Consider the following 288,358-nt stretch of genomic DNA (forward strand, 5'->3'; position numbering starts at 1 on the left):
CCTCGGGTATAAGTGCGTTGACTGTTCTTGATTACTGAAGTAGAGCTGATTTACTGTATGTAGAGTGTTTTTGGTGATGTTTTACTGTAGTTTTGGAAGTAAATGCATTTAAAATAGCCGCATCTCACGTAATTTAAGTGGGGTCTAATGGAAGATGCGTTCATTATTTTCAATAACTTATTATGACTTGTACTCTAAAGGTTACTATATTAGGTTTTGTGAATCCTAAAATATGTTGTTGAGTGAGTGGATATGTAAAACATTAACATTATATTAAATGACTTTCCTGTTTTTTTTTTATCCATAAAAAACTGACTTACAAATATTTTTAACTGCTAAAATGTACGAATTATCGATACACATGACGGTAAACATACAACATCACATGAAAAGACAAAATACAAATTAAAACGCTAATATATATATATATATATATCATAGATATATATATATTATCGATATATATATATATAGATATATCTCTGGACATTCGTTGGTTTTCTCAACTACATCGACAATGCTCTGTATTCTACCCGGAACCTTTCTTCGGAGTTGGTATACCCAGGGAGGAATTACACCGAAAGGACCAATGTCTGTGCTAAGTCAGTTGGTGCTATTTTCCTGCAACACCCATGTGTTTAAATACAGAGCACACATGGTTAACGCTAGTGGTCTCAACTCTTAGGGGCAGGGTTTATAGATGAGGACAGAGGACCGGGTTATAGTACAGTCTCCCGTGTCCAAGCACTCTCTAATCGGGGAATACGAGAAAGGCGTCCGGTCACCTTACATTTGTACAATCACCTTTTTTTATGACATTGTTTTTATTTATGACCGAAGGATATTTACAATAAGGACAGGCATACAGCTGCACGTCTTCAGAAAAAGAGAGGTTTGTGTAATCTGTACGCCTGGACTCTGGGCACCCTGGACGAGACGAAACTTTCACTTCATCCAAACTTCGCGGTTAACACAACTTACATTTTTATACTTAGGAGCGACGTTTTATATTTTGATTTATATTATTATTATTATATTATATTTATTATATTATTATTTAATAATAATAATAATAATAATAATTATATTATTATTATTATTATTATTATTATTATTAAGACTTTAAAGTTATATATCCATCATGCGTTTGCAGTCCCCAAACACATACACTTTGTAACTATTTATTTTTTCCTGCAACACTGTTTGTTCTTTTACAGAGTGTTTCGTCTCGTCTGCAGTTCAGAAGCTATCATTTGCTGACAGAGGCGACACTGTCACGACATGAGCAAATTAAGAGCACCCGCTTCCAAACTCTTCAACCTGCTGTTTGCAACCACATTTGCAAAGAAGACCAGTTGCTATGGCAAGTTTTTGTTTTCCTGACTTTTCAGCATGTTGACTATACTGTACCGTTACTGTATTCTGTCAGTTATGCAATGGTGTATGTTTACTACATTGTGCATAGGGGTAGGTTGATAGGATAGATCAGCTCATACTAGGTCAGGTAGCCCAACGTTTCTTGAAGTGGGTGCAAGGTTTCTGGTGGGTAGCCAAACAATATAAAAAATATGACGATCAGTGCACACTGTAAAGATTGTTTCAATACACAACTTCTTATGTTTACATTCAAAATAAATATAATTCACATACAAATCATTAGCAGTAATTATGTAAACAATGTATTGTTTTTTCACCAGTCTTAAGCTATAAATGTGAACCAAACAAATAAAGCATAAGGTGACATTTTATGTGCAGTTACTTGGGGTTTTTAAAACCATTGTGGATGCAAAACAAAAACATCTCTAATCCTACTTTAAGATCAAAGAAACAACAACCCCCCCCCCCCCCCCCCCCCCCCAAAAAAAAAAAAAAAGTGCTGTTACCATTTTATATTCACTTTGGTTTTTCTTACATTGGTGATGAGTGATCTGTGCCCTCACATGTCATTTGTTGTGAAGCATTGGCTCATGAAAGCCTTAAGCTGCCGGCATCTTGAGACGTGGCATCCAGATTGCGTTGGGAAATGACACAAGGTTTTCCAGAAGAAAGCTGATCAACTAACTAAACAACAAGACGTTCTTAAAAAAATCAGTCACTGTTTCAGAGAAGGAGGTGAATGTATCCTACATGGTTACAGTGCATCTTGCAAAAAACCAAAAAAACTGCACAGCTAACTCTTGTTGATATGTTTGCAATGCTTGATGTTTAATTGGACGTTAAAACTGGTATTCAGTGTGTTACAGCACAATTTTAAATTGATATTCTAACAGGGAGGTAAAGGAAGCAACCCATGCAAGTCGCAAAAGTACGGTTTATCTTACAAGAATGAGCAGTTCAATAAAATAAATGCAATAAACAATAATGAACACAGGATAAATAAAATGGTTTAATAAACAGGCAGGCAACACACACAAAGCTAACAGTCTTTGCCTGTCTGATTTGATAATTCAAAAAAACAACAGGTTCTCTCCCACAGCTCTAAAACGCACTCTTCACCCAGCCCCTCCCTCTGCCAGGCTTACATTTGGCTCTGCCATGCACGCTCCTCCAATCACAGGCATGCATTCCCGTTCCACCAGCCATTATCACATAGTCCAATCAAACCCCATGGGGACTTTCCTGCAAATACATGTCTGCAATCGGCTGCAGCCCTGTTGTCCATGCAAAGGGGACCCTTCACTCAAACACCTGAGCTGCCTGTCGTGTGAGAGAATGTTCGTGGAAATGGCACCCCTCCCCACCCCAGGTTTGTCTGTCTTGTCATTAAAATGTGTTAGTTTTATATCATTTTTTACTAATAATTAATCTGATAAAAGCAAACATTTTAGCAAGCTGTAAAACTATCAAATAAAGGAAACGTGGCTTTTTGATTGGTTAAGAAATATTTCAGTTAAAATACCGAATAATTAATAATTTTGGTTCGTTGGTTCGTTAATCCTGTGTGCATTTGGGTCATTAGTCAAAAAGTTTCGGAAATATTGAGATACCCCACAGCTGGTTTGCACTGAAGCACTTCACAGCACTGGTGAGTCATGGGCCGCATCAAGCACCTTATTTTGGCTCTTATGGGGTTCCGAGGAAATTGAGATTACCTCGTTACAGCTGTTAAAACCCAGCAGTGACATTTCCAGCCAGGGTGCAGGTTGATCAGACCTACTCACAGCACTGACATATCCATCACAGGTGCAGGTTGATCAGATCTACTCATAGCAGTGACATGTCCAGCACGGGTGCAGGTTGATCAGATCTACTCCATAGTTTGTTTACAGTATCAAAGGAAGTTTTAGCACAATCTGGTACCTTATAATTACAACAAACTTGTATGCTTTTCTTCTCTCCACTTGACATTCTGATGTGAATACAGTGCTGTCAGAATAAGTCTTTGCTCATTGCTTGATGGTTGGGTTGATTTGATCCCCTATACCCCTCTGGGATCAGCTGTAGCTGGTCTGGGGTCATGTTATCCAGGGAAAGTGTGTATCCTCCTGGACTAGGGTTACCAGATTTCCACAGTAAAAAAACTGGGACTTTTTTTTTTTTCTTTAATTCACTGATGCTGTAGAAACTGTGTAATTGTTAAAATAACAGTATATATAATAACAAAATCATAATTTAAAAATGAAACATACAGTGTATTTGTTGCAGATCATAAGAACTTATTGTTTCTTTCTGTTCTGTAATCAAAACATGTTAAATGTTTTGATATACATATAATCAGAACAAATAATCCATACTGTTGTTGTTGTTATTATTATTTGTTTATTTAGCAGACACCTTTATCCAAGGCAGCTAGGGTGTGTGAACTGTGCTTCAGCTGCAGAGTCACTTACAACAATGTCTCATCCAAAAGACAGAGCACAAGGAGGTTAAGTGACTTGCTCAGGGTCAGAGTGTCAGTGAGTGAGCCAGGATTTGAACCACAGACCTCCTGGTTACAGGCCTGTTTTTTTAACAACTGGACCACACAGCCTCCAGTTTATTTTATTTTTGAATGGCGCGAACACAAACTAAGAAAATAAACTTGCTGGGCACACTAAAATGTGAATACAAAAAAATAAGGATGAAAAGTTGGACAATACCAGTTTTCCCGGGATGCCTGATAACCCTACCCTGCATGCATCATTTAGGGGAAATCCCAGGATAACCATGGATAAGTGGTTGGTGTAATCCAGTGCTGAAACATGCTCTAAAACAGCTGTGGCATATCCAAGCAGAGTATTATAAGTGAATCAGTTAGCCCCTAACCTATACCAACAGGGAATTCTGATGGGTGTTTTATTATTGTCATGATTTACTGAAACTGAAGCTGTGATGCCAGAGAGGTAGCAAGAAATGTATGTAATACCAGAACACTTTGCCCATTGGAACCTGTTCTGCAGTGCTGAGGAAAAGTTTGTGAACCCCTTAGGATTTTTACATATTTCAAACCTAAAATGTTATCAGATCTCAGTCTAAGTCCTAATAATAGATAAAGATAACCTGATTAAACAAATGACACAAAAACATTTTTACTTTTTCAACATTTATTTATCCACAAATGATTCAGCATTCAATATCCATGAGTGAAAAAGTATGTGAACCTTTAGATTCAGTACCTGGTGGCACCCCCTTGAGCAGCAATGACTTCAATTAAGCATTTTCTGTAACTGTTGATCAGTCAGATCAGTCAAAATTGAGGAATTTTGGCCCATTCCTCCTTGCAGAGCAGAACAGAACTGCTTCAACTCGGTGACATTTGAGGGCTTCCTTGCATGGACAGCCTCTTCAGGTCCTGCCACAACATTTTGGTAGGGTTTAGGTCCGGACTTTGACTAGGCCATTCTAAAACGCAGAATTTCTTCTTCTGCAGCCATTCTTTTATAGATCTGCTTGTATATTTAGGATACTGATGAGCATCAATAACTGTTTTTCTGAGGTCCTCAGAGATTTCTTTTGATCGTGGCATGACGTGTTTCCACACACCTGAATGGTGAAGACCAAACTCACATAGTTTCTGATCTTTATATAGGGTGGGGTCTCCCAATCTTACCCCTGAAGATCCACCTAATTATATAAAAACCTGTTACTAATTATCCCCTTAAGTGAGCTGATAAAACCAGGGGTTCACTTACTTTTTCACATACCCTTAATTACTCGTTGTTTGTCTTTAATTCATACATCATTTTGTTTCAAAAGACATGGAATTGGTTAATATAAACCCTATTAGATATTTAAAAACAGTCTGGTTTTGATTCAAGAAGGCTATCATGGTAAAACTATGGCATTTCCATAATTATCATTGGGGTTCACAAACATTTTAAAATTTTAAAAGCAAGTCGAGGGAGTTCAACTCTTAAACCTGTTTTTAAAACTGAGGAACTACACCTTGAAATGCAATATTGCAAATTGTTCTGAAAACAAATAGCGTCTGACCTACAAAGCATCTGTCTTGGAAAAGTGGTGGTGTCTTTCAGTTTAGCAATCTGGAGCTGTTGTGGTTGGAAGATGATGAAGAGGAAACAATCATTCTTTCAACACCAGTAACCTGCAAGCACTGTAACAACACAATTGTTTTTCATGTTTTGGAAAAAAGCTAAAATTTGGGCTGGTATCAGATATAATAAAGCTGTTTGCTGGAAAATAGTGTTACATGTGGCTGACATACAGTAAGTAAATTATAATAAAAAACAGCATTGGAACTGATTAATACATATAGGACCACTCAGGCTCTGTGCTTACTAAATATCTAGGTATCTGAACAGATTCTTCTCACCTGCAACTGATTTTAATGAGCAATTGTTGCAGTTATTTTCTAGCAATGGAGAACAACTTATACTGGACGGAGCAGTCAATTTTACCCCACTCAGTCTCCTTGCTTACTTAATATGAGTTTGTTCAAGGGTGGCTGGTACAACATTAACAGGGTTCCAGTCTTGGCAGTCACCATTCCAGGAGCCTGTGCCAAGATATTAAGTGCCAGGGTCTGTATGGGGTAAAATTGGCAACATGCCTCTGTTGATCTGCCACAGGACCTGTCTTTAATGTATATCTAGGACTGTTTGGTACTGTGTGTTATTTTAAACATGGCTAAAGGGATCTGGGTATGTGATGATAACCATTGGAAACTGTGATGTCTTATGAAGTGAAATACCTGAAGAGTTTGTACTCAGTATTTGTAGTTTATCAGTGGCAAAGACCCAGTGATTGAAAGCCTTCCCTGAAAGGAGGCTCCCAGGTGGCGCATCTGTTAAAGGCGCTCTGCGTAGAGTGCAGGATGTGCCCCGTAGCCTGGAGGTCGCCGGTTTGAGTCCAGGATATTCCACTGGCGAACGTGGACAGGAGTTCCCAGGGAGCAAGCGCACAATTGGCACAAGGTCATAGGTTAGCCAGGGTGTCCTCGGCTCACTGCGCACTAGCGACCCCTGTAGACTGGATGGACACCTGCGGGCCTACCTGTAAGATGCCCAGAGCTGTGTGGTCTTCAGATACTGTAGCTCTGAGGTGGCTACATGGCAGGCCTGTTGAGTGAAAAGAAGCTGACGGCACACGTTTTAGAGGATGCATTTGTCCGTCTTCATCTCTCCTGAGTCAGTGCGGGGGTGGCAGCTGTGAGCCGGGTTGAAATATTTTTCAGAAAGTGATTGTTAACTACAAGTTCATTGACACCTCAACGTGAGAACTGGGTGTCATGTTTCAGAGCCTGAGTGTGTTCTCCACTGACTCTCTCTCCCTTGTCTAGGAGTGCAGAGACTGGGCTCCACAGCGGCTCCCCAGCCCCAGGTCTGCATTGTGGGCGGTGGTCCAGCAGGATTCTACACAGCACAGCACCTGCTCAAGGTAAGAGATGCATGTAGATGCACAGCAGTGAGGTCCACCACTTTACAATGTTGTCACCCTGTTCTTTCATGCGCAGTCATTTAGCTTTCTGTATGCACTTCTACTAGTAATGTATTACTGCATTCACTTTCACTCACAATACCTACATACAGTATATTATTTTATGAATTAGTCAAAATGAAACCGAAAGTACAGACACCTATTTAGTGCATCTTTATTATAATTTTGTCATCTTATACACTGCAGGGATTAGACACAGCTGGAGGTGCAACCAGCATCCAGTTTACTAATTGAACATCTGTCAGGTAATAATCTTCAATAACTGATGCATTGAGAATGCTTCATTATTTATAAGCAACAAACAAAAATGTGTTGACTTCACGAACATTGTCAGAAAACATTCACATGCTGGAACTATCATATATACAGGATACTCCAAACAGGGCACCATGGGGATTGATTGATCAGTGAGTGTAATTGAGGCTTGCAAAATAAAAGTCATGGCAATCAATAAATGAAACATTGATTCGTTGTTGTTTGTTCAGAGCATTTCTGAACCGAGAGAAGTCGTCCTGTTTTGATTCCGCAGAGCTGTAACATGTTTCAGGGAAGTCTTGCCTTATCTTCTCCTGGCAGGATATAGGTTCATTAAATTGATCCCTCTGTCCCTTATTGTTATGCTGTCAATCAGCTTGTTTTTTTACTTTGTGTTTTAACCTTGACTCAGGTCAAGTTCATTTATCCTGCCATGGTAAGTTTAATGTAAGATTTCCTCTGCATTTCCTCTCGCTTCCTGTACTACAGGCAAAAAGGACCTTTAAAGTTCAGGTTGGGTCCTAGTACCTGTAACACAGGAAATGCACTCTGTGGCTGGAACAGTGTGCCTTACCTGAGTGGAAATGAAGATGCAGTGCAACACAGAAAGAACCGCGTCAGAAACGAGGGGCTTGTTTGAATGTTGTTCTGCTCTAAGAGATCAGACAAGGTTGATAGAACACAAGCAGTCAAACAGATAATAGTTGGATGAGGCTGTTTATAACGCATCTGTCTTGGGGTGTGATACAACGAGTGTGGCACGTAGATGAAGAGGTGTGGGAGGTGTCATGATTAGACGATAACATCTTTCTTGGAATTCAGTGTACACAGGGACTACCCTAGACAGACTGTACCTTCTATCAAAGCTGTGCTCTATTGACACAGATGTGTGTGTAATACGAGTAATCTTGCTACTAGTTTACATATTGATGATAACAGTTGAAAACTGTGACGTCTTATGAAGTGAAATACCTGAAGCGTTTGTACTCAGTATTTGTAGTTTATCAGTGGCAAAGACCTAGTGATTGAAAGCCTTCCCTGGAACTTCAATTCAAGAGTAGTACTGTACAATAACTAGGTTTTAATGGGGACATTACTCATGTATTGTATTCAGAGTGCTGGTCAGTAATGTAAGATCAGCTAATTCGCTAGCCTATCAACACTTGAGCACTGGGTTTGAATCCAGCTGCTCACAACTGAATTTAGTTCAGTAGTTTGTTAATACATTCATATTTGATTGAAAGCCCAAAGCCCCAAAATTGCATTTAACCAAAAATGTACAGTATATGAAAATGTTGCATGGGAGTTTACTTTTGACATCATGAGCAGAGTTTCTTACTGTATCACACTGTCCTTCATATAATTATTTTCAATGTCTATTCTTTTCTGTTGTGTGACTTGTGTGTGCATTGCTTGACAAATCATTGGAACCATTTTCACAGGAGGTGTAAGATATACTTTAGTGTGAATATATTGTCCCTGACACGACTTACTCAATGTTGAATGAAATTCCAGACATGAAATTGATGTACATTTTGCTAACTTAATTATCCAGACAGCTTTCAAATAACAATGTCATTACCTGACAGCAAACATCCTGCATGGTTTTAAACTCGTTTTTTATTTAGGGGATAAAGCTAGGGGATAAAGCTTCTCATACTAACACTATCTTTATACTAGAGGCAGCTGATGATAAGCTTCACTGCAATACAACTTCCCTGAAGGAATTAGAGGCTGGTAATCACTGAGGAATGGACATATACAGTGACTCTCAAAAGTATTCACCCCCTTGGACTTTTCCACATTTGTTACAACGTGGAATCAAAATGGATTTAATTAGGAGTTTTTGCCCCTAATGTCAAAGTGAAAAAAATCTACAAATTGTTCTAAATTAATTACAAATATAAAACAGAAAATAATTGATTGCATAAGTATTCACCCCCTTTAATTTTTGACACACCTAAATAAGCTCTGGTGCAACCAGTTGTCTTTAGAAGTCACATAATTAGTCCACCTGTGTGCAATTAAGGTGTTTCACATGATTTCAGGTTAAATACACCTGTCTCTGGGAGGTCCCACAGCTGGTTAGTACATTTCCTAACAAAAACTACATCATGAAGACGAAGGAACATTCAAAGCAAATCCGGAATAAGGTTCTTCAAAAGCACCCATCAGGGGTAGGATATAAGAACATTTCTAAGGCATTGAATATCCCCTGGAGCACAGTAAAGTTTGTGAATGTGGCACAACTGTGAATCTGTCTAGAACAGGCTGTCCTCAAAATCTGAATATCCGAGCGAGAAGGGCACTAATCATGGAGGCCACCAAGAGGCCTATGGCAACTCTAAAGCAGTTACAGTCTTCCACGGCTGAGCTGGGAGACACTGTGTATACGGCAACAATAGCCTGGGGGCTTCACACAACTGGCCTTTATAGGAGAGTGGCAAAAAGAAAGCCATTGTTGAAAAAAACTCACATCAGATCTCAGCTAGAGTTTGCCAGAAGGCATGTGGGAGACTTGAGACCAAGTGGAAGAAGATTAGCGCTTAGCGTTGAGGCCAAAAAGCTCTATGTTTGGCGCAAGTCTAAGACCGCACATCATCCTGAGAACACCATCCCTACCGTGAAGCATGGTGGTGGCAGCATCATGCTATGGGAATGCTTCTCTGCGTCAGGGCCTGGAAAGCTCATGAAAATAGAGTGCAAAATGGATGCAGCAAAGTACAGAGAAATCCTAGAGGAAAACCTGCTGAAGTCTGTAAGAGACCTGGGACTTGGGAGAAGATTCATCTTCCAGCAGGACAATGACCCCAAACATACAGCCAAAGCCACACTGGAGTGGCTTAAAAACAAAAAGGTCAATGTCCTGGAGTGGCCCAGTCAAAGTCCTGACCTCAATCCAATTGAGAATATGTGGAAAGAGTTGAAAATTGCTGTTCACCAAAGGTCAACTTGACAGAGCTTGAGCAATTTTGCAAATAAGAATGTGCAAAAATTGCAGTGTCCAGATGTGCAAAGCTGGTAGAGACTTATTCAAATAGACTCATGCCTGTAATTGCTGCCAAAGGTGCCTCTTCCAAATATTGACTCAAGGGGGTGAATATTTATGCAATCAATTATTTTCTGTTTTGTATTTGTAATTAATTTAGAACAATTTCTAGATTTCATTTTTCACTTTGACATTATGGACTTTTTTGTGTTTATCAGTGGCAAAAACTGATTAATTAAATCCATTTTGATTCCATGTTGTAACACAATAAAATGTGGAAAAGTCCAAGGGGGGGAGGGGGGATACTTTTGAGAGCCACTGTATCCCTCCAATGAAAACAACATGCAGACTTTTACACTGACAACACGAAACTAAACTACCGTTTACACTGACAACACGAAACTAAACTACCGTTTACACTGACAACACGAAACTAAACTACCGTTTACACTGACCACACGAAACTAAACTACCGTTTACACTGACCACACGAAACTAAACTACCGTTTACACTGACAACACGAAACTAAACTACCGTTTACACTGACAACACGAAACTAAACTACCGTTTACACTGACAACACGAAACTAAACTACCGTTTACACTGACCACACGAAACTAAACTACCGTTTACACTGACCACACGAAACTAAACTACCGTTTACACTGACAACACGAAACTAAACTACCGTTTACACTGACCACACGAAACTAAACTACCGTTTACACTGACAAATCAACCCCTACTACAGACCTATGGTTGAGCTGAAAAAAGAAAACATTTGTACAATGTTCTGCCTAAAATGGCTTGATCTGCACTTCTCACTGTTTTGCAATATAAGCTGGTGCTGCTTCAGATTATTAAATGAGGTTTAGAGCTTTAGCAGGCTCATGTTTCGCTCCTCTGACTACATGAAACTAAACTACCATTTACACTGACAACAAAAAAACTAAACTGCTGTTTGCAATTGCCCAATTCACAAAGCAGCGCAATCAGAGAACCAACTCCATTTGTGAAAAAGTAAAGCTAACATTCAGAAATTGTTTGTGTGAACTCTGTAGAGCTAGAACACTGCCCCCCCCCCCCCCATTTAGTAAGCAGTACAGAATGAACTAAACAACCCAAATGAATAGCAAACAGAATGAAGTTAGTGTCTGACACCTCAGTTTTATGAATGGATAATGTTCACTACAGAATTAAGCTAGTGTCTGATTCCTCAGAGTTTGGTTAAATGATAATGTTCATTGCAGCATGGAGACACATTTCTACATGATGTTCTTACTGGAGTTTCAATAGGGTTTTTTTTATGGCTAGGTCAAAGAAAGAGTTAATCATTAATAGACAGGAGAGAGCTGTCTGACACTGTGATACACAGTCATACTCAGCACAGTGCTTTGTGCAAACTGCTGTGCCCAGACACTTTTTTTTTCAGGCTGGAGAGATGTAGGTTTTTTGATCAGTGGGTCACAGGCCATCATTTAAGAGTAAGCAGCTTCAAATGTTATTTTAATATATATTTTTTACATTCTTCCTTACTATGCTATTGTGTTTGCAGTCATTCTGAGTGCTTTGGTTGCCCCAATACTGAATTATTATATTTGTTCTCTATATCTCCCCTCACCTTGCTTTGAGCTGAATACCCTCCACTGAAAAGTCTTCCTCTGATAATATGATCTTTCAATCTGCCAGCCCTGTCTATTGTCTCTTTCTGTGCATGTTGAGTAGGCTGGCTGGAAGAGTTTAGAGGTCATCATGGCACAATGAAAAGGTGTTCTGTGTAGGTACTTTGGATCTCCAGCCCAGCTTTGGAGCAGGAGTACCAGACCCATGCACAATGAAGGCAGGTCCAGGGACAGCCATTATACAACAGTAAGGGGAATGTACAAAATAAAAGGACCTTCAAACTACTTGCTCTTTAGCTATATAAACTAGCCTTAAGAAACAAGTGTATTAGAGCATTTTACAGCACTGCAATGACCATGCGCCAGGGCTGTAAAATGCTCCATTAAAATCTAGCTGTGGCTTATCTCATGGGGTATGGGCTGATCAAATCGACCCCCATATCTACTACAGACCTGTGGTTGAGCTGAAAAAGAAAACGTTTGTACAATGTTCTGCCTAAAATGGCTTGATCTGCACTTCTTACTGTTTTGCAATATAAGCCGGTGCTGCTTCAGATTGTTAAATGGGGTTTAGAGCTTTAGCAGACTCGTGTTTCGCTCTTGTATTTCCAAAGCCGTATCACATGTCCTCTCAAAGCCTCTGCTGGGTTTGCTCTGCAGCCAAATTCATCAGATTAAACTGCAGGTGTTTGCTTGATTGTGGCCTGTCCTTGAAATGTGCTAATGCTGTAACATTCTGTAACTCAATCACATTAATATGGTATTAAGAAGTGAAATAGCATTGAGCTACACAATCTGTTTGGATTTCGAGGTGCAGCATCCCCTATAAGGCTGTTCTGAGTTGAGAAAGAGACTGCAGGGACTATTGATAATCTTTGGTAGAACGTCTTTCAGATTGCAGACAAGTGCTGTCTTAGTTCATGTAGTAAAACAAAAAACAGTTTAACAGCTTTTTAGTTTTACTGAGGTGAGGTTTTTTTTTTGATTATCATTTTATTCAGTTTTACAGTTCATATGTTTGTGGTTTTTCTGTCCCTTTTTTCTTTTCTTATTTTGGGACATGAAGATTTTGCTACAGATTGAATAGGTAACGTTCCAATTGCTGTTTAATCTTGGATACAGCTTTAAAAGAGGGGGAGGGGGGGCAGTGAATATATTGCACATGCTAACAAGAGGTAAGAACGCACATTTTAAAAGTGACCTTTTTAAAATGTTGTTCAGAAAAAAAAACAGCTTTTTTGATTTCCTGTTACCATTTGTGTCTTCTGTATAGCATTGATCATTCTAGCTTCATCTCGCCACAACAGGAACACCGTCTTGCTCACAGTGTGAAAAACACCTAAAAAACCCTCTGAACACTAAAGCTGCACTGCACATGTCATTTTTTCAGTTTCTCTGAACCTCAGTCTTGTCTTTTTGTCCTTCTTCTTATGTTTTCTTTTAATAGCAGCTTTCTCATCACAACCCACACGGCAGCTCATACTAACCCTCTTTTCCATCACGGTTCTCGGTTTCTGCATTGCTTTGCAAATAAAATTCACCTGAGAAGTTACCCACCTTCTACAATTACATGTTTTCTGTTTCCTCTTTCCAAAACATATTTTTATAGTTCCTAATCACAGTATGTTTCCTCCAAGACTTTGAACATCAGATTAAAAAATACCAACACTGCAAATGCTGGCAATTGCACGTACTGCTAGTTCCACAGAGCCTGATTCGCACGAATATAACTCATGATAATTTAGATAATGTAATCTGCGGTAAAATAAACTGCGCTGTTAACACTTTGACACATTATTGTGTGTGCACTGCTGTTAACTGTACTCAAAAGCCGAAATAAACAATCCAGACATTGCATTGAGGAGCTTGAAAAGAGTCTTGTGTTGTTTCTTAGTTGTTTAAGAATTGGAATTGGTGTTTTATCCTTTCAGATACAGATGTGCTAATGCTGATTTGGAATATATGGCTGTGAGAATTGTCCTTTTCTCGGGTATTATCTTTATTGCCTGGCCTCCGTTTGACACGCTCCTCTCTGTCGGCAGGCTATTAACTCCCTGCATCATGTCTCAGTATCTACAGTCTAAAGTATCAGGCAATGTGCAGTATCCAGCAACATTTTACAACTGTTGTTTATGAACAGCTGGTTTGCCTGCTCCGTGATCATGTTGTTTTATTTTGTGTGTGATCCAAAGTAAATGTATTTTCATAAATTGATAGGGCATAAAGAAAATCCCTGACCTTGTGCCAGTCGCTGTCCAATTCGAGCCAAAACACTGCCAAATAAAAACCCTGGTCTTTCTGTAATGGCAGCAGTATTGGTCTCCATGTGGTAGAATCAAGTCACTGGGGTAAAATGAGGAAAACATGCAACCTTTGTCACTAATAAATGGATGCTCCTGTGGGACAGATTGCTCTTAAAAATCTTTTTGCTTGTCTATGAAGATGTGGCGGTAGTCTGTTTAAGCATGTTGTAAGCAATAATTCTGAGTGGGGTAAAACAAACAACACATATCTCTTTTTGCCCTGTCATTTTCTATTCTTAGTGCATTCTTTCACTGGGTGTGCTCTCTCCCTGCTGCAGAGTCACAAGGGAGTCCAGGTGGATATCTTTGAGAAGCTCCCAGTCCCCTTTGGCCTTGTGCGGTTTGGAGTGGCGCCTGACCACCCCGAAGTCAAGGTCAGTCTGCTCTGTTGTTATTTTAATTATTTAGAAATGTTATTGCTGATAGAGACGAGGGACAGTTGGCACTGGCAACCAGGCAGACTCCACAAGCGCTTCCCCTGTGATAGAGATGTGTATATCCTGTGACAGATGTGTGCATTTCCTGTGATAGAGTGTAAAGTATCATGGTCAAGTGGCTATTGCAGGTGACAGAAAACGGTCAGACGTCGAGATTAAAATGCCAAAAGCAAGCTTTTATTTAAGCCTCAGATGAAAATTGGCAGTACAAAACACTAATTATTAACAAAAACAAATCCACAAGACTGTATTTAACACAGATATTTACAGAGTACACAGCTACTCAGTCACTCCAGCCTCATTGGAGTCTCAAATCTAGTGCCCAAATGAACTCTACATAGGTACTTATACCTGGCCTTATAACTAGCCCCTCCCCAGGAGTAATCCACTACACCTTCATTAAAGTATAGTCTTATAAATATGTTATAGTATCTACATTTAACTGATTCACACTTATTAAAATGTTAGGGTAATTTCCCTTTGTTTAAACATTATATAACCACTCTCACCAGTTAAGTATACTATGTAGTTAAAACACAGCTAAAGAATATATTTTCCTCCATATTAACTATCATTAAGGGCGCTCATGGCTATAATAAAGCCTGATGTCAATGCAAACATTCCCCAAAATCGCTGCTCCCAGATTATTCGTGCATTTATTCAAAACATGAAATGTTAATATTTTTAAAGAGCAAGTGCTTTCACATCTCTAACTCAAAGGGTGAGCTTTAAAATAAACTTAAGCATCTTCTTAGTAACACACAGTGTGTCCTTGTAAATCATATAAGCACCTATTCATTACAAACACAAAAACAGTTCCAGTGGTGGTATCAGAACTAATCCTTACTCCGTCACATAGAGGTATGTATATGCTGTGATAGAGGTGTGCAGCTTTCCCTCTGAGGCTAAAATGCGCACATTTTTTGCAGTAACTGGCAACAACCTTTGCACTCAGTTTACTAACTTTCACAAGTTATTATAAATATCAACCTCCATTGAGACTCCAGCCTCTTGAGGTAAACCTATTATTTTAACACCATTCTTACAAAGCATTAACATAAGCATATTTGTGTCTGTCTTGCAGCTGATTCTGTAAAAATGCACATCACTTTAGTGCAGACCTCACTCGGGCACCAGCGAATCTACTGGTACAGGGTGGGCGAAGCAGGCGTCTGGCGATTCTACCTCTATAGAGAGTGCTGCTCGGTGCTGCTTATGAACTTTACAGTTTTTAACTTGTTGTATAATTGAATACTAAAATAAGTGAAGCACAATCTTCCTGCATTATTTAGAAGTATAAATATTTAGGTAAACATAAATAAAATGACAATACTCACACTTTGATGTTTTTTTGTTTTATTTCCCTTTTAAAAAACGACCATTTCAGAAATCATCTCAAGCTTTTTGAAACTGGTAAAAATGTAATCAGTACATTAGTCGACAATACATATTTAAGTGTATAGTAATTGAAGAAGACATACCATGTCCATTATTATTTATTATTTTTAACAAGTTTATTCATCATGTGACTTTACTCCATGTCTCTGCTGAAACTCAACATGGCAGCAAAATTTCAAGTAAGACAGCGCTAAAAGAAATCTGATTTCTGATTTCGCTACCTGCCTTTAATGAAGCTTTAATTAGCAATTTTAAACCATGGCCGTTTCTTAATTGAATTATATTTTATGACGACGAAGAAATGAGCTCAAAACTATTTTTCTAGCTATACGGTCCTTAAAGGAAATTGATCACTTTACTGTGTAAAGGATGTAGTCACTACACTACACTCCGTTGGTTTGATAAAGTCTGTCTGGAGAAACGTTTCTTTTTAAATCTTGCAAATAACACTGCAGAATTAGGAAAGAAACACTTGAGAGGATTAATTAAGCGTTTACATTAAAAGGGGCACTATTTAATATAGAGGTGATAGAGGTGTGTATATCCTGTGATAGAGGTGTGCATGTCATGTGATGGAGGTGTGCATGTCCTGTGACAGAGGTTTGTATATCCTGTGATAGAGGGTGTACAACAGCTTCTCAGGCTAGACCAGCTCTTTGAATTGTCAGCCTTCAGCCTCTTGCGTTACATTCATAGTCAGAATAAAATGCAGAGGGCCAAAAGCTAAACTAACACAAACAGCTGTTGGTGTCAGGGCAGTGGAAGGAGGCTTCGTTCAATGAAATCACAACACTTGTTGACGTTGAGAAGAGTCATTGAGAACATAGGACCTTGAATGAAGGCCACTGGTGATAGAAGCACCAACAGTGGAGAGGTGCTGTAAGGGTACACATCACACACAGACCACATGAAAACATTGGAGGAAGTATATGGGATATACAAATACTTAAATAAACATAAGTTCAGTGGCAAACATTTGGACGAGAATCTTTCTCAGTGGCTTCAATAACATCTAGTCATAACATTTGTCATTGAATTTATTTAGTTCTTAGTATTTGTTTTGTTTTAATGATTAGGTTTACATGCTGCAGATTGCTGTAATTTTGTAGGAAGGGGATGTGTGCCACTGACACGGGTGTGGATTCTTATTGCATACAGAATGTGATCAACACCTTCACTCAAACAGCCCGCCAGGATCGCTGTGGTTTCTATGGCAATGTTACCGTGGGCTCAGACGTCACAGTGGAGGAACTGAAACAGGCATACCATGCGGTCATTTTGGTATGTACTGAACTGTCTATCACACACTGCTCCTCTCTTCATAACTGCAAAGCAACTACTTAACAAACTTACAGTTTCAGGGGGGAAGAAAATGCTCGTGCACATTCCTAGTGGACATTTTTATACCAGCTTCATTACAGACAATCCACCTTGCTCAGGCTGGCACAGGCTTGATCAGAGACAGACCCACAGGATAAATATGCTGCTGTACCTTTATTAACCCTTTGCTGTCCTATGTCAGACCAGGTCTAACAGCATCAAAAAGACGTCAGGCACAGGTCTCTAGTCGTTTTTTCTCCGGATAAAGCTGAGAAAACCATTCAATGGCTGAGGTGAGACCAATAGGAGCGGAGAGAAGCCAAAAAAAAAAAAAAAAGGGCGTATCTGAGCAGTACACATAGCCCCTGCACCACAGAGATAACACGGACACAAACAAAGAAGATAGCAGCTTCCTTCCACATCCAACAAAGAATATCACAGACATTTGCAAAGCTTTTTGAGATGTTATAGTAATAAAATAATCACTTGGGTCGCATTATTGAGGAGTTTGGTGATAAAAACAAGTGATCAGGAAATGATTTATCAGTATGCACGACTATGAAGAGGTATGTAAAAAATACAGCGAACTGGGGGTGGGGCTTGACTGGAAATGCAGTACTGAGTGTCCTTTTGCTATGCAGTGCCTTTTAAACCTGTTTTACTCTGAAAAAAATAAACAGCGTATGTAAAATAAACAGTGCGTGTGAAAATAAATTGGACCTGACGCCCCTGAAAAGCGCTGAATAAATGGACCGCTAAGGGTTAAACTTGTCAAAGAGCGCAAAAACTGTCCTAGTGATGATCAGGAACACTTATCATGGAATGATAAACAAATCAAAAAGAAACATAGTGTGCTAATTCTTTCCCAAGTTATTTTGCCACCGTCATGCATGGAATAACTATGAATGTATGCCATGGTGCATCCTCTGCATTGTTTTATGTGGAATGAAATTGCTTGTTAATGTGTTTTAAAGGGGTTGCAGTAGCAGAGCTATCTTGTTGATCTGACATTCTTACTTTGTTAAATGCTGGGATCAAAGAAAAAGGAAATCTCATTGAACAGCATGTACAGAAACCTCTGAATGATGGGGAACAGCACCCTCTGTGGGGAGGAAGCACTAAATTCCCAGTGCCCTTTTGCCTTCTCTTTCCCTCTCTCACTCACTCACTCACTCACTCTCCTCACTCTGTGTCTTCAGAGCTTTTCTACTCAGTGTTGTTTGAAACTTTACAACTGACTTGTGTATACAGAAATCTGAAAGCTGGGAATGTATCACTCTGATTGGCTAGCAATGGTAACCTCTTAAGTAGTACAGCCAATTTCCTCCATAAACAGTGACATTAGAAACCTTGGCACAGCTGAGGCAGTGACAGGCCCAGTAGTCCAGGGTTATCACGCATAGTATTATTTGCTCAGATAAGAATACTGTGTTCTGCTGTGGGATTAGGAGGTGTGCCTTTTTTTTTTTACAATTTCTTTAGTTGTGCTAGTCTTGTGGAAATTCCCTTGGAATGACAGACAGGTCTAGAATACTCCCTGACACTCATCTGACCATTTTACAGTGTTTGGGGTGCTCTTCTTAGTTAGGTCAATCAAGGGGCTAACAATAGTGGAAAACTCGGGGATAAAATTGCGATAATAGTCTGCCAGCCCCAAAAGTGACCTCACTTGAGCCTTGGTTCGCAGAACCGGAGTGTCCACCAAGGCCTGGACCTTGGAAGCCACTGGTTTTAACCGACCATTACCCATGCTAAATCCAAGATATTGTGTCTCTTGTTTGCCAAACGTGCATTTACCTAGGTTGACTGTTAGCCCCACCTCCCTCAGAGACTGCAGGACAGCCGCCAATCTATCAAGGTGCTCCTAATAGGTAGATCTAAAAATAACTATGTCATCAATATATGCTGCCGCATACTGATGATGGGGACATAACACCTTGTCCATCAGTCTCTGGAAGGTAGCCGGGGCCCCATGCAACCTAAAGGGCATGGTCTTGAAATGAAACAAGCCATCCGGGGTAGCTCCTTGGAGCTGGGTGTTAATGGGATCTGCCAGTATCCCTTCGTCAGGTCCAGAATGGACAAGAACCTTGCCTTACCCAGTCTGTCAAGGAGCTCATCCACTCAGGGCATGGGGTACGCATCGAACTTGGAGATCACCTTTCTAAAGTCCACACAGAAACGATTGGAGCCATCCTTCTTAGGTACCATTACCACAGGACTACACCACTCGCTCTGGGAAGACTGCACTACTCCCAGCTCGAGCATACTGGCCACTTCCCGGCGCATTACACCCCACCGACTTTCCGGGATCCGGTAAGGCCTCTGACGCACTCGAACACCTGGCGGAGTAATAATGACATGTTCAATAATGTCAGTTCTACAGGCAACTCAGAAAAAACATCACTGAATTCCTCAATTAATTGGCCTAGCTCCTGTTTCTGACAGGGAAGTAAGACTGTTTCCCCATCGAAATCTTAGTTGTTTGACCAAGTGGCCCCACCTCAGGACCAAAATCCTCCTTGGGGATATCATTAGCAATAAACAGGGCCTCTCTGTCTCTCCAAGGTTTTAACAAATTTACATGATAAATTTGAAGTGGTTTTCAATGGTCAGGCTGCCTGATTTCATAATTGAGTCTACCTATAGCTCGAACCACCTCATAAGGCCCTTGCCACTTGTGGGAAGAAGCAGCAGTACCTTATCTTCAGGTCGAAAAGTCAGAATTCGTGCTTTTTGATTGTACTGCTGCTGAGCATTGCGCAGGTTCTCTTGAGCCAAACGACTGACTAATTCTAAGCGATCTCATAGCAGTAGTACATATGTGACTACATTTTTAGACGTAGCGGTTTGGTCCTCCCACCCTTCTCACATGAGACCGAGAATGCCTCGGTGTTGTCTCCCATACAGCAGCTCAAACGGGAAGAACCCAGTTGAGCTCTGTGGCACCTCTCTAACTGCGAACATCAGGAAGGGAAGGAGTTTTGCCCAATGTTTTTGTTCCTGGTTCACAAATCGCCTCAGCATCTGCTTCAGGGTCTGATTAAACCTTTCCACCAGGCCATCTTTCTGCGGATGGTACTCAGAGGTCCTGATGGGATGGATATTCAAAATTTTGTAAACTTCTTTGACGGTATCAGACATGAAGTTAGTTCCCTGATCTGTCAGAAGCTCTTTGGGCACCCCTACTCTAGCAATAATCTTAACTAGTTCTTTGGCGACAGCACTAGTGGAAAATGTGCGTATCTCCAGTGTCGGCGGGATGCACTGGGCCCACTATGTCCATTGCTATGTGATCGAAGGGAGTACAAACCAGGGGCAGTGGGACCAGCGGGGCTGGGCGAACCCATCCCAGTGCTACTCTCTGGCAATTGGGACACTCCGCTACGTATTTCCTCACATCCATGTGGAGTCCCATCCAATAAAACCGGGCCAGTATTCGTTCCAAGGTCTTTTCCCGCCCCAGGTGGCCAGAAAAGGGAATATCATGTGCCAACCTAATGACCTCCTGGCGGAAAGACCCCGGAACCAATAATTGGGTTACAGGCTGTCCTGTGCCCGGGGCTTGGGATACCCTATACAGCAAATGCCCCATCACGATGAAGTGAGGAAATGTGAACGGCCCGCAGCCTTCAACTTCCTTCCCCTCGACAGACTGAACCTGCCCCTGGATGTGCACCAGAGTGGGGTCGTTACTTTGCTCCCACTCTAGGTCCACACCCCGGTCCCAGAATTGCGGTATGGGGCCTCAGTAAATTCTGCTCTAGGGATCTCAGTAACCCGCTCCCGCTAGTCACACTGGACACCCACACCCTCCTGTGTTCGTTTGACAGGCAAAGCAGATTCTCCCACCAATCCCCAGCCTTGTCTCATTAATGCCCCCTCAAGTTTCTCAGCCCTCCTCTCTCTTTTAGTTTTACGGGGCCGGAACCTGGAAGTAAATATGTCGGCCTGCAAGGGAAAGATCCGGCCAATTGGATCCCCCATTGCGACCACCCCTTCTACAATGGGTGGCCGAGCCGCATTGACCTTAACTTCTGAATAGTAAGGCCAATCTCGACCCAAAATCACTGGGTATGGCACCTTTTTAGCGACGGCCACGACTACATGGCACGTCCGACTTTCCACAGTCATTCTAACTTTAGTGGTAGGATACGCCTTAGTTTCTCCATGAATACACGAGATGGTCACAGACCCCTGTGGCCGCCAAGGCGTACCCTCCAAGACAGCAGACCGAATTATAGTGTGACTACACCCTGAGTCCACTAATGCGTGGGTACTCATATTACCAACATCTACATTAATAATGCAAGGCCCCTCCCGACCCCTTCCCCTGTACTCACCACCCTCTGCAGCCGGACATCGCAAGGCCACGTCACACTCCATCGCGATGGGACAGAATCTCGCGATGTGCCCCACCTCGTAGCACCGGAAGCAGGTAGGGGAAGGCAGCGCTGTGGGAGACGGCTGTTTGTCCCTTCTTCCACTAGGGGGGAGTCCAAGGATTCTCTCTAGCCCAGCTGGGAGCTAACCTCGGTCTCCACTTTGGAGGTGAGATGCTCAAAGGGACGGGGAAAACTGAAGGCCTCGCTGCAGTCTTCGGGTGCGCTGGCGAAGGCCGATGCTTCACTGGGATCGCTGGAGCTGGACTGGGGTCCACCTGAAGCAGTGCATCCTCGAAGGCCTCCACCAGCTCGACGGCCTTGTCCATAGTCTCGGGACTGTGGCGAGCGACCCGGGCTCGAGTCTCTGGTTCCAGCACCTCCAGGAACTGGTCGACCCCCACAGACTCCATGATTTGTTGGGTTTTCCGTTCAGTGGGACGCAGCCAGCGGGTCAAATGGTCCCAGAGTTGATGGGCCATGATGCAGGGCCGGGTTCCCTCCAGCTGGCAATGCATTTCCGGGGTGATATTAAGGCGCCGGAGGATAGCTGTCTTCACCTGGGGGGTAATCCTCTGCCGCCACGTTGCTCAGGGCCCGGTATGCTGCCTGCGCTTCACCAGTTAGACAGGGGGCTAGTTGGGCTGCCCAACATCTGGCTGGCCACCCTGACACTGTAGCCACCTGCTCAGATGTGGTCAGGAAGGCCTCTGGGTCATCTTCTGGGGTCATCTTTTGTAGCTGGATTTTGGGCATCGGCAGCACTGGTCCAGCTGTTGCGACCGGGACCCGAGCTTGGGCCACTACCAGGTTCTGAATGGCCAGACACATGGCCGCCATCTTGTCAGCCATCGCAGTCATGTGGGCTGTACTCTCAGCATCCCTCTGAGCATCCTGTTCTTCCCGACGCCGCTCTACACCATCACAATGTATCTCCTGATCCTGCAGAACGGCTTGCAGGGTGTGCTGGTCCATTCTCCTCCCACTTCTAACACCACCTTGTGGGAGGGTGGTGGGTGAAGCTTTGGGGAAGGACCAGAAATGACAGCACACAGGAGCCAGAAATGGAGTTTAGTCCTTAGAGCCCTGTACCATCAATGGTATCAGGGCAGGGTTTTATTTTACCAAACAAAAAATAGAACAGTCCAGTATTGCAAGAAATAAACAAGAAAACCACCTGGAATACCAGCAATGGTAAACTCAGGTTTGAAATAAAAAGAGTAAACAAAAAAATGTTGCGGTTACAAAATAAATAACAACACTGGGTTTCTTTGTGCTACTGCAGTGGGTTTCCTCTCACCGCCTCTTAGCTCCCTTCCACAGATTAATGGCCAGTCCTCGGTTCCTCACCCCGGTAATCCAACACAGTTTCCAAGGTTTTCAAGCTTCTGTGAATAACAGCAGTGAATAAAAGCAACACAACAAGCACAGCATGTGTTTTCAGTTCAGCCCAGGGAGACCGAATGGCAAAACCATACTGCTTAAATACTGCCAAGTCCCACCCCTGCAATCAGCACTCTGCCCCACGTCAGCCAATCAACGAGAACAGCACAGCTGATTGCAATGATGGGACCAGACGGCTGCATGGCTCTACCTCGGGCCAAGATGGCCGCCTGACCTGGAACTTCCTGTATGGTCAGAGCTCAGCTTGCTGTTCCAATCACGGTCAACCCTACACAGCGCTGCCGGTGGTCGGGAGGGCAAATTACGACAGGGACCCCTTTCAATCCTGTCACATTAATATATAATTTTTTTCTCAATAGAAACTTTTTTCCCCTTAACAGTGTGGAGTATGGTGTGTAGAATGCATGAAACTCTGAGGCACTGACACAACAAAATGTGAAAAAGGTTCAAGAGGGTGTAGACTTTCTATAGGCACTGTATATGTATTGTTTGGGTTCCTGCAGTGTGTTGTGTTTGGGTCTCTGCAGAGTGTTGTGTTTGGGGCTCTCTAGTGTGTTGTGTTTGGGTGTCTGCAGTGTGTTGTGTTGTGTTGTGGTCTTTGCAGTTAGTTGCATTGTGTTTGGGTCTCTGCAGCGTGTTGTGTTGTGTTTGGGTCTGCAGTGTGTTGTGTTTGGGTCTCTGAACAGTGTTGTATTGTGTTATTTGGGTCTCTGCAGAGTGTTGTGTTTGGGTGTCTGCAGTGTGTTGTGTTGTGTTGTGGTCTTTGCAGTTAGTTACATTGTGTTTGGGTCTCTGCAGCGTGTTGTGTTGTGTTTGGGTCTGCAGTGTGTTGTGTTTGGGTCTCTGAACAGTGTTGTATTGTGTTATTTGGGTCTCTGCAGTGTTGTGTTGTGGTCTCTGCAGTGTGTTGTGTTGTGTTTGGGTCTCTGAAGAGTGTTGTGTTTGGGTCTCTGTATTGTATTGTGTTGTGTTTGGGTCTCTGCAGTGTGTTGTTTTTTGTTGTGTTTGTGTCTCTGCAGTGTGTTGTATTGTGTTGTTTGGGTCTCTGCCTGCAGAGCTATGGTGCTGAAGGGAGCAGGAGCCTGGGGATCCCTGGGGAGGAGCTGTCTGGAGTGCACTCCGCTAAAGACTTTGTGGGCTGGTACAATGGGGTGCCAGGGAACAAGGACGTGAGTAACCACGGAGCTGCCTGCACTACCACGGATTCATATTGCAACAATACAGATCATCTTATAAATGTGTACATGGTGTTTGCAGCAGTGGACCTGTGTGTGTTCCTGTGTTTGCAGCTGAAGCCGGACCTAAGCACTGAGACGGCGGTGATTCTGGGGCAGGGGAACGTGGCTCTGGATGTGGCCAGGATCCTGCTGTCCCCTCTGGAGCTGCTCAAGGTGGGTCAATCATCCTTCAAGGGGGTATGACATCTGTAACCCCTCCCTAGGTGCGTCAGGTTTTGACCCGAGTTCAGAGACTGCTGTTTAACTTCAGTTTCCAGCCCCACACCTATAGAGCAAAGGCTAAAGCAGCCTTTTTTATATTATTAAGCGCCAGCACCATCTAGTGCACACTTACTGTGGATGAAGGTGCATGTTTTACTGCTGGTAATATAGAGGAAGTGTTCACTTGCACAGGCAACTAAATAGAAAATGATATATTGGGTTACTTTGTGGGTCTCCTGTTTTGAGTGGAGTTCTCTTTCCTATAGACCTCTATACAGCTCTGCAGTGTTGTGTGTATGATATTGTCTGGGGAAAGCTCTTTACACTTTAGACCCATGACCTGACCGAGATGCAACCTGAAACCAAAAACAGATCCCCTCTCCCGCTGCGAATGAAAGAGGATTTTCTTTCTGAGTCAGCAGCCGCTCCTAGCGTGCAGGACAGGTGCTTCTCACAGTTGCAGTTGCTCTCATTTTTGGCTTGACTCCCGATTTCGTCATAATCAGTAAATACAATCAAAACATCAAACGGGCTAAGGTATAATTTGGCCGGCTATTCAGACTGATTTACAAGAACTGAGTTGAAAAGGTTATAGGAAATACCCAATAAAGCAGCCTGGGAGAGAAAATAACGATGTGGACTTCTAGACCTTGAGCTTTAAACAGCTGCCATCTGAGTTGTGTCTCTGTCAATACAGTATTTGGAGACTCTCAGTACTGTCAGAATTGCACATACTCTTTATATATATATATATATATATATATATATATATATATATATATATATATATATATATATATATATATATAATTCAAACAATTACAGCTGTGAGTCTTTTGGGGTAAGTCTACCAGGTTTGCACATCTGCATCGTGCAATATTCGCCCATTCTTCTAGGTAAAATTGTTCAAGCTCTGTCAAGTTGGATGGGGATTGCTGGAGGACAGCAGTCTTCCAGTCTTTCCACAGATTCTGAATCGGATTGAAGTCCGGGCTTAGACTGGGCCACTCTAGGACATTCACTTTCTTGTTTTTACGCCACTCCAGTGTCGCTTTGGCTGTGTGCTTGGGGTCATTGCCCTGCTGAAAGGTGAATCTCCATCCCAGTTTTAGGTCCTTTGCAGACTGAAGCAGATTTTCCTTGTATTTAGCTTGCCTTGCCTGTATTTAGCTCCATCCATTTTGCCCTCTATCCTGACAAGCTTCCCAGTCCCTGCTGATGATGCTGCCACCACCATGCTTCACAGTAGGGAAGGTGTCATCTGGGTGATGTGCTGGGTTTTCACTAGACATAAAGTTTTGTATTTAGGCCAAGTAGTTCAATTTTTGTTTCATCGGACCACAGAATCTTTTGCCACATCTTTTCAATCTTCCACATACCTTTTTGCAAATTCCAAGCAGGATTTTACATGGGATTTTTTTTCAGAAATGTCTTCCTTGTCACTCTTCCATACAGGCCAGATTTGTGGAGTACCTCAACTATTGTTGACACATGGACAGTTTCTCCCATCGCAACCATGGAACGCTGTAGGTCTTTCAGAGTTGTCATTGGCCTCTTGTTGGCTTCTCTGACCAATGCCTGCTTTAAGCAGATTCTAGTTGGTGCAGTATACCTTCCACTTCTTAATGATCAACTTGACTATACTCCAAGTGATATTCAGTGTCTTTTTGAAATCTTTTTATACCACTCCCCTGATCTGTGCCTTTCCAAAACTTTATCCCAGAGTTGTTTTGAAAGCTTCTTGGTCTTCCTGGTAGTATCTTTGCTTTGAATGCACTACCCAACTGTGGGACCTTACAGAGACAGGTGTATTTAATCGGAAATCATGTGAACTACTTTTATTGCACACAGATGCACAGTCCATTTAACTTATTGTGTGAATTCTGAAGTCAGTTGGTTGCACCTGAGCTTATGTAGGAGCGTTATAGCAAAGGGGGTGAACACTTATCTAATGAAAACTTTTCAGGTTTTTATTTTTAATTGATATCCCCCCCCCCATTTTTTTCAAACATTGAAAGTGTTGAGTAGGTTGTGTAAATCAAAGGAAAAAAAAAAATCCTATTTAAATGCATCAAGATTTCAGGTTGTAACACAACAAACTGTGAAAACGTCCAAGGAGGGTGAATACTTCCTTATAGGCACTGTGTGTGTATGTGTGTGTCTGTACATATATACAGTACTGTGCAAAAGTTTTAGGCAGGTGTGAAAAAATGCTGTAAAGTAAGAATGCTTTCAAAAATAGACATGTTAATAGATTATATTTATCAATTAACAAAATGCAAAGTGAGTGAACAGATGAAAAATCCACATCAAATCAATATTTGGTGTGACCACCCTTTGCCTTCAAAACAGCATCATTTCTTCTAGGTACACTTCCACACAGTTTTTGAAGGAACTCGGCAGGTGGGTTGGCCCAAACATCTTGGAGAACTAACCACAGTTCTTCTGTGGATTTAGGCAGCCTTAGTTGCTTCTTTCTCTTCATGTAATCCCAGACAGACTCGATGATGTTGAGATCAGGGCTCTGTGGGGGCCATACCATCACTTCCAGGACTCCTTGTTCTTCTTTACGCTGAAGATAGTTCTTAATGACTTTCGCTGTATGTTTGGGGTCGTTGTCATTCTGCAGAATAAATTTGGGGCCAATCAGATCCCTCCCTGATGGTATTGCATGATTTATAAGTATCTGCCTGTACTTCTCAGCATTGAGGAGACCATTAATTCTGACCAAATCCCCAAGTCCATTTGCAGAAATGCAGCCCCAAACTTGCAAGGAAACTGCTGACACTCATTTGTGTACCGCTCTCCAGCCCTTCGGTGAACTAACTGCCTTCTGCTACAGCCAAATATTTCAAATTTTGACTCATCAGTCCAGAGCACCTGCTGCCATTTTTCTGCACCCCAGTTCCTGTGTTTTCATACATAGTTGAGTCGCTTGGCCTTGTTTCCATGTCGGAGGTATGGCTTTTTGGCTGCAAGTCTTCCATGAAGGCCACTTCTGACCAGACCTTTCCGGACAGTAGATGGGTGTACCAGGGTCCCACTGTTTTCTGCCAATTCTGAGCTGATGGCATTGCTGGACGTCTTCTGATTGCGAAGAGAAGTAAGCATGATGTGTCTTTCATCTGCTGCAGTAAGTTTCCTTGGCCGACCACTGCGTCTACTGTCTTCAACGTTGCCAGTTTCTTTATGCTTCCTCAAAAGAGCTTGGACAGCACATCTGGAAACCCCTGTCTGCTTTGAAATTTCTGCCTGGGAGAGACCTTGCTGATGCAGTATAACTACCTTGTGTCTTGTTGCTGTGCTCAGTCTTGCCATGGTGTATGACTTTTGACAGTAAACTGTCTTCAGCAACCTCACCTTGTTAGCTGAGTTTGGCTGTTCCTCACCCAGTTTTATTCCTCCTACACAGCTGTTTCTGTTAATGATTGTGTTTCAACCTACATATTGAATTGATGATCATTAGCACCTGTTTGGTATAATTGTTTAATCATACACCTGACTATATGCCTACAAAATCCCTGACTTTGTGCAAGTGTACCTAGAAGAATTGATGCTGTTTTGAAGGCAACCGGTGGTCACACCAAATATGGATTTGATGTAGATTTCTCTTCTGTTCACGCACTTGGCATTTAGTTAATTGATAAATATAATCTATTAACATGTCTATTTTTGAAAGCATTCTTACTTTACAGCATTTTTTCACACCTGCCTAAAACTTTTGCACAGTACTGTGTGTATATATATATATATATATATATATATATATATATATATATATATATATATATATATATATATATATATATATATTGCTCTAAGCACACTGTTAAACTCAGGGGAGACTTTTAAGGAGGACAGAGATGTTTTAAACTCCTGTAAGTTGATTTGTACGTGCACTGGGCATGCTATATGTCCTGACAACTTTTTAATAATCAAGAAAATCACACAGACTCATTTTATTTGAAGTTTTAACAGATCAGCGCAGTATTAGTTGTCCTTCGATTTATTAAATGCTTAATAATGGATCTAGTGGTTGCAAGCCACTTTGGATCCCTGCTAATAGGCAGCATGGGCGATTCCAGTGCCTTTACAGGTTTAACAGCATTAAGACTTCAATACAGTAATACAAATGTCATATGCTTAGCCTTCAGGCTATAAAATGCAAAAAGCTAAAGTGCCTACCTCTAAATCCTACAACATACAATATATCACTCTCCAAAGCGAAAATATAATTCTCATACCTTATAGCAGTGCATCAATATAAATGAGATATAAATTCAAAATTCTTCTTACCTTCCACTGTATGGAAGTGTAGTTGTAGAATACAACATAAAAACAAGAGCTGTCTTTTACAGGCAGACTTCTAAATACGACCAAACAGCTTCAGTTTTTCAGAGACCCTCAGAGCATGGACCACGTTATCTTGCAAGGTCAAGTTCAGTGGTATCGAGTGGGGTCTTGCTTTGGGCTTATATAAGATTTTCCCTCCATTGATTACATCAAGAGTGCCAATTAAATCTGATCATCAATCTGCCTTGACAGTTTTTATCTTTGCGTTTGTGATATATTCTAGAAGGATCCGGTCAGCTTTTTTTAAAACTAATTGGAGTTATATATATAAAAAAAAAAAAAAAAAAAAAAACATTCAAAATTAATTGCTATAACTCCTTTCCAAAATATTGGAAAATGATCTCATGATCACTGGGGAGGACGAAGGTTACTCTTATCAGTGCTGATAACGGTCAGTGAACATGTAATCAGCAATTGGGATAGTTCTGTGAAACTGATTTCAGGGAATCCCTTTCTTGGTCGCGATTGCTTGTAATAAGCAATAAACGAGTGCTAACTGAAGCTTAATCATTTCTTGCCTCAGTCCTAGCCATCACTGCCCAAATTATCATGTTTATTTTATGCTTTCATTTGAGATGTGCAGCTATTTCCTGGCACCTGATCACCCCTGTGCTGTAGGTCAGTGTTACTCCAGTGGTCGAGGGGCAATCAGACCGTGTGACCTACAGCAAAGGAAGTATTTAGGTAGGTGCCAGTCCTGTAATGTAAACTATTTGATGTCTGTAACATTTAATGTTTAAAGAAAAAACGAATTCGGGGAAAAAACAAAACACAAACCTAAAACAAAAAAAAAAATCACATGAGTGGCAAGGTTTTTCACGCTGACAAAGGCATTTGACAGTCTTGGTTAGCACGCTTGTAAATGATGCATTTTGTGCTTCATGTTATACAACACCAGCTAGTTCTGTTGTGATGGGGCACTATTCAGGTGTAATTACTTTTATGTGAAAGCAGTCAAGTGTGCGGAACAGACATTAAGCCAAGTTAAACAGCTGACATAGGGTTTCGCTTCAGCTTTCAGTATTGTGAAATGGGTGGGTTTTATTTTATCTTTCAGCGTTGTGAAATGACTTGGTCATATATGACTGTGCAGGAAACCCTATAGAATTGGTTTTCTTAATGGCCATCAATACGTGACAATGTCAAAAAAACAATGACTGTTTCTCAAAGGTACAAGTGATCTGACCCAGGATGTGGGTTTGCATTTGATCTGAGGTGCCAGTGCTTTGATTAATATTAGAAATGAGAGCGTTGCTAGTAGGCTTTTATATTGAAGCAGATGAACTATGTTGAAAGCTATTTCAAATAGTTTATATAATCTCTGTACGTCAAAAAACAACATACAGTTCATATTGATAACACATTGTTTTAAAGGGAAACACATAGAAAATAATGTAGAGTTTTTTTTATTGCACTTACTCTAATGTTGGATATTGCCAGCAAAACAAAAGTAAACTTGAACCAAAGTGTCATATCACTAGATGACTCTGGCTCTTGCTTCTACAAGCACACTGACTGATTACGTGTCATGCTACATATCTTACTTACCTGTGTGTATGGCAGGAAACCAGAACTGAAGAGAAGGTCCTGAATCAGGTGAAAGCACCTGAACACAGACGCACCACATTAACAAACAAGAACACGGCATTTGAGTGATTGTAATACAAAGCACTTATTACAAACATCATACTGGTTGCAAACATCATAAAAAAGTGGGGCTCAGTTAGAAAGTAAGATTTGAAGTTGTTTGCTGTTCATTGTCTCGTGTGTGTTCTCTGAGACAGCAGGTGTTGTTTTGCCAGACTATCCCTGTCCTCATCTGCAGGCCAGCATTGTTTATTTGGGTTTGCCAGTGACCTTGCCAATAGAGTTTATTTTAAAAAGCCAAAGTCAGAGAACTAAACATTTACAGACTTAACTGCTCCCTGAACTGAAGGGCTGTTGCACTTTCTAACAGAATACAAGTCCAATATGTATCACAACGCCATTAAACACTGAACTAAGTACAAAAAACCATGCTTTCTACCGGCAGTGTGGAACAAACACACACTTCAATAATCTGTTATCTGATGGTAATAATTAAAAGCACACTGTAAGAGCTCACCAGACGTTTCCAGTAAATCTTACCTAATTGAAATTACTGTCAATTTGTATGTCTCATGTTTCACTGGCACACACGTTATGGTAAATGTGTTTGATTTGTTAATGTTATTTTTTTCCTCTGCTTTTCTTGTGAAGTGTTTTCAAGGTCTCTGCACTCATCATGTAAAATACTTAGCTCTTTAATTGATACTAAAAATATCAGTTACAAAATACCCAAAACACGTTTACCACAATGTGTGCGTCTTTCATAAAGGAAAATGTGAGACATAGAGATTGACAGTGATTCATATTTGATTTTAGTGGGATTATGTGGTGAGCTCTAAGGTTCTTTTAAATATAATTTTGATGGATGCTTCTTTCTTTCAGCCAATATGTGACAATCATTACCAGTGATATCAGAAAATACTCAAATACACTTACTATTTGGGTCTACATTAAATTGTAACCACCTGTTTTTTTTCAGGATTTGTTTTGTTTGGTATCAGTGCCCAGTCCACTGCAGGACCCTCATCAGGATCATTCCTGTCACTCCTTTCAGAAAGCAGACATCACTGCAGGTTCCCTATCATTCCTGTCACTCGTTTCAGAAAACAGACATCACTGCGAGTTCCTTGGAGGCCATCGGGGGCAGCAGAGTGAGGAGGGTGCTGATTGTGGGGAGACGGGGCCCCCTACAGGTTGCCTGCACAATCAAGGTGGGCAGGGATCCTTTACACAAACCACTTTATTCTACTGTAACCTCAGCTTTCTTTCTTTGTTTGTTTCTTTCTTTTTCTTTGTCATAATTTTTTTCTTTTTGTCTTTACTTTTCTCTTTCTGTCTCTTTATTATTAGTTGCTTATGTTGTTCTCTGTCTTTCATTTGATATTTTTTGCAATTCTTTGTTTCTGTAGTTCTTTGTATTTCTATTTCTTTAGTTCTTTTAGTTCTTTTTTGTTTCACTCTGTCACTTTAGTTAATTTCATTATTTTATCCATTCTTTTAAGCATTCCTTTCTTTTGTTCATCGTTTCTTTCGTTCTTGTAAATGTCTGTATATTTCTAATAACAGTCTCTGTCTGTGTGCAGGAGCTGAGGGAGATGATAAACCTGCCCGGGACCAAGCCTGCCCTTGACCCGCGGGACTTCCAAGGGCTCAGAGAGGCTGTACAAGGTGAGGAAGGGGTTAACGTGTTTATCATCGGATCTGCTTTGTGTGTTTCAATATGTATCTATTGCCAATGGAAAGGACAGGATTATTTTTCCATCCATCACACTCCGTATATCCTGCGCTCGGCAGGTCATGATGCTGATTGTCAAGTAATGCCAGACAGGTTTTCATCCAAATCTGTGTGTGTGTCCTGGGTTGCTCAGTTGAGTGTGTGTGTGTGTCCTGGTGTGCTCAGTGTGTGTGTGTGTGTGTGACTTGGTGTGCTCAGGGAGTGTGTGTGTGTGTGTCCTGGTGTGCTCAGTGTGTATGTGTGTGTGTGTGTGTTGGTGTGCTCAGAGAGTTTGTGTGTGTGACTTGGTGTGCTCAGGGAGTGTGTGTGTGCTCTGGTGTGCTCAGGGAGTGTATGTGTGTGTGTGTGTGTCCTGCTGTGCTCAGGGAGTGTGTATGTGCTCTGGTGTGCTCAGGGAGTGTGTGTGTGTGTGTGTGTGTGTGTGTCCTGGTGTACTCAGGGAGTGTGTGTGTGTCCGTCCTGGTGTGCTCAGGGAGCGTGTTTGTGTTTCCTGGTGTGCTCAGGGAGTGTGTGTGTGTGTGTGTGCGCGCGCCCTGGTGTGTTTAGGGTGTGTGTGTGTGTCCTGGTGCGCTCAGGGAAAGTGTGTGGGGGTGTGTGTGCGTCTTGGTGTGCTCAGGGAGTATGTGTGTGTGTGTTCTGGTGTGCTCAGGGAGTGTGTGTGTCCTGGTGTGTTGCAGACAGTGTGCTCAGGGAGTGTGTGTCTCCGTTGTGTTGCAGACGTCCCCAGACCCCGCAAGCGTCTCACGGAGCTCCTGATGAAGGCAGCACTGGAGAACGCTGCTGGGAAGGATGCAGAGCGTGAGTGGAGTCTTCGTTTCTTGCGCAGCCCTGCCCACATCCTACCCAGCCCAGACAGGAGCAGAGCAGCAGGGATCCGATTGGCTGTCACCCGCCTGGAGGTAGGAGGCAGGGCCTGAAACAATAGCAACCAACACTATATCATGGGTCATTTTCCGCTCTAGGGTCTGTTTAATGGAACCTTGCAGATGGAATCAAGTTAAGATGAATGATAACAGAATTAGTTTAAACTGGTATCTTTAAAATTGTGATAGAGGCTGTTTGTCTGCCAAATGTTCTGCTGATGAAATCATAACTAGGAGGATTGTTTAAAAGTGAAAGAAAAGATGCATTTACTTTTTTCTGTTGATTATGTATTTTAGTTCAAAATATGTCTTAATAAACACTTGTTCTTACATGTTACTCTAGTTGTTTAGTGACTGTTTTGGTACCGCTATAACCGACAGGTTATAGTGGAGAGGCCCAAACTAAAGTATGTCTCACTTATTATGGATATTTCACATGCAAATTTCTGATAACCTTTAACCCTTTGCAAACTATATCGGACCAGGTCTGACATTACAATTTTCCCTTTCCAGTCCGATGCCAGACTCTGTCCGACATCATCAAAAAAGATGTAAAGCACAAGTCTCTATCGTTTTTTCTCTGGAAGAAGCAGAGCAAACCATTCAGTGGCTGAGTGAGACTGATAGGAGCTGAATGAAGCCGAAACAAAAGGGGCGTGTGAGCAATAGAGCTAGCCAGTGCACCACACAGATAAGCGCATCCAGCACTCAGTGAATATCACTGACATTTGCAGAGCTTTTTGAGATGTTATAGTAATAAAACGAGTGATCAGGAGAGGATTTATCAGAATGCACGTCTATACAGAGATATGTGAAAAATACAGCCAACAACTAGTGGGGATTGGCTGGAGATGCAGTACTGATGTTGTTTTGGCATGTAATACATTTTAAACCTGTTTTACTCTGGGGGGGGGGGGATTAAAACATTGCATGTAAAATAAATCGCATATGAAAATAAATTGGACCTGAAGGGTTAAACATTGAGACAAAACTCGGGGGGAGCGTGCCCAGGCAGTGCTGACGGGTGGGACGTGGAGAAGTGTTGAAATTTCTCTCTCTGACCAAGTGCTTGTCTCTGCAGGGCTCGGGGAAGCGTGCCAGGGTACTGCTGATGGTGGAGGTGGAGGAGGTGTTGAAATTTCTCTCTCTGACCGCGTGCTTGTCTCTGCAGGGCTCGGGGGGAGCGTGCCCGGGCAGTGCTGACGGGGGAGGTGGAGGAGATGTTGAAATTTCTCTCTCTGACCACGTACTTGTCTCTGCAGGGCTCGGGGGAGCGTGCCAGGGCAGTGCTGACGGGGGAAGTGGAGGAAGTGGAGTGCGGGCTCATCGTGAGCAGCATTGGCTACCAGAGTCTGCCCATTGACCCGGCCGTGCCCTTTGACCTGCGGCAGGCCATCATTCCCAACAGAATGGGCCGCGTGCAGCAGGCTCCTGGTCAGTCACTGTTTTTATTAAATGTGGAATAAGTGGAAAATCACTGTTCATACTGTGCAGAATTCATCTTAGAAGAATGGCTGGAGCAACTACCAGAGACACTGTACATAGACGAATTTTATTGGAAAACTGTCTCCAACTGTTCTGACTGTTTAAATTGTACTCCTGTTTCGGTCACTCATACAAGTAAACATTTTACTGTCTGCTAATAGATTAGTTTAAATAAGCAGTCAATGATTATTTTTATTCTCCTTATTGAAAAAGCAAAGCCTATAGTCAATGAAAACAGCTCTTCCTGAAGCTTGCATAGTTGTGGTGACCTGAACGAGGGAATGCAATTTAAACTCTAGCGCACTTATAGTCATTGATTTTCTCCCCCTATATTAAGCTACCAGCATCCAGGTTAGCCACTCAAGGTCAAGATTGTTTCCAGGTGTTAGACTTTCTTGCAGGCTCGGCTTTAAATCACTAGTCATGTCCGGACCTCTCTCCTTCTGTCTGTCTATCACAATAATAACACTGTGAACATGATAACTGGCTATAGTATGAGAAACTCTTGATCTTTATCCTAATATTTTTACCTTTACTGTGGTTAAAGGTACTGTGTGAGGTATTACATGATTATGAGCAGGGCCACGATTCTATCGCGAGCACGAAAAATCACGACAAAATGCGAAATTTTCATTTTTAGGGAGGGTATTGCGAAAACCTTACGTAATGTAATAATTAAACATTTAGTCCTATAAAAGAATGCTCACTTGTTATAAAATATTATTTCTGGATGCACTTCATTTTTACTATATGCTTCCTGACGCTAAGCTCTGGTTAAAGGGAAGTGAAACACTGAAAAAAACAAACCAAAAAAAAAAAAAACAACTTTTAAACTGCAACTATGGCTGCTGGATGTGCATCAACACCCCGCATTTCAGCAAAATAACGCAAAAAAGATTTTCCTTCTGGTGAGTTTCACTCATCAGATGATATATTACTTTGTTCAGTGTGTAATGAAGCAGTAGACCAATAGAGAGGACACTTGTGTCAAGCATCTTAAAAGCGAGAAACACCTGAAAAGAAAACGACTGCAGTCAGTGCAGAGCGATTTTGGTGAGACTGGGGAAAAAGCAAGAACTGTTTCAAGTTTGTTCACTGCTCAGACCAAAGCTGGCGAAGTTAGAGACGGCCAGATTTCAGCTGACAGAAGCACTGATAAAAGCATTCATCCCGCTGGAAAGGTAGATAACCCTAGCTTTAAAATATTTTTGGAACAAAACATGAAAACTATGGGAGTCGTAGCATCAGCCGACTGGCTGAGGAAACAGTACGCGCTCAAAGTTTTTCAAGCTCAAAGAGGCAAACTTTTCGAGTTTGTTAAAGATGGATGGCTGTCTATATTGGTAGACGAAATGACAGACAATGAAGATCACTTTGTACTGAATATTGTAGTTTACAAAATCGATCACAAGAATAACTGTTCAGCAGTCAAACTTCTACAATCTGTGTTCCCAGAAAAAAAAACAGACAGAGCAACAATAGCCCAGTCAATTGTCAAAACTCTCTGCGAGTGCAGTGTTGAATGGGAACAAATTGCTGCATTTGTTTCTGATAATGCTGCAAATATGAATAAATGTTACGAGTCTGTTATCAAAGGCATGGCTGTGAACTCTATATGAACAAATACATCGAACAACCTTGTAAATAGTTCCAGTTAAAAACAATACATTGAACATTTGTTCTTTCTTTTTTTAACAATCGAGTTTTCAACAGCGCATTAGAACAATCAGTTAGGTAAGTACTACACTTATTGATTTAAATATGAATACACTAGTTATCTTTGTATTCTTTCATATTTTCACATGCATTTATGGCTGTGCTGTTTTGATGATATCTGTGTGCAAATAACGTCTAGTGCTGCCGTATTAATTTTTTTCCTGGCCTGCTCTTATACGTTCTGTACACTATACACTTTGCATTTATTTATACAGTTTTCAAAACTAAAATTAGAGTTTGGTAGTAAAAAAAAAAGTTACAAAGACTACAACGAAAAAATGCGAAAAATGTGCTTTTCCGGAAACTAAATTGCTTTAAGGAAAACACGATAACATTGGGGCCCTGAGGACCCTCTGTATGTGTGTGACCAACAAAATATTGGTTAAGGAAAAGAAGTGATATCTGACCAAGGACATTTTGCATGTTTAAAAGTGTTATTGTATGTTCCGTGCAGTTAAGTGTCAGACCGGTGATATCAACACAAATACGTTTTCATTAGATGTCACATCACAAAACAAATACGAACTGAAGGTCTGTTGTCCAACAGAGTGCAAGGAAAACAGGTGTTACTGGTTAGCTAGCAGACATTGGCTCAGTTTCAGGTGGAATTGTGCAATTCCTAATTCATTGCATTTACAATGTCATTGTTGTTGGACCCTGGAATTGTAATTGAACAATGTAATTTTAATGTTTAATTGAGGCTCACTTAATAAAAGCCCTGGTTATCGGCGATCAATTAATTGCTGAATTGTTGCATCTCTGTCTGCTGGTCTTGTGAGAGGTCTGTCTGTTCTGATGGCGGGTGCTCTCCTATCTCCAGGCCTGTATTGCAGTGGCTGGGTGAAGAGGGGCCCAACAGGGGTGATTGCCACCACCATGAACGACAGCTTCGACACGGCCTGCTCCGTGTTGGAGGACATGGAGTCGGGACAGCTAGACACCAGCACCCCCAGAGCAGGGGCCTGCGCTCTGCATGCTCTCCTGAAACAAAGAGGTACATACACCAGCACCCCCAGAGCAGGGGCCTGCGCTGTCGTGAAACAGAGAGGTACATACACCAGCACCCCCAGAGCAGGGGCCTGCACTCTGCACGCTGTCCTGAAACAAAGAGGTACATACACCAGCACCCCCAGAGCAGGCACCTGCGCTGTCCTGAAACAGAGAGGTACATACACCAGCATTCCCAGAGCAGGGGCCTGCACTCTGCACGCTCTCCTGAAACAAAGAGGTACATACACCAGCATCCCCAGAGCAGGGGCCTGCGCCTGAAACAAAGAGGTACATGCACCCCCAGAGCAGGCACCTGCGCTGTCCTGAAACAAAGAGGTACATACACCAGCACCCCCAGAGCAGGGGCCTGCGCTCTGCTGCTCTACACCAGCACCTGAAACAAAGAGGTACATACACCAGCATCCCCAGAGCAGGGGCCTGCGCTCTGCACGCTCTTCTGAAACAAAGAGGTACATACACCAGCACCCCCAGAGCAGGCACCTGCTCTGTCCTGAAACAGAGAGGTACATACACCAGCATCCCCAGAGCAGGGGCCTGCGCTCTGCACGCTCTCCTGAAACAAAGAGGTACATACACCAGCACCCCCAGAGCAGGGGCCTACGCTGTCCTGAAACAGAGAGGTACATACACCAGCACCGCCAGAGCAGGGGCCTGTGCTCTCCTGAAACAGAGAGGTACATACACCAGCACCGCCAGAGCAGGGGCCTGTGCTCTCCTGAAACAAAGAGGTACATACACCAGCACCCCAGAGCAGGGGCCTGTGCTCTTCTGAAACAAAGAGGTACATACACCAGCACCCCAGAGCAGGGGCCTGTGCTCTCCTGAAACAAAGAGGTACATACACCAGCACCCCAGAGCAGGGGCCTGTGCTCTCCTGAAACAAAGAGGTACATACACCAGCACCCACAGAGCAGGGGCCTGCACTCTCCTGAGACAAGGAGGTACATACACCAGCATCCCCAGAGCAGGGGCCTGCGCTCCTGCACGCTGTCCTGAAACAAAGAGGTACATACACCAGCACCCCCAGAGCAGGGGCCTGCGCTCTGCACGCTGTCCTGAAACAGAGAGGTACGTACACCAGCAGGATTGTTAAACACGTCTTCATCCAAAAGCAATACATGGTTATCAGAGTAGAAACCCTGCACACTTAAAACTGGCCTCTTATTGTTGTGTGTTTCTCTATTCAGTTTCCATCAATGCATTCACCTTCTGTATAATTCATCACTAAGTTTTATTTGTTTTATTTTACTTACACTTACAAAGGTTGAAGCCATTGTCTTAATCAGTAGTCTTTTGACAGCAAAAATGTTTAGCGTTGAAACCTGAAAGAGGCAGACTGCACCAAACACTAACGCTGCCAATGAGACACAAACCCTGGGCACAGCCCTATACATCTCCAGCACCAAGACCACATCTGCATCACAATCACTTGCTTGTTCTGTGGTTTTCAAAGCAGGAAGCACCCTCGCAGTATTCCCTGAACCCTTCAGCCCCTCTTCATAGAAACAGAGGCATGCAGTGATGTGCTTCCACCCAATCAGCATTGTAATGATTCTGAGGGAAAAGCACACCATTTACAAGAAATTATTCAACCCTTTCATGCAGGGCAACCTCATACGGGGACGGATTAAACAAAATCAATTCTGGTCTTTGTACTGGGGACATATGGAAGGCTCAAATGCATGATGACCTCATGTTAGTGTGCCATTTTCTCCCCATATAAAGCAATGGAATTTTAAAAACATCTTAATTTATGTTCCAAAACTACTTTTGGAACACATGCATGAAAGGGTTAATGAGAAAAGTATGAGATATTATTATTATTGCCGTGTGCATTTTGATTGGGTTTTTGAAGTAACAAAAGGAGATATGTCTGTTTGCCATGACATATTGTTTTCATCAGTTTGGACGTGTTACAGAAAATAGCAAAGGGAGAATCCAAACATATTATATTTCTTGTGTATATTTATGGGCACAAAAAAAAGCATATTTTCAAGGTGACTCATAAAGATGTTCCCGTATGTGTCCCTTTTTTCTTCCCAAGGTGTGACGCCGGTCTCCTTCGCTGGCTGGGAGAAGATTGATGCAGTGGAGACGGCGAGGGGCATGGCGGTTGGCAAACCGCGGGAGAAGCTAGTGGATTTGCGGGACATGCTGAAAGTGGCTAGTCTGTGAGGGAGTCTGCGAGACAGCTGGGTACAAACCTGCTGCTATGGACAAATGTTTTGCATCACCTACAATCTTAGGATTGAGATATAATTTTAAAAAATAATAGATATTTTCAATCTTTTATTTAACATCTTGTAATCAAGGAAACTACAAAATGGTGTTGCAAAAGTCTCCTGGAAGCCATCTGAGCAGTTCAGTATGTCATGTTAGATTTCGAAATGTTAAGTATATGGAAAAGTACAAGGTGTGTGGAGCTGGATCAAGCATTACAACTACACAACAATTGACTTAACAAATCATATGGGGTGTGGTCATCTTAACACTGTACACATTGGAACTGGAGGTGCATTGAGCCTTTTCCTTGCTCTGTATATGGTAGTTCATTATTGATTATTTTTTAATTTATAATTGTGAATGTCTTGTGAAAGGTGCAGGGCAGGAGCGCTGGCTACAGTCAGTAATGATGCCAGCACTCAGGCAGGCTCTGGGAGAGCTCCTAACAGCTTGTTATCCTTATGGTAGCTTAAAAATTCTACCAAATAGCCAAATTAGTCAGAACTGTGTGCAATTATTTAATGGAAACACTGCATAAAATACCAAAACCAAACGAACACCCCCTGCCTATCTGCCAGTCCTGGGCCTCTCTCACGCATCTCTGGAACCACTGGATTTGAACCCAGGCCTCCATCGGTGAAGCTAACCCTTCATTCTTTTGTTCATTGCTTCTCTGCCTCTTCAGTGAATCTTATTAAAGTAAGTATGAAGTTCCTCAGTGCCCCTGTCTGCGCTGTACAACGTCAAATCAAAGCAAATGTTATTTATGTAGCGGATCTCAGCACTGTACAAGACAAAACAAAGAAAATTGATACAATACATTTGTATAAAGATCCCAAAGCATGTCACGCACAAAAAATAAAAACAACAAACCATTAAATTAAATTAGGCTTGAGTTACTGTATAATGTGCACCTCTTGCATTTCCCTCTATAGAGAACACCTTAAACATAGTATATTGCTGCTTTCTATATAACAGACAGCTGGATAGCGCATGCACAAACACTTTGTTATACAGACAGGTATACAGACAAATTAACGTTATGAAATGAGCAGCTGAGTGTTTGCAAACTATTTTTGGGAGCAGACTATTGGTGTTTTGGTAAACTTACACTTACCTGTTTAAAGCTAATATTACCAACACTGACTTGTGAGGTAAAACCCTTTTTTGTTAATTGTGTAATTTTATATACAATTAACTGTACTTTCCTTATGAAGCATTTAATTTAAAAACAAGGGGTTTGGTGGTTTTTGGCATGGATTAATCTATCTAGAAGTCTTTACCTTTTTCACTTCAGTGCACCAGTCGAGTATTTGAAGCCTCGAATGTAATATTCATAACTATGTAGTGCCAGAGTAAAGAAACACACCAATACATATTGGTGCTATATTTCCAGCTGGGTCTAGTGTGTTCCTTGTTGATTTTCAATTTCTATTCACATCAGTGCTATGTTAGTTGGCCTGTGTGTTCACTGAGGTCGGAGGAATGCACGTCACAGTCGATTTATCTCAACTAATTGTTGCAAATTCTTCTGTTTACCACATTTCCTTTGTGACAGAAGCAGGTTCAACAGGTAACTGTTTTGTGTTTGTTTTGATGGCTTGTTTTGCTTTTCAGCTTTGTATTGAGAAACATATCAAGACAAGATACCTGGAAGAGATTCCTTTGGATATGCATTCAAGTTCTGTGGATTCATAGTAATGTAGTGCCAAAGTAAATACTGCGAATCAGGGTCTGTGAGACAAGCTTGAACAAAGAGCACACCTGCACTAGGGTTGCATGTTCTCCAACAATACTGCGGCAATTCACATATTCTCCAACAACACTGCGGCGACTCGTGCTTTGTGCTGAGAAGGAATGGACTGAAGGCAGAACTGATATTGAATGCCTGATAGGTAGTTTCTGATTGAGGAAGGAGCAAGGTTGCGAGATATGCGATAAAGGCCAGCAGGTGTTGAAGATTAAAGGTGGCGTGAGAGATCCAGTTCTGGGTGCAGAAGGAGGTGAAGGAGGACCAGGCAGTAGAGTAAGTTTAGCGTATAGATGGGGCTAGAGCGCTCTCCATAAAACAGCAGGCACACTGGAGTAGACCAGAGAGAGAGGAGTTTAGATGAATATTAGCTGGCTGAACAGAAGCACCTGCTGTGGATTGGGATCTGCTCCTGGAACTAGGCTGTGAAACCTTGGGACCTGCAGGCGACATAAAGCATCAGTGGCATTATTAAAGGAACCAGGGATGTGGCGGGTCTGAATAATGACATTATTGGTCACTGAGATCCAGAACAGGCTACGGAGGAGCTGCATGATTGAGGGGGATGATGAGCGCCCTTTGTTCACTATATGAACTGTAGAGGAGTTATCACTGAAGAATACGATTGATTTTCTAGGCCATAGGTGGCTCTAGAGCAGGGAGGCGACTACAATAGGATAAAGTTCCAAAAGGGGGGAAGATTTCAATTGAGGAGACAGGGAATTAATTTCCTGGGGCCAGGGACTTGAAAACGATTGTGATCCAAAGAATCCTCCAAACCCTGAGTGAGCAGCATCTGTAAACAGGAGCATGTCCGGAGCTGATATGGCATCACCGTAAAACAGAGAAAGTCCATTCCAGTGGTTAAGGAGGATGGACCACATATCAATGTCTTTCGTTGCTTTGTCTAGGATGATGATGGAGGCATCAATAGACTTCATAGTGGTAGAAAAAGCAAGCAGATGGGAGATGAAAGTGCGACCTTGAGGGATGATGCGAATTGCATAATTGAAATGGCCCAAAAGAGAGAAGGTTACGTTTTGAAATGGAGCTTGAGCTCTGGAAAGAAGAACTCAGCTGTCGAATCTGAATGAGTTTTGATAAAGGAAGGCAGGCCTCGAACTTAACAGTGTCAAGAGTAATGCCTAAAAACTCGAGGCAGGTAGTGGGGCCGACAGGTTTCTCAGCGGAGAGGGGGACGCCCAGGGTAGTGAGCAAGGATTTGAGATGTAGAATACTTTGAGCCGGAGAATGAGAAGCTGGAGATATCAAGAGAAAGTCGTTGAGCAGATGGAGCAGAAATGGGACGAGGAAAGAATTAAGCAGGATCCAGCACAATGCTTCAGAAAGAGAATTGAAGATTTTTGGGCTGCTACGGCATCTGAAAGTGAGCTGAGTGGAGAAGAAGAATGAGCCCTGATATAAAATACTGAAAAGATGGCGGAGGGAAGGTAATATCCACCTTCAAAAGCCAGGCTCCGTGACCAGCAGTTTTCTGTTAACTTGATAGCATTGATCCAGAGGAAACAGAGAATTGATACTGCTGGTGGGTTGTCCACTGGGAGCAGAGAGGCCTATGATTAGGCATTTCTTTCCAGATATTTTTCTAGTGGTGATGCCAATTGGATTAATCCTAAATACTGGGAATGGCAGGGCCGGGAAAGGGCCGACCATAAAACCTTTTTCTAGCTCGGCTCTGATAAGAGAGGTGACTGCTTCCGGGTCTGAAACAGCTGAATGGAGATTAAGGCAGGAAAGTGAAAAAGAAGGAATACTAGATAACCCGGTGGAGAAACCGTAAAGGAGGCTGTTGATGAGGTATGACACAAATTGCTTATCAGGGTGAAGGCAGCTTGCTTCGGTTAAGGCTGGGATGTTCACAGGAGAAGAGATGGTCAGGACTGAATATCATTTGCCACGCTTTGAAGGGAAAATAAATTTAGCATGCACGTCACCTCAAAAAGAACAAACATGAAGGAAACGGCAGGTAATGTTACTGCAAGTAGCGTCATTGTGAATCTGATGAGGCGACCGAGCCTGTCGGTAGAAGATGAGGTGTCTGGAGGGGCTGAGGCGTGGACAGGGCGGGTGGAAGAAGTGGCCCTACTGAAACTGGAAGAGGTCCTTGGAAGCCGTGAAGGAAAGGTAGTTTCGGCGGTGGCGGCTTTTGGACAAAACGCAAACCCCACAAGCTTAGCTCTCAATCCCCCGAAAATCCTGTGAAACAGATCTATGTCTGGTTTTGCCCAGTTAACAACCACGTTGTCTGTTCCTAGGACGGCAGCCGCTTTTGCAGAAAAACTCTTGTCATAGTCATAAAACATGGTACCACCGTAACGGACAGCTAGCTCAATTAGGAATGCCAGATAATGATCCAACTCCTCTCGACGGTGAGGAAAGGCGCTACATAGCATGTCTCTGTAGGCCAAAAATGCCAACATAAATTCCCCCATCGGTAAATTTTTAAGCAAACGTGGATCAGAAGATTTGAGTGTCACTGATAGACGCCCACAGCTGACTGTGCGTTGATCAATTAATTCGGAGGTGGCAATAAGAACGAGGACAAGATTAACGTCCTTACCTTCAATATTCTGCTTACATAGAGCAGGGGAGAAGGTGATGCATCTGGAACCGAACACCTTCTGCTGGTCGAGGGGAGCAGCAGAAAACAGAGTGAAGGAAGGAGGAGGAAATTGTATGAGCGGGAGGAGGGGCTGATACGAAGCAAGTCTCCAAGGAACCGAGACAGGCATTCATGTCCAGCATGGAGTCGGAGATAAAGCTGGTTGAGGAGGAAGGTACGTGTTGTGAGCAGGAGAAACAGAGGAATTGGTCTGGCTTTGTTGCCTAACCTGACAAGGTGGGTTGGAAAAAACAGGCAGGTCGAGGGAATGAAGCTGAGGAGGGATCGGCTCTGTGATCAGGAGGCCAGGGCATCGACAAATAAATAACAAACACAAATCTTCAAAACAAAGGTTTAAACAATTGAGTCGCTGAAGCTTTGGATACAGAAACAAGCTACTAGATTATACCACGCAAGTCTGAGAAGCATCCAAAAAGAAACACAGACGGAAGGTTGAAGCAGTGCTGAGTGTATAAATAACAAAGAAGGAGATTGACAAGTGAACTGACTCCCCCCACCCCACCCGGTAGTAGTTTGCGTGGCTAATCCCGCCCCTGCTGAATGCTGCCAGGGAGGCTAGAGAAGCAGAATACAGCTATAAAACTTGGAAGCTCCACGAGGGAGTGCCCTCTACAGGGTCCACCGCATTACACCTAAAGGTTAACATTTTAACATCACGTCAAAGAAATTACAAAATGATATCACAATAGTTTACCAGAAGCCACAATAGTAGTACAGTACAGTTTATCTTGTTAGAGTTCGAAATGTCACATTTTAAAGTTGTATTTTAGTATATGGAAAACTACAAAGCAGTATGTAATTCAATATGATAACATAACATTAATTAACAAGTTTCAATCGACTTTTTGAAACAAAATGAGTTAACTCTATAGGGTAATGCTATACTTTTGGCTGTAGCTGTATATCGGGGTGTAAAGATTGCTCACTTCGTTTAGTTTACTACTGCTAATCTTTAGAGTTCACTAAACTCAAGAGATATCGGCCACTAAATTCACTCTCTTTATTGTACCTTGAACAGTTTGTACCTTCAATATTGTTTCTACTCAATGGGGAGCACATTTATTCTCTCTGGTTTTTCATTTCCATTGTATGACTGCTAGTGATATAGATATGTTTTGATTGAATGCACCCATAGTATTCATTTAAAAAGCCCAGAAAGGCTCCATGTCATTTCTATGTCATTCACACGGTAAGGAAAGGAGAGTATAATGTAGAAACATCCCATCTTCAAACTCTTCACATGTTCTGATCTACTGGATGTGGCTCTTCTGTTTTTGATGAAAGGATTCTCATTTTCTTTAACTGTGGTATAAACACATGAAATTGAAAATCTGTTGAAAAGAGAAGTAAAATAACCTAATGTATTTTACTATAAATAAATGATTCTGAGTGTGAATGTTTTTGAGTTTTTCTGAGAGCTGTGTTTGGAGAAGTACCTGAAAGCCAGTCAAGGTGAGTGGTTGCTTCTGATTCCTGTCAAGGTGTTCATCGGTGCATGGAGTGGAAATGCACCGAATGTTGTGTAAAAGGTGTGCAATATGCCCTCTTACCTTTAAGATTAATGCTGCTGTATAAAAAACAGCAAACATACACTACAGCACCTCTGTTATTCCCAAGCCTTCCTGAGGCACTGTGGATGTTTAAAGTCCTGTTAATGTTAGTTGGCCATCACACCTAGCACACAGATGACAGATTCCAGCACAATAACTTGCTCCTGGAAAAAATACCTAACCCTGATGGTGATGAAATGCGGTGGGCATCGTTAATATGCTTCCCCTCCACGCTTCCTCACAATCCACCCTAAAGAGTCTTTTCAGATGCAAGTTTTGCTGGAATCGTTGGTAAGCTTGGCAGACAATAAGCAAAAAATTACAATAGATAACGATACAGAACATGCTTACTGGATATTAAGCAAGTAACAAATTAAATATAGGAAGATTAAATATAGGAAAACTGGATATAAAGTACTGCTTTAAGTATACTATTTTTTAAAATCATATGGCTACTGAACCAAGGGTAACTGTCCGAATAGTTCTCATGCCACAGAAAAGACTATATAGACACACACACTGTAGACACAGACATACTAAAGACACACACACTACACAGACACACACACTGCACAGACACACACACTACACAGACACACACACTGCACAGACACACACACTGCACAGACACACACACTACACAGACACACACACTGCACAGACACACACACTGCACAGACAAAAACTGCACAGACACACACACTGCACAGACAAAAACTGCACAGACACACTCAAAAAATAAATAAATAAATAAATAAACAAAAGCCTTAGGTCACAGGAAGGAGTAGTAGTTTGCCATGGTTTGTTCCTCAATCTCAACCAACCACTACTGTAATCCATAAAACACAAGATGAGTGAACATTTGCCTACGTTTCTCTTAGATTTGTCACAATGGTGAAGATAGCTAGCACCCCCTTTTATGTTGTTTAGTGTGCCCAGTTACTAGAGTGGATGCTAGTTAACTACCAGCCTTTAGTGAACAAAGGCCAGCCCTGCAGCTGTCCGCTTTGAGCTCACTGGGTGCAAAGCCGATCGCCTGCACTCCCCGGACTATATGATTCCCCATGCCCACAACACAGCTGTGCCTTTACCAGGAGAGGCCCTTGGTGAAGCAGTAAAGTGCTGGTGTAGCTCACTATTCGAAGACTATTGGAAACAGTTTTCCTGATGACCTCCCAGTAGAGATGAGGCGCACCAGAGGGAAGATTTACTGGAGGAGCTGCAGGATTCCTGGTGCTTCCCTTGAGCCCTGCTCCTGTTTCCTGCCTGGGAGATTCCACACAGACTGGAGTTCCCCTTCACTGGTTCAGAGACAGAATAGGCTGCGCTGCGCTGCTGTGATCCATGTGTTTACAGCTTGTGGAATGTGAGCTGCATTGGAGAAAATGTCATATTTCGAGGGAATATATTATATATATATATATTATATATATATCAATAATATATATATATATATATATGCTGTTACATATATAAATATAGATATATATATATATGTGTTTTTTCTTTTAGAAGAACATTCCTGGCTAAGGACTCGATAGGATCAAACTATAGTAAGAGGGAATAATCTATACTTCTGCAATACAAGCTTAGGAAGGACATGCCAGTTGCATGCGTTCCCAAGTCACCTAAACCACTTTGTTTAGTTTCATGATTATTACACAAAAATAGCATTTCCAATAGAAGTGTTTAATCTATGGGAGATTTGTGTGTCTCTGGTCATGTGGTGCCTCTAATTTGCAATACATTACGAGTTTGAGTTCAAGAGAAGCAGGCTTGCAATGGATGTGTGGTTTATTTACAGTAAGTATAAATAATAATAATAATAATAATAATAATAATAATAATAATAATAATAATAATATCATCTTTATTTTATATAGCGCCTTTTATAAATAGTTATTGCAAAGCGCTTTACAAAAGTGAAAAAATAAAACAAACATACAAAATATATTAAAACAGAATTAAAAATGCAATGACAGTAAAAGTCATAAAAATGCCAATTTAAATAAATGAGTTTTGAGGCAGGATTTAAAAATAGACAGAGACTCAGAATCTCAGAAAGAAGTGTGTTCCACAGTTTCGGAGTATAAGAGGAAAAAGTCCTGTCACTCACTGTACTGGGGTGCGTACTTTTTGCCTAATGTTTGAGTCTTCAGTGCTTGTTTCTTTCTGTGGGTTTGGATGAACTATCCAGACAATCATCAGACCACAATGGGTAGTTGAACTGCATGTCAGGGAGACTTGGAATTCCAGGGAACAACTTCAACCTCCCTTGCATTACATTAAGGACCCGACAATAAATATGGCTAGACAGGTGGTGTTTCATCACTATCTATAAAATAAACATTTTTTATCTGATTGAAAACATGATCACTTAAGTAGATGGTAGATTATGCACAAGGCTTTTGAAACAGACCTTGACATGTTTCCTGGTCGTCTAATGATATCTGTGAAACGATAACACTGGCAACTCTGTCCTACAGTCAGTCATTCAGTAGTCAAATAGAATTCTTTGGTAGGGTATACCTCTTCTTCAGTGTTTCATGTGTACAGTCTGCTTCAGCAGATGACAGGACTGGTTTACATTTCAGTTTGTGCACATTCCACCAAAGGTTAGCCACACATTCTTTTGAAAGTTGTATGGCCCAGTCTTGCGAGGAAGCCAGGAGGTCCAGTCAATTGATTTCCAGTTTAGTCACTGACCTTGGAGGCAAACCCCCTTTTGCTGCACCTCCATTTCACCCAAAGGATGCACCTTAACTAGAGATAGCCTAACATGTAAGGCAAACAAAACCAATTTTTTTTTCTTAAGAGAATTTCCTGACAGGTTCTATAACATCACCATGTGTTTGTCTCTTCTACTATCTAAGAGAAGCATTACACTTTTCTTGAAACATTATTGTGTAGTTCTGAAAGTTGACCAAGCAGTATGCCATATAAATGTCTCATCAATACGAACGGTTAACAGTAAACAATGCTGTTGTTTTTATCCAGATTTTTGGAGTCATACTGTAATAAGAAACAAATACACATGTTAGTCCGGCTGTACATCTGAAAATACCCCAGCGTGTGAAACAGTGCTTGCTTATTGTGTTTTAATGAATTGCATTGCTGTGTTTATGACAGCATTTCTTCACTTTGATTAACAGTAAGCTCAATCTATAGGTCACTGGCGCCCCCTGCTGATCAATGCAGGTATGTGACACTGATCTGTGTTCAGATACATTGCTCTCAGAGACCATGGCAACAGAGTCCTATATGAGACAGAATGGTAAGCTGAAGTATTTTTTCTAAGGCACTTCCTTTTAAGCACAGAGGATTCCATCGAACACACACATACACACACTGAGAATATATATATATTTTTTTTATATGAAATGCCCAATATATAACAATACATGAACATACAATGAAAACCTGATCATCTAAGCTTTTTGAGACCAGCAGGTGAATGCTATTATAGATGCTGTTAATAAGTGTGAAGTATAGGAAAGATGATTGATTTTAATGAGAGTTCTACCCAATTTTTATTGAAAATTGACTGTGCACTGTGGAGACTTTGAGGGGAAAGCATTGCTTAATAAAACAGTCAACCCCATTCAATATTACATTCCTCTATGCCACCCTACACTCATCACACTGTAAATACTCAAGGGCATTCTGCTCAGGTGTCATGAGGGTTTTTCTGGAGCCGGTCTCTGCAGTGATAGACTCAACTGAACTCTGGCAGCTGCAAAAGAAAATCTGCTACTAACCCTTCCTCATCGAGCCCTCTCATTGAACCCTCATTGCTGCCTCCCTCTCCTCCATTCTAATTCTCCTTGACATCTCCTCAGCCTTTGACACTGTAGATCATGATCATTCTCCTGTCCTCTCTCTAACACGGGGACCTCAGGCACTGCTCTTGTCTGGATTCCTCCTACCTCTCTAACCGTTCCTTCCAGGTTTCCTGGTGTGGCTCTCTCTCTTCTCCTCTCCCCTTCTCTACCGGTGTATCTGGAGAAGGCCCCCTCCTGCTCTCACTCTACACCTGCTTGCTAGGTACACTCATCTTCTCTTTTGGCTTCTCCTATCACCTTTATGCTGATGATGCCCAGATTTTCCTCTCCTTTCCTTCCCACATCTCCTCCCACATCTCAGAATGTCTCTCGAACTTGGATGCATTCTCACCACCACAAACTCAACCTCTCTAAATCTGACCTTCACTTTCCTTCTGCTTCCTCTCCCTCCTCTGACCTTTCTACCTCAGAATCCCTTGACTATCACTCTTTCTCCAATTCCTCTCAACACATCTCTTCCCTGACATGCACTTGCTGCTTCTTTCTTACAATCATCTACCAAATCCATCGTTTTCTCACTACTTATTCCACCCAACTCCTGGTCCAAGCTCTCCAGACTGGACAACAGTAACTCTGTCCTTGCTGGTCCTCCTTCAGCTAATTCAAAATTCTGCTGCTTGTTTTGCATTCTCTCAACCTCACAGCTCTCATGCTACCCCTCTACACACCCTCCACGGCTACCTATCTCTGCTTGCATTCAATGTAAGACCACTGTTCTTGCTACTGTTCTCTTCACCACACTGCCCCTCCTACCTCCGATCCCTTGTGTCTCCCTACACCCCCTCTCACTCTCGCTGCTCCTCCTCTACTGGTCGACTGTTCATGCCTTCCATCCACTCTCTGTCCTCCCGAGCCCGTTCCTGTTCCCTAGCCCCTCTGTGGTGAAACCAGCTACTGGAGAACTTCAGGACTGCTCCATCTCTCACTGCTTCCTCAAGACCCACCTGCACTTGGAGATCTCTTGATCTACCCCTCCTACTATGCACTGGACTTGCCTGACCTCAACATCATGTTACTGGATGCTCATCTGATCACTGTCCTTGCACTACTGCAGTACTATTATGTCATTGTATATACACATTGTTTTAATTCTAACTTATTACTTCTTATCTAATATTGTATTGTAGTAGTATTTGCACTATAGCCTTGAATTGCACTATAACACCAGTATGTCACCTTTGATAAATATGTCTGCCAAATAAACTAATAATAATAATAATAATAATACTCCAGAATCTCTTTTACAGAAATGCAATACTGTGTTATCCCACTGTGTGGCAACCTCACCCTAACGTCCTGATAGAAGTGACCAACCAGTAGCTTGCTGCACATGGTGTCCAATTGGTGTGGCACAGCCCAGCAATACTGTGAACTCACTCCAGCCCTAACATCACATTACCAGAGTATTCTACTGTAGTGTCGTACAACACTGCTTGTCATGGGAAGGGTCTACAATTCACCTTCAAAGAGAAAATGAAGCTGAAACATGCAACCAATTTGACTGAATCAATGCTTAAGTGTTGTGTTGTAAAAAGAACCCACCTTGAATCCACCTGGTCTTTCACTAAACAATCTGCCAAAACAATGCTTTTATTGTAAAATGAATCCAGAAATGACACACTGCAAAAAGAATGCGTTATGAATGCAAAAAAAGGGTATCTTTTTATTTGGCTACTGCTAAATCAGGATCCTGGAGAGCTACTTCTAAACCTATCCAGCACCATTGTGCATGAGCAGAAAGAGGTCTGTATTTGTTTTTTCTGTCAAGTTATTTATAGAGTCAGGCATTACAACATTCATTATATAACCTTTAGCCAAATACACAGCTCTGCTTGTCATTATCAATAAAACCCATGGCTATGAATATCAGCTTAGTTATTAACACTAGCTCATCTAACACACACAACTGAAATACTGGGTAAGAGAGAACCACATTCCATGGGCGACTTGAACACTGCTTTTAAAATCACCGGTAGTTCTTAATACGTCTACAGCGTCATACAAGGAACGGGTTTCAGTTCGTTCTGTGCTTTGTCTCTCGGCAACCCAGGAGGCACTGGACTGTCTGAAAACAGTTCCTCCCAGAAAGCTGTATATTTGAAGTATGTGGAGCAAAAAGCATCACGTAGCTTTCACATTTTTCTTTATACAGTAAAAGATGCACATATTATGTTAAATGTGTATTCACAATTTAAATGATACAATTGAACTAAATTCACAAGTGTCTTTTCATTCCTTCCAGGGTCCTCCTGAAGTAGCATCCAGGAGATGTGGAGGAAGTGCAGCTTTGAAATATCTGCAAGGAGCAATTTGTAACTTTAACTGGTACCATATAAAGAAAATGCCAGCTATAGAAATAAATCAAGGATGATATAATGCAATTGTTTTGTTTGCTCATGTACTTTAAAGATGTTTGCCTAGCTAAATAATTCCAGCGGCAGCAGGATCGAGGACTGGAACATGGTTCTTACTGATGTATAAAACTCCAGTACAGGTTTACAGCAATGCCAATCTTTCAACCTCCCAGCTTCACAGTCTTCGGACCCATCATGACCATCAATAAACCAGTATAATGCTGAGAGCATCGTCCTGGTCCAAACCTATCACTAAACCAGTACGATGCTGACAGCATCGGACTGGTCCAAACCCATCACTAAACCAGTACAATGCTGACAGCATCAGACTAGTCCAAACCCATCACTAGACCAGTACGATGCTGACAGTATTGGACTGGTCTAAACCCATCACTAAACCAGTATGATGCTGACAGCATTGGACTAGTCACTTTATTTGCACACTAAGTCTCCTGCACTGTTGACATTAATCCATGTTGTGGAATATCGACAGCTTGTTTTATTAAAAAAAACAAAAAAACATTCATTATAAAATATTATTTCTGTGAATAATAAGTCATAAGAGCGCCTGAATATACTTCTATCATAACCTGCAATTCCAGTGCTGCAGAAAACCTTGGGTCTATTTCATGATCTACACAGTGGAGGAGCCAAACACTACTGCCCTGTCACTGTATTCGTTGTGACACTTATCAACTTCACTGAATACAATAAACAAGAGTAAAGAGGTCCTGCAAAGAATGGGATTGGAGGGTTAGGGTGGCTGTATTAAGATCTGTCATTGTTTATAGAATTCAAATAGACTCCTGTCGCCAATAAAACATTTCAAACACACAGTGCATTCCCTGCAGGCACAAATTCCACGCAGACCCTTTTGTGTTTTCTGTCTTTTTTTTCTAATCAGAAATGCATGGATAACAACAGATAAACAACTACACATCCATATTAATGTTTCCATAAATACAAATGGGTCCATTTTACAACATATACAGGGTGATTCATAATTCATGCACTATACTGAATAGTGAAAACTGGATGCTATGTAAAGGAAAGTGTCTGCAACAGATACACTGTGACACACCATTTGGCCACTAGAGGGCTATTCAATTATGTCAACATTTACAAGTAATATTGAAAACAATGCAAAACAACAATGTTGCATGAATTGTGAATCACCCTGTATATATTTTGCACTATTGGCTACTGCTTATGCTTAAAATCAGAGAGGGGTTTAATTCCATCAGTCGTTCCGGTTTCAAACATAGGACTTTGACAAAGAAAAACACAACTTATTCCAAATCAGAGAAACCTAAAAATCTGGTGATAAAAAATAAACACAGACGAACAAAAAAAAAATAAAATCACAACATGTTCTACATCCTGTATCATCATTATCAACACTGTGGCCCAATAATTTAAGAAAATAGAAGTGGTGTCTCTGTCGAAACGTTCATATTGCTTTGAACCGCCTGCTATCCCCGTCTTGCCGAGTGCATCCTTGGCTCCTCCTTGCATCACACCCGCGGGGAGTCTGTGTTCGTGGGTGGGGTCTGGAGGAGGTGGAGATGGGGGGGGGGGGGGGGGGGGGCCGGTGTTGTCTATATTGGACCCCATCCCACAACAGCCAGGGTTTCTATTGTGGAAGAAAATAAACATTGTTTTATTTTCAGATGTGGAAAGTTGATCAATATAATAATAATAATTATATTATTATTATTATTATTATTATTATTATTATTATTACATTAGTGTTCAGCATCCATCTGCTCAAAAGAGAAGCTGGGAAGAGTCAGGAGTTTGGGGGAGACGGGAGGCCCATCCGCAGGCACAGCTTCCCCTCCCAGATCCACAGAGTCCTTGGAGTCACAGGAAGGGGCCCGCCGGCGGAGGCACGAGTCCCTGCCGGGCAGCGGGGGCAGGCTGGACTGGCTCTCTGGGGGTTCCACAGAGATGCAGGGTGGGCTCATCTTCTTTTTGCGGTGCGGGGAGGGCAGCTGGAAGCTCTCTGCTCTTGAGACGAAGCCCGAGGAGCCGGAGGAGCGCTGGGGACTGCTCTCCACGGACGAGCAGATCTCGATGGAGTGCCTGCGGGGGTCATCCAGCCAGGAGGATGGCCTGGCCAGCAGGAGGCGCTTCTGGGAGGCTTGGGCATCCACGCTGTGGTACTTCTTGAGGACGGGACCGGCAGTGATGTGGGACACCTCCTGGTCTGTAGGGTCCAGGGATGGGTGCCCTTCAAAGAGGTTCCTGTGCGGCCGTGGGCTGGGGGAGTGGGGCTGGCTGGAGATGTTGTATTGGGTGTGAACGCTGGAGCGCAGCAGGGCAGGGGAGGCACCTGGAGTGGCTGGAACCAGGAGCACGGCCGGCGAGGCAAGCCCTGCTGAGGACAGTTGGTTCTGCTGGGGGGGCTGGGCTCCTTCCTTGTTCTCAGTATACAGAGTCTCTGAGGAGTCATTGACTACCGCTACCTAGAGTGTGTTAGGGGAGGGTTAGAAGATGGGGATGGAGGCGGGGGAGTGAAAGGGAAACAGGTTAGTGGGAGGGAAATCCCTAGATTCTTTCCCCTTATTTAGAATGCAAGTTAAAGAGACCTCAAGAAAAATTTGAAGTGGCGTTAATAATTAGATTATGTTAATACTATATAACAACACGTGTAAATACATTTTAAGTCTTTTTTTTTATTACACTGTAAATACACATGCATTTATAATGTACAACTTATCAACCCACCAGGGCCAGACTGCCAGTCCACTCATATAGAAGAATGCGAACCATCGAGTTACAGTATCGACCTGATTCTGCTGGATAACCCAGCATAAACCTGGGCTGCAGATGGATGTGGAGTCTTGCTCTGGGAGTGTGAGCTGGACTCACAATGCAGTGTAGCTACAAAGCAATACTCATCTACACTGTCAGAACATGCATTTCTTACCTGTTTAATATCTATTGCATGCATTTTCTGTCATTCTCTGGCGTTGTTTGTGCTTAATTCCCACTATTCTAAATCCAGCTCTGATTATACATAGTGATTTTCCGTTTCAAAAATCAACAGGAAATACAGCAGCACAAGCCTTGGTGGGCATTTCAGAAACATAGCTTTCAGAAGATGCAGAGGCAGGACTTGTTTTTACAGGAACAGTTAATGTGCCTGATTACCAACGAACTGAGCAGAAACAGCAATGCAGAATGAAGAATACAATCCCACGCACCCCCTTTAATCTATCGGCATAGCAATATAGCAATTTTGTCCTCCATTTTAAAGTGTAATAACTGTTGTTCAGCTGACTGGGGTCTGCATTAATCAAAACTGTGGTGCCACCATGGTCATTATAAGGTATAGCTACAGCAGTGTCAAAAACTCTTATTTAAATTAGACGTGGGATACTTCATTAGAATGAAAGTAAATAAATGACAATAATAATGCCTACGTTCAATAATGTCATCATGTTATCATTTCCATGCCATGTGTGTGACTGCGTGTCTGCGTGTGTGTGTGTAGTTTAACTTGCAGTCACACTTATTTTAGTGCTAGAACACCAGTACCCTTTGCTACACAATGTGGATTGTACTGTACAGATCGTGCAGCTCCATTAGGGTGACCAGAAAGCAAGAGTGAAAAATCGGGACACTTTCAGCTGGTGCGGGAGGGACAGAAACCTTGTTTAAATGAACTACTGCACAACGCAATTCACAGAAAAAACGTAGCTTCTTTTTTTTTTTTTTTTATTCCTTCACCTTCCTGTGTGCATTGCAACAAAAATAAAAACATAGATAAATAATAGATTATGTAACTCCAAAGCGGTTAATTTTCTTGTTTACTGTTCAGATGACAACAATGTTTTCAGCCTTGGACTTAAAATACTAAAAATAGACAACAAAGCAAAACAAGCAAAGTACATTTTTCGGCTGAGGATCGTGTCAAGACATTTCCCAAATAAACTGTACATCCAGATGGAGGTAATTGTTTTGCACATCTTCTGACTTAAAACAAATATGATTGATCGCTATTTAGCTTCAGAATCACACATTAAACAAAAGGCTACTACAGAGGGTTCTGAACAGATCGTAAAACAAACAGCTTTCAGAAAACAAACTGGTGTCAGCGCAGACAAAAAAAGTATTCCTGTGTCAGTTGTAGCCAGTTAGAATTTTACGCAGAATTTACGCAGAATAGAACGCGAATTTTACGCATTCTAACGCAGTTAGAATTTTAGAGCTGAACGGCATGTTTTCTTGTTTTGACTCGGTACTGATCAAATAAATTCCTGGGTGGGACAGATAACATGACACATGACAATGAACATGCTGCATATATAGACTTTATTAAAGAATGCCAGATACTTTTGGGTAGCTGAGTTTCTAATTGATTTCCACATCTGTATAACTTGGCGAAGCTGCCTTACACTTCCAACCAATATAGTGGCTGCAGACATGCAGTCTCAATGTATGGGTACATCCACACCAGACAGAGAATGTCGGCAGCAACTGTTTGGAGATGCTGCATGCTTGCCTTTTAACAAATGATAGCACTCTGTTTTAGTAAGGAAGTAAGTACCACAATGTTTAGGTTTTTATAGTGCTATGAAATATTATTTAGGAGTATTTAATGTTTAAACAGATCCACGAAATGTCCTCGAAATCCTAATTATAACCCTAATCCTAACAGCATGACCTGGCCATGCGCATAACATCCTTTTTGCCAATGACATAACTGGAGCACTTCTTTCTAGCTTCGATTACTCGCACAAGCTTCAATTCACAATCATAATAATAATAATAATAATAATAATAATAATAATAATAATAATAATAATAATAATAATGTTGTATCTCACTGGCATGACGCTTCACATCCAACTCGCCGCGATGTGATTCTGCGCTATTTTTTACACAATTTACAAAATGCCTTTGTAACACAAAGTCATGTGATTGAATCCATCTTTTTTGCTTTTTAGTGACAGGTTAGTCAGCAACACCAGCCACCATGACACTTTGCTAGTAAAACCAGATCCACCAAGTAAAACGTAATATGATTGCAGGTTAACGTGATTGGATAGCCGCATAGATGCAATGCAAACAACTCGCTCAAACAACACGCCCTAAACCAGCAGAATAAGCTGTTTCATCGTGAGGCAATGCAGCAGCCACGTTATACAAAATTTCCTGACGAGAAAATAAAAAAATTAAAATTTCATGCCTGGGTTTTCAATGTTTACTCTAAAAATTGGGACAAAGGGCATCCCGACAGTACCTCGATTGGGAAGCGAGACAAAGCCCCTAATATTGGTGCGATCCCGATTTTATCGGGACGTCTGGTCACCTTAAACTCCATCCAGTAGGGTTGAAGGTGGTACTGCAAGTCTTTAAAACATGCTTCTGCCTCACGTTAGCATAGCCACACTCTCACAGGCCCCTTACAGGAGGGTACATATAGCTCTGGCTGGATGAATTGGTGTCCCCCGGTTAAGAGTTCAAATAAGTGTGGAAAACAGCAGAAGACCGTTCAATTTCAAAGAGGAAGAAACAACAAACAACCAGATTATTATAAAAGTGACATTGTAGTTGATTAAAACATTTAGATTCTGGTATAGTAAGCAAACTTGTTAAATTTGCAGACGACACAAAAGTAGGAGGAGTGGCAAACACTGTTGCAGCAGCAAAGGTCATTCAAAATGATCTAGACAAGATTCAGAACTGGGCAGACACATGGCAATGACATTTAATAGAGAAAAGTGTAAGGTACTGCACGCAGGAAATAAAAATGTACATTATAAATATCATATGGGAGATATTGAAATTGGAGAAGGAATCTATGAAAAAGACCTAGGAGTTTTTGTTGACTCAGAAATGTCTTCATTTAGACAATGTGGGGAAGCTATAAAAAAGGCTAACAAGATGCTCGGATACATTGTGAAAAGTGTTGAATTTAAATCAAGGGAAGTAATGTTAAAACTGTGCAATGCACTAGTAAGACCTCATCTTGAATATTGTGAGCGACCAGAATTATTCCGGGCTTAAAAGGCATGTCATATGCAGACAGGCTAAAAGAATTGAATCTGTTCAGTCTTGAACAAAGAAGACTACGTGGCGACCTAATTCAAGCATTCAAAATTCTAAAAGGTATTGACAGTGTCGACCCAAGGGACTTTTTCAGCCTGAAAAAAGAAACAAGGACCAGGGGTCACAAATGGAGTTTAGAAAAAGGGGCATTCAGAACAGAAAATAGGAGACACTTTTTTACACAGAGAATTGTGAGGGTCTGGAATCAACTCCCCAGTAATGTTGTTGAAGCTGACACCCTGGGATCCTTCAAGAAGCTGCTTGATGAGATTTTGGGATCAATAAGCTACTAACAACCAAACGAGCAAGATGGGCCGAATGGCCTCCTCTCGTTTGTAAACTTTCTTATGTTCTTATGTTCTTAACATCTTTAATTGGGTTTAACAGGGCAATGCAGCAGCTAGTGTTGTAACAACAATGGAATTAGAATATCAAGGTTTAGCTTCTTATCCTGCATTCTACCCTTAAAAATGACCATGATAGCACATCACAAAAGTGTTTTTTTTGTTGCTGTTTTTTTCAGACAATCATTTAAAATATATTTTAAATATACTGATTATCATCCCAACACTTTACACTACGGTAGAGAAAGTCAAGGCCAGCTCTATAACCACAATACCTAGACGGACAGACTAGACGTTCCCTTTCAAACTACCGCTGCAACTAGAACATGCAATCACCGGGGGGGCACTGTGTCCTTTTGGACACACAAAATTACATTAAAAACAATCGCAAAATGAGGCCTACATTCAAAACAATATGGTTTTGCCTGCAGGTGGCAGTGTCTGCTATGTAAAAACCCCATGCTGTGAATGGGGACGTGGTATAGATCCCTCAGGGAAGTGCTTCCAGTCATGAGGGGTGAGGGCCCTCCCCCCTCCCCCACCCCCACCCCACCCCCATCTTCGTGCACTCATAGGCGCCAGCGTCTCTTACACCCCCAGACCAAACCAGGCTTGACTGAACAGGGTGTATTACAAAACAAAAACCAAAATAAAAACAACAACAAGAAGAGAGTGAAAAGAGAAAGGAACTTTTCAACGAACAAACTTGAAATCACTTAAAGTACGGAAAACTAAAGTAAAATAGAATCTTGCAAAGCTTAATGTAGAACAGGCCTGGCAACCTTGTTCACTCCATCTAAGGTTTTATTCTAACTAGGCAGGGAATGAACTGATCTTTAGCAGGGTCAGTTACTGGTTGGAGCAAAGTCCTGGAATGGAGTGACTGGAAGAGACATGGTTCCCTGCCCTGCCATAGCACAACACAGAACAGCAGCATTATACAGGTAACACGAAGGACGTGTTCAATGTGTATGCATGTGTATGTGTGTTTATTTTATAAAGCATAAACTAAATAGTACAGCTGAATGGTTAAGACCAGGTTTGTACAGTGTGTATATGTCATACATATCATATATATATATATATATATATTATATATATATATATATAGATATATATATATACTATACATATGTGTGTACATGTTACACAGTGACACTTACAAGTGAAGCACTTCTGCCACACACGCACGCACGGTGTGCGTGTGTGTGTGTGTGTGTGTGTGTGTGTGTTGGTCAAGTGTGTGTGTGTGTGTGTTGGTCAGATGTGTGTTTTGGTATGGTGTGTGGGTGTCAATGCTCTCACCTGTCTGTGCAGGGTCCGGTGCGTGCTGGAGGAGCGGCGAGGTGGGGGGATCTTGGGAATGCTCTCGGAGTCCGGGGGGCCCTGATGTCCTGGAGGGCTGATGGGACGGAAAAGCTGGACAGGTACGGCCAGGTGCTGGGTGCTGGAGCCAGTGGGCTGGGACTGCACTGAGGTGGTGGAGCCTGCAGAGGGAGCACTCCTCTTTACTCTCACATACCCAGGATGACAAAGCTGTCAATTTGTTTTCTTACCTCATTACTAGCCCTGGTCATTTTCAATGTTTATATTTCAGGGGCTCACAAAGTACTGTAATAAATCATCTTTTAGAGTAATGGGTTTATTTGGACTCAGTAATGGACTCAGGTTCTTTATTGAAACATCATGAAATGAATTGTGCTCCCGTTGTAGGGACTTGCTACTCAATGCAATCATTTTCAATGTATTCTTTGCTTCTGACCACCTGATACTAAATACTTAAATGAATTCAATTATAAATGTTTCGACTAGAAGTCTTTATCAAGTCAAGAAAAAGGTTTTGTCCCATTAATAGGCCCTTCACACTATCATGTGGGGGTGGAGTTCACATCAGTACTGACAGTCAGACAGACAGACAGGGGTCCAGTGTACCTGACTGGTCCCTTTTGGGGGAGGCTGCAGGGTCGAGGGTCTGGAACATGTAGCTGTCGTTGGGCAGGGAGTGAGCACGCCCCACTGAGGGCTTCCTTACAGACAGCAGGTTCCCCGGCAGCACTGGGGCCAGCTCCTGAGAGACAGAGAGAGGAGAGAGAGGGATCTGACACAGAGACTGAGACACCAGCACACAGCACAGCAACCCCACGAGCACAGCGCAGAGATGCCTGGGACCAGACACACACCTCAGAGGTGCAGCTCCTGACTCAAATAGAACTAGCAAAATGCTTCTGAGAATTATTCAACTGCCCCTTCCTGCAGCTTTAAAATAAAATTATAAAAAAAAAACTAAATAAAACATTATTACAGCATATGTCTTTTTAGTTTAGCTGGGGTTTAGAGCATTTTACAGCACTGGGGAAATCCCAGAATAACCACTGGTAGATGATCTGTGCAACCCAGGGTGATGTCCCAGTTCTGTAACATGCTCTAAAACCTATCAATGGTTTACCAGACATGAAAAGTGTCCAGATTGGCTGAATCCAAGTGACACCACTGCAGTGTTACTGAGAATTTCTGTACAAATAACATGCCAGGCCAATGATGGAGCTACATGTTCAGTAATAATATTTTATTTCCATGTGCTTGCTGTTTCACGGATCACCCTATATACTGTGTATGTTGAAGCTGAGTTAATTAGTCTTTTAGAGCGCACCCTGGTGGTGCCCACCCAAATCCAACACAACTTCGACTCACCAAACTGCAACGAGACACCCACGTACACTATACACAAACCATGGCAGGCTTACGTTCAGGAACAGTAATACCATGTTTTAAAATGAGCATGTGTTTCTTTTAAAACTGCTAATGAAAGTGAAAAATTGCTACAATTACTTTAATGCCTTTTATTCATGTATTGTACCTTTGAGCAATTGCAAAATTGGAGGTCAAATAACAACAAGAATGTGACTGTCTATCCCTGCCATGGTCTGAGGTAACAGCAAACACAACATGAACCATCAAAGTGAACAACAGAAGCTGATCAACAAAGATCTGAGTAGGAGAGAGCAGCAGAGTAACAGAATGGACTCAGAGATGCCTGAAGATAAGTCATATAGAGTGAACACTACTCTACAATCTACCAAACAAACACACAGAGAGAGAGAGAGAGAGAGAGAGAGAGAGAGAGAGAGAGAGAGAGAGAGAGAGAGAGAGAGAGAGAGAGAGAGGTGCAGATGGTTATCCACCAGTGCAGGGCTCAAGATACTCCAGCAGAAGTTCTCCAGTTGAGGCAAACCAATAGGCCTTTTATCACAGACTTCCTCTTCACTTTGACTTCCTGTCACCAAACTGTACGTTTGATATATATATATATCCTGTTCTCTTTTCTCCTGTGCAGAAGCTATCACAAAGAACAAGTTGTTGTTGGTATGAAATGCCAGGGTTATATTAATTCAGTTCTGTTTCAGTCGTCACATCCTGGAGACTTTTTAATCATTTAAAGCTCCCTGCAATCTCAGTAGAGCTCTGAAAATCATATCTAACTCGAGTACATCTGGTATAGCAATTAACCCGCCCTCCTTCGACACATCCTAGTTGATGTAACAGACTACCACACTTGCTGTTAAAATAATACATCCCACAGGGCAAGGCTAACGGTTGCAGGGTGTACCTGATGTACTTTAGACATGATTCTGAGAGCTCTAGCAACAGGGGGCTTTAAACGTCTGAGTTTAAAATTGTCCCAAAGATGTGGTGAGAGAGAAAACGCTGCCCTTGAATATAAACAACCAGACAAATGATTCATTTGAGATGACTCTCGTATCCCTTATCCAGACCAAGTCACTCCTTGAGTTTTCATTCTTATAACCAGCCATTACTTTGGCATTAACAACAAATGCAATCCTTGCAATGACTGGGTCAGATGGGGTCCAATATGTGCTGCACAGGAAGAAAGTGAAGAGGGCCAGGAAGTGATGTGGTGGCTGCACAAGAGGGATATTGCTCCAGTCAAAGTGAAAATATTTGGTATTCAAACTTATAATTTATAAGAATATTACTGAAGAATAATTGTCAGGAGACACAGCGTTCCAATTTCAGAATGCTTGTGCTTTGTTTCGTTTTGTTTTGTGGAGATATCTCTTCCCCCCCTTGTGTTGCCATGGCAACAGAAAGACTAGGAAGCGGAGGAGTATTTGGAACCCTGCGAGGCGGAAGCTGGAACACACGTTGTTTGGTCTACAGTAAGTACATTGCTCTCCAGAGTATTTAGTAAGAGAGTGTTAATATCGTCAGGCACAGAGTCGTCCGTCAAAGCTAAGGACCACGATTTCTCCGACAGAATGTCAGACGTCAGAGATAGAGCCTCCATCTCCGCTAGAGGTATCTAAAGAGGGAGAGACGAGGCAGGCGTGAGACACACATCGTTCAGACAAGGAGAGTACAAGGAAGATAAGAATCACAAGGAATTTAAATAGAGAGCCACACCCTGACTGCTTGCATATTGCCTGGGCTGTTTCTTAACAATACTTCAAAGAATTAATAGAATGCCCTTGCAGAATGGACACATTTGGTTTTCAAATAACTGATTTGAAGATTCACTGATTTTAAGCTTTGGGTGACCAAACTGCTCAGCTTTGCAGTCATGTTGCTCCTGAACGGTACACATTACTTACATGTTATCTTGTAGTTTATACTGTTAATTAAATACTTGAAACAGTGCTTAAAGTCATTTCAAGTACTTAACTGTAATGACATTACCTATCGTTAGTGGGTTTTCCTTCTCAAATTCAGGAGATTTAAGCAATTTGTTGAATTTATGTACATTCATTTATTTTTTCTGGCTATACCACAACAAAGATGAATACATTCAAGTAAATAAGTGTCTCTGATGGGCTCCCCCTGAGTCCAGGCATCAATAATACAGCACTCATTTCTAGCTGTGTAATGTTACAGGGTCATAATGCCGCTGTTTAGTAACACTGCTCGTTTATAAGATAGAAATATTTCACGCCTTATTTAATTGGAGATTTAATTAGGTGTAGGTTCTCAAAGCCCCCCGGAAATGTCTACAACTAGGGGCCCTGCTTTAGAAACCAGAGGGGCAGCTCTGACAGTGAGCAGATGGAAACTTTGCACCAGAAAAAAGAGATTGTATAATACAGTGATTCCATAAGTCCCTACACTATAAAACATGATCTCTGGTGATACACTTGGTTAAAGAAAGTTCTCATTTTGCTTGCCTTACTTTCAAGAAGATTTGAGACATACACAGCAAATGGAAGCGCATAACAGGTACAATTATTTTGCAAGCTACAACCACTTGAAGCACTCTTTAAAGGACTGTTTTACAAACTCATTTAGATTAATAAAATCAAGCCTGCTGTTCTTGAATTGTTTTTTCAACTGTTTTAGAAAAAAGTTATCTGTTAAAGCACTATTTACCAAAGAGGACACTCTTTAAAAAAACACAGTCTTGCGAATAGAACCTATATGCCTCGAAAATCAAGTGATTTTTTTTCTTTGAAATTGGTGAGCACTGGCTTCTATCCAGTAAGGAGCTGACTTTTACATTTTTGATGAATTGTGCAAAATGTTTATGATAAGGATTAATGTTAAAAAATGCTAGTTTTATTGGAAACACTATCAAAGCTATTTACAGTCCTCGAGTTGTATATATTTCAATTTTTCAATGTGTGACAGGATCAAAAGTCCCACAATGCACATTACCACAACCCAATAGAGTCTTCATAATAACGGCACTTCATAAGGACGGTGTGTCCTCTAATTAACGCTGCAGTGCTGGGAGAACATGACGTGTGAGAGGTTAAATCACTGCTCTCAACGCTTTTCTAACCTTCATTGTCTTTATTGCAGCATAGAATCTAATTATCCTCCAGGACAAACTGTGCCAGGGTTATTATAATCAATAGCATGCAAAATGCACCAGCAGCACAATTATCAGCTGTATAAGCAGATATACAAACACCCAACACGACTGACATAACAGCTTGGGACAGGGTTAGGGACAGGAGGATCTGAGGATTAGGGTCAGTTTGATGGTCTGGGTTTCAAATGAAGGAGTATTATTGAGAGGGGCATTATTGCAAACAATTTTGTTGTTCTGAGGATGGAACTCCATACATTATGGGCTCGATTTTCACAGCTCTTTTCTCCAAATCTCTGGCAATTTTGTTTTCAGATATAGTTACCAAACCAGTAATAAACAACTGATACAGCTTAGAATTAAATTTGGACAATTTTGTCCCCCCAAACATAAACTGTGTTGTAAATACCTGTAATAAATAACAGACAGTGTAGGTAATGTATTTTTGTTCTGATGTGTATCCCAGATGTACAGCTTTGTTTATGGTGCAATAACAAGGAAGCACTGTAAATGTTATTTTTTAATGGACTGCTCGCTGTGTTAAAGTTATATCATGCAAGATGAAACAGGTCCTGGACACTCTGTTTAAAAGAACATTGTTGTCTGTTGCTTTCTCCACCATATCACTGAAATCACATCAAAATAATCATGATGGCTTTGGAATCAGTTAGGGAATAAAACACAATGGGTTCAAAGCTATTTCCTCAAAAAGGAAAAATGCGCCCAAAACATGCAGCAAACCAGAAATAAACCACTTTGACATTTAGATGAGGGGCATGTAAAAAGTCTAAAGCTTTGAATTGTAATTGGTGTTTTTAACTTCCAGAAAATATGCTACTCTCAGCAATAGAAATTCTTAAACGAAGAACAACTCAAGACCCCTTCCAAGCCCCTACATTAAATGGCTGAATTGCTCATTGCTGCTTTCACAGATTTAGTTTTTTAGTTTTTAACAGAGTTTGTTATTTCTTTCCAAAAATGATGGTTTGGAGTAAAGAGCTTTGAAAATCTAACCCAGTAAGCTTGTGTTAGTTTTTGGCCACTGAGTAGAACACACTGAGGTGCTACAGTAAGCAACGCACTCGGGGGACTGGGACAGGGTCGGGGGTCACACTGGGGTTTTAAAAGCACCCTTTTTAAACAGGAGCACAGCCCTTTGGGATGGACAGGGGAATTGAAAGGATCTCCAGTTGCCCCAGCTTCTGGGGATATAACTGTGGAAAGAAGGTTCATAGATTAGAAATGCCTGCTATACAGAACACACACTTGTGTAAATGGGCTGTCCCTCTCATGACTTTGTTTGTCATACAAATAACAGACCTGACAAACTGAAATCTGCGTCACCCTGTTGCACGTCAGTTTAGTCGTGGTGGGACAGAAAGACAGACAGCAGATCTGTTTATGACAGACAGCAGTTAACAGGCCGTCATTTGACAGGTGCTTCCATATCCCAGAATCCTTGCTGTTCCATGAGGACCAGCCTCTAAAGTGCTACCTCTCTCTGGACCAGAAAGCAAACTTCACTGCAGATCTGCACCCCAACACAAGCTCCCTGAAGGAATTAGGGGCTAAGATACATTGAGAAATGGGTGAATGGGCTTGTGTTCCTCCAGATGGTTGAGTCAGTACCGTACTGGCTGCCTGTGGTAGTCCTACACCCTATTGACAGAGTTTTGGTAGGTGTTTATGATTTGCTGTCCAACCCTAGTATACATCTTGATTACAATTGCATGCTGACTTTAGAAATAAATACACACTCGAGAGAGAGAGAGATGTTACTCAGTGCACAGTCACTGCTGAGATGTTACTCGGTGTACAGTCACTGGTGAGAGATTACTCAGTGCAGTCACTGCTGAGAGGTTACTCAGTGCAGTCACTGCTGAGAGGTTACTCAGTGCAGTTACTACTAAGAGGTTACACAGTGCACAGTCAGTGCTGAGAGGTTACACATAGTAGGCACAACTGAAAGGTTACTCAGTGCACAGTCACTGCTGAGAGGTTACTCAGTGCACAATCACTATTGAGTGTTACTCATTGCACAGCCACTGCTGAGAGATTACTCAGTGCACAGTCACTTCTGAGAGGTTACTCAGTGCAACCACTGCTGCAAGCTTACTCAGTGCAGAGAAACTACTGAGAGGTTACACAGTGCAGCCACTGCTGAGAGGTTACTCAGTGCACAGTCACTACTGAGAGGTTACTCAGTGCACAGCCACTGCTGAGGTTACTCAGTGCACAGTCACTGCTGAGAGGTTACTCAGTGCACAGTCACTACTGAGAGGTTACTCAGAACAATCACTGCTGAGAGGTTACTCAGTGCACAGTCACTGCTGAGGTTACTCAGTGCACAGTCGCTGCTGAGAGGTTACTCCGTGCACAGTCACTGCTGAGAGGTTACACAGAGTAGTCACAACTAAAAGGTTACTCAGTGCACTCACTGCTGAGTGCACAGTCACTGGTGAGAGGTTACTCAGTGCAACCACTGCTGTGAGCTTACTCAGTGCAGAGAAACTACTGAGAGGTTACACAGAGTAGTCACAACTAAAAGGTTACTCAGTGCACAGTCACTGCTGAGAGGTTACTCAGTGCACAGTCACTACTGAGAGGTTACTCGGTGCACAGTCACTGCTGAGAGATTACTCAGTGCACAGTCACTGCTGAGAGGTTACTCAGTGCAGCCACTGCTGAGAGGTTACTCAGTGCACAGTCACTACTGAGAGGTTACTCGGTGCACAGTCACTGCTGAGAGATTACTCAGTGCACAGTCACTGCTGAGAGGTTACTCAGTGCAGCCACTGCTGAGAGGTTACTCAGTGCACAGTCACTGCTGAGAGGTTACTCAGTGCAGCCACTGCTGAGAGGTTACTCAGTGCATAGTCACTGCTGAGAGGTTACACAGAGTAGTCACAACTGAAAGGTTACTCAGTGCAGTCACTGGTGAGAGGTTACTCAGTGCACAGTCATGGTGAGAGGTTACTCAGTGCTGAGAGGTTACTCAGTGCACAGTCACTACTGAGAGGTTACTCAGAGCAATTACTACTGAGAGGTTACTCAGTGCACAGTCAATGCTGAGGTTACTCAATTGCACAGTCACTGCTGAGAGGTTACTCAGTGCACAATCACTGCTGAGAGGTTACTCAGTGCACAGTCACTGCTGAGAGTTACTCAGTGCACAGCCACTGCTGAGAGATTACTCAGTGCACAGTCACTTCTGAGAGGTTACTCAGTGCAACCACTGCTGCAAGCTTACTCAGTGCAGAGAAACTACTGAGAGGTTACACAGTGCAGCCACTGCTGAGAGGTTACTCAGTGCACAGTCACTACTGAGAGGTTACTCAGTGCACAGTCACTGATGAGGTTACTCAGTGCACAGTCACTGCTGAGGTTACTCAGTGCACAGTCGCTGCTGAGAGGTTACTCAGTGCACAGTCACTACTGAGAGGTTACTCAGAACAATCACTACTGAGAGGTTACTCAGTGCACAGTCACTGCTGAGGTTACTCAGTGCACAGTCGCTGCTGAGAGGTTACTCAGTGCACAGTCACTGCTGAGAGGTTACACAGAGTAGTCACTACTGAGAGGTTACTCAGTGCACAGTCACTGCTGAGAGGTTACACAGAGTAGTCACAACTAAAAGGTTACTCAGTGCACTCACTGCTGAGTGCACAGTCACTGGTGAGAGGTTACTCAGTGCAACCACTGCTGTGAGCTTACTCAGTGCAGAGAAACTACTGAGAGGTTACACAGAGTAGTCACAACTAAAAGGTTACTCAGTGCACAGTCACTGCTGATAGGTTACTCAGTGCACAGTCACTACTGAGAGGTTACTCACAGCAATTACTACTGAGAGGTTACTCAGTGCACAGTCACTGCTGAGGTTACTCAGTTGCACAGTCACTGCTGAGAGGTTACTCAGTGCACAGTCACTACTGAGAGGTTACTCGGTGCACAGTCACTGCTGAGAGATTACTCAGTGCACAGTCACTGCTGAGAGGTTACTCAGTGCAGCCACTGCTGAGAGGTTACTCAGTGCACAGTCACTGCTGAGAGGTTACTCAGTGCAGCCACTGCTGAGAGGTTACTCATTGCATAGTCACTGCTGAGAGGTTACACAGAGTAGTCACAACTGAAAGGTTACTCAGTGCAGTCACTGGTGAGAGGTTACTCAGTGCACAGTCACTGGTGAGAGGTTACTCAGTGCTGAGAGGTTACTCAGTGCACAGTCACTACTGAGAGGTTACTCAGAGCAATTACTACTGAGAGGTTACTCAGTGCACAGTCAATGCTGAGGTTACTCCATGCACAGTCGCTGCTGAGCGGTTACTCAGTGCAGTCACTACTGAGAGGTTACTCAGTGCAGTCACTACTAAGAGGTTACTCGGTGCACAGACACTGATGAGAGGTTACTCAGTGCAGCCACTGCTGAGAGGTTACACAGAGTAGTCACAACTAAAAGGTTACTCAGTGCACAGTCACTGCTGAGAGGTTACTCTGCAACCACTGCTGTGAGATTACTCAGTGCACAGTCACTGCTGAGAGGTTACACAGAGTAGTCACAACTGAGAGGTTACTCAGTGCACAGTCACTGCTGAGAGGTTACTCAGTGCACAGTCGCTGCTGAGAGGTTACTCCGTGCACAGTCACTGCTGAGAGGTTACACAGAGTAGTCACAACTAAAAGGTTATTCAGTGCACAGTCGCTGCTGAGAGGTTACTCAGTGCACAGTCACTACTGAGAGGTTACTCATAACAATCACTACTGAGAGGTTACTCAGTGCACAGTCACTGCTGAGGTTACTCAGTGCACAGTCGCTGCTGAGAGGTTACTCAGTGCACAGTCACTACTGAGAGGTTACTCAGAACAATCACTACTGAGAGGTTACTCAGTGCACAGTCACTGCTGAGGTTACTCAGTGCACAGTCGCTGCTGAGAGGTTACTCCGTGCACAGTCACTGCTGAGAGGTTACACAGAGTAGTCACAACTAAAAGGTTATTCAGTGCACAGTCACTGCTGAGAGGTTACACAGAGTAGTCACAACTAAAAGGTTACTCAGTGCACTCACTGCTGAGTGCACAGTCACTGGTGAGAGGTTACTCAGTGCAACCACTGCTGTGAGCTTACTCAGTGCAGAGAAACTACTGAGAGGTTACACAGAGTAGTCACAACTAAAAGGTTACTCAGTGCACAGTCACTGCTGATAGGTTACTCAGTGCACAGTCACTACTGAGAGGTTACTCGGTGCACAGTCGCTGCTGAGAGATTACTCAGTGCACAGTCACTGCTGAGAGGTTACTCAGTGCAGCCACTGCTGAGAGGTTACTCAGTGCACAGTCACTGCTGAGAGGTTACACAGAGTAGTCACAACTGAAAGGTTACTCAGTGCAGTCACTGGTGAGAAGTTACTCAGTGCACAGTCACTGGTGAGAGGTTACTCAGTGCTGAGAGGTTACTCAGTGCACAGTCACTACTGAGAGGTTACTCACAGCAATTACTACTGAGAGGTTACTCAGTGCACAGTCAATGCTGAGGTTACTCCATGCACAGTCGCTGCTGAGCGGTTGCTCAGTGCACAGTCACTACTGAGAGGTTACTCAGTGCAGTCACTACTAAGAGGTTACTCAGTGCACAGAAACTGATGAGAGGTTACTCAGTGCAGCCACTGCTGAGAGGTTACTCCGTGCACAGTCACTGCTGAGAGGTTACACAGAGTAGTCACAACTAAAAGGTTACTCCGTGCACAGTCACTGCTGAGAGGTTACACAGTGCAGAGAAACTACTGAGAGGTTACACAGTGTAGTCACAACTAAAAGGTTACTCAGTGCACAGTCACTGCTGAGAGGTTACTCAGTGCAACCACTGCTGTGAGCTTACTCAGTGCAGAGAAACTACTGAGAGGTTACACAGTGAAGTCACAGCTAAAAGGTTACTCAGTGCACAGTCATTGCTGAGAGGTTACTCGGTGCACAGTCACTGCTGAGAGGTTACTCAGTGCACAGTCACTGCTGAGAGGTTACTCAGTGCACAGTCAGCGCTGAGAGGTTACACAGAGTAGTCACATTTGAAAGGTTACTCAGTGCAGTCACTGCTGAGAGGTTTCTCAGTGCAGGGACTGCTGAGAGGTTACTCAGTGCAGTCACTACTCAGAGGTTACTCAGTGCACAGTCACTGCTGAGAGGTTACTCAATGCTGAGAGTCTACACAGTTCTGTCACTGCTGAGAGGTTACTCATTGCATAGTCACTGCTGAGAGGTTACTCATTGCATAGTCACTGGTGAGAGGTTACTTATTGCATAGTCACTACTGAGAGGTTACTCACTGCACAGTCACTGCTGAGAGCTACTCAGTGCAGCCACGGTTGAGACGTTACTCAATGCACAGTCACTGCTGAGAGGTTACTCACTTGCCTGCTTGCCTGTCATGAACCCAGCACCCTTCTTCTAAAATCCCAACAATGTCAATGACACTGAATCACTTTCCTGTTGAGGCTAATAGACTGCACTGCTGTCTGAGGGTGAAGTGTAAGCTCAAGCATGGCTTCTGTTTTCAGCAATGTGGTCATTACAGCATGTTTTTTTTGAGAACAAGAACTGTTGATTAATATCAAAACATCAATCAGCCCTCAGGTAACTCTTAAGCTGCAGAGTTTTGCAGTTGTAATATCCTTTATCTCAAACAGCGAGGTGTTACATTATCAGACAGGTTAGTTCTGACCTGCATCCCTGCAGTGCATTTAATGAAGACCTGATCGGGGTTTAATTGGAGAGCACATTCTACCCTGAACACCAGGCAAGAGCATGTAACAGAGTGAAGAGCTCAATGCCAGGTACAAACCCTACTTGGTTCGTTATCTGGACAAGTTACCTAATAAGCAGGCTGCTGCACACCTCCCTGGACAGACTGTCACCCGCCCCACAGAGACTGGAAGCAGCTGGTATCTCTTTCACAGTCTCACCACCATAACAGTACTGAAGAGCTATATTGAACATGGGCTGAAAGCTGTAGTGTGACAGTGCTCTAATTAATGATAATCTCCATTATCCATTCTACAGTTTTAGGTTTTGAGGAATTCAAGTTGCTGTAATGTTGTGGTGGCAGGACCTAGACAGACAGACAGACAGGTGAACAGGGGGTGATATTAACCTGCTTCTCAGAGGTGCACTTGCCAGGCAGGGGCAGAGCGTAGTGGTGACACACAGAGCCAGACAGGTTATCCATGAGGGTGAGCTCTCCTTCCATGGAGCCCTGGAGCAGCAGGGAGACTGTGTCAAACAAGGACCTCCGCTGGGGTGAGACAGGTGACATTCACAGGGGGAGAGAAAAGAGAGATGGGGGGAGAGGACAGGGAGCATGCAGCGGGAGACAGGAGAGAGGAGGGGGGGGGGGATAGGGAATATGCAGGGGGAGAGAGGAAAGAGCGGGAGAGGACAGGGAAAGTGCAGAGGAAGAGAGGATAGAGAGAGAGAGGGGAGACAGGGATCGTGCAGGGGAAGAGAGGAGAGAGGGGGAGAGGACAGGGATCGTGCAGGAGAAGAGAGGAGAGAGAGGGAGAGGACAGGGATCATGTAGGGGAAGAGGGGAGAGAGAGGGGGAGAGGACAGGGATTGTGCAAGAGAAGAGAGGAGAGAGAGATGCAGAGGACAGGGACCGTGCAGGGGCAGAGAGAGAGAGTGAGCGAGCGAGCGAGAGAAAGAGGGGAGGGGGGGAGATGACAGGGAGCGTGCAAGGAAGAGATGGATGAGAAGTGGGAGATGGAGGGAGTAAGGGGAGAGAGAGAGTATGGCCAATCAGGGAGAGATAGGGGTTAGGGGGATAAGAAACAGACAGAGACAGAGACAGTGAGAGAGAGAGGAGACAGAGAACATGCTAGTAATAACAATTCATTCTCACAGAGAGGAAAGCAGTTTTTTAAGGAACAGTGTTTGGGATATAACACTTGTGGTAATACTGAATTATGGGTTGTGGCCACGGTGTTTGCTTTGTTAACACAAATGACTAATTATTCTCTACTACTACAAATACTACACATTTGACTATGTATATAATTTTCTGACACCCCGATTAGTTTAGGAATGGGGCTGTGTTTAAAATAAGGGCTAGGGTGTATTTAACATATTACAGAAACTATTGTCGCTAGTGGGTTCATCATTTTGTAGGCACAGTTTCAGATGGTGTCCACCAGATGGCTTTGTCTCCTTTGAGTCAGATCCATGATCATCCTCACTGGTTCAGCATGATAAATTCAACAATTTTTCAAACAATTACACTATTTCATACTGCCATGTTTTACAAAAGATTAATCGTATCATCCTTAAATGACTGGTAGAAAAAGAAAAGCTACATCAAGCAGAAGGAAAGTGTAGCACTGTAAAATTACTTCATGGTGAATCTTGTTTTATTAACCTTTCCAGTGCCTTTACAAGAGGTCCCGTCACCTTACTGTTCTCTTAACGTACCAACGACGAGAGGTGCAGTCATAAAACCTTAAACAAATAGTGCGACACATACAGAGAGTCCTTGTGACAATTGCACAGCACCTGATGTTCGGGGGTCTTCATCAGAAAACATTGATGACAGCCAGTATACATGTAGAAAACATGACACACATTTGTAAGTGCCCTTCCTGGTGCAACACACTTATAAAATCCCTGGCTGCTACAGTTTCCGAGATTAGTCGGAAATCTATATTCTATATTATATAACTGCACAAAGTGTTTTCTCTTAGATTATAACAAAACAGTTTGTGTCATGAAGTATTCTTTACTGAAACATTAAAGTAGTACTTTAAGGGGCTGGCTCAAAACTCTTTAATCCAAATTATTGGTGCAGTTGTTTAAGAAAGAAACAAACCTTCTATACATTTACCAACCCTACAATAATCAAATCAGAAATGTCAATTAAGAGGTGTGAAGTAGTCTGTTCTTATATTTTGTTCTTTTTCATATCATACAGAAACAGATTTTACAGCTTGGTTGTCATTGGGGTTTTGTTTAATTTAATTAATGTAATTAATACCTAACAGTGTTAAAGGAGTTAATTATATTGTCCCGTACTGTCTGGTAGAGCCTCTCTAGCTGTAATACACCCAGCATTAGATGTTTCCATTCTGTGGAAGTTGGACATTTCTCTCCTTTCCAGTATTTAAGGATGACCTTTATTAGTGACCACTAGCTTAAGACAATATTAACATAATTTCTTTTAAATGGCATCGCACAAGATGTTATGACCAACATGCAGAAATTAAAATTACAAAATGTAATTACAAACACAGAGATATGATATATATCACTGCCGGCTCACTGCAGTGACTTTTGTTCTCATACTATTCTGTTATGTCATAATTCTCACTGAAGCTATGGGTGTGGGATGTGGGTTTAGATTTATACATGTATGAATTAACTTCTATATTTGAGAATATGTTTGTCATATAAGATTGCATGTATGTTATTTAATGTAATACAAGTGAGACTAGACCCTGCCCCTTACACACTCACATGTTATAATATCACCCTGGTACATGCAGCTCTGTGCTCCCAAAACCCACTGGAGGTCTTACCAGTGGGGGCTCCAGCGACAGGGGAGAGTCTCCTTTGCCTGGGGCAGGGTCGGGGCTGTCCGGTCTGCGATTGGCCCAGGGAAGCCCCTCAGTCACGGGGGGCGGGTTGCTGATACTGCGCAGTTCCAGCTCTAGCTCTGCCTCCAGCTCCGCCTCCTCCTTGGCCTCCTTGTTGCTCTCCTCCAGGTGCTTCATTAGCACGGCGATCACCACGTTGACCAGCACGAACTGTGCCGTAAGCACGAAGGATACAAAGTAGAGTGGAGACACGACAGTGTTGTAGCAGGTGCCAGTGTCCTGGGCACAGTCCCGCAGAGTGTCCTGCAAGCATACACACAGCAGAGCTCAGCGCTGCCCGCCGCAGAGGAGAAACATCTCATGTACCGCATTGGTGTAATCTGATTACATCTTTCAACAGCCTTTTTCAGAGAGTAATGAAATGTGGTAATGGATTACATTTGATGTGAAAATATTATGTAGCTATTTTGTTACATAAAAAGGACTACGACTAATGCGCAATGTGGAAATCATCAAACCTTACAAATAGTGATCCAGTCAATAAAATCGAGTATGGGAGCAGTTCCTGCGACTGGAACAGAAACAGTTACTGTAAGTACCTATAATGGATTATTTTTAGAGTACCTTCTCAAACAGTGTCACACCAGCAACCAAGTCTTATTACCAATAGCAGAGAAATTGTTCACCAGTCAGATCTCTCTTCTTTTCATTTTGTTGACATCTTTTTGCCCCAGTTATTCTACCCTGTTGAGAAGGTTCAATGATGTTCTCTCACAGCAGCAATCCCCACAACAGTTCAGAAGAACTGAAGACTGATCGATCCCACGACCGGGCCAATCACCTCCTTACAACCAGGAGCTCGAGTGGAATTCAACGAGCTACCAGCCCCTGGAGGACAATGGCCAGCCCTGCGAGTGTCTCCCTGAGCTCACCAGGAACCTGGCCAGCAGGGTGCGCTGCAGCACAGTGATGAGAAACAGTCCTTGTCAGGTTTGTCTCTCTACCCTGGCCGGATTTAAGGGGGGGGGGGGGGGGGGGGGGGGCGACAGAGAGAACGGGAGTGAGAGATAGAGTGCGAGACAGGGACTAATACAGAAAAAATGGAAAAACAAAGCGGTGCAACGAAATAAAAAAAAACTAAAGGAAAGCAAGCTAATGAAAAATACCTGCTGGAAAACATTCCGACACTATCACATTTCGGTTTTAAATCCTATAAAAATGAAATAACGACAACAAATGAATCTGAACAAGTGGTCAGCGAGAGTTTTGGTGCCGCTACTTTTCCAAACAACAAACCTGAAGAATTATAAAGAGTACAGAACAAGGAGTCGAACCCAGTCTGCCCACATCTGCAATTAACGATCAAAGTAACTTCAATCTGCTTTTTGCTTTAACCCACAGACTTGTGGAATAACATTCTGGAGAGATTCGACAAAACTAGTAAATCCATTCAAGCACAAAACATCGAACTGTAAGTGGTAGTTGAATTACTTGAATCTCTGAAAACATTTCTGGATGAGATTCGTGATCATTTTGATGACTTTGAAACTGTGCAATGGAAACTGCAGTGCTGAAAAAATATTGAGCCGAAGAGCGACGGCAGAGATGACCACCCAGTTCTCCGCAGGATCCTGATTGCCCCAGTGTAACTAAAATTTTACTACAGGGCACAGACAGATTTCATGTCCATATACACAATTCGGGATACTCTTTCAACAGATTGCTTGCGCCAATCATGAATGTATTGCACCTTTGGTATTCACGTTAAAACAATGGAGTGGTTATTTGAATCTGGTGTCAATCTCGGGGGGGAGGGTTCTTTGTACAGGGGCCCATGATACCAAAATCCAGCCCTGCATGACTGTATGATTCATCACACGCTCATGCCTTTACCAGGTGAGCCACACAGGGGCCCCAGAGCTACCTATACTTTGTACAATAATGCTGTCTTCTGTTTTATCTTGGTTTTCTCTGAGTGTTAGAACTAGGTACCACTGACTGATCTAAACCTTCAAACATACTATAGGGGGTTTCTCATTGAATCTTTATGAAACCTGTTAACTTGTACCACTTTTTCATTGTTGTTTAATGCAATTAAATTGTTTCCTTTTTTAAAGAATAAGAAATTGCACTGCAGTGATTAATGGATATGATCTGAATAGTCTGTCTCTCACCACATCCTGAAAGAACCAGAAAAACCTGCTGTAAATATATGGGTAGTTCAATATAAAGGAGAAGTGTCTACAATCTACTCTACAAATTAAGACTGACAGACAGGCAAACCGATAGACATCACTGGCCTCTGTCTCTGCAGTTCCTGGCTGAATCCTGTCCGGCTCAGCTCTCGTGTTGACTCTGAAAGGCGCAGCAGGAGGCCGGGCACTATGGGATTCTGGGATACTGACCTTCATGATTCCGTTCCAGTTGTCTCCCGTGGAGACACGGAACAAGGTGAGGAACGCCATGCCGAAGTTGCGGAAAGTTGCGTGTCTCCCTAGGCCTTCGCAAGGATGGGTATCATCACAAACTGAGGAGAGCAGAAACAGGACAGATAACATTTACAAAATCATCCCAGGACAGAGTACAGGTAACACAGAGTGTGCCACGCAAGTGTTGCTCAGTGTTCGTGTGCTGAGATCATGCTCATATTCCTTTCCTACAATTTTATAAAATTCTTCTTTCAAAATGTGAATTAAATTACAGATTTAACAAATGGCACAGAAGCAGGGACTGAGAGTCCAGAGTAGCAGACTGTAATGATTCATTCTCCTTCTAATCAGCAGCGCTGATCTGTTCCACATTAAGTGAGCTGCTGTCGTGGGCACAGCCCTGGGTCTCGCAGGAACACATTCACCCTCCCAGGGGCACAGCTTTGAGGACTACTGTGCTGGAAGCTTCAGGTAAGTCTGGACACTTTCAATCATACAATCAAACCCTCCCTTCGCCACATTGACCTGTCAGTGTGGGTTCTGTTATATGTGGCTATTTAATCATGTAATCATGTATAACATTCTTATTACATGTTATAGAAAACAATGGTTTCAAACTGACATTCAATGTTTCTGTTTCCAATCACAATGAATAATTTTATACATTAAAGTTTTAAGTGTTTTCTTGTTCACAGGCCCCTTTGTAGGATTCTCAATAGCAGGGGTTGGTTTGTTGGCAGGGTAGGGGGTCTCTATCATCCTTACTAAGGTCTCCAAAGAGCTCGACACCCAGAGCAGCGAAGATGAAGAAGAGCAGCATGAATAGGAGGCCCAGATTCCCAACCTGCAGGGAGAGAGACACAAACACAGTCACACACTGCACTGGACAGACAGACAGACATATGTCATATGTTGCACAGACTGACTGACCCAGAGCCCCACGCATACACTTCTGCATTGCTCTGACAAACAATAAGGGGCATGTCTGTATGCAGAACCATATTGATGGCATGAAGTGTGACGTTTCACCTAATTGATTTGCTAGCTGGTTCCAAACAATCAAATTTAGAAAAATCATTACACCAGCAGTACATTTCATGTAAATATGTCTTGATTCATTAAAACAAGGGACCCTCCACTGTGTCAGTAACGGACAACAAGAGATGTCCTCTTGTACTTTTGCCAAAGGACCAAATTACATCCCTCTATTTCAGTCCTGAGAACCCTTGCACCAGTCTCTCAGTCATATTTTCTTGCTATCATACACCATCTTTTTTTGAACCATAGTGGTTGGCGTTGCTAGGGAACATGAGGTCACAGTGTGGCTCAGCATTGCTTTCCGTGATGTTTACCTGTGGTAACGCCTGCATAACAGTGTCTAGCAGAGATCTCATTCCCACAGCCATCTTCAACAGCTTAAGAACTGCAGCAAAGAGAAAGTGCACTTGAGTAAAAACAGCAGTGCACAGGTGCTCCTGATATACAGCAATAATACAGCAGCCCCTGAGTCTAAAGCGCTCAGTCTCTCTCGGTGTTATTACCATCCAAGGAGCATTTATTCTAAGGGTTTCTCTGGGAACACAGGGCACACAAACTCTTTACCTTTGCAAAGGTCATTTCCTATACAGAGGGCAGCTCCCCCATTAAGCTTGTTATGGAAAAACAGCCAATCAGATCAACCGCATACACAACCAGACACAGTGTGGATTTGACTATGTGCCAGTATTCCACATAGCAAGTAATATATGATAGCTGTTATTCCACATCCAGCTCAGTGTGGGTGGGGTGGGGTGGGGGGTGGGGGGGTGGGGGGGGATATTGCACTAGATCTTAGTTTGCAATTAGTGTTGTCTCTTATAGATGATAATATAATAAACATGCTATAAGAATAACACCATTAACAAAGTATATATGTATATTTTTGGACGAAAACATGTTTCATAATAAATTAATATCTATAATTGACCCTGTCTAATGTAGTATAAGACTGTTGTGTTGTTTTGCACTTGACAGAACTGATCAGTGGCACTTCACAGTACCAAGATACTCTTATACTGCAAGAGATTAGGTCAGCTGTACATATTAACTTCATACAAGTAGCCTTTTGTGGTAGAAGCTGTGATGGTTGGTGTTGGAGGTACATCAGTCTATTTATAGCTGTGTCCTGTGTTACTGGTTTCTGTGCTACTCCAAGTTTTGGTTAGGGTTCAACCAAGCCCTTCCTGGCTCTTCTGTTCGAGGGGGAATTTGATGAGGTGCTTAAAGTCTGGAGAGGAGTTGACAAGGTGCTGCTGATGGAGTACAGACCTCTGGCGATCCTCAGGACTCTCATGATGCGGATGATGGTGGGGTTGATAGGCAGGGAGGCGTTCACCTCAATCTCCTCTAGGGTGATGCCCATAATAGACAGCAGCACGATGGCCAGGTCCAGCTGGTTCCACCTGTGAAGACAGGAGAGAGTCACAGGGGTTGGGGCCTTTACTCACTCCCTACACTGAGAGTCACAGGGGCTGGGGCTGCATGCACTCCTTACAATGAGAGTCACAGGGACTGTGGCTGCATGCACTACCTACACTGAGTCACAGGGGCTGGGGTGCATGCACTCCCTACACTGAGTCACAGGGGCTGGGGCTGCATGCACACCCTACACTGAGTCACAGGGGCTGGGGCTGCATGTGCTCCCTACACTCTTGGAGGGGTGTATCTCTCAAAGCCAAGGGAGCAAAGCTGTTATCATATTGCCAATCTCAAAAGGAAATGCATCATACAGTGTTGCTATTTACAACCTAGCCTTTAACCAATCATGTGTTTTCTCAATCAGCAATGCATATACATTTTAGCTGTCACCAGCCTTGAAACAGAATTCAGAATTATTGCCCTTTCTATCCCACTCACACCTTTTACTTACTAAATACAATTGTCCCACACAGTCTTTATGCATTGGTAGTAAATTGATAATATTTTGGGTACCACTGGTGGGACAGATTTTTAATAGCATATATTTAAAGAGCAGACAATTATCTATCCAGGAATACCATGATATTTAGTGAGCGAGAGGTCCCAGTAAAAAAAAAGGCAATAAAAGCCTCATGCCTATACAGAGAAGAGTCGCGTCATATTCAAATAAGGGGTGGTTCCTACTCCCTGGTAGTCGATCAAACAACTTGGCCTAATTTGTTTGTTTATAAAAACACAAGGCATGTGTTTCCCATGCTGCAGTCCCATGCATTCCAAACAAAATTAACACCAAAAATGAGAAAGCCTAATTATAGTGATTGACATGGATTATAATGAAAACATAGAACTTGACCATTAATTAGGTCTAGTATTTAAAAATGTGGCGGTTCTAGGTAGAACTGTTTATAACTTTATCATTTTTGTGATTCTGGCTATCAGTCGCCGTCAGGATATTTAATTCATATATTTAGAAAACTCAAAAACGGACATAGACATACGATTTACAATGGAAGAGTAATTAACATTTTAAATGCAAAATGGGTCACAATGACCCGCATGGCGGTTCTAGTGTTAAACTACCCCCTGTATTCTTAATGTTGATTGGCTCCAGGGAGGTTGGTACCTGGTATTGGGTAGTCTGGGGTAGCTCAAGATCAGGGCAGGTTAGGTAGTTTGATCACCCCCCCCACCCCCAAAGATATCCTCACCTCTCCTTAAAGAAGCGTCGGAACCCAAAGGCAACCAGTTTGAAGACGGACTCGAGGACGAAGATAATGGTGAAAATGTAGTTACAGATCTTAAGAGCTTCGTCTAGAACCTGGGGAGAAAACACAGGTCAGGACCGTTACTCAGCAATGACAGGTTTCAGATAGACTCGCTGCTTCAACAAGTGGAATGATGATTTAAGAAAAAACAGTGAAGTTTGCTACATTTATATTAATACAGTCAATCTAACCTGTGCTGGGTTAATACAGACCAGATGGGGGCAAGTAAAGAAAGTCAGAGCAGTAAATGTGTGTTCCAATTCACAGCTCAGAAGCGCCTGGAACTGTTGGCGATAGAACAACTCAGCACTTCTAACAAGATAAAAGCAATACTACCCGACATAGAAGAATTATCACAATACCAACTAAATATGCTGCACGTAATTCACTAAATTGAATAAAGAATTAACATGCGATTTATCAGGAATGAACTTCTGGTCAGTAATCTAGAAATTATTATGATCAGGTGTCACTGAAGATATGGGAAGTGACTTACTTATTTAAAAGATCAAAGGGGGGCAAGGTAAGTAGTTATTTTAACTGGTCCTTAAAAACACTCAGCAATTATTTGCTCATATTAAAGCAAGAAGTGATGTGGGAAGCATGTTAGTGTTACACAGGCTTCACCCTTGGGTTTTAGCATAAATTGAGTAGTTGGTAAATATTGGGGTAATTGTACCGTACGATACAATTCTATTTAGGGTACACTGATATGAACTCAGTGTGACACCTGTCTGCTTCAATCTCTCAGTGTGACACCTATCTGCTTCAATCTCTCAGTGTGACACCTGTCTGCTTCAATCTCTCAGTGTGACACCTATCTGCTTCAATCTCTCAGTGTGGCACCTGTCTGCCTCAATCTCGGTTGAATCACTTACTCAGCCTTCGGAAATCAGTTTGGTTTGTTTGTAATTTGGTCCTCAAAAGCATCTTGAGAGACTTGCACCCAAATGGCCTTTCAGTAAATGAACCCAAACAGAAAGGCCGCTCTCTGGCATGGTTAGAAACAGGACACTGTGTGGGATCAGTTTAAAATACAGGAATAAATAAGGAACAAGAGACACTAGAGGGAGCCCTCTCGCTTTCTTTGTGCTGAAGGGAATTCATAAAAGATCTTAAAGGGGTTATTACATCATTTCATACATCTTCACTTTGTTATGTTTACTTTCATGTGCAGTTTTAGCAACCACGTCATTTTTATAAAAAAATTTTGTGTTCTAGATAATTACAAGCTCTCAGTTTTTGCTTGCCTTATTTTCAGGTCAGATACTGTTTCACTTCCTAGGTCATTTCACCTCAGCGGCGTCTTGCAGGTCAAAACATCACTGGCTGCAGAGGCATTGATTGGGGTTCAGGAAATAAAGTGTTCAAGGGTGGGGACAATTTCACTCTTTGGCTCTGTCAGACTGGGTCGGTGTGGAGTCTGTGGCTCGGTGTGATTGGGTCGGTGTGGAGTCTGTGGCTCTGTGTGCTTGGGTTGGTTCTGAGTCTGTGGTTCTGTGTGATTGGGTTGGTGTGGAGTCTGTGGCTCTGTGTGATTGGGTTGGTGTGGAGTCTGTGGCTCTGTGTGATTGGGTTGGTGTGGAGTCTGTGGCTCTGTGTGATTGGGTTGGTTCTGAGTCTGTGGCTCTGTGTGCTTGGGTTGGTGTGAAGTCTCTGGCTCTTTGAGATTGGGTTGGTTCTGAGTCTGTGGCTCTGTGTGATTGGGTTGGTTCTGAGTCTGTGGCTCTGTGTGATTGGGTTGGTGTGGAGTCTGTGGTTCTGTGTGTTTGGGTTGGTGTGGAGTCTGAGTCTTGGGTTGTGGCTCTGTGGTGTGAGATTGGGTTGGTTCTGAGTCTGTGGCTCTGAGTGTGGCTCTGTGTGATTGGGTTGGTGTGGAGTCTGTGGTTCTGTGTGTTTGGGTTGGTGTGGAGTCTGTGGCTCTGTGAGATTGGGTTGGTTGAGTCTGTGGAGGGTTGGTGTGGAGTCTGTGGTTCTGTGTGATTGGGTTGGTGTGGAGTCGGTGGTTCTGTGTGATTGGGTTGGTGTGGAGTCTGTGGCTCTGTGTGATTGGGTTGGTGTGGAGTCTGTGGTTCTGTGTGAGTCTGTGGAGTCTCTGTGAGATGGTGTCGGTGTGGAGTCGGTGGCTCTGTCAGATTGGGTTGGTTCAGAGTCTGTGGTTCTGTGTGCTTGGGTTGGTGTGGAGTCTGTGGTTCTGTGAGATGGTATCGGTGTGGAGTCGGTGGTTCTGTGAGATGGCGTCGGTGTGGAGTCGGTGGCTCTGTGTGATTGGGTTGGTGTGGAGTCGGTGGTTCTGTGTGATTGGGTTGGTGTGGAGTCGGTGGTTCTGTGTGATTGGGTTGGTGTGGAGTCTGTGGTTCTCTGAGATGGTGTCGGTGTGGAGTCGGTAGTTCTGTGAGATGGTGTCGGTGTGGAGTCTATGGCTTTGTGAGATGGTGTCGGTGTGGAGTCGGTGGTTCTGTGAGATGGTGTCGGTGTGGAGTCTATGGCTTTGTGAGATGGTGTCGGTGTGGAGTCTGTGGTTCTGTGAGATGGTGTCGGTGTGGAGTCTGTGGCTTTGTGAGATGGTGTCGGTGTGGAGTCTGTGGTTCTGTGAGATGGTGTCGGTGTGGAGTCGGTGGTTCTGTGAGATGGTGTCGGTGTGGAGTCGGTGGTTCTGTGAGATGGTGTCGGTGTGGAGTCTGTGGCTTTGTGAGATGGTGTCGGTGTGGAGTCTGTGGCTCTGTTAGATTACTCTGTGACCTAAGTGCAGCCTGCCTGCGAGTTCTGACTCAGCAGCCACTCTGCATAACACTCAAGCGGGAAGCTAATGAGAGCAATTTGAAAGCTGTCAATCTGCGTGTGGAGCAACAGGGACAGTTTAGCTTCCCTTTAGCATAGATTAATCCTGTTAGCAGAGCCTGGAATGCCTGCCTGCCTGTCCTCGTGTCACTCTCATCACTGCTGATAAAGATATCTTCAACAGGCAGGGGGCAATCTCCAGACACTGCCTGCTGCAGGCCTGGGATTGCTCACAATTCACAAGTATGTTGAAATACTCTTTCGTTTCTAATAAGCAAACAGAATTAAACACATGTATTACAAACATGGCTGCAAGTGCAATGCTCACAGGAATGGACAAATTGTAGGATACAATTCGGGAAATTAATTTCCAGTTTTATTTTACGTAAAATCTGGAAATGTATTTAAAATAATACAATCTGGGTGAATTAGTTTCCCAGTTTTCCAGGTAAACACCAGAGATATTATTGGGCTCGTTAACTGTATTATATACCTTAAGGATCACCTCAACCTATTTTCTTCTGAGCAGCGCTATCATCATCACACAGAGTTAAAAGGACTAGATTCTTGAAACTCACTTGGAACAGCGATATCATTTTCAAGTAACCAAAGCTATCCAGTACCAAAATATAAGTCTAAAAGTCTAAAAGGACATTTTATAACTGTCTTCATACAGAAATCAGTCAAGCAGTTAATTACCTCTATGCCAGCCAGTACATTACAGTATGTAAACTGACTGCCTGGAATCATTATTAGCATAAGCCATGTATTTTACATTTGGTGGGACAAATTTGGGAGCTAATACGGTAAACAAAAAAGATGTGCTAAATATCGTCAATTAAAAAGTTACAAAAAATACAAGAAAACACAACATTTTTCTCCTAATAGAAGAGGGCAATGATCATGTATGAATTTAGATATCGTCAATTGATTTACAGATATCTCTAAATATATTTAAATATCTTCAAGAAGACTGTGTACGTGTGTAAGAGGCAGTGTTGTGTGCTGCAGTGCTGTTCCGGATTCTGCCTGTCGGTGAGATGAGATGAGATAGGTTAAAAGCTCTAAAACCAGGATGCAGAAGTTATTTTGCACAGTGGATAATGCTCTCACTTGCAGTGTGCGGAGTTGTCGGTTCGCACCCAGCGCCCATTCTGTTACATCTGCAAATGATTTAAAGATACGTGTAAATCATTTTAGGCTATCTCTAAAGGCTTTTGAGATATCGTTCAATATTTAGGGATCTCTTGAAATGTAATTTGAGGTAAATGATTGTTCGGCTGCCATATAGGGTTGCTTTCCCAATAAGCCTCTTAGTTATCACCTCTCAAATATATAATGAGAAGCAAAAACAGAACACTGAGGATTTAGTCTATAGCTGTGTCTCTGACGTTTCCAAACTGTCTTTATTTCGGTGATCACCTGTCCCGGAGATCAGGGCAAGAAAACACTGTGATGTTTCTTGGGATGTTTCCTCTCCCTGTGCTGGGTTCAGTGAACCAGTGATGATGGCTAAGAGATGCACATTGCTTCTAATGAGAGCATGACATTAGTTCAAACAAAGATTAATAACTCGGATTAAAAAAGGAAGCGTGGGGGCTCAAAGCAATCAACCCTTTTCTGCCATGGTATGGTATTGTTATCAGCCTGACTCATCACTCCTTATCTCCAGACTCAATGCAAGAGGGACTTCCCTGTGAATGAGTTATTATCTCCTGTAGGGCATGTGCACTTAGAACGTTTCAACAATATTTTTGCACAATAATTTTAAAGATTTCCCAGTGATTTTTCCACAGTTATAATATACATTTACCATTGGCATCCGTGGTTTGTCATGATTTTGTATACCTCTCTGTACTTTGCAATGCTTCCCTCTGCTTTACCACGCTTTTGCTGTGCTTTATTACACTTAGCTGTGTTTTTACTACAGGAGGTTTTGTAAGGGCATATCCCTGATGCATCTCACACTTTCATCTAAAACCAATTTTGCAATAGTAACAACTGACCTTATTTAGTAAGGAAGTAAGCACAATATAAAATGAAAAAGGTGGTATTGCTGATAGATAAAATCACATACATCTATTCTCTACCGTCTTCTGTATAATATGTATGTGCTTTAAACTTCTGATTGTGTGCATTTCAAAAAACACTTCAGGCAGTAGAGAGAGCAATATGATCCAATATGCTCCAGTTTAGTTTCTACAGGGCTAAGTCTTTGGTATATATAATATAACTTATACTGCCTGAGGTAATGATGTATCACAGAATTGAATACAGACTGAATAAAACCTTCTATCACAACGATAATACAGACTGAATAACACCTTCTATCACAACGATCATACAGACTGAATAACACCTTCTATCACAATGATCATACAGAATGAATAAAATCTTCTAACACAACGATCATACAGACTGAATAACACCTTCTATCGCATCGATCATATCGGCTGAATAACACCTTCTATCACAACGATAATACAGAATGAATAACACCTTCTATCACAATGATAATACAGACTGAATAACACCTTCTAACACAACGATCATACAGACTGAATAACACCTTCTATCACAACGATAATACAGACTGAATAACACCTTCTATCACAACGATCATACAGACTGAATAACACCTTCTATCACAACGATAATACAGACTGAATAACACCTTCTACAAATCACACAATCACACAGACTGAATAACACCTTCTATCACAACGATAATACAGACTGAATAACACCTTCTATCACAACGATAATACAGACTGAATAACACCTTCATTACAACAATAACACAGAATGAATAACATCTTCTATCACAACAATCATACAGACTGAATAACACCTTCTATCACAATGATCATACAGACTGAATAACACCTTCTATCACAACGATAATACAGACTGAATAACACCTTCTATCACAACGATCATACAGACTGAATAACACCTTCTATCACAATGATCATACAGAATGAATAACACCTTCTATCACAATAATACAGACTGAATAACACCTTCTATCACAACAATCTGAAATAACACCTTCTATCACAACGATCATATAGACTGAATAACACCTTCTATCACAACGATAATACAGACTGAATAACACCTTCTATCACAATGATCAATACAGACTGAATAACACCTTCTATCACAATGATCATACAGACTGAATAACACCTTCTATCACAACGATCATACAGACTGAATAACACCTTCTATCACAACGATCATACAGACTGAATAACACCTTCTATCACAACGATCATACAGACTGAATAACACCTTCTATCACAACGATCATACAGACTGAATAACACCTTCTATCACAACGATCATACAGACTGAATAACACCTTCTATCACAACGATAATACAGACTGAATAACACCTTCTATCACAACGATCATACAGACTGAATAACACCTTCTATCACAATGATCATACAGACTGAATAACACCTTCTATCACAAAGATAATACAGACTGAATAACACCTTCTATCACAACAATAATACAGACTGAATAACATCTTCTATCACAACGATCATACAGACTGAATAACACCTTCTATCACAACGATCAATACAGACTGAATAACACCTTCTATCACAACGATCATACAGACTGAATAACACCTTCTATCACAACGATAACACATACAGACTGAATAACACCTTCTATCACAAGGATAATACAGACTGAATAACACCTTCTATCACAACGATAATACAGACTGAATAACATCTTCTATCACAACGATCATATTGGCTGAATAACACCTTCTATCACAACGATAATACAGAATGAATAACACCTTCTATCACAATGATCATACAGACTGAATAACACCTTCTATCACAATGATCATACAGACTGAATAACACCTTCTATCACAACGATAATACAGACTGAATAACACCTTCTATCACAACGATCATACAGACTGAATAACACCTTCTATCACAACGATCATACAGACTGAATAACACCTTCTATCACAACGATAATACAGACTGAATAACACCTTCTATCACAACGATCATACAGACTGAATAACACCTTCTATCACAACGATAATACAGACTGAATAACACCTTCTATCACAACGATAATACAGACTGAATAACATCTTCTATCACAACGATCATATTGGCTGAATAACACCTTCTATCACAACGATAATACAGAATGAATAACACCTTCTATCACAACGATCATACAGACTGAATAACACCTTCTATCACAACGATAATACAGACTGAATAACACCTTCTATCACAACGATCATACAGACTGAATAACACCTTCTATCACAACGATCATACAGACTGAATAACACCTTCTATCACAACGATAATACAGACTGAATAACACCTTCTATCACAACGATAATACAGACTGAATAACACCTTCTATCACAACGATCATACAGACTGAATAACACCTTCTATCACAACGATCATACAGACTGAATAACACCTTCTATCACAACGATCATACAGACTGAATAACACCTTCTATCACAACGATCATACAGACTGAATAACACCTTCTATCACAACGATCATACAGACTGAATAACACCTTCTATCACAACGATAATACAGACTGAATAACACCTTCTATCACAACGATCACCTTCTATACAGATAATACTGAATAACACCTACAGAACTGAATAACACCTTCTATCACAACGATCCTACAGGCTGAATAACACCTTCTATCACAACGATCATACAGACTGAATAACACCTTCTATCACAACGATAATACAGACTGAATAACACCTTCTATCACAACGATAATACAGACTGAATAACACCTTCTATCACAACATACAGACTGAATAACATTCTATCATACAGACTGAATAACACCTTCTATCACAACGATCATACAGACTGAATAACACCTTCTATCACAACGATAATACAGACTGAATAACACCTTCTATCACAACGATCATACAGACTGAATAACACCTTCTATCACAACGATCATACAGACTGAATAACACCTTCTATCACAACGATCATACAGACTGAATAACACCTTCTATCACAACGATCATACAGACTGAATAACACCTTCTATCACAACGATTATACAGACTGAATAACACCTTCTATCACAACGATAATACAGACTGAATAACACCTTCTATCACAACGATCATATTGGCTGAATAACATCTTCTAACACAACGATCATACAGACTGAATAACACCTTCTTCTATACACAGACTGAATAACACCTTCTATCACAACACACAGACTGAATAACACCTTCTATCACAACGATAATACAGAGACTGAATAACACCTTCTATCACAACGATCATACAGACTGAATAACACCTTCTATCACAACGATCATACAGACTGAATAACACCTTCTATCACAACGATAATACAGACTGAATAACACCTTCTATCACAACGATAATACAGACTGAATAACACCTTCTATCACAACGATAATACAGACTGAATAACACCTTCTATCACAACGATCATATTGGCTGAATAACACCTTCTATCACAACGATAATACAGAATGAATAACACCTTCTATCACAACGATCATACAGACTGAATAACACCTTCTATCACAACGATCATACAGACTGAATAACACCTTCTAATAACACAACGATAATACAGACTGAATAACACCTTCTATCACAACGATCATACAGACTGAATAACACCTTCTATCACAACGATAATACAGACTGAATAACACCTTCTATCAACAATAATACAGATGAATAACAGATCTGAATAACACCTTCTATCACAACGATCATACAGACTGAATAACACCTTCTATCACAACGATAATACAGACTGAATAACACCTTCTATCACAACGATAATACAGACTGAATAACACCTTCTATCACAACGATAATACAGACTGAATAACACCTTCTATCACAAGGATAATACAGACTGAATAACACCTTCTATCACAACGATAATACAGAATGAATAACACCTTCTATCACAATGATCATACAGACTGAATAACACCTTCTATCACAACGATCACACAGACTGAATAACACCTTCTATCACAACGATTATACAGACTGAATAACACCTTCTATCACAACGATAATACAGAATGAATAACACCTTCTATCACAACAATAATACAGACTGAATAACACCTTCTATCACAACGATCATACAGACTGAATAACACCTTCTATCACAACGATAATACAGACTGAATAACACCTTCTATCACAACGATAATACAGACTGAATAACATCTTCTAACACAATGATCATACAGACTGAATAACACCTTCTATCACAACGATCATACAGACTGAATAACACCTTCTATCACAAGGATAATACAGACTGAATAACACCTTCTATCACAACGATAATACAGAATGAATAACACCTTCTATCACAACGATAATACAGACTGAATAACATCTTCTAACACAATGATCATACAGACTGAATAACAACTTCTATCACAATAACACCTTCTATCACAACGATACAGACTGAATAACACCTTCTATCACAACGATCATACAGACTGAATAACACCTTCTATCACAACGATCATACAGACTGAATAACACCTTCTATCACAACGATAATACAGACTGAATAACACCTTCTATCACAACGATAATACAGACTGAATAACACCTTCTATCACAACGATAATACAGACTGAATAACAGCTTCTATCACAATGATCATACAGACTAAATAACACCTTCTATCACAACGATAATATACAGACTGAATAACACCTTCTATCACAACGATAATACAGATCTGAATAACACCTTCTATCACAACGATCATACAGACTGAATAACACCTTCTATCACAACGATAATACAGACTGAATAACACCTTCTATCACAACGATAATACAGAATGAATAACACCTTCTATCACAACGATAATACAGACTGAATAACACCTTCTATCACAACGATCATACAGACTGAATAACACCTTCTATCACAACGATAATACAGACTGAATAACACCTTCTATCACAACGATAATACAGACTGAATAACATCTTCTATCACAACGATCATACAGACTGAATAACACCTTCTATCACAACGATAATACAGAATGAATAACACCTTCTATCACAATGATCATACAGACTGAATAACACCTTCTATCACAACGATCATACAGACTGAATAACACCTTCTATCACAACGATAATACAGACTGAATAACACCTTCTATCACAACGATCATACAGACTGAATAACACCTTCTATCACAACGATAATACAGACTGAATAACACCTTCTATCACAACGATAATACAGACTGAATAACACCTTCTATCACAACGATAATACAGACTGAATAACACCTTCTATCACAACGATAATACAGACTGAATAACACCTTCTATCACAACGATAATACAGACTGAATAACACCTTCTATCACAACGATAATACAGACTGAATAACATCTTCTATCACAACGATCATACAGACTGAATAACACCTTCTATCACAACGATAATACAGACTGAATAACACCTTCTATCACAACGATAATACAGACTGAATAACACCTTCTATCACAACGATAATACAGACTGAATAACACCTTCTATCACAACAATAATACAGAATGAATAACACCTTCTATCACAATGATAATACAGACTGAATAACACCTTCTATCACAACGATCATACAGACTGAATAACACCTTCTATCACAACGATAATACAGACTGAATAACACCTTCTATCACAACGATAATACAGAATGAATAACACCTTCTATCACAACAATCATACAGACTGAATAACACCTTCTATCACAACGATAATACAGACTGAATAACACCTTCTATCACAACGATAATACAGACTGAATAACACCTTCTATCACAACGATAATACAGACTGAATAACACCTTCTATCACAACGATAATACAGACTGAATAACACCTTCTATCACAACGATCATACAGACTGAATAACACCTTCTATCACAACGATAATACAGACTGAATAACACCTTCTATCACAACGATCATACAGACTGAATAACACCTTCTATCACAACGACTGAATAACACCTTCTATCACAACGATAATACAGACTGAATAACACCTTCTATCACAACGATAATACAGACTGAATATCATCTTCTATCACAACGATCATACAGACTGAATAACACCTTCTATCACAACGATAATACAGACTGAATAACACCTTCTATCACAACGATCATACAGACTGAATAACACCTTCTATCACAACGATAATACAGACTGAATAACACCTTCTATCACAACGATCATACAGACTGAATAACACCTTCTATCACAACGATAATACAGACTGAATAACACCTTCTATCACAACGATAATACAGACTGAATAACATCTTCTATCACAACGATCATACAGACTGAATAACACCTTCTATCACAACGATAATACAGACTGAATAACACCTTCTATCACAACGATAATACAGACTGAATAACACCTTCTATCACAACGATAATACAGACTGAATAACATCTTCTATCACAACGATCATACAGACTGAATAACACCTTCTATCACAACGATAATACAGACTGAATAACACCTTCTACAACGATCATACAGACTGAATAACACCTTCTATCACAACGATAATACAGACTGAATAACACCTTCTATCACAACGATAATACATAACACCTTCTATCACAACGATAATACAGACTGAATAACACCTTCTATCACAACGATAATACAGACTGAATAACACCTTCTATCACAACGATAATACAGACTGAATAACACCTTCTATCACAACGATCATACAGACTGAATAACACCTTCTATCACAACGATAATACAGACTGAATAACACCTATCACAACGATAATACAGACTGAATAACACCTTCTATCACAACGATAATACGGAATGAATAACACCTTCTATCACAACGATCATACAGACTGAATAACACCTTCTATCACAACGATAATACAGACTGAATAACACCTTCTACACAACGATCATGAATAACACCTTCTATCACAACGATAATACAGAATGAATAACACCTTCTATCACAACGATCATACAGACTGAATAACACCTTCTATCACAACGATAATACAGACTGAATAACACCTTCTATCACAACGATAATACAGACTGAATAACACCTTCTATCACAACGATAATACAGACTGAATAACACCTTCTATCACAACGATAATACAGACTGAATAACACCTTCTATCACAACGATAATACAGACTGAATAACACCTTCTATCACAACGATAATACAGACTGAATAACACCTTCTATCACAACGATAATACAGACTGAATAACACCTTCTATCACAACGATAATACAGACTGAATAACACCTTCTATCACAACGATAATACAGACTGAATAACACCTTCTATCACAACGATAATACAGACTGAATAACACCTTCTATCACAACGATAATACAGACTGAATAACATCTTCTATCACAACGATCATACAGACTGAATAACACCTTCTATCACAACGATAATACAGACTGAATAACACCTTCTATCACAACGATCATACAGACTGAATAACACCTTCTATCACAACGATAATACAGACTGAATAACACCTTCTATCACAACGATAATACAGACTGAATAACACCTTCTATCACAACGATAATACAGACTGAATAACACCTTCTATCACAACGATAATACAGACTGAATAACACCTTCTTCTATCACAACAGACTGATAATACAGACTGAATAACACCTTCTATCACAACGATCATACAGACTGAATAACACCTTCTATCACAACGATAATACAGACTGAATAACACCTTCTATCACAACGATAATACAGACTGAATAACACCTTCTATCACAACGATAATACAGACTGAATAACACCTTCTATCACAACGATAATACAGACTGAATAACACCTTCTATCACAACGATCATACAGACTGAATAACACCTTCTATCACAACGATAATACAGACTGAATAACACCTTCTATCACAACGATCATACAGACTGAATAACACCTTCTATCACAACGATAATACAGACTGAATAACACCTTCTATCACAACGATAATACAGACTGAATAACACCTTCTATCACAACGATAATACAGACTGAATAACACCTTCTATCACAACGATCATACAGACTGAATAACACCTTCTATCACAACGATAATACAGACTGAATAACACCTTCTATCACAACGATCATACAGACTGAATAACACCTTCTATCACAACATCATACAGACTGAATAACACCTTCTATCACAACGATAATACAGACTGAATAACACCTTCTATCACAACGATAATACAGACTGAATAACACCTTCTATCACAACGATAATACAGACTGAATAACACCTTCTATCACAACTGATAATACAGACTGAATAACACCTTCTATCACAACGATAATACAGACTGAATAACACCTTCTATCACAACGATCATACAGACTGAATAACACCTTCTATCACAACGATCATACAGACTGAATAACACCTTCTATCACAACGATAATACAGACTGAATAACACCTTCTCTATCACAACGATAATACATGAATAACACCTTCTATCACAACGATCATACAGACTGAATAACACCTTCTATCACAAGGATAATACAGACTGAATAACACCTTCTATCACAACGATAATACAGACTGAATAACACCTTCTATCACAACGATAATACAGACTGAATAACACCTTCTATCACAACGATAATACAGACTGAATAACACCTTCTATCACAACGATCATACAGACTGAATAACACCTTCTATCACAACGATAATACAGACTGAATAACACCTTCTATCACAACGATAATACAGACTGAATAACATCTTCTATCACAACGATCATACAGACTGAATAACACCTTCTATCACAACGATAATACAGACTGAATAACACCTTCTATCACAACGATAATACAGACTGAATAACACCTTCTATCACAACGATAATACAGACTGAATAACACCTTCTATCACAACGATCACCTTCTACAGACTGAATAACACCTTCTATCACAACGATAATACAGACTGAATAACACCTTCTATCACAACGATAATACAGACTGAATAACACCTTCTATCACAACGATCATACAGACTGAATAACACCTTCTATCACAACGATAATACAGACTGAATAACACCTTCTATCACAACGATCATACAGACTGAATAACACCTTCTATCACAACGATAATACAGACTGAATAACACCTTCTATCACAACGATAATACAGACTGAATAACATCTTCTATCACAACGATCATACAGACTGAATAACACCTTCTATCACAACGATCATACAGACTGAATAACACCTTCTATCACAACGATAATACAGACTGAATAACACCTTCTATCACAACGATAATACAGAATGAATAACACCTTCTATCACAACGATCATACAGACTGAATAACACCTTCTATCACAACGATAATACAGACTGAATAACACCTTCTATCACAACGATAATACAGACTGAATAACACCTTCTATCACAACGATAATACAGACTGAATAACACCTTCTATCACAACGATAATACAGACTGAATAACATCTTCTATCACAACGATCATACAGACTGAATAACACCTTCTATCACAACGATAATACAGACTGAATAACACCTTCTATCACAACGATAATACAGACTGAATAACATCTTCTATCACAACGATCATACAGACTGAATAACACCTTCTATCACAACGATAATACAGATGAATAACACCTTCTATCACAACGATAATACAGACTGAATAACACCTTCTATCACAACGATCATACAGACTGAATAACACCTTCTATCACAACGATAATACAGACTGAATAACACCTTCTATCACAACGATAATACAGACTGAATAACACCTTCTATCACAACGATAATACAGACTGAATAACACCTTCTATCACAATGATCATACAGACTGAATAACACCTTCTATCACAACGATAATACAGACTGAATAACACCTTCTATCACAACGATAATACAGACTGAATAACACCTTCTATCACAACAATCATACAGACTGAATAACACCTTCTATCACAACGATCATACAGACTGAATAACACCTTCTATCACAACGATAATACAGACTGAATAACACCTTCTATCACAACGATAATACAGACTGAATAACATCTTCTATCACAACGATCATACAGACTGAATAACACCTTCTATCACAACGATAATACAGACTGAATAACACCTTCTATCACAACGATAATACAGAATGAATAACACCTTCTATCACAACAGATCATACAGACTGAATAACACCTTCTATCACAACGATAATACAGACTGAATAACACCTTCTATCACAACGATAATACAGACTGAATAACACCTTCTATCACAACGATAATACAGACTGAATAACACCTTCTATCACAACGATAATACAGACTGAATAACACCTTCTATCACAACAATCATACAGACTGAATAACACCTTCTATCACAACGATAATAACAGATAATGAAATAACACCTTCTATCACAACGATAATACAGACTGAATAACACCTTCTATCACAACGATAATACAGATAATGAATAACACCTTCTATCACAACGATAATACAGACTGAATAACACCTTCTAACACAACGATAATACAGACTGAATAACACCTTCTATCACAACGATCATACAGACTGAATAACACCTTCTATCACAACGATAATACAGACTGAATAACACCTTCTATCACAACGATCATACAGACTGAATAACACCTTCTATCACAACGATAATACAGACTGAATAACACCTTCTATCACAACGATAATACAGAATGAATAACACCTTCTATCACAACGATAATACAGACTGAATAACACCTTCTATCACAACGATAATACAGACTGAATAACACCTTCTATCACAACGATAATACAGACTGAATAACACCTTCTATCACAACGATAATACAGACTGAATAACACCTTCTATCACAACAATAATACAGACTGAATAACACCTTCTATCACAACAATCATACAGACTGAATAACACCTTCTATCACAACGATCATACAGACTGAATAACACCTTCTATCACAACGATAATACAGACTGAATAACACCTTCTATCACAACGATCATGAATAACACCTTCTATCACAACGATCATACAGACTGAATAACACCTTCTATCACAACAGATAATACAGACTGAATAACACCTTCTATCACAACGATAATACAGACTGAATAACACCTTCTATCACAACGATAATACAGACTGAATAACACCTTCTATCACAACGATCATACAGACTGAATAACACCTTCTATCACAACGATAATACAGACTGAATAACACCTTCTATCACAACGAATAATACAGACTGAATAACACCTTCTATCACAACGATCATACAGACTGAATAACACCTTCTATCACAACGATAATACAGACTGAATAACACCTTCTATCACAACGATCATACAGACTGAATAACACCTTCTATCACAACGATCATACAGACTGAATAACACCTTCTATCACAACGATAATACAGACTGAATAACACCTTCTATCACAACGATAATACAACGACTGAATAACACCTTCTATCACAACAGATAATACAGACTGAATAACACCTTCTATCACAACGATAATACAGACTGAATAACACCTTCTATCACAACGATAATACAGACTGAATAACACCTTCTATCACACCTTCTATCACAACAACGATAATACAGACTGAATAACACCTTCTATCACAACGATAATACAGACTGAATAACACCTTCTATCACAACGATAATACAGACTGAATAACACCTTCTATCACAATGATCATACTGACTGAATAACACCTTCTATCACAACGATAATACAGACTGAATAACACCTTCTATCACAACGGTAATACAGACTGAATAACACCTTCTATCACAACGATAATACAGACTGAATAACACCTTCTATCACAACAATAATACAGACTGAATAACAACTTCTATCACAACGATCATACAGACTGAATAACACCTTCTATCACAACGATAATACAGACTGAATAACACCTTCTATCACAACGATAATACAAGGAATAAAATCCATTTATTTAGTAAATGCATGCGTACTTACACATAATTACAATGTTATTATTGTTGGAACCCCACCAATACTTTAAGTTGTGCATTTATTTGCTTTGTCGTACTTTGTGGTGTGTAAGGGCTTCCATAGCAGTGGCATCAAGGTTATATATACTGGACGTGCTGGCGCAAAGGGGCAGTCCAGAGAATTGAATGTGTACTTCACTAGACACCGTATCTATGCGGGCAGCTAGCTAAAATACATTAAAGCTCAAGGTTAATAAATACTGACCTCTGGTTTGGACACTCAGATCATCTGCGCAAAGGTGGCTGTGCTGTTACGGAACCCCCGGAGTTAATATGTGACATTTGACACATTGATAATTACAAATTGTCTAGACTTCTGCACATGTACAGTTACATATATTGTGCAAAAAGATTTATACATTATGTACATTGTAACTATGCATAATGACATTGTAATTATGTGTAAGTACATGTGTATTTACTAAGTAAATATAATCTACTATAAATACACAGTAATTAGAGACTTAATGTAAAGTGCTACCCATACTGGAAACCAATGGCAAAATGTAGGTGAGAATGTAGGTGTAACTAGATTTATCATAGAAAATGCATCACCAGAGGTGTTGAATAATTAAATACATACATACACACATACATACATACATGCATACATACATACACACAGTACACAGTGATAAGAGCAGCCTACCTTGGGTTGCTGGTAGTGCTCCATTGCCATGGTGATGACGTTGAGGCCAATCACCACTGTGATGAAGAGGTCCAGGTAGTGGCTGGTGCACATCTTGTGTATGAGGAGGCGGGAGGGGGAGTAGTCGGAGTAGTAGGGTTTGCACTGCGCTTCTACATGGGAGGAGGAGAGAGAGTCAGAGTGCAAGCAGGGATCACAGGGAAAAAGTGATCACACCACATATACAGTCATACGAGTCCTGCTGTCTAGCGGCAGAGAAAGACCAGGCCATTGTACTCACCCCCCTCGCTGCAAGTCCACCTGCACAAGTAAGCTTGGCATTGATACTGTACTGTATGTCATCTGTAACTTCAACCATACATTCTGAAGGGAAAGTAGGCTGGTTTTAAAGGCACTTGGGGGTCAAAAAGGTGAATAGTCCAGTCTGAATAAAAGGCAGACATTAGTGCACATCATATAAGTTAAAACTTAGTATGTAGGGTATCTCTTGTTATATATGAAATGTCATCTTGTGCTGTTTCAGAGAGGCCTGTAAACTGACGCACCACAAACCATGCAGAATAACGTCTCTTATAATAAAGAGACACCCTACAATCGACGTTTGAACTTCTTATGAACACAGAAATTGAAGGTTGTACACAGGATCTGCTATTAAACATTAAAAGGAGTTTTTATGTAAATATAGAATAATGTCGTATGTTCCATACATGGAACCTTTACTCAAGATATGTCCTTCAGTTTTTAGACAAATCTGAGGGTTGATTTCTCATACAGTATGTGATTGTTCAGCAGATGAAACTATGAGACAATAAACTAAAAAACTCTTCTGTGGACGAAATTATAACACAAGGCTTTTAACCCATGTGAATTTCTGTGCTATTACAGCAGTACTGGGCGAGGGTATCAATGCGTGGAGAGGGGAGCAGTGACTGCATGGCCTGATCTTTTTAAAAGCCCTCAGGGGAAGCCACTTCCCCCAGTATCCTGCACCAAACTGGGCTCAGCTTGCTCGCGCTGCAGGCAGAGATGCTTCACCAGACTACCCTGGAATGCAGAGGAGCAGTAATTACATGTGGGGCTGCTTGCTTATCGATCTCAAGCAACTGGGTTGTGCAGCCGCCACTCCCCCAGCCAGCACCCAGGAAGAAATATTCTGCCAGAACAGCAGGGGGGAGAAGGGGGTTTCCCTGGCCTGATTCTTCAAAATGTGCAAGAAACATGTGGGATTAGGTAATTTTTTTTTTTTAATGAAGCCTAGATCTGCAGAAGCTACCAGAATTAGGAATGGGAGAAACAGGGTCCTGCAGAGCGCAGTGAAGCAGGGAAAGCATCTGTCTCATGTACAGTACTCCCAAATGTACCGCAGGCCCCAGACTGCTTGCATGAGACATTTCAAGTGCTGCCCACACAATGCAGGGTAAACATAGCACAGCAAAGCCAGTGTGAGCTAGTGGACATTACGGCGCTTGTTCTGTTATGGACAGTGCACACAGCACATTTTCAGTTCTCCTTTGTTATAATTACTAGGCAGGAAAAATAATATAGCAAACAAATACCTGTCTGAGTCACCTGTCTGCTATCACTGTGAAGGGCCCTGCTCTATTGGGGATGTTAAACACGTTCTTAGTTCTTATAGCTTAGCTTTCACTCTTCGATGTGTGCTATGTTTTTCAATTCAGTTTTCTACTAACACATCTAGCAATTCACTAAACTTTTAACTAGACCCACTGATGTCAGCCAGTAAATGAATTCAGTGCATTATTAATTTGCTTTGTTCTTACTTGAACAAGAAGTACATTTGGTCTTGCTTTCTTGCTTTCTCAAAGGGAGCGCTGTTCACAGTTTTAATTTGACATTGTGTTGTTCCCTAGATGGCGCATAACTCTTATTGTAAAACGATTTACCATTTAGTAATATTGTAATAGGAAATTACATAGGACTTTAAATATGTTGTAAAATGGATTGCTTATAATTCTTATTTTTTCCAATTACAACACACTGACCACATCTTGTGTAGGATCTCTTTTTGCAAAATGTTGTGTTATAAAAAGAATACACCCTACACACAATGTATTGACTTTTTATAAATCACAACCAAGGCTGTACTACAATTTAATACATCAACTGTGTGCAGCATATTCCATGCGCAGCATGTACACAGGATAGGATATTATTGGAATTTTACAAATCTGTAACAGCAATGGATTTATTTTTTGTTGGTTTTAAATTGAATATAAGGGAATCTACCATGGCCATTTGCAGTATCTGGGCTATATACAAGCACTGATTCTGCAGCCCCAACATTGCAGTACTGCCTCACTGCGTCTCTATGGAGCTGTCCAGTTTATAGAGAAGCACTGTTTCTGCAGCCACAAAATTGCAGTACTGCTTCACTGCATCTGTATGGAGCTATCCAGTTTATAGAGAAGCACTGATTCTGTAGCCCCAAAATTGCAGTACTGCCTCACTGCGTCTCTACGGAGCTGTCCAGTTTATAGATAGGCACAGATTCTGCAGCCCCAACATTGCAGTACTGCTTCACTGCGTCTGTATGGAGCTGTCCATTTTATAGACAAGCACTAATTCTGCAGCCCCAACATTGCAGTACTGCCTCACTGCGCCTGTACAGAGTTGTTTGCATCCCTGCTTAGCATTACTATTTAAAGAGTAAGCAGCGGCGCTCCCAACTGATTAAATAACTTACCTACAATTGTTCTTTTCATTGTCATCTTGAGAACCTTTTACATTTATAACTTTAAAGTCTGCTTCAAAGCTCTTTTGAAAATGTTCGCTCTAGTATACTAATAGTGCAAGGATTATTGTCCACAGGAAAGCCAGAGCACTTGTTGTTAGGTTTTTTTTGTTTGTTTTTTTTTATTCGCTCTCCGGCACTGATTTAGAGGACAGATCGTAAACCCCAGTGCACTACAGTGGACATTTTGAAAAGAGCTTTGAAACAGACTTTAAAGTTATAAGTGTACAAAGTTGTCAGAATGTTAAGAATGAAAAGAGAAATTACAGGAATGTTATTCAAACAGTTGTAGCAACACGTGGTGACACATAACACTATATTTTCCGGAACCCCGCTACTTATTTTTTAAATGTATTATATTTTTTTCCTATGGGCTCCTATTTCTTCTGAAACTCCTGTGATGAACTGACCATATAACTAAAACTGGATTCATGCAAAACATAAACATTACTCAATTAGGACATAACAAGATCTGGAAAGCTCTAGGGCTCTTTTTTAATTAGCATAATCATGTATGAAACAGAAAATCGATTTCTATATATGTATATATTCTAATTTCTTGGGTAACCAGCAGAGGAATGCTTGAAGATCCTGTAACAGGATTAGCAGCTGGGCTCCTCACACTGGAGTGAAGGGATTGAAATCTTAAAGAGTAAACCTCCCAGGCTGATTAGTGCTGGTGTTGCTAGTATACAGGTGTCACTTGATAATTTGTCTGTCATGCATTTTCTCCACCAGAAATGACAGTTTATTTGAAAACAATGTGCTGGTTTTACCCCCACACTCTTAAACATTTCATTGTTGCATACTTACTTTTGTCCCCCTATGTGGGATATATGTCATGAGTTTCTGCAATGGTGACTCAAGGGTTGTCCAGGATGCAGTGTGATACTCATTCAGGCAGTCACTATTGTAGGTATATATAAATGTACAGTGCCTATAGAAAGTCTACACCTCCTTGAACTTTTTTCACATTTTGATGTGTCAGTACCTCAGAGTTAAATGCATTTAAATGAGGATTTTTTCCACTTATCTACACACCATACTCCACACTGTTAAGGGGACAAAAGTTTTTATTGAGAAAAAAATTATATGTTTAATTGGATAAGTCTCCACACCCCCCTGAGTTAATACTTGGTGGAAGCACCTTTGGCAGCAATTACAGCTGTGAGTCTGTTGGGATAGGCCTCTACCAACTTTGCACACCTAGATTTGGCAATATTTCACCATTCTTCTTTACTAAACTGTCTAAGCTCTGTCAGGTTCCTTGGGAGCGTTGATGGACCGCAATCAACACATTTTCGATTGGATTTAGGTTAGGGCTCTGACTGGGCCACTCAAGGACATTTACCTTTTTGTTCCTTAGCCACTTCAGTGTAGCTTTGGCTATGTGCTTTGGGTCGTTGTCATGCTGAATGGTGAACTTCCATCCCAGTTTCAGCTTTCTTGCAGAGGGCAGCAGGTTTTCCTCAAGGACTTCTCTGTACTTTGCTCCATTCATTCTGACAAGAATGAATCCCTTCTATTCTGACAAGTGTCCCAGTCCCTGCCGATGAGAAACATCCCCATAATATGATGCTGCCTCCACCATGCTTCATAGTAGGGAAGGTGTTCTTTGGGTGATGTGCTGTGTTGGGTTTGCACCAAACATAACACTTTGCATTTAGGCCAAAAAGTTCAATTTTTGTTTCGTCAGAACACAAAACTTTTTGCCACAGTTACAGAATCTTCTGAGTGTTTTTTTGCATACTTCAAACGGGATTCAAGGTGGGTTTTCTTGAGTAATGGCTTCCTTCTTGCCACCCTACCATACAGGAGATTTGTGGAGTGCTTGGGATATTGTTGTCACATGCACACTTTGACCAGTCTTGACCATAAAAGCCGGTAGCTCTTGCAAAGTTGCCATTGGCCTCTTGGTAGCCTCTTTGATCAGTCTCCTTCTTGCTCGGTCATCCAGTTTGGAGGGACTGCCTGATCTAGGCAGGGTCTTGGTGGTGTCATACACCTTCCACTTCTTAATAATCATCTTGACCATGCTCCAAGGGATATTCAAGGCCTTTGATATTTTTTTATACCCATCCCCTGATCTGTGCCTTTCAACAACTTTGTCCTATAGTTCTTTTGAAAGCGCCTTAGTGCTCATGGTTGAGTCTTTGCTTTGAAATGCACTACCCAGCAGAGGGAAGCTACAGGAACTGCTGAATTTATCCTGAAATCATGTGAATCACTACAATTTAACACAGGTGGAGGCCACTTAACTTGGTATGTGATTTTGAAGGCGATTGATTACACCTGAGCTAATTTAGGATTGCTATTAAGTGTTGGACACTTATCCAACCAAGCTATTTCAGTTTTTATTTTTTTATTAATTTTCTACAAATTTCTAAAATATTTTTTCACATGGAAGTTGTGGGGTAGGATGTGTAGATAATTTCAGGCTATAATGCAACAAAGGTGAACAATTTGAAAGGGGTGTGACTTTCTATAGACACTGTATGTATCTATACTGCTCATCCAGTCCCAGCAGGGGCCAGTGTACTTACCCCTGGGGAAAGGAGAAGTTATATGTGCCTGTTCTGCCCTGGTGAAGCCTGCATCACACTGGCAGGGGCAGACAGACAGCTGCTGCAACCCTGACAGAATAAAACGCACATCTCCAAACTATACACTGTACAGCAGGGGCCATGCATGGGATTGAACCCTGTCTTACTAGAAGAACTCCCTTACAGAGACTCAAGGCATTGATTTGAGCAGCCTGGACCCTGATAAGCCATGGCCAGGTTTGTAGAGTATTTTACAGCACTGAGAATCATGTAGATTTATCCAGCCACCTATTTATCCATCCCTATTTTAGGGATTACCCCCTAAAAGTGGTCAATAAATCTAGGGATTCCCCAGTGCTGTGAAATGCTACAACAAAAGTATTGGCTGATAAAATCAACTCCTTACCATTCCAAACGTGTAATTGAAATGGAATATAATGCCACTGCACAACTTTTCACTGTACTACTCTCCAGGACACGGCCCTACAGATTTGTTTTATTTTACCCAAGAAACAGAACATCCTAATAAAACTAAGCCAGAGCGAGGGATTAGGATTGACAATATACCTATTGAATTAGCTCTACAACCTTTTAGAACACATTGAGCCAACTTACCTTCACACTCCCATAACCCCTAGCTCTATCTCAAAATAGACTTGAGGTCTTACCTTCACACTCCCATAACCTCTAGCTACATCTCAACAGAGACTTGAGGTCTAACCTTCACACTCCCATAACTCCTAGCTCTATCTCAAAATAGAATTGAGGTCTTACCTTCACACTCCCATAACCCCTAGCTCTATCTCAACAGAGACTTGAGGTCTTACCTTCACACTCCCACAACCACTAGCTCTATCTCAAAATAGAATTGAGGTCTTACCTTCACACTCCCACAACCACTAGCTCTATCTCAAAATAGAATTGAGGTCTTACCTTCACACTCCCATAACCCCTAGCTCTATCTCAACAGAGACTTGAGGTCTTACCTTCACACTCCCATAACCCCTAGCTCTATCTCAACAGAGACTTGAGGTCTTACCTTCACACTCCCACAACCACTAGCTCTATCTCAAAATAGAATTGAGGTCTTACCTTCACACTCCCATAACCCCTAGCTCTATCTCAACAGAGACTTGAGGTCTTACCTTCACACTCCCATAACCCCTAGCTCCATCTCAACAGAGACTTGAGGTTTTACCTTCCCACTCCCATAACCCCTAGCTCTATCTCAACAGAGACTTGAGGTCTACCCTTCACACTCCCATTACCCCTAGCTCTATCTCAACAGAGACTTGAGGCCTGTCATTCTGAATTGCGCACTGTGAAACATATTTTCATGTACTGGGTCTTGAGACGTAAAGAATGTTCAATAATATATATATATATGACATACACACACACACACACAACATAACTATACTATTACCATTTACTCTATTGTAATGCTCAAAATGGCAGAGTTTGGGCTGCAGGAGGTGCCCCAGTGGAATGCCTGAAAGAAATTATTGTTTATAAATATTTTATATGTTTATATTTCCGTAGCAGATAAAGATTTAGCCAAACCCAAAACGCCTTTTTTTGTATGTTAAGAAGACTGCAACTTTTTAGAAAATCAACAATCTAATCTCAGACTAAGAGGCCCATAGGAAAAAAAGAACTTGCACTTAGGGAGGCAAAGTGAGATATTGCTATAAAGCGGTATAATCACAACAACATGGGTCGTAAAGCAACAACTTATATAAAATTCCAGCTGCTTTCAGATTTCAACATGACAATTTCAAACAAACTCATTCTATTCCTTCTATTGTGGATGTAACTCATTGTCGCCCCCTGTTGGTAAGTGTATTAACTGTACAGGGCAGCACGATGCAGGCTGTAATCTACTCTGGAGCTATCTCTCATGCTGGTCATGCTGTCACTCATTCTGAACCCTCAGACCCATGTTCATCTGCTCTGCATGCAGTAAACAAGTCCTTGATAACCATATTCACACTCAGAGGTAGATGTACTAAGATAGGCCAGTCGCAAGGCAAACATACCACAATTTGCATTTTCATTGCAACGATTAGAAAAGTATACATTTTGTCATATGTACTAAGAGAAAATATGTTAATGAAGAGAGATGCAATATGTTGCGTCCTCTTAGCGAGATTTGCAGTATTGCGAGAGTCATGCGACATATTTTCAAATAAATAATGAAAGGCAGTTTAATCCCATCAGATTCTATAGTGGGGCCCCCACCTTCACCCCAAATAAAAAATGTGTTTCTATCAAAAAGCTTTTCAAAATCATATAGTAGCTCCTCGCTATACTGGATATGTTTATCCTACATAAGGAGGTGTCGGGTTTAAAAAAATACAATAAAATTCACACCAATACATTTATAGTGCTCAGTGTATCTTAAATTTATAAATTACTGCAATGTTTTGGGTAGGCTACACATTACACTATGTGCAAATATAAATCTGTACTGTAGTCCTATTCAGTAAACAGTACAGTAGTAAAATCAAATGAGTACCTAGCCACTTTCTTTTTACTTTAGCCTGTAGCCTAGCAGTAACACAAAATAAATCCGGCTGCTGCATAAAAATGCGAATAAAATGTTATTTTAAATTGAAACTAAATTATTTCAGCATTTTTGTTATTTTTATTATTATTATTATTTTTAACTTGGCCTACTTAGTAGCTTAGACAATTAATAATAATAATAATAATAATAATAATAATAATAATAATAATAATAACAACAAAAATAATAATATGGCACCTTTCATAGTGGACCACCATCACAAAACAATTTAAAGATATGAGACTAAGATGTGTGAACTATGCATCAGCTGCAGAGTCACTTACAACAACGTCTCACCCGAAAGACGGAGCATAAGGAGGTAAGTGACTCGCTCAGGGTCACACAGAGAGTTAGTGGCTGAGCTGGGATTTGAACTGGGGATCTCCTGGTTACAAGCCCATTTCTTTAACCACTGGACCACACAGCCTCCTATAATTAACATAAAACAGATCATGGTGCTGCATTGACAAGTTATGATACAGGAGGACAGTCACTTGTTAATACAAATTTCAAGGGCCAGCAACAAATTTTGCATTATACCACTAATTCTTATTATGATTAGTAGCCTATAAGTCAAATGCATACGTTTTTATTTTAGTTATTCAGGGGTGGTGCTAAGTTGTGCACAGTTACAAACCACCTGCACATTAATAGAATATGTGTGGTTTTTATTGCTACACAGATGTAGAAATTAGTTTTCAAGGCTTGTAAGTACACCCTGTTTTTAAATGCTTTTAGGGAAAAATAGGTATTTGGGTGTTCGCCTCAAAAATGCATATACAATGCAAGTGGACAGGGAAATGCCAGCAACAATTGCGGCTGTTTAAAACATGCTTTCAAAAGTTCTTAACAAATTGATGCAACTGTAAGTGTCACAATTGTCAGCAGCTTTAGCACATCTCATTATAATATTTGAGAACCCTCATTTCCACTCCATTTTTGTGAATTTATGCAGGAACGCCCATAATTACATATTCATGTAAGAATGAATCGAAAAGCAAAAGCATTCCCTAAAAAAACTCCTAACAGCAATGCGCATGTTTAGTACATTTCACCCAGGACTTGTGACTCGCTTTCAACTGGTTTGTGACTATTGCGGCAAACGCAACACTTTCGTACATCTACCCCTGAATCTTTAGCAAAGGTTTTTTTTTAAATCCCATTTATTTAAATATTGGTTGAAAGAACCAGATAACATGCTTCAGTCTCACAACCTCAGAACAGTCACTTATTGTTAAAAAATAACCTTTTTTTTTAAATCCAGGAGAAAAGAGATGATAATTTGTTAGCAGAAAACATCAACATTTATATCTAGTTGAGAAATACAGACAGAGCATTGCAACTCCACGATAGGGGACAAACACATATATATATATATATATATATAAAAATCTACAGTACCCATATCATCAAGTACAAACTGCTGTATAGAAAATATAGATATTACATATTGATTGTAACACAATTGGTAATAGTCTAATTAGGGTCCAGATTTGGGTGGATTGAGACAATACACTTCTATACAGGTTTTAAAATAAAAGTTTATTGAAAGTAATAGCAGTTTTTTACTGTGTTTGCTTACGGTATGATTGGGGTTTATCCTGAATTGTTTGTTTAAATAGCGCCATAAAATCAAGTAGAAATCAGCACTGTGTGTTTTGATTGAAAACGCAAGTGCATTATCTTCCATAGTGTCCACTATAAAAGAGATAAGGATTGTTTGAACACCTTTGTTTAACTTCAGGCCTTTGCTTTAGTGGTGGGGGACACAATTAGGAGGTCTGACCGACACTGGGGGGGACTGTTTCAGGGGCACCCTAACACACTAGTCACAAGATCACTGGAGGCCCTTTCCCTGTATGGGTTAAACATTAGAAAGAGGTGGTTGTGAGAAATGCAACAGAACTCAGAATGGCAGCAACATCTGTGACGAGAGAAAATGGATGGAAAACCAGCTCCATTGCTGGTTTGCTCCATTCCTTTTTTTAAAGGATGCTGGTTTTATATGCACATTCAATACCTAAACGGAATGGTGAATAGCCACTACAGGAAGCCTTCAGAGTCAATGTAAGCTGGAGTGTATAAATATCACCATATTATTATGAATTGCACTGTTGGCACTTTCAAGAACCAGATCTTCACTATTGGTTTTGAATAGCCCGCTTGCTTTTTTAAATGTGGTTTTACTGATCGCATCGAACAGTTTTTTTTTTTTTAAACAGACACTTACTGTCTGCTGTGCTACAGCTATCATTTCAATATATTTGTTCAACAGAATCGTGCTTGCTTTGATATTTCTAATGCATATACCTTACACTGGGCTCAGCATGGCTGCAAGGGGGTGCTGCCAATGTAACAGACAATGACACCTAGCTCAAAATTATTCTATTAATATAATACCAAAATACACAAGTGATCTTAGGATGCCACTGTTTTTATACTGTAAAAGCCACATACATAGCTGCTAGCTGCACCAACCACCTATTTAAATAAATAGTTTATTGACACTTTTCTGAATCATTTCAAAACAATAAAAAAATGAGGAAACAATAATCTGAGGCTATGTCACTGGGCTATACCAGATAATTAATATAAAACTATGTTAGATTTTACCAGACTGCCATCTATGAAATTAACCTACTTCAGCAGCTTGTTTTTCTTCTCCAAGAAATACAAGGTAAGTGACTATGTCCACTTGCCTCGGTCTCTTTTATAAGTGAATATATCCAGTTGCCTTTCTCTTATATAAGTAAATATATCCAGTTGTCCCTGTCTCTCTACTATGGTATAAGAGTGCCTTCTCGAGGGTAAGAGTTCTGTGAAACTGAATGGTTCTGTCACCCAAAGACTGAAATGAGAAGATACTCTCATACCTTAAGAAACAGAGTCGACTGTACTGAACTGAGCTTATTATAAATAATGTTTTACTGTAAGGAAAGGAATACATAGTTAATGCTGTCATCCAATGATTAACAGTGAACAGTCTACAGTACACGAGATGATGTTGGAATGATTTGAAATCTGGGGTTTTGATTGTCAGAGTGTCTGCATGATTTATAGTACCTTGAGCACCGTCCCTGAGATGGGAGAAGCAGTAGTGTTGTTTAGGGCAGCATTCCTTTAGCACATCAAGCATACACTGAGTTGAAGGCTTCTGAAGCAGACCAAAAAGAACATTCTACTGGACTCCTCAACGTCGACAATAGATAAGAAAAGAAACACCCACATACCTGTATATATTTGAGAAAACCCAGTAGAAAAGGCAAAACGCAAAACCAAACATGACATGCACACAAACGCACACGCACACGCACGCACCCACAGACATGGTAAACAAGCCACACAGTTCTTTCTGAGTCTGACTTGAGAAAATGGACTATTTTGGAATGGAAAATTAATGGAAATTAAAGAGACTATGCAACTGGAGGTGGTGGTGCTGCTCAGGGGGTAAAATGAGAATTGGTTTCTATGGAATAACGTAATTTTTCTGTTCTTTGCTTCTTGCCAAGGGATTTGACTCATGGAGACCTTACCTTATCAACGACTATCTGTTTGAAGAAACTGTGTACTAGGATTCTGCTTTCAGATCTGTGCATTAATATAGGTTATAGGTGTTCCAAGCACACACACAGAACAACCTAATAGCCTTGTTATACCAGTATACAGAGAAGACGATTATGACTCGAATTGGTGTGAGATGTCCATGTCTTTCTTTGGTTGTTTGTCTTTTTGGATAGTAAGTGACATCAGAGTGCTGTTCTCTGACATGTATGGTTACACTCTGATAAAGTAGTAAAATGTTGCAATGTGATTGGTCAGGAACATAGTAATTAGGGTTGTGCAGGAAATAGGTTTGTAAATGGGTGGGCCCAAATTGGTCGGTATAGTGAGTGTGGTGAGTGTAACCATGGTCACTAAATCTGAACACTGCACAGCCCCAGAAATAATTTATTTGGCAGATGCCTTTATCTATACTTTGAGTTATTATGGGCCAAATTCACAAAACTCATGAGTTGTTTCAACGCTCACTTAGATACATTTTTTAAACGTAGATATTCGTGAAAATTTATATCTGAGCAAGGCTCATCAGGCTCATATTTTCACATCATGTGTTTAGTTAAGTCATATTTTTATAAGTTAGTTAAAATGCCTGTTAATTTTACAAAACTAGAACTGATGTTTTGTTTTACAATTTGTTACATTACCGTGAATTTCTCTCCTTTCAAAAAATAGGAGTTAATTAAAGACTGGAATAAATTATTTGCAAATATGTCCCATAGTGTTCTAGCAATGAGTACTGCAATGAACACTTTCTTCCATGCTAATGTAACAGATCACAAGCAATCTTGGTGATAATATCCATTTCTAATCCTTTCTTAGCGCTTGCAACATTTTCACTGGTCTCGTTTGTCTTTTGAGTCTTTGCTGGTTTTTATACTTCATTTAAGATATGCCATTATTTTAGAAACAATGAAAAGATGTTGCTGATTCCAGGTCTCTAATAACTTCCATTGTCCAATGGGCAAGCTACAATCCAACCATGTGACCTACTGCATCGGAAGTGAATAGGTACTAGGAAGCAACTGTTTAATTTGCTTTATCTGCAGAGTGTCCATTTCACGAATATAAAACAAAACAAGCAAAGATTTCAGTCCCAGTGAAAATGGGGGCTGGTTATGGTTGCTCATGATGATAGGGAATGAGAAAGTGGATTTTGTTGTTCACACCTCTTCAAGGGTGAATAACCCTAATGCAGTGAATGCTTTACAATCAGAGGCCAGGTTACAGGGACTGAGACAGAAGAAAAGGAGGTGAAGAATGAGAGAAGCCAGTGCTGGAGGGGAGCAATCCAAGACATAATCTTCACAAGGGGTCCTGGGATCAATAAGTTAAACTAGCCCTGGACTCACTAGTGCGCTACTGCAAGTCATTGCTTTTTCTCATTGTTAGTACAAAAGTGCTTATTTGGTCAGTTAACTTTTCCTTTATATCAAGGTCTTGAAAACAACAGCACTCTTTCACACAAGTTTATTAAGTGTTCATTAGCACAGGTTCTGTTTAACTACCTCCTGATCATTGTGTGTGGAGATTAAGTTTTCATTGCTGATGAAAGCAGATTTGGGTCCCCCCCCCCCCCCACTAAAGGAAGCCTGTCGTTTCAGTGTGTGTCATTGTTTGCCAAAATAAGTTATTGACAACTGCTAACTGGTCAAATCATAAGACTATTACTAATGTGCAAAGACAGAACCAAAACTTGCTTATTTTTTTAAAGCTACTCTTTCATTCATACAATGCATATTAAAATAGGCACATTAATCAGTAGGTGTGTATTCACAAAAATGGTTGAATTATCAAAGCTCTTTAATCCAAATCATCACTTAATATATTTTTTTCAGAAAGAAAAAACACATCCAATACAGTTACAAAACTACAAATAAACAGCTCTGCCATTTTACTGGGGCTGTGGTTCTTATTCAGACCGTTACACACCAGACGCAATACGATTTTTCCTTGGACGACAAGATGCTTTCGCAGTGACATGACCATACACACCAGAAGTGACACAGAGGCGATGCGACAGATTTAAAAACTGCCAGACCAATAAAACTATAAAATATTGCTATTGGCAAAACTATGATCAAGACTGGTACATATTCATCAACATGATTGTAGTACATTTATAATTGCGATGATCTTTGTCATGAAACTTTACAGCAAGTATTATAACAAGTATTATTTTTTCCTCCATCACTCTGTTGGACCATGTGCATTGAAGCTGTTCACTGATTGGTCAGTTCCCTAGTTGTCTCATGACAAGTCGCAAAAAATAGGATTCAATTTTATTTATTTTGTGTCTCTCCAGTGTCGCCCTGGTGTTGCCTCTGCGTCATCCATCGTGTCGCCTGTGGTGTGACATACTTATCAAAAGTATAAGTTCTCATTTTGTCACTTCACTGCAGTTTTGATGTGCCTTTCAGTTGAAAATCATTTCAATGGTGATTTAGAATTAAAAAAAAGTTGGGATAATTTGACCCAGTGTGTCTCTCCATATGCTCTTCAGCGCAATGCAGATAGACAATGGACAGTGATTCAATGATGGCACAAAGCTAGGGTAGAATGGTACTACATTGCAATCACATTTTGACATGCCAGTGGTACACAATGCACACTGCAGAACCATTACACCATTCAGTACCAGACAGACAGTGCGCTATCAGAATCACTGGACTGTGCAAATTCATTGTGTTGCCATTGCTGCTGGGGTTTGTAATAGGAGTCCAGTGTCCCCGGGGCTTAGAGAATGCAGTCAGTGAGAAGTGATGAATGTGTACAGTACATGTGTGATGAAATGGACAGACAACACTTCCATGCAGTTCAGTGGAGCAGAGACTGAAGGGGACAGGCCCCTTCACCTCAGCACAGGCAAACAGACAGGCCGTGCCTTAGCTCTGTACCTTTCACTGCCTATCCTGAGCTGTCCTATATTACACTATCCAGCACTACATCTAAAAGGACAAGATCATGTTAATTAGCTTTGTCTTTCCTGGTTTGCCATGCGGGTGTGTGTGTGTGTGTGTGTGTGTTCTGGTACTGAACTGCATGGCTCCTCCAGACCGCTGCATTGCAGGACTTTGTTCAACCAGGTCTTACATTATTGACAGTTTAATGGAATGTGTGTGTGTGTGTGTGTGTGTGTGTGTGTGTGTGTGTGTGTGTGTGTATATATATAGTAGCACAGCATGGAGGAGGTTAATGTCCTCCCTGCCAAAAAAAAAAAAACATCTGTTAATTGTTTTCTGCTAATTGTTAATTATCCCCTGCACCTGGCTAGGATTGAAAATTAATGCCAGGTGCAGTGTATTTAAAGGAAGCAGAAAGTCTGTTCTGGGCTGCTGGAGTGTATAGAAGCCCGTTTGATAGCGTGCTCAAGCGTATACAAAGAGAGAAGGTAGGGTAAAACCTTTTTGATCGGTGATAAACCTGTGTTTTTTTTTTTTTGTTTATTCGTCAGATAAACGGCTTAGCCGTCCTGCAAGATAGTTTAGGGTCCTGTTTGTGTTTTTTAGTTAGTGCTCAAAAATAGAGCTACATGTTTGTTTTGTTTATTTTTGTTTGTTTATTAAAAATAGCGCATCAGCGCTTTGAAACCAAGTTCCTGTGTCCTGGGTCTGCATTTAAAAGGGGCAAGGAACCACAGTGAGTGGTCTCTCTGTTACATTATATATATATATATATATATATATATATATATATACACACACACACACACACACACACACACACACACACACACACATATATATATATATATATGACACACACCTCACCATGTTATGCTGGACAGAACCAGTTTTTAGATATTAATTTCCTCAATAACTAGGAACAAGACATTTCAAAATTTAATTGTACTTGAAGAACTGTAACCTGCTCAACTCTGCCCTTGAAGAACGTGTCAGCTACCTAGCAGTGTCTTAGTGTTTTAGGGGCTTGAAAGGTCTAACTCCGGACTCGACAGCCACAGAAATTTCTTTTGTATTCCAGGTTAAGGAGGGAGGTTTAGTTTCACTTCAAACCTCAAATTCGACACTAAATATTTTCAGAATGATGTGTATGGAAGTGGTATTAACCCTTAGCGGTCCATTTATTCAGCGCTTGTCAGGCGCATCTGGTCCAATTTATTTTCACATTCACTGTTTATTTTACACGCGCTGTTTAAAATGTTTCTGAGTCAAACAGGTTTAACCCTTTGCAGTCCTGTGTCGGACCAGGTCCAACATTGCAATTTTCCCTTTCCTGTCCAATGTCATCATCAAAAAGACGTAAAGCACAGGTCTCTAGTAATTTTTTCTCCGGAAAAAGCAGAGAAAACGTTTCAATGGCTGAGTGAGACCGATAGAAGCCGAATGAAACTGAAAAAAGGGCGTTTCTCATAGCCCCATCCACTACAGAGATAACACGGACATAACAAAGGAGGTAGCTGCTTCTGCATCTGGGGCTCAAAGAATTATTTGGTGATAAAACGAGTGATCAGGAGAGGACTTATCAGTATGCACATCTATAAAGAGGTATGTGAAAAATACAGCTAACAAGGGGAGGAGCTTGGCTGTAGAGTGTCCTTTTGCGATTCAATGCCTTTTAACCTGTTTTACTATGGAAAAAAAAAAAAAAATTAAACAGCACCTGTAAAATAAACAGCGCATGTGAAAATAAATTGGACCTGACATGCCTGATGAGTGCTGAATAAATGGACCGCTAAGGGTTAAAGGGCACTGCATAGCTAAAGGACACTAGGTACTGCATCTCCAACCAAGCCCCACCCCTAGTTTGCTTTATTTTTCACATACCTCTTCATAGTCATGCATACTGATAAATCCTCTCCTGATCACTCGTTTTATCACCAAACTCCTCAATAATGCGACCCAAGTCATTATTTTATTATTATAACATCTCAAAAAGCTCTGAAAACGTCTGTGATATTCTTTAGGCGTTGGATGCGGAAGGAAGCTGCTATCTTCTTTTTATGAGTCTGTGTTATCTCTGTGGTGCAGGGGCTATGTATGTTGCTCAGATACGCTGCTTTTTTCTGCTTCTCTCGGCTCCTATCGATCTCACTCAGCCATTGAAAGGTTTGCTCTGCTTTTTCCGGAGAAAAAACGACAAGAAACCTGGGCTTGACGTCTTTTTGATGATGTCAGACAGGGTCCGACATCGGACTGGAAAGGGAAAATTGTAATGTTGGACCTGGTCTGACATAGGACCGCAAGGGGTTAAAGCCTGTGGCAGTGGGGTGACAGAGAGAGAGAGAGAAAAAGAAGCCATAGAATAATAAAGATGAGAGAAAAGAAAAGAGTTCTTGAAACATGCAAGATGGGAGAGCACCTCTGACCTCTGACTCCTATAGGTCATTGTTTGTTTGGTCATTTCCTGTTTAAGAAGAGTGTCATCTGTATTCCTCAAGGTCTATGTTTTCAAATGCAAACCAAACTGAAATACTAAATGTTTTCTTTATTGTACAGCCTCCAGTTGTATAGATTGCAAAGCTCGACTGACCTGCAAAAGGTCAGCTGCATTCTTTCTTTCTTTCTTTCTCCTTTGGTCAGGCCAAATTTGGAAGAAATAAGCTGCATTGAACAAGGTTGTAATAAAACTAACAGTGAGCCTTGTTGCAGGCAATTGTATTCCGAAACTGTGCTCACTATTTGTGACTGAACCGACTGAATCGTTTTTTGGGGAATTTCCTTTAAATGCACGGCACTGCATGCACGAGACACTCCATAGCAACCCCAGTTTGTCGTTCATGCAGATTTCTGACATGGGCATGCTCTGGACATTTCCCAATCACCAGGCATTGAGCAGGGGGCAGGGGGAGAAAGGTGGTGGGGTGTTTTCTTTCTGTCAAAGGTCAAGCAGGACTCAGAAAGATGTGGAAAGACTACCGACCAGTCTGCTGCGTCTCCTTACTCCGTCTCTTTTTCTCCATCCTCCGTAGCCGCTTCTCCTCTCTTATCTTAGCCTCCTCTGCCTCCTGGTGCTTGCGACACTTGTGGAAGTTCTCCACCACCACGCCCACGAACATGTTGAGCACGAAAAAGCTGACGATCAGCAAGAAGGAGATGAAGTAGAGCAACATCCAGGGGTTGTAGTTCATGACAGGCTGCAGAGAGAGAGAGAACTACTTTAAAAAAAATAGCACAGTAATCACCATTATCTTAAAGTACGTTTCAACTCTTAATACAAATCGCTCCTTTTGTCTCGTTCATGGTCTGCTTTTATCTTGGTAGTCTGTAAAGCCACACCACTTTTCTCTACCACAGTTGCGGGAGGACTGAATTAAAGTCATTTTCCTATACTATGTTAAAAAAGTGGCACTTAACCACCCTCCCCCCCCCGTGCCCCCCCCAACTCCCATCTCTTAAACAGGTAAAGAGAGGAACAAAACATCTGGAATAGTTATCTATAAACAAGACTAAAGAAATTATATTGTTATTGATAATTGTTCCAACTCTATCACCAGGCACTCAATCATTTAACTGAAAAGTTTTTACATAAGAACATAAGAACTTAAGAAAAGTTTGAGAACAAGGTGAGGCAGTTCGACTCATCAAGGCTCATCCTTTCTTAGCACACCACCTGCCCTTACTTAGAGGATCCAACCCAATTGTTTTTTAATGTTCCTAGTGTTGTAGATGCTACTGCTTTCCCTGGCAGGCTATTCCATGCATGTATATGTTGTTATGAGGGGGTAATATTCTATGCATTTATATGTTGTGATGAGGGGGTAATGTTATATGCATGTACAGTATATGTTGTGATGAGGGGGTAATGTTATAGGCATGTATTTATTGTGATGAGGGGGTAATGTTCTATACATGTATATGTTGTGATGCGGGGGTAATGTTCTATGCATGTATATGTTGTGATGAGGGGGTAATGTTATATGCATGTACAGTATATGTTGTGATGAGGGGGTAATGTTATAGGCCTGTATATGTTGTGATGAGGGGGTAATGTTCTGTGCATGTATTTATTGTGATGAGGGGGTAATGTTATATCCATGTATATGTTGTGATGAGGGGGTAATTTTGTATGCATGTATATGCTGTGATGACATGGCAAGGCAATGGCAATGATGTCACTTGTACCTGCTGGTCCACTCCCACTGCATCCAGACCATCGTACATGATGTCCACCCAGCCGTCCTTCGAGGCGAGGACAAAGAGGGCCATCAGAGCCTGGGAGAGAGACACCCAAGCAGGACAGCTTTACATTTGCTGACATTATGATGTAAAAAGTTCAATTTATTCTTGTTTCAATGAGAATATACTCATTGAATCTGTATTCCTGAGATGACTCTGACAAAGCAATCTTTCATTTAGGACCAGAATACCATTTGTTAAGTTAAATCCCCTGCTGTGAAGCTCAGCCAGGCTTAAACTTTTTAAACAAATGTTGATTGTTTTCAGATCTAAGTATCAAGCTTCAAACAAATCTTATTTACACCTTGCATCTTGAAACTGATAATTGGACACTGTCTGTCTTGAAATAGACTTGATGGGTGCAATTGTGTATTCCATATGGAACCTGGTCAAATATAGACTAGGTCCAGTTTGGAATTAAATTACCATTGTTGGAAAAATATGTTAACTGCTATAAAAGGTATTCTTGTGAACAGAAAATGTAGTGTATTAAAAGTCTTAAATAAATCATTAAAATTAAAGTAATTTATCATTCAGGAAAATGATTAAAATATAATTCATTCATTAGAATGATAATTACTGTACGTATATGATTTTATTTAGCACTGCATTGTGTGAAATCACATCAGGAAAACCGATGATTATTAACCCTTAGCGGTCAATTTAGTCAGCGCTTGTCAGGCGTATCAGGTCCAATTTATTTTCACACGCACTGTTTATGTTATACATGCACTGTTTAAAATACTTTTTTCAGAGTAAAACAGGTTTAAAAGGCACTGCATAGCTAAAGGACACTCAGTATTACATCTCCTGCCAAGCCCAACCCCTTGTTCGCTGTATTTTTCACATACCTCTTCATAGACGTGCATACTGATAAATCCTCTCCTGATCACTCGTTTTATCACCAAACTCCTCAATAATGTAATCCAAGTCATTACTTTATTACCATAACATCTCTAAAAGCTCTGCAAATGTCTGTGATATTCTTTGCGCGCCAGATGCAGAAGTATCTATCTTTTTTGTTCGTGTCCATGTTATCTCTGTGGTGCAGGGACTATGTGTATTGTTCAGATACGCCTACTTTTTTTTTGGCTTCTCTCAACTATCTATCATTCTCACTCGGCCATTGAAAGGTTTTCTCCGCTTTTTCCGGAGAAAAACGACTAGAGACTTGTGCTTGACGTCTTTTAGGTGATGTTGGACAGGGTCCGACATCGGACTGAAAAGGGAAAATTGTAATGTCGGACCTGGTTGAACATAGGACCACAAAAGGTTAATACCAAAGGGTCATTCCAACTCAACCAGAGCGGTTGCCTGACCATCTCAGATTTTGCTAGAAAAATTCACCTGGGGGTTTTCAGGCCTGCTGTCTTCAGAAATGCTAATCATTTTTTTAAATGTTCCCTTTGAGCTGTGATCTGGCAAAGGTCAACCTAAACTGAAAAAGTGATTCTGACCAGAAAAATCACACTGGGCTCAACTTAAACGTTACCATCATGTGTAGCACCTCATCTGATTCACAATGAATAGGGCTTTCGAGAAAAAAAATACCAGGAGCACCTAACTCACTTTTGGCAAGTTGCCAGACGAGGGGTAAGTGACGAGTTTTATTTGAACGTAATCCTTTACCCTGTAGGGGATGTGGGTCCTAAAATTTTAGTATTACTGTAAGAACCTTAGGGACCACTCTTCCAAATTTTGTTACACACTTTTGGTTTCAAGTCCCCCCATTGGTCATTAACCCCCTCTGAAATTACAATTTTTGGTAGTTTAGGGAAAAACATCACCCAAAGATATTTTTGCATTTGTCATGCATTCGAGCATTGCTTATGACCACTTTGGTGAGGCTAAAATACCACTTAGACCTAACCGAACTGGTATTATTCTTCAATTATGCATTGTCTGGGGTTAGATCTATAGTAAAAAGTGACAGGTGTGCTTTCAGTGGCACTAGCTTGGACCTGAGGGTTTATGAACTTGCGTATGGAACTTATATTTCTTTTATACAGTGACAAATTTGAAACTACTAAAACCTCACTTAGGAGTGTTTTAAAAACTTCCTGAGGTGCCTAAAAAAAGATTTGAAAGAGGATCATGCCCTCTGTCTGCTTGATTTTTCAGAAAATTAGATGCTGCCCGAGGATTTAATTGGGAAAGTCCTCAGTTTTTGTTCTACTTCCATCGGGAAGGTGAACTTAAGCACATGAGTGCTGCAGTGAAGATTAATGAAATGCAACACTACCCGTCAACAGTGTATGCATTTCAGAAGAAGGTCATTCCTTTGATCAAAAGGGAGGTCCCTGACTTGAAACATATACATTACTTCAGTGATGGAGCTGCTAGGCAGTACAAGAATCGCAAAAACTTTGTCAATCGTAGCTTTTATCAGCAAGACTTCGGTCTCACCGCAGAATGGCATTACTTTGCCAGATCATACAGAAAGTCTGTGTGGTGGTGTGGGAGGTACTATTAAGGCAAGAACAGCATGAGCTAGTCTTCAAGGCAACATCATTCTTACCCCTTACCAGCTGTATTAGTGGGCGAAACGATCTGTAACTGGTGTGCAAGTCATGTTCGTCTCTCAAGAACAGGTTGAAGAAAACTCATTAATGCCAGGTATGACGACATTCTAGTCATCACCGGCTCCAGGGAAGCACACCACTTTGTACCTGATACCCCAGGCAAGATAACGATCTCATTTAGCAGTCAAAGTATGGAATTCTGTGTAGTGACAGTGTTGAAAGTCACAGTTGTCCAGGAGGGTCCAGCTCAGCTGTGTCTACAAATTGGTGACTGGGTGAAGGCGTTGTATGACAATAAAATGGTCCATTGAGAAGTAGAGAACGTCTCTGATTATGGAGCACAAGTGAAGGTTATGCATCCTGCTGGACCGAACACCTTCAAGTGGTCCTTCCCGGAGGACAGACTGCTCTATGAATGGAAAAACACTGAAGAAAACCTCGCTTCCCATTCCAGTTCACGCCCGCAATAATTTCAAATTTGATGATTACTGAACTTTGTGATGTGTGGTTTCTATAAATTGTTAACCAACCACATTCTGCATACAACTTTTAAAATGCTTAATATCCTTTCCTTTTTGAACAGTTATATACTTGTCATAAGAACTGAGAATTTTTGCTTCACCAAAGTGGCCATAAGCAATGCTCGAATGCATGGCAAATGCAACTTCACTCTGACATGCACAGTCTGCACACCCTGACACGCACACCCTGACACACACACTGACACACATACTGACATGCACACTCTGACACACACACACTGACATGCACAGCTTGACACACACACCCTGACACACACACTGACATGAACATCCTGACACACCCACTGACAAGCACACCCTGACACACACACTGACACGTACACTGACATACACTTACACACACACTGACACGCACACCCTGACACACACACTGACACGCACACCCTGACACACACACACTGATACGCACACCCTGACACACACACACTGACAGGCACAGCCTGACACACACACACTGACATACACTGACACGAACATCCTGACACACCCACGGACACGCACACCCTGACACACACACTGACATGCACACCCTGACACACACATACTGACACGTATACTGACACACACTGACACACACACCTTGACACACACACACTGACTCACACACCCTGACATACACAGTGACACACACACTGACATGCACACTGACACACACCCTGACACATACACTGGCACGCACACACTGACACATACACTGACATGCACACCCTGACACACACACTGACACACACCCTGACACGCACACCCTGACACACACACACTGACACACACACCCTGACACGCACACACCCTGACACACACACACCCCCCTGACACACACACACCCTGGACAGACATGTATTACCGCACTCAGGAACACTGGGAATAAAACAAATACTTCAGTGGCTTTTTTTGCCAGCACTAATTTTCATTAGAGAGAAGAGAGAGAGAGAGAGAGAGAGAGAGAGAGAAGAGAGAGAGAGAGAGAGAGAGAGAGAGAGAGAGAGAGAGAGAGAAGGAGGTATATTTTGTTTCAGCAGCATAAACAAAAGAGCATGACATCAAGGTTTTGTTTAAACCAATGTTTACAGGGCAAACAGGTTTAGCCTGTCCCTGTTAAGATTAGTAATCGGCTGGCATTTAAATTAGGACCCAAAAACCGGGTTAGGTTTTCTTTGTTCAGTTTTTTCTTTGTTTTGAAATTAAAAATACGCTACAGCGTTTGACTTCCTGCTGTGTGAACATTGGTTCTTTCGAGAAGACGCTGGTTAGTGGCTAACTACCTTGTTATAAGAGTCGTAGGTGCATTCTAGTTACAATCTGTGCTTTAAATTATGCTGCTTGTGTAAAGAATGTTACAGAAAGCCTGAACCCCACTGAGTGTGACAGTCTTAATCGTAACCATTAACCTTAACCGTCTTAATCTGTTGAACCATCTCAATTTAAGATCAGTTGCCTCAGTGGCAGATAATATTGCTCGATATGGGTTCAAAAGTATTGTTTTCTACATGGCCTACGGGGAAATACAGAAAACATTGTTGTGCATTGCTAGTAAATGGATAATATTTGGGGTATCACTGCACTTGTGGGACGGATTGCTCATTAAAATCTTTTGTATGTAAAGAGGGGATGATCTCCAGGGAGAGCAAGAGATTTAGTAAGCACTGTGCATTAATCCTGGCGTCTCCACTCACCTGGCCCAGGTTGTCAAAGTTGTACTTGTGTCGGACCCACTTGTAGTTGTTCATCAGACAGTCTGATTTGTTGGTGACATTCCTTATTTCCTCCCCTTGGCAGACAAAGAACTTCCCTTTAAAGAGCTGAGACATGCAGGAGGGTTTACTGAAAGACTGTGCATCTCTATCTAGCCATACATTTACCTGTCTCGCTGCCCCTTTCTCATTCTATCTATCTATCTATCTATCTATCTATCTATCTATCTATCTATCTATCTATCTATCTATCTATCTATCTATCTATCTATCTATCTATCTATCTATCTATCTATCTATCTATCTATCTATCTATCTATCTATCTATCTATCTACCAGTCAGTCAATCTGCCTACATTGTTATATTTCTAGCTATTTATTATCATATTTGTCTGCCTGCCTGTCTGCCTGTCCCTCCATGTACATTCTCCCCGCAGGCCTGCCTCTCACCCACCTGCACCCCCAGGATGCCGAAGATGATGAAGAAAGCACAGCAGATTACCACAATGTTCCCGATGGGCTTCAGAGACGACATCAAAGTCTCCACCACCAGCTTGAGCCCTGGAGCTCGACTGATCACCCTGAGAAGAGAGGAGAGAGAAGAGTGAGAGAGAGGGGGCTGGGAAGAGAAAGACTGCAGAAGAGGGGGGCACAGAGAGACAGGGGAAGAGGGGGGCTGAGAGAGAGGGCTGAGAGACTGTGGGAGAGTGGAGCTGTGAGAGAGGGCTGGGGAGAGACAAACATGGAGAGAGGGGGACTGAGAGAGAGGGACTGGGAGAGACAGGGGGCCATGGGGCTAAGAGAGAAGGACTGAGAGAGAGGGACTGAAAGAGAGGGACTGAGCGAGACAGGGGGCCAGGGGGCTGACAGAGGGACTGAGAGAAAGGGACTGAGAGAGACAGGGGCTGGGGGGCTGAGAGAGAAGGACTGAGAGTGACAGGCGGCCGGGGGCTGACAGAGAAGGACTGAGAGAGACAGGGGAGATAGGGGGCCAGGGGGCTGAGAGAGAGGGGCTGAGAGAGAGGGACTGAGAGAGACAGGGGCTGGGGGGCTGAGGGAGAAGGACTGAGAGAAAGCTGAAAGACAGAGGCTGCGGGAGAGTTAACACCAATTAGTCTAAACAGCTTAATGTGTCCTTTAACACAAGCTTTGTTAAACCATTTAAATTGTCAGAGTTATTTTGACAGTAATAGAGTAATTGTTGTATAATAGGTCAGTAAGATCAAATCAGGGCTCCCAGCTCTCACTGGAATCAGTTTTTTTTTTGTTGATTCCAAGAAACTGCCATTTACAAACCATTCAACACAACTGTGACCTTTCAGCTATTAATCTAATACAAATGGATCGGAGTGTAAACAGATTACATAATGGATCTTGGTGGTCAATTCATAGTCGTCTGCTCGATAAGGCCTGTTTACATTTGTGAAGGGAAACTAATAAATCACTCAGGCAAGTTCTATACCCTCTTATTATGGAAGAGCAAGGTTCTGGTTTAATAGCTAGTTGTGGTTTAGATTCAGCTTGTGTTTCTGAAGCACCCTTGTAGCCTCAACAAAGCTCTAGGAATGTCAGAGTTCAATGAAACATGTCTAAAGATTTAAAAGGCAGCGACTGAGGCTTGAACCCTGGTCTTCAGAGATGAACGCAATGTCTGTCTGTCTTGACGCATTGTAGCAGACAGCCAGACCTTTAAAACATTGTGTGTGTGTGTGTGTGTGTGTGTGTGTGTGTGTGTGTGTGTGGAACAATTTATCCATTAACTATGCTGAAACACTTCAGAATTGAACAGCTGTTTAATTCTTTAGTTGATCAGCTCTAATTAGTTTCTCTCTTTTTGTTTATCAGTGAGACTAAATTGAATCTGCTGACATTGAAACTGTAATTACCTGTCTGGAATCCTCAGTTCATTAATACCGTTTACTCTTTACATGTGCAGCATATATGACATGTGTCATCCATAATTAAGAGAATAAGAATGTATTACTTGTCATGACACACGTGCATCAACATATGAAATGAATTGAATAAGTAAAAGCAAAACAATAGGCAAGTGTATGTTAATAAACTAGAATAATAAAGTAACTGACAAACTAACGTTAGTAAAAACAACACGATTAAAAAACTTAAATCGCTATGTACTATGAAATTAGCTGGTGGTGTATTTTGGTCTATCACAATGGCAGAGACAAAAATAATGGGCGTTGTTAGGATTAACTTAATGTTAATAGACTAACTCTCAAACTAAATTAACACAGCACCCCTACACACGTTACAAAATATAGCAGCAGTATACAAGATATGCACATTATTTAACAGAATGGTGAAGCAACTCAGAACGGGAAATACCAAATTGCTCTGTGACTTGTGTCTCATTCAGGTTATTGAATTTTAAGTTATTTTCCAACATTCTATAGCAAGAGAGAAACAGCGGCGCATTTTGCCATTTGTTTACATGCCATTTTGTAGCGATGAGGTGCACTCGTGGAAATAAGAATACAAAATAATCCAATGATATGACAGTGGTTCTGGAAAGATTTAATAAATCAATCAGTGTCCCTCAAGACACTCTCATGATACTGTATCCATTGTGAACGAATCACTATCGGTGCCAAGAAGGTGTTCTTTTAAGTGAAGTTCCAGTTCCTTTTGCCGGAGTATTTACAATGGGAAAAATCTGTTACACCACAAGAGTGTTCTCTTAGGCAAAGTGTTCTCTTAGGAAGTGTTCCTATTCGCGGAGCCTACTGTAGTAGTACAGTTTACAATTCACATGTGCAGCGAATATGACATGTGGCATCTATAATTCAGAGAATCATTTAAAACAGCTTGGGATTATTATTATTATTAGTAGTAGTAGTAGTAGTAGTAGTAGGACACGAATGCACAGCCTGTCAATAAAATAAGAATAAGAACATTGAAACCCTATGTATGGGCAGCTCTGCTATATGGGTGTGAAACCTGGACCATAAGCAAGGAGAACAGAAACAGAAGAGAGGTGGTTCTTGCACAGGATGCTAAGAATTCCCTGGACAGCATGGAAAAGTAACAAAGATGTACTTAACACAGCATACACCACCAGGAACAACTTGTCACAAATAAGAACAAGACAACTCACATTTCCAGGACATATTTTAAGGAGGAATTGGTTGGAAAACCTGAGCCTAACCGGTAACATTGAAGGGAAGAGAGCTAGAGGGAGAGAGAGACAAAAATATCTGCACAGAATACTGGTGGACCTAGGAGAGAGAGGGAAAGCATGTGAACTACTCCAGCTGCAGCGGACAGGACACGGTGGTGGAAAATGATCGCCAAGGACACGGCACCCTGATGATGATGATGAGTAGTAGTATTATTCTTGGTATCAGTATTATTATTATTATTATTATTATTATTATTATTAATAATAATAATAATAATAATAATAATAATAATAATAATAATAATAATAATAATAATAATAATAGTAGTATTAGTAGTAGTAGTATTTGCAGCACAGGTTTATAACTGTATAAATTACAGGAGTTTTTTCAGTTGTAAGATAACAAGCCTGTGCTGTGCATCTGTAGTTAATGAACACAAACATCTTTTCTGATTGCAGACAGCTGAACAAACCAGCCAGTGACATTTGCACATAAAAATGAAAGCTGAATTTCAAACTGTTTTCATTTAGTGCTCTTATTATTATTATTATTATTATTATTATTATTATTATTATTATTATTATTATTATTATTAGTAGTAGTAGAAGCAGCAGTATACATTTTAGGAGTTTAAAATTAAAATACATTTAAAACTTTGATTGAAACATCTGTCAATGACTGTTGAAGCTGCTGTCATCTTGTGTGGAATGGGGCCTGTGCATATAAACAGATCCAATAGAAATGAATGGTCAGTATTCTGTTATTAACTGAAAATCCCAAATCCTATTGCAAAGGGCCCTTCTCATCTCTCCAGGGTACATTCACTTGCAGCAGGGCAGCAGTTAATTACCATTATGGGTGGTCTGTCACTTTGACACTTGGGCTGATCTAGCCTGTGTATTATAAGTCTGTGGCAGGCACCTATACCTGAAGAGCAGGTCCTGAGCTCAGGTGAAAGTACTAGAAGAATAGAACATTCTTTTTCTAGAATTTTGATGTCATCTTATTGTCATTATACTATACTTTTGTAGATTTGGGAAATGCACGATCCAGGTGTGGAACACATGGAGAGTGTAGGCCAGTGCCAGCTTGGTAAGATTAACATCATTCAATGGGTCAAAATGTGTCAAATTCAAGAGATAAACTGAAGAATCGTCCTCTTAATGAGACAGAAATACACTTCCTTACCTCCTGTAATCACATTACAAGTCTTATGATAGACAATGCTTATTACGCAACTTCAGAACAATTAATACTGAACAATGAAACCCGGCAAGCCAACCAGAAAAAGGGCACAGAATTACATCACTGCTTCCCCAAAACCACATTATTAGGAATTTTACAACATACTGCTCTGAATAATATCTCTATAATAACAGTATAGAGATACAGTGGGTTGCGAAAGTATTGACCCCCCTTGGAATTTTTCCTATTTTATTGCCTTACAACTGGAATTAAAATTGATTTTTATTTGGATTTCATGTAATGGACATACACAAAACAGTCCAAATTGGTGAAGTGAAATGAAAAAAATAACCTGTTTAAAAAAATTCTAAAAAATAAATAACGGAAAAGTGGTGCGTGCATATGTATTCACCCCATTTGCTATTAAGCCTCTAAATAAGATCTGGTGCAACCAATTACCTTCAGAAGTCACATAATTAGTTAAATACAGTCCACCTGTATGCAATCTAAGTGTCACATGATCTGTCACATGATCTCAGTATATATACACCTGTTCTGAAAGGCCCCAGAGTCTGCAACACCACTAAGCAAGGGGCACCACCAAGCAAGCGGCACCATGAAGACCAAGGAGCTCTCCAAACAGGTCAGGGACAAAGTTGTGGAGAAGTACAGATCAGGGTTGGGTTATAAAAAAATATCCAATACTTTGAACATCCCACGGAGCACCACTAAAACCATTATTAAAAAATAGAAAGAATATGGCACCACAACAAACCTGGCAAGAGAGGGCCGCCCACCAAAACTCACGGACCAGGCAAGGAGGGCATTAATCAGAGAGGCAACAAAGAGACCAAAGATAACCCTGAAGGAGCTGCAAAGCTCCACAGCGGAGACTGGAGTATCTGTCCATAGGACCACTTTAAGCCGTACACTCCACAGAGCTGGGCTTTACGGAAGAGTGGCCAGAAAAAAGCAATTGCAAAAGAAAAAAATAAGCAAACACGTTTGGTGTTCACCAAAAGGCATGTGGGAGACTCCCCAAACATATGGAATAAGGTACTCTGGTCAGATGAGACTAAAATTGAGCTTTTTGGCCATCAAAGAAAACGCTATATCTGGCGCAAACCCAACACCTCTCATCACCCCGAGAACACCATCCCCACAGTGAAGCATGGTGGTGGCAGCATCATGCTGTGGGGATGTTTTTCATCGGCAGGGACTGGGAAACTGGTCAGAATTGAATGAATGATGGATGGCGCTGAATACAGGGAAATTCTTGAGGGAAACCTGTTTCAGTCTTCCAGAGATTTGTGACTGGGACGGAGGTTCACCTTCCAGCAGGACAATGACCCTAAGAATACTGCTAAAGCAACACTCGAGTGGTTTAAGGGGAAACATTTAAATGTCTTGGAATGGCCTAGTCAAAGCCCAGACCTCAATCCAATTGTGAATCTGTGGTATGACTTACAGATTGCTGTACACCAGCGGAACCCATCCAACTTGAAGGAGCTGGAGCAGTTTTGCCCTGAAGAATGGACAAAAATCCCAGTGGCTAGATGTGCCAAGCTTATATATACATACCCCAAGAACTTGCAGCTGTAATTGCTGCAAAAGGTGGCTCTACAAAGTATTGACTTTGGGGGGGGTGAATACTTATGCACGCCCAAGTTTTCTGTTTTTTTGTCTTATTTCTTGTTTGTTTCAAAATAAAAAATATTTTGCATCTTCAAAGTGGTAGGCATGTTGTGTAAATCAAATGATACAAACCCCCCAAAAATCCATTTTAATTCCAGGTTGTAAGGCAACAAAATAGGAAAAATGCCAAGGGGGGTCAATACTTTCGCAAGCCACTGTATACACACCTCCAGACTGTGGCTGATAAAATCACAGCACCAAGCAGAGCTCTCTTTGTAGCCTAGTCAGTAAAACCTTCTCTTGCGATCCTTAAAACCATATCTTTAATACAAAGATAATCTGAATGCAATTATAACAGATATAACCTCTCTTTGAAAACAGAACTGATTCAGAGTTCATATAATCATATATATCTTTTAGCAGACACATTTTGTTTTAACCTAAAGATGTAAACATTTTGGTTTTCTTCATATTCCAGTGAAGCTGTTGATACTGAAGATTGCATTGCTGACGAGGGATAACTGCATGAAACATTCATTCACAGGACACAAAATAAACTTTAATGCAATTAGTAGTAGCGGAAACATTTAACAAATCCTCAGACACAAGTAGACCCAGACAGCCTCAATCCGGTAAGTCAAATTAGAAAGTTTCTGTAATATCATTCTAATATCTTACAAAGTCCTGGTAAACACCCTTTTTAATGCAATGCACATTTAATTTATGCATGTTTCTTTTTATGATTGACACACTAAAAATGAGACGTACTGGCACAGTTTGTTGTAAAACCATGAAACAATTTTCAGAAATAATAGTGCCATATTCAATTAATTTATTTATAGGCAGATATCTCTTGAGTTTCAACAGAGTTCAGAACAAGAAATCTGAAAAAATAAAGCAGAGCTGTTGAGACCGTTAACAGCCAAATACGAGATTTGAGTGAATTTGTAGTTATGATATGTGATGTGAAAATGAAGGCAAGGTAGCCCAAGGCCAGCACGAGGCAAAACAGCAGGGGAGCAATAATGAGTGTTGTGCAATTCAGTTACATACAGCTACACATTGATATATGGGACACCTTAGTTATTAAAACAATAAAGAAACAGACACATTCACGTCACCTTTGAACCCATTCTGTTACTCAGTAACTTGTCCTCTGTATCTCTCTCTCTCTCTCTCTCTCTCTCTCTCTCTCTCTCTCTCTCTGTAAAGGGTTCATCACATTTAGTTTCTGCACATAACTTTTGTGAGTGTTTTTGAAGAGGTTTGATTATCTAGCCAGGGACACCAAGATCAATCAATCAATCAATTTTATTTTTATATTCTTTTCACAACAGGTCGCCACAAAGCACTTTACAAAACAATACATATTAAAAAAGTAAACAATGAAAAACTGAATAAAAACAAATCAGTAAACTATCTAAAAAAAAGGATCAAATATTTGGATATGTAAAATATATTATAAAAATGTGTTTTTAATCTAAAAAGAGCAACGGATGGAATATGAAGACAAGAGAATATCAGCTTACCTAGATGAGAATGCCAGGCTATAAAAAATAGTTTTTTAGTCTAGATTTGAAGACATCAGCTGAAGTGATTCTCTAATTGTGATAGGCAAGTTGTTCCATAATTTAGGTTCCATGTAACTAAAAGATCTACCACCTGAGCTTTTTTTCTAAACAATAGGTACAGCCAGCATCCAGTGATCGGAGCGGGTGATTGGGGACACAGGCTTCAAAAAGATCTTTAAGGTATGGAGGAGTGTGGCAAAGTGCCCACCCCTGTGTATATTTTCTGTTATATGTTATATGGTACAGCTGCATAAAAGCTACATGTTTTCACCCACTAGGGGTTGTGTGTTCAGTGAGGGAGAACAGGATAGGAGACGGGAGGTAATAATTGTGATAATTGTAATAGCATTAAGATAAATATCTGCTCACCGTTTTTTGTCTGTATAGTCCATTTTGTTTGTCTTTTTGTTTTGGCTACCAGTGCTGTGTCCTGTGTTTTTGTTTGTTACAACCATTTATTTTCTGTCTGTCTGTGCACTATTAAATACTGAGCGAGACCATTCGCTCAGCTCCACCAAACTCCACCTCTCTCTTTGTTTATTTCCAGGTTTCTGCTTCTGGTCTGATGTCCCCCACTCAGGCTGTCTTTGTGACAAGGAGCAAGACCATTCATAGCGTTATAAGGTAATAGCAATATCTCTCTTGTGGATGCACTAATGATGCGAACAAACACACCTGCCTAATAAGAAACAGCTGTGAAGCCAATTATCCAAATACTAAAATAAATCAAATCAAATGAGTGGACTCTGTATAAAACGTGCTGTCATTTCTAAACAGTCCATCTGATATGGATGAAAATACCTTCAAATTAAAGCTGACAGTCTGCACTTTAACTTCATAGTCATTGTATCATTTCAAATCCAAAGTGATGGAATACAAAGCCAAAAAAATAGAAAAATGTATCACTGTCCAAATACTTTTGGAGTTCATTGGATGTACACTCCATTCATTGATGGGTTCTTAATTCAAGTTGCAAATTATATCATTTTAAATAAACCAATGTTGTTGTTTTCTTTTTCTTTTATTGATTCAAAATATAATTGTAATAATCATTGTCCAAGATTTCGGGATGCCCCCTCCCCCAGTCAGCCACAGCTCATACCCTGGACTAGCATTCCAGTTGATGAAACGTGGCACAGTGTCTGCAAGCCAAGCAGTTTCTCGGGCGCCTTTCTTAACAAAGCAATAAATATTCCTAATAAGATCCCCACCCATCCCCCTATGCCCCTCAATGCAACTCAAACGTGAAAATAATGATGTGCAAAAGTGTAAACAAAGCCCAGCTCTCTGGAACTCTAAAAATACATTCCCTGATTACCCTGGACATGTGCTTTGAATTAGCTGTTTATTTTCGCCTCTCCTGGAAATGTTTGTGTTACTAACAGAGTGCTGTCTAACAAGACTAGGAAAACACCTATCTCTCTCCTTCCGTCTCCTGCAGGGAGCATTAATAGTGGGGATGAGGGGCAGTAGAATCAGGAAATGTAGAACACACACAGTATGTGTATATAAGTGGCCAAAGAATTGGAGAATGGTCTTACTAGCCTATAATGTGTAGCTCCTGACAAACTGTTCAAGTGCAAGGTGTGCCTTGTCCAGGTTTCTATGGTGTGGGCCACTGTAGCACTTATACTTTACATACGTTTGCGAGTGTGACCTGTCATGAGTTGGGATGTCTTTGTTATTGGAAACCATTCCAGGATCTCCCAGGAGGCTGTGCTGATGGGACATCCCACAAGTGCAGTGGGACCCCGAATATTATCTCTTTACTGCTAAACAGGACTGGATGTGAACCGGCTACCCGGCACACCATAAGCAAGCATCATAATCACTGAGCAGAAGAGCCGGGCTCCTCTCATCTCACCAACAGGACACAACACACAACACTGCCCATTACACTAGCAATGAAAGCAGAATAACTGTGTGGGTTTCTGTGATGGAAAGGGTCAGTGTTGTGTGATGCATTTGCATGTAAATATACATAGTAAACAGCAGTCCAAAAGCATCCTGCACTATAATCAGTTGAAATAAACCATAAACATACAAGTCCATTTTCCGGTGTACTGCAGTTTATAAACAGGCTCTCCTGTAGATGTGTATCAATAAATACACCTGATCCTATTGCTTGCTTGTCTATGGATAGTGTGGCAAGGGGGGAAATTCAATGTTACTATTTCCATCATGTAAAAAAGCGGACTTTCGTTATGACTTTTTTAATGTGGAAAACTAGCATCCCTATTTATCAAAAGGCAGAAAATGTTAACAAATGTTTTTTGTCCTTTGCTAGCCTTTCACTTTTTCTTCCCTGAGCTAAAACAAAGCCTCCATTCATCCTGAAGGCTGTAGCACAAGGTAGACTGTTTAGTTCATGGCTAGAAACCTTTGAAGAGAAGAAGCTTGTGTGTCTGCAGCTTACTACCTTAGATAATGCAAATCAACTGGTGAGCCAACACTGGTGTCTGGGGAAGTGGGGCGCACTGAAGGCTAAACTATGGAAGAATTTTTATTTTTGAATCAGAAAGTGTGAAATTGAACATGATTGTGGGAAACATCTAGTAGCCATGCAAGTCACCCCGGAGTTGAAGGGTCAAGGGCAGGGGGACCTGGATGTTGAGAGTTCTGCTGCCAAGTCTCAAAATAAATAATTTGATTGCGCAGTGCGCACATCAGTATTTCACAAATCTCTCTTTTTCTCTCTCTTCCTAATTGTTTAAGCAAAAACATAAGAAGTTACCAAGGCAACAAAGAGCGTTATGGGCCTGTTTCCATCACAGATGTCCCAGAGCGATGTTGATGTCTGGGCTGGGAAGAGGTTGCACTGAGTGTAACTTGAATTCCCCCTGGGGAGACCATAATAGACCATAATTTTTATTGCCATAGTAAATAAATGATATGCCACCTGCTGTTGCCAAGTACAAACAGCTAATACAATAATTCTGGTTCATGTAAGTACGAACTACAGTAACATTATTGTATAGACCTCACATTACCCTATATAAACCATGCAGACATTTTGGTGAACATGTCTCTCGTTTTTTAATTCTATTACCGTACTCAGGGATATGCTGATCACTGCCTGCAGATATTTAAATGCTGCACTGCCGTCCCCCGTATCACAAAACCCATTTTTGTCAAGTCAGGTCTTAAAATGATTCAACATACAACACAAGACGATCCCACAATGTTCTCAACTAAATGAGATTGGAAACTTCAAATAAGAGCACTGCTATTCTGTACTGTATGCAAAAGAAGACTGTTCTTAACAGAAATTAACTACATAACCATGACATGACACAGTTAATATTATATACAGAGCATTGTTATGTAATCCAATCTGACCAAAACTTGTATCAATCTCTGTTTAGGATTAAAATATTGATACTGTAGATTGATGTGTCCACCACTAATTCCCAGTAGCTAGGGGGCACTTTACTTCAGACTTTACTTCCGATTTCAGCCCCACTCTAACTTCTCAAAGGAGCTCTCTGTTCAAGGATGTAAAGCACACCACCATTGCCCCATGTTTTAGACTGCATAAAACACTCTGTATGAGGCTATATGGCTTTGTATTTTCTTATCAGGCATATTAACTTAATCTATTAACCCTAAGAGCCTTGTGTCAAGCCCTCTGTAGAGATAATGCTCTCAGCCACAGACGGTAGGGAGAAAAGAGGGGGGTTTGTGTGGATGCATATTGTAAATGGTCTGTGTGTGTTGTAAATAATGAACCTGGCGCTCCTGGGAGAGCCTGTTTGCTGTGTGTGATTGCCGGCAGAATAATCAGCAGGAAGGTGTGTTCCAGCGGGGCATCAGGTATAAACAGGTCCCGTTTATGAGGCTGCAATGGGCAAAATATCATCCACGCTACCCGGACATGACCTACTGTGTAATCTTGATTGCTGTGAGAGTGACCCAGGATTCGTGTTTGTTTATAATTGAAAAGAGAAGATTAGTTCAGGGATTGCAGCTCTCACTAATGTACAGTGAGAGTATAAGGCAAGACCTCCATGCCTTAGGGAGTCGCGCACACCGTTTTCATTGCACCTTTATTATGTGTTTATTTTTCATTTTGTATGCTGTCGTATTTTTTCAGTGTGCTACCATTGTTGGTAGTGTCTCGTGAGCTGTTCTCACTCTGTGTGTCTGTAAATAACCTGCGTGCTAGCAGGGTGTGTCAATCCCAACCTCCGTCTCGATCTCCTGCCTGTCACTCAGCAGTGAATGCACGCACCCACAAGCCAACAGCCTGTTACAATACCTGAGATTAGTTTGCATGCCATGATGACAAAGTGTATCAAAGTGTAAGAGTATCTGGGAATCAGTCATAGCAGTGGTGATGTGAGTGTGCTTACAAACCTGTCTCATAAAGACGTACTAATTCATGCCCCTGCATCGTGTCTCTAGTCAGGGTGTTCAGTGCCCCTGCATCGTGTCTCTGGTCACTGTGTTCAGTGCCCCTGCATTGTGTCTCTCTGGTCCCTGTGTTCAGTGCCCCTGCATTGTGTCTCTCTGGTCCCTGTGTTCAGTGCCCCTGCATTGTGTCTCTCTGGTCCCTGTGTTCAGTGCCCCTGCATTGTGTCTCTCTGGTCCCTGTGTTCAGTGCCCCTGCATTGTGTCTCTCTGGTCCCTGTGTTCAGTGCCCCTGCATTGTGTCTCTCTGGTCCCTGTGTTCAGTGCCTCTGCATTGTGTCTCTCTGGTCCCTGTGTTCAGTGCCTCTGCATTGTGTCTCTCTGGTCCCTGTGTTCAGTGCCTCTGCATTGTGTCTCTCTGGTCCCTGTGTTCAGTGCCTCTGCATTGTGTCTCTCTGGTCCCTGTGTTCAGTGCCCCTGCATTGTGTCTCTCTGGTCCCTGTGTTCAGTGCCTCTGCATTGTGTCTCTCTGGTCCCTGTGTTCAGTGCCCCTGCATTGTGTCTCTCTGGTCCCTGTGTTCAGTGCCCCTGCACTGTTCTGGTACCTGAGGGGGCGGAGCGTTCGCAGCAGGCGTAGCACTCGGAGCATGCCCAGGATCTTGGTGCCGCTGGTGGAGATCATGGAGACGAGGATGTCGATGATGGAGATGAGGACCAGCAGCCCATCCAGGATGTTCCAGCTGCTCTTCAGGTAGGCCCGTTCCCCAAAGAACCAGCCAAGAGCGACCACCTGCAGAGGGACAGGGGTCAAAACACAGGAATGAACGCTGGGAAAACCTTTGGAAATGCAAACATAAGACACGGGTACTAGAAATAACTTTGTATGCTGCAACAGCCTCTATTTTCCAACACTTTTCAAGAAACTTAAATTACATGCCATCAATTTTTGCAGTGAATGACAAAACAGAAAAAATGTTTAGTATCCGTTGTGCCAACTGAGATTTTGTTACCTCAAATTAGCACTAGGATTTCATCCCCCCTTCTGTTCTCCTGAAGATCTTTTTGTTCTTTGCTTTTATACCCATGCATACATTCACAGACTGGACCAGAGCTGCTTCCTGGAACCCGATCACTTCCCATCTTGCTGTAGGTCAAACTCACCCCAGTGGTCTATTTGCAATATGATCATGTGACCTGCAGCACAGGTACCATTATGCAGCAGTTTGTCGATAGCTTTGCCCAATATATTTACAAATCCTGAAATAATGTAAAGAACCAAAAAATTCTCAGCACAATGAAAAAGGTTCAAACCTTATTGTTTCTTGTTCTGGTGCAGATAATAAAGACTTTCTAGGACTTCTATGGGTGCGGTCAACTTATTTTTTCTTGAGATTACTGTTTTGACAACACACAGTCTGTACTTAAATCCTTTCAACCCAGGATGCCAAATGACACCCTCGTGGGTACAGTCCCCAATATAAAGACTAGAAGAGTTTTTTGTATCCGTCCCCACATGAGGTCACATGCACCAAAGGGTTATTTTGTTATTTGTTTTTTACATTCACTTCTTAATCAGCAGAAATGAATTCTAAAGCATTCTGAATCACTTTGTGCTATGTTTCTAGCTGTATAACTCATACCATTAAACAGGGCAGCCTTCAATGGTCTAAAACCAGGCATCCCTAACATAATTACCTGAAGGTTAGCAAAAAGCATAACCATTGATTTTAATTGAAGCTGCTGTGTACATTAAAGGGGTCAGCATCTGCCGACCCCCTGCAGATGATAATTTGTTTACTGGTGTAATTCTGATGCAACAGACCCTCACACTACAAATGTCAGCTCCATCACCTACCTTTACCATCATCTCAGCCAGAAAGATCACAGTGAAGATGTAGTTGGACAGTGTCAGGAAGATTCGCTCCTGTGGAGGAAGAAAGAAGAGAAAGACAAGTGAGAAGAGAGGAGAGATGAGACAGGGGAGTGAGGAGAGATGAGAGAGATACGTGAGGAGAGAGGAGTGAGAAGAGAGGAGAGGAAAGACTGAAGAGTAAAAGAGGAGAAAGGAGAGAGGGGAAAGAAGTGAAAAGTGAGGAGAGAGAGGGGAGAGGAGAAAGGATAAAGGGGAAGAGATGAGACAGGGGATAGAAGGGACAGAGGACAGAGGGGAGACATGAGGCAGGGGAGGCAGGGGAGGCCGGGGAGACAGAGGGGAGTCAGGTTCAATCTGTACAGGAACCAGAAGTGACCGGCTGGGGCTGTCCTGCCTTTAATGTCTAAACTCACTCGCAGAGCTGTGTAGCCAGGGCTTGAGCCCCTGCTATCACTGATGACCAAAGGAATGCCCACATCAGGTCTCACCACAATTGGATGAGTGGTGAGAAATGCCAATAGGTTCAGTCACCTCTACCACATCCCTGTCACGTGACATATCGCAGATAAAGTTAGTTAGCTGAAAATCTTGCCATGTCCATACACTGTGCCACCCATCCTCAGCGTTCGTTATGTCATCTAGAAACAACGAGCTAGCTGGAGCGAGGGGGCACCGTGGGAATGCCAGCTGACCTTGTTGCCTAGTTGGCAGAGCAATTTGTGTGAACTATGGCAAGGTGTCTGAGTGTGAGGCCTGGCACTCACACTGGACTCCAAAACTAGAACAGAGACCCCACTGGAATAGTCTTTAACCAGAGACAGACTGAGAATTGAAACCTGCTCTGCTGGCACAGAGACCAGTGTGCTGTCTGTTGGTCTGTCTGTCTGTCTGCTGTGCCAAAAGACCCAGGCTCTATTAATGGAACGCTCTACCATGTCTTTCTACACTTGATGGTCAAACAATTCAAGAATTAATGTAATATGCCACTCTCCACCAGCTTATAGGTCTAGCGGTCTAGTGGATCACAGGACATTTCACGTGACCATATATATTTGCATTAATTGCAAGTCATTTTAATTGCATTCGGCAATCTTTTGACCAGCCTGTGTCTCACTAAACTGAGTCATCACAGTACGTCTGGCTTCACATGACAAAGTGACGCTGATGAAGGCTGATCTTGTGATTGTCATCCTACCAGGCATGTAAAGTGGAATCCCACTTTTGAAATGATTATCTCCAGCTTTCAAAACAGGAAGCACTTGAGACCAGGAAGCAATTCCCAACAGAGGCAGGTGGTCATGTAATGCAAGGGAATACGATGGAGTGACATTGAAATCTAACTGATGAACACAGCTGGAAACTTCACTCAGCACTGCAGAGCACTCTAGTAGTATAGGAAAGAGAACTTCACTCAACACTGCAGACCAGTAAACTATTATGTCTTATATAGGACTATTTATACATACTCACTTGTATGTATTTTCAGTATAAGAAACTGAAACTATTTACACAGTTCTGATAAAGGCAGTCATGCTATAAAGTTACATGGTGCTGGAAGTATAGTGTAATATATGGGTTCACTTATTACAATATATAGATTAAATACTGAAAGAAACTTTGTAAATCTCAATTTCTTTCAGTGATGATGACAAATGTTTCCACTAGCAGTCTTTCTCAATGCCTTCAGTCAAAAAACTTGTCATGGAATTTTACTAAGTTTCTTTTAGTATTTATACATTAACCAACTTTCCAACATTTCTCTATGTGTGACTGTAACAAAGTGCCCGCCCCTGTGTATATTATCTGTTATGTGTTGCGTGTGGTGTGTTTAAATGTTGGTGTATAGACATTGGTACACGGGATATAAACGGGTCTGTGTAACACAAGTGTTTAAAAATGTATATGTGTATTTAGGCACGAGGATTGCACAGCACTTCACGTGCAAGTAAAATGTAGTAATATGTGAGCACGGGGAATTGCACTTTATTAATTCACGTGCTGGGATTCAAGTGAATAATTAATTGGTAATTGAATCCCAGCACAATAGTATATATAGATGCACGTTGTCACATACTGGGGTTGGGTGTTCGGTGAGCGGAGAACGGGATTGGAGACGGAGGAAATAAGCAGCAGCAGTAGCAGTAATAATAAGAGGAGAAAGTATCTGCTCACCGTGTTTGTCAGTGTCTGTCCGTGCACCGTTTTGTTAAGTTTAGTCTGTTTTTGTTTGTCTATTTATTTTGGCGTAGAGTGCCGTGTCCTGTGTTTTTCGTGTTTGTTAAACCTTTTATTTTGTATTAAACCGGCGCCAACAGGCGTCTTCATCATTTCATTTCATCCGTCCTGTGTTTTGTGTATTGCATTACCTTTCCTGGTTCTGACGCCGCCCACTTCGGCCGTCTCTGTGACACGTGGTGTCCTGCGTGGGATAACAGCGCCTCCAAGCGTCAGACCAGGAGAGGTGTTTTGTCAAAAAAAAAAACAAAAAAAAAAAACAAAAAAAAAAACAAAAAAAAAAAAAAAAAAAAAAATAAACATGGAAGGCTGGGACTGGAGAGATGGCTGCCAGGACCTGGAGGAGTTCCTCGGTGGTCTGGAGGACCAGGGCTGGTGCCTTGCCTGTGGGGAGTTTGGGCACCCGGTGGTGCGCTGCCCCTACCAGGAAGGAGAGGAGGAACTGCCGCAGGAGAGGAAGGTGAGGAGGTGGCAGAGAAGGGGAAAGGGGAAGAGGAAGGCAGAGGTCCCACCGCTGTCTCCACAGCCGCACCAGTCTCCTGCAAGGGAGGAAGAGCCACACCAGTCCCCTGCAAGTGAGGGAGAGCCGCACCAGTCCCCTGTATCAAGGGGAGACTACACACCGCTCCCACCTCCACCACCAGGAGACTACACGCCGCTCCTACCTCCATGGGCAGGAGCAGAGCAGCAGGAGCTGCCTCTGCCTCCGCCACCTCCACCGGCAGGCGCAGAGCAGCAGGAGCTGCCTCTGCCTCCGCCACCTCCACCGGCAGGGGGAGAGCAGCAGGAGCTGCCTCTGCCTCCGCCACCTCCACCGGCAGGGGGAGAGCAGCAGGAGCTGCCTCTGCCTCCGCCACCTCCACCGGCAGGGGGAGAGCAGCAGGAGCTGCCTCTGCCTCCGCCACCAGCAGAGGGTGAATGCCTGCTGGGTCCCTGTCCACCAGCAGAGGGTGAATGCCTGCTGGGTCCCTGTCCACCAGCAGAGGGTGAATGCCTGCTGGTATCACTTCCCCCACCAGCAGAGGGTGAATGCCTGCTGGTATCACTTCCCCCACCAGCAGAGGGTGAATGCCTGCTGGTATCACTTCCCCCACCATCACGAGGAGAGGAGCTGGAGCTTCCTCTGCCTCCACCTCCATCAGGGGGAGAGGAGCAGGAGCTGCCTCTCCCTGCACCACAAGGGCCAGGACTAGATGCTGGCGGTCCTCAGCAGCCCTTGCATAGGCTGCTGAGGGAAGCACGGGGAAGAACCTCCCGGCTGCAGTGGCCGAGAAGAGGGCCAACACCCGCACCCCAGCTTGTCCTGACTGCCAGCCTCGCTTCGCCCAAGGATGCCAGCCTCGCTTCGCCCAAGGATGCCAGCCTCGCTTCGCCCAAGGATGCCAGCCTCGCTTCGCCCAAGGATGCCAGCCTCGCTTCGCCCAAGGATGCCCGCCGCTCTGCATCGCCTGGGGTTGCCCGCCGCTCTGCATCGCCTGGGGTTGCCCGCCGCTCTGCATCGCCTGGGGTTGCCCGCCGCTCTGCATCGCCTGGGGTTGCCCGCCGCTCTGCATCGCCTGGGGTTGCCCGCCGCTCTGCATCGCCTGGGGTTGCCCGCCGCTCTGCATCGCAGCCCGAAGTACTGTCGCCTGGGGTTGCCCCACTCTGCAGGGGAGCTGCCGGCCACGAAGAAGGGGGCCGGAGGTCTGGAGACCGCCAACCCCAGCAGCAGTTTCGCTGGCCGGAGGAGGGGGAGGAGGTCTGGAGACCGCCAACCCCAGCAGCAGTTTCGCTGCCGGAGGAGGGGGAGGAGGTCTGGAGACCGCCAACCCCAGCAGCAGTTTCTCCGCCGGAGATCGTGGGGGAGGTCCGGAGACCTGCTCCCTCTGCAGTTTCTTCCCTGCAGGAAGAACGGTGGTTGAAGCCCCACCAAGGGGAGCTGCCGGCGCCGAAGGAGGGGGAAGGTCAGGAGACCACACCCCAAGCAGCCTTTCCGCTGCTAGGACTACCCTGGCAGGAGAATGCTACCCTGCTGACAGCATTACGACCTGTGGGCCCCTGGAAGCCTCTGGTCCTGGCCAAGTACTTTGGGCGGGACTTTTGGGCTTTTAAGAGCGGAGGTGGCCATTGAGGCCATGTGTGCTTTGCACCGGAGGGGGTATATGTAACAAAGTGCCCGCCCCTGTGTATATTATCTGTTATGTGTTGCGTGTGGTGTGTTTAAATGTTGGTGTATAGACATTGGTACACGGGATATAAACGGGTCTGTGTAACACAAGTGTTTAAAAAATGTATATGTGTATTTAGGCACGAGGATTGCACAGCACTTCACGTGCAAGTAAAATGTAGTAATATGTGAGCACGGGGAATTGCACTTTATTAATTCACGTGCTGGGATTCAAGTGAATAATTAATTGGTAATTGAATCCCAGCACAATAGTATATATAGATGCACGTTGTCACATACTGGGGTTGGGTGTTCGGTGAGCGGAGAACGGGATTGGAGACGGAGGAAATAAGCAGCAGCAGCAGCAGCAGCAATAATAAGAGGAGAAAGTATCCGCTTACCGTGTTTGTCAGTGTCTGTCCGTGCACCGTTTTGTTAAGTTTAGTCTGTTTTTGTTTGTCTATTTATTTTGGCGTAGAGTGCCGTGTCCTGTGTTTTTCGTGTTTGTTAAACCTTTTATTTTGTATTAAACCGGCGCCAACAGGCGTCTTCATCATTTCATTTCATCCGTCCTGTGTTTTGTGTATTGCATTACCTTTCCTGGTTCTGACGCCGCCCACTTCGGCCGTCTCTGTGACAGTGACATAACTTTGTCAAGGGAAAGTGTGCTTGAAAACAAACAGTGGAGGTACTTACAGGCTTTTGATGCCATGTTAACTACACTCATTTATTTCTATGTGTATTAATGTGCTTGTGATGTCATTTACTACATAGTTAATGATGTAATGATTTATTATTCTTTTCTATTTAAACCTTCAGGCATCATGGTATCGAGTCAATGTATCCATTTATTTTCCTATATTCTTCTATATAGTCTGTATTGTACATTATCTATTTTTGTTAAAATGTAAAGCTGTTGATAGTGTTGGCATAACTAATACAGACAAAACAAGAGCTCAATATATATATATATATATATATATATATATATATATATATATATATATATATATATATGCCATATGGATTATATATAAAAGCTACAGTGTTTCCCCATACTACTGAACTATATATCTGTATATATATATATATATATATATATATATATATATATATATAGATATATATATATATATATATATATATATATATAATTCGGAGCATATAATATTAGCCTTACAGACCAATGGATTACCAATAAAAGCTACAGTGTTTCCCCATACTACTGAACTATATCTCTGTGCCCTGGACAGAAATCCTCCACAGATCTGATCCTCATCCCACACCCCCTCAATAGCGTCAGCTCCAATAGGCATGCTGGAGCTCAGCCTTCACATGTGAAGAAGCCTTCAGATGAAATAACAATCGCTTACTGCCCTGACCTGCACTGAACCCACACAGCAGCCACAGTGCTGGATCCCCTTGCATTGAAGTGTTAGGTATTTTTATCAGGTCTTCATAGAAGTAAGAGCAGCGCCATCAAGTGATCTACCACTTTGGAAACAAGTTTCCTTTAGTTTTGCTGTCAGTACACAACTTTAAGTGTAACATACCACAAGGTAAACATTCTGAACAAGTGATAAGGCCTGCCCAACTTAAAAACAAATTATCTGTATGATATACTACTAAGTTATAGAAAAATACTTTAAAACACATCTTATTTACTTTGTGTTGCTTTTTTTTACCTGAATAAATCTAGACATTTGCTGTGGTGATTTTTTTTTTTTTACCAGCTTAAACTAGTTCCATTTCATACGCAACACAAATAAAAATCTGGCATGTACATTAATTAGTCATTTAGCGGACACTTTTATTGAGATTAGGGGGTGAACTCCAACTGCAGTTGCAGAGTCACTTACAATAGGATCTTGGTTTTACATCTCATCCGAAGGACCGTGTATCGTGACATACCCTCCGGTTGGAAAGGTTGTGATTATATATGTCTATAGCAGCCCACTGGAACTGAAGATCAGGCCCAAGAAGTGATGACAAGCTTGAGGGTATCTCTCTCTCTCTCTCTCTCTCTCTCTCTCTCTCTCTCTCTCTATCTCTCTATATATATATACACATACATACATACAGCTCTGGAAAAAATTAAGAGACTAATGCAATTTTTTCTTAAATCAGCATCTCTACATGTATGGCAGCCATTCCATTCCAGTGTCTGTTGAATTCCAACACAGGCACACCTCATTCTATTGAATGAGGTACTGATTAGGGGATCACCTGAACCAAATCTTATTTAACGAGGAAAAGTATAAAAACCGCTCCTGTGGTCATCACTATCCTCTTGCAATAGGACCAGCTGGATGGCAAAGCAGTGCTAGTAGTACCGCAAAAGTAATTGGAATCAAATAATAACTATTGACCATGCCCAAAGAGTTGAAAAGGAAAGTTTTGAGTGAGGAAAAGAAGGATTCAATTCTGGCTTTACTGGCAGAGGGATACAATGAGCGTCGGGTTGCTTCCATCCTTAAAATTTCAAAGACGGCGGTTCATAAGAACAAGGTCAAGCAGCACACATTGGGGACAACAAAGCTACAGACCGGCAGAGGGTGAAAACGGCTCTCCACTGACTGGGATGACCGCCAACTCATTCGAATGTCACTCAGCAACCGTAGGATGACATCAAGTGACCTACAAAAAGAATGGCAAACGGCAGCTGGGGTGAAGTGCACGGCGAGGACGGTTCGAAACAGGCTCCTAGGGGCAGGGCTGAAGTCGTGCAAAGCTAGAAAAAAGCCCTTCATCAATGAGAAGCAAAGAAGAGCCAGGCTGAGGTTTGCAAAAGACCATAAGGATTGGACCGTAGAGGACTGGAGTAAGGTCATCTTCTCTGATGAGTCCAATTTTCAGCTTTGCCCAACACCTGGTCATCTAATGGTTAGACGGAGACCTGGAGAGGCCTACAAGCCACAGTGTCTCGCACCCACTGTGAAATGTGGTGGAGGATCGGTGATGATCTGGGGGTGCTTCAGCAAGGCTGGAATTGGGCAGATTTGTCTTTGTGAAGGGTGCATGAATCAAGCCAAGTACAAGGTTGTCCTGGAAGAAAACTTGCTTCCTTCTGCTCTGACAATGTTCCCTAACTCTGAGGATTGGTTTTTCCAGCAGGACAATGCTCCATGCTACACAGCCAGGTCAATCAAGGTGTGGATGGAGGACCACCAGATCAAGACCCTGTCATGGCCAGCCCAATCTCCAGACCTGAACCCCATTGAAAACCTCTGGAATGTGATCAAGAGGAAGATGGATGGTCACAAGCCATCAAACAAAGCCGAGCTGCTTGAATTTTTGCGCCAGGAGTGGCATAAAGTCACCCAACATCAATGTGAAAGACTGGTGGAGAGCATGCCAAGACGCATGAAAGCTGTGATTGAAAATCAGGGTTATTCCACCAAATATTGATTTCTGAACTCTTCCTAAGTTAAAACATTAGTATTGTGTTGTTTAAAAATGAATATGAACTTATTTTCTTTGCATTATTCGAGGTCTGACAACACTGCATCTTTTTTGTTATTTTGACCAGTTGTCATTTTCTGCAAATAAATGCTCTAAATGACAATATTTTTATTTGGAATCTGGGAGAAATGTTGTCAGTAGTTTATAGAATAAAACAAAAATGTTCATTTTACCCAAACACATACCTATAAATAGTAAAACCAGAGAAACTGATAATTTTGCAGTGGTCTCTTAATTTTTTATATATATATATATATATATATATATATATATATATATATATATATATATATATATATATATATATACATATACAGTCTCTCTCAAAGTATTCACCCCCTTGGACTTTTCCACATTTTATTGTGTTACAACATGGAATCAAAATGGATTTAATTGGGAGTTTTTGTCACTGATCAACACAAAAAAGTCCATAATGTCAAAGTGAAAAATAAAATCTACAAAATGCTCTAAATTAATTACAAATACAAAACATAAAATGATTGATTGCATAAGTATTCACCCCCTTGAGTCAATATTTGCTAGAGACACCTTTGGCAGCAATTATAGCCATGAGACTGGATAAGTCTGGATAAGTCTCTACCAGCTTTGCACACCTGTACACTGCAATTTTTGCCCATTGTTCTTTGCAAAATTGCTCAAGCTCCGTCAAGGAGGATGGGTACCTTTGGTGAACAGCAATTTTCAACTCTTTCCACATATTCTCAATTGGATTGAGGTCCGGGCTTTGACTGGGCCACTCCAGGACATTGACCTTTTTGTTTTTAAGCCACTCCAGTGTGGCTTTGGCTGTATGTTTGGGGTCATTGGACTGCTGGAAGGTGAATCTTCTCCCAAGTCACAGGTCCCTTGCAGACTTCAACAGGTTTTTCTCCAGGATTTCTCTGTTCTTTGCTGCATTCATTTTGCCCTCTATCTTCACAAGCTTTCCAGGCCCTGACGCAGAGAAGCATCCCCATAGCATGATGCTGCCACCACCATGCTTCACAGTCGGGATGGTGTTCTCAGGATCATGTGCGGTGTTAGGCTTGCGCCAAACATAGTGCTTAGCGTTGAGGCCAAAAAGCTCTATTTAGGTCTTATCAGACAATAGAATCTTCTTCCATTTAATCTACCACATGCCTTTTGGCAAACTTTAGCCGAGATTTGATGTAAGTTTTTTTCAAAAGTGGCTTTCTTTTTGCCACTCTCCCATAAAGGCTAGTTTTGTGAAGCACCTGGGCTATTGTTGCCGTATGCACAGTGGCTCCCAGCTCAGCCATGGAAGACTGTAACTCCTTTAGAGTTGCCATAGGCCTCTTGGTGGCCTCCCTGACTAGTGCCCTTCTCGCCCGGGGATACTCAGTTTTTGAGGGTGGCCTGTTCTAGACAGATTCACAGTTGTGCCATATTCTCTCCATTTCTTAATAATGGACTACTTTGCTCCAGGGGATATTCAATGCCTTGGAAATGTTCTTATATCCTACCCCTGATGGGTGATTTTGAAGAACCTTATTCCAGATTTGCTTTGAATGTTCCTTCGTCTTCATGATGTAGTTTTTGTTAGGAAATGTACTAACCAAATGTGGGACCTACCAGAGACAGGTGTATTTAACCTGAAATCATGTGAAACACCTTAATTGCACACAGGTGGACTCCATTCAACTAATTATGTGACTTCTAAAGACAACTGGTTGCACCAGAGCTTATTTATGTGTGTCATAGCAGAGGGTGAATACTCATGCAATCAATTATTTTCTGTTTTATATTTGTAATTAATTTATAACAATTTGTAGATTTCATTTTTCACTTTGCCATTATGGATTTTTTTTGTGTTGATCAGTGACAAAAACTCCTAATTAAGTCCATTTTGATTCCATGTTCTAACACAATAAAATGTGGAAAAGTCCAAGGGAGTGAATACTTTTGAGAGTCACTGTATGTATGTATGTGTATACATATTTAACAAGTCTAACCTATAAAAGACCATCTGCACACAGGCATAAGATAGGAGTGTTTCCAAGAAGGGGGTGTCTTAGCCCTTGGCTGTTTTTCAATGACATGCTCAGTCAACATTAATATGAATGCATTAGAGACGGATAATTTAGCAACAACAACAAAAAAGAAACACGTATAGCTGTGGTGAATTTATTGACAATTGTGGAAAAGCCCTGATGTAGCACGGTGCTCTTTCCCTGGTTAGCATTTTTTCATAGTTTCGTTGGTCCTTGCTTTATTTGTTCTGAAGTTGTGTGATAAGTAGTTCTTAACACTTGCAACAAGAGTACAGTTGTTAAGTGTAGTCCTGTCTCAGTAAGAGGATGGTTCTTCAAGCTGTCCAATGAATTTGAAACATTTTCACTCATGGAATGATGCCTAAAACCTCCAGGTGTTCCACACATTTCTCAAATCTAGAAATGTGCAGTATGATGGCGGCTTGATGACATCACAATTCTAGAAAAAAAGCACTCCATTCTGGGTGCCAGGGTGTCTGGGTGTTGCACACATAGTTATTGATAGTATTGATTGCACACATAGCTATTGATATTATTGAAGTCTGTTTTGTGTTTGTGTAATAAAAACTAAATGAGCTTTGGTTCTCCTAACCCTGCAGCACTCATATTTAGCTCATATAGCCTCTTCTAAAACACATGACACATAATAAGTGCATTCAGACATTAGCATTGAATTTATTGCCAGGCTTTTCCACCATCTCACTCCCCAAAGCAGAGGTCTTTGATCTCACATGCTTTCAGACCCCCTCACTACACAAACACAGAACTTTTCACCATCACTGCAAAGTGAAAAACTGGTTCAGGTTTTGTCATTTCACATTGTCAGCCTTCCCTTTTAAAGACTTGCTGAGATCTGGATGATGTCCAATAAAACACATCTCTTCCTTCGTGTCCTTCTCCTTCGAAGACTGTGTTTTTATAGATATTAGAACTGGCACCATTATCCCTGCTCTCTTAAAGCTCAAGAAAAAAGCAGTGGCCTGTGAGTCTATCTTCTGTTCATACCCATTCCATACCTCACAAATAATTGTGTAATTATACTTTTTGTGCCCAACTATTTAACCTTAATTTTCCGCCCCAAATTTAGACTGTCCCTTATGTTCCCCGACCACAGCAACTCCCCACAACAGCTCAGGAGAAGGTCTGAAGGTCAGTGGGCATCTATCAAGCCTTTGCCTCTTTACATCCAGGCGCTCCATAGAACAAAGGACAGCACTGCAGGAATCACCAGCAAAGGTCAGCAACTGTGCACAGTCAGGAGCCTGCACTCTTCTGACTGTTTGACTCACCTTGCACACCATGTGGCTTTGCCTTTACCAGGGGAGACCTCGGGGGACCCCTGCACTTCACTGACTGTAGGACTCATCCTGCACAATGTGTAGTGTTTGTTTTGCGATGTAACTGACATCCCCAAACTCATTTCACTTGTGACCCGAGGCCCCGAATTTGAACACAGGCCTCTAGAGGTGCAGGCAGGAGATGATAGTTAATTAGGCCACTGTCTGCGATACCTAGTCCCCTGGAGAGGCAGGAGAGAAGGTGCTGCTCCCAAGCCTTACCGCACTGTGAGGGTCGATCCTGGGCCTCTCCATGGCGATGGTGATGCAGTTCAGGAAGATGATCACCAGGACAATGTGGTCAAACATCTTGTGAGAGATGATTTTATTGCAGGTCGTCCGGAACCTACGAGAGACACAAACAGGCTGTTTGAGAGGTAGTCGGAAAAAAAAACTAAAAAACATTCACAGCCAGACATCAAGAAATGCTGTGAGGTCCAGTGGTTAGAGAAAAGGTTTGTAATTAGGAGGTTTCAGGTTCAAATCCTGGCTAAACCACTGCCTTACTATGTGACCCTGAGCAACTCATTTAACCTCATTGTGCTTCAATGAGGTTAAATGAGTTGCTCAGGGTCACACACTGGTAATGTCTAGAAGTTGGAATTATGGCAGGATGCACCGTTTTTCCACTGGCTTTTACCACGGCAATGGAAGTAATTATTAGGGCACCAAAATGGGTAGTGGGAGGAGGGTGCTTGGCTTCTGGAATGTGACTGCCACCATTTAGAGCATACCGTGCTGAGAAAAATCTTGTGAACCCCTTAGGATTTTTACATATTTCACATATTTCAAACCTAAAATATTTCTTAAACCTAAATATTACATCTTAACCAAAGTCCAAATAATAGATAAAGATAACCTGATTAAACAAATGACACAAAAACATAATACTTTTTCAACATTTATTTATCCACAAATGATTCAACATTCAATATTCATGTGTGAAAAAGTATGTGAACCTTTAGATTCAGTAACTGGTGGCACCCCCTTGAGCAGCAATGACTTCAACTAAGCATTTCCCCTGTAACTCTTGGTCAGTCTCTCACATCGGTTTTGAGGAATTTTGGCCCATTCCTCCTTACAGAAGTGCTTCAACTCAGTGACATTTGAGGGTTTCCTTGCATGGATAGCTTGCTTCAGGTCCTGCCACAACATTTGGGGCTTAGGTTCGGACTTTGACTAGGACATTCTAAAACGCAGAATTTCTTCTTCTGCAGCCATTCTTTTGTAAATCTGCTTATATGTTTAGGATCATTATTTTGCTGCATGACTCATTTTCGGTTCAGCTTCAGCTCACGGATGGATGGCCTGACATTCTCCTCTAGAATCTTATGATACAATGCAGAATTCATGGTATTGTCAGCGATGACAAGCCATCCAGGTCCCGAGGCAGCAAAGCAGCCCCAAACCATCACAATTCCACCATCATGCTTGACGGCTGGGGTGAGGTTCTTCTGTTCAAACACAGTGTTTGGTTTTCGCCAACCATAACGTATCTCATTGAGGACAAAAAGTTCTGTCCAGAGAACATTGTTCCAGAAGTCTTGTGGATCACCTATGTGCTCTTTGGCGAACTTCAGACAGGCAGCAATGTTCATTTTAGAGAGCAGTGGTTTCCTCCTGGCTATCCTTCCACAAACACCATTCTTGTTTAGTCTTTTTCTGATAGTTGAGTCATGAACACTCACATTAGCCAAGGCAAAAGTGGCCTGCAGATCCTTGGATGTTACTCTGGGGTTCTTTGTGACTTTCTTGATGATTTTCCAGTTTGTTCTTGGAGAGATTTTGGTTGGTCGACCGCTTCTGGGTAGAGTGACTGTGGTCTTGAACTTTCTCCAGTTGTCTGACAGTGGATTGGTGGAGCCCCAAATCCTTAGAAATGGTTTTGTAACCCTTTTTAGACTGATGAGCATCAATAACTATTTTTCTGAGGTCCTCAGAGATTTCTTTTGATCTTGGCACAACGTGTTTCCACACACCTGAATGGTGAAGACCAAACTCACAAAGTTTCTGATCTTTATATAGGGTGGGGTCTCCCAAACTCACCCCTGAAGATTTACCTAATTATTTAAACACCTGATTTTAATTATCCCCTTAATTGAGCTGATAAAACCAGGGGTTCACTTACTTTTTCACATACCCTGAATCTTAATTACTCATTGTTTGTCTAATTCATACATCATTCTGTTTCAAAAGCCATGGAATTGGTTAATATAAACCATATTGGATATTTAAGAATTCTTCTTTATTTTGATTCAAGAAGGCTATCATGGTAAAACTATGGAATTTCCATAATTATCATTGGGCTTCACAAACTTTTTCTTGGCATTGTACATGAATCACATGGCAATCATGACTACAACAATACCCTGTACTAATCAGTTATTGGGCAAACTACTCAATAACATTGAGGCTGTGTGGTCCAGTAGTTATAGAAAAGGACTTATAACCAGTTTCCAGTTCAAATCCCAGCTCAGGCATATACTATTAATAATAATACAGCACACATTTCATTTCAATAAAAATTATATTGGTTAAAGAAAGCTTTCAGTTTGCATGCCTTGCTTTTGGATAGCCTGTTCCAGTTAGTTTTAAATCGAGCTAAAAGGTTCAAAATATCAACCACCAAATTCATCATGAATCTAATGGAAACTACAGATCAACTAAACAACATTGATATCTTTACTGAAATGTGTCTCCATTACTTAGTGTTCATGTCATGATGGAATTTGGAGTTTCCATTAGGATTCAATTTGATCGTGGATTTTTTAACCCTTTCCAGAAACCGATTCCTAGAAAGCAAGGCATGCAAACTGAGACATTATATTTCTGAAATGAAGCAAGGCAATCTTATTCACACATGCTTGACAAAAATATTCTTTGTCTGATTGCTGTGGTTCTATCAGGTCTTGTGGTGCTTACTCTTGCATTGTGTTCTGTGTGAGCACATTGGTTACAGTACACTGGGCTATGTTCACACATCAACACAAAAACTGATTGCACTTCATATAAAGTTTTCGAGTGACTCCCTGCTTACTTGGACTGTGGTGGAAAGATATAGAGGGCCCAGCTGCTTCTCTCCTGACACCACGCGGGCTGCCGCTTCCGAGCCCACCTGCACAGCCTGGCTCTGCGACCCTGCATCAAAACAGCAAGCACAGCAATCACTGTCTATGACAGTACTGTAGGGATCTGTTATAACTGCACAATCAGAAGACCAGCCATTTTTACAGGAGTGTGTATGTGTGGTCTCTTTTAACCCATTAAGTATCAAATACAATTTTCTTTGAAAAAATCAGGACGCAAGCTGTATTTATGTAATTTGATGCATTACATTTAGACTTGACTTGGTTAACACAATTAGAGCAAGTTATCAAAACACTGGGGTTGGAGTTAAAGAGACAGGTATTAAAATAACAGATAGATGCCAGTTAAAAATGCTCCAAAAAATGACAAAGTAGCCTGTCCTCAAATGAGGACACTGGCACTTAATGGGCTTAACCATTGTTTATATCCGGCCATGTGGGTTCCTGTTTTGATTGGTAAGTTGAAATCTTGTGAGATGTCGGAGACAACCAGGTTTAATGGAGGCAGTTTTAAAATACAGATAACGTACCTGCAATGGCTCATTTGAGGATCATTTTCCAGATTCTTTTCTTAAACTCACCAGCTGCTACAGATTTTTGATTCCCTGTCCAAATCCAAACAATATCACTGCTATGCTGGGATTTCTCTTAGATTTTATTAACTACTGATGTTGTGCATGTATAAATTAACAAGGACTTCAATAGAGCGATATGGAAGCTTTACAAACACTTTATTTTCATGGCAGTGAAAAGGTTAAAGCGCTATCACTGGATATGCCTGCTCTCCCTCACCATGTTCCCATCGTCCTCGATATTCTCCTCCTCGCTGCGCGACTCGTCCATCGAGAACTGCTGCAGCCGGGCTGAGTTCTTCCCGTTGCAGTCCTGGTGTTCAGCCAGTGGGGGGCGCGCGCTGTGCATGCTCGCAGAGCGGCAGAGGTAGTGGGGTACCTGCAGGGTGTCGGGGGGCATGTCGAACGACCCCTGCTGATGCAGAGAGCTGCTGACGGAGCCCGCCTCCCCCTCCGAGCCCTCGCCCTCCTCCGAGCTGGACTTGCCGTCCCCCGAGAGCAGTGAGCGCCTCTCCCCAGACTGCTTCTTCTGTCTCTTGAGGCTGGGGGCACGGCCAAGGCTGTTCCAGCTGGACCGACGGCTGTTCCAGCTGCTTGCCGTGCTCCAGGGGGTGTAGGGGGAGCTGCGAGTGCTGCACTGCTGGGCAAGGGGAGATGGAACGGGAGAGTCAATACAGGGGCAAGAGTCAGGGATAAACAAGAGGATAAACAAGATCTCTGAGTCAGGGCAAATAATCCACTGTGGATAACTGAACATCAATTCAGCAATTTGACTTGTTTAGAATCTTTCTATTTCAAAATGCCAATAATATTACACCTCTTCTTAGCAATCATACCATGTTTGTATTATCAATTTGACATTCAGCAAGCAAAACATGAACTTGACTATTTTAATGCAGTAATGTCCTTGCTTTTACTAACATTAAATAAATAAATTAAATTAACATTACTACGAATAACTATGATCTATGAATTGCTTAATACTCAGTAATAGTTAGTAAGGCTAAGCAGTTTGAAATAATTAAAAAGAAAGTGTTTATTACTTTGTCCATAGTAGTTCTACTATTTGTATTAATTCTGTTATTTAGCTTTATTTTTTCAGACTGACCGGTGACTTGACGTCATAGCAGTTAGGATCGACGGAGATGCTGCTTCCTCGTCGCGTCTCGGAGCCCATTGCCAGCTCCCCCAGCCCCCCCGTACTCCTGGGCACAGGCATGGGAGTAGCGGCAGTGTGGGTGATGACGGGCGGGGTAAGGTGGCTCTTCAAATCCAAGTGACCATTCAGCGGCACCGCGGCTTCGCCACGCAGGGGAAAGACAGTGAACGTTATACACACAATCAGCAGGGGCTCAACTCACATAGTCAATCAGAATATCAATCAAGATTCACCTACCAGCAGAGGCAGACTGGCCCTTCTCTGAGCCAGGGGAGCAGGACTCTGCTTCGGAGTCTGACTTGGAGGCATCACCCTAATCAATCAGAGAGAATCAGTGAGAGGGAGAAAGAAGAGGGGGAGAGAAGTAGAGAGGGAGAGGGGGGCGAGAGGGATAGAGAGGAGGGGGAGAGAGAGAAGAGGGAGAACAAGGTAGAACGGTTTATTGAAAGCATAAGAAGGAGGAGGGAAAGAGGGAGAGGAATACAGTGTGAGGTAGAGAAGAATCGTGCCATATCAAACTACAGATCGCAGATGTTTCCAGCTCTCCTAGTTTCCATCAGCAGTGTTGCATGCTGCTCCAACTAGAGATTCTTGTTTTATACCACACTGACACATTAAGAGGACTGAATCAGCCAACCTACAATTCTCTTGAAGTCTCTGATTATGCATTTATAATATTAAGTCCTTGTGAAGTATTTCAATAATAATTGCATTCATCCCAAATAAATGTAAAATATGTAATTTTTAGAAACATAGCTTCAAATATATTATTCAGATTTTACAATATTTTGCAATATTACTTTTATTTTTATTTTTTTACCATGCATTAGAAAAACACAAACAGGTATAGACCATAATATAATATAATCTTTATCACATATTAACATTGCTAATTTACTGCCAGGCATTGCACCAAATTCATAAGACATCTATTTTAATCAAATATAGCAGATAACAGAGAGGGTGAGAGAAAGCAGTGTTAATGTGTGGTATAATACAATATACATCACCCTTGAGTACCATTTGATAGAAATAGATCACTCATGTGTACAATTAGTTTTGATAGCCAATTGTTCAGTGAATCTGCACTGTATAAAGGCTTAATGCATTACATTAATACAGAACCTTTTGCTTTAGTTCTTTTGTCTATATTTTCCCTATGGACAAATTGCAGGCCAATTACCCCCTAGAAAATATATAACATGTGCAACTTGTAAAAAAAACAGGCCCTAAAACTACAGCAACAACTTATCAAGTACATTAATTATTTTATCCCATTGCAGTGTCTCTAAGCTTGTCAGTAAAATTACTTTTAATCAATCTGTATCTTTGATGTAATGTGGTAATTACATACATGCCAACAGTCCCTATATGGTCGGGACAGTCCCGATTTCCTAGCAAATGTCCCGTGTCCCATAGGAAGAAAGTCCCGGTATTTACCCATAGAAAAAAAAATATATATATTCTGCACAGTAGAGTTAGTGAAAAGCAAATGCTGTGCGGCTGACACATCTGCTGATCACTAACTTATAAAAAGGTAAGAATGCCTCATTATGTCTATTATTACTATATTGATGGTTGTGTCCAATCGAGCTTGGGGGGAGGGGGAGGGTACTTCTATTATATGGTAATGAGTGTTTTTTGCATATGACTCCTCCCATGTGTTTGATGTGTATAACCCCCTCCCACCGCCCGCAAGTCTCTTGTGATATAAGCATGTCTTTTCTTGTGCAATGTAGTCATTATTTTACTTCAGGAGCACTCCCCGGTCTGTTGTGTGTTTTCTATAGCAATTTGGGATGTGAAGCGGGCCGTGAAGTCAAAAAATTTTGTTATCAATTTTTATTTTATTTCACTAGAATGTATGTGTCAGCCAGTGCCAGCTGTAGAATTGCTGTTAGTCGATTGTTTTATGAGTGCAAGAGAGAGTGATCTAATAACTGTTGACATCAGTGGTCTACTCTAACAAATGTCTTGGGAATCATGCATCTTTTTGCTTGTTACAAAATGACGCATAGAGACTCTCCGTCTTCAAACAGGCTCTGAAATAAATGGACCAGCGACTTTGATTAACTCTTAACTACTGAGGTGACATGACAGAAATCACAACACAAATAACAGATTCCTGAGCAGCATCAGTATTTCAAAGAGGATATTAGGTAGCTTTTTATTTGGAGTATTTGTTTATTTTTGGATACGTCTGTGCTTTCACCAGGGTTCAGGAGCTGCTCTTCTGTTCTAGTAACTGAACTCAGGAGAAAGAAGCTTTATACATACTTCTCAAAACAGATTAGACACATGATGTTATTGCAATAAAATCACTTAGAATGATTGTAAACACCATAATAAGGTAAAGGGACAGTACACAAAAAAAAAATTAGAAAATGTAATTTGCTCTTTAACACAAATTATCTTCAAACTGATTTATTTCCTAATTCAAACACTGAGCTGCTTCCCATTGATGTTGCATTTCTTAATTTACGATAATGGTAAATGTGTTTTATAGAATATAAAACTGTGTGTTCCATAATTTCACTATTCTTATGTAATATCCATACACACCACCACATTTCAAACATGAACAATACACACCACCACATTTCCATCACAAACAGAAAACACAATGCAAAGTGTCTTATTTTACAAAACACAACAGTAGCAAGCCAGTACAACATTACAAAACATAAATAAATGAAAAACTCAATTTCCCATCATTCCACCCTGTATAGAGCAGCTGTGATAGAATGAACCCAGCAGAGCAACATTACAAAGCATCATGGGTTAAAGCCAGCCTCCCCTTTTGCTGGCCTTTCAGCCAATCAAAAGGGAGTTTCAGCTTCTCCAATGTTTGGCCACCAGCATGCCCATCAACCTACCTAGTAATCACCCCAATTTATTTTCTTTGCACCAAAAAGACGTAGGCAAATAGATTAGCATTGTCAACCCTGAGCTTGGTTACCTGTCTCCCTTCTCCCAGTTTGACTTTCTGAGTAGAAAAGCGCAGACAATCTTGAAAGAATGCCCTGGTTAGTACCTGATATAATTAAATGGAAAATATTTTATAGGGTTTAGTTTATTATAAGCAATTACATCATATGCTACAGTACACAAAACTAATTCCAAAACGAGGGTTTGTGCTGGAGAGTACAAAATGAATAAAAAATGAGAAAGTCTTTATTTCCCCTATACTTCTCTTTTCATATTAGCAGCAGCTATTTTGTTGGTGCAGTTAGGGTGGGGTGGGTAAAGAAAGAGGACTTCTGAGATAAGGGCAATAGTGAGCCAGACAACTAGAGGGAGGGGCTTCACTCTCCTTCTGTCCAATCACATCATCTATTACAGCTGCTATGACAATACAGTCCGGTATGTGACATCTTTGGAACACACAGTAAAGATGGCTCTGGATAAATGTTCATAAACACACTTGCTTGAAAGTCCCTTTCCACTCTTTCCACCAGTCTCATAAACTCTAGATGCTTTAAGAGGTTTGAAAGCAGAACTCTGGTCTTTTTATTAGACTTGTAAAAAGTAATGATGTTTGTAAAGGCTGGGAACTTTCATCTCTGTTGCCTCAGAATTGTTTCACATCTATCACAAAGAGCCCACTCCAATTAACTTTTAGCTGGAAAAAGCTTTTCAGGAAAGTGATCTAATGTCTTCATCATGGATACACACTTTCTTACAATGAATTTAGCAGAACTATCAAAACTCAAAGTTGCAAAGGGCTTCGTGGTGCATCGGCACCTTTCCTGAAGAGTTTGGTCTCAGCCTAGCCGTGTAACCCATATTGTCCAATGCAACCCCAGCCTGTGTGAGTGTTTTCAAGGGACTTCACAGCAAGCCTGCTTCAACACAAACACAACCACACATGACAAGCCGCCACAGAGGTATGGCTTCTGCGCTGTTAGTTTCCATGGTGATCATGTCATGCGACCAGCTACATACCCCCGAGTCCACAGGCAGCTGAATACAGCTGAGAGGCCCAACCACTTCCTCCCGCCTCGGGACCTCCTGGAGACAAAACGTGTCATTTTGAGGGAAAAAAACGTATGTTAGAAAACTAAAGAAACTTCTTAAGGGGGGGATTAGATCAAAATACTCAACACTGATTTAAAAGCCAGGCTATTAGGCTCTTCTATGACACTTTTCAATCAGACTGTCGGAGGACACATCCTAACACTAGAGAAGAAGTGGCAAAGGAGTTCACATTTCATTTAAAACTGTCTGATGCACCTCTAAGAACAGGGAAATAACCAGTCAATTCAACTTCCAGAGACTTAATATACATGGGTTTTAACAATGCCGGGACATGGTTTATTCATGTTTGAATATTCTTTCAAAATTTAAATGAGTATTCAAACATACTTTTAGTTTAAAATTAGCTAGAAAACAAAAGTATAATCGTACCATTTCAATAAAGTAAATCACCCAGAAGCATATCAAACCTGCACCCCATCAAATTGCCAATTAAAGTACAATATTGTTTATTTATTTCATTTATTGTAATCATTGATTTTCTTTGCATCTTTTTGATACAGCCATTTATAAATTTTGTTTTATGAATGAATACTAACATGCTCATTTTCTACCATGTTTTTCTATCCAATTTGAATTACCCACAATCGCCTCTTTTCACCATAAACAACGATGCTCCAAGCTACTGAACCCTGGAGATGAGGGCCCAGCCTCATTCGTCTCCTATTGGAACACTAGGGGTCACTGGTAAACTATCATCCCTGACTACGGCTCTCCCTGTGGGTCCCCAGCAAAGCCTGATGTGACCGGGATTCAAACCAGTCTGCACGACACCCTGCACGCCAAGAGGTAATGCTTCTGCTAGGGGAGATGCTGGGGACCCTTAACAGGGTTATTTTGAACTCTGTATTTTAGTTGTTTGTTCATGTGTCTGGAAGATTGAAAAGGTAAAAGCGCAGTTAACAGAGCAGCAGAGTATTTCTTGATTGAATCTACCCCAAAAGAGTAATATCTGGGTTCACATTATGATCAGGGAAACCAAACATTAGAGGAAAAAGATCCCAATGCGTTCCACATAGTGCATTAAGAAAATAAAAAAGACACAAATCATAGAAGTTTATATTGTCATTCTGTGTGATGTTTAAATGTATTTTTGCTTCAAGGCAGACTTTAAAAAAAATACATGACAAAAGTAATTTTTGACCTGAGAATATTCCAATGCAGTAGAGTGTGTTTTAAGGATATGAGTGTATAGTCCTGCTTTCATGTTGCTGCAGATGTCTGAGTGTGGCCATGGTAGACGGGTACTCGTCACACACAGCCAGGTTAACAGGGAGGCAGGTAGAGGGGACAGTGCAAGGAAGCCTTGCACTGCTCTCCTATTTATATATTTTGCTACAGATTGGGTTGGATTTGTTTAGGCAACAGACATTCTTCTCTTCATTAGTCACTGGGGCCTGAGTGAGAACCCACCCCATTTCATGTTAATAGACTGGAAAAAAGCTTTAGGTCAAAATTCAGAGGAAGAAAAAACAGTGCTGCCTGACACAGTGGCTCATTCTTGTAAACAGTGCTGCCTGACACAGTGGCTCAATCTTGTAAACAGTGCTGCCTGACACAGTGGTTCATTCCTGTGCATTTCACCTCTGAAGGTCTGTCGAGGAAGCTCAGACCACAGCTGAAATGTAGCCAGTGCCTCTGTCCATGAAATTTATTTGCATTTGAAAATACATATCTGGTATTTCACTTGGTTAAATTGATTAAGCTAAAAACAACCATGTATTTACAGACCAGGCTAAACAAAGAGCTCTTCTGAACACTGGAGAGTGCAAGAGCAATCACACACAACGAGTAATGGAGGGGCTTAGAGACGGGGTGCTGTGTCTAAATTCAAATATAAATGAGCCTTTTCACTTTGACACACTTTTTAGCCCAAACATTCAGTATTAACAAGACATATAATTGTTTATGTGTAATAAAAGCTATTGTTATAACAGTAACAATACTAATGTGTGTGTTTATTTAATAAGTTTTTTGTATTTTTTTTTACAGCCTTCAATAAAATGCGCAAAGACAAGTTTGCCAAGAGAATGCACTGGCGATTAAGAAAATAATAAGGCTGTATGAACCGCCCATAAAGTATAGAACAGAAGGTTATAAATTAATTTGAAACAGACTGGGATCCTTAATTAAAAGAAACCTCAAGATAAAGTATCAATGCATAACATATCTGTTTGCAATCTGGGGAATATCTGATATGCATGCTTGCCTTGATTTGCATGCGCTGACTGCTGTGAGGCATGCTGTGCCATTGATCTCTCACGTTCCACAATGGTATTGCTGTGCGACACAAACCTGAAAGACTGCATTGAAAAGCCAGTGTTAAGATTTTGTCACTGGGCTAAGAGCTTTTTCCTCTCTCAAACTGTGTCGATGGTCGGTCCCAGAGTATGGGGTACAGATATTGTATTCTGCATGAACTCGTACCATACAACAAATCCACTTTCCCTGAGGATCTGGGAAGGAGCTGTAATCATGGCAGAGAGCAGGGATAACAAACTGAAACGAGACAGTGGCTGGAATATCACGATGATGTCATGAAAGAGCTATTCCTTCACTGGCACTGGAAGGTGGGTTAAGTGATCCCCGGAGTGGGGTCTGACTTCGAGAAAATAAACACCCTGAATGGTGCAGCCAAGACGCATTAGAGTCACTCTTTAATCTGTCAGCCAAGTAATACCCTCCTGCAAAGGAGCCACAGTGCTGCCAATTGGACTGGCTGTCTTGACCAGCAGCTGTGAAGCCCTACAGATTTCAAACATCCCTTCAATAATATTACTACAAATTATCCTGCAGAATGATTCCAGCAACAGGCTTTAACTAAAGTGCTTAGAGCTGACAAAATAATTCCATGAGCCTTCCCTCTGTATTTGCTATATAGGTCTCAAATGTAGCTTAGATGTGTGTTTCCTACAAGGTGAAACGCATCGATGTTCGAAAGCCTTATTTTTAGGTAGTCTTGCACTTCCTTGATCACGTCACAGTAGTCCCCTCCCCTTCTTTCCTGTCATTAACCAGCTTCTCCCCATATAGACGGACAAGCTTTGCAGCCAGTGACACACTTTAACAAACGGCTTGGGTGAAATGACCTAGGAAGTACAACAGTGACAGACTACCTAAGGCATGCAAACTGAGAACTTCCTTTAAACTAGTGCAATACCAGAGACTATTTATTAAAAAGAAAATCAATTTTATTTTTATTTTCCTTCCCTGGATACCACTGCAGTCTGAGATATGACTCAGTTAGAAGCTTTGACCTTTTGTTTGTGTGATTTCTGAATTCTCCTTCGACCGTACCATTCATGCAAAAACATGAAGTTATACAATTAAAAACAAAACAAATACAAATAAAAGACAGCATTTTTTTGTATTTTTTGTTCAGCCTTCAATAAAGTGCTCAAAGACTAGTTTGTGAAGCGAATGCACAGCAGTTAAGGAAATAATAAGGCTAGATTAACCCCCATAGTACAGAGCAGAAGATTATGTTTTTCTCATTATGGAGTGATCACAAAAGTTGTAAAAATATTGCAAATTGTGGAACTGTGAAAGAAAACAATTCCACAATTGAACTTAATAGTTGCCTAGATTGGTTCAGTTTACACTATGGTTTTAAAAAACAAATCAAATCAATCTAAGGTACAGTTTTGACCCTGTTCTTGCCTAGGTGCTGTGTGGCATTTTGTTTATGACATTGGCTCCAGCTCAGATCAGTTCCCAGTAATGTACTTGATGCCAAGGCTCCAAGACCAATCTGCCCTCCCCTCCAAGGGCTTTGTGTCTGCCTTGAAACTGCCCCCGGGGAGGGGGCAGTTTTCTTCCCTCTGATTAGCTTTGTTACCCTAACTATTCATCCTCCTTTTATTGGTTCATGGTTTATTGATTCATGATTATTTTTTATGTTAATTCAGGGTTATCTACATATTTACATACAACCCTACAGACAAGCTGCTGCAAATAAAAACACTTCAAAGTAGTGTTGGGTAACGATATGAAAACTGTATTTCGATATCAAGAATATCGAAAGTCTTCCAAAACACAGAAAAATAGAATAACACAATTGCAATATCAAACATATTAAAAAAAAAAACATATACAGATGTAAACAGATATTTACATATGAAAAGCAATAACTTACTTTAACTTAGCGGTGCTTTGCTTCACAGTATCCATGGAGAAAAACAAGGTCTTGTTACATTGCTTTACTATTACATCATCAGCCACCTCAAAACCGAAATATTTCTACACTAGTTTAGCTAATCCGGAAGTAATTGAATCTTCAGCTGCTCTGCGTCTACATGTTGACTCATGACACCTCCAAAAGTATTAAGTACTAAGTCATGCCGAATTTTGCATTATTTTGAGAAGTGTCTTCTCAAGTGTTTTAAAAGTACATATCATTTATAATACCGAAAATTCACATTTTATCGAACAATATTGATATCATATCAAAAGTTAGATATTGGTGCCCATCACTACGCCAAAGCTCAAGCTCAAGTATTAACTGTGCAGTATGGGAGTTTAATGACTATTAACTGCGCAGTGTGGGACTTTATCACCAGGGTGCAGCAGTCTTAAAGGTCACTTCCTTTTATTTTATCCTCTCGAACAAAACAATAAAGGTAGAGGACCCTTTTTAAAGCTTTTTTTTAAGATTACTGGAAATATATTTTTTTCTGCCTAAAATTGTAGGTTTGACAATTGTCAATTGACAGTTAAAGGTGAAAAACTGAAGTTCTTTGTCTAAATATTGTTTTCCAGTGAACGATCTACTGTGTACCCCCATCTGAGATAGGGTCATAATATAATATGAAAACAGAAAAAAAAGTATTTTCTGATTACTAGGCTTTAGTACTTATATATATATATATATATATATATATATATATATATATATATATATATATATATATATAAAATGCTTACCTACCAATGTGATGGATATGCCTGCTTTTTATCAGACTCCAGTAAAACTGCACCCTGATTAGTAAACAATGCAACCCCTAGACAAGGGTATGTTATTCTGTATTTTAAAATGAACATTTGTTACAAAAAAATTTAAGTGGGTCATTAAAAAAATAAAATAAACAGGACTCGATTTGCTGGCTCAGAAGGCATAGGGAAGGAGGAGGGGCTAGAGTTCAGCCAATTACTGTTAATGGAAAACTGCTGTTAAACTAATTAAAATAAAATAAAATTAAAACTAGAAATGCTATGTAAAATTATTGCAAAATCCAGACCAATAAGTGGCAAAACGAGTCCAAAAACAGGTTATGCTTTTGAAAACAAAACTAGGGTTCTAATTTAAAACAGAATCAGAAAGCAATTCTCAACAAAAGTCGTGCATTTCTTCCAACAAATACAGAAGTGTAGAGAGAAAACAGACAGGCATTTTGCATAAATTTAAAAAATCTGGTAGCATGCAGAACTATGTGAATACTGAATAACACATTAAATGTGTGTTTTTTAATTTTATTTATTTAACTCGAATGTTATGGTTTAACACTTAGCTGGACATTTAAAATGCTATCTGTGTCTTGTGCAGTATCGAATCCAGCCAGAATAAGCACATTGTTTTGAAGTGAATATTTCCAAAAACTAAATTTGATTAAAGCAGAAAAGTGACATTTATATCATGCAGTCTAAAATGACTGTTAGCAAAATGCTTACATATTGGTGTTTAGTGCAGTCGTCTGTTCATGTTAATCAGCTGCCAGATAGCTTGTTGATGGGCACTCGATATATGATATGAACACACTCAAAATCCAATTTTAGACACTTCCCAATCCAGTAGTTAGGGATTGATTATTATTATTATTATTATTATTATTATTATTATTATTATTATTATTATTATTAAATCCGCGGTTCCATTTTTGTAATAATAATAAATAATTAGCAGCGTACATGCGTAGACTAATGCAATTACTCGACAAAGGACTTCTTCAACGAATTAGTCAAAAAACACATTAGAAGCATTACAAGTAAAGATAACAAAGTCGTGTATGCTCCAGCGAAGTGATTTCACTGTCTAAGTAGGGCGGCACAGCTGCCTGCTAAATCAATAATACTGTTATTTAAAAACATAAACTTAGATAAAACACACTGAACTCATTAAACTAAACTACAAACACTGAATATTTAAACTCCAGAAAGCAAACGTACCTAGTAAATACTACACATGTTTAAAAGAAGGAACATCATACAATGATTATAATTTATTTTCTTTCTTTTTACCCTACAGACTGCAGAACCACTGCATTGCTACTGCATTTAAATATGTAATTTAGTTATTTGTGCACTCAACGCTCACTCTGTCAGTAGCCGATTGGGTGTTTATAGTTAACCTCGCCTAACAAAGGAAACGTACATCAGTACGGCTGTGGTTTTATTTGAAAGGAGATTCAACATTGTTAATTCGACTGCGATGCCGCAAAGTACTACAATATGGGAAATAAATAAATAAAAATCTGTTGTCCGCCATTACAGGACTTTTTTCGCGTAACCCCTGAGGAGCGCTCGAGTACCCCCAAGGGTACGCATACCTCAGTCTGAAAACCGCTGATCTATAGTAATGGCTATATGTAGTTTCTTAAAGAAATTATTGCTAATAACTGATGTTTTGTACCAATTGGCTGAAAATTAAAAACAAACAAACAACAAACAAACAAAAAAAGTCTTTCAACGACTTTAGTAAACTGGGACACAAGTTCTGTTGGTTAACTTTTGTTTTTGGTAACTAGTTTTTGCTATATTTATCAGAACTATATTCCTCATAAATTAAAGTTATCTAAACTAAAAGACACTAAAGTTCAAGTTCAATTTAGGTTTTTGTCCCAATTGGGTCAAGTTTTTAAAACTTTTTTTTTTTTTTTTAAGTTTGTTTTTGTAAGGGGTACATGCAAATTCTCGTGTTTACTAACCAGTCACTGATTAAAGTTTTTTGCATGAACCAAACATGATTATATTTGATTATTAACAAATTTCTTAATTATTGTTACTGGGAATACTCCGGTACTAACAGTAGTAACTAATCCATTGCTCCAGTCTAATCCCCTTGAATGAATGGAAACAGTGCCCCCTACTGGCTCACCTCAGTCTGGAACCCCTCCACCAGGATGGCGACCAGCAAGTTGAAGAGCACATAGTTCCCGAAAGTCATGAGTGCGATGAAGTACAGAGCTGCCCAGGGAGAGGTGGAGGCCATGCCATTGTACAAGACCTTGTTCCAGTCTTCCTGCGTCAGGATCTGCAGGGGAGAGGTACACACTGGGTGAGGAACCAGCACGGAACAGCATAAGACAGTCCAGCACTTACTCACACAGTGACCAAAAGAGACCATATCCAGGCTTTCAATGCAGTCTCAGATATAACATTTATCTTAACTAAGGTATTCTTCTTGGTTTTTGTTTAGAATCACCGGGTGACTTTTTAAAAATGTTTAAAGCACCTCTCAAGAATGTCTAAGTGCATGTGGTACACCATTGTGTAAGTAATAACCTGCCCTCACTGCAACAAATGCTGTATTAGTTGAGACAGCACTGATCCACCTTTTAACAGCTCAATTCTCCAATAAGGTTTATGGGAGTTCGTGAATCAGAGGACCTGAATGACCTAGTCCTGTAAGTCTTTGTGATTCACTATGAGACATGAGCACCCTGGATCCTTATTGGAGGATTGCACCGATAAGGCGGGTCAAAGCATATGATTGACATACACCTTACGCTCACACAGGATTGTTTTCCTTGGCCCTCAAACTCAGGCACTCATTATCACATTAAGTGACAAAGCCTCGAAAAGCAAATACATTCCTCTAATAAAGGTGAGTGGTTTCTAAGGGTATTGTGGGCACTCAAAATATCCACAATAATATATATGGCATTTACACAAATTAAATGCTGATAATTGGAATATATAAACACAAGTGTGTGACTGCATAATAACTATATAATACCATATAAATGACAGTGATTAGTAAATAGTTACCAGTAATGCTCCAATAATTCCCTCATGATTGCAGTATAATGGCCTTTTACAATATTATTCTTTCCTAGCTCAATAATTACTTATTGCTGATACAGTATGTGCCCAGAAAGTGTTCATCTAGAACTTCAATAGCATGCAATCTTAGATTGAGAGTATCACCAAAAGTAATGCATGTAAATTTGCTACAGTATGTCACCAGACCTGGGTGCCCAAGTGCTGCGGGGTGCGGCCATGTGCTCATCCTGCCTTGCTAGTTTGCAGATGGTCCATGCTGCCAATCGCTGTTATCCTAATGTATTTTGGGATGTTCAATCTGTTTAATGTTTAACTTTACAATAGTGTCCACGTGGTACTCCTTACCTGGAAGACTGTGACAATGGCCCAGAGAAGAGAGTCAAAATTCTTCCTGTCTGGCAGCGTGTCTCCATCTCTCTCAGAGCCAAACTTACAACCAAACAGGTGCATCCCCAGAATACTGAATCAGGGACAGAAAACAGCTGTTATAGAGAAGGGTACAACATATCCCATTGCAATTGCAAATTAAACCTGTGCAATCTGGAGTTAGCCTGTTCTTATACAGCTGTTGAGATGTGCTTACTGTAGTGCTGTAGGTATTTTGCATCGTTCATCTCTCAGATAGCATGCAGAATGACGTTATAATAGAAACCAGCAAAGCTAGTTCAAAAAACCAGTGTACCCTTGAACTGCAACCAAATCAATAAACTCAAATAACATTTGGATCATTTTAAACTTCTTTCACAGGCTCAAGCAACTGGTCCACTTGAGCTGCAATATCACAGTGCTGTAACTCCCATGGGTTCTCAATGGGGTTCCAGTGAACTGAATGGGTTCTCAATGGGGTTCGAGTGATCTGAATGGTGTCTCAGTGGGGTTCCAGTGAACTGAATGGGGTCTAAATGGGGTTCCAGTGAACTGAATGGGGTCTAAATGGGGTTCCAGTCCTACCTGAATATGAAGATGAAGAGCATGAGCAGCATGCAGAAAGTGGCCACATTGTCCATGGTCTTCATGAGCACCACCAGCTGCCTCTGCAGAGCCGGCATGAAGCGCACCAGCTTGAGAACACGCATGAGCCTGAAGGTGCGGAGCACAGAGAGACCGCCGCCCTGCTGGCCAACAATCTCCCAGACACTGAGGGGGGGGCAGAACACATACACAGCTCAATACATGCCACAGACAGTTTACAGCTCTGAAAGACACATTGTGACTCATGATTTATTCCTTCATAAGTAAGGGGCTGATTTGATTAACCAATACCTTGTCAGGAATAAGCCACAGCTGATTTTTTTCAAATAATTTTACCAGGCCTGCATCAACTACCTATCTGTGGTTATCCCAGGATTACCCCTACAGTAAGTGATTAACATAATCCAGATGGAGTCTCTGGTACATTAAAATGAAAAATCCAGCTGTGGCTTATAGGTTGATGAAAACGACCCCAACTAGAACTAAATAAATATGTTAGTCATACAAAAATACACAGTATACAGTAGGGGCATGCCCAAGACTGGTGTGCTGTGTTTAGCTCTCAAAAGAGTTAACCAATGCATATGTATGGTAACTATATTTATGGGATTTGATTAGTGTTTATTCAAAAATGAAATAAAATATTGGTGGAAATAATAATTTTCTGCAAAAAATACTGTAGACTGCCAAGGCAAAAAAAAAAGATGCGAGTGCTAAAGTGGCAGTAGCTGGCATTTTTCAATTTGTTTTTCAGGTTGTTGTTAATAATGGTGTGATACGATACCAGACCATACATCAGTTTCACAGCCAGCAATCTCACTGAAGGAATTACTTCTTAAACACTTAGACTAGCAGAGCTGATTTCTACAAAACTAGACCATCCTGTCTTGAAACATTGCTTTTTTACACCGGCAGAAAGAAGACAGATAAGTAATAGAAGCACTGGGCCCAGTTGTTTTCAAACCCATTATTATTTAGGCATCATTAACATTGTGCAAATGTACTGTAACAGGTTTTCAGTAAAAGCTAAACAAAAGCTATGTGGAAAACCAATAATATGAAACCCATACTTTTGTATATCTGGGCTGTCACTTATGTGACTGATTCCCTATAAACTGCAACCTTGACATGTAATCTGTCACAATGCTCTCAATGGCACTTCTGGAGGCTCTGTTAGTGGGTGCTTCCATATCTAAAAGCCTCAAAAGTGATGACTTCCTCTAATCAATGCAATGCTATTGATTATGTATTGGTGAAATTACGAAAAATAAAACTACATTCTATTTGCGTGCCAATATATTAGAAAATATATAATTTTTTCCTTATTATAAAAATTGTGTTTCATTTTTTTTCCAAAGGAAAAATACAAATTTATAGAGACATCTAATCTTAGACTGGCACAATCTGATCTTATTTAGCGATCTTCCCAAATGTAATGCGATCAGTTTAACAATGCGTAGTGTGCAGAACATTGCACATGTGCTGTGGGATATTTTACACTGTGTACATTTTAGCATTCCATGTCTTCCCTGTGTAGATTCTCTATTGTTGTTTCTGCTGAGATTATTACTTACCAGGCTTATTAACTATTCCAGCAAAAAAACCCAAAACAAACAAACAAAAAAACCTACTCCTAAAAGCTCAATTTCTGAAGTGAGGAGGTCAGGTGCTAGGGGCTTGCAGCTGTGCTCTCTATCCCCTCTGTAACTGCTGCTGTTCACGAGTTACTAAACAGAAAATCTCTATCCCAAATCATCTCTATTCCAATCAAGTTTGAGACGGGAAAGAAATTACCGTCAACAATAAACAGGAAACACATTGAAACAGGTAGGAAATGAACTAGAAAATGGAGATGATATAAAGTGTTTTAATAAACTCAAATTGATTTTATAGTGTGCATTAAACACACACACAAGAAATCATGAACATGGGAGTTTCCTGCAGTTGAGGAAGCCTAGTGACTGCAGGCCAGTTGCTCTTAACTAAAGCAGACAGTTTGACCTCCACAAACACATTGAGCCAAATCACTCAGAAGGAAAAGCACACAGTGAAAGTGTGCAGTGAAATCCAGCAGGACTGGCTGCCAGCACTGACAGTAAGTGTAGAAGTGGGACCTCCTGGAAGAGGGCCAGGGTTCTGATATTTATACAGAGGAATCGCTGCTCTCCAGACAGGTCTCTCGAGTCTCAATATACACTACAGCGCTGTATATACTCCATGGATAAATAATGGCTTTATTCAACTAAGACAAATGTAGAATTACTGCAGAGCACCAAAGTTTGTCTTTAAATATCAGGTGTGTCTTCTAATGGAATGCATTTTTGTCTAAATAATGTTGGTTTTAGTTATTATATATTTATTTTTAAATATTGGTTGATGATTTCCATTACATGAGTAGGTGTTAAAACTTCATGCTGATATTGGACTCAGCTCTCACCAAGATAAGCACCAACTAAGACATAGCTTCTTTTACTGTAAACTAACGTGATCCATCTGCGTTTCCTTCCATCTGATGATGTAGATATCCTTGTCTGGTGTTGATGGCTGAAGAGTAATGCTGGCTCCAGGGATCAACCACAGTGAGGCCTCCCTAGTACATCAGCATGACAACCGTCTGGACTGAGCTGAGTAGGGTACTTCTCTGGGGTCTTCAAGTGGGCACCTTCCATCTTCCTTAAGATCTTAAGCTCAACAGTGATTCTGGCATCCCCGTCTCTGTTAATCCCAGCTTACTTACCTTCTTTTACATCGACGTTGCTTTCTTTCTACTGTGCCTGAGGTCCCCAACCAGAATCTTTTCATTTCGACCAGAGCCAGTTGCTGCTCCTCACTGCTGCTCCACTTACATTCTTCATTATGCGTCGCAACTCTTGACCATGGAATCCGATGTTTCTGAGAAACCGGGTTGTAGAGTGTGCCACAAATCCTTGACAACCCACTCCCACTGGGTAAACCTGGACTCCCCGTCCTCGCTGTTCCACTTCAGCAGCTAGTTGAGAGTGCCAAAGTTTCTTCCTTTCATGCGCCTCATCCACAGCATCTTCCTAAGGCACTGTTAACTCTACAAGATGTGCTAATCCAGACCACAAGATAATATTGGGTTGAAGGTTAGTGGTGGAAATCTCAGGTGGGAAAATAAGCCACTGTCCAACATCTGCCAGCATTTTCCAGTTTCTAGCAGATTCCAGTTATCCATGACAGGTTTTGGTTTTAATATCTTTTCTTGGTGGTTGCTCCCCGGGACAGGGGAATGTTATTCTTCATGTGTAATATATTGCTGGAATTGGTGGCAACCTGTCAGCCATGCTGCACTTGTCTTCCAATGCTAAGGCCAAACATCGTAGCACCTGGTCATGACGTCAAGTAAACCATCCTTGGCTAAGACCCACCTTACATCCTGTCAAAATGTCTTAATGTAGCTAGCGATGAACACAAAGGACACTACTGATCCTCTCCTACCCATAGATTAAGGTTCTGTAGTGATGGGAGAACATCATATGTTGACCTGATGTGGAAACTGATCCTGCTCTGTTCCATTGTCTATAGATCTCACCAGCCGATCTTGCATTGTTCCACACTCTCCCATCTCGTCCATTCTCCCTGCTTGGCCTGGGAAACTGCCCTCATGCACATCATCCTCTCCTCTTGCTTTTGCACCTCATTGACTACCAGATTCCTCCATTGAGCTGGGGCTGCTTTGTGTCATGTAGGAGCAGCTTAACTGAGACCAGGGCCTCTTCTTCCATGCTGTACTTGCCCCATGATATCAGTAATACAAAGCACAGCCTTTGCACCTTCCACAGCTTCCTTTGCCGCCCACTTTCTTCCAGTTTTCAACACAGGTGCTGCATCCATCACACATTCATCGTGTGACTCTACCAATGTCATTTCCAATCGAACTTACGCACTTAAACTCCTCAGTTAGAGCTGAGACTGGCAGCTGCAGTATCCTTTTACCATACAGTCCCACTCTTGCGAGACAGAGTGGAACTCTTAACCATTTCCTGACGTATGAACTGATGAATGCTTCCAGCTTCTCTACTGTTGTCAATGAAACCTCATACACAGTGAGTGACCACAGAAGTCTTTGCAGTAGACCAAACTGAAATCACCAGAGTTTAAGTTTGCCCGGTAAAGTGCTGCTGTCTATGCTCTTCAACCCTTGCACTGCTTGTTGTCTCACTTCTCCCACACGAACTGTGGGCTTTAGGTCACCATCATACCATCTCTCAAGACTTTTCATAGGCTTTTCAGACACTGTTGATATTGCCTCACCATTAATGTAGAACATCTTATTCACTACCTTACCTTTAATTATAGAGATGCTCCTTGACTTACTGGGCTTGAATTGCATCCGTGCCCATTACTTGTTCATTTAGCAGACACCTTTATCCAAGGCCGACTTACAGAAACTAGGGTGTGTGACTGTGCATCAACTGCAGAGTCACTTACAACAGCTTCTCACCCGAAAGATGGAGAACAAGGAGGTTAAGTGACTTGCTCAGGGTTACATAATGAGTCAGTGGATGAGCCAGGATTTGAACCTGGGACCTCCTGGTTACAAGGCCTTTTCTATAACGACTGGACCACACAGCCTCAATGTTATTGATTAGTTTGCCCAATAACTGATTAGTGCAGTGTACTTTTGTTGTAATGATTGCCATGTGATCCATGTATGCTCTAAATGGTGGCAGTCGCATTCCAAAAGCCAAGTGTTCTCCTCCCACTACGCCCTAATAATGACTTTTGTTGCCATGGTAAAAGCCAGTAGAAAAATGGTGCATCCTGCATTATTCCAATTTCTAGACATTGCCATGTAGTGGTGAATTCTTAAGTTGAAAAACAAAATCGCAAATCTCCGAAGTAGGCTTTCACTAAGTTTGTTATTGTCTTTGGTACACTGAAAAAATCAAATGCTGCTCAAAGAAGTTCAGGTGGTACTGAACTAAATGCATTAGCTAAATCCAGGAATGTCACATGGTTCTCCCTCCTCTCCTTTTTAGCTGTTTGTATTTGCTGCCAGATCACACTGATGTGCTCTAAACATTCTGCGAAACCTGGAATTCGGGCTTTCTGTACTGAAGTGTCAATGAAGCAGTTCTTTTACAGGTTAGCTGGCAATCTCTGAGCAAAAATGCTGAAGAAATTCTTGCCTTGCATGTTTAACAGGGAAATAGGGTGAGACAGACAGATACTAGTAAAATCTTTTTCTTTGGGTATAAAGACCCCACCAGCTCAGTGCCATGCTCTTGGTACATTTGTTTTTACATGCTACTTTCATCAATTTCCACAGGATTCGCAGAACACCAGATGCACTCTTGTATACTCTGTACGGAAGGCCCAGGAGATGATGACGTCCTTTCCTTTTTCACGGCTTGCTCTACTTCTGAAGGAATCGACATAGGCTCCTGCCTTTTTGAATCTGTGTGCATTTCCTCGAGATATCTCTCCAGCTCAGACTTAGTTGCTTTTAGTGTGCCATGTTTTCCCTGGTGAATAACTTCTTTGCAAATTTGAATAGGTCTTTATAAAAGTTAGTTCTCACACGCTCCTTCTTTTTCCATTTCCGTAGGTGCTCAGCTCTGCGCAACGTTGCAAGCTTATCTTTTATGACCCTTTCTAGTAGATTTAGTTCCTCCTTCTGACTTTGTTCTGCTCTCCTCCATGGCATCCTCAGCTGGCTCCTTTCATTAACTAAGCGCTCAATCTCCTGCTGCCATCTAGACTTTACAGCAATAGATTGTACTTTCTCCTTTCTTTATTAAACTCCAAACCTCTCGCTTCCATATGTGTAGATGGTAGCTCCAAATTTATCCAGCTTCTTTTTGACTGTTCCACCTAACCTTTCCAACATAAAACAGAGATCCATGTTTACTGTATCCCACGCTGCTTTCTCAGAAGCTCTTGGCCATTTAACTCCAGGCTTGTACCCATTGAGGTTCTTTTCTCTCTTACACTGGTTCATCTGACTGGGTTCAGAAGGATCATTAGGTTCATCACTAGTTGTGTTTATGCAAGTCCTCCTCTCATCTAAGACAGGTACTGATATCCTGCGAACTGTGGTTTGCTTCCTGTTACTGGATTTCATTCGACTGACTTGACTGACTTCATAAAAAGAACCGATCAATGCAAGGCCATTGTCCCTTCTCCCTCAAGCATTTCATTCTCCCTTGATGAATCTTCAAACCCCTAACCATTGTCACTTTACTCCAGCCACAGACACATACCTGGTCAAATTAATTGATCCATTAAAGTTACATCCTGCCATCCTGGCCCTGTACATAAAACCTAAACTCATTTAAAATTATTTCCCATGACTGTCTTAGATCTCAATGGCCAACTGGAGCAAGGTAAAGCTAAGCCAACTGTTTCTTGTTTTTTTCCCCAAAAAATATAGCAAGAAGAAAATCTTCAGGTCCCGACCAAATCCCCCTCTGTGCATTGTGTGCAGCCCTACTGCAAAGTTATTTAACAAACAAAGCTTTGTTCTTCAGCTGATTGTATTGCATGACAAACATTTCTTTAACTATTTTAAAATTCTGGGTGACAAATCTGTAAAATAAAAAAAAAAGATTTATTTGGTAAAAAGCCCTGCTGTGAACAACTTCATGAAGCTCTTTTCACTATCAATCTAGTTGTCCCAATGTTATGAGCAGGTTGCTGGCTGTATCTCTATGATCAGGTAGACTGTTCACCCACCTGATGACCACGATGATGCCGTCAAAGATGTTGTAGGGGTTCTTGATGTAGCCGAAGGGCCCGTACACCACCACCTTGAGCAGCATCTCCAGAGCAAAGAGGCTGGTGAAGACAATGTTACTGATCTCCAAAGCATTGGTGAACTCCTCAGGCTGGGAGACAGAAAGAGAGAAACAGAGAGACAGAGAGACAGAGAGTCAGAGAGATACAGAGGACAATATTACTGATCTCCAGAGCAAAGAGGCTGGTGAAGAAAAGCATTGGTGAACTCCTCAGACTGGGAGACAGAGAGCGAGAAACAGAGAGACAGAGATACATAGGACGATGTTATTGATCTCTAGAGCATCAGTGAGCTCCTCAGGCAGGGGGGGAGACAGAGAGAGAGAGAGAGAGAGAGAGAGAGAGAGAGAGAGAGAGAGAGAGAGAGAGAGAGAGAGATGTCCCTATGGAATACAAGGTTTTACCAGGAGAGACTGTGGAAAAGATACATGAGAAAGCTCCTAGTAAGTAAGTAAACTCAAAATGGGGCTGTAGTCATGACTGAAAACTAACTAGAGTTCAAAAGCTTTCCTTTTTAATCCCTAGATACAATTGTGCTTGAGCTGCCTGTCTTTCCTAAGGATGATTACATCTTCTTCATATATTGAAACAGTGACAGGCCATTGCAGTGTTTGCATTACCAGCCTTGCCATCCCATCAACTATACAGTTAGGGTGTTCTGTTAGTTTCGCTAGGGCTTCACTGATTAGGCTGAATAAATTTAATATTTCTATTGTATAAAGCAAAACAAGTTGTGTTAACCAAGTTATAAAACTAGGTTAAGGAAATATTTAAGCGGAAGATTCCTGGAGCAACCTGTTAATTTCTTACAATTATTTTGCTTGAAGTGGAAATACTTCAGGAGCATCCTGAGGGAGGAGTTCTCATGTTCGTGCAGAGACACACTGTAGCTATGGCCAGTCTGTGTGCACAGAGCTGTGAATGTACCCAAAGCCTTTTCAATGGACAAATCATAAACAGCAGAGAATTATTTGGATTTTGTATTGTAGGGTTTCACTGGACGCTAATACTAATATTCGCAAACTCATTTCACTTATGACCTGATCCCGACAGTTTTTTTCATCTTAAGTTACTGAACTCTTCAGTAGTTCAACAAAAAACTAAAGCAAAGCCCAAACACTGATTGCTTCAACATTGCCAGGACTCGTTAGCATAACTCATCAAGCCACAGTGTTTGGTTTTTCATTCATTCATTTCCAATGGCTTGTTATCTTTTCGCTTGCCTGCCCCCCTTGTTCCTTCTCAAAGGAGACCCGGCACTTTAAAGTCTCTTGACTCACTCAGTCAAAGGAGCTTTTAGCAGAATTAGTGAGCGAGGGGTCCTGAAGGGCCCTTATCTTGCCAGCTGCCTTTGATTACTGATTGCTGTTTCAAAAACAAAATAAAGCCAAAGCCTTGTGGTGCCCTCACATTGTACGTGGGAAAGCACCAGTATGCCACTTTGATAATCAAAATCAATGACTGTGTTGAAATAAGGAGGAAGGAGGCCAGAACAAGTCCAGTCCAGTCCAGTGACAGTGGGAAAATACCTGCCTGGTGATTTGGAACTACAGTGGATAATAACCTCAGATTAGATGTTTGTCCTGCCCTAAATTTAAAACCTGATCAGAACCCGACCCGGCCAAACAAATCCGAACCCAACCTGATCCTGAGACCTTTGAAATATTTGCATACCAGACCCGACCAGCTCCACAAACATACGCTATTGAAACTAAGAATATAATCTCATTTACTTCCTTTCCTAATAATCCAACACTGCATGATTTAAAAGAAGACAACAACGGGCTTCTTCAAAACTTTGTTACCATAAATAGCTACAGAAGATGCTCTTGCAAATTCACATATTCATTTTGGACAAGCCTATATAATATCAAACCGCTGAATTAACTTTCAACAACAAATATTACATCACAAATATGGCTTTTAACACAGCTACAGGATGAATACATCACTCTGCAGTGTGCTGCTGCAGAGGTGAATTTCTTGTATTTTTGCTGTTATAATTCAGTAATAGTTTTGCAAGATTTGCATTATAGAAAGCCACATGGACTTTTATTATAGCTGAATACAACAATGTTGTAATTTTTCCAAACTGTGGATTTAGACATACCCTTTCCAGCAATATATATATATATATATATACACTCCATCAGATGAACCCACTTTATGTCATGATGGCCATGAGGGCATAATTCATGATATAAAGCAGGTCATGATACAAACCAGGTTTCACATTTGCCTATGACAGCTCATTACGAGTGATAGAAAAAAAGAACGAAAACTAACGTTGAATTAAAGAGCAGTGTTTTAATACTGTACATTTAGTCATTTGTATTTAAACAAAGGCATATAGTTTACTGCAGAACAAATATGTTTTGTACCATTAACTGGAATTAAACAGTTTGTGTCATTACCTAAAAAAACATGAATTGTCGACTGAATAAGTGGGTTTGTGAGACGATTTTAGAGAGGTAATTTCTCACAGAACCTATGGCTTGTGGTTTTTCAAAAATTGTGAAGCAGGAAGTGAGTTTTAGGAAGTATTTGCACATAGAGGAAGAAAAAAGTACTTACTTAAAATGAAAAACTGCATAATCCACTCACTGCTAACATACTGCGACCTGATCTGAGCCTGAACCATAATATAGAAACTACACCCAACCTGACCCGACACTTATTGTCAGATCCCGTCAGACTAAGGCTCTACCACAGATACCTGAACTGTCCACAGATACAGTATACACAATATATTGAAAAAATATGGCTTAAAATATGTTCAGAGCTGGCCCTCTCTCAAGCACAGACTGCCAATTGTGCTAAACTGCGCTGGGGTTATTACCCTGGGATATAGGCTAGACGGCTGCATGTATGTACAGTATTTCATACTTTTTACATCTAGAGAACTGCTTGTCCTGTTGTGTGTGTGTGTGTTTGTGTGTGTGTGTGTGTGTGTGTGTGTGTGTATATATATATATACATGATTTGAATGTGCAAACCATCTCCAGTGGTACCCCAAAATCTCATCCATTTTCAAAGAAATGATTAAAGGCTGGGGGTGGACATTTATTGCCCATTAACTCCAGAATCATTTTTTTACTAAATTGCTTGGTGTCCACTAACCAGGAGGGAGTCCCAATCCTTGTAGGATCTGGAGGAGCGATTATCCAAATGCAATGAAACTTGGTTAGGACTTTCTTTAGCACAAATTATTGAGCTGACATGAAGTAAGCATCTGGGAATTAATGGAAACCATTTACTTGGCAGTTTTCCCGTGCTTTTCTTATATGTATACTATGCATTTACCTGAGTTTACCCTGTTTGCCATGTTTTTAATATGCTTTACCATACCTTTCTGGGATTTACAATGCTTACCTAGGCATTATAGTGCTTCCACTATGCTTGTGCTATGGTAAATACTCATAAGGGCTGATAACCCATAGATCATGGCATTCTTGTTCACCACCTTAAGAAGTATGCTGGGATCTCTGGAATCTGTCTCTCCTGAATGTCCTCTTACCTGTCCGGATGCATGCAGTCTGTTTTCTATGCTGGATGCAGTGGTGTCGCAAACCCAGTCACTTGTGGTGCCTCCCAAGGATCTGTTCTTGGGCCCCTTCTCTTCAATATCTACATGCTTCCCTTGGGTCACCTCATCCGCCAACACAGCCTCATATTTCACTCCTTTGCTGATGACACCCAGATCTACTTAAAACTCAACCCTGGAAGCCCCTTTGCCATGGTCCAGCTCTCAGTTTGCATTCAAGATATCAAGGCCTGGATGTCTGCCAATTTTCTTCAGCTGAACACCAGCAAATCTGAACTCCTAGTAGGATCTAAAACTCAACTTAAGAATCTCAATATAGCTGCTTTGAACCTCGGAAACTGTCTGCTACTGCCTTCTCCCACAGTACGAAGCCTTGGTGTACTTTTTGACAGCAACCTCTCCTTTGATGCCCACGTTTCCTCTGTGGTCAAATCTTCCTTCTACCATCTTCAAAACATATCCGAAGTCCGTTCCTACCTTTCCCTCATGGATGCAGAGATACTCTGTCATGCATTTGTCCCCTCTCGACTCGACTATTGCAACTCTCTCTATGGTGGCCTCCTGGCATGCACCATAAACCGACTGCAGCTAGTTCAGAATGCCGCTGCCAGGATCCTAACCAGATGTAAAAAACATGAACACATCGCCTGTGTCCTGCCCAGCTGCACTCTCTACCTATAAAGTTCAGGATTACTTTCAAAACTCTCTTGCTCACTGTTGCAAAGTGCACCGCCCCTGGGGTATTTATTTGTGTTGTATATTGCATGTAGTGTGTTAATGTTGGTGTATTGTAGTTGATACACAAGATAATATGGGTTATGAACATGAGTGATTTAAAATGTATATTTGTATTTAGGCACGAGGATTGCACAGCACTTCACGTGCAGGTAAAATGTAATATGTGAGCACGGGGAATTGCACTAAATAAATTCATGTGCAGTTTTACCGAGACTCCAATTGAATGATTGATTAGCAATCGAGTCTCAGTACAGCTGCATAAAAGCTGCATGTTTTCACTCACTCAGGGTTGTGTGTTTGTGAGTGGAGAACGGGTGTGGAGAGGAGAAAAGTAAAAACATAAATTAATTTAACTCACCGTATTTGTCTGTTTGTCCACTCGTTTGTTTGTCTGTTTAGTGTTAGTACGTTTTGTTTGTATATTTATTTTGGCTAAAGTGCAGTGTCCTGTGTTTTGTTTGTCTTGCAACCTTTTATTTTCTGCTCTGTTTAATTATTAAATGCTGAGCACAAGCAGCTTCACTGTTGGTTCCTGTTTCTGTTCTGATGTCATCCACTACAGCCATCTTTGTGGCACGTGGTGTCAGTACCTGGATTACCAGTGCCTCCTAGACGCAGACCAGAGCGGAAACCGCAGTTTTTTCTTTGAGGGGGAAAAAAAAGGAGTGTTGGTTTTTTTTTTGTGTGTGGGGAAAAAAAGTGTTTTTGGATTACAAAAAAAATATAATAATAATAAAGAAATGGGGAGAAGAAGCGGGAGAGGAAAGTGGCAGCAATGACTGCAGGATGAGGAGGAGGACACAGAGGAGTTCTGCCTGAAGGCTAGGAACCCAGGGCGATACAACCAGCCGTCGCCAGAATGCCCCCTCTGCGAACAGGGGCATCGCTTTTTAAGCTGTCCCTTCCACAGTTATGAAGAGGAGGAACTAGCGTCCAGATGGGAGGAGCCCAAACATCCTATGCCTGAGTGGGAGGAGCCTGAGCATCCAGCGACCAGAAGGGGGGAGCACAGGAGACTACCGCCCACAAAGGGGGAGTCGGTGCATCCATGGCCCAAGAAGGGGCAGGAGCCCAAACGTCCACAGCCCAAGAGAGAGGTCCCAGGACCTCCCACTGGTCGTTGATCTGCTGTGGGCCAGAGATGGGGAACGTTAGGAATGCTGGGAAGAACTTTACTACCCAGAGCCCTTTGTGAACCCGCCCGCTGTGGTGATCAACTACTTAGCTGCTGATATGGGATTGCCCCAGCAGGTTGCATTCCAAGTAGGAGGAGCTACGCCTACCTGCACCCTCATTGGGCTGAAGGGAGACTACTTGCAGCTCCCATCTCCACCAGCAGCGGAGGATTGCCTGCTGGTTTCGCCTCCAGAGCCAGAGGGAGAGGAGCCGTCTCCAGCGCCAGAGGGAGAGGAGCCATTGCTGCCATCTCCATCGCTAAAGGGAGATTTCCCACCGCTGTCTCCAGAGCAGGAGGGAGAGCTGCACCAGTCCCCTGCAAGTGAGGGAGAGCCACATCAGTACCCTGTAACAAGGGTAGACTACACGCCGCTCCCACTTCCGTCGCCGGGAGACTACACACTGCCTTTACCTCCACCACCACCAGAAGCAGAGCAGCAGGAGCTGCCTCTGCCTCCGCCACCTCCACCGCCAGGAGCAGAGCAGCAGGAGCTGCCTCTGTGTCTGCCACGTCCACCACTAGGAGCAGAGCAACAGGAGTTGCCTCTACCTCCTCCACCGCCAGGAGCAGAGCAGCAGGAGCTGCCTCTGGTCAGGGGCACCCCTCCCAAGTTCTTCTACCGAGGGTCCGCTGCTGCCGTCATCTGGGGCTGCTGGCTCTGCTTCACCTGGGGTCACCGGAACTGCTTCGCCAGGGGTTGCTGTCAGCTCTTCTTGGCCGCAGGGGTCAGTGTGGCCGGAGCCCCACCAGAGGGAGCTGCCGGCTATGAAGAAGAGGGGAGAGGTCAGAAGACCACCTTCCTCAGCAGCCTTTCCACGGCCAGGACTGCCCCGGATGAATGAGTCAGCTTGGAAGCTGTCAGCAGGTCTGCTGACAGCATTGCCCCTGGCAGTTTTTCCGCTGCCAGGGGTGCAACGGGACAGAGCAGCTTTTCCGCTGTGGGAGTGGACCATGATGCTGTCAGCCGTGCCACTACCGGCAGGGGAGCTGACAACATTTTCAGCCATGGGCCCAATGAAGCCTCCCTTCCCTGCCCAAGACTTTGATCTGGACTGCTGGATTTATAAGGGTGGAGGTAGCCATTGAGGCCAGGTGGGGGGGGGGGGGGGGGGGGGGGGGGTGTATGTGGCAAAGTTCTCCACCCCTGGGCTATTCATTTGTGTTGTATGTTGCGTGTATCGTTGTGGAAGGGTGGTGGGTAATTCACTGACTCAGGAGACAGGCAGGTGAACTTGACAACACCGCACAGGTGCCCAGTTTTATTTCAAGGGTGTTTGTTTCTTTAGCCTGCTGAGGGCGCTGTTGGTACGTGGTCTGCTTACCAACTATGGTAAACAGAACCACAGGAATACTAAATGATGGTAAACAGTTCAGGGTGCAAGCGCACTCGTAGGTGCTTCAAACAATAATTCAAGAATAGAAGGCAAAAAGAAAAAGGAAAAATAAAACAGTAACAAAACTACAAAGAAAAGGTGCTGTACTTTGCAGCGATATCCCAGTCGTTGATGCCCGTGCGACCCGGATCACCGACCTACTCTGCTGGCTAACTAGCCTGCTCGGCTATAATATTCCGGGGTCTGCCCAAGGGTTCCCCGCCCTCACTGTCTCACTCTGAAACACTCAGTTTCGTTCTCTCCCGACTGGTTCGCGGTCCTGGACCAGCGCTTCCGCACTCTCGGTGCGTTTAAAAGGGCAGACCTGAGGAAACAACAGAGCGTTAACTTATAGGGCTAACAATCTCCCCAAGACCCGCCTCTCAGCCATTCAGAGAGGGGGAAAGTCCACATACCCACTTTCCCACCTCCCCGTGTCACTGCCATGACTCACACGCGGTTGTTGGACGACTGCCGCCCTCTTCCTGCAGCACCGTGAACACGCCAGCAGAGTCAGCACAGATCTCTCCCTGTTACAATTGTGTTAATTTTATTGTATTGTAGTTGGTACATGGGATAATATGGGTTAAGAACACAAGCGATTTAAAATGTATATTTGTATTTAGGCACAAGGATTACACAGCACTTCCGATGCAGGTAAAATGTAATAATATGTGAGCACGAGGAATTGCACTTTATTAATTCACGTGCAGCTGTACTGCGACTCCAACTGAATGATCGATTAGTAATAGAGTCTCGGTACAGCTGCATAAAAGTTGTGTGTTGAGTGGAGAACGGATGTGGAGAGGAGAAAAGTAAAAACGTAAAGCAAATTAATTTAACTCACCGTGTTTGTCTGTTTGTCCACTCGTTTGTCTGTTTAGTGTTAGTACGTTTTGTTTGTATATTTATTTTATATTTATGTCCTGTGTTTTGTTTGTCTTGCAACCTTTTATTTTCTGCTCTGTTTATTTATTAAATGCTGAGCGCAAGGAAGCGCTCAGCTTCACCAAAACTCCACCTCTCTGTGTCTCTTCTGCGTTAGTTCCTGTTTCTGGTCTGATGTCACCCACTGCGGCCGTCTTTGGGACACTCAACTACAATGCCCTTCATTACACAAGTCCCGAGTACCTCCTCAACTTGCTGACCTGCTATGCCCCTGCCCACAAGCTGTGGTCCTCCGACTCTAGCCTGCTTGTTATCCCCAAGCAAAAGAGCACTACACTTGGAGAACACTGGTTTATCTTTATGGCTCCGACTCTCTGGAACTCTCTCCCAGCTTTGGTGTGTGATGCTCCAACCGTCGCTCGCTTTAAATAAACTCTCAAGACCCACTTGCTCTCTTTTGCTTTCCATGCCCTTTAAGCCTGATATCTGCTGTGTCGTTGCTACTATAACATGCATTATGCATTTTTCACTATTTAATGTATTATGCTTTTTTTTTTTTTTTTTTTTTTTTTTTACTGCATATCATGTATTATGCATTTCTCTGTATTTCAAGTATTATGGATTTTGCATCAAGGAAAGTGCTTTGTGATGGTTGTCCACTATGAAAGGCGCTATATAAAATAAAGATAACTTGATTGATTGATAGCTCTACGTTTAGTATTTACATCCTTGACGGGGGATAAATGTCAATGTAATTTTTTTTTTTATTACACTAATGCCCACCAGGGGGTAGGTTGAGACCAATGACTGAGCTCCACAGGAAAGGCTAAAGCAGTGACAGGTCTCTTGTGTTGCCAGCTTGGACATTATCATGCGCTCTTGAGAGGCATAAGATTAGGAAGGCTGCAGAGGTCCTGGGACACTTCTGACTGTCTGATAACTGGTAGTCCCTCTGTTAGATAGTGGCATATCTTATCCAGATGTCTATTTGTTTATACTGACACCTGCCAACAGTTACCAAGTACACACAAATATTCAAATCCAACTCCCTGGCAAATACATTTTTCAAATAAATTATGTTTCACTGCTGTTCAAATGTATTCTACTTACCAATGCAAGTTTTATCATCAATATGCAAGTAAAAAAAGCAGCCATATTCATACTCATGCCCACCGTTATTTGAGTTAATTGTGATTTTAATTGAAATGAGGAAAAAGGTTGATGAGTGGCTCAGACACGTGCCTAATTGTGAACGGACTTTGCTGTGAAACAGAATTCTGAGAGGTTCTTCAGGTGTGATTTTTTAAAGATGGTTTCGTCAGCCATATCGATATTGAGAATAAAGCACGGTGCAAACTCAATATATACACATTATTAACGACTTCATCTCATTCTAGGCCTTGTGTGCCCAGTTCAGTGTCACCGAGATCAGTCTGCACGCTGTGGACCTACAGATCAGACCCTGCTACCCTGAACATAGCGCTCACTGGCAGGGATATGTCTCATGTAAAGTTCTGCCTTTTTTTCTCCCCCAAAATATTTCGCAACAGAGATTTAAGTCTTTTTTTCTGACCCAGTTCCCATTTACTGTCTGGCCTGGCCGCAAGAATGTTTATTTATGTTTGATTAAATATAAACTTAATACCACATTTGTCATGCTGAAACAGTGACGGTGTGCCACTAAGGGATACACAGCATAAGGAATACACAGCACAGTCATGAACACTGCAAAACAAGCTAACAGGCTCCTAGCAACGTAGGGACACACACACAGTCTGCTAACTCAGGACAGTGTTGTATAGGAATCAGGCAATAAAAACTGCGACACACTTCAATGTAAATGTACTGTGCCTCGCATTACTGATTGAAACACCCTGGTGGCCTTACTAGGAATGTTTCAATCTAAGTACAGCTGGTACACCAGAGTGTAACCATTAACATGTCTCCCTGAAACACTCCATAGTGATAGACACTATTGTTTTGCATTTTTTGCTAAATAGGGCCCACATGTCAAGTATCTTTTTAATCACAAACACATATCACACATTCTTTATAAATACAACCTACCCCCCAGGTACAAGTTCTTCCTGTTGAAAGGGGGCTCTTGTGTGCTTTGGAAGAGCCTTAATCATTTTGGGTGCCCCTGTCTAAGTTCTGTGAATCAAAAATCCATCGTTACAAAACCCAGAACCAAGCCCCACACACCGATTTCTCAAGACACCAACACTTCAAAACACAGAGCCTTCACCCAGCAACAATGCATTCTGTGACGGTCAGGCCTGGAATTTTAAACAGGGAAACATTTATGTTAAACTCTGTATAAATAGAATCTTAATCGTGTCACATTTCTGGCTGCCGTACAAATACCCCATCTGAAACCATAAAAGGTAAAGCTCTTGAGCTGGAAGATAGTGGCTTTCCAGAGCCTTCCCTTTCAGAGCTGCTAGCTCTGGGGTTATGTGCTGAGAGCCCACTGACTCCCTGCTATGGAATTCTCAGGTGCCCAGTGTGTATCAACACTGTTGGAACCTGCCTGGAAAACAGGCTCTTTTCAAGCAGATTTAATACTGGAGCACAAAAACGATGTAATCTTAATACAGCTGCCCTGATATGTATAGAGATGTTCATTTGGCAATGTCTTGCAATGCTCCCTTGATATTGCACACTTTGATAGCACATATTGTCACAAAGACGGCTGTTGTGGGTAAGTCAGACCAGAACCAGGAACCAAAAATTAAACAACAGAGAGGTGGAGTTTGGTAAAGCTGAGTGATTGTTTTCCTCAGCATTGAATAATTGAAAAGACAGAAAATAAAAGGTTGTAAAGACAAACAAAACACAGGACACAGCACTGGCAGCCAAAACAAGGAGACAAACAAAAATGAACTACACAGACAAACACGAACTTATTTACTTTAGTTCTTACTTTCTCCTTCTCCACGCCCATTCTCCACTCACCGAACACACAACCCAGAGTGAGTGAAAACATGCTGCTTTTATGCAGCTGTACCGAGACTCGATTGCTAATCAATCATTCAACTGGATTCTTGGTACAACTGCACATGAATTAATAAAGTGCAATTCCCTGTGCTCGCATGGTATTACATTTTACCTGCACGTGAAGTGCTGTGCAATCCTTGTGCCTAAATACAAATATACATTTTAAACACTCATGTGCATACCCCATATTACATCCCGTGTACCAATGACTATACACCAACATTAACACACTACACGTAACATACAGTACCGAAATACACACAGGGGTGGGACAACATTGCCACATATGCTCCCCCCCCTTGTGCGTAGCACACTTGGCCTCAATGGCCACCTCCCCCCTTAAAATCCCAAAAGTCTTGCTCAAAGTCCCGGGCCAAGAACGAGGACTTTAAGGGGTTCATGGGTGGAAATGTTGCCAGTAGCCAGGCTGCTACTGGCCATGCTGTCAGCAGACGTACTGACAGTGGGGCGAGTCTCTTCTTATGCTGTACCACTGGCAGTGGAAATGCTGCCAATGGCAAGGATGTCAGCAGATGTTCTGACAGCTCCCAGACTGACTCCTTCAGCCGGGGCAATTCCAGCAGCAGAAAAGCTGCTGGGGTTGGTAGTCTCCAGACCTCCCCCAAGATCTCCAGCAGCGAAACTGCTGCAGGGGGGGGTGGTCTCCTGACCTCTCTCCCCTTCATAGCCGGAAGATCCCTCTGTTTGGGATCTGGCCACACTGACCCCTGCGACCAAGCAGAGCTGATGGCCACCCCTGGAGAAGCAGTTCTGGCGACCCAAGGTGAAGCAGAGCCAGAGCCGGCATCCCCTGGTGATGCGGAGCAATAGGCAGCCCCAGGCTAAGCGGAGCGGCAGGCAACCTCAGGCGATGCTCAGCAGCAGGCAACCCCAGGCGATGTGGAGTAGCAGGCAACCCCAGGCGATGCGGCGTGGCAGGCAACCCCAGGTGATGTGAAGCAAGGCAGGCATCCTTGGGTGAAGTGAGGCAGGCATCCTTGGGCGAAGCGAGACAGACATCCTTGAGCAATGATGTACTGGTGGTCAGGACAAGCTGGGATGCGGGTTTTGGTCCTCTCTTGGCAACTGCGGCTGGGCGGTTCTTCCCCGTGCTTCCCTCAGCAGCCTATGCAAGGGCTGCTGAGGACCACCAGTATCCAGTCCTGGTCCTTCTGGTGAAGGAAGATGCAGCTTCTGCTCCTCTCCTCGTGATGGTGGGGGAAGTGATATCAACAGGCATTCACCCTCTGCTGGTGGACAGGACCCCAGTAGGCATTCACCCTCTGCTGGTGGACGGGAACCCAGCAAGCATTCACCCTCTGCTGGTGGACGGGGACCTAGCAGGCATTCACCCTCTGCTGGTGGAGGTGGCGGTGGAGAGGCAGAGGCAGCTCCTGCTGCTCTGCTCCTGGCGGTGGAGGTGGTGAAGGCAGAGGCAGCTCCTGCTGCTCTGCCCCTGGTGGTGGAGGTGGCAGAGGCAGAGGCAGCTCCTGCTGCTCTGCTCCTGGCGACGGAGGCGCGTAGTCTCCTGGTGACGGAGATGGGAGCGGAGTGTAGTCTACCCTTGCTACAGGGGACTGGTGCGGCTCTCCCTCTGTTGCAGGGGACTGGTGCGGCTCTCCCTCACTTGCAGGGGACTGGTGCAGCGCTCTCTCACTTGCAGGGGGCTGGTGCGGCTCTTCCCCTCTTCTGGGAGCGAAACCAGCAGGCATTCTTCTTCTGCTGGTCGAGATGGGGACAGCAGGCAATCTTCATTTCCTTCTCTCTGGAGACCCTGCTACCTGAGCTGCAGTTCCCTTTATTACTGCCTCCAGGTAGCAGAGGACCAACTCCACACCCTCCAGGGTGTTGGGTGTGTGCTCTCGCTCCCAGGCCTCCCATGCAAGGGCTGCTGAGGACCACCAGTATCCAGTCCTGGTCCTTCTGGTGAAGGAAGATGCAGCTTCTGCTCCTCTCCTCGTGATGGTGGGGGAAGTGATATCAACAGGCATTCACCCTCTGCTGGTGGACAGGACCCCAGTAGGCATTCACCCTCTGCTGGTGGACGGGAACCCAGCAAGCATTCACCCTCTGCTGGTGGACGGGGACCTAGCAGGCATTCACCCTCTGCTGGTGGAGGTGGAGGTGGAGAGGCAGAGGCAGCTCCTGCTGCTCTGCTCCTGGCGGTGGAGGTGGTGAAGGCAGAGGCAGCTCCTGCTGCTCTGCCCCTGGTGGTGGAGGTGGCAGAGGCAGAGGCAGCTCCTGCTGCTCTGCTCCTGGCGACGGAGGCGCGTAGTCTCCTGGTGACGGAGATGGGAGCGGAGTGTAGTCTACCCTTGCTACAGGGGACTGGTGCGGCTCTCCCTCTGTTGCAGGGGACTGGTGCGGCTCTCCCTCACTTGCAGGGGACTGGTGCAGCGCTCTCTCACTTGCAGGGGGCTGGTGCGGCTCTTCCCCTCTTCTGGGAGCGAAACCAGCAGGCATTCTTCTTCTGCTGGTCGAGATGGGGACAGCAGGCAATCTTCATTTCCTTCTCTCTGGAGACCCTGCTACCTGAGCTGCAGTTCCCTTTATTACTGCCTCCAGGTAGCAGAGGACCAACTCCACACCCTCCAGGGTGTTGGGTGTGTGCTCTCGCTCCCAGGCCTCCCATCGCTCCCTGTCCATCAGCCACAGGACCCGGATGGCTATGGGCATGGACTGGGCCTCCAGCCCCGCATTCTCCTGGATCCACTCCCACAGCCTGACGGCATCTTCTGCCTTTACAGGTCATTCCATAACCATAACAAAGGAACAAATCGCTCGGCCGCACACCCTGATATACCTTCAGTCACGCCCCCTTTGAAAGCAAGTGTAATCACGTCTCATCCAATCCATGACTGACACATCACCTACCGCAGGCAGTATTTATTTATTTATTGATTCATATTTTGTCTGGTGGCTAACTACGTCTTAGAGAACACTTTGTGATATTAATATAGTCAAAGGGTGACAGTAAATTGCCCAGTAATATTAGTACAGTTAGAGGGCGACAGTAAATCACCCAGTGATATTAATATAGTTAGAGGGTATCAGCAAATCCCCCAGCGATATTAATATAGTTAGAGGGTGACGGTAAATCCCCCAGCGATATTAATATAGAGGGTGACGGTAAATCACCCAGCGATATTAATATAGTTAGAGGGTGACAGTACTTCGTTCCAACAATGTGTTTTCAAAATGATACTCTAGTCTTTAATTAACTCCTTTTTTTTAAAAGAGAAAAAAACATGTTAATGTTATACTATGATAAACAAACACCTTGAGAGAGCGAAAAACAACTTGGATTATATTACTTAGTTGTTTGGTTCTAGTTTTTGAAAATTAATAGATGGGTTACACTTTTTTTTGTAGGAAATGCTTAAAAATATGACCCTGTGTATTTACATTAGGGCTGTCAATCAATTAAAAATGTTGATTGGTTAATTTATGAGCATTAGTTGATTAAGCCAATAATAAAAATCTTTATGTAGCACCTTTCATAGTAGGCCACCATCACAAAGTGCTTTACAACATACGAGACTAAGGTGTGTGAACTATGCATCTGTTGCAGAGTCACTTACAACGTCTCACCTGAAAGATGGAGCACAAGGAGGTTAAGTGACTTGTTCAGAATCACACAACAAGTCAATGGCTGAACTGGGATTTGAACCAGGGACCTCCTGCTCATTAGCCTGTTTCTTTAACTGCTGGACCACACAACCTCCTATAAACCATGCACATTTTTAATAAAGGGGACAATTTTATAGCTGCTGTCCTGCATCGTAATACTAAAAAATCAATACAATCTAAAAAATTAAATAAAAAAAACCCAAAAGGAATTTGATCTTTTTAAAAGCATTTTTATTATTATTTTTATTTTTGTAAATGTAACGCATTTTTACAGAACCACCATTCTTTCTGGTCACTATCAGTCACATTCCCGAAAACACAAGACAGCTGAGCTGCAATTCAATTGTCGGTTAGTGTCCCATTACAGTTTCGTACTTGGCTTCCTGTATTTCTGCTTTTACTCGTTCTGAATCTTCTTAGAGGAACCTGAGAACACTGTGGCTATTGACAAGCAATTACTTAACGTGCTGTGGTAGTCAGAAATCAGAGAAAGTAATTCCACATAATTACCTCTATTTGACGAATCTGTGCCTTCATCATGTCCACTGAATGCCTGTTCTTGCTTGTCAAGGTAAACAACAGAATCAATCAAGCGTTTAGAAGCTCACAGATGTTTTCTTAATTGCTCATTGTGATGTATGGTACCCCTACGCTTCTGCTCATCCAGTTGGACATCAACCCAAGTTTGTTAAAAAAATGTGAGTGTTACAGCGGCTTGCAAGTGAGTTTGGGAACCCTCATGTTTTTGTGCTGACTTTGTTAGATATCCTTAGATTGCTATAGCCAGTGGTGTTCCATATCACCTTTTTTGTACTGAACAAAAGACAGTTCCAGCAGTACTTTTTTTAAATTGACAGCTACTAGTAAGCCACTGAAACATTTCATGATTTGAATGTTGGAAGTGGCGAGTATATCCCTTCCCTTCCTGTGTCAGTTTGAATATTTATGCTCCAATTTTTCTTGGAAAACCAAATCGACTACGATGTCTCCATTGTCTGATGATTATTATTATTTTTTTAATTTGTAAAAAGCTATTCTAAATATTACTTTGAAGTTCTAAATATAATTCTCATGACGGTCTCTATAATATTAGCAATATCGCATGAAATTCTGCTATTCTTACGCTGCACACCCTAGCATATTTATGTCCTGCCTCTGCTCGTTCATGATTGGACACCTGCATAAAAAGGGGCAGATCTTTGACTCCCATTGGTTAAACCTACTCAAGACCTTTAACTGTTTAGGTCCCGTCTCCGATCACTTATGTTTGGACTGCCACAGAGAAAATGCAGATCTTCTATTGGTTGATTTTATTTTATATACAAAAAAAATAATAATAATTCTGCACGATCAAATTGTTATTTTTTTTTATCTGAGATACACTCATTAGTTGATTAATCTGTCCAATGAATCTGTTAATCAGAGCAGCTCCAGCAAAGATAACTTCACTCAAAACAGAAGACTCCCCCAGTTTATAGCAAATGTAACCCTCCTTACCAGGGTGCAAGTTATTAGGCCAGTTAGGTTCTGCTTATGGGTAGCCAATGTATTGCTGAACATTTATTACAAAAAAAAAAAAAAAAACACTTGGAATTGAGCAATGTTAGACAGCCCTGACTAATCAATGTCCACTTAGTAAAACTAATTTCCTTTTTTAGTGTAGAGTTCACACTGTACTGTCCTACCACACTGAAACCTGCTCCATGAGTTGCCCTCCAAAATGGTGAATGATGATGTATATTTATGCTGTTGGCCATTTCCATTACAGGAAAGTTCAACTCCAATCAAGAAAAAATAAATAAATAAATAAAAACAGGTTTCAAAAGAACATTCTGATAATCTTCTAAATGTCATTTTTTTCTGGAAATCTTTATTCATTTTAGTTTAGAATTTCTGCTGTAATTTTTCTTCAGTATTTCTCTGGCATTTTCTTCTCTGTTCAATCTGTTTTCTCTCTGTGTCCCTCCCTTAGCAACCTGCTGTAATTTGATCTCCCAACTCAGAACACAGGCAGGGGGAGGGGCTACCTAAGCATCTCAACTGGCAAAATTGAACCTTCTAAGGTGAAGGGACATCTATCTATTTCAATACTTAGTTTTTCCGTAAGTCAAATCATGGTTACACAAAGATAACTCAAAACTGCAGAACAGTAAACTAATCCATTATACTAACATATATATCTATGTTCATTTTCTTTCTTTTTTCGTTATAAGACACTGAAACTATTGGTTAATTTCATTTCCTGGGGTGGTTGAGCAACTGTTCTGTAGTTACTACATAAGAGCACATATAGTTTAACACTCTTATAAATTACTGAAAAATGACTCTCTTAAAAAATATTTCTTTAATGGAAAAATCCTAGGTGCAGTGTCATCTGAGACGTACTCTGCATCAGCTTATAAACTGAGCTTTAAAGTAACACAGGTAGAGGCATCTAAGAGCTCATCACTCCTGGAACTGTGTGAGCAAATGTGCATTTGAGCTGCTTACAAATCTTACCTCCCTGCTTACTTGCCCACCTCAAACATTAACTACAGCAATTAAAAGTTATGGTATGACACTAACACCCCACCAGAACTAGCTCTGGTCCCATCAAAGGCTCATTAGAACGTCTTATCATCTTTTCAGATACTACCATCTGGTCGTTACCTGCTGCAGAAAAGAGGGCAGCCAGCAATCCATATCTAAACTGTTTGAAACAAGCTGGCAAATCAATTATTTACTAGAGCTGCAAGGTAGAATAATTCAGACTTACATTTCCAAACATTTTTAGACTGCCAACTTGAAGCTTTCATACACTTCATTTCGCAAACGCCTGGGAGCAGTTTGCCAAAAGAAATATTTGTTAAACATTAGTTTAAATAATTGTCACAAAGACGGCTGTAGTGGGTGACATCAGACCAGAAACCAGGAACCAGGAAATAAACAACAGAGAGGTGGAGTTTTGGGGAAGCTTGCTTGCGCTCAGCATTTAATGAATGAACAGAACAGTAAATAAAAAGGTTTTAACAAACAAAAACAAAGGACACGGCACTTTCGCCAAATTAAAGAGACAAACAAAACAGACTACACAGACAAACACAGTGAGCTGATATTTTAACTATTATTATTATTATTATTATTATTATTATTATTATTACCTCTGTCTCCAATCCCATTCTCCACTCACCGAACACACAACCCGAGTGAGAGAAAACATGCAGCTTTTATGCAGCTGTACCTTGACTAGATTGCTAATCAATCATTCAGTTGGAGTCGTGGTACAACTGCACGTGAATTAATAAAGTGCAATATATTACATTTTACTTGCACGTGAAGTGCTGTGCAATCCTCGTGCCTAAATACAAATATACATTTTAAACACTTGTGTTACACAGATCCTTTTATATTCCGTGTACCCATGACTATACACCAACATTAATACAACACGCAACATATAACACTGAAATACACACAGGGGCGGGCAACATTGCCACAATAATCTATTATTAATAATCCATAATGCAACTAAACGTGTGTTATAAAGGATGCTATCAAATATATTCCCCACTGTATGCTCATAGAAAAAAAATATTTGACATACGGTCAGACAGACAGATGCCTTCATATAACATAATTCTGATACTCTCAATCGCTTATGCTAAACAATGTCAAGACCAAGTTTATCACAATTGAGTAAGCAGTTATTTAGATATACAGTATGAAAAATGGATGTGACAGACAAATAGACAGTCTCTTCTATACCCCCACCTCCATACTCTTATCTTCCTGAACTAAATCATGTTCACATTCGAGCAGAGACAGACAGACAGACAGGGCTTTAGATAATGAAACACTTAATGACTTGTGCTAAAGGAGGCCCCTCAGGACGTTTCATCACACGAGTTCCCTGGAGTGAGTCATATGTGCTAACAAACGCCCGTGTTTAGTCTGGACCGTTTCACTCATGCACAGGATTCTTGACATTTATCTTGATAACCATCAATAAGAGTTTCAAGCACTAGCACAAAAAGTACATGTCTGATAATGTGACACAAAAATGGATAACCAACAAAATAATACAGTTTAGTTTATATATGCTGTGACAGGATGGCTGAGGGTTATTTAAACGCATTTATAAAACAAAATAAACAAAAAAAAAAAAAAAAACACTGCTCACAGAGCAAAAATAAAAAGGTCAAACCAAACAAGTCAGGAACAAAACCAACAAGAACACAAGAACAAAGTAACTTGCACAAGGGCCAAAATAAAAGGTTTAAACAAAACAATTATAAATAGCAACAGTGCTGTCAGACTGGGCATTCACCTTTACTACCCCAGAATAAGACACAATTTTAACACACAGGTTACACTCACCCAAACACCAACCTCAAACAGGATTTTTTTTATCCTTAAATACCATGTGGCTGGAGCCTAATTAACTATTAATCATTCAATTAAGGCTCCAGCCATACTCTCACATATATTTAGCAGGGACAGGAATTAACCCCATCCCTGCCAACCACCACCACCAATACACAAACCACACTATTTACAAGTAGAGCCCTCCCCTGCCACATATACTCCCCTTGTGCGCAGCCCACATAGACCTAACGATTATCAGGAGCATCAGGAGCAGACGATCATTCAGCTGCAGCCCCAAACAAAGGTGTGAGCCTAGATGACCATGCAGCGACATGTGGGCTACCAGGGGAAGTGCAGCAGGAGACCAGGCGACCAACTCTGCGTGGTGCTGCCATGACCTGGGAATCAGGCCCAGCAACCATCGGTCCAGACATCAAGGTCGGGTGTTTAGGAGCCCAGGTCAAGGGATACAACCCCCAGACGCCGGGTAGTTGCACTGGGGTAGTTGATGTGGTCTCCTCACCTCCTCACCTTCTCTGTTGCCAGCGACTCCCTTTTCTTGGGCTCCGGTAACAAAACTTCCTGCAGAGAAACTGTTGCTTGTGGAGATGGTCTTCTTTCCTCCCCCTTTCTCTGTTGCCAGTGGCTCCCTCTTTTTGGACTCCGGTCACTGAATTTACATCAGCGAAACTGCCACTTATAAAATGGCGATGGCGAACTGGCATCCCCAGGTGATGGCTATACGGAACCGGGTAGGAGCTGTCCCTCAGGAGGCAACGGCAGGGGCAGACCCTTGGGAGGCAATGCCAGGTGCGGACCCTCAGGAGGCGACGGCAGGTGAGGACCCGCGGGAGGCAATGGCAGGTGTGGATCCTCAAGAGGCAATGACAGGTGTGGACCCTCGGGACCCTTGGGAGGCGATGGCACCAGCAGACTCTCAGGAGCGCCAGTTCCTTTGGTGGTGGAGGCAGAAGCAGTAGGTGAAACTGGTGAGACTTAGGCTTCCTTTTCTTGGGCTCTGGCCACACAGGCTTCCTCTTGAGCGCTGGAGATGGCACCTCCTCCTTTTCTGGAGCTGGGGACAGCCGGGTCTGGTCTACAGCTCAGAACCACTGCAGTGTCCCCGATTAGGCCCTTGTTCCACACCTCCTCATAGCAAGGGTCTCCGTAGGGGCAGTCCTCTGGTCTTCCTCAAACTCTCCACACGTGTCGCAAAGGGGGTCCCTTCAGTCCTCCACTGCTCCTGTTCAGCCTACCATTCTGGGGTCTGTGACAGAGAGAGTGAATCTAAGTCATAATCCTTTCTGACCTGTGGATGGGTTGGCAATGCCTTAATGCGATAGGCGATGTGGCAATCACAAATTGGAGGAAAAGCAATTGCACTCGCTACCGAAGGGGGCGTGACTGAGGGTATATCAGGAGATGTGGCAAAGCAATCTGTTCCACTGTTATGGTTACCAAAGGACCTGTAAAGGAGAACCAACTGTAACATAACCGTAAGTGTTTTGTGCTGTTTTGTCTGTCTATTGTCACATTTGCCATTTACAGATGGCTAATATATCCGGGAGCTATCGCTACAAAGCCAGAACCAAACCCCGGACTACACTGCACTACTGTTGTCACTGTTCTTGTATAAATTCACCACTTGCATTAAAAGCACTCACTATACATGTATGTGTATAAAGTGTGTGTTATTTAGTATTACTTATTTTGGGACTGTACCCCAGGGGTCTTGACTGGGCTTTACACATTGCTGTGTATTGCCAGTCTTATTATTTAAGCATTAATAAAGCTTTGTTTTACTGTGAACTGTTGTTGGGTTGTTATTCCTGAGTACTGCATCACCTCTACACCTGTGCACTGCAAACCACTTTGCCACAGAATCGGAACATGTGATGACCACCTCTTCCCATGTTCTTTCAACAACACCACCGGTGGCTGCTGAGGGTCCACTGCTTGGCCCTTCTCCTCCAGGAGTAGGCAGCAGGTAATGCTATGTCCGATTTCCCCACAGACCAGACACCTTTCTTGGTCCTCCATGGCCATGAGGAAGTTTTCCAAACCACAGTCCCAGAGGGCTTGGGATGAGGCGGGGTCCAGCCAGACACACTCTCCTTGTGACTGAAACTTTCTTCTTCATTTCTTTCTCCTTGGACTTTTTTTAAAACCACATTCCTGCCCTGAGTCTCTCTCTGGCACCCGAATCCCACTCTACCACCATATGTGGCAAGGTGGCTGAGGGTTACTGAGACTCAGAGATAGTAGCTGTAGTTTTAAGTGCTGGTGTGCACATTTATTAAATTAAAATAAAAAGGTCAAACAAAACAAGTTACAGACACAACCAACAAAAACACAGGAACAAAGTAACTTGCACAAGGGCAAAAATAAAAACAAAACAATAATAAATAGCAACAGTGCTGTCAGGCTTGGCATACACTTTTATCAGGGTTTAAAAGGCATGTCATATGCAGACATTCATTCGAACAAAGAAGACTACGCGGCGACCTGATTCAAGCATTCAAAATTCTAAAAAGTATTGACAATGTTGACACACGGGATATTTTCGACCTGAAACAAGGACCAGGGATCACAAATGGAGATTAGATAAAGGGGCATTCAGAACAGAAAATAGGAGGCACTTTTTTACAAAGAGAATTGTGGGAGTCTGGAACCAACTCCCCAATAATGTTGTTGAAGCTGACACCATGGGATCCTTCAAGAAGCTGCTTGATGAGATTCTGGGATCAATAAGTTATTAACGACCAAACGAGCAAGATGGGCCAAATAGCTTCCTCTCGTTTGTAAACTTTCTTATGTTCTTAAGTTCATATGACTAACTGTGACAGAGAAAGAATGAATTTTGGTTATAAATCTCCCTCCCGACCTTTGAGAGCGTGGTGTAAAGGGAACAGAGTACCCCAGACTGGACGGTCAGCCAATTTATTCCAAGGGTTAGGTGGACGTCGGCCATCTAGAAAGGGGGCGGAGCTGTGGTACACCAAGTCATCTCCCCAGAAGGGAAGCAATGTGGTAACCGCGGATTGGAGGAGAAACGATTGCACTTGCTAACCAAGGGGGTGTGACTGACGGTACAAAAGGGGACGTGGCTAGGTGATCTGTTCCTTTTGTTATGGTTAAGAGCAAACCGCAAAAACTGTAAATTAACCTTAGTGTTTTGTTTGGTTGTCGTGTCTAATTATACGTGTCTGTTCTTGTTAGACGTTCTTGCTAGACGGCTAACCTGGACAGCACCAAACCAGGACAACACTGCACAACCGTTCATAGATAAATTGTATTTAGCACTCACTCTGGACTTGTAATCGTGTGTGTCCTGTGTGTGTTTAAAACTTTTGTTTATTGTTTCCTGGCTGAACCCTGTAGATTTAACTGAGCAATGCACATTGTTGTGTATTGCCAATTCTCATCATTATTTACTGTTGTCAAATGACTTTGGATTACAATTAAAACCATCAATTCACCACTAACTTTGTTGTTTGTCATTCTCTTGAACACCGCTACACCTGTGCACTGCAAACCACTTTGCCACACTACCCCAGAATAACACATAACTTTAACCCACAGGTTACACTCACCCAAACACCAACCTCAAACAAAGGATTTTTCTTTCCTTAAATACCATGTAGCTGGCTAATTAACCATTAATCATCCAATTATGTATTTGGCAGGGGTAGAAATTAACCCCATCCCTGCCAAACACCACCAATACACAAACCACACTATTTACCAGCAGGGCCCTGCCCTACCACATATGCTATAATATGTATTAGTTTGATATTGTAATACTCCCAAAGTTTACTTGAAATGTGTCCTGCATACTTTGATAACAATACATGACAAACCTCCAGTACAGTTAGCGAGTATCATATCAAACACACATTTTCACTGTAGGACTAATCACATCGAAAACCACATACTACTGGGTCTAACCTTTAACAAATCAATGCACTGACTACACCTTTACATTCAAAGCAGGAGTTTTGAAGCAAAACAGTACTCTTCCAAGTTTGCAGCAAACAGAAGCAGCTGCTGATTGTTTACAGGTAAATGTGGTACATTCTCTTCATTTAATTTTCTTTAATAAAATACAATTTATTTCTCACATTAAAACGGTTGTTCTGTGTTATAACATATTCCGTTTTTGATATATATTAATTTTATTATCTGAGAAGGTTAAATTAGTATAGTATAAAACCTACTTGAATGCGTAGACATGTGGCGGCCATGTGTGTTTACAATGATATTAAACAAAATCTTAAAATGAATTTTATACAAACGTTTAAGCATACCATTGTAAAGTTAAGATATTAGTAGTTTGTATTTATGTGACTTTACAAGAAAAATATGCTTTGTAACTCAGTTATTATTTGCAACGGCATTAAAAACTGTTTTCTAAGGAGGAAAAAACAAAGTGCATTTTATCAAAGTACTTAATAATAAGTATTGAATTCCATACCAGTCTTATTAATAAGTATTGAATTCCATACTAGTCTTGCACACAGCAGTATGAAAACACAAGTTTTACTGTAAAATGGAGAGCAATTGTTCCATCCAGTGGTTTTTCTTTGGCAGTATCACTTTACTACTGAGACGGTTTGGTGGTTAAAATCTTTGTTCAGGGACTAACAAGATATTTTCAGTGATATTACACCACATGCCTTACAGCTTCTATTCACTATTGAGGTCTCAAGTGTGCAGCTTTGAAAGAAACACATGAACATGTTCATATTCAACATGCCACCTGGTACTGTGATTGGTTAAAGAGGCTCACCTTATTGTAAGGAAGTCTGCTACTCTTTCACTTTCTAGGTAATTTCACCTCAGCAGTCTCTTCTGGGTCAAAACACTTCATTGGCTACAGGGCATGTCAGTCATAAAGGGAAGTGGTTGGTTGGTTACTCACAGGAAAAAAGATATTGAAGGGGTAGGGGCAATTTCACTCATCAGGTGAAATGACCAAGGATGTGCAAGAATAGTATAGTCTTGATATAATGTTTTAAAACAAAAACAAAAATGATGTAACATGTGATTCATTCAAAACTGTGCATTCGAACATGGAGATGCAGGACAGATTATGGAATTATTATGTTAGCTACAATCACTTTAAGAAGCAAAGGGTCTGAGTGAGTTAAAGTGGGTTTGTCTGCTTGCTTTCTAGCATCACTGATGAAGAAATTAAAATGGTTATAAACTGAGTTCTTTGACTCATAGAATTTCTGATGATTTGAATGATTGATTTTGTAATTGGCTGTTTAATCTGTGGCACAGCAGGGCGTGCATTGTTTATTCTCAGAGGAAGCGGAAAGGTTAAAGTGCTCTGTCTGGTACATTCCCCACAGCTCCCAGAGATAACAAGCTATATATATATATTGAGCACTCTGATAGGGAACACTTGAACCACAGGGGGGAGGCCAGAGGGGCACGGGCCTGGATAGTGTCAGACCCATCCCGACAAAGCTCCCTGCTCCTACTGTCTCTTAACACTTGATAGAGTTCTGCTGACAGGATACAGGGAGGATGGGGGAGCGTGCCAGCACACAGGACAGGATCAGGAGAGGGGGGAGGGGGGGTGGCTATTGGGGTCATTTGTCTAATGTCTTCGAGCTTTAGGGATCCACACAATCGCTTGAAATAAACCTTTCAAGTATCATTGTTATCTAAGGGGGATGGAGTTATATATCCTACAGTGTTTATATCCTATGGACTGGATCAACTGGAAATACATAATAAATGTATACATATGCAACATGCCACATAAATTCCCCTGAATTATTACCTGTAGGTAATCATATTTCTTTAGAAGCCTAAAGCCTTACAAATACATTTGATTTGCATTAATTTTAATTTGCTGTTCTGTTTCTTCATTTGCAGTTTTAGGTCGATTCAATATATTTTGTATTTGGTACCTTACATGTCATTCTTATTATACTGTTTTGGGTCCTTGTTCAAAACTGGGATCATTAGGAGTGTATCGTGTTTGTGTGTCTGACAAAGGTGAAACTGCCTTGAAATTGTGCCCTAGCCCCAGAGTCCCCGATAGCCCTTTTTAAATGCATTTGGGTATACCACTTTGAACCTGCAGGGAGCCCTGTAAGCCAGGCATCATAGGCATAATTATTAATATTCAGGGTCTCTTTATTTCTTTCAGGTGCAAAGAGGAATTAATTCAGATCATTTTGGAGCAGTTAATAAAGGAGAGTGACTGTCTGGTTAAACAGAAAACATCCTAATTAGTATAATACAGAATCTTTCTTTCTTTCTTTCTTTCTTTCTTTCTTTCTTTCTTTCTTTCTTTCTTTCAAAGGGTGCGGCCCATTTGATTCTTAAAATTAAAAACACACTTCTGCCTAGTTTTGTTTTTTAAACAAACACTGTGTATAGGCCTTCATTTGGTTGTTTGTTTTAAAGCCACCCCCAGCCCCCCCTCCAGTTCCTAGAGGAGAGCTGATGCATCGCACCAAGGGGGTATAGTACCTAGAGGAGAGCTGATGCATCGCCCAGAGGGGGTACAGTACCTAGAGGAGAGCTGATGCATCGCCCAGAGGGGGTACAGTACCTAGAGGAGAGCTGATGCATCACACTGAGGGGGTACAGTACCTAGAGAAGAGCTGATGCATCGCACTGAGGGGGTACAGTACCTAGAGGAGGGCTGATGCATCGCACTGAGGGGGTACAGTACCTAGAGGAGGGCTGATGCATCGCACCGAGGGGGTACAGTACCTAGAGGAGGGCTGATGCATCGCACTGAGGGGGTACAGTACCTAGAGGAGGGCTGATGCATCGCACTGAGGGGGTACAGTACCTAGAGGAGGGCTGATGCATCGCACTGAGGGGGTACAGTACCTAGAGGAGGGCTGATGCATCGCACCGAGGGGGTACAGTACCTAGAGGAGAGCTGATGCATCGCACCGAGGGGGTACAGTACCTAGAGGAGAGCTGATGCATCGCACCGAGGGGGTACAGTACCTAGAGGAGAGCTGATGCATCGCACCGAGGGGGTACAGTACCTAGAGGAGAGCTGATGCATCGCACCGAGGGGGTACAGTACCTAGAGGAGAGCTGATGCATCGCACCAAGGGGGTACAGTACTTTGTATATAGAGCTGCTATCAATGCTCCCCAAGCATGCAGTGATTTTGCTCCTGACTGCTCAGCACCTGGCCCTGCCTGACCTCTGGCTCCAGCCTAGCAGAGCAGGCATGGAGCACAGCCGGTTTGAGTTAGGCCTTGGAAGTGGTGTTTGTCTGCTTTGCTCAGGTTTTCAAAATGTTCGGCTGGAGAACAGCTCTCCTTTCCAAAAACAGTGAACAAAAAAAGAGAGCGAGAGAGAGAGAGAGAGAGAGAGAGAGAGAGAGAGAGAGAGAGAGAGGGAGAGCGAGCTAGAGAAAGAGAGGTTGACCGAAGCCTGAAAATCTCCAGGAAATTTACAGAGAAATACCAGATGCAATTAATGGACTGGAGGCTCACAGAAATTTTATTTGCTCAGCAACTGGGACAAAAAACTCTGGTAACCTTATAAATCTGAATTCCTCTGTCATTTTCTGCTCTCGCTGAACAAAAAGTGTTTGCAACTGTTTTAAAACTACCCCTGAGTTTTTCAGCCTTTTATACTGTAGAACTACAGTGGTGTCCACATATCTAATTGGGTCACAAAGGCAACAGCTTAAAGGTTATTAAGTGTTTTGTTAAGTCTGTTTTGATGGGTTAAACAAAGTTTGATGCTCATTCAACGGTTCTTAAAGATGCTAGCAACAGTAAAGACCAGTTTCATGAATATCAATCTGCAGTTAGAGCAACTTGCGACTGGTTTGAAAAAAGTTATCTTAACTAAATTATTCTTTGTGTTTTTAGAATCATCTTGTATATCATTTTCTGTTTCAGTCATAGCAGTTGTTATATCAGTGTGAGATCCTAGTTGTTATATCAGAGTGAGATCCCAGGTGTTATATCAGTGTGAGAGCCCAGGTGTTATATCAGTGTGAGATCCCAGGTGTTATATCAGTGTGAGAGCCCAGGTGTTATATCAGTGTGAGAGCCCAGGTGTTATATCAGTGTGAGATCCCAGGTGTTATATCAGTGTGAGAGCCCAGGTGTTATATCAGTGTGAGATCCCAGGTGTTATATCAGTGTGAGAGCCCAGGTGTTATATCAGTGTGAGAGCCCAGGTGTTATATCAGTGTGAGAGCCCAGGTGTTATATCAGTGTGAGATCCTAGTTGTTATATCAGTGTGAGAGCCCAGGTCTTATATCAGTGTGAGATCCCAGGTGTTACCTGCTCATGGTACTCAATGCCCATGCTGAGAGTGTTGATGAGAATAGCGATCATGATCCCTCGTCCGAAGTACTTGCTGTCCACGATCTTGCGGAAGGTCTCGCCCACCAGCTTCCAGAGCTTCAGGACCTGCCTCGCCCTTTTAAAACCTTTCTTCTTGGGGTCGCGGCGGTCACTGTAGTGGGCGTCCTGGGTGAACTCATAGACTCCTTCACTGTCTGAGTCCAGGGTCTCATTGTCTGTGCCCTCAGACTCGTTGTTCATGGATTTGACACAGTAGGGACAGTTCTCAGGGTCGCACGTCAGATTGTCTAAGTTTCCACAGTTACTCGTCAGCTTGCAGGAGCCTTTGCAGGGGCCTGGGAAGAGAAATAATTGAAATCTGAGGGACTGAAATCAGGGTTTTTTTTGTCACCTCTGGGACAAAAATATCAGAGTCTACACAATGTCAAGTAAACAAACATTTGACACTAGCTGAACTTTGTCTAGTTGGTTTAATTTATTATCAGTTTAACATTATCATCTAAGACTGTTTTCAAAGTATTGAATGCCTATTTAAAATAGCGACACTGATTACATCATTTCAATATGCCCTGCTTTTTTGTGTCCCAAGATTATGAACACAATATATTTAACTTTCACTGTGATTCTTTTAGTGAATTTTTAGGTCTATTTCAATTTGTTAACCTGGGCGACATGTTTAAATTTACTGGGATTGGACCATTAACATTATTGATAACAATTTATCAATTTAGATATTGTTTTGCTTGTGAAATGAGTGGTGATTGGGCTACAGTCAAGCACGATTTAGTAAAGAGAGAGAGCACAATCCTGCCCAGCTAAACACAGACCATGTCGAAGGACTCACCAGCGCTCTGTGTTTCCAGTAAGCGGTTCATAGTGCTGAACGGTCTTGGTGGGATGTTAAGGTTGGTTAGGGTTCCGGCACAGCTACTGTTAGCAGGGTCTGCCAGTGCCTTCTCCTTTTGGATGTCTTGGGAGGAGGACGGGTGAACAGTGGGGTAGTTTTTGGGCACAGCGGATGCAGCGCTGGAGGCGGTGGCACCAGGGGATGGTGTATTCCTCTTCAGCTCCTCAAGGGGCATCAATCCTGGGCTGGGGGTACAGCGGATAGGCTCAAAGTGGCAGTCTGCATGGTAGACACTGTGCACAGAGTCTGCGCTGCCAGGAGGGGGAGGAAGTTGGGTGGTACTGGTGCCATCCAGGGCTGGGAGCATGAGGCAACCAGTGCTGCTGTGAAGGGAGCCCGTCTCTACGTCCCCCAGCTCAGGGCTGGACCGAGGGGCCCGCAGGCTGCCGTTGCCCACATGGTAGTGGTGGTGGTGATGGTGGTGATGGTGGATTAAGTGGTGGACAGAAGCCCGCTGATGCTTCCTCCTCCTTCTCTTACGGGAAGGCCGCTGGTCCACCCTCTTGCTGACCCGCACAGGAAGCCCTGTCTTGCTGGCTACTGTGAGATAGACCTGGGCTAGTTGTCTGCTGGCCTTGCGCACCACGTGGACCAGGTATTTGAGTAGCTCGTCGTAGCAGCTACCTGGCTCAGAGAAGCTGGCGAGAGTGCTGGCGTTGGACATGAACCGCACACGCTGCTCCTTCATCAGCTGGCTCTCCCGCTGCTTGGTCTCAGAGAACTGGGTTGCTATGACAACCAGGCACAGGTTGATCATGAAGAAGGAGCCCACCTGGAAAGGATGACGTAGGTGGGGGGGGGGGTTATTGAGCAGCTGAACTGTATTTCAAGATCCAAAACCGTATCCCAGCACATGCAACATCTGTGTTAGTTTCATGTTCTATGCCACTATTCTGTCACTTCCACACATAGACGGACACTACATCACTGCATTTAAATCACAATTTAAATGATTACATAGATCAGGGAAATAATTACATAGATCAGGGAAATAATGCAGTCATTCATAGCATCTCCATCTTAAAGACCAAGACATCTAATACATATCTGTATACAAAGGAATGGAGAAGTTAGAAGTAAGGTACTGCAAAATGTTCACTACACTACACTACACTACACTACACTATACTATACTATGCTATACTCCACTGTACTGCACTATGCTATACTATACCATACTATGCTATACTACTCCACTATACTGCACTATGCTACAATACACTACACTACAATACATTGTACTATACTATACTATACTATACTATAGAGAAAGAGCATATTGTAATCCTAAAAGTACTGAGCAGTCCTAACCTTGTTCCTGAGATTTGACCAGCTCAGACTGAGCAACCCTTGTTTAGATTGCCAATATACATGATAAAGGCATATATAAATGTTGCAAATACACCTTTAAGATGCCCAGTGTCTTCTGTGCCTTTTTCAAGGCAGTACACAGTAAGTAAGTGTCGTTAAAGCAGCTTCTATCCATTAACCCCGATTCTGGTCTGATGTTGTTATTGATGGCGACTCAACTGCTTGTGTCCGCCCTCAGGGGCAGTACAGCAGGAAAGTGTTCACGCAGCTAATGGTCTTTTCAACACGTTATTAGCAGTGATAGCTGAAGGAATCAATCACAGCTTTTATTGTTTTATCTGAGAAAAGCATCTTCCCTTGGCTACAAGAGCAATGTGCTTAGCTGCGAGCTTGGTTAAAGAAACACTGTGCTTAACCAAGGCTTTATAAGTATTGTTTCTTGTCCTTACCACTAGCAGCATTAGCACTGGTTCACTTTTCTTTCACACAAGATCTCTTTATTATTTTACTTAAATACAGATGAGAAGATATTTAATACATGGATTAAAAAAACATCAATTTTGCTTCGCTTCCTTCGCTTCCTCAGATTCACCCCAGTGGTCTAACTGCAATCAGTCCACATAATATACAGCACAGAAAATGACAAGGTAGCAGAACTCTACAGAGTTGTACTAGAAAACAGGTTTACTAGTTCTAATACCAAACAATAACTGGATTTTAAAACCTAGATTAGCACTCCTTTAAAGGGGGATGAGTGACCGAGGAAGTGCTACTAAGAAGTTATCCATACCTATTAGCCATTAAATACTGATATATTTAGAAATACTACAAGAAACCTAATAAAGTCAATGACTAATGTTTCGACTAGAACTCTTTCTCGATGTCTTCTTTAATTTTAAACATGCAGTCGCAGACTTTATTACATTTATTTAACATTTTAAAGCTCAGATTATCAATCCGTTAAAAGGGAAAAGTGATTACATTTCTTTTGCTCATAAAAGATAAGAAACAGGGATTTAAAAGCCTTTATTAGCACTCACATGACACTGGAGCAAATGCTTTACCACCCCCCACACATATAAAGGTCTAACCCAGATCCTGGCCTTTAAACTTGTAGAAGCCAAAAAAAAAGTTTTCAAACATCACTCACTATGATCAGCAGTATGAAGTAAATGAAGTTGTAGAAGGAGTGGGCGTCCATGACAAAGTACATGATGTCCACCCAGCCCTCGAGCGTGATCACCTGGAAGGGAGGAGACAAACTCACATATTAATTCAGGGCCCAGGACCATAAGCCCTTTGAGATTATTTTCATTCCCCCATAACTTGGTTCCCATAAGGAACTACCTTATGAGAGCACAGCAGGTGGATATGATGGGGGCTGTTCCGCTGCAGACTTTTCTTTTTGACAAGTATTGGCACAGATAAATAAATGCATAAGCACAGAAGTGAGGTATTGTTGCCCGTTTAACCCACTCACACTAATTGCTTACTAAATATCTTGTCATATACACCCTTATGCAATTGTACTACAGTATTTTGCAGTTTTACCATGATTATACTATGCATTTACCATAGTTTACCCTGGATTGCTTATGTTTATTAATACACTGTACCATACCTCGCAATGCTTACCTATGCTTTACTGTGCTTTCACCAGGCTTTATTATACTTTAATATGCATTTACTATAGTGAACTTTTATAAGGGTAACTACATACCATTATTCATCTCCTTTTCAAATACTATACTGCTGCACAACTCTGCACCTAATAAACTGACCAACTTAGAGTGACTGTGCTGGCAAATTGATTCCATAAATCTGACCTGTTGTGCAATTTCATTTGCTATAAAGGTTTCAAATGTGCACTTTTGAAAAAACATGGATCTTGTAGCAAATATCCATTTTCATTGAAAACCACTTGGTTAAAGACATCGCTGTTTGCAAGCTTTGCTTTCAGTTACTTCCTTGGTCGCCTGGATGGTAAAAATATTCCCACCCTTTCAACAGCTTCTTTCCTGTCATTAACTAACCAGTTGCTTCCCCTATTGACTGATATGTTTTCAGCCAGTAAAATGCATTGACCCAGAAAACACTGCCGGGTGAAATGACCCAAGATGTGTAATAGATCCCTGAAAATAAGGTAAGGAAACAGAACTTTTTGACATGTAATGCAGTTCCAGGTACTTTAAAAAGAATATCTATATTTACTTGAAAGTGTGTTTCGTTTTGCACATGCGATCTACTCTGGATTAGAACGTTCATCTGAAATAATGTGGAATAAAATACACCAGTACCAGTGCCTCCGTTGTAAAAGTTGACAACAGTAAATTTGCACATTTTGCAGATTTCCTAAGGTTCTACTATGCTTTTAGTAGTTTACCACAGTTTGCGATTTAAAAAAAGTTTACCATACCTCTCTACCGAAAATGTGTTACACTGTTACCTCTCAGGCTATATATAGTATATATATATATATATATATATATATATATATATATATATATATATATATATATATATATATATATAATGTGTATATATATATTGCTTACATACAAAAGATGTATTTTACAGGGACCAGTATACTCCTTGGAGATTGCATTGAAAAATCATTGACACCAAGGGGGAAAGCAAATGATGCTGAGCTATTACTGCCTATAATAGGATTAGAGTGAAAGAGACTTTTGTTGAAACATTTGTCGGCTAGACTAAGTTATGAGCCTATTTTGGAATATTTGCTGAATAATACATATTTTGCCCTTTGACTGTTGAATTTCTGGGCTCAAAAATGTTGTCAGTCTTGGTACGACACCAGAAAAACTGTAAAATAATGAGCAGAGTGATAAATCAGCTGTTAGGCTCCAAATACTTAAGGCATTTTTAGGCCAACAACTGGACTATTTAATGTCACACCTACAATTAAAGATAGAAAGAGCTTGACTTGAATTTACAAGTTCTTTTGTAGTGCAACAGTAATTTAAAACACAAACAGGGGTCAGGTGGCAGCGAGATCAAAGGTGAGCTGGGTTTATTACTCAAAACACAAAGCTTTAACTGTGTTTCATTTTCTTCATTTGTTTTAACTGTCCCCTTACCTTTTAAAGATGTTTGCAATCATTCTGAGTGTTTCTTATTATTGCAATGACTGAAATACAGCTCTCATTTCACGACAATTTATACTGTTTTCAGTATTTCACGTTTTTTGATGTGGAAGTCAGACAACAAAATAATGTTGTTTTTTTTTTTATAAGGCTGTGTTAGCGAGCTTTCACCTGAGTTCAGGAGCTGCTCTTCAGTTATACGGGCCTGCCAGTATATATGCAACTAGATGAGGCTAGATCTGCCGAAGTTCATTCATGCTACCAAAACAATGTGCGATCATCACATTTTGAAAACAGGAATGAAGTGAATTGCAAGCATGTGGTTTCAATGGGTGTTGTTCGCAACTGTGGATCGTGTTGAGTTACAAAACTAAACTGGTACTGTAATGGATTAGCAATAATGCACTAGAATGATTCGGATATTAACCCTCAATGCACCAGCCAAGCCTCAAGTCTCAGTCTTGCATACCTTATTACTTAATCAATGTAAATACAAACTACACTTTTTATGATATTTGAAACACCTCCAAGTGCCACTGCTAAGCTATTGAATGTGCATGATCTTTTTGCATGATCTGACACAGTGCTTTGAACTGCTTTGAAAAGGCCGGCATCTTAGCAAAGTTGTCGTAACTTCTTATTTGTCTCACGCTTTCATTCCAGTTAATGGGTTTCACTTGATGTGACGTTTCTGTAAATCAGCTTTTCAGAACAGTTCAAAGCCATCTCCCTGGCCATACAAAACATCAGCAGCAGCACTCAGAACTGCTCAGAACGACTGCAGATATTGTGAACAGGGAAAGGAAGGTAAAACTCTCTTAAAATGGGATTTAAATGGATAGTCCCAAGTCTAGTTTCGTTTTAGGAGGCAGTGTGGCCCAGTGGTTAAAGGTCACCAGTTCAAATCCCACCTCTGCCACTGACTGACTTAGTGTGTGACCCTGAGCAAATCATTTAACTTCCTTGTGCTCCATCCTGCGGATGAGATGTTAAATTAATTTCCTATTGTAAGTGATTCTGGATATAATGCACAGTTCACAGCCTGCCTCTGTAAAGCACTTTGTGACAGTGGTCCACTATGAAAGGTGCTATATAAAGATATTATTATTATTATTATTATTATTATTATTATTATTGTGGAAAGCACCTAAGAGAGGGACAAGGGTGTGGTTTAAACAATAAAACACCCCCCCCCCCCCCCCCCCCCCCCTCCCCCCAAAAAACCCCCCCCCCCCCCCCCCCCCCCCCCCCCCCCCCCCCCCCCCCCCCCCCCCCCCCCCCACCCCCCCCCCCCCCCCCCCCCCCCCCCCCCAAACTTAATATAAAAAAAAAAGACAACATTGACTTTACTTCTGGTCTACCTCGGGGTTTCAAACGATAAGCCGAGGAGTTTAAAAAGATTCCAGAATCCGAGAAAATGTATCCAATCACAGCAGTGCCTATTGAAACCACACCCTCGTCCCTCGCCTAGGCCCTTTCCCTTTGAACATTGGTACACGTTTTAACTATCTAACAGGTGTCAGCTATTTAGATGAACCTCTGTTTAAATCAACCGGAGCACCCTCCTGGTGTGAACATTCGATATGAATCTTATGCCCCAGCACCTCTCAGTGCGAGTGGTGTGAACACTCGACATGAACCTCCTGCCCCAGCATGCGAGTGGTGTGAACATTCGATATGAACCTCATGCCCCAGCACCTCTCAGTGCGAGTGGTGTGAACATTCGACATGAATCTCCTGCCAAGCACCTCTCAGTGTGAGTGGTGTGAACATTCGATATGAACCTCCTGACCCAGGACCTCTGTGAGAGTGGTGTGAGCATTCGACATGCAACTCCTGCCCAGCACCTCTCAGTGTGAGTGGTGTGAACATTCGATATGAACCTCCTGACCCAGGACCTCTGTGAGAGTGGTGTGAGCACTCGACATGAAACTCCTGCCCCAGCACCTCTCAGTGTGAGTGGTGTGAACATTCGATATGAACCTCCTGACCCAGGACCTCTGTGAGAGTGGTGTGAGCACTCGACATGAAACTCCTGCCCCAGCACCTCTCAGTGTGAGTGGTGTGAACATTCGATATGAACCTCATGCCCCAGCACCTCTCAGTGCGAGTGGTGTGAACACTCGACATGAACCTCCTGCCCCAGCATGCTAGTGGTGTGAACATTCGATATGAACCTCATGCCCCAGCACCTCTCAGTGCGAGTGGTGTGAACATTCGATATGAAACTCCTGCCCCAGCACCTCTCAGTGTGAGTGGTGTGAACATTCGATATGAACCTCATGCCCCAGCACCTCTCAGTGCGAGTGGTGTGAACACTCGACATGAACCTCCTGCCCCAGCATGCTAGTGGTGTGAACATTCGATATGAAACTCCTGCCCCAGCACCTCTCAGTGCGAGTGGTGTGAACATTCGATATGAAACTCCTGCCCCAGCACCTCTCAGTGTGAGTGGTGTGAACATTCGATATGAACCTCATGCCCCGGCACCTCTCAGTGCGAGTGGTGTGAACATTCGATATGAACCGCCTGACCCAGGATGTCTGTGAGAGTGGTGTGAGCATTCAACATGAAACTCCTGCCCCAGCACCTCTCATTGCGAGTGGTGTGCTGCTATACCTGGAAGATGGCGATCCATGCGTATCCAATGTTGTCGAAGTTGATGGCTCCCTTGAAGGGGTTGTGCTGGCCTGCAGAGCAGTTGCTGTAGTACTGGTTCCAGTTGATGCAGGTGGTGTTGTCGGTGCTGTTGTAGGAGGAGTAGCCCAGTGTGCACTCCAGGTCCTCCTCGCGGAGCGTTGGGATGTTTCGGCAGTATCGCATGCCGTTCTCGCGTGGCTGCGAGCAAATGTAGGGGTTCTCATCATCGTTCTCTGTGTGGTAGTATTGGTCGAGGGATGCAGGGCTGCAGTAACCGGGAGGAGAACCAGCAGGATTCATTATTTACAGAATAGAAGCTCAGTCCTAAAGTACACTACATACCGTTTGAAAAGTTTATCATAGTAAATCTGTGCAGTAAGGTTTTTCCTTGCTTTTCCCATGGCTATTCTATGCATTTACCTGTGTTCTTTAATGTGCTTAACCATACCACTCTGGACTTTACAATAGTTATTTAACAGTATGTTTTCCCATGCTTTCACTATTCTTTATTACGCTTTGCCATGTTTTTACTATGACAAACTTTTATGAGGGTAGAGCTAGCAAAATAATTGCAGTAAATTTTGCCAAATATTATTTACTGTCATTTTGTACAGTAGGGTTCACATTTTCCTCTATACTAATGTCTGAATAAAAATAAATATGGAAACGGTAACAGAGTGTTATCTGCCTCGGCATGTAATCATTTTGACAGCAATACTTGTTAAGAATGACTGAATAATTTAAGACAATGCAATATTCGTGGTGTTATATTCATAAAGAAATAAAACCGATGCTCCTTCTGGTTTCTGTTTGATAAATCAGTCAATTAACTTTTGTCTCCAGGGATTATGGAACTTAGAATGTATTGCTTAATAATAGAAAGCAGTCAATCAGTCCAGGTGCTACTGCACTAAGACCCATGTGTGTGTTGTCATGGCCTGGCATCTCAGCCCACTGAACTGAATGGAGAGGCAAGCACTGTAGTCGAGAGGTAAGTACGGGTGTATGTCTTATGGTGGTCTCAGTATTATTAGCTCACCACCTCCCGGGAGTAGATCCATTACTATGTGTTAAACTTCAAACACCATGTAACGTTCTCACCAACATATTAACAATGATACATTATAAACATGTTTCTGATTTTAAACACAGATACCCACCCCCAAAACAAACAAACAAACAAACAATAAATAAATAAACTGTTGCTTATCCCGTGAACCTAGAAGGACTGCCATAGCTGTATAGCGTGCACTGTGCTCCTATCTTTCAGCACTTCATTTGATTTGATAAGTCTTTCCTGAGACTGTAGGTTTATGTTGTTTATGTGCCGATAGGGGATGAACAATTTATTTAACTGGGGCCTGATTGCTCAAACTCATTTAAACAATATACTTCATTGGGAGTAGTTCTCAGAGCACTGGTTCTAATCCCTGCTTGATAGAGAGTTCTACTCACAGAATGAAGTTCTCAGAGCACTGGTTCTCAACCCTGCTTGATACAGTGTTCTACTCACAGAGTGAAGTTCTCAGAGCACTGGTTCTCAACCCTACTTGATACAGTGTTCTACTCACAGAGTGAAGTTCTCAGGCAGGAAGCAGCGGTTCCGCAGGAGTCCTGCCCACAGCTGGACGCCCACGATGCCGAAGATAAAGAAGACAAAGAAGCAGAGCAACAGCACATTCCCCAGCATGGGCAGAGTGTCCAAGAGCAGAGTAACCAGGATACGCATGCCTGCAGAGAGAGAGAGGCCTGTCAGACTCATCACACACACAGGATATGCATGCCTGCAGGGAGAGAGGCCTGTCAGACTCATCACACACACACAGGATATGCATGCCTGCAGAGAAAGAGGCCTGTCAGACTCAACACACACACACCCAAACACACACACACACACTGAGGTCTTTAAAATCTTAAAAGGAGTTTGACAAGTTAACCCTAACCAGTGCTATAAGTGCAGCACAGGAACCAGTACAAATGGACTGAGTTGGAAATAAAGTGCACTTGGGACAGAGGGTAGGGGACACTTACACAGAGTGGTGAGGGTATAGAATCATCACCTAGCCATATGAACAGAGGGAGCAATCTCATTGGCTGACAAGTGTAACCACACCAGCATAGCTTGGAACTTTCAGAACCACTCTGCCTAATTCACTGGACAACCAATTAACTTTAGGAGAAGTTGGAAGAGGTCAGGTAGATTGATGGGTGCCATAGCATAAGCACAATAACACACTTTAAATATGGTCCAGAATCCGCAGCCCTGTTTAACAGCACTTGGCTTCGCCTTGTGAAGAACATCACCCCTAAGTGTCCGGATATTGGACCATATTTTAACAGCCTGCTGTGTGTTATTGCTGTCATGTTGTTGATACTGAATCACTGGGGTCCTTTAAGACCCGACTTCACAAAAGTTTTGATATGCTCAAATGGCTTCTTCCTATTCGTAAATTTTCTTATGGTCTTATGTTTTTAAGGTATACTTCGTAGTACGGTTGATTACTGAAAACTGACCTGTATATAGTCCAATAAATGGATATATTAATGTTTGTGTCACAAATGTTAATTTAATTAGAGATCAACTAGCAACGGCTTTCACGGGATACACGAGACCTCAGTGTCCCAGCGGTGTCTTGGTGCAGCATAATTATATAAATGAAAATGGGGTGCAGCATAATTATATAAATGAAAATGGGCAGAATGTGACAGCACTTTACTCTTATACCATATGACAGGGCCATCTGTACATATCAGCTTATTACAAAAAGAACACAGTGCATAGTTAATGCCATTTCAATGTTTACAGAATGTGTGTCTGCTGGTAGCCTACCCTGCAAAATAAAATCCTTCTACCCTTTGTAAAGACAAATACAATAATAATCTTTCTGATGTTTTATTTGTAAAGGGTATAATACAATAGAACTTGAATTTCACCAATTGATAGTTACATTAAATTGTTCACAAGAAACAAACATGGAAATATTGGCCTTCATGCAGGGCAGGGTGGATTTCAGGTAATGATTAAGTACTTGCACTAGTAATAAGTGCTTTGAAAGAGTGATGATCAAGCATACATCCGCTGCACTGATAACACCACATGCTCATTAAAATCATCTGCATATTAAAAGAGTGGAATTCTACTGCTGTTGCTTAGTAACGTCATACATCCGGGACACTGTGTGCGATTATTAGTTTCTATTGTTCAGCTTAAAGCAGTGCTAACAAAGGTTTTTAAATCCATTGTCTTACCACTTATTAGCTCTAGCAAAACTATCACTAGTCACCCTTTTGTTGAAAATCAGTATTTTACAATTTGGAAGATCTCAAATTCTATAGATGACAAGCTGCTGCTGCTTCCTGTGGTACCTAACCACTTCCTGTCTTGTAGTTCAAACTCACTCCAATGGGCTAGCTGCAATCTGATCATGTGACCTACAGCACAGGTACCAGGATGCAGCAGTTTTTTCACTGCTTTGTATTTGAAATATTTACATATCCTGAAATAATGTTAAATAAATTTTAAACAATAAAGTGAAGAACCACAGATCAATAGCACAATAATAAGAAGATCAGTAATTCATGTTAAGAAAGCTAGTTGGAGATGTTAAAGCACTGGTATATAGCATTGTATTGTATTTATTCAGGGATACCAATATACAGTAGTTATTGTATTTATTGTGTGTGTGTGTGTGTGTGTGTGTGTGTGTGTGTGTGTGTGTGTAACATTTCTTGAATTTAATATATATGGCACTAGGTTGAAAAAAGCCTTACATTCAGGTAAATTTGCACTTCCAAGGTAATGTTCTCCTGGAGAGTGACATTTTCCATTCAATACTTTTGTCATTAGCCAACCAGCTTCTTCCTCTAATGACTGAAATGATGCATTGCCAAGGGGCTATGACCTGGACGTGAAACACTAACTGACCTCAAAGGAAAGCATGCAAACTAAGGGCTTTCTTTAAAATGTACATCAGCACTCCATGAAAGATAAAACATAAACTATCCCACATTGCTGTTCCGAATGTATTTAGCCATTATATAATAATCTGTATGCATCCAAACATCTGCATAATGCCACACTGCTATGTCCAAAATCACTGTTCTCGAACATCTCTTCTGAGCTAAAAAACATGACTTGCGCATGTACCCTGACATGTGCTGTGAAAGGTACTGGCATATGCCCAATGAAGCATTGTATAAGCATTGTATAAACCTCTGTGTGGAAACACACTAGTCTGTGTGACAAACATGGTCCGTCTAATTTTCCATAAGGTAGGAACTTGTACCTGCTTTCGTATTTCACACTGTACATGTTTTCTTTGCATGTTGCATGTTGATAATTTATTATTATTAATGTTGCAGTCAATAAAAAAAAAAAAATATGTGCTGTGTAAGTGGTTGTGGGGAAAAGAAAACCAAGACAGAGTTGTTCTCATTTCCAACTAATGAAGGGACCTACCCACAATTATAGCAGCACTGTGTTACTTCAATATACGTCACCAAAGTCTTACCTATAGCTCCAGCTGATTCTGAATGTTTGCAAAATGGACATGTATCAATTAAACTAGCTAATGAACTATCAGATGCGGAGAGAAAAACATCCGGTTCCACTGCCATATCGATGTTGTGTCATTAACAGTTTAAATTCAAATTGAAAACCATTAGATTGAATCGTCCTCAAAGACCTCATTCCGAAAGGAATTAGCCCTGGTGGGGGCAAGCCAGCACCATTATACGTAGTCGAGACTGTGTCCACAATCTAATGTGACAAACATTGCTTAGAGAGGGGCTGTCCCAAGGTCTGTGTCCTGTGACAGATGAAGAGCTGGTCAGATTGACACAGAGCTCTTGATAGAGCTCACAGACACCAAGCTTGGAAATATCTCCACTTATAGGTGTACAAGGACCTAGTGGAGTCTGCCCTAGCACTCTGCAATGTACACACAACAGCATCTGATAGCCCTAGAGCTAACCAGTGGTCCCTTTCAGGGGCCAGACCCATAACCAGAACCTGCCCAGTTCCGGTTGCCAAAGAGAGCCTTTCGTCTGACTAAAGAGATCTGAGCGAAGTGGAATCTCCCAGGGCTGAAAAGGGTTGAAAAACATAGGCATGGTCAGCTGACGGTGTCTGTCGCACTTGGGGTGTAGCCAAAGGCACTGAGCACACTTGGATCGGGCACTAGTGGAGTAACCCTAGTTGGGTGAGTGATGAAGCTGCGGTCATCAGACCCAATAGTTTTTAACACAATACCAATTGTACTGTGAACCCTTGTTGAACAGGGCCAGACAGTTCCAAATGGCAGCTACTCTGTCGTCCGAGGGGTAGGCTTGCATCGTAAGGGAATCCAGCCAGAGACTCAAGTAGACCGTACTTTACATCGGTATTAATTGGCTCTGGGATCGTTGAGGTTGAGACCCAGCCTCAAACAAATCATCATCACAAATCGCTGTGTGGGCCACTGCTCCAACCAGTCGTCCAGGTAATTCATCAGCCTGATCACTTGTAGCCGCAAGGGAGCTAGGGTGACACTTTGAAAACGTGCAGGGGGCTAAGGAGAGACCAAATCACAGCAAGGCAAACTCAGGATGCTCCCCTGTATGGCGAAGCAGAGATACTTCCTGTGCACTGGAAGAATAGGAACATGGAATCCGCATTCTTTCGGTCCAGGGTGATAAACCATTCGACCGGCCAGACAGGCTGGTGAGTACAGTGGATGCCAGCATCTTGTTCTCTACCTACTGAGGCGCCTTGCATTTTCGGTTGGAGCGCCGCTGGTCCAAATTAATGGTCAGGGGAGAATACACTACTGGCGCAGTGGGGGCACCGAGTGTAGGTGTTATTGACATGCTGTGACGTTAAGCACCGAGGCATGGAGCATCTAAACACAGAGGGCGCCGAAGCACTGAGAAGCGCCCAGCCTTAACTGTGTGAAGTCAACACAACCCGGGGTAGTGCACAGCATATACCGGGGTGGATACACAGGCTCGAGTGGCTATGGCAGGCAATCAGGAGAGCAGTACAGGCGAGCGCATGGTGCAGAGCGCCAATAACCTGGTCAGGGACTGTGTGCAGTCACACAACGTGGCAGCACACAACGTATGCCAGAGGGGAGCACAGGCTCAAGGAGCTGCGGCATGTTAGGCAGGAATAAAAATGTACTGCTTTTTTTTTTTTTTTTTTAACTGCAAAGACAGCAGTAGAAAAATGTACAGGCTTATACACACAGTCATTCAGCTATGGGAGAAACACATTCACCATGTCAGGTTGGTGACGAAGAGCGCCGAGTAGGAGGGCTGAAACAAGCCTGCTGATTCAACTCAACAGCGAGACACAGCAGAGCTGGGTCCCAGTAATTATCATACTACATTTTCTTTTTAAACTGCAAGACACGAAAGAAAAAAACCTATACAGACACGCACCAGAGCAAGGTCGTAAGGGTAAAACAGCAGTCACCACGGCAGTGCGTGTAACTCCTTTAAACAGCGCTCCGACTGATTTTATTTTGTTTTTACCAGCAACCGAGTAAGCGGGCTGAAACAAGCCTGCATAAGCAACTCAACAGCGGGGCGCAGCAGAGCTGAGTCCCGCTGGAGGAATCACGCTTATATTATTTTTTATTTCTAAACTGCAAGGCAGTGAAATAAAACCACAAATACATGCACACAAAAGCAGGCTGTGAGGGTAATACAACAGACATCATGGCAATGTGGGTGAACTGCGAGAGGGTGGGCTGAGGCAGTCCAGCATAGTCAACTCCACAGCGGGGCGCGGCAGAGCCAGATTTCAGTGGAGGATCACGTGTCTCTTTTTCTTTTTAAAGTGCAATAGCAGAGGAAAACATAAAACAGTGAGCGCTGTAAGGTTTTAAGCAGACTGCAATGGCAAAGCGATGTAGTCTGTTACAAAGAAAAAGGTTAAACACAGCATAGTAACTGGACAGGGGTGTCCAGCCTGGACTACGTGCAGTCACACGACCGGGGCAGCGCATAGCCTAGAGCGGAGTGGAGCACTGTCTACAGGCAGAGGGCATCAAGGCACCTCGTGCCCAAAGCACCCAAGGGCGGTATGCGCACTGATGTAATAGACACATGTAATAGACACCTGCCCACGAGCTCTGTGCGCACAGGGTACCGTAAGCACTACGTAGGCCATACAGGGATGGGACCCCGACATGGGCCTGGCTTTGTGCATTAGCACTGAAGCACTGCTTATACTGCATTGAACACTGGTAAGTGTTAACGTATTGTGTACACCCACTAGTGTTGCAGCAAGAGTATTAACACTGCGCAACGTGCGCCGAGTACCGTGGGCACCTTGTGCACTGCGTACCGTGCAGCACCTTATGAGCACTAGTGTAGTACCAGTTTACTGGGTACTGTGCAACACTGTGAGCTATTCGCTAGGTTGAGCAGTGCCTATGCAACTAGCTCAACCTGCACCACCTGCACTACTTGCACCGTGCGTCCCAAGCACCGTGCATACCAGATACCGTGCACTGGGTTACCGCACTAGAGTGGTAAAGGTATCAACACGTGTGCACACATGCACTGTGCATACCGAGCACTGCGCACACCGAGTACCGAGGGCACTAAGTGAACTGCTCACCGTGCAGCACTGTTGTTCACTACCGCTGAGGTGCTGGGCACCATGTGCCGCTTATACTAAGCACCTGTGCCCCAAGATAATATATATCACGGGCTATTAATGCACCGCGGTACAGCAGCACCGGGGAGGCCGCTACACAATGTACCTACCCTAATCTCGTGGTCAACACACACACCTGGTCAGCGAGTAGCGTGTACCGGGGGGAGGGGGGCGCAGACAACAAAACACGGTAGAAAGATAATAAAGGGAGAGAGAGTACACCGTTTGTTTACAAGGCCTGACTCACCGAGGTGGGCGGGCCTGTGCAGCCAGCAGGGTTTACTCGACAGCAGGGATGTGGCAAGGCCTAGCCCCGTGGAGGAGAGCGCGGCTGGGAGGGTCGCTTGACAGCAGAGATACAGCAAGGCCTAGCTCTGAGGAGGACACGTGTACTCTCAGGAAGAAAAGACAATCATTTGCGGATGACGGCACAGGCAGTAGTTCACATACGACAGACATAAAAAGAGAGTGGCCTACCACGCAAGTGGGGAGTGACAAAGACAGAAAGGCAAAAAGGACTCAGTCTTTTTAAGTTGAGGAAAGTTCCAGGAAAGCGGCAAGCCGGCTTTCAGCACGAATGCAAGGGAAATACAACCGCCTCGAATCGACTCGAGAAGCTCTACACAGAGGTCTTACCTTACCATCTTGAGAGGGGAAAAAAGGAGGATCTTCCTGTAACAGTTTTATTCCCTCGGTAGGTGGGACCGAGTGCGTCACCCCAGGAAGGGGCCTTTCGGCAGCTCTGGTTTAGAGAGCTCAGCAATACCTACCCGAATGACAGAAATATCCCATACCTAATGTAGTGGTGTTCGTCTTCGAATTGAAAGGGAACCACATTTTCAACACCAGAAGGGCTGTTCATTTTAAAACTATGTCGTTTGGGCTACATGATGCGTCAGCTGCCTTTCAGAGATTGATGGACCAGGTTTTACGCCCACATCATGAATATGCAGCAGCATATATTGATGACGTGGCGATTTAAAGCTCCACCTGGCAAGAGCATTTGGCTAGGATTACAGCTGCCCTTCAGTCTCTAAGGGCAGCCCGGCCTACAGCTAAATTAAGAAAATGTGCATTTGCCAAGAGACTCCATATTTGGGATTTTTAATGGGAAATGGAAGGGTGAGTCCCTTGGTCACCAAAATCCAGGCTTCAGATGACGCGGTGATCCCCAAAACCAAGACTCAGGTGAGGTCACTACTGGGATTAGCCGGTCATTACCATGAGTTATTACTCATTGTGTACCCTGCCGTGGTACTCCAGAGGTCCTGGATACCGTAGTTGGTAGCCAGGCCACTGACAACAGCACCCTCTGCAGGCTAAAAGAAATCAGTTACAAAAATAACAGAATACCAATAAAACTGAGCACTTGTGCGGTGTTTTTCAAACATAATTTCTGTCTCCTGTGTCAATGATTACCTACACTCTACCACAGGGCGTTTGATACTATTAAGCATAAGCTTTGCCAGGCTCCCAATCTTATCACACCGGATTTCACCAAGAGATTCATCCTCCACACCGATGCGTCGGACGTGGGTTTGGGTGCAGTCTTGTCCCAAAAGGTAGACAGAGTAGAACACCCGATACTGTATCTCAGCAAAAAGATGCTCCCTCGGGAGCGCAACTACACCGTAGTCGAAACGGAGTGTCTGGCCATCAAATGGGCTACTCACTCTTTACGATACAACCTGCTGGGGCATTAATTTCATCTTGTCACAGACCACGCCCCACTCAAGCGGTTAAGCACAATGAAGGATAACAATGCTCGGATAACTCTGTGGTATCTGGCATTGCAACCCTTCATGTACCACATGGTACACCGTGCTGGGAAAGACCATCCAAGACTTCCCATGAGGGGGGAGTAATGGGAAAGATAGATCCAGCCGAGTGTTCCTGAGTGGTGAGATATCTGACAGAAATACAATCTGACAGAAATACAGAGATTTAAATTGTTTTTAAATCTCCCTCCCGACCTGTGAGGGCGCCAAGCAGCGAGGACATAGTTCATTGGATGGGCTGGCTTGGCAGTTCTTTCCCCGGATCGGGAAGGTGGTCAGTCTGGAAAAAGGTGAGACTCCGCTGCAAGAACGTACTGACCCGGAAGGGAAACAATGTAGCAGCCACAGATTGCAAAGGCAGCTGCATTCATTTACCATAGGGTCATGCATAACAGCATATAAGGGGGACAGAGAATCATAATCTGTTCCTTTGCATTGGTTTGTAGCGAGTAGAACCAGAAGAACAGTGAAAGTATATTGTTACTTGAAATCGTGAGTGTTGTGTTTTTGTTTGTTTGTAATTGTCTCGTCTTGTCTTGTACATTACCAGACAGTTAACATAGTTCCGGAGCTGTCACCAGGGGCCAGCACCAAACCAGACAACACTGCACCTTTGTCACAAATACATTTCTAAAACTGGATTACAATTATCTCTGTCTGCTGCTTTCATATGCTGCATCACACCTGCACCTGTCTACAATAAACCACTTTGCCACAGTGTCCATTCTGTAAACATTTAGAATCAGCTGGGGCTATATCTAAGACTGGGTACTTATATTGAAATAACACAGTGCTGCTATAACTGTGGGTAGGTCCCTTCATTGGAAATGAGAACAAGTCCGTCTGGGGGTTTCTTTTCCTGGCAGCCACTTACACATCAGACATTTTTTTTTTGTTTGTTTTGTTTTAATGAATGCAACATTAACTATAATAATAAATTAAAATAGAGCATGCGAATGGAACATGTACAGTGTGAAAGATGTCTACTACACAAAACGAAAGTAGGTACAAGATCCTTATGGAAAATTAGACGGACCATGTTTGTTTCACAGACTAGGGTGTTTCCACACGGAGGTAATATAGCTTATATAACGCTTCATTGAGCATGCACCGGTAAGTTTCAGAGTACATGTGAGGGTACATGCGGAAGTTGGCTCAGAAGAGATGCTCAAGAACAGTGATTTTGGACATAGCAGTGTGGCATTATGCAGATGTTTGGGCGCTGTGAACTGGCGCTTCCTCTTCGCAGTTAGTTGCCCCTTTAAAAGTAGACCCAGGACACAGGAATGGAGTTTTAAGCGCTCCAACTTGGAGCGTTGACAACACATCAGGAACCTGTCTAACACATTGGTCAGCTAAGCTGTTTACCAGCTGAAAACACACAGTTTTATATACATGAACGGTAAAAAGAACACACAGTACCTTTTTACGTTGATACGAGTGATCACACAGAGTCAGGCTCTTCACACAGCAGGTCCGACTAATCTGGCTGCTGATTTTTTAAACCCTGCACCTGGCTTCAATTTACAATACCTGCCAGGCGCAGGTGAAAATTTAACAATTCAAAATTAAACATGCATGATTTTAACTCCCTCCCTGCTCCGTTACAGTGCATACGGATTATTATACAATGACCAAATACATTTGGAAGAGCAAGGTGGGATTAGTTTTTGATGTAGTGCTGATGTGCCCTTTAACCTAGAACGGAAGCTAATATGTGAAATGAAATGTTTGCTATATCATGAGTTTCTTCAAAACTGTTCTTATGAGATCTACGTAGTCATTGAAAGAGTTTTCATAGTCAGTCATTATTTGTTCTTCCCATATCTTGTGAAACTTGTTTTAAAGCAGAAATACATAATATGAATTTTTTTACAAAGATGTCACTAAATTGCCTCAAATTGCGTCAACACTACAAAGATACCCTTTCTCTGCGAGCCAGTTTGAAGTACAAAGTCAGGGATCAGACAGTGAATCCCCGCTTCTTGTAATTGCTTCTACATGCTTATGTTGTATATGTAACGTCAGCTTTATCTGCTGAAGCTGAAATGATCAGATTCGTACCAGGAAACCACTGAACACAAGATGTTACATTTACAGGGCACGTGACCATCTTTACACACGAGAGAATGGCTGTCAGGCATGTATGCACCCCCCTGAGTTTTTTTTATTTTGTAGGGTTACTGATAAACTCCTGATACAATTAACTCTGTTTCTTTGTTGTTCTAGGGAGTGAAATTAAAAGTGTTTTATTTGCAGTTTGTGTAACTTTAGATATGATTATATAAGAAAAACTAAACAATGATGAAAAGGGTGCTGAAGCCATGTCAAGCAGGGACATGGCTTTTCAGATGGTAGTTTCTGCACCGTTAAGAATAGTTAAAGCATATGTAAATTGAAATGATACACTGTTTTCTTTTCCTTGAGTGTTAAATGATTTTGTATCAGTTCCACTCTGCCGGTATGTATAGTTCCTCTTCCCTTTGCCTCGTCTATCTTTTGACACCTCTTTCTGTCATCACCTCTTTCATGTATTCCCTGATTCGTTCATTACCCCCGAACTCTGACTTTCAATTCCATGTTCTCAGTGTGTAGGAGTGACTAGCAGTGCTTTGCAGGCAGTAGAATGTTCCCGTGCGTTAGCGGTCTTTTGAGGATGATGTTTCAAAGCCAGTATGAAGGGATAAAAATAGAAATAGCTGCAATATGTAATGCACACATTTCATGTTTCACTACATTTTTTCATTTTCATGCAAACAGTTTCCTGACATTCTTTAATATATAAAAGACGGATTTTCCTGTTGCAAGTTTGAAACAATGGGACAGCAGGAGGCCTGACACACTTTGGCAGTAGGCGGATACGGGCACTCGGTTGGCAGGTGCTTCTTTATTCTCTGTGCTACTGTAAGTTTGAAGACATGACATGGGATATGTTTTGCAACACCATATAATAAATAGGGTCTAACAACGCTTAGCTATGTAAATACCATTCTTTTTAACTGCCTCTCCACATTTCCAATACAGCTACACCAATTCATATGTGAACAACATTTACAAAAATATACCACTGTAAAAGCATTGTAAAGTGTAATAAATCACAGTAAAACATGGTAACGCATGGGCAGGCATTGTAAAGCACAGAGAGGTATGTAAATCATACAAAACCATTGTAACCATGGAAAAGCATGGTGGAAAACATTTACAGTGGAATTTTATGAAAGAAGGTTGGCAGCGCTTTCAGAAAAGACAATCAATTGCTCTGCACTTTAACCACTTCTGACACACTTTCAGAATGCAAGATAAAGTTACTGGCATAATGATAGAATAATTGCTGTCACTCTGAGTTCCTGATTTAGAGTGATGCTGCTGTTCTTCGGTGTCATATGTCTTGATTAACCAGGAACAATACTGTCATTTTTTCACAGTAGGTGTGCAACACTGAAATTATTCTGAAATTAATTCCCCAATTATGGTCGCAATTAAATCAAGGAGGCTGGAGTGAAAAATCTGTCTTTTCTTTGTTCCTGGTGATGCACATGTTAATTGTAAAGAACAGGTAAATCCTGAGGGGAGTCAATGGACTGTTGGCCCAGAGTCCCGCTGGTAATTGAAACGAGGTAGGTTCTGATATTAATTGTACCTTTCCAAAGCCTCCAAATTGATTTCATTATTAGAAATATAATCTGTGAAGATTAATTGGTAATGAAAACATTAGGCCGGACTGTGACAGAATTATGCAAATAGACTCCTTTGTTGTAGTGTACCGTGATTTATGTTTTGTTAACAACATCCCTGCTGGAGGCTCTTCTAACCTACTTTAACACACCTGTGTGTCCAGATGTTTGAGTAGAAAACTTTGTGTGGATAAGGGATTGGAATATAGCAGCCTGGAGATCATCCTACTCTATTCTTGTTTATGTTGTTTAGATTCACTTTGTATCTTTGTTTAAGCACCACGTCCCAAGAAGTTTAAGCAACCACTGTGGCCTCATCAGAGCTCTTAGAATACTGGCTAACCTCTAAGTACTGCAGGTACACCAGAGTGTTACCATTACCTTGTCCCCATGCAACACCCTGCCTTTAATTGATGAAAGAAATACTTTACAAAATTCTAAAATAAACTAATAAATTCATGTTTTGAAGACTTTGAATTTTGTATTCTAAATTTAGTACTATTGAGTGTTTTGTAGTTATGAATACAACATAAATGAGTAAATACCACATGGATCAAATGTGCTATTTCTTACATGCACTTGGGTCAGGGTGTTGCAGGGGCACAGGCTAAGGGTTGCACTTTGGAGTACCGGGTGGTGGTCAGACATGATTTTGAGATCTTTATTGAGCCCACAGGGGAGCTTCAAAATATATTAATCACTGCTGTAAGTCCTACAACATGATTGCAGTTAGACTTGGGGTAAACTGACCTACAACACAGGAAGTGGCAGCAACTTTAAAATGTGTAGTGCAGTTTTTGAAATATCTGCATATCCTGAATTAAACTATAGAAAGCAAAGACTTTTAGAAGCAAAGGAGCGGCTGCTAGTGCCAATAGAGATAAGAAGATGAATCTGAGAGCAGCGGTTTGCACTGCGTTAAGCCCTGAGGTCTTAGATTAAATCTCTAGTTTTTTTCCAGCTTTAAGAATATTTTATTAAATGGGAGACAGCAATTTATATTCATGAAAATGCACATCTCCCAGTCCCAAACAGCCCTGTCAGGTCCCTGCTGAATAAACCAGAATTTAATAACTCATAGTATTTCCATATTGTTTCCATATAAATGGGGTAATTAAAAGCGATTGATTAGAGTGGCATGACCACCAAAAAGAATATTAAAAACCAGACTGAATGAGAATTAAGAATCTGTAAATTGTCAATTAAAATGGAGCGCAAGGAATGTGATGAAATAATCCCTGTCCCAGCTTGATTGTGAAACACTTTCTGTGTCTTTAAAAAAAAAATAAAAAAAACAATATTCATCCAATCAGCTTTTAAGGCACTCGCAGGCTGACTTTCAAAGGTTTTGCTCTGCTCCATTTTTTATATGTTAATGTGCTTCTCACTTGCTCTAGAGCAGAACTTTACTATTTTAATGTATCCCTGCCTGGTTTTGCACACAATCAAATACTCAGGTATTCATCCCTATGGTAATAAAGGGCACACCCTTTTAATTCTCTTTGCTCTGCTAAACAGGAGCAAACAGCAATATTAATGAAAACAGGCTGAAAGCCAAAAAAATACATTGAAAAGGAAAATCACTTAAAGTAAAGGTAATTCAGCTTTTTGAAAAGATCGACCAATATGTTAAGGTAGCATGTATGGGACCATACAAAGGGTTTAAAATCCATTATAATTAACCATCATATTAAAAGGTACTGGAATAAATTAAAAGTGTAAGCTACGTACAATCTATTTTTTTATAATCTTTGAGAGGTTTCCATGTTTTAACAAAACATCCCAGCTTTCCTCTAACATCCTGTAGTAGCTAATTTTGGAAACTGGGAAATTAAATTCATGCATTTAAAAAGTGTGGTTTGTTATTTCTCACTTGACTAGAAAGCCATTGTGGACAATCCAAACTGATTTACATTGATAATCTGTAGCTGGCTCTTCATTTCACACCACCATAAAGTAGGTAAAATAATGGAGATAAATTGGCTCTTTTGCGCTTCTTTTCGGATGGCGAATTGGACCTCTGCAACATGCACTGAGATAATGAGGTGCACAGGAGCAAAAGGCACCAGTGAAGCGAGGGATTACTCCAAGTTAAAAAGAGCTTTTGAAAATAGTTTGGAGCAAATCTCTGAAGTTATTTGTCATTGATTGGTACTCAGTTATAAAGGTGAGGGCAGGACAGCTGTTCTAGTTTTGCAATCAACACATTATTGAACGTTATTCAAGACCTTCTGATAAATACTTCTTAAAGACAATAACGAGAACTGGCAACAAGTTTCTGTACACCCCTACACTGAACATTTTATAAGTCATAAAAATAAAAATTTCATATTAACACATCTACTGTGTTTCTCAAGAACATGTAAACGTTTAGAATGCTTTATATATAAGTGAAAAATCTACACTTTCAGCGACTTTATATGTGTAGCTGCTGATCCAGTGGGAAAGCACTTATAATATTATGTTGAGTAGGATATTAAACAGGTAGCACATGAAATATTAGAAAAAATGTAGATAATAAGACTTGAAATCTTTACTATATTGTGCATGCCCATTTCTCTCAGATGTTCAGTTTTCAAAGAGCCACATGTTTTAGTAAACATATTTTTTTAAGACCATGGTATCTGGTACTATAGTTAAAGAAATATCTATTTGCAAGCCATAAGGGTGAAATTGTCTCCAGTCCTTCAATAGTTTGTTGTCATAAACCAACCAGCTGCTTCTTCTACTGACTGACACGTTGTCAGCCAGTAGCATGCCGTAACCCTGAAGACTGCTGAGGTGAGTTGATATAGGAAGTGTAACAGACTGGCATGGAAACTGAAATATTTCTTTAAACCAATGTAGTGCCAGCTTTCTTTCATAGCTGCACACTTAAGACCTATGTTGTGAATAGTAAAGATGATGGGATTATTTTGTTAGCTTTAATTGAATAACTTTTATACTGAGAACTTTTATACTGTGTTTTAGTGTAGTGATACAGAGCAGTCTAGAGGACCTGGCTGATTCACTGTCAGGCTTGACCCAATTACTAAGAGATTCTTCAAGACGGAATATTTCAATGTGTTCATCAATATTCACAGTGCGGGTTATTAATCACAACAGCTTCCTCACTTCATCCACACTGCTACCCTCCCTGGCTCCAGTAATCAGGTCACAGAGTAGCATCACAGGCAAGACTTACTGGGAACCCGATTGATGGCTCTCAGGGGTCGGAGGACTCTGACTGTGCGCACCGCTGAGAAGCTGACGTTCTGCAGGTTCAGGGAGTACTCCAGCATCCTGGAAGAGAAGAGTGTGCAATCACTGGTGAAAAACAAAGCAAAATAAGCACTTCTACTGTAGCTCTCAAAAATAACTATAAAACACCCTTCATAAAAACTTACCAGGCTAAATGTGCATGGTCGTTTTTAAGTATGCTTTTCCCATGGTTATACTATGCATTTACCATAGTTTTTTTTTTTTGTTTCATATGCTTACCATACAGTACCTCACTGTGCTTTACAATGCATAATGGATAAAAAATGTTATCAAAGAAAGGTTTCAACTAGAAGTCTTCATCGGTGTCTCTTCATTTCATTTCTTTTCTCTTCATTTCAGCAAAAAAAAAGAATACCTCAAAAACCCAAATACCCAAAGCCCTATTCTGATACTTGCAGATCATACAGTAGGTTGTAAATATGTTTCATGAAACTTTAGAGCATACAGTACAAAACATGATTTTGTACCTGGTTTATAGTTCTCTAGTGGTTCCTATAGTAGTGTATATTCATATTTATACACATATAAAATATGTAGCGTCTTCACTTGTTCCAATGTCTCCAAATGGATTTTCATTAAATCCTGTATTTCAATTCTCTTCTGCACCTTTATTTTCTTATTTTAAGTGAGCTTCAAATCAGTTGTATGACTGATACATTTGATTTCTATTCTTAACTTCCAAACACTCAATTGAAAATCCACAACGTCAAGCTGACAAGCATTTCTAATAGTACCAGACTGGGGGTCAATTACAGTCGTCACCGTACAATTCACAGTTAATCCCAAGTCCAATGTAATTAAAATTGCATTTGAACTATGACACAACTGCGTACTTGTAATTGTAATGATACCATACACAGTTCAATTATTTTTTTTATGTATCATTAATGTGTGTAGTTTTTCAAGTTGCTTTTTAGTGTAATTGCAATTATATTTGTAATTACTGCAGAGTAATTGTAATTGAACAAAGTAGCATTGTAGTTGTAATTGCAATTTCAGCAAACAATTCTGCTGTGATTGGAATTGTAATTCTAACTATAATTGATCCCAGGTCTGGATAGTGCTTACACAGTTTTAACTCTTGCTTCCCGATACCTTAATCACTTCCTGAGCTATAGGTTACACAATCTGATTGCTGTTAGACCACTGGAGTAAGACTGCTCTACAGAAAGGAAATGATTAATAACCAGGAAGTTTCAACCTTTAATCTATACTATTGTATAGAAAGAAAAAAAGTTCTGCATATCTGCATTAATATAAAACACACCGAAGAACAGACAGGTGTAGGAGATCTATTCATGAGCCCAGTGCAAGAAGAGCAGTCCTACTGGATGTGAATGAAACTGTGTGCTGTGGATAAAAATAACCCATTATATTAATGAGTGACCCGGACGTTTCCCCCTGTGGTGTTTTCATTAAAGATAGTGAGTTCATTAAATTATTCAAAACCATTCCAATCTGAAGGGTGGTCATCCATTAGGATGTGTTCTGTTGTGTCCCAGCCAGAATGTTGCATTCCTGTGGGAACGGTGTCTCTTTCTTGCATCAGTCACCTTTTTCATGCTTATTTTTTGTTTTCCAGACTCTGTTTTCACTTTGAGCTAGGTGCAGAGATGCAATGATTCAGTGATAAATTAATTACTGATCACATGGCTTTCATTTTCTCATATGGATAATAACATAATCATACATTTTTTTCTGTTACATTTCAAGACTTTGTGAAGTGTCTACACATTACTTGCTGCTGAATTATAAAGTGCTCTCAATGCAGTGAACATTGTCAACGGAATATCTGGTCGATCCTAACCCTAAACCTAACCCTAACCTTAACTCTACCACTATCACACTGCAGATCCTAACCCTAAACCGAGCCCTACCACAACCACAACTCTGGAGATCCTAACCCTAACCCTACACCTAACCCTAACCCTAACCTGAGATGGTGATAGTGTGGATCGTCTAGGATTGGGATTTGGCTTAAGATTGGGATGTAGGATGGTGGTGGGTGAGATCTCTAGAGATTAGGAATCCTAATTGGGACCCTTGGGATAAGATCAGGATTGCGATTTGGCGAACCCCTACCACCACCACTCTGGAGATCCTGATCCTAACCCTAACCCTAACCCTAACCCTAACTCTAGCCCTAATGCTTGACCCTACCACCATCACTCTAGAAATACTGATCCTAACCCTAACCCTAACCCTACCATTCTGAAGATCCTAACCCTACCACCACCACCTCTCTGGAGACCCTAACCCCAACCCTATCACTCTGGAAATCCCCCCCTGTGCAACAGATATTAGGACCCCACTGGTAACATGGAACTCTCTTTGCTGAAAATTGGACTTAAGTGGTGTCAGGTGGGATCCGAATACCTGCTGAACAGACAGTAGATCTGCAATGCTTTAGCAGGATAGATGGGATTCACCAATATTTCTATAAAGTTTGAAAACAAACTGATCTGACAAGTGTATTTTTAAAGCCTTGGTTTAAAAATGCTGCCAGTACAATAGCATGCTTGTTGGTGTCAAACACAACACCTTCTCTGGTTTCCAGATGTCATTATTCTGCATTTTAGAATTGCAAACTGACTTCATAACCACCACGTCAGTCTCCAGCATTCCAAACAATCAACCACAAAATCATACAGAGCACTATATCGGCCAGGTTTAGAAGCGATCACAGAATTGACAGCTCGTGATAAGGGAGAGAGTAGCATTTATTATTTATGCCCCTCAAGCAATCTACAGCAACAGCCTTCAGCACTGCACACATACCCTTTCCCATTGCTCAACTATCAGCCACAGCAATAATCCCTACCTCAGAGCCCTTGGGGCAGACTGAAATTTATAAGAAAAAAACTATGGTTTGAAAAAGAAAAAAGAGAACTACAGCATGTCACACAGCACACAGAGAAGAGACAAGACAGCAGCATACTGGGACTGGAAAGGGCTTCAAATCTAATCCTAAAAAGCACCAGCAACATTGTCACCCCCACACCCCAAGGGTTTAAATCCAATTTCTTACCTCCTATTAGCACTAGCAACAGCTATAAAGGAGTGCTAACCATTGCTTTGAAATCCATTTTCTGTATCCTGTACTGGTACTAGCAACATTATCACTGATCCCCTTATTGTTCAGATAAATATGTATAATATTCAGATAAATTTGTCCTGTTTTTGTATTTTAATTCGGCACATCCAGTTTTCTGGAACCTCATCACTTCTTGTGATAGACCCACTCTTACCCACTGTAAGTAATGGCTTGTAAAGCCCTGCTCAGCACTGCTTTAAGTATACAGTAACTAATAAATCAGAAAAAGGAGCTGCATTACTGCCAGCCTGCTGGTTAAGCTCTAAGGTCTTCTGTCTGTTTTCTCAAGGAGAAAGCCCAGTTACAAGTCTTTAAGCCTATGCATTCGTCACGTCTTTCAATTCGGTAAGCGTTATAATTTTGTAATATGGCCTCAGCAATTAGTGTTAATAGCAGGCATATGCGGCCCCCAGACTGACTATCTGGCACTCTGCAAACTGTAAGATCTGAACAGTTCAGAATGAGATTATATAAATGTACATTTAGTGGTAATTAACTCTACCTAATGCAGCGGGATCTAAAAATACAGCATTGCTTTATCTAAGCTGTACCCCACATTGCCATTGCATAATGTTGATGCTTATATTTTGCTTCTGTAATAGATTTTTAATAGTGAGTAAGGCTGGGTTTCTTTAGTGATTAAATGGGCTTATGTCTTATGCTTTCCATCATTTCCATCCATCCATTTAAAATCCCAGGACTGTAAACAAGACTTCTACACCTACACTCTGCAAAGCTAACCACACAACAAGGAGCATCTTCACAGCTAGGATTTCAGCTCAATAGAAAGAGCTCACTACAGGGATCCGACAGATACAGTCGTTCATCTCACTTAATGTGGGAAAGCGGCAAGTATTGGCATCTCAGGGAAATTCAATACACAGAACACTGAGAGCTGGGAACCAGCAGCTCTCGCCAATTCAATGAGAGGGAACGCAGGGGTTAACATTCCCAAAGAACCGAGTATTGAGTCAAGTGAGTGATCTTTAATAACAATCCAGACTGAATGGCAATGCAATGGTACAATGGTACCATGATAGTACAAGGCCAGCTATAATGGTGCTGACATTGGTAGAATGGTACCACAGTATGTTAACCATACCCTACCCAAATAATCTTTAATGACAATGAAGACAGTGATCTTACAAGGGCAATGCAATGGTATTGTACTATGCTGTAGGGAGCAATGATAGTACAAGATCAGCTATAATGATGTTGTGATTTGTAGACTGGTACCACAGTATACTAACCATACCCTAATCAGATGATTTTCAATGGCAATGCAGACAGTGGCTCTACATATGGTTCTGTTGGGTGGAACAATGGCAGCTACAATGCAATGAGTCTACCAAAATCATACAGTTATGTATCCATTGTATAAATATTGTATGCTGACCACCAGAAGCTCTTCTATAGTATTTGCATTTCTGTTTTCTTTTACACAAAGCTAAACTATGAACAGTTAGGATGTACATATAAAGGGGGAGTAGAACTTTCATTAGGTACAAACAAACATGTGCTTGGGAGGTGAACAGTCAAGCAGCAGTAAGACAGTAACTTAACAACAGCAAGCACGTCTTCAGTGGAGGAGAGCAGAACTGCACACAATCACGGCAGGTACGCAATGCTGGGAATGAGAAGAATGAGAATGATCATCGATTCATTCTTTAACCAGGAATAAACCTATTGAGACGGGGCCTTGTTTACAAGAGTGTCCTGGGAAGACTACTAGCAACATACACCAGCAATTTCACATCACTAAAAACAACAACATCACTCAGAAACATTTACACTTCGATAACTCTTGGAACCTATTCATTAAAATAAATGCAACATTAGTCATTGTTCTATGAAGTGTGTAAACATGTGACAAACCCGCTAGTCCGAACTGACCCATAAACCGATTTATGCTGTCCAAATGAAATGCTGGCTGACAGCAGCTGCAGAAACCACACTTCAAGTGGAAAACACTTCCAGCTGTGTCTGTGTTTTTATTTCAAAGTGTTACTCCGTATTTGTGATGGATATGTATACAAAACATAAAACAAAGACTAGACAGGGTCTGGGCCCAAATGGTTTGGATTAGCGAGAGTTGAGTGTATTTATTTGTTTCCATTGTCTTTTTGCTAAGAATCTGCTTTTATTTTCACCATTCATAATGGCTTCATGATCGCTTCAGATGAGCCTGTAAGACTCTTCCTATCCCTTAAGGTAGATAATGTTGACTTCAGCAAACAGATAAAAACAAATCCTACGAAAACATAATTTGAAAAATAGCCCTAAGCACCGAGGCCTAAATCATGTCAAGGAATGTAGAAATACTTCAAATACACATAAAATACATAAAGAGCAACTTGGTGTGGCTCTGAAATGTGACAGTGCATTATTATTCCTGTTTAGATTCACTTTGTATATCATTTTCAGTTTCAGTCATCACAATGTGATGCCATATAAAAAATGTAAAGTACCCGTGTAGACCCAAAAGGCCTCTCACACTCTGCCCACAGTGGACACAAATTACATCAGTAAGAAATACTACATAGAACAAATGTGGTACTTCTTATATCCACTGGGGGCAGAGTGTTCCATGGAGACAGCCTAGGTTACACTCTGGTATTCCAGCTGAACTTGGAGAAGACAAGTTTGAGAGCCCTATAGAGACCACAGAGGAGCTTTTAACTTGTGAGATTTTAAAAGTAACCAGGATAACTGACACAGAAAATCATATACAAAGTGATTCTAAACAACAACAATACCCACACTGAGTTGCTCTTTAAAACCATCATTTGAGCTACAGCCACAGGCGTTGACTTGTCAAGAACTTTCTTTGCCCCTGGTGTACCGTAAATACTAAATTAATATAACATACCAAAATTAAAAAGGCCAACTTCAAAAAGTAATAATTCACAGCATTCCTTACAGCTACGCTGTCAAAAAGGTAAGCAACTTAAATGTAAATTATTATTTATTATTTTAGTCATTTAGACACATTTATCCAAAGCAACTTAAAGAGACTTGGGGGTGAACTATGCATCACAACTGCTGCTCATTTTTGATGTTGCTTCCCTGTAGCACTTTTTTATCATGATTTTGAAATCGCTCAGTTGCCTTTCTCTGTTTATCAAACCCTACTGAGATGAAGCTTGTTCTTCATTTAAAATGTAAACATATTCTGCTTCTCACACAAAGAACTGACAAAAAACATTATTTTTCCCTTCATCAAAGATGAGCCAGTATGTTTCCTCCCAAAAATGTCTTTTTCCAACAGTAGCATTTATGTGGGTGCATTAAAACCTCTGAGGCAGCATTTTCAGAACTTGCTTTTGAATCCTCTAACGTTTCAGAAACATTAGCGCTAGTGCATGGAAGAGACTGGCCTGGTTCATTCGTTTTTCACTGAGGTTCACGGGTTATCCACTTATCCATATCTTCTGGATAACATTTCAATAAAACGAAAATTAATAACTTAATGAAGGAAACCTGACTTAAAAAAAAAAAAAAAAAAAAAAAAAAAAAAAAAAAAAAAAAAAAAAATGTTTTTAAAGCTCTGCTGTAACCTACTCCCTGCATATGGCTCTTCACAGGGTAACGTTTTTCATTTGAAATAATCACATGATTGCGCTACCCAATCTGTTGCATGCCTTTGTACGAGTTGATGGTGTCGTTGTGTTTATACAACTATGAGTGCAGTAGCATGTACTCCACGTACATAGGCTTTACTTTTTTTTTTTGGGGGGGGGGGGGGGGGGGGGGGGGGGGGGGGATGCCCCTCAAAATAAATATTGGAAGGACAAATGCCCCTTTGCCCCGCTAACTCGGTGCTTAAACTGGCAGTGATACAACAGTTTTAACTTAAGAAGTTCTAAGTCTTGGGAAACACCAGATTAGATGTCCTTTCACATTATGAACCCAGTGTGACAGGGTGAAAAACCCTCACATGTAAACAATGTTAATTTGTGTGATTTATTTTTTTGTATAAAGCTTATTTATTTTGTTTTCATTCACTTCCATATTCTACAGTATAAATGTGCAGATTTATTCAGTTACACCAATAACAGTATTATCTGTATTTTCATATCTAAATGTGTTAAAAAATATTATTTTATAAATGTTTTCAGGAAAGGGTTACTTTTGAGCCTTGATTTAAATACTTAATTTCCATGTGAGAATATGCCTGAAATTGAGAAAACTGTGGGCGTTGATTGTGGTCGAACTTATGATTCAAGTGATGCAGGTGTATTTGAAAGCCTGAACTAGCCTGCAGGATCACTCTTATAGGGTTAAGAAGAGCTTCAGCAGGTTGACTGTATATTGTCATTATTAGTTTAAACAATTTTTTTATTTACTTTTGTTTAGTAAAAGACCTCAATAGCTTCGCTATTTCAATGGATGCCTGATTTCCAGCATTTTTGCCTCATCACTTTCGCATAACCCAGAAAATCAGAAACCTGACTGAGAATCAACAAATAAATCCTGTATCCCTTCCAATAAGATACCACAGTTGAAGCATGGTGTGAAATAAATCATAGTGAAAGCATGGTAAAGTATATTTAAGCAGAGTAAAGCCCAGAGAGGTATGTTAAAGCATATTAAAAGGATGACAAACCATGGTAAACTACGTACACAGAAGAACCATTGGAAGACTACAAAATGAGTGTGCAGGTCCTGGAGGGTGTAAAGAGTTAAGGGAGGTATTGAGGTTGGTGCTTTTCTGGTTTAGTGGAGTGGAGAGGGTGTAAAGAGTTAAGGGAGGTCCTGAGGCTGGTGCTGTTCTGGTTTAGTGGAGCGGAGAGGGTGTAAAGAGTTAAGGGAGGTCCTGAGGCTGGTGCTGTTCTGGTTTAGTGGAGTGGAGAGGGTGTAAAGAGTTAAGGGCGGTCCTGAGGCTGGTGCTGTTCTGGTTTAGTGGAGTGGAGAGGGTGTAAAGAGTTAAGGGCGGTCCTGAGGCTGGTGCTGTTCTGGTTTAGTGGAGCGGAGAGGGTGTAAAGAGTTAAGGGAGGTCCTGAGGCTGGTGCTTTTCTGGTTTAGTGGAGCGGAGAGGGTGTAAAGAGTTAAGGGCGGTCCTGAGGCTGGTGCTGTTCTGGTTTAGTGGAGCGGAGAGGGTGTAAAGAGTTAAGGGAGGTCCTGAGGCTGGTGCTGTTCTGGTTTAGTGGAGCGGAGAGGGTGTAAAGAGTTAAGGGAGGTCCTGAGGCTGGTGCTGTTCTGGTTTAGTGGAGTGGAGAGGGTGTAAAGAGTTAAGGGAGGTCCGGAGGCTGGTGCTGTTCTAGTTTAGTGGAGTGGAGAGGGTGTAAAGAGTTAAGGGCAGTCCCGAGGCTGGTGCTGTTCTGGTTTAGTGGAGTGGAGAGGGTGTAAAGAGTTAAGGGAGGTCCTGAGGCTGGTGCTGTTCTGGTTTAGTGGAGTGGAGAGGGTGTAAAGAGTTAAGGGCGGTCCTGAGGCTGGTGCTGTTCTGGTTTAGTGGAGTGGAGAGGGTGTAAAGAGTTAATGGCAGTCCCGAGGCTGGTGCTGTTCCGGTTTAGTGTTTCTGCAGTCTGTTGTGGAGGGCCTGTCAGCACTGATTGAGCCTAATGGAAGCCAGATGTGAGGGAGTCCGGAGCCACGCAAAACAGTAGTGAAATCCGGGAAAGAAGAAGGAAAAAACAAAGGAGAGAAAAAACAAACGGTCCGCAGTCACGGCACAGGGAGCCTGGCGGCAGAGCATATGCATAACCTCGCACACGCAGCTCCACTGACACTCACGCACAGGCCCGCCAAGGACATGAGAGCTGACAGCTCTGTAACAGGAGGGTGGGCGGCTGCTTTTCTCACAGCACTGTGCTTATATGAGCCGCCGGCCTCACGGCATCAAAATCATGAAGCAGGGGTTCCCAGTCTGGCCAGCTGTCTCTGTGGTCAATCAAACTCCATGACGATAAGAGCTACTTTCGAAAACAAACTGCAAACACGCTCATGGAAAACACACATACATATTCTCACAGTCCTCATATTTTTACACTACATCAGTCTAGAATGTACAAGAATTTTTCCAATATACCCACATATAGCCACAAGGCTAGGGCTCTGCGTTAACTCTATGGAAAAGATTTTAGGCACTTATTGTGTTTATCAACAAGACAGGCAGACAGAGGGACACAATCTGCATGCTTAAGGCCTAAGGTTCCACATTTTGAATGACCCTAAAGATATATTGGAATATATTTAACTATATAGTCTAATACATGGGTTCACCCTGTATGAAAGTTTACCACAGTGAGTTTTTCCCAAGGTTATACAATGTTTTTAGCATAGTTTACTACAGTTTGCCATGTTTATAAATATGCTTTAACATACTTCTTCGGGCTTCACTATTCTTTACCATAATTTCACTGTACTTTACTACATTTTGCTATGCTTTTACTATGGGAAACTTCCATAAGGGTTATGTTGAAATGTATGACTTCTTTGCCAATGTTATTTGATTTATTAAGTGTGTGTTCCCTGAGATGTATATTCCTGGGGCAATGTAAACCCCTCTTTCATGTGACCCGCATTTCCAATTAAGCTAGAGAACATAATTCTCTCCAAAACACACAGTTTATATGATAACACAGAACACATTGTGATTGACGGTTTGGAGTTATGTCTTGTGTTTATACAGGGCGGTTAGTGCTCAGACTTTAAATAATACATTTCATGGATGTAATGAAAAACCAAACTGTAAATAGGAAAAAAAATAACATGAATGATTTGTAGGCTATGTGTTAAGCTGTGTGTTAACTAATCTAGGCTGTGTGTTAACTAATATAAGCTGTGTGTCACACCATGCTCTCTTTTAAAGACTCAGGTATTTCTTGATGGAAAAAAATGTTTTATTTGCTACTTAAATAAGAAACATAGTTTAACATTGAGAAGCCCTGGTATTCTGTAAGTGAATCCTTTCTTTTTTTTAAAATAAATTCCATCTCCACAGTTTAACAAGTCAAAGGTTTGACCTGTTTTTGTGCCAAAATAACACACATGTGTTTGTCCCGTGCCAGAAAAGGCTTCTATTTCGGAGTACCTGTCAAAGCCTCTATATTCCTGAGAGTAGGAGGGGGACCTAATACAAAGCAGGTGTCTGCAGTCTGACGATGAGGAGAAGCACAATACAATCTTCCTGCAACTTGTACGGAGTGTGAGTGCAGGTCAGTTTGAGTGTGAGAGTGAGTGTGTGTCTGTGTGTCAGTGTGTGTGTCTGCGCGCGTCTGTGTCTGTGTGTCAGTGTGTGTGTCTGTCTGTGTGTCAGTGTGTGTGTCTGTGCGTCTGTGTCTGTGTGTCAGTGTGTGTGTCTGTCTGTGTGTCAATGTGTGTGTCTGTGCATCTGTGTTTGTATGTCAGTGTGTGTGTCTGTGTCTGTGTGTCAGTGTGTGTCTGTGTGTATGTCTCATCTGCCATTCACCTCTGGAGGCCTTGGTTCCAATCTGGTTGCCCAGGTCTCAAGGTGAAGGAGCTGGATCTCAACATAGCCCCCAGACAGTGGGCATCGTAAAACAAACAAAATGCCATTCAGCTGTATTGTCAGTCTCTGCTTGAGAAAGGCTCAGGACTGAATGGCAGACAGGGGGTGTTCATCAGGATTGAGGTGCTCTGAAGAAACTTTTCTCAGTCCAGCACTGACCCTGGAACAGGGAATACGCCATGTATGTCTTGATTATGCCAACAAGACCCGAGCTGCTGCAGTTTTAAGATATACTCTGATGAGCTGTTTACAGCATTCTGTCAAGAATTGAAGCAAATGGAAATCACACTGAACTGCGGCCCCTATGGGCCAGAGTGGAGCCTTTTATGCGGCACTGGACTCTTTAAATTGCCACATTGTCTGTATCTGTTCCACCCCCTCTCCTCCAGTGCTGTCTGGTCTTTATAATCTCTTTGTATTATGCAGTAAATGGAGCCTCTCACTCACCCTGCCACAACGATGAAGAAGTCCAGACGATTCCATGTGTCGCCAAGGTAACACTTTTTCCCAAAAATTCCAAGGGCCACCATTTTGATCACCATTTCAACAGCAAAGAAAGCAAAGATGAAGTCATCAAATTTCTGTTAGAAACAAAACAAGACAAAAAAACACAAGACAAGTCAAAGCTATTTCCCGCTATAACAACAGCAAACACAAAGCAAGTCTGTCAGTAACACCCAGACCCTGCCACTGCTGTACATTCTGAATCTGATCCATCAGTATGACAGACAAGATATCTCCATATATCCCCCCAATCTGAGAACATTAATAACAAGTTTTATCACAATTGTAAAAGCAGTTTTCCCAGATGTATGGCATAATGTAAACTATAACATATCTGTAGCATGTAGGCACAGACAGCCACCCCCATCCCAGACAGCATCATAATTATCATGGAAAAGTAGATCACCATGTATCCAAATTATGCAAACTGTTAAGCAGTGCATCTGGGGATGGGGAGTTTGTTGCTGGGTAACTTCCATCAGACTACTTTCTCATTAAATATCTTGGTATTCCTGAATAGAAAATCTCCTTTTAAAAAGTATGCAAGCGATTTTAATGACGGTCTCTCCTACAAGTACTTATTCCATGCGGAATAACTGAGTCTGACATTTACTCACTATATCCACAAAAACAGGCTCCTGCCCAAGGACTGCCAAGGACAACACTACAGAAAATACATTTTTGGGGTAAAAATAGAGAACAAATGCTCCACACAGTCATTCAGCATTGTTAGTAAATATGTAAATTTAGGGAACCACTGAACTTGAGACAGACTGAGACAGATTGCTCATTAAAATCCTCTTCATATTTTTATAAAGGAGACAATTATCTATTCAGGAATATCAATATATTTGGTGAGCAAGTCGTCTGAGTGAAGTTATCCGGCAACAAACTCCCCTTCCGCAGTTTCACTGCTTCCCTAGAAAAAGGAGATCATTTCAGGTGACTGTTCTACTTGTGAGACATCTTGCTCATTAAAATATTTAGCATATTTTTAAAGATGGGATGATTTTCTATCAGGAAACCAAGATATTTAGTAAGTAAAAGGTCTGAATGAGGAAAAGTGGGCAATACAATCCCCATCGCTAGTCTTTGTTGTTTCCATAATGTGTGCCAGTACTGTAAGTGTGGAATATGGATAGACGCCTCCCTATACACATATATCCCTCAATAAAGATACCCATAAGCCAAGTTTTATCAGAATCGTACAGTTGTATTCTTAATATAATGTAAAACATGTCAAGTTACCAGTAGAGGATCTTTACTGTTTTCATAGTGCCTAATTACCACAGAAACAGAAATACAGAGTAAGATTTTATTCTTAAATAAAAGGTGGGCGTCATCTGAAAATTGATTTTAAAGCATTAGTTATCATTTACAGAGGAGACAGCTAGAATATTCTCTTCTCGTGCTAAGAAGAGATGATATCACCCTTTGCAAACGCTAATGAAACCAGCACAGGACCCTGCATGCTACCCTCCCTATTTTATTGAAGCAGATCATGTGGAAAGCAAGCTTGTCTGTTTTGTTCTTGCATAACATAGAGTAGATCTAATCTTCATGCTGGTCTTCACATTCCCAATGCCAGCGTCTATAAATGTCCCGCTCCTCTGACCTTTGCATATTCCCAAAACACAAGACGTCATGCCCAGCTATGGAACGCAGTCTGAATATTTGAAAAGTGACATAATGACTACAAAACTCAAAAAAAGTTGCTGCCCTTTTTAAAAAGCATTTAACAATTATAACAAAATTCATGGTTAGCTAAATTATTTGGTTAAGTGTCGAAGTTTTAAAAAGTCCACATGGGTCCTGAATCCACACACGTCAACATCACAAGATGTGTTAACATGTATGTAACACTGTGTACATATATATATATATATATATATATATATATATATATATATATATATATATATATTTTTTTTTTTTTTATAAATGGCAATGTTTTCTTTAAAACGCCAATTGTGTGCTGTGACCTCCCTCTTTGATGAGAAATTAATTTTATCAATCGATTACTTTTAGTTTCTTGTAGTATATCTTTACTCAGCACTATTGAGTGTTTCATACTTATGGATGGGCTGGACACAGTACATGTTTATTACTTCAATTACTGTCTGAATGAGTTTTTGTTTCACTGTATTCCATAGGAACTGCTGAGAAATTGTTAGGAAGTGATGAAATATGGTCATTATACTGTAATTATGTTTATTTGTTTATTTATTTATTTATTTATTTATTTTTTGATAGTGTTACTTGGTAACTACTTGTAATGTAAAGGCTTACCAAAAAATAATTTTGAATACAGTTGTAATCTGTACAATTTCTACTGCTATATTTGTAGTTAGCACATATCCATTTAGCCAGGTTATTGCTGTACTCCGGATACTGTCAGCTGGGATCACTGTCACAGTGTTTGCGTAGTGCCTTTGAAGTGATTCGAAAGGTTCTGACGTTGCTCGCAAGGCCAATAGTGCTTCATAAACATACACTCAACAGACCTGCTCCACATTGAATATGGGTTTGATGTAGATGGACTCAAGGGTGGTGATTAAATTATAAACTCAAAATAATAACCAAGCTATTGGAGAGTACACAGCGCACACTCCTGTCCTCCAGCCCCAGTGCACAGATTGAAGTGTCCGGACTTGTGAATTACACATGATGAAGCCTATTCAACATTATCTATATGCTAATACATTATAGAAAGAAAAACAGAATAGTTTCTTATTGGAATCACCAGGGCCAGAGTGCCTCTGAATCAGAAAAAGGGTAACGTTTTAAATGCATTTCCAGATTGCTGCCTCCCACTGCTTGAGAGCAGTTTTAATGTTCTCTTAGTTTCACGAGACTAAGCCTAAAGTTTCGCTGATGCTCATGTCACTTTTCAATTCAATTTCACTTACAGGATCAGAAAAGCAAAGGATTCCTATTCAGATTTCAAGTGTTTAAAATGCATTTGGCTGCCAGTTCGTCTTCATTCTCCTTGAAAAGCGATTAGTGTTTTCAATGAAATAGGCAGCTCAAATCCAGACAATTCCTTCAAAGTACTCGGATATCTGTCTGTGTGATAAAAGGCAGGAAAACCTAACAGAAGCTTACTTTACGACGTTTAAGCAGATACACGTTGTTTTAAATTAAATCATTTAACACAGGACTATTACTTCCATTATTGTCGATAAAACAATTTGCTTCAGGCCCTCTGCAGACATCCTTTGTGTAGGCTATTGAGAGACTGGGAGAACTTAATGCTGCTGAATAAATTCATCAATAATGCAACAAAACTGCTTCGAGCACCTTCTTCAAGCTGAGCTCACCATACCTACTCTTTCTAAACCGCACAGAGAGAAGGAACTGTGAACCTTACCATGAAATAATGCCTCAAACCTCCTTCAAGCTGAGCTCACCACACCTCACCATGAATAGTCAAGGCGTTGCAGACCTGTTCTCTTATATATGCATAACTAATCATAATTAGCAGCAACAAAAAGGCAACCCACAATTTCCTTTTAAATGTGAACTGTTGAAGGGAAAAAACAACTCAATTTAAAATCCTTAACGATTTCTGACAGGAGTTTACTTTCTAGTCTAAAAGCTTTTGAAATCTTTTGAAAATCACCGGGATACCAGCAAGAGTGAAGTGTCATTGCCATAGCAACTTCCAATGAGATTTTGGAAGTGAACTTTCTCCATATACCTTTTTTAATACATTTTGATTTTAACTACCCTATGATGTATTTTTTGGTACTTTTTACTAGCCGCTATAAAATAATATATAGTGAAAGTGCCTTTAGAGAATGACGTTCATCTAGAGAAGCACAGTCGTTAAATGTTGAATTCTCCAAAAATATGAATTTGACAAATACATTTACATAGGATAAATGTCTGCAAAACCATTCGCTATTTTTTTTTTTTATTTTCTTACCAAAAATCATCTCTAGTTTGTGTAGTTTTTATACTTGCTGTCTGTCTCGTCTCTGTTCCGCTCTGAATGGCTAGGGTTCACTGTCAGTCATCTCAGTGGTCAGTTAGTACTGTAGGTTCACTGTCAGTCATTTCATCCTGTTCTGACAGATCTTTTTAACTGAAGCAGCACTAGAATGTTCTCATTTGTTTAAATTACTGTCAATCATCAAGACCTAATCCAGTGATCAGGTATGGGGATATGTGACGTCAGTTTGTACATCCATTTGTTTTTTATACCTCCGTGGTGGGGGATGTATGTTACTGTAGGTTACAGAACAAACATAGCCATCTATTTACATTGTAATAAGAGTTACTTACCAATGGTCAATCAACCACAACTTCAAAACGCTCAATCATAATTCCAAGGTAAAAGTTTTCTGAAAGTTTCTTATAAGTTGACTAAGTGTCTTATAAGTTTACATGGCTCCTGTTCTTATAAACAGTTACATATTGATATAATTGTACATAAGAACCTGATGTAGTTACATGATAACATAGTGGCCCAGTTCATTCTCACACATATTGTATTACACCAGCACTTACCGTGCAAGAGCATGACCTGTTGGTAGTTATTACCATTTATATTACATAGTTATGGATATGTAAGGACTATTTAAAATGGTTACCCTAGATTGTTCATCTTGTATTTACATCATTGACTATATTGTTATGTACATATATTTACACATAGTGAAAACGCATGGGCCATACCAAGATTAGCAGTCAACTAGGGGAGCAGAATTCAGGCAGGATAACTCCCGTTTAACAAACAGAACTTTAGCAATACCCGCCTGCATATCCATATGCATAGCTGACTGGACAGCTGCCTTTATATATCCTTCAGATTCTGACACACTCAATAACTTGCACTCAGAAATGTACAGACAAAGACACGAACCTCCATATATTTCTAGGATTCTGATAGGCTCTTGTAGCTAATAAATTCCCTTACCAAGTTTCATCATAGGGTCAAGATGGCTCGAGTTAAACTAAGGTGTCCTCTCAATTAGAGGAACCACATGTGATGAGAGAATCGTTCCCTGGTAGGAGTCATGTGTGCATACAACAGAAGAGCATGTTGGTATGATCTTAGGCTTCAGTCATGGTCTGTTCTTTAAGGGAATTCATCCTTGTGAAGGGAAATGCTAATGATTACAGTGAGTGACACAAAACCACTTTGGCATGAGAAGAGTTGCTAAGACCTTGACCCACCTGGCCTTAGGCTTAGAATTTTGAGTGATAAAGCAGGTGCTAGAAAGTATATAAAAGGAAAAATATGGTAAACCACAATAACTTTGTTAAGGAGAGTAGTTTGTGGTTGGTTGCACCTGAGTGGAGTAACAGCTGAATAACTAATTTATATTGCTGACAATTATAAATAGTAAGATAACAGAACAAACTCTAGCAATGTAGGCTCTGAGCCTACTAGTGTATAAATACCAGAAATAGAGGCATAAACATAGAAGCTCCCAATATCTCCAGATCATCAGGACCATTAGTGTATCAGTCTGAGAGCTCTCTCCAGGGGTTCGGGTAATCTGATCAATTGCCTATCTCTGTTAATACTAGCGGCACATACTGTATCTAAACAATAACACTCAATGTAAACTGTTATGTGTGTATTTGGAACTAATAAATGGTAAACATTTATGGGGTTTCAATGCGCGTCTACTTTTGGAAGAATTATGAAAATCAGGTTTGTAGCTGAAAAAAATGGCCAAACAGAGGGATAGGGTAAATCTCATTTACTCGTGTAAATGTTGAAACACACTGGAAATCCACCCACAGTTTCGCATGGAAACCCGCATTTCACGTGTAAATGTTAATGGCTGTGTTTATTCTTAACTATAAATATTGCAAGGGAGCAGGTCAGTTGTTACTGTGGATTCCAAGATGGCAGAAAGTGATGGATGATGGGTGATTTTATGGTTAGCAGTGGTGTAGTTTACCTTAATGATAATGCGGGCCTTTTTTTTATTATTGTGTTTTGCTGCGTCTGGTCTGTCATGTTGTGTATCTCTTGTGGGTTTACAGTTCTGTATAAAATCATCATGAAATGCATTATGCCTGTGTTATAGTATTAATGCAGCTGTCTGAGAATACCCTTGCTGCTTAAATGTCTAACTGAATTAATTCCTGTCCTGTTTTTTTTGATCCAAGCTATGTCCAAAGACAACGCGTGTCTGCCCTCCACGTTAGTAAATATAGTTGATTAACTGGATTTCCAGCTTGATCGCCCAAAACAAGGCAACAAACATCCAAAAGTTGTTGATGATCTCTGAAGAGTCCATATAAAATTGCAAATGAACAAATTGACTGTGATTTATTTGTCTGCATCATTAATATTTTACACAACAGTAAATCCAACACAACTTAAAAGAAAGGAGAGAACTTCTGACAGCACGAAACTCCGCAGATCGTTCCTGTCCAATTGAAACTGGCGGTTGAGGTAACCTTCACAGTTGCCAAGTCCCCTTATAATAAGTAGAATTGGGCTTGTTTTTGAGAGTCGCTAATTAGAACTTGCATGCACCCATACTCTAGCATGGGTTTGCACATTTTTTTTTCTCATGAGACGGCAACACTGGTAACCTTCCCCGTCTGTCTTAAAGCAGGCAGTGACGATTTTGGGAACGAACTAATGCTGCACTTCTGTCTGGACAGGTAGGGTTTCTAAGCCAGGGTAGTATACGCAGCATCACCTGATCCCCTATATGCTGTATTGCCTGAATGAAAGGGAAATATATATATATATATATATATATATATATATATATATATATATATATATATATATATATGTATATATATATATATATATATATATATGTATATATATATATAGTACTATATAGTACCAGTCAAAAGTTTGAATACACTTGCTAGAAACTAGGTTTTTTTTCATTGTATACATTTCTGTAAATACTTGAAAATTAAAACCCATGTTACAATATACAAAACAAAACATAAGGAGTATCAAAGCAATGTTCAAGAAAATTGAAAATTGTCTCTAAATCTTGGAGTCCTCAGAATAGCCACCCTTTGCCTTAATAACAGCCTCACAAACACAAGGAATTCAGTTAACAAGTTTCAACAGGAAATCACCGATATGTCTTCCCAGCTCTTCTGCAGCAATTCCCAGAGATGCAGGGCACTTGTGGGTAGCTTTGCTTTGACTCTTCTGTCCAGTTCGTCCCATACAAGTTCTATGGGATTGAGGTCTAGAGACTGGGCAGGCCAAGTCATTAGATTGAGTTGTCCTTCACTTTCCTTCTTCGCCAGATAGTTCTTGCACAACTTTGAGATGTGTTGCAGGTCATTATCTTGCTGAAGATTGAATGACTGCCCAACTAGTCGTAATCCTGATGGAATGGCATGCCTCTGAAGTATGCTATGATAGCCATGCTGATTGAGTTTGCCAAGGACTTGGTAAAGATCACCAACTCTGTCACCAGCAAAGCAGCCCCAGACCATGACACTCCCTCCTCTATGCTTAACAGTGGGAACCACACATGCAGAACTCATGCACTCACCCTCTCTGCGTCTTACAAATACTCAGTGGTTGAGTCAAAATTTGAAATATTTGGGTCCATTGGTCCATAAGACCGACCTCCACTCTTCAAATGTCCAGTTTCTGTGTTTTTTGGCCCAGGCAAGTCTCTTCATCTTATTATGCACTCTTTAGAATGGTTTCTTTGCAGCAATTCTTCCAGTTAGGCCAGCTTCACGCAATCTCCTCTGAACAGTTGATGTTGAAACATCTGTACTTTTAGTAGCATTTAGCTGAGCTTGTATTTCAGGGGCAGTTAATCGCCGGTTTTGCAGACTTGTGACTCGAATGAACTTGTTCTCTGATTCTGAGGTCACCCTTGGCCTGCCTGACCTTGTTCGGTCCTCATGAGTGCCAGTTTCTTCATATCATTTGATGGTCTTGGTCACAGCAGTTACAGACACTTGCAAAGTTCTTGTGATTTGTCTTAAAGATTGACCTTCATTTCTTAAAGTAATTACAGTCTTTTTTCTTTGCTTAACTGAGTATATTTTGCCATTTTCTGCTTCCTTACATTCAGGAATGACAAACTTGTGCCTATGCTACCTATATTTACAGTAATCATGGACCTTCACCTGGTAACAATAATTGGTGACAAAAGATTAATTAGGTAACATGCTAGTTAACTCAGAGAAGATCTAACAAAGACACTTTTATACTTAGGCCAGTGTTCTAACACCGTGTTATACACATTTCAGACTTTTAACTGACTTGGGCTTCAGACTGAAATCCCTTTGCTTTGGGTGACCATTTCATTGAAATTGACAAGATTTACATTTTCATTTAAAAATTACATTTTTTAATGTAATTTACTTATGATTATCAGCATATATAAGTACATGTATCACATAATGAAATATTAAGTGTTTATAGACAAGTTTATACAGTTAAAAGCATAAATAATCATGAAAAACCCGGTTTCAAGCAGGTGTACTCAAACTTTTGACTGGTACTGTGTGTGTGTGTGTGTGTGTGCATATATATATATATATATATATATATATATATATATATATATATATATATATATATATATATATACATGCCAGTTTTCAGCTATGGTGATCTGCAATACCTGTGAGTTTTTTTTATAGTATCGTAAGAGACATTAGTTGAAACAGTATTCACTACTAATGACATCTGAAAAACAATTTGTGCAAGTGTGGTAAAACACATTGTTAACCAACGAGGCACAAGGTATTTTGCTTTATTCAGCATGTGTACCATTTACTCGTGTTACCATTTACTCGATTTACTCGTGTACTAGTTCTCTGCACATGGAAACCACATTTTCACAAAAGTTTACTAGTAATCTACAAAAACAGCATGAGTACTTCATATGCATAGCTAATTTACATATCAACCCCCACCTTTCCCATTCATTTGCATGACATCAGGTGAAAAGTCTAGTTTACTCGAGTAAAATAAATTGAGCGAATGGAAACCCATAAAAGCATTTATTTATTTTTTTTTAAACTTGCATGGAAACCTCATGTTTGTTAAGATTTGAAGCATGGTCTGGTCTCATCCTTATACAGCAACAAAGTAGTTAACTCCATGTTTACTATCATTTTTTTAAAACTTATACCTGGGAGTTCACTACAAAACAAGACAACTCCAAGAAGGAGAGGACTCTCACCTGGAGGATGGTGCATCGTTCCGAGGCACAGGAGCTGTCCTCACAGGGGTGGAACATTCCCAGAGTGACACAGTTCAGCAGGATCACCAGCATACTGGCACGCTCAAACCAGGTGGACAGGAGTCAAGGAATCAAAAGACACCGCAGCACGTAAACAAGCACAAACCCTGAAGAACTCATGAAACAATCACACAAAACGGGTGGCTATATAATTTCTTTGCATGCATGTATCCCTGGGAAAGGAAGCTAGAAAGTTTGTTGAAAATACGGCTCAAGAAATGGAGAAAAAAGAATGAAACAAAGAAAAAAATGTGAAATAAAGATTCAGAAATGAAAGACAAAGAAGAAAAAGAAAAACAGAGAACATATCTGTATTTTAAATAACACAATAAGCAGCCGCACATTGGAAATGTATTTAACTTATATTAAAAACATACAGTGTTTTACAAATAAAAATAAGGACCATTATGTATAAAATACATGTTTGTTTGATAATAAATTCTGCATTATTCTTACATAAACACTTTCCACTGTAAGTGCTGCTAAATTAGACTACAAAACATGCATTTTCATTATGCTAATTATTAATTGCTTGTTCATTATCACTAAGTGCATTGGTTACTATAAGAGCCTTCTAGACTTAAAAGCTCTGAGGCTACTAAAGTATAAATACTAGGAATAGAGGCATACACAGACAGAGAAGCTCCCAATACCTCCAGATCATGGGGCACCTTTTTGAAATTAAAACATAAATTAAACAAGTAGAGACTACTAGATGAAAGCTGTAGTGCTCATGTTTTGTGAGGCACTGCTGTCAGTGAGCCAGTTCTATAAACATAAGCTCTATAACTACAAAGCAGGCATGTTTGCTGTTACTGGTCATGTCACCCTCTGTCCATACACGTGCAATGAATCATGCAGAAAAAGCTACATATTTACAGTGGACAATATCCAATAGAACTTCCCAGAAGGACTCAGAGGCGGTAATCAATAAAAAAACTTAAAGGTACTGTATATTTAAAAAATAAATTTAAGTCACCTTAAATCAGTGCCATCCTGGCTTCCCACAGTGGCCCTTCACCCTATTGCCAATGGTATGGCAGTGTTTCTAATAATCTGTTGAAAGCGATGTGTTTGCATTATTCAGGCAATTTTACCAGAACAGTGGTACCAAAAATTCACTTATTACCAATGCAGAATGACTGTGGCACAGCCCATTTCACCCACAGTCTAATGCATTTGGATGAGTGTGTCATTGAGACTGATTGTTGAGAGCTGTGTGCTTGCTCATCCATCATGTATTGATTTTAACACTAACCCCTCACCCTTCCCACAGTGACCATTTGTCACAGTTACCAGGGCAACCAAGCAGGTGAGCACTTCCAATTGTTTGTATAAAGGACCCCCTCCCCTGCCCCTTGTTCATAATGGAAGAACAGCCTCAAGTGTTTATTATTTTCTTTCTTTGAGGTGACAGTACAAGTTTGAAGAGAGGCACAGCTTGCAAAGGGTGATGTTTTTTAGAGCAAGGGCACGAAGCAAACAAAGTAATTCCAGTAAATCTTACCTGATATCAATAAATAGTATTTCATAGGTCTCATAATTTCACACATAGTTTGGTAAAATTGGTATTTGATTTGCTTATGATTTCCTTTTCATTGAACTAATATAAAAATATAAACAACTTAATATAAATGAAATATTTATGAAAGTTGTTTTCACTTTAATGGAAGTAGCACAGGGTATATTTGCAGAAATGGATATGTCTATTGCCACGTTCTCATTTTCTCCATGTGTAACAAATCAACATTATTCTGACTGTGCAGCCACCCTCAGATTCACACACTGACCTTACAGTCCATGTGAAGCTGTTCAGCCCTCAGATTCGATGCATACTGACCCTATCGTCCATGTTGTGAAGCTGTTATATAAATTGAAATGGTGCTGATATTGACACCCATACAGTATAGATCATTAAAAACATTCATCATGTATTCGACCACACCAAAGTGAACAGGTATCAATAAGCCTCTGACTCCACACAGCTTCCTGTGAGAATGGTAAGCAGACAGATAGACTAGCGTGAAATCCTCCCACACTTCCTCACATATCCTGTAAAGAGATCTGGCTGACAACCCTGCATTCATGGGAAATCATACTAAATACCTACTAACTGCTGAATTGAGAGACACCTGACTCTGAATAAGGCATTCCCACAATTATCATATGAGGCTGTGTGCAGAGTTTGTCTGTCTGTCTGCCTGTTTGTCTGTATGTGCATGTGTGCTTTGTCTGTCTGTCTGTGTGTGCATCTTTGAGTGTCTGTCTGTGTCTGTATGTGTGTCTGTGTCTCTGTGTGAATCTGTGTCTGTCTGTCTATGTGTCTGTGTCTCTGTGTGAGTGTGAATCTGTGTGTGTCTGTCTGTGTCTGTATGTCTGTCTGTGTCTCTGTGTGAGTGTGAATCTGTGTGTGTCTGTCTGTGTCTGTATGTGTGTCTGTGTCTCTGTGTGAGTGTGAATCTGTGTGTCTGTCTGTGTCTGTGTGTGTCTGTCTGTGTCTGTATGTGTGTCTGTGTCTCTTTGTGTGTGTGTATCTGTGTGTGTCTGTCTGTGTCTGTATGTGTGTCTGTGTGTGTCTGTGTCTCTGTGTGAGTGTGAATCTGTGTGTGTCTGTCTGTGTCTGTATGTGTGTCTGTGTCTCTTTGTGAGTGTGAATCTGTGTGTGTCTGTCTGTGTCTGTATGTGTGTCTGTGTGAGTGTGTGTCTGTGTGTCTGTCTGTGTGTGTGTGTGTGTCTGTCTGTGTCTGTATGTGTGTCTGTGTCTCTTTGTGAGTGTGAATCTGTGTGTGTCTGTCTGTGTCTGTATGTGTGTCTGTGTCTCTTTGTGAGTGTGAATCTGTGTGTGTCTGTCTGTGTCTGTATGTGTGTCTGTGTCTCTGTGTGAGTGTGAATCTGTGTGTGTCTGTCTGTGTCTGTATGTGTGTCTGTGTCTCTTTGTGAGTGTGAATCTGTGTGTGTCTGTCTGTGTCTGTATGTGTGTCTGTGTGTCTGTGTGTGTGAATGTGTGTGTCTGTGTGTGTCTGTGTGTCTGTCTGTGTCTGTGTGTGTGTCTGTGTGTGTCTGTCTGTGTCTGTGTGTGTGTGAATCTGTGTGTGTCTGTCTGTGTCTGTATGTGTGTCTGTGTCTCTTTGTGAGTGTGAATCTGTGTGTGTCTGTCTGTGTCTGTATGTGTGTCTGTGTCTCTTTGTGAGTGTGAATCTGTGTGTCTGTCTGTGTCTGTATGTGTGTCTGTCTGTGTCTGTGTGTGTGTCTGTCTGTGTGTGTGTGTCTGTCTGTGTCTGTATGTGTGTCTGTGTCTCTTTGTGAGTGTGAATCTGTGTGTGTCTGTCTGTGTCTGTATGTGTGTCTGTGTCTCTTTGTGAGTGTGAATCTGTGTGTGTCTGTCTGTGTCTGTATGTGTGTCTGTGTCTCTTTGTGAGTGTGAATCTGTGTGTGTGCACATTAGCGTAGCTACACTGGCCGACTGGGGCCATTGCAATTTTTGAATTTTTTTAAATGTATTTTTTTACTTTTGCCACAGGGGCCGGTGAGTTTTGTTCTTGGGGAGGTGTCAGGTTAGCAGTGCTCATTGGCCTGATATTGGTGTCTCAGCCAGGGACACCATACACTTGAAAATACACTTTCATAAAAAAGTTCCAGCCGCTTGCCTATAAGCTACTCTGATTGGCAGGATATACGTTGGATATACGTTAACGCCCGACTCCACAGTTTAAAAAATCTTTACACAAAGTACAGTATGAATGAGGTTAAATGTGCATGCTTCGAATTTTTAGAGTGTGATGCAATGACATGGACCCATTCAGACAGTTGATCAGAAAAGCAATACTGGTGAGCGTGGCTTCCAGAGTTCCAATAACTTATTCTAAGATAACTCAGAACTACTGTACATCGCAAGGAAAGATGAACTGGTCCTGTTATCAGTGCTGCTTTGGCAGCAGTGCCGTTTGCTGGATGCTTGATACTGTGCTCTTCTTTTTCATGTCTTGTCTTTATGGCTGCATATTTTCTAACCATTATTGGCAAAATAATATTTGTAATTAAAGACTAAATGCCATGCTAACTTCTTGTTACCCAGTGGTTAGTTTTGCCTGTAACTGTATACACATATTGTATTGTACAATGAATGTATTGTTTATTATGTGCTTTCAAAATAGTTAATAGTTTAAAAAATGCTGGAAATAACATTATAGGATTGGGCAAAATGCACAGTTTAAACATGCTGAAAATATGATTAACACAATTTATGACAGATTATTATTATTTTTTAAATCATAGTAGCCTTTTATACACACAGGTGGCAGTAGTTTAAAAATATGTATTTTGATTCCTTTGGAAATCGTATGCATTTTCGATGTTTTTAATATAGGCATTTTGCCCCATCCAACTCATGGCTTTTGTAAGGAATGAATAGTTGGCAAATAGAGTTTCAATTATAAGCATTATTCGATATTGCCACGTTCTAATAAAAACAACTGTTAAGTGAATGATTATAGTTTTCAATCTGGATATTTTCAAAAAAAAAAAATAGAAGATTACACCTCGGTTAATGAATATGAATCTATTCTTGTAAGATATGAAACCCTGTTTTAATATTAAGCTATTTAATAAGCTGCTGGGGACATGCACTGTGAACGTTCTATGAACATTTAAACCCTATACATTGACATTGACAAAAGTTTTGCATCACTCTATAGAATTAACAAATTTTGTTTCATAAAGTCGAACGAAACGTGCTGAATAATATGACTTGAACTTTATTTCTTTATAGTTGTCCATATACGAAAAACTGATAAAAATTGAAAAATGGGACATTTTGAAATCTAACATGAAATACTGTACTATATTATGTGTCTTTTGCAGAGGTTTGAACCTGGCTCTTATCTTTCTGTGTCTCATTTATAATTAATTGCCTCTGGCACAATACCGATTTAGCTGGAGAAAAAGGGGCTGCTATGCTAGCCCAGTGCTGGTTTCTTTCTCTTTCTCCAGTCTCCGAACAGACCTGAGAAACCCCCTCAGATACCCCTCTAATTTGAAATCCATGCTGTTACAAACACAAGCAGGACAAGGAGGAAAGCCCCAGGCCCCCTTTTCATATTTTAGTCCGACATGTTTTTTCCCTCCTGTTACAAACTCTGATTCTGTGGTGCATAAATGGAGCAAAGATGTAAAAAAAAAAACAAAAAAAAACAACAACACTGCACTGAAATGTTATTATGAAGACATGTCTTCCGCCGTTAACTTAAAATGTAATCCTGGGGTAGTACTTTTTGTAATCTCCTTGGTTACACACAGGGCTAGCTGCTATTGCTCGCTCCATCAGTCCAAAACCAAGTCTGAAACATTTCTCCTCTCTGCCCCAGTAAGTCTCAGCTCAGAAATTCAGCCTCTTGCTTCTATGTATTATAAATCCTCTCATCCTGCCCGGACATTTAAAATGCCAGCTTCCAGAACATTCCAGAACACCTTGTTTGGTCAGACAAAGTCACAGAACACAGTCACCTGACAAGAGTCTATAAACTATAAATGGTTTTAATATGATTTTAAATGGATAAAACCTGGACAGATGGTGAGCAAATTATCACAGTCAGGAATATCATTTAGCTTGGTTAAGCTTCACCTGGTGATTCAATGAGCGAGGAAACAGCTCAGATAAAGATTAGGAGTAATAACATGTATTAGATGCAGTGTTTTATTACAACATTGTGACCCAGGATCTCTCCTTACGGCCAGTGGGAGCTGCTCTCTCTTTAGGGGAGCCTCTGACAGAAGTCACAGGGCACCAGGCTGTGTGACGGGACACACCGACCCCCCTACAGGGACACAGCTACACAGGAGGAGCAGAAAGAAACTCCAGGTTTTCTGACAAATGATACGATTGGGAGGCGATGCAGCCTCACCCCTAGAATCACAACAAGCCACCCAATCCTAAACAATATTTCCACTGAAATATAGTGTAAAAATAGCTCATAAGTTTAATACAAATGGAATAAAAGGAGTTTCACTACTGGTACCCCAAACTCTTTGACCCACATTCTGCACCATGCTAATAAACTTGTGTGCAACAAAAATTCAATTAAAGGACATATGAAAGAAAGAAAGAAAGAAAGAAAGAAAGAAAGAAAGAAAGAAAGACATAACCATAACTATAAAACACTCTATAATGGTAAATAAAGTAAATTAAACAGCAATGAGAAATATTTTGCTTGAAACGTTTATCATTAAATTTAATAAGAAAGAAAGAAGATAAAATAACAGAAGAAATCAACAGGAACAAAAATGAAAAAGCCAGGTAAAAAATGCCTTATAGCTCTAATAGCTGTGCCACTTGTCTGTGATAAGAGAGGTAAATCACTCCAAGTTCCCTGTCAGACCTGATGCCTTCCAGCTCTTTGTGACATGCAGCGTCTGTGAATGTTCTTGTCAATTCCACCATCAAAGGGAGCATTTCCTAACCAGCATGAGAAGTATTATAACTGGTACTTTAGTTGAAAAAAACAAAAAAAAAAAAAACATACTTTTGACTATTTTGTATTACTTTAATTCAAGAACCCTCTATATCTTGGTAAAGACTCCTTTATTGTTACACTGAGGTGCTTGAAAAATCTGCACAAAAAAACAAGAAAAAGAAAAATGGAAAAGATTGTCCACACATTATTTATAGATAAAGATTCTAATGCTGAGGTAAGACATTTGGTAAGACAATTACTGTGTATTTACATAGTAGTTACCATCGCTACTCTTTATTATTGTTTGTGTGTTCTTCTCATTTGTCAAGTGACAAAAATCACAAGATGTTTGTTTTAAACCCCACTTGGGATAGACCTGAGCGTCATAACCAAGCAGATGAATGGTTCTGAAACTGAAGAGTCCCATTTTGGGATGCTAGCAGGAGGGTTACGAAATTATAAATGAAGAAAGAGGCCTGGATTAATGTCACACGCATAAACACATGAATAAACAGCTGACATATCCATCCGACAGCAATCCAGCAGCCCTCTTTAATGGGAAACAGACTATTAATGCACTAATAACAACCAGCTAAGAGGACATTACCAGCAGTTAGCAGCAGTTGTTAGCTTTGGTATTGAGATCGTATTGCACAGTGCAGCTGGCAAACACTGCTCACCACAGTTTCTATAGCTCCTGGTAGAATCACCAGCTCACTGTTTTTATTTTTCTATTCTGGTACTGTGGCTTCTATAGTACATGTATAGAGGTTACACTACACTTTAAAAAACAATATTTTATAAATGTGTGCAATTTATAAATTTGTGTTTCAAGTTTAAATTCAGCTTTTTTACAAATTGCACATCAGTATTAATATTAAGAACATAAATGCACAAAAGCGAGGTCATTCAACTTATCAGTGCTTGTCCAGTTCCAAGCAGCTGCTTGAACTCTAAAACCCAATCATCAAAAACATGGCCAGGTAACCCATTCCATAGCTTCAGCAATCTTTGTATCCTGACACATCTGAGGCTACACAGCTCTCTGCCCTCCTCGCACTGAGAGATATTCCACAGATTATAACCCGGGTAGAGCTAAATAACTAGATACGTTACTTAAAGGATCAGTAACCAATTGTTAATCCTTTCAACAAGCTCTGAGAACTGAAGTGAACTCAGATCAAAGCATCTTGACACATCAAAAATGTAATGAAATCACAACATTCAAGTGACCAATCAGAACCACTGGTGATGGAAACACTATACAAAGGTAAGAAGACAGTTAGACAGTCATATTCAAATAATGAGAATGCTGATTTTATCCACAGTGACTCCTCATGTCATTCTCTATAAGTACCATATGTACCAGTTTGAAATACAGAGGATACATCATGGTTCTAGGTGGGTTATGTGAAAATAGTCAATACTCACAAATTGATTATTATCCATGAATAACCATTGTATTTCTGTTTATAAGTATTTAGCCATTCGTTTCTGATGACCAATTGATTGAATTTATTTATTTTTGTTTTGTGGATTAAACATTGCTGTAGGGAACTCTCAATTCCTGGCGAATTTAATATTGTGATATCATAGTGCTACAAGCTGGCTATTGAAATATGAAGACACTTCAGAAATCCACATGTGTAGTGTCACATAATAGTTCCTTATGGCCTCTTACATTCAACTACAGACCACAGCACCACCAGCAATGACATCACAATGGTTTTGGAATTAATATTGCACACTAGTGAATCTGATACAGCACCATACTGTCTGCCTACTACCGGTACCAGTGAAATGTTATGCAATGGCACACCATGGTATAACTGCATTGTCACTTCAGTGTCATGACGTTAGCATTAAAGGTAATTTAAGACCAGCGGTCTTATCAGACTTCAAATAATGACACGCTACACTGCAGCAGAAACATATCTATCAGACAGCATGCTAAAACTCCTATGGTGTTGTAGGAGGGGTAGATCTGTGCTGACTTTGCTGGCGTGTTCATAGTTCTGGAGGAAGAGGGCAGCAGTTGTCCAATACCCGCCTGTGAGTCACGGCAGTGACATGGGGAGGTGGGAAAGGGCGTGTGTGGACTTTCCCTCTCTCTGAGTGGCTGGGAGGCGGGTCTTGGGGAGATTGTTAGCCCTATAAGATAACGCTCTACTGTTTCCTCAGGTCTGCCCTTTTAGAAGTGCTGAGAGTACCGAAGCGCAGTTCCAGGATTAAGAATGTCCGGGAGAAAACAACCTGGGGGGAACGAAGAAAAACGAACAAAACGAAACCACAGAGAGACATAGTGGTAGTGTGGAAACCTTGGGCAGAACCCCGAAGTATTGTGGCTAGTAGTCAGAGGGAGCAGGGAGTGTAGGTCGGTGACCCGGGTTGTGTGGGTAGCGACGACCGGGGTAAAGCTGCCAAGTGCAGCACCTTTTATTTGTAGTTTTATTACCGTGTTTTATTTTCCCTTTTTCTTTCACCTTTTGTTTTCATTATTATTTGAGCACCTGCGAGTGCGCCCGCAGTTGATTCCCGTACCAGTATCGGTTTTTCCGTGGTCCTGTCTATCATCGGTGATAATCAGGTCACGGACAACAGCGCCCTCTGCGGGCTAAAACAAATCAAAGAGTTGGTAATAATAAAACTGGGCATCTGTGTGGTGTTGTCAATTATACCTGTCTGTCTCCTGTGTCAGTGAATTACCCACCACCCTTCCACAGATGTGTATTCACCAAGCCTCCTATCCAAACAAACCATGCTCTTCCCAAAGCCAGTGCAGCCTTCCACTCCATTAAAAGAGAGGATGTCAGTTCTGCTAGCTCCTCAATGGATCTGTCAAACACAAGGATGCAGACTGATCAGCAGGCTGTCTTCAGATAGACGCCTGACCTCTTTCAAGAGCCAGTACATTATCTTCATGTGACATTTGAACAGGGTTCCATTACCTTCCCTTACCTTTCTATCATATTTGCAATCATTACAACAAGTGCTGAATGGTGCCGTACTATTTTATTTGTATGACCTAAGAAAGGGCTTTGAAATGTTTTGTAATTTCTCTTATGCTTCCTCGTTCTGTAAAGCCATCTCCATGGCTACCAGTAGCATAGTTTAGTCATTTCACCATTTTTTGAAAATCCAGCTTCTGCAATTTGAACATAGGTTTCTTCAGGTAACACTTGGATGCATCAACTTAATTAACTGCCTACTCCATGTTATTATTAATATTATTATTATGATTTTCTTAGCAGACACTCTTATCCAGGGTGACTTACATTTGTTACAAAGTATCACATTACACAATATCAGTTTAGAGATAAGAGCAGTTGTAAAGTACAGTAAAATCAGTAGAAAGCTCAAATTCAAAGGGCAAAGAAAGAGTGGTCTCTGGAAGTGGGGGAGCAGAAGAGGGGTAGAGGTAATCTGCCGGTGTTGGAGGAGCGGAGGGGGTGAGAGGGGATGTAGGAAGAAATAATAGTCTGGAGATAGAAGGGAGCAGAAGTGATAGGCTAGTACCAGAGTTTTGAATTGAATGCAAGTGGCGATAGGGAGCTAGTAGAGATAGTGGAGCAGAGGTGTAGGAGAATCGAGGAAGGGAAAAGACAAGGCGGGCAGCAGAGTTTTGGATTAGCTGGAGCAGACAGATAGCAGAGGCAGGGAGGAAGGGTGAATTCTGGATATGTTGCTGAAGAAGAAGCGACAGGAGTGTGCCAGAGTAGAGAGTAGGAGAGGGAGGGGTCGAGGGTGACACCGAGGTTCTTGGTGGATGAGGAGGGACAGAGGGTAATGGATTCAATAGGAATAGAGATAGAGAGATCAGAAGCGAGGGAAGAAGAGGGGGAAGAAATGAAGATCTGATTTGGAGAGGCTGAGTTTGAGACGATGTAAGTGCATCCAGAAGAGATGGCTGAGAGACAGGTAGAGATATGGGAGGAGATGTTGGAGTCAGAGGGGGAGAAAGGAGAGGAAGATGTAGAAATGACATGTGAAGCCATGGGAGGAGATGAGGGGACCCAGGGAGTGAGTTTAGAGAGAAAACAGAATGGGTCCCAGGATTGAGACTTGGGGGACACCTGCCAAAAGAGAGCAAGAGCCAGAGGATGAAAAATGCAGGACACCCAGTGCATGCAGTCAGAGAGGTAGGAAGTGAACCAGGCAAGAGCAGTGCCGGAGTCCCAGGTGAGCAAGGAAGGACTGGAGAATAGAGTGATCGACTGTGCTGCAGAGAGGTCGAGGAGAATTAGGACAGTGGAGAGGGAGGCGGCATGGGCAGAGAGTAGAGAGTTGGTGACTGAGCAAAGAGCCATTTCAATGGAGTATGCCGGACGAAAACCTGATTGGAGGTGGTCAAGCAGAGAACAGTTTGACAGGACAACCATAAAAGGGAGTGGGTCGAGAGCACACTGTGGTGGGTTTATGGCTCTGGAGCAGGGAGCAGAGGATGAGAAGGAGGAGAAGGAGGGTAGGTTAGTAGCAGTTGCAGAGAAGGAGTGAGCAGAGGACAGGGGATGGGTGGGAAAGGAGGCAATGTTGTATTTGCTTGATGAAATATGGGAATAGCTGACATAATATAATATACTTTTGTTTATTTTTAGGTGGTTAAGGGACTCTGCAGGTAGCCATGGAGATAGTTCTTATTACAAATTATTTTTGACATTTTTTGTGCTAAGATGCTTTGACATGTGTTCAGGAGCTGTTATTAGTTCTACTGCCTGTCATAGGCATATATAACTGATATATGAAGACAGTTTGGTTGAAACAGATTTCAGTGTCAGGCAACTAGAGCAGCTCCTAATATATATATATATATATATATATATATATATATATATATATATATATATATATATATATATATATATATATATATATATATATATAGACACACACACACACACACACACACACACACACACACACACACTGTATATTTGAGTAACTGCAATCAGAACCACACAGAATGACTACAAACATAAAAATAGACAATGGGACAGTGTAAACAACAGTCCTAAAAGTTTTGTGAATAGGGCCCTATGTCATTAAAACTAAAACATGTTCAATAAACAAAATGGATTTGAATTCTAGCAATTGTACTGCTGTGACAAAAACAGACAAACAGTTACTTAGAAAAGTTAGAGCTAACTAGAGCGAAATCTGCAACTGTTTAAGAGCTGAAAACAATTAAGCAAATTAAGCAGCTAATTAAGCAAATCTAGTTGAGTAATTGAGCTCTCAGTTGGAATGAAAACCTTCAGACACATGGGTCCTCAGGACCAGGGTTGTGAAGCCCTGCTCTAGGTACTGGCTGTGAACACCTAAAAACACGCATTGCCTATGTTCACAACTATCAGATCCATTCACTTATTCACTGATATTATAATGACAGCCAATCTCATTCAGATGACAGCCAATCAATAACTGGGACACAGACCCAATGAGCACATTGTAAAACAGCAACAGCCAGGCAGGGAGTAAATGAGTGAATATGATCAATCTTTGTCTAAGTGTCAGTCATTAATGTAATTAATACCATTAGAGAGCTGAGCACCTGCTGTCAGCAGCAGTGCTGGAGCTCAGGGTGCATGTGGGGGGACAGGTACAAGTGCACTGAACAGTTTACAGTGTTAGAGAACACTCTGCAAAGTTACAAGAAACACATTACGTTATCTTTGCTGTGTCCTGTGCCGTCCATATTGCAGCATTATATTTTTTTTTTATTATATTGCCAACTCTTTTAACATTTCAGCATTTCTCAACATTTAGTATGGAGCGTTATCATCTGACAGCCCAGAATTCTATGACGTAGTATACCATATGCAAAGTAATATGATATGTAAATGAATGTATAATGTAGTGCAAGTTACTACCAATGCACATTGACTGGGTGGTGGGGGGGGGGTTCTTCATTTTCTGCAAGCTGGCTGTCAAGGTACCAAATGTAATGTGAGTGGGTGGGCAGTGCAATGAGCTTGGCAACAATCTCTGCTGATGTAGAACACTGTGTTTACCATCTCAGGGGCGCCAGTTTCGAAGAGAGTGTTCTAGCAGTCAGTGCTGAAGTATTATCTTAGGAATGACATTATAAAACTGCCAGGATGCAGCACAATATACTTGGTTGCTTAGCAACTACTCCCAGCACTTAAAGAGTTCAGACTGCCCACTCCTTAGTGATGTAAAGTCTGTGTGTGAAACCCCTGGAAGCACGGATATTCCTGGAGTCGTTTTCAGTGATAAATTGAAAACCTGCCTATGACGCACCATAGATCTATTCACCGCAGTGTCCATTCCACTCACAGAATATAATACCTAATTCATCACAGTACAATGTGCATCATACATCATAGAAAAAGTCCAGCCAATTTTGCCAGGACTGATCTGGTTCATTCTTTTTTGAGAAACATTCTAACAAAATTAAATCTAAATAACGAGTGGTGATATTTGCCCTTTGTTTTCTATGTGTGTACTGGGAGCTAACAGAACTACACTGGGAGTAGCGTTGGCATTTGAGGGATCTCTCTTGCTCTTTCTCTCTCACTGGTAAAGAGTTCATGAGCTGCCATTTCAAGCCAGCACAGGAAGCCAAGGTTGCCTTGCCATCTTTTGCAGCTGTGTTTAGACCCCAGGGTCTGTGCTTCAGGCTTTCTCACAGAAACCGCAGTTCAGATGAGGACTCTGTTCCACTGCAGATAGAGTGCCTACCTTCCCCCTTGCCAGCCTGGCCCCGTGCTTTTTGGTTGAATATTTCAGAAAAAAAAAAAAACTGCCAGCACCATGAGAGGCGAGAGAGAGAGAGAGAGAGAGAGAGAGAGAGAGAGAGAGAGAGAGAGAGAGAGAGAGAGAGAGAGAGAGAGAGAGAGAGAGAGGAGAGAGAGAGAGAGAGAGAGAGAGAGAGAGAGAGAGAGAGAGAGAGAGAGAGAGAGAGCACCTCAATCCTGACCTGAACATCCCCTGCCTGCCATTCAGTCCTGGGCCTCTCTCAAGCAGAGACCTAGGCTTAGAGATGCAACCAGCTGCTCATGTCTCCTGCATACTGGTGTTGTCCTGTAGTTCCATGTTCATCAATATGACTTGACTTTTAAGATCCTTTATTTAAATATTTCAAATAAAATACATTAAAATTCAAATAATGGTAAAACACAACAAAAGTTAAGATTCCTACTGCCTCAGCAAAATTTAAAAAATCCTAAAATACATCATGTTCTCCTTAAAAACAGATGTTAAACAAAATAAAAGGATCAAAATAAAAGGATCATAAAAAAAAATTAAATAAAATTAGAACTAAAACTGGAGCTCCCCCTCCTCACTCACAGCACACAAGGTGTCTCCCACACATCACCTCTCCTGGAAGTTCTCCAGGTTACTGACCAGTTTAAAATACTCAAACTCTACTCTGATCTGGCTGACCACGAGCACTCTGAACTGAACCACTAAACTGGTCAGTCCAGAACCAGAGAGTTGATTTTTCCTTGTCTTTAAAATAGCCAATTTTGCCTGTCCAATTAAAAAATTAATAAGAACACACCTGTTTTTCATTTTAAAACTGTATAGAACCCCAAAAATAAAAAGCTCCTTACTAAAAACAACCCCTAAATTATTCAGGATTCCCTGCAGTAAATTAAAAAGTGGCCGCAGCCTCTCACACTCACTGTAGGCATGAAAGAGAGTTTCCTCTGCTGAGCAGAAAGTGCACTGCTCACTAATACTGGGGTCTGCTCTATGGAGAAACCTGCCTGTGGACACAATGCAGTGTAGAATCTTCCACTGCAGGTCCCCCACTCTCTTGGCGAGAGGCGGCTTGTACAGCACCCTCCACACCGGCCTGTGCCCCTCCTCTACAGCCAAGTAAGCTCGCCACTTAGAGTCTACCAGACCCCTTAGCCTACTATACTCTGTGGCTTTAACACACAATTTGTATATATGTTTTCCATTCATTGTGTGAAAGATAATTTCCTCCACATTCTGCAATTTAAGCAAAGTCCCTCCATTCTCTCCACCCCCTCTGAGTGCCAGCCTCTCCTTCCTCACCTACTGCTGGTGAAAAAACTGGCACAATCATCCCTGGAAATAAGGAAACAGGCCAGCCCTTTCCACCCTCACCAGCTCTTCCAATGAGCCTCCTCCTCAGTGTACAGGAGTCTCTGAACCGCCTGCAGTCTGAAGGCTGCCACCCTGCTGAAAATGCTGACCAGCCCCTGCCCCCCCTCATCACTAGGGAGGTAGAGGACTGCCGACCTCAAACTGTGTCTCCCGCTCCAAAAGAACTCCAGCAACACTCTCTGGATCTCCTTCACCAGGCCCTGGGGTGGGTCCAGGCATACCAGCTTGTGCCACAAGCTAGAGGCCACCAGATTATTAATAACAAGCACCCGGCCCTTGAAGGCCAGATAGGCCAGCAGTCCCTTCCACCTCTGCAGCCGCCCCCTCACCCTGTCCAACAAACCCTCCCAGTTCTTTTTCATGTAGTTTTCTGTTCCGAGGTGCACCCCCAACACTTTAATACCTGTTCTGTTCCATTTCAGCCCCTCAGGCAGGAAAGGAGGGGTGCCCTCATCCCAGCTGCCTGACAGGAAGGTGTCACATTTTGCCCAGTTTACTCTGGCAGAAGATGCTCTCTGGAACTCATTTAGAGTCTGCTGCAGCGCTTGGACATGAGCATCCCCACTCACAAACACAATCACATCGTTTGCATAGGCAGACACTTTCACTGTGGCAGAGGAGGGTGTGGAGGGCGAGGAGGGCACTGTCTATCCAGCTAGCCTGACCCTCAGCAGGTGCAGCAGGGGCTCTATAACCAGTGAATACAGCATACCAGACAGGGCACAGCCCTGCCTTATACCCCTGCACACTGGGAAGGGCTGACTCAGCCCATTGTTGATAAAATATGTTTGTTGTCCATATGTACCACAGTTCCAATAAAGAGGTAGGTGTGGTCGACTCTGTTTTTAATCTATTAAAATCGATTGTTTTTGATCATAAAAGTGACACAGGTGTCCAATTCTTAAGCTGGCAAAGGTCTCCCTTCTTGGGCAGCAGTGTAGCCACAGCCCTACGGCAGCTAAGAGGCAGTTCCTTGTGGCTGAGGCTCTCTCTCAGAACCTGGAGCAAATCCTCCCCCATTATATCCCAGAAATTATTATAAAATTCTGCTGGCAGTCCATTGATCCCAGGAACCTTTCCACTGGAAAGCTGCTTGACAGCGGTGGTCATCTCCTGGTGGGTCAGCGGTGCGTCCAGCTGAATCTGCTCTTCCTCACAGAGGCTGGGTAACCCCTGGAGCAGCCGCTCAGTGTCCTCTATGTTGCACAGTTCTTTATTATAAAGTTCCTTGTAAAAACGCACCGCCTCTCTGCTGATTTCCTCCCGGGTGTGCAACCAGCAGTTCTTTCTCACCAGGTTGAAGAAGAAACTAGTCCTGATACAGCACAGCTTTCTATTGTCTCCATCTCTCTTCCTTTCCAGGTTGAAGAAGAAACTGGTGGGGTGCATCCATGTCTCTCAACTCCATGAATACAGTTAATAGACAGTGGTGTGTGATACTGAGACCAGGTGTATTGTCTTGAACTGGGATGCAGGCATCTCCATATGTCAACCAGGTCACTGGACTCTAACATTGCAGCCAACTCACTGGAGGACTGAGGATGTGGTTCATCCTTATTTCTATCAATATTAAAATTAACAGTAAAATTAAAATCTCCTTCTAGTACCACCACATCGTTATTATTAACATTAAAAAGAGCTTGCTTTAATTTCTTAAAAAATAAAATTCGTTCGCCCCCTCTATTGGGGGCATAAATATTAATAAAAACATACACTGTACTGCCCAGCCTAGCTCTTACTTTTAAAATCCTCCCTTTCTCGCACTATATCTAGTAAAACTGCCCCCAGGCTGACTTTAAAAAGCACAACTACTTCTGCACTGGTACTAGCGCCGTGACTCATCACGCACAGCCCCTTCCACTCCGCTCGCCACGCCTCCTCATTCTCCTGATCCGAGTGCGTTTCCTGCAGAAACACCACCCCTGCCTGCTTCTGCTCTAAAAACTCTACTAGCTGTACCCTCTTAAAAAACTGTCTATGGCCGTTTAGATTAAAAGAAACAAAAACGCACTTTTCCATCATGGCTAAAAAAACTAACAGACTAAAACAAGTAATAAGTAATAAGTTTCATAAAACACAGCCATTTTTAAACAAGAGATTTTGAACCACTGTTAAGATCCTTTTTAATTTTCTGAACAATTTTTTTTAATCTATAACGTTTTGGCTGATCAAATTCTTCTATTGTTGCTTTCCTTGTGATAACGTGAGCGGAGTGGAGAAATAACTTTAGATCAGGGAAAAAAACTCTCTATTTCTACTCCCCTTTTCCCTTTTGTTTCTATCATAAAATCATTTACCTGCTCAAGCGTGTATAACTTTTTCTTACTGACGGGTTGGCTATCAGGGATGTCTGAGATAAGCGAGGAGTCAGAGAGCTCCCCCTCCATCTCATCCGCGCTGTCCTCTCGCTCGCCCCCGAGAATCCGCTCCTCCGCAGCTCCCTCCGACTCCTCGACACCGGTCTCTGCCACAGCCGTCACTATTTCAGGCGGCTGAGATTCAGCTAGCGGAGAGTCTTGCACCGCGCCTGGCTCACCCTCCGCTGTGTTCTCTTCCTCCACATTGGGAGGGACTGACACCCCGCCTGGAGCCCGCAGTCTCCCTGTCTGCACGGGTTCGGAGTTCTGCACTGGCTCGCTCTGCCATCCGGCAGCTCTGCAGCCTTCCGTTGAATTCGTGTCTTTTTCGCTACTACCTTGAATGATTCTTCACCATTCTCAGTAGTAGCTGTATTATCCTCCGAACCCGTCAGTGACAGGCTGCGGCTGGGTCTCTTTGTGCGAGGCCGTGGTGTTGGTGGTTCTGCTCCGGTTTCCTTCTGGATCGCCCCCTCCTCGGTCAGCACGGGCTCGCTCTGCGGCTGCGGTGCAGGAGCCGACTCTTCCTCCCGCTCACCCCCAACACCCCCGACTTCCTCCTCGCCAGCATCGCCCTGATCCTGCTCTGTCTGCTCTAGCCTCTCTTCTCGGGCAGGCTTTCCTCTGGTTTGCCTGTTCTCCACAGTAAAAACACCTCATCATCTCTGAACTGACAAACACCACACAATTCGTCCCTTCTACATTAAAATTCCAGGCAACATTAATGACTTGATTAGGATCATTTAGTAACACAAACGCCTGCCTTCTAAACGACATGACGTGCCTAACACTGTTATTTTTGCAACCCAGCGGGATTCCCTTAATTGGGGACACCAGTTTACCAAAACGAGCTAAATTATTTTCTAATTGCTCATTTTTTAAAAACGGAGGCACATTAGAAATAATAACTTTCGTAACCGGGGTTACTAGAGGGGAAACCTGAACAAATTCACCTTTTACTGTAAAGGCAGGCTCTACCAGCTTGTGGCGACCAGAGACCCCTCCACCTAAAGACCCCATTACGGGATCTCCAAACATTCTTGACGCCGACATAATATTTTCAAACCCCACCACCTCTCCTATTGCCAGCAGGCACATCCTCCAAAAGAAAACTAAGGGTCTATCAAAACAAACAACAAACCCCGTGTAAATACGGGTGAGAGCCCCCAGCCCTCCTGAACGAGACCCCATCTGCAAGCCCTTCCCAACAATCCTCCACGAGAGAGAGAGAGAGAGAGAGCACCTCAGTCCTAACATGAACACCCCCTGTCTGCCTGTCATTCAGTCCTGAGCCTCTAACAACTCGTAATAAATAAATAAATAAATAAACAAAATAATTGTGAAGTGTTTGTTTTGTGATCGTGATTACTGGGGGTTGAGTTGAGACCACTGAAGAAATGTATATATGTGTATTTATATTCTTTGTTAGAATAGGATAAAAATTGCTAATCTAATTTTCAGATGAGACCTGGCCTACTTGAGAGAGACCTGGCGACAGACTGGAGAATTGCAAACGTAATACTAATCCACAAAAAGGGAGACAAAACCAAACCAGAGACAGACCAATAAGAGACTTATATTATATGAAACTTATGGAAACTATAATAAGATCCAAAATGGAAAATTACCTATATGGTAACAGTATCCTGGGAGACAGTCAGCATGGCTTCAGGAAAGAGAGATTATGTCTAACTAACCTGCTTGATTTTTTTGAGGATGCAACATCGACAATGGATAATTGCAAAACATATGACATGGTTTATTTAAATTTCCAGAAAGCTTTTGACAAAGTCCCGCGTAAAAGATTTATTCTCGAACTGAACGCAGTAGGGATTCAAGGAAATGTATGCACATGGATTAGGGAGTGTTTAACATGTAGAAAACAAAGCAGTGATTAGAGGAGAAACCTCAAAATGGAGCAAGGTAACCAGTGGAGTACCACAGGGATCAGCATTAGGTCTTCTGCTATTCCTAATCTACATTACTGACTTAGACTCTGGTGTAGTAAGCAAACTTGTTAAATTTGCAGACGACACAAAAATAGTAGGATTGGCAAACACCGTTGCAGCAACAAAGGTCATTCAAAATGATCTAGACAGCATTCAGAACTGGGCAGGCACATGGTAAATTACACTAAAAAGAGAAAAGTGTAAGGTAGTGCATGCAGGCAATAAAAATGTGCATTATAAATATCATATGGGAGATACTGAAATTGAAGAAGGAATCTATAAAAAAGACCTAGGAGTTTATGTTGACTTAGAAATGTCTTCATCTAGACAATGTGGGGAAGCTATAAAAAAGGCCAACAAGATGCTCAGATATATAGTGAATAGTGTTGAATTTAAATCAAGGGAAGTAATGTTAAAACTTTACAATGCATTAGTAAGACCTCATCTAGAATATTGTGTTCAGTTCTGGTCACCTCGCTACAAAAATGATATTGCTGATCTACAAAGAATACAAAGAAGAGCGACCAGACTTATTCAGAGTTTAAAAGGCTCATGTGCAGACAGGCTTAAAGAATTGAATCTATTCAGTCTTGAACAAAGAAGACTACGCATTGATCTGATTCAAGCATTCAGAATTCTAAAAGGTATTGACAATGCCGATCCAAGGGACTTTGTCAATCTGTATAAAAGAACCAAGGACCAGGGGTCACAAATGGAGATTAGATAAAGGGGCATTCAGAACAGAAAATCGGAGGCACTTTTTTACACAGAGAATTATGAGGGTCTGGAACCAACTGTTGTTGAAGCTGACACCCTGGGATCCTTCAAGAAGCTGCTTGATGAGATTCTGATCATTAAACTACTAACAACCAAATGAGCAAGATGGTCCGAATGGCCTTATCTCATTTGTTAACTTTCTTATGTTCTTATGTATACGTTGATTAATATAAAATACAATGCTACAATTAACAGAATTTGTAGAATTCATAAAGATGATCAAAAGCTTCAGACACATCAGAAAACTTTAAAAAGTAAACAAAAACACAAAATGAAAAAAACAAGTATGTTACAGCTTACTAGTAAAATCATTCCAAAAGATAAAAAATGGACAAGGTAACTGAAAGTATTGCTCTAACAGGAACCCCATCTCTGAGTAGACTGAGACCTGGGACCATATTGATGAACATGGAACTACAGGACAACACCAGTAGCCAGGAGACGTGAGCAGCTGGTTGCATCTCCAAGCCTAGGTCTGTGCTTGAGAGAGGCCCAGGACTGAATGGCAGGCAGGGGGTGTTCAGGTCAGGATTGAGGTGCTCCCTCTCTCTCTCTCATGGAGGATGGTGGGAAGGGCTTGCAGAGAGGTGTAACGCCGGTGTGGTAGGACCAGGAAATTTAAAACTTTATTTATTTATCTATATATCTATTATTTATTTATTTATTTATTTTGTTTGTTTGTTTGTTTGATAGTTACTTAGTTGTTCTTTTTGTGTGTTTGTTTGTTCGTAGGTTAGTGGTGTGTGTGTGTGTGTTTGTTTGTTTGTTTGTAGGGTGTTTGGAGATCCCGTTATGGGGTCTCGTTCAGGAGGGCTGGGGGCTCTCACCGGCTGACATGGGGTCCGTTGCCTGCCTGACCCCGGGGTTTCGGTGGAGGAGTGCCTGCTGGCAGTAGGAGAGGTGGTGGGGTTTGAGAATATTATGTCGGCGTCAAGAATGAATAAAGCGCTGGTAATATTTTTAGTGGAGGTGTCTCTGGTACACAAGCTGGTAGAGGAAGGATTTACAGTGAAAGGTGAATTTGTTCAGGTTTCCCCTCTAGTAACCCCGGTTACGAAAGTTATTATTTCTAATGTGCCTCCGTTTTTAAAAAATGAGCAATTAGAAAAGAATTTAGCTCGTTTTGGTAAACTGGTGTCCCCGATTAAGGGAATCCCGCTGGGGTGCAAAAATAACAGTGTTAGGCACGTCATGTCGTTTAGAAGGCAGGCGTTTGTCTTACTAAATGATCCTAACCAAGTCATTAATGTTGCCTGGAATTTTAACGTGGAAGGGATGAATTGTGTAGTTTTTGTCAGTTCCGAAACGATGAGATGTTTTTACTGTGGAGAACAGGGACACCAGAGGAAAGCCTGCCCGAGAAAGGAGGCTAGAGCGGAGACAGGGCAGGATCAGGGCGATGCTGGCGGGGAGGAAGTCGGGGGTGTTGGGGGTGAGCGGGAGGAAGAGTCGGCTCCCCCAGCGCAGCCGCAGAGCGAGCCCGTGCTGACCGAGGAGGGGGCGATCCAGAAGGAAACCGGAGCAGAACCACCAACACCACGGCCTCGCACAAAGAGACCCAGCCACAGCCTGTCACTGACGGGTTCGGAGGATAATACCGCTACTACTGAGAATGGTGAAGAATCATTCAAGGTAGTAGTGAAAAAGACACAAATTCAACGGAAGGCTGCAGAGCTGCCGGATGGCAGAGCGCAGCCAGTGCAGAACTCCGAACCCGTGCAGACAGGGAGACTGCGGGCTCCAGGCGGGGCGTCACTCCCTCCTAACGCAGAGGAAGAGAGCACAGCGCAGGATGAGCCGGGCGCGGTGCAAGACTCTCAGCTAGCTGAATCTCAGCCGCCTGAAATGGTGACGGCTGTGGCAGAGACCGGTGTGGAGGAGTCGGAGGGAGCTGCGGAGGAGCGGATTCTCGGGGGCGAGCGAGAGGACAGCGCGGATGAGATGGAGGGGGAGCTCTCTGACTCCTCGCTTATCTCAGACATCCCTGATAGCCAACCCGTCAGTAAGAAAAAGTTATACACGCTTGAGCAGGTAAATGATTTTATGATAGAAACAAAAGGAAAAGGGGAGTAGAAATAGAGAGTTTTTTCCCTGATCTAAGGTTATTTCTCCACTCCGCTGACGTTATAACAAGGAAAGCCACAATAGAAGAATTTGATCAGCCAAAACGTTATAGATTAAAAAAAATTGTTCAGAAAATTAAAAAGGATCTTAAAAGTGGTTCAAAATCTCTTGTTTAAAAATGGCTGTGTTTTATGAAACTTCTTTTATTACTTGTTTTAGTGTGTTAGTTTTTTTAGCTATGATGGAAAGGTGCATTTTTGTTTCTTTTACTCTTAACGGCTGCAGACAGTCTTTTAAGAGGGCGCAGCTAGTCGAGTTTTTAGAGCAGAAGCAGGTGGGGGTGGTGTTTCTGCAGGAAACGCACTCGGATCAGGAGAATGAGGAGGCGTGGCGAGCGGAGTGGAAGGGGCTGTGCGTGATGAGTCACGGCGCTAGTACTAGTGCAGGAGTAGCCGTGCTTTTTAAACCCAGCCTGGGGGCAGTTTTACTAGATATGGATGAAATCGAGAAAGGGAGGATTTTAAAAGTAAGAGCTAGGCTGGGCAGTACAGTGTATGTTTTTATTAATATTTATGCCCCCAATAGAGGGGGGGAACGAATTTTATTTTTTAAGAAATTAAAGCAAGCTCTTTTTAATATTAATAATAATGATGTGGTGGTAGTAGGAGGAGATTTTAATTGTACTGTTAATTAATATTGATAGAAATAATTGAACAGTAGAGAGTTGGCTGCATTGTTAGAGTCCAGTGACCTGGTCAGAACCCCCCCAGTTCAAGACAATACACCTGGTCTCAGTATCACACAGACTGTGTATATAGAGCAAGACTAGACCGGTTTTATACTTCAAAAAACGTAAAAAGAATTCCCCAGTAGTCTCTCTGACCACCACTGTCTATTAATTACAGTATTAATTCAATCAGAACCCCACAGAGCATCTTAATTTAAGCAACAATTCAAACTTTTTTGGATAATTTGGAAAAAAGAAAAAGCACAATATAAAGATTTAAGACAGTGGTGGGACATTGGCAAAATACAAATTAAATGTTTTTGTCAACAATATACTATAAATGCAACCAGGTCACTGAACACAGCCGTGAGAGAACTGGAGTCCAAAATCCTCCTCCTAGAGGAAAGTTTAAATTCAGAATTTAAAGAACAGACCCTGGAGAACCTAAAAGAGCAGAAAATCGCGCTGGGGAGCTTGCTGAAGGAAAGAGTGAAGGGGGCGATTGTGCGTTCCAGATTCATGGAGTTGAGAGACATGGATGCCCCCACTAGTTTCTTCTTCAACCTGGAGAGGAAGAGAGCGGACAGTAGACAGCTGTGTTGTATCAGGACTCCTGGTGGGAAAGAACTGCACACCCGGGAGGAAATCAGCAGAGAGGCGGTGCGTTTTTACAAGGAACTTTATAATAAAGAACTGTGCAACATAGAGGACACTGAGCGGCTGCTCCAGGGGTTACCCAGCCTCAGTGAGAAGGAGCAGATTCAGCTGGACGCACCGCTGACCCACCAGGAGATGACCGCCGCTGTCAAGCAGCTCTCCAGCGGAAAGGTTCCCGGGATCGATGGACTGCCAGCAGAATTTTATAATAATTTCTGGGATATAATGGGGGAGGATTTGCTCCAGGTTCTGAGAGAGAGCCTCAGCCACAAGGAACTGCCTCTTAGCTGCCGTAGGGCAGTGGTTACACTGCTGCCCAAGAAGGGAGACCTTTGCCAGCTTAAAAATTGGAGACCTGTGTCAATTTTATGTTCTGATTTAAAGATTTTATCCAAAACAATCGCTAATAGATTAAAAAGTGTTATTGGAACTGTAATACATATGGATCAAACATATTGTATACCGGGTCGCTCTATTTTTGATAACTTGTTTTTTATTAGAGATTTTTTAACTGTAAGTGATATTTGTGATTTTAATGTAGGAATGGTCTCCCTGGATCAAGAGAAGGCTTTCGACAGAGTCGACCACACCTACCTCTTTCATACACTGGAAGCCTTCGGGTTCGGTCCTGGTTTTATTTCTTATATTCGGCTTTTATATTCCAACATTTTTAGTATTTTAAAGATCAACAATGGGCTGAGTCAGCCCTTCCCAGTGTGCAGGGGTATAAGGCAGGGCTGTGCCCTGTCTGGTATGCTGTATTCACTGGTTATAGAGCCCCTGCTGCACCTGCTGAGGGTCAGGCTAGCTGGATGGACAGTGCCCTCCTCGCCCTCCACACCCTCCTCTGCCACAGTGAAGGTGTCTGCCTACGCAGACGATGTGACTGTGTTTGTGAGTGGGGATGCAGATGTCCAAGCACTGCAGCAGACTCTAAATGAGTTCCAGAGAGCATCTTCTGCCAGAGTAAACTGGGCAAAATGTGACACCTTCCTGTCAGGCAGCTGGGATGAGGGCACCCCTCCTTTCCTGCCTGAGGGGCTGAAATGGAACAGAACAGGTATTAAAGTGTTGGGGGTGCACCTCGGAACAGAAAACTACATGAAAAAGAACTGGGAGGGTTTGTTGGATAGGGTGAGGGGGCGGCTGCAGAGGTGGAAGGGACTGCTGGCTCAACTGTCCTTCAAGGGCCGGGTGCTTGTTATTAATAATCTGGTGGCCTCTAGCTTGTGGCACAAGCTGGTATGCCTGGACCCACCCCAGGGCCTGGTGAAGGAGATCCAGAGAGTGTTGCTGGAGTTCTTTTGGAGCGGGAGACACAGTTTGAGGCCGGCAGTCCTCTACCTCCCTAGTGATGAGGGGGGGCAGGGGCTAGTCAGCATTGCCAGCAGGGTGGCAGCCTTCAGACTGCAGGCGGTTCAGAGACTCCTGTACACTGAGGAGGAGGCTCATTGGAAGAGGCTGGCCTGTTTCCTTCTCAATAGATTTGGGGGGCTGGGGTTAGGAAAACACCTGTTTTTAATTGAGAACACCAGTTTTAGTAAAGCAGGACTTCCTCCTTTTTATCAAAGTATTTTAAAAGCCTGGCAGCTGGTGAGGGTGGAAAGGGATGTGGAGTCCTTGACAGGGCAGGACCTGTTTGAGGAGCCCCTATTTTTTAATCCACTCTTTCCAGTTAAGTTCCTCCAGTCGATGACGCTCTGTGCCAGTTTTTTAAAAGCAGGTGTAACCAGGATGGTCCACCTGTTAAACCTTGAGCTCTCCTGCTGGCTAACTGCCTCCCAGCTAACTGCACAGCTAGGCTGGCACTCAGAGAGGCTTGCAGAAAGACTGATGGGTGAGTTGAGGGGCTGCCTCTCCCCGCGGCTCAAGGCAGTCCTGAGGGAGGAGTTGTCCAGAGGCACAGAGCAGAGACAGCTTTCCTTATTTCCAGGGATGATCGTGTCACCAGCAGTAGGTGAGGAAGGTGAGGGGGGTGGAGAGAATGGAGGGACTTTGCTTAAATTGCAGAATGTGGAGGAAATTATCTTTCACACAATGAGTGGAAAACATATATACAAATTGTGTGTTAAAGCCATAGAGTATAGTAGGCTAAGGGGTCTGGTATAGAGTGGCGAGCTTACTTGGCTGTAGAGGAGGGGCACAGGCCGGTGTGGAGGGTGCTGTACAAGCCGCCTCTCGCCAAGAGAGTGGGGGACCTGCAGTGGAAGATTCTACACTGCATTGTGTCCACAGGCAGGTTTCTCCATAGAGTGGACCCCAGCATCAGTGAGCAGTGCGCTTTTTGCTCAGCAGAGGAAACTCTCTTTCATGCCTACAGTGAGTGTGAGAGGCTGCGGCCACTTTTTAATTTACTTAATTTAGGGGTCGTTTTTAGTAAGGAGCTTTTTATTTTTGGGGTTCTATACAGTTTTAAAATGAAAAACAGGTGTGTTCTTATTAATTTTTAATTGGACGGGCAAAATTGGCTATTTTAAAGACAAGGAAAAATCAACTCTCTGGTTCTGGACTGACCAGTTTAGTGGTTCAATTCAGGGTGCTCGTGGTCAGCCAGATCAGAGTAGAGTTTGAGTATTTTAAACTGGTCAGCAACCTGGAAGACTTTCAGGAGAGGTGGTGTGTGGGAGACGCCTTGTGTGCTTTGAGTGAGGAGGGGGAGCTCCAGTTTTTGTTCTAATTTTATTTAATTTTTGTTGTGTTTTATTTTGGCTTTTATCTGTTTTCAACAAAGAAAAAAACACTGTTTAATATTGATTCTTTAATGATCCTTTTATTTTGTTTAAAATATGTTTTTAAGGAGAACACGATGTATTTTAGGATTTTTTAAATTTTGCTGAGGCAGTAGGAATCTTAACTTTTGTTGTGTTTTACATTTATTTGAATTTTAATGGATTTTAATTGGAATATTTAAATAAAGGATCTTAAAAGTCAAAGTCTCTCTCTCTCTCTCTCTCTCTCTCTCTCTCTCTCTCTCTCTCTCTCTCTCCCCCTTTCCCTCTCTCCCTCTCTCTCCCCTCTCCCTCTCTCTCTATCTCCTCCCTGCCTGCCTGCCTGTCAGTCCTGTGTCTGACTGTAGCCAAAGCCATTGTCCCTCATCTCTCATCAGCACTAGATTCACAAATTAAAAGATAAATAAAACCCATCCTTTACTGGAACAGCATGGTCACATCAATTAAGTTTAATGCTGTTAACTCGCTTACTGCAGATGGAGGGTTGCTCTTAATCAGATTTCTTGCATTTTCATTCCCTTTACTCAGCTATCTCCCTCCAAGCACATTAACACCATGCTAATGCCTCTAGTTTACAAAACTCTCTCCATTAGAGCAACAGGCAGAGTGGTATTAATTAGCCTTCTCTGGATTCCACAAGAAAAAAAAGCTAACAAACACTAATTAGATAGAGGCTGTGAAGTTTGCTAATAACTACGCAGCCTGGATGTATCCTTACCAACTTACCATGCAGATAGAGAATGGATCTACAATGGAAATGTAATGCTACTGCAAGAAGGGATACTGGTAATACAAGAGTAGATACAATTGGGACTACAGTGGTGTTAAGGAATGTCCATACCAAGTTTAACAGATGAACAGTTCTTAAAATAAAGCTCAAAAGTGTAAGTGAAGCATATGAAAGACGTACATGACTTACATCTTACAGATAATTTTCAAGCAAAGTTCCTTCAAATTCAGACATGCACACAGATGTACACTCCCCTCTGGGAAAGATGAATAAATGCAGTACGACCATCAATTGTAAGTTCATTCCCATTTCTATAGAAGTGACAGAATGCTCTATATGCCTGAATAGATAATCATCCTCTCTTGAAATGCAGGCAAAGGATTTTAATGAGCACTCCATCCCATATGGGCAGTTTAAATATCCCTTTAGTAGCAATGCAGAACACTTTATTGGGGGATTTGTTGTTCATTTGGGTTTTTGCACTGATGGCATACGATTTACTACCTTTAAGGTGAGGATGCCTTCAGATGAAGTGACAATGTGCCCATGCCACTGGACGCGGGGGATATGATAACAGAAGCATGATCAATGTGACAGTGTAATGAGGATGTATTGTATTTGCCTGCGAGACAGGGTGGGTGGAAGTCGAGGGCTGGCTTTGCTATAATAGCAGCTGAGTGGCAAACACACATGCCTTGTCGAGTCAACGGAGAACACAATCTTCTCAATCTGCGCAGGAGGGACGAAGCGCAGCGTATTCATCTTCAAACCACTTTGAATGATCTCAGGAAGCCGCAGTGTTCCTGGTAATGGTGTCTAACTGTGCTTAAACACAGAAGAGGAAACCGTTTGAAAAGGAATGCAATGAGGTTTGTGTTTAAGCTGCTTGACCAGTGTTTCTGAATGTTCTCTCTCTTTCTCCATCTGCCTCCCTGTTTTTTACAGAAGCAAAATATTAAGTAGAATTTAGGTTTGAAATTATTGTAAACTTGATCGTTTTTCTGGAAAGAGAATCCGCCCCCAACCAACACATTATCAGCAAGCGCATAAAGGCTCCATGTGTTAGTCTCTCATGTTGCTTCTTTTGTTTCGGCCTCTGAGTGGCGCGGGGAGAGACTGAAATGGGAGTCGAACATCTTAGAGCCTGGAGGAAGGGCTACCCTCAGCCATGGCTTCCCTAAGGTTTCCCCCTACATCTAAAATTAAAAATACGTCAGTTGGGGGTTTTTCCTTACCTGAGTGCTGAGCGGTTCATATTTAGTTCTGCAGGACATGTGGTCAGACTGGAGAGGCTGGGCTCTTTCCATCAACGCAGTCATGCTCTGGGGGACGGGCCATGTCTCAGCTGCTTCATTTTCATACATGTTTCCATATTTTTGGGGGTAGGTGACAGTGCGCCACTGTGGGTTGCGTTAATCATTTATTATTATTTTTCCATTTATGGTTTGGTGGCCTCGTCTTTTGGGGGGAGGTGGCCCAAAGCCACTTCCTATCTGCAGCACTGGGATTCATAATATTGTTCATGTTTTTCATAGCCCCTGGCCAAATTTATCATTCACTCGGGCTCTGAGCACTCATCACAGTCATCGGGCCCTAAGCGCCCATCACAGTTCATTAAATCATCTGTCAATTGCAAATCAATAAATCATCACATTGCGAATTCTCTATGCTGAATTGAAGAGATAAAGCATTTACAGAAATGTATGGAATGAAATAAGGTAAACAATTAACCACGGTAACCTTGTACTAAAAGATTAGTTAGTGTATGTCTCCACTTGATTGGAGTAACAGCTAAAGGGCTAAATTATTTTGATAATTAGTAAGATAAAAAAAAAAAACTGCGGTCATGTACGTCCAAAGCCCATGTGGTATAAATACCTGGAATGGAAGTGACACAGACAGAGAAGCTTCTAATACCTCTTGGATCATCATTGACCATCGGTCTGAGAGCTCTCTCCAGGGGATCAGGTAATCTGATTAATTGCCTATCTCTGTTAATACTAGCAGCACATACTGTATCTAAACAGTAACATTCAGTGTAGAATGTAATGTGTGGATTTGCAACTAATATATGGTAAACATTGTTAAAATTTAGGTAAACGGCTTAAAGAAAGACATGTTTATCTTAATTGATTAACCTTACACTAGAGACTCTGTGGCACCTTAATGTTGTCTTGGATAAACATTTCTTAACAGAAATCCTTAAGAGTAAATGGAGCTTTGAGTCCTTTCTCCTGATATTTCAAGCAGCTTCAGTCAAGAACAGCTCAACTATCTGAAACAGATGAAACAGCTACTATACACACACACAATACATATATATATATATTATATATATATATAATATATATATACACACACACACACACACACACACACACACACACACACACAGTGCATATAGGAAGTATTCACCCCCTTGGACGTTTTCACAGTTTGTTGTGTTACAACCTGAAATCTGAAATTTTGATGCATTTAAATGGGATTTTTTTTCCTTTGATTTACACAACCTACTCAACACTTTCAATGTGTTAAAAAATGGGGGGGGGGGGGGGGGATAAATCAATTAAAAATAAAAACCTGAAAAGTCTTCATTAGATAAGTATTCACCCCCTTTGCTATGACAATTCTAAATAAGCTCAGGTGCAACCAATTGCCTTCAGAATTCACACAATAAGTTAAATGGAGTCCATCTGTGTGCAATAAAAGTGGTTCACATGATTTCAGATTAAATACATCTGTCTGTGTAGGGTCCCACAGTTGGTTAGTGCATTCAAGGGAAAGATCAGGGGAGGGGTATAAAAAGATTTCAAAGGCATTGAACATCCCTTGGAGCACAATCAAGTTGATCATTAAGAAGTGGAAGGAATACGGCACCGCCCAGAATCTGCTTAGAGCAGGTCGTCCTCCCAAATTGAGCAGCCGGTTAAGAAGGGCACTGGTCAGAGAAGCCACCAAGAGGCCAATGAAAACTCTGAAAGACCTACAGATGGGAGAAACTGTCCATGTGTCAACAATAGCTGAGGTACTCCACAAATCTGGCATGTATGGAAGAGTGGCAAGAAGGAAGCCATTTCTGAAAAAAGCCCATGTAAAATCCTGCTTGGAATTTGCAAAAAGGCATGTGGGAGACTCTAAAAAATGTGGCAAAAGATTCTGTAGTCTGATGAAACAAAAATTGAACTATATGGCCTAAATGCAAAGCGTTATGTCTGGCGCAAACCCAACACAGCACATAACCAAGGTAACACCATCCCTACTGTGAAGCATGGTGGTGGCAGCATCATGCTATGGGGATGCTTTTCATTGGCAGGGATTGGGAAGCTTGTCAGAGTAGAGAGCAAAATGGATGAAGCTAAATACAGGCAAATCCTTGAGGAAAACCTGCTTCAGTCTGCAATGGACCTAAGAATGGGACGGCGATTCACCTTTCAGTAGGACAACGAACCCAAGCACACAGCCAAAGCAACACTGGAGTGACTTAAAAATAAGAAGGTGAATGTCCTAGAGTGGCCCAGTCAATTCGAATTCAAGCCCACTTGAATTCACCTGAGAATCTGTGGCAAGACTTGAAGATTGCTGTCCACCAACGTTCCCCATCCAGCTTGACAGAGCTTGAACAATTTTGCCAAGAAAAATGGACGAATATTGCACGATCCAGATGAATAAACGAACAAACAATGCGTTTCAGCACATCCGTGCCTTCATCAGGCTTCTGTAAAATGACCTACACTGCACATAAAAAGGCAGTTCATAGTATTAATCAATTAACAAGTCCATTACTGAATTTTAAATAATTAAATATCAAAATAAATGTAGTCAATTCCAACAACAATTCCATAGGTAATTCATTTTTCTTATCTTCAAAATAAAATGACAATGTCTCCAGTCCAACTTCATGTGTTACGTTAGTGTATAAGCTTTCCACATCAGATGTAACCAGAAAAGATTCAGGAGGGACTATAAAATCAGAAAGCAATTTGATCACATCTCGAGTATCAGATAAATGGGAGGGTAAATCTTTAACAATATCTTTAATAAAATAATCTATAAACTGACTTAGTGGTTCTGAAATGAAACCCTTACCTGATACTATGGGGCTTCCTGGTGGTTGTACAAGGTTTTTGTGTATTTTTTGGTAATTTATAAAATATTGATGTTGTTGGAAACTCTACTTTCATAAACTCAAATAGATTTTTAGTGATTAAATTATTTTACTTATTACATCACAAGTATGTATAATAGGATCTCCTGTTAAAAGTTCATAGAAATCGGAATTATTTGACTTATCTTAGAACTTCATAAACATAAACTTCTGTATTCTGAACAACAATAGAGCCTCCTTTGTCTCCAGATTTAATTATTATTTTATTGTTACCTCTCAACTCTTTAATGGCTTTTCTTTCTAATTGATTAATGTTGTGGTGTTTAGGAGCTGGACCTTCTTTCACTATAGTTGTGATATAATTTACTAAAAGTGCTTAATGTAGCATTTTGTTTCCCTAAGATTTATATATATATATATATATATATAAATATATTATATATATATATATTATATATATAGGGATTATATATATTATATATATCACAACTCTCTGGAAATGTTCAACATGTTTGTCACTTTTCCTGGACTTTTTACACTGTCCTCTAGCAGAAAAGAAAGTTGAACTTCCAGGAATGCAGTTTAAACAGGACAGTACCTGTGAGTTTATTATTATATGTATATACCAGAATTCTTCTGGTTTGACTGGTGTTTTAAAAACAGTTTCTTTAAATACAACCTTTTGTAGCAATATAAAGCTACATGGCACTGTGTGAAAGGTCAGAATTAGTTTAAGTCGTAAATTCATCTGGTTTAGATAAAAACATGCTCTGTTTCAGTTATCATATCCTGGTGAGGTTTTAAAAGCTGAGCGAGCAAGTAAGCATAGATCAAAAAACAACCCATATATTGCCTAATTTAGTTCCACACTATAACAGTACATTATCTATATGAATAAAATAAAGCTGGATATTAATAAAAACTAGTTTCATAAATATCTAACTTGATTGTATTATATGATGAACCCATACACAGCATTAGATAATCATGCCATTCACCTCTGGAGGTCTTGGTTCCAATTTGGCTGCCCAGGTCACAAGGTGAAGGAGCTGGGTCTCAACACAGCCCCCAGTCAGAGGAAACCAGTATAACCAACATCACAGGATTAACAGCTCAGCACACATAGTCTGTCAGGAGCCAGTTCCATTGTTCCTCACAAACCAAAAATTACAAAGTTCAAACACAAGTAAGGAATAGGAAATGGAATTGAATACTATAAGACAATTGGATAAGTGATATGTAACCTAGATGTCATTAAGTCAGCAAACGAGGTGAATGATCTGAACCCTGCTGTTCTGAAGAGACCTATAGTCTGAAACATGCTATCACAATGAAAGAACATTTAAAGCAATCCCCTCTCTGTACTTCCCATTCAAAAGATTATTAGTATCAAAAATGTCAAACAAAGACTAGACAAGGCGTTTTCTGTATGGTATAGATTATGATCAGTAGAATGAACTAATCAGTAATCTGAATAGGGTCCTGTCCCATCTGGTTGGGATTAGCAGGAGACTTCATATTGAAAACAGAATACGAGTTCATGTAACAAAATAAAGTTCAACAACTCTAGACTGTTAAAGACTGTTCAGAAATATCACCCTAGATTGTATTCATATAAAAAACGTATTCCCATTGTGTGCCAGTAAATTATATACATATATTTTTCCTGTAACATTGTGGCGGAGTGTCCCGCCTCTTTATGTCTTTTATGATGTCTGTAGTGTGTTAATTTTGGTGTTTATGTATAAAATACACAGGATATAAATATGGGTTGCGAGCACAAGTGTTTAAAATGTATATTTTGTATTTAGGCACGAGGATTGCACAGCACTTCACGTGCAAGTAGAATAATATGTGAGCACGGGGAATTGCACTTTTATTAATTCATGTGCAGTTGTACTGAGACAACAATTGAATGATTGATTAGCAATCGAGTCTCGGTACAGCTGCATAAAAGCTGCATGTTTTCACTCACTCGGGGTTGTGTGTTCGTGAGAGGAGAACGGGAGAGAGAAGGAGTTTTTGGGGTTTTGAGAATAATTGCTTCAGCATGCTGGAAGTGCCAGCACGGTACTTGTTTGTCTGTTCATCCACTGTCTTGTTTAGTGTTGTCCGTTTTGTTTACCTTTTTATTTTGGCCTCAAGTGCCGTGTCCTGTTTTGTGTGTTTTGTTTAAACCTTTTTGTTTATTATTTGCAATAAAACTCTGGACACCGTAGCGTCACAGATTCACTGCCATTCCTAATTGTTTGGAGTCTGCATTTCTGGTCAGACGTCACCCCTGCAAAGCCATCCTGTTCACAAACATATAGAACTCACACATCCATATCCATTTACTTTTTAGGGGAATGTCAAATGCACTTCTAAAGCTGTGTCTTTAAAAGTCGCTTATGTTTCCAGTTTAGTTACTGTTCAGGTCCATTTCTGAATTGAAGAGGCTCTCTATCCTGCTTGTTTCATTGTTTTTTGTCTGCGCTCTTTCATTTCTGAATTGAAGAGCCCTCTCTATCCTGCTTGTTTCATTGTTTTTTGTCTCCGCTCTTTCATTTCTGAATTGAAGAGCCCTCTCTATCCTGCTTGTTTCATTGTTTTTCGTCTGCACTCTCTCTATCGCAAACAGCTGGGCTCAATTAAAGCAGAGCCAGTATAAACAAGGGCTAATGAGGGATTCTTTCAACTTGCACAGTAACAGCAACTCCACTACCCCATCTGCACACTTCCACTTGCTTGGCTGCAGCTGAATGCAGTCAATCCTTACAGGAAAAAAATAAATACGTCTCATATATGGGATTTACTCCTTTTACTTTTAGCAATATTGATCAATACCTTTCTCCGGAATCTTTAATACATGCCAGTATTGTATATCCTCTTCAGTCACTGTTTGTATAATTGTACCATGTTAGGTCTTTCTTAAAATGTAATTAAAAAAACGTGACTGAAGGGGATGTACTATACTGTGTAAGAGTTACTTTTACACAATATCTGAATGCAAAAGTAGCTCAGGATTCGCAGATAAAGCTCAGACTGTCTAAAAGAGATCACTGGCTGGGATTAGCAGTAAAATACAATAAATATAATGGTTGGAGAAAGGAACAGTTCAATTAGTTTCATTCATTATAGAAAATGTCCCTTTGCCTGCGAGTTGCTGTAATATTGCTGAATATAATGTTGCTGTGTGTCAGATTTCCTTTACTCTTCCAGCGACACTGAAGAGGAAGACAGTGCTCACAAACCCGGACATAATTATCACCCCTATGACCTCTACGTAAACAAGCTCCCTTGACCATAGTCGAAACATCTTACCCAAGATATCTGTCCCTTTAAACAAGGGTTAATGCGGGGTTCTTTCACCTGCTACAGTAACATCTGCTCCATTACCTGTAATGCTGGGCAGGCTGTTGGATGATAATCCATGCCAGAAGGCAGTATAGAGAGTCACAGACACGTATTGTGGGTACAAGCACAGAGCACATTTCTTTCAGTAGTCAAATGCTTCAGACCAGACACTACCTAGTTTCATATTTCAATTTTGTAACATACATGTCACACTTGTATTATTTAACTTGCTAGTTACTCCTCATTGCTCTGGATACATCCGAGACATGTCTGTACACCTCTATGCTCTCCTTGCAAATCACAGATATTCAGCAGAGTACAACCCAGTAGGTGGTGCAATTGAACTATATACATTATTTAAAGGTACAGTAACCCATTAGTAAAGGGTCATTACATACCATATCTGCACACTTCCACTTACTTGGTTACAGCTGAATACAATCAATCCTTAAAGAAAATAATATCATATATTGGTTTTACTCCTAGTTTTACCAATATTTATCCATAGCTTAACATGTACATATGCACACTAAAACAAATCTGCTAAATTAGAGCAATCAGTTTAATGACAAAGTAAATCACTATGGGCCCTATTCAAAAAAGAATTTGCCAACTGCTGTAATAAAACTAGCTTTGTTTAAAACTAATGAAAGTCGTCCATATTGCTATTCATAAAATTATCAGAATATACGGGCAACTGTAGCAAAGCACTTTATGAATGGGTATACCATCGCTCATCAGCATTATTAATGTTCCCTGGGTCGATAGCTGTTGAAAAAAGAAAACCAGAATCCACCGACAGTACTACTGAAACCTGCTGCCACTCACGGGCAGTTTGAAAAACCTTTTAAATAACTACTTAGTCTTTTGGTTTTGATTGGCAAAGCTGGTAAACACATTTCCATATGCACACATAAGATTTACATTCTTAACTGCAGGACCACAAAATAAATAAATAAATAAACAAAAAGCACTGTAGGAGGATGTTTGAATAATACTTAATAAATAATAATAATAATAATAATAATAATAATAATAAATAATAATAATAATAATGAATATTAAACTATGTTAATATTATTAGAATTATTATAATAATTATTATTATATTATTAATAATAATATTATTATTAACAAACCTTCTTAAAGAAGTGACTCAATCAGAGTTTACATGTTAATCCCTTTTTTTAGAGTAAATTTACGCAGTTCTAGAGTTCAGGTTGTGTTGTTTGACACTGTGTAGTTTCAACTCACTTGAGGATATACCGTGACGTCATATAAATACTGTAAGTCAAGGAAGGATATTTCGATGTCCTAACAAAGCTACAGAGTTTTATTTTGTCATAAATTAGTGCTCACAGTAATATGTCTTTAAAAAAAAATAGTCTGCCGAGGCTGTCGTTTGTTTAGACTTGACTGTAAAAAGCGTTCAGTAACTCCTAGTTATCGACAGCATTTTTTTGAATAGCAGGTTGACGCTCAGGACCGATGAAAACTTTATGCTAATGAGGTAATCGTTAACATTTCTCTCAATTTGTTAAAAAAAACATGCCTTCTTAGATGAAATTCGTTGGGGCTTAATGACATATCTGTATTATCTCTTATGAATAGCAACTGCCGTGGCTATGGATGAAATCCGACCATGTACTCCTATTTTCTCATTGCAACAGACATTAAACGTTTATGAAAAGATTCCTAGGTCCTGCCCCCAATACTGCAAATCATACTGCCACACAATTACGTGTCCTCTTTCTTGTAAAACTGCAAAACCTTTCCTTTTAAGATATTAGCAGTTTTTGAGTCATTGTGCTGAATTACATCCCCTTGCTCTAAATGAAAGGCTACATCCATTTCAAGGCACATGTTTCACAGACAAGATTCACAAAGCCAGCTTGTTCCTTACATAACTGTGGCCCCCAAGGGTCCAGTGCAGCGGAGAGTAAGGCTCTTGTGAGGAGTGTGATGTGATTACTGCAGAGTGAGTGTGAGGCAGGCTCATTATGAAGAAACACATGCAAACTGAGCTGATTTATAGCAGGGCTTGACAGCACAGAGAGATCAACAAACCATTACAAACAAAACCCTTTGGAACGCTTTACAAAAATCATTCTGTGCTGCAAGCCTTTACTGAATATATTTTATTATACTAAGATATGTATACAGGGCAGTTTATCTGTTTTAATATACTCTGTTCTGGATTACATTTTATTTCTTAACAGTAGGTTTAAGATGCTGTAAACATACAAGGATTACCCTATGGCTTGTTGGAGCAGTGCAATAATGCCCTTTCCATCGAATATACTTTCCAGATCACAGCACAATGGTAATTATAAATATCAATGGTAATTACAAATATCTGAGGACAAGACAGTCTCTCCAGGACAGTCTCTCCAGTTAGACCCCGATTTTGCGCCTAGAGGCTTCTGTAGTGTAGTGTGAATACCTCTCAACATTGAGTTTTCAAAATACGGGAGCTTTTGTAAACTGAAAATCTCAGACAAAATCAAGAGCAAGGGGGAGGGGGGTGCAGGTGGGGGGCAAAGTGTGTGAACTTGCCTCGCACACAGAATGGATGCCTATCACAGGACTCCCCGGGGCCCTAAACCCTGCTAGGGACAGACAGGGATTGCAGTAATCAAACACCAATCTGTTTGTCTCCACAGAAAAAGTTGTATTAAAAAAGTTTATGAATGTTTATGAAAGGTATTTTCATCCATACTTTTAGTGATATAGATGTGTAAATGTGTTTTGTGTATGAAATGTGGGTTTTGGTCAGAAAAATCTAAGGTAAATCGTGTTTTTGTTATTTCATTACTAATCCCACCAAGTTTAGTTTCGTCTTGTAAATGGTCATTTTTAGTTTTGCTAAAGAAATACATTTAATTAATGAAAAGCAAAATATTTGGTTCTACCAAGGTTTATAATAAAATGTTATGCAAAGCCAGGGCCGGATTTAAGGGAGGCAACCGGGACATTTCCCCGTGATCGTGCTAGCTAAACACTTGCGTCTCTTACTGGTCATGCGCATGCTGGAGAACGGCAAGAGAGAGAGACCAAGCATGAGAGAACAACTGAACTAGTCAACGAGAGTTTTGGTTGCGCTACTGTTCCAAATAACGGGCCTGAAAAATTAAAAAGAGTACAGAACAAGGAGTCGGACCCAGTCAGCCCACATTGCCTATTAACGATCAAGGTAACTTTAATCTAAATTCCTGAATTCTCAAATGATTTCCACATTTCTGAATGTCACCCCTGCTCTGCGCATTTACCTATCCTTAACATGCATTAACTGTTCTGGACAACAGTCATTCTCGCGCATGGGACTCATTAAGAATGAACTGAGAGCCACCATGAACAGGATTGCCTAAACAGCCTTGCCATCATGTCCACAGAATGTGATATACTCAGAAAACTGGATATTAATTACATTTTTAGAGACTTTGCACAGATGAAATCAAGAATAATAATAATAATTTAAGTCAGATTGAATTACTGTGTGATGTAGGTTTACATGGAACAGAGGTGATTAGGAAAGTTTAAGTAACATGCTGTTTAGTTTTAAGATGGTATTGAGCACTTACTAACATTTAAATATTTTCTAGCGTTGTCTTTTAAAGGTTCTTTTCATATGAATGCAGTTATTAAAAGCTGTATATTTAAGTCACTAGATGGCGCTGTGTAATGTCTTTATAGCTAATTGTTTCGAGAATGTACGTTTGGTATTCATGTTAAAACAATGGAGTGGTTATTTGAATCTGGTGTCACAGGGCGGGGCTTGTGCAAAGCCCCTATTTAAGATAAATGTTTTTATCTATCTATGCATCTGTCTATCTATCTATTGTTTATTGATATACAGTGGTTTGCAGAAGTGTTCACCCCCCTGCAAAGTTTTCACATTTTGTTGGCACCTGAGCGTACTCAAATTAGACTTCATGTGTAAAATCTACACAAATTACTCCACACTGATAAAGTAAAAAAAATGCATGTAGAATAGAAATAAGTAAGATTTACAGAGAAAAACAGATTAATCTCAGTTGCATAAGTATTCAACCCCTTTGCTACTGCAGGCCTAAATCAGCTCAGGTGCAACTTATTTGTTTGAAAGGTCACAAAATTAGTGAAATGGTTTCAGCCTGTGTGTACTCAAAGTGGTTTAACTTGTAGAAAATTTCCCTCAGGTATATAAAGACTTTCAAGCTGCAACGCACATAGTGATCCAACAAAGCAACCATGAAGACCAAGGAGCTTTTGAAAAAAAGTCATGGATAAAGTGGTAGCGAGGCACAGAGCAGGAGTAGGGTACAAGTAAATTTCTTGCGCTGATTATCCCTCTCAGCACAGTGAAGTCCATTGTTAACCCTTTGCATTCCATTTATTCAGCGCTTGTCAGGTGTGTCAGGTCCAATTTATTTTCACACACGCTGTTTATTTTGCGCTCAATGTTTAAAATATTCTTTTTAGAGTAAAACAGGTTTAAAAGGCATTGAGACACAAAAGAACACTCAGTATTGTATCTCCACCAAGCCCCAGTCTTTGTTGGCTGTATTTTTCACATACCTCTTTATAGACATGCATACTGATAAATCCTCTCCTGATCACTCATGTTATCACCAAACTCCTCAATAATATTACTATAACATCTTAAAAAGCTCTGAAAATGCCCATGATATTCTTTGAGCCCTGGATGCAGAAGCAGCTTTCTCCTTTGCATTGTCCGTGTTATATTCCAAGCATTATGTCTGGCGCAAGCCCAACACTGCACATCACCTAGTCAACATCATCCCAACTGTCAAGCATGGTGGTGGCAGCATCATGTTATGGGGATGCTTCTCTTCAGCACGGACTGGGAAGCTTGTCAGGATAGAGGGGAAAATGGATGGTGTAAAGTACAGGCAGATCCTTGAGGAAAACCTGTCTGAATCAGCCAAGACTCTGAAACTGGGCAGGAAATTTACAATGACAATGACCCGAAGCACAAAGCTAAAGCCACACTGGAGTGGTTGAAAATAACACTAATGTTCTTGAGTGGCCCAGTCAAAGTCCTGACTTGCAACCAATCAAAAATTTATGGCGAGACTTGAAGATTGCAGTCCATCGACGATCCCCAACAAACTTATCAGAACTGGAACAATTTTTCTGTGAAGAATGAGCAATAATTTCGCCATCTTACTGTGCAAAGCTAGTAGAGACCTATTCAAAAAGACTCAAATACTTAGCTGAATACTTATGCAACCAGTACCTTTCATTGTGTATATTTTCTTTGCAAGTTTTGCTGACATTTAACTTCCCCCTTGTATAACAGTGTTCAGTTTAACCACTACAATTTTGAATAAAAAGTGTTTGTTTGAAAAACTGTGCACACATTATTTGTAATTCAAAAAAATGTGACATTATTGATAGGGGGCAAATACTTCTGCAAATCACTGTACATTTGAGTAGTATGGGGAAAATAAGACTTCAAAATTATATCTGATAATTCATGAGTGTTATATGTTACAGAGGTAGGTAACACGTTTGGGTTTTCAAGTAGCTGCATTATCTCAGATCACCTTTAAGAGCGACCAAGGTGGTCATTTTGACCGTTTTTGGAATTTTAATTTAAATTGTGGTGCCCAAGATAGAGCTGCGCTTTCCTGACTTTTCCTAAATATATGTACTAATTACCCTGACAAAGAATCACGCAGCTGTAAAAATGAGGGATAAAATACTGTCACACCTATTCCGACCAGGTGCGGTCAAATTGACCGATACACATAAAACATATTATAACAATGAAATATTGCGGTATTATTTGTATTTATCAGTCGGGATTGGCTGCCATGTATTGAAGTTTGATTATATCAGCCTGCATTCCTCAAGTAAGTGATCTTCTGACATTTTTATTGTTTCAATGAGCCTCCTGATAGCCCATCAATCAGCCTTGACAGCTCACGGCACCCAGCTATCTATATGCACTGTGGTTACTATACAAGTCACTGATTTTTCTAAAAAATCCACTGTTACCCCAATACACATTGAAAATGGACCTCTAATGACGCAGTACAGCAAAACAGTGTTTGGAACTACTGCAAAGGTCTGCGGTAAGTGCAGTGCATATTTTGAAAAGCGCAGGATCTGTGTGATTTGAGGCAGCACTTAGACTTTGTTATTTATTCATGTAATTTCGATTATAGTATGTCTATGTACAAAACACATACCTTCGTAGATGCACTTTATGTAGGCAATATAAACCCATTTATTTTTATTTTTTATACTTATTTACATTGTTTCAGTTGTACACTTTTGTATGTACATTATAAACCTATATATACACACATTTATTTACAAATAGTAGTACTCACCCCCTTTTCTATGACACACCTAAATAAGCTCTGGTGCAACCAATTGTCTTAGAAGTCAAATAATTAGTTGAATGAAGTCCATCTGTGTACATTAAGGTGTTTCACATGATTTCAGTATAAATACACCTGTCTCTGGGAGGTCCCACAGTTAGTTAGTTCATTTTCTAACAAAAACTACATCATGAAGACGAAGGAACATTCAAAGCAAATTCGGAATAAGGTTATTCAAAAGCACCAATCAGGGGTAGGATATAACAACATTTCCAAGGCATTGAATATCCCCCGGAGCACAATAAAGTCCATCATTAAGAAATGGAGAGAATATGGCACAACTGTGAATCTGTCTAGAACAGGCCGTCCTCCAAAACTGAGTATCCGGGCGAGAAGGGCACTAGTCAGGGAGACCACCAAGAGGCCTATGGCAACTCTAAAGCAGTTACAGTCTTCCACGGCTGAGTTGGGAGACACTGTGCATACGGCAACACTAGCTTGGGTGCTTCCCAAAACTGACCTTTACGGGAGGGTGGCAAAAAGAAAGCCATTGTTGAAAAAAACTCACATCAAATCTCAGCTTTTGCCAGAAGGCATGTAGGAGACTCTGAGACCAACTGGAAGAAGATTCTATTGTCTGATGAGACCAAAATAGAGCTTTTTGGCCTAACGCTAAGCGTTATGTTTGAACTACACTCCAACTTACTATTCACTACCCACCTACTAGTATGCAGTTATCAAACATACAAATTAAATAACAGAAAGAATGACCTACCTTACTTGATGTTTAGTACCCTAATTCCATCCTCCTATTTTTCATTGCAAACTTCTTGAGTAATGGATGGATTATTTTTTTCAATGACATTCAGTAAATTCAAAATGAAATGTGAAGTTGTGGCCAGGGAAGGTGCTTTTGTGAATGATTTGTGTATAATGAACCAGGTTTAAATAATTAATTTCGCTGTACCTTCTTTTCCAAAGGCTACAATAACCATTTTGTCCTTTAAGCAATATAGATTCCCATACGTATCTTCAAATGCACTGTTAAAAGCATTCTATTTTTTTTTTTAACAGTCACCAATTATGTTTTGTATTTTTGCCTGTATAATAACATAGTAACAGTACACGCAGGCTGAATGTGGTGTAAAAATGACAGGGCCCTGCCCAATCACAAGTAGATATGTGTTTCACTTTTTTTTTTTTTTTTTTATGTGTGTGCTCAAGCGGCAGAAACGCAAACATGGTTTGGATGGGGGTTTACAGTGTTGCAAGTGACTGACATTTTTTTCTCTCCCACGTCGTTGAATAATTAATCTCGGGGGGTGGGGGATTGGGGTCATTGCTTGCCTGCTTTGCAATTGCAAAACTGAGACAGCCCATGTGTGATAATGAAAGGAATTTAGTGAGGACAGAACTGTGGCTAGGGCACAAAAACCATACTAAATAATTCAATTCCAAAGTGTAAGTGCTGTGGTAGGGAACTATAATCAGCTAAGACCAGACCAAAATGGTCAAGTCACCAGATGTAATGAAATTACAGACACATGAAGAATCAATTTTACTACACTGGGAGCCTCACTATAAAAAAAACAGTGCCACCATCAACGATGTGCTGGACCAATTAGAGCATTGTAAAAGCAGAGGTGTTACACAGAGAGGTTAGACCTGTCTTATCAAACTTCCTTCCTGCTCCCTGGCAATGCCATGGCATTGTACTGTACTGCACTGTCAGTGTTCTAAAATCAATACCTTAGCCTGCACAGTCCACAAGTCCTCACTGCACTGACGAATGTCTTTAATAATACACAGTCCCATCATGGAGAAATAGCTGGCAGCCATGTGTCACTCCAGGGTGCCCTGCACTGTACTTTGTAGAATATTCAATTGCCTTTTTGTGAAACATCAAGACAGCTTAAAGGGAGCTTTGAAGTGGCCAGGACAAGGAGTCTGAGCTGCTTTTAAGAATCTGTGTTAAAAAGTGAAACTTCATGAACCTACTCTCTGGTCACTTTATTAGGACCTCTGCCTTAATATGGGGTTGGGCCAGCATTTTCCCTGATCCCAGCCTTGACACAATGCTGCATAGACTCTTGAGGGGTCTCAAGGGATCCATTCAGTCATTATTAATTCACTCAACTGGGAGGAGAGGTTGGCAGAGGGTCGTGGTGACGAATTATTCAAGTTCACTTGGATTGAAAACATGTACAATCCAGGCACGATGGCTGGTGCATTCTCATCTTGCAAGTAGCCATCAGCATCAGGGTACAGCTGCAGCACTTTTAGGTAGACTTGGGCAATGATGCTAAGTAAACTACAGCCTTCACTTAGCCTTCAAGGCAGAGGAGTGCAGCCATGAATGTGAATTCACATACTCTCAGCTGTATTTGACTCTCAGTTGAAGAATACACTACCCAAGCTTCATAACAATAGGATAAACAGTTCTCACTCTGTATAATGTATGTGTGAAACTAAACTGATGTGACAGACGCAAGCATGGGTGCATCCATTTAGCATATCCCCCAGAGGGATAATAAAGTAAACAATACCAAGAAGTCAGTAATTTCATTAAACTCGATAATCAGTTTCAAATACGAACACATTTAGTGAAACAGCAGGCAGTTTGGAGATTAGTTTGCAAGCAGAAGTTCAGACATTACTGAATGTTTTGGGGTAGGCAGTTATTACAGTTCCACTAGGGGACTTAGGATGCGTGACAAACTGATTCAGGTGTATTTTAGACTGTATCACCTGCATTTTCTTTAAATGTGTTCTTGTTCAATATCCTGTTGTGTGTGTTCTGTATAATTATCTATATGTTTTCTCCACAGATCATTATTTGTCAGCCTTATTACCCTTATTAAAGGGTACATTTGCACAGTCATTTGGCAGTTGTCTGATACTTTTCCCATGGCTATAATATGCACTTAACATAGCTTGCCTTGTTTTTAATATAATTTAGCATATCTGCGCTTTACAATGCTTGCCTATGCTTGCCTATGCTTTACCATGCATGTTGAACCAACATAGCTGCCTGCCCAACTGATCTCAACAGACACAGGCCATATTGATCTATTATTAATAATGTTTTAATTAAGAATAAATCATTATTTATTGCAGCTACCCACGGTTTTGGAATTGTTGTCAGTTGGAGCCGTGCATGCAATGACGCTTATGGCAAAAAAATGATGTGGTGGACTGTTACGAAATGCAGCGTTCTGTCTGTCTGAGAATGGATTCCTACACACACACACACACACACACACACACACACACACACACATATCATTTCACACTTATTTCACACTTATACATATATATATTTTCACACAGAAAACGAAGCTTTCCTGCTTCTCACTGTTTAAAGAGAAGTGGTGTGTGGGACTTTGAATGGGGCTGCCTTTCCCCTTGTGATCAGTATACAGTGCACTTTTCAATTCAATTTTAATGCATGCCATAGGCACCAGAGCTACTCTCATGAAGGGTGGACAGTACAGTGCACAGAGAACCTGAAACTGCAATGTAAACATCACACAGTCAGAAAGAGAGCCATGCCAGCCCCCAGCAGGGAATCTGTTAGCTGACTAATTGGTTGAGGGAACGTGTGTTTTGAACTCACACCTCATAACTCAAACCAAAAGACTGCAATCTCCAGTATAATGATCCACGCCACCCCAAGGAGACAACCTCATACACTAATAAAACATGTTATTTCCCTATTGTTACAGTGCAAACGGCAAAATATGACTTGAAATATTCTTGCCTGCTGCATTTTAATTTAGATGAGGGAAATGTCAAGACAAATAAATGGCTTCTCTATCGTGCATTTAGGACTGACATATGGAATTGAGGTTATGGAATCTCAAGTGCTGTGTCACTGTTGATACCTGCAGTAAAATTGCTGTCACAGACCAAAAACAATGTAATATGTCTGCAATATGCATATCCACCTCCACTCTGTCAATACAAGAACCATCAGTAACACAAAGAGAATATTCCATTCAATCATCTGTGTGCACATGTGAAAATGGAAATGTGAAATACATCCAGACCCATTCATTCCGATACTAGCATTAAATACGTCACGTGAAGGGCATCTCCTATTCTTTTTGGGATCTGTGCAGTCTGGGATGTCTGATCAAAAACTATGCAATGAGTTTGGTCATTATAAGAAGCAACTTACACATGATGTATTAACTTATTACAAGGTTATGCTCAGGAATTACTAATACACAAATAAAAGAGTTCTGTGCATAGGGTAACATCTACTTTGTACAAAAGATGAGATAACGTTAAAAATGAAACTGAGAAAAGGAGAAGTTAAACTTGTTCCCACCATTGAAAGAAAGATTTAAAGACTTCCAATTGATCAATCTGACTGCCGAACCACAAGCTAATGATCTTCAGCTCCCAACACATCAGAGACCTCCGCAGAATGTGTTACAGTCAACAAGATGATCCCCGCTTCAAAAACACAACGCACTCCGCACTTCTGACAACAAAATCGTTAATCAAGAAACAAAAACGATGAGACAGTTTCCCATTCAGTTCTAAAGAAATGACTCAGTTTTACCAGAAGATCCCCCTGCTTTCCCTTTCCCCTCACTCACTTGCTTCACAATTATCTTTCTCAATCTATAGATATGAATTATGCAGCTTCCTCCCTGTGTCTTCATTGACACACCATATCACTCCCATTGGTTTGTGCAGCACTTTGGCTAAAGCTTTTTCAATGGACAGTATCCTTACCTATGAAGTGATAACTAGTGTTACATCACTATGTTCTTTAAATGTGGTCGATTCAGACAGTTACCCACAAGTTTTAACATTTAACGTTTTATACAGCACAACATATAAAAAAAGCCAAAGAACCACAGCATTACTGATCAACACCACCATAGCCTCAGCTTGAAGTTCCATTTCTATTTAAATGTTCCACTTTGAAAAACATGGCCCTGGTACTGAACAAGTTTCCCACAGCAAGTCCCAGGTCTTTTCTCAATGAAGACAATATATTGGTTTTCCATGAAGTCTGGTGCAGTGCTCCCCCTTTACAAGGCAGTCTTTCATGCCACGGAACCAGTTATTGTATAAGGCGGAATGGTCGTGGCTCCAATGTGCCCCCTAATGCCATTCCACCAGCACTTTCATTCTCATTATAAGGAGCACGAATAGCATGGTCTCATAACTATGTCTCCTGGCTATAGTGTTATAAAGCAGCAGTATTCGCACAAGTGTTTAAACCATTCCCATAGAAACACATTCACTTGCTTGCACTGTACCTGCCTGCAGGATTCAGGCGCTTTCTGCTGCATTCAGGACTTCTCCGTGTGCTTTGAGGCATATTTACTTTTCAGAATGACTGAAGCATCTTGCGATTTTGTTGGTTTTGGTAAACTTTCAGCGCAACATTATTTCAAGAGATAGCTGGTGTGGATGTTTAGACATGTATTTGCTGTGCAGTAACAGTACAATTCAGAATGGAATCAGCTGGTCATGTGAATATGTTTTTTTTAATATTAGTTTTAAACTTACAAAAGAAAAATCACATGACCCACTGCCAGTTAGAGTTCCATTGACTTTAGACAAGACACTCAAATAATGCCGGATTCCAGAATAGACAGATTCTGCAATGTAGAGGTAATCATACCATTCATTTCAATAAGGATTTGGTCGGGACACAAAAATCATGCCACATTATACAGAATGCCGATGAGCAGAGAGGGCTTTATTAGACCGGTTTTACTTTAATTTGTTACAAGAAATGATATGCATTTCCTCTATCAAGACCATACTTAGGCCACATTTTGCTGGTCCTTTGACTCACCTCAAAAGAGTGGTTTTGCGTATGTATAAATCCCACTCCTGTCCAACAGTGTTGTGTGATGCACTGCTGTTATGGATTCTGTGTCTTGTCAGTGAGATAGATGCGGTTAAAAGCTCTAAGACCTCAAATCCTTGAAGTGGTCCACATTGTGGTTTGTGGGGTCACTGTCCTGTTACATTGTTTGTTTTTGCAGGTATTTTCAGTGCCACGCAGCAGAGTGTTTCCAGCATTTAAAGGGTCAAAAAGAATTTCCTAAGAATCCAATACATGGCCGTTCAATACGGCCTGATGAGTGACTTTCAGTTTTGGTTTATGGTGATTTTCTAGGGGACTGCAGTGCTCTATATTGTCAGATTAAAAAAAAAAACTACCATTTGAAAAGATTATTAAAACATTCAAATTCAACCCAGTTGCAAGCAAATCTCCAGCTACTAAAAGGAGCGTCCCAACTGCATATTAGTTTTACAACATTCATAAGGTCAAGACCCACTGCGGATTGTTAAAATGGAGGAAATGACATTTTCACACTGTCACAATTTACAAACATGAGGGTCTGAAAG

General features: G+C 41.3%; 2 protein-coding genes across 10 annotated transcripts; one reads left to right on the forward strand and one right to left on the reverse strand.

Annotated features, from left to right (window-relative positions):
* Positions 1–582: 582 nt before the first annotated feature.
* fdxr (ferredoxin reductase) lies at positions 583–40,016 on the forward strand. 4 transcript variants are annotated; one of them, XM_041220662.1, is made up of 13 exons: positions 583–892; positions 1,218–1,363; positions 6,719–6,816; positions 14,326–14,421; positions 17,041–17,163; positions 24,044–24,157; positions 24,278–24,379; positions 31,471–31,578; positions 31,951–32,035; positions 32,820–33,001; positions 34,228–34,399; positions 36,987–37,160; positions 39,222–40,016. In XM_041220662.1, exons 2-13 carry the CDS (start codon positions 1,282–1,284, stop codon positions 39,350–39,352), a joined length of 1,467 nt encoding a protein of 488 aa, XP_041076596.1. In that variant the 5' UTR covers positions 583–892; positions 1,218–1,281; the 3' UTR covers positions 39,353–40,016. The 4 variants fall into 4 exon arrangements, with proteins under 4 accessions (XP_041076596.1, XP_041076599.1, XP_041076598.1 ...); XM_041220663.1 differs by having other exon boundaries at positions 882–966; XM_041220665.1 differs by lacking the exon at positions 36,987–37,160.
* Positions 40,017–53,246: 13,230 nt separating this feature from the next.
* cacna1g (calcium channel, voltage-dependent, T type, alpha 1G subunit) lies at positions 53,247–241,712 on the reverse strand. Of its 6 annotated transcripts, none has more exons than XM_041220421.1 (35): positions 241,606–241,712; positions 232,391–232,524; positions 221,302–221,399; positions 206,592–206,751; positions 205,000–205,285; positions 200,427–200,519; positions 197,903–198,737; positions 197,035–197,393; positions 169,992–170,143; positions 163,272–163,457; positions 162,666–162,780; positions 161,413–161,568; positions 154,233–154,298; positions 150,525–150,600; positions 150,237–150,427; positions 149,349–149,765; positions 148,508–148,608; positions 145,693–145,816; positions 134,261–134,329; positions 133,011–133,195; positions 120,979–121,105; positions 120,507–120,632; positions 115,716–115,805; positions 114,535–114,727; positions 97,209–97,360; positions 79,432–79,541; positions 78,074–78,207; positions 77,119–77,189; positions 76,532–76,610; positions 75,743–75,864; positions 73,320–73,640; positions 70,907–71,047; positions 59,877–60,012; positions 59,250–59,431; positions 53,247–54,008 (listed from the first exon to the last, which is right to left on the reverse strand). In XM_041220421.1, the coding sequence occupies exons 1-35, from the start codon at positions 241,696–241,698 to the stop codon at positions 53,286–53,288; spliced, it is 6,603 nt and encodes a 2,200-aa protein (XP_041076355.1). In that variant the 5' UTR covers positions 241,699–241,712; the 3' UTR covers positions 53,247–53,285. The 6 variants fall into 6 exon arrangements, with proteins under 6 accessions (XP_041076355.1, XP_041076359.1, XP_041076356.1 ...); XM_041220425.1 differs by having other exon boundaries at positions 149,508–149,768; XM_041220422.1 differs by having other exon boundaries at positions 70,907–71,008; positions 149,349–149,768.
* Between the last annotated feature and the right edge of the window lie 46,646 nt (positions 241,713–288,358).

This window comes from Polyodon spathula, chromosome 20, assembly GCF_017654505.1.
Source record: "Polyodon spathula isolate WHYD16114869_AA chromosome 20, ASM1765450v1, whole genome shotgun sequence".
Classification (NCBI taxonomy): Eukaryota; Metazoa; Chordata; class Actinopteri; order Acipenseriformes; family Polyodontidae; genus Polyodon; species Polyodon spathula.

Bases quoted from the DNA above. Each gene is read 5' to 3' on its own strand.
- fdxr (XM_041220662.1), top strand. From the start codon at position 1,282: ATGAGCAAATTAAGAGCACCCGCTTCCAAACTCTTCAACCTGCTGTTT. The intron at 1,364-6,718 runs GCAAGTTTTTGT...TCCCTTGTCTAG, and splicing joins AAAGAAGACCAGTTGCTATG to GAGTGCAGAGACTGGGCTCC. The intron at 31,579-31,950 runs GTGGGCAGGGAT...GTCTGTGTGCAG, and splicing joins AGGTTGCCTGCACAATCAAG to GAGCTGAGGGAGATGATAAA.
- cacna1g (XM_041220420.1), bottom strand. From the start codon at position 241,698: ATGCTGGTGATCCTGCTGAACTGTGTCACTCTGGGAATGTTCCACCCC. The intron at 200,520-204,999 runs GTATAGCAGCAC...CCTCCCTTCCAG, and splicing joins CATGGATCGCCATCTTCCAG to GTGATCACGCTCGAGGGCTG. The intron at 121,106-133,010 runs GTACCAGAACAG...CTCTCTTCTCAG, and splicing joins CGAACGCTCCGCCCCCTCAG to GGTGATCAGTCGAGCTCCAG.